General features: G+C 49.9%; 8 protein-coding genes across 9 annotated transcripts; 3 read left to right on the top strand and 5 right to left on the bottom strand.

Annotated features, from left to right (window-relative positions):
* Positions 1-58,219: 58,219 nt before the first annotated feature.
* Positions 58,220-62,527, bottom strand: LOC104262492 (perilipin-3). Its single transcript, XM_009818866.2, has 8 exons — positions 62,460-62,527; positions 61,779-61,923; positions 60,826-61,021; positions 59,904-59,986; positions 59,413-59,668; positions 59,010-59,209; positions 58,746-58,874; positions 58,220-58,633 (listed from the first exon to the last, which is right to left on the bottom strand). Exons 1-8 carry the CDS (start codon positions 62,525-62,527, stop codon positions 58,220-58,222), a joined length of 1,491 nt encoding a protein of 496 aa, XP_009817168.2.
* A 65,354-nt stretch (positions 62,528-127,881) lies between these two features.
* Positions 127,882-155,431, bottom strand: CHMP4B (charged multivesicular body protein 4B). The gene is made up of 5 exons (XM_059827250.1): positions 155,236-155,431; positions 134,004-134,181; positions 133,141-133,255; positions 132,462-132,588; positions 127,882-128,699 (listed from the first exon to the last, which is right to left on the bottom strand). Exons 1-5 carry the CDS (start codon positions 155,429-155,431, stop codon positions 128,632-128,634), a joined length of 684 nt encoding a protein of 227 aa, XP_059683233.1. The 3' UTR covers positions 127,882-128,631.
* Positions 155,432-160,491: 5,060 nt separating this feature from the next.
* On the bottom strand, positions 160,492-181,692 carry ZNF341 (zinc finger protein 341). 2 transcript variants are annotated; one of them, XM_059827237.1, is made up of 15 exons: positions 181,662-181,692; positions 176,910-177,020; positions 175,633-175,820; positions 174,354-174,506; positions 173,425-173,664; positions 172,048-172,249; positions 170,742-170,826; positions 169,498-169,688; positions 168,347-168,540; positions 167,303-167,511; positions 165,756-165,852; positions 164,030-164,162; positions 163,479-163,590; positions 162,621-162,691; positions 160,492-161,483 (listed from the first exon to the last, which is right to left on the bottom strand). In XM_059827237.1, exons 1-15 carry the CDS (start codon positions 181,690-181,692, stop codon positions 160,969-160,971), a joined length of 2,532 nt encoding a protein of 843 aa, XP_059683220.1. In that variant the 3' UTR covers positions 160,492-160,968. The 2 variants fall into 2 exon arrangements, with proteins under 2 accessions (XP_059683220.1, XP_059683221.1); XM_059827238.1 differs by having other exon boundaries at positions 172,069-172,249.
* A 676-nt stretch (positions 181,693-182,368) lies between these two features.
* On the top strand, positions 182,369-189,684 carry PXMP4 (peroxisomal membrane protein 4). The gene is made up of 4 exons (XM_059827427.1): positions 182,369-182,487; positions 182,912-182,974; positions 183,591-183,789; positions 184,754-189,684. The coding sequence occupies exons 1-4, from the start codon at positions 182,369-182,371 to the stop codon at positions 185,015-185,017; spliced, it is 645 nt and encodes a 214-aa protein (XP_059683410.1). The 3' UTR covers positions 185,018-189,684.
* A 4,439-nt stretch (positions 189,685-194,123) lies between these two features.
* E2F1 (E2F transcription factor 1) lies at positions 194,124-197,891 on the top strand. Its single transcript, XM_059827426.1, has 7 exons — positions 194,124-194,318; positions 194,958-195,048; positions 195,652-195,871; positions 196,337-196,489; positions 196,646-196,760; positions 196,875-197,079; positions 197,341-197,891. The coding sequence occupies exons 1-7, from the start codon at positions 194,124-194,126 to the stop codon at positions 197,589-197,591; spliced, it is 1,230 nt and encodes a 409-aa protein (XP_059683409.1). The 3' UTR covers positions 197,592-197,891.
* A 6,177-nt stretch (positions 197,892-204,068) lies between these two features.
* Positions 204,069-234,070, top strand: NECAB3 (N-terminal EF-hand calcium binding protein 3). The gene is made up of 13 exons (XM_059827309.1): positions 204,069-204,161; positions 209,129-209,153; positions 210,192-210,300; positions 217,279-217,304; positions 217,651-217,748; positions 228,822-228,958; positions 229,150-229,271; positions 229,590-229,669; positions 230,110-230,163; positions 230,825-230,937; positions 232,637-232,714; positions 233,059-233,150; positions 234,042-234,070. The coding sequence occupies exons 1-13, from the start codon at positions 204,069-204,071 to the stop codon at positions 234,068-234,070; spliced, it is 1,056 nt and encodes a 351-aa protein (XP_059683292.1).
* On the bottom strand, positions 226,330-227,433 carry ACTL10 (actin like 10). Its single transcript, XM_059827026.1, is given in 3 exon segments — positions 226,330-226,784; positions 226,787-227,205; positions 227,207-227,433. Coding segments are annotated over 3 exon segments (1,101 nt in total).
* A 5,124-nt stretch (positions 234,071-239,194) lies between the features above and the next one.
* Positions 239,195-254,912, bottom strand: CBFA2T2 (CBFA2/RUNX1 partner transcriptional co-repressor 2). The gene is made up of 10 exons (XM_059827020.1): positions 254,780-254,912; positions 250,650-250,891; positions 248,393-248,482; positions 247,626-247,807; positions 246,728-246,981; positions 245,937-246,022; positions 244,667-244,862; positions 242,678-242,746; positions 242,121-242,311; positions 239,195-239,488 (listed from the first exon to the last, which is right to left on the bottom strand). The coding sequence occupies exons 1-10, from the start codon at positions 254,895-254,897 to the stop codon at positions 239,201-239,203; spliced, it is 1,716 nt and encodes a 571-aa protein (XP_059683003.1). The 5' UTR covers positions 254,898-254,912; the 3' UTR covers positions 239,195-239,200.
* Between the last annotated feature and the right edge of the window lie 29,100 nt (positions 254,913-284,012).

Genomic DNA, 284,012 nt, shown 5'->3' with positions numbered 1-284,012 from the left:
TATCCTTCCTCCTCGTAAAGGGTCCAAATAGATAAGATTGTGTGAGGTACTCTGGCATAATTTGCCCTATTGAAAAAAGATAAACTGTTCTTTCATGAGCATGTTGCACGTAAATAACATCTCTCTTTTGAAATATCTGTAAGCCCATATTTTAATATCCATTTTTACCTCCCTTCAAAGAAAGAACAACAAAGCACATCGGTGACAGATCTCCAATAAATCCTGACCTGTTGTTAAGCAGTCTTCAGGTTGGTACACACTGCTGCTGAACTGACGAAGGTTATTCTGCCTCTGTAAAGGGGCGAATCAAAACAACCCAATAACATCCTGAAGCTCTTCCTGAGGAGCCTGCTCAAGGAATAGGGACTCACGACACCTCTTTTATTTTGTGGCTCATACCTCAAACCACTTTGCAAAGGTAGAAGTCTCACTTGATTCCAACTTGAAACAGGAGAGCAAAGAGCATCAGTGCTGGGAAGTGGTGGGTACCTGCCTCTACCGAAGCAGCTGCAGGTCCCAGCACCTCTCATGTAGAGTGAAAGTAGTAAATGCACTTCCCCAGCTCAAAATTCTACACCTTTGCTGGCTGAAAGACCATGTCCTATTGCTGACGCCTTCCCACAGTCACCAAAATTCAAATCATTGGTTCTGGGCTCTACAAAGTAAGCAGAGCCTCGCTGCCAGACAAACACACAACCCAGACATGGGAGGGAGAGTTTTTCTATGTGACTTCTCCCACCTTATAAAACATTGCTCATGATTGTCCATGTCCCAGGTTCCCCAGTTGTGGTCTGCAGATCACTGGTGGCCCAGGAGGCTATTGGAAGTGGCCTGCAGCTGGTGCACAGGCTCATCACACCTGCATGGTGATCTCTGTGACAAGCCAGGTGACACGAGGACATCGTGGCCCAGGGAAATGCTGGCAGCACCCTGAGGTCCAAATAATTTGGGGCGTGTGAATTTTGAAGGGTTAGAGGCAGCCTTGCCTGCACAGGATTTGTCTTACCCCAATTTAGAAACTGATACCTGTGCTGAGAAAAGAGAAACAAACTCAGTTGTCAGTCACTACAGGCAGAGGCCAGGCAACTACCCGAGATGAAGCTCAACTAGTCCTAGGCTGGAGCGCGAAACCAACAGTTGAGTCAAACAAAGGGCTGACAGAAGATGTCACTATTGCTATGGCGGGCACAGAAAGGCTGAAGGTCTTGGCCAAGGACACGAGCACCTAGCATCACCGCAGTGTCGGCTTGTGGCTGAACCACCCTCCCCTCCCTTTACAGACCTGCCTGGGCCACAGAGCAGATGTCACCGTACCCTGTCCCCTTCGGCAGCCAACCCCTCCTCCTCCCACCTTGCCCCGCTGTGTGGGAGGGACAGTTGTCTGCCCTGCAGCTCTGCTCTGGCAGGCAGCATTTCTGAAGCTCTCCCCTCATTTCCAAGCAATGCTGAGATGCATTAACTTCCTCTCCCCTTCTGCCGTATCCACTTATTTGGCTCTTGTTATTGGATTATTTATAGTAATTCTGCAAAGTGTTTTGGAATCAGTGGAAGGGCACAGTGCTAAATACAATAGCATCACCTCGTGAGATCTGACATTTAAAAACAGGGGATCTAATTACTGAAACCAAGGGAGACAGCAAATGTCAGGAAAAGCCAGTGGCTGTTGGCTTGATACAGTGACTCCTAAACTGCTGCCTGTGGTCTGCAGCAGGCAGAGGAGTCGTTTGCAGCCCGTGGTTTCTCCCGTGGAGCACACAGCCCGGGACAACAACGCCAGCACCTCTCCAGAGGATGCAACATGTGCTGCTTTTTCCAGCGCTGTCTGAAAACAACAACATCAGGCTATGCATGTTCTTGACTGAGGGATAAGCCTGCTACCACCGTCATTCCCACACCCAGACCATTCTGCTCAAGTTGGGAAGGTCAAATACATTTCTAGACCTGACCCCAATGTTTCCAGCCAGACCCAGTCTAAAGCAACGAGCAGCTTCGCAGCCTGCTTTCTTCTCGCAGAGGAATTCCAGTGCAGAGCATGTCCAAGCTGTCTGAAATAGTGCAGCTGCCTAAAAGCCCAAGTTAATATTCATACATCGTGCAGAATTTCAAATACATCCACCTCTCATCGGCAACGTCAAACTGTCTTGACAGTTAATGAGCTAGGCACAGACTCTAAACCAGCAAGTTGTAACTGAATAAATATGATAAACAACCTGTTTCCAGATGGCTTTTTATGTAAAACCATTTATGCAGTGTTGATAGATGGCAAATTTTATGCCAATAAATCCTCGTATTTTAAAACATTTGCCTTCTTAATTGCCCAGTTTACATGTAAAATATGTTTATGTGCATTGCTAAGTCGAAAAGTGACATGGGAACATCTCTGGACTGAGTAAGCACTATTCCTGCAGTGGCCCATCTACCTGGGCTCACGAGAAGAACAGTGTCACAGGAATGTCACCTGTAAAATCTTTTACATAACAGGAGTCAGACTCTGATCAAGGCTGGCACGAGAGTGGTATCACAATGGAATAGACTGCCCAGGGAGGTGGTGGAGTCACCCTCCCTGGAGGTATTCAAGGAGCGTGTGGCATTGTGGGACGTGGCTTGGTGGGCATGGTGTTGTGTGGTGTGGGTGGGTTTTTTTGTGTGGTGGTTTGTTGGTTTTTTTGTTGGTGTTTTTGGTTTTGTGGGTTGTTGGTTTTTTTTTTTGAATGGTTGGACTTGATGATCTTACAGGTCTTTTCCAACCTTAGTGATTCTGTGAGAATATATGTTGCTCTTAAGCTCCTGTCACTTGCTAGATGGCATCCGAAGGGAACTTGAAGCCCTGACCCCACAGGCTGGTGGGACCTTGAATGCTGCCGGGGAGAGGCAGCCGGGAACGACGCTGGTGCGGGGAGCAAGGCTGCGGTTTGACGGTGGGTGGTGGTGCAGTCACCAGTCACGGGGCCTCCGCTTCGCATCTCTAAAATGGGACATCTGGTACTCTGTCTCCCGCGGATGGCTTCGGGGTAAGTCCACTGATGGCTCTGAGATACCCTGAGCCAGCAGCCATCGACATCTTGGGGAGAAGCCAGTTGTATCCCAGCCCTGGAGAGTGTCTTGCAGTCTCCCAGGGTCTCTTCACTGCTCAGGGCTTTCAGTATATCAGAGAGAGGACACTACGCTAAAGCAATGACAGCCCAAACCATACAGATGAGAAGACTGGAGTCAGTCTGTGTCTGTAGCTCTCCCAGGCTCCCCGGTGCCTTTTGCAGCTGGGTCCTCCCGAACCACCAGTTTTGCACCTGGCTGTCCCTGCCACCTGCATACAGCAAAGGCAGGATCAGGACCACGCACAGGTTGGCTTGTCCCTCTGTCCAGTTGTGCAGTCAGTCCTCACCGCTGTGTTTTGGCCAGAGGTTGTCTTCTGAGCACTTTGCAGTGTCCTCTAGAGGAGAACCCATCCTGCCTCTCCATGCTTTACTGAGTTTTCTCCAGGGCCAGACGGATGCCCCGCTCCCCAACCCCACCACCCACTGGAAACACAAATTGCACAGAGACATGCAAAACGCAGAAGACACTGAGCATCCTCCAGCTCTGGTGCTGAGCCTTGATCCCTAACCACCAAAGCACCTGGTAACTACAAGGGGATCTTCCATGGGGTGCTGGCTTCATCCCAAGGAGCTCAGTGGTGGCAAACGCAGGAGAGAGAGAGCCCTGTTAGACACATAGCCTTCCAATGCAATTAGTTCATGTCTTATCTGCATTCTTATTACTGGCTATTTGCTCTAATAGATTCAATCATGTAAAATATTAACATAAATTAACACCAAGCAGATTTATCCCTTTGAAAATGTTTACTCATTTAGGATTCCTGGTAGTCATTGGGCTCAGCTCTACAGTATATGGGGTGTTTTATTTAGCCTTTAACTCATTTATTGCGTATTTATAGAAGAGGGCTTCCCTGAGCAGTAAAGCCGGAGGGCTTTGCGCACAACAACTATGTCCTTCTGACAGGTTTATTTTGTTTTATTTCTTTAAGGGCTAGCTTTGCCTCACTCTGTTTTCACCTTAGCGTCGCCACTAAAGTCATTAAAACAAAGTCTGCCCCGTTATGTCTTTGGTGACGTTCAGGCACTGTGGTCCTGGCCGGTCCTTGCAAAGCCAGGACTGCAAGGGAGGTCAGGGCAGACTCCAGGGCTCAGCACCCCCTCCCACATCTCAGCACCGGACGTGTACCCACAGTACTAAGCAGCGTGGGAAATCTGGCACCACAGGGGCAAACGTGCAGGGACAGAGACGCTGAATCCCCTATGCGGGAGCCGGATGCAAACCTCTGCGGAGCCCCATGTTGCTGTTCCCTCTTCTCCAGTATTAAACAGGAGCCCCCACCACCCCCATCTGCATCACTAAAATAGAGAGGGGCCCGACCGCATCGCTCCCCTGGCTTGCTATGGCAGACAGCCCTCAGCCAGCGGTCACAGCAGGAGGCATGAAGTAGTGAGCAGAGACTTTGTGTCATCCTCTCGGATGCCTGGGAGAGCTCCAAGGGGGTTTTTAGCTTAAAGAATAAAGTATGCACCCAGCCAGCCTCTCATTAATCTGGGTGCCCTTATCCTGTCCAGAGAGCCAGAGTTTGAAAACTCGTGTGCACGGCATATGATGCTGAACTAACTTTTTAAATCGTTGCCTAGCGCCTGTTTTTTAAAACCAGCCTTTACAGCAGTAGAGGTGATGGGGTGTTCTCACATGTCTGGATGCAGTGAGGGTCGCTTTCTGAGCCCTGTGAGTGTTACTAGAGCCCCTCATGAATTTTTCACAGAGATACAGGTTCAGATCAAAGAAACCACCATAAAGGAAGATTAGTTTTGATGAGTCTCAAAAAAACAGGAAAAATAATTTTGGAGAAAACTTTAGGCATTGTCAAAATTTTCCATCTTGATTTTCAGGCATTTTTTGTCTCTGAGTTGAGAAAGGCTTTAGTTTCAAAACATGATTAATCTTGGACTAACCAACAGGCGAAGAAAGAAGAAGAAAAGTCAAATATCATATTCATCTGGAGTTTGTGAATATGGGACGTATGACAGCCCATAACTGTACTTTGCTGTGCAAAAATGCATGGTTTTCAAAAAAAGCCTGCTTGGCAAAAAAGGAAGGAAAAGAGCAGACGGACAGAGATCTTGACTTTTCATCCTAATTTGACATGGGGATACTTGTTTTTCTTTTTTGAAACCTGAAGAATTTTTACCAGATGAGAAAACCCTTTCCCATTTATGCTCCAGTTATCACTGTGATGGGCATTTTTAGGTATGATTTTGATGGAAGAAGGGGGTGGAGAGAAGTCCAGGACCTTCTGTGTTAACTTGTATGTTCTGTGCAGCTATCAGCTGACACACTGCATTAAAAACCTCGAAGCATCAAGTTTATTAGGACAGCCACATTCACCTGGCGCAATGCAGTACACGAAACTCATGAGGAAGCCCACAGAACAGGGGGACAAGATGCTTGCACAGCACTCGTGCCTGTCAGGAACTCCTATGGAGACTGGATTAAACTGGGATTGATACAGCAAAGGAAATGCAGCCTCACTTCATCTCGTTTCCCGCAGAAAGGGAACTACTCCTTTAGCACCAAAGCACCTCATCTCCCACCTCCATCGCCATTTTCAAATGGTCCCACAAAGCCTGGCCAAAAGAGAAGGGGTCAAAAGACGACTGCCCAGCCAACCACCGCAGGCACGAGCCCATAAAGCAACAGCTCAGCTACAGGTTCTCCCATCTCCTTTTTTCATTCCACATTTCGGTGACATTTGAGAGTCCTCTCAGATTTTAAAACACATAGATTTTGACATTTTATTACTTGCCTGTCTCTGTTTTATGGTTATTAGGATGGGTGAAAAATTAAGGTTCCTGGAGGCTGCCGTGGAAACCTCTATTTATTCAAAGGGCATGTAAAAAATGGCTGCCTCCCCTGTAGGCGACATAATGAGATTTAGGATCATTTCAGGCTCTCAGTTGCTTTGCATAATGAGCATGGTACTTCCAGTGTCAGAAGCTCAACCCCAAGACCTTTCTGCCCACCCAGTAATTCCCATTTCATCCCCCCCATGCCTCTGGAGTCCAGGGCACCCACCTGGCAGGGGCTGTGGGCACAAGGTGACGTCTGAATTCCTTCACGTTTATCACAAGTGTCCACGATGTTGCAATTTCAAGGCAGGGTGGGTGGCTGATGTATGTCACCCAAGACAGCACGATATGAATGGTCCACTAGCTGAGGTGTGCATGAAACTCAGGAGACCAGCTTTCAGCTTAGACTTGCTGAAGGCAATGCAGATAACAAAGCCTATAAGAGGTCATATTCTCATTCTAGCTTATTTCATGGTCCAGACACAGATCAACATAAATTACTCTCATCAAATTATTTTATTATAGGGATCATATTTTGGATTCCCACAGCTCCACACCAGCTCTGGCTGGAGGAACCACTCCAAGCTAGGAAGGGGAATGTCCTTCAGTCTTGTCCTGGTTTAAGCTGCTGAGAAAACCAGCTCCCTAGGTGGTGGAAATCCAGAATGAAAAGTATTTCTGTGCCATGAACTGCAGAGTCAACGTCAAGCTGCTAAATCAGTCTCCCAAGAACTCAGAAAAAACACAGGGCTACAAGTGATTATACCTTCAGTCAGCCTTTGCCTGCATGAGGAGAAAGTCATTGCTTGCCCGGGAAGGTCCTGGAGAAGCCAAGGATTCAAGCAGGTCAATCCCAGGAACAGTAAAGGTCTCCAGGCCTGGCTCTTGTTCTCCCTGGTAAAAGTGAGGTCTCATTTCCCATTTAGGAACTGACTCTGAAAGCAAAGGCTTAGGTGAATGCTGGATTTCACAGTCCCATGGGAGACTGGAGTGAGGTAGCTTGTGCCTTTACTTTTTTAGGTCTATTCTTCTTCCTGGAAGTGAGAAATTACACGCAGCAGTCCTGGAGGCAGCCGGAGCTGGTCTGATGCCGCAGCAAACCTGCCCACTGGCTGACGGAGAACAGTGTCCATCCTGTGGTCTGCCCATCTGCACCCCGGGCTCTCCCACCACCCCATCCTGAGCCGGGCACCTCTCAGGGGCCATAGGCATCCTGCGAGCCTCCATTGATGGCTTTCAAACTTCTTCTGAGTATTCCTTACAAAATCATCTTTTCTTTGGAAATAGCCATTAAGACCAAAAACAAACAAAAAAGAAAAAGCCAAAGCAAACAAACTCTTCCATTTTTTAAAAAATTGCCTGAAAAAGCAGAGTGTTTCATTTTGGCTTGAACATATTTCTATTCTCTCTTTCCTGTAAGAGTAAGAAAAGCAACAAACAACCAACACAAAAGCAAAGTGATGCTCCCCAGCAAGAACCTGTTGCCATACTGCATCAATTTTCTTCTTCAGTGTTTTCAGTTCAAAATACATGGAAAAACAACGAAAAACTGTTTTTCAGGTGTTATCTGCCTTTCTCAGACTCAGTTGTGTGGCCAAAGAACAGGATAACCCATGGCGGGGGGAACAAGGACAGGCTGGGGGGGGCTGGCACCAGCTATATGGCATGGGGACGGCAAAGGCAGCTCCTTGACAGCTGAGGCTCATCCCCACTGCTCTCTCCTCTCCACGTTTCTCGTTGTTGTGTGATTTCAGAGGTTCTGCCTTGTGCTCCTCCAGCTCCCAGCTGCTGTCAGGTTTCCAAGCAAGCTTTATTGCCACATGTGTTTACTTCTTGCCTGAATTTCAGCTCCCGAGTCTTCCTAAATAGGAATTGCCTAGAGAAAATGTCAATATTCAAACACTTTCTCCCCTTCAGAACATGATGCTCTTACTTAGCTCAGCCACGGAGTCACTTGTGCTTGTTTGAAGGACGCCCAACACAATTGCCGCTTCTCCTCCGAGCCCTTGGCTGAGTTCGCATATTGAACATACAAACCTCTTCCCTTTCAATCCATCCAGAATCCTATTAGCTACAACATTTTTACAATTCATGAGCCACACCAGGGGTTTGCTTAACACTCATTTGCTAGTCTTTCTCGCTCACTGGCAAGGTGTCCAATTAGTCTAAACAGCTCTTAGCTTTAGTAGAGTTAATTGTTTCACATTGCACGGTGGTGACTGGGGAATGCCCTAAATTTCCCGAGAGGATTTTTAATTATTGCTGCTATGCTGGTGGTACTCATTCTCCTTCCCCTCCCTGAAGTCTCCCATCACCTCTCGTACGTGTTTTCTTCCATCACAGCATGAGCATACCACCAGCATTGCTCATCCACAATTAACATGCAACTCTCGTAACCAGTCGTGGGGGGATGAATTGCAAAAATTGTTTTCCCCCCATTCTTTTGTTTGTCTTTTCTGAACAACCACTTGTGGATTCTGGAAGAAATGCAACCGGCTCGTATTCCCAGCCTCTGCAATTATGGGAACCATCGTTAGCGAGCAGAAAAATGGGCAAAGAAAATTAGAAGCACTTGGAATTTGGCTCGTAATGTTTTACTAAGAGCCTGAAACTGACTTATTCAAGGCATGTAAAAAATGGCTGTATGCATAGGCATAACTACAAAGCATGTTTCCCTACTGGTCATGGTTTAGGCAGAGACCTATATCTAAAATCCAAGGTGCAGAGGCTCAATTTCCCCACTCCAGGCAGGGACTCTAATTACATGACCATCATATAAAAGAGGCATTTACATCCCTCACGGAAAGTTGCCAGGGGCTGGTTCCACATGTCTTCAGGGGCTGCGGCACTGCCTGGCCTTTTGTGGGGGGCATGGCATCGTGCTCATGCTGTGCCCTGCAGCATTGCCGAGTTTCCCATTTTCTCAATTCCTGATATTCTTCCAGCAAACCAGGGGGTCTTACCCCACCATCCCCATCTGTACTTCGGATTATGGGCAAATAATGGACTTTTTCTTTGATGAATAAACTGGGGAACTGGGCACTTCACCAGTGTCACAGTACACCCAAACGAGCCTCTATCTCAGAGTTAGAGAAAGAAAACCTTTCCGTTTAATTCAATCTTTTTCTTGGGGTCTATGTAGTCCTTTAACACCTTTTCCTCCAGTTAAGCCGACACTTAAATTTAAAAACTCTCCAGAAATTAAAAAAAAACCCAGCTCTTTAGACACAAAAGACTTTGCTATGAAAGCCTGCTAATGAAACGTGCTGCTGTTTCCAAAGCATTTCATCTGGGAAATCCCCAGATTACATTTTTCAATTATTTTTTTTTTTAAATCCTCCCTACCTTTTTCTGGCTGCAATTGCCACTGCTGTTTCAAGGCATTCTTGAATATTTGCTGTTATTTACTCCTTTTCCTCTGAAGTGAATTTTAAGACTGTGCATGGTATGGAAAAACACAATAAAACCATATGGCAGCAGCCCCTTGTCGTCAGGGATTTGGACGCAGATAAGGAGCTGGAAGGGGCAGAGAGAGACCCGAGGGGTATCTTGGCACTGCAGAGGTGTCTATGCAGAAGCTGTCTTCGTCACTCTGAAAAATGACATGAAAAGTGGCCGTATTCTGTACAGTGATCCAAGAATAGGAAAGCCCTGACGAGATCCAGACCTCAGCTGGGAAATGGTCACAGACCTAGAAACGGGAAAAGGTTGAAAACCAGTGGACAAGCAGCCCTGCAGAGGGGCAGGCTGTCCCGCTGGTGGAGATTTAATCCTGCAAAAGGGACCAGGCGCTGGCTGGCGGAGGAGGCACAGGGTGAGCCGGGTAAAAGCACCTTTCTGAGGCAGACTGGGATTTGGACCCGACCAATTTTCTCCAGGCTCCCAAAACAGCCTTTCCTCTCCCTGCCCCTCGTTTCTGCATCTTATTGGAGTACGAGGCAATGCTCCAGCAACGCAGCTCCGTCTCCTGCTTCTTCCCCTCCTTTTTACAGTCGCTTCCCTCCCTCCTTTCGTTCTTCCACTCTTTTTCTTCTCCTTTTTCTTTTCATTTTCTTCCTTCCTGCTGCTTGGGTTTTATCTTTGACTTTTAAAAATGGAACCTGGCTGTAAAATTCACCATATAGATTATCCATTTTTCAAAAGAGTGCTCTTGACATTATGTGGGGAGAGAATTCAGGAGGAATATATATAACTGCAATCGAGCAAACAGCAAAAACGCTTCCTCCAGAGAGTTCCTCACAGTTCACTAAGAAAAAACAAAGCCTAGACACTGAATCATAAACCTCCAGCTTAATTATAGACACACAGCGGCATGGTATCACAGCACTGATGCTAGTGCTGCAAAGCTACCGCGCCTGTGTCTGCCCAGCGTAGGCAAGGAACTGATGGAGTGCTGAGCTAAGTAATTCTTCAAAAATACTCCATTTAGGAAAAGAAGTGGCAAGAACTATTAGCAATTTCAGTGTGTCAAGGAACTGGGCATTTCATCTGGGGGAGGGAGGTGGGGAATCAGTCAAAGTGTTTTCATCAATGAGGGAAGAAAAACGGGATGAAGAGAAGAAAAATAGTAGGAACTTGGAGGCAGAGAGAAGCTAGGAGAAAAACATCAGATTGAAATCTTCCTTCCTATGAGAGGGGCAGGGTGGAGGTAGGGGGTAATGTGTGGCAGCAATTTGGAGGAAATTGTGTGAACTGATTCACTTTCAGAATAACTGGTAAATAAATTTTAAAATTAATTTTCGAAATTAAATACTGCTTATAAACTTGAAAGAAGGAAAGGTTTTGTTCAGCCTTTGACAAACAATCATTTCTCATTCAGGAAAAGTCGGCCCCCATGGTGCCCTCTGGCCCAGACTTTCGGGGGGACGGCACTGCCGTGATTCCGGGTGAACCCTGGGAGGTGGAAGCAGGGGCTGAGCTCGGACATCCCCACCATCGTTTCTGGCCGGGGGCTGCCAGCACTCCTGGCAAGCGCGAGAGTTGTACACTTGTGCCTCAACCTTGGGCAGTCATATTTTGGCATCTCAGTGAAAGCCCACCTTCCCTGGCTATTTAGGATGCAAGAGAGGGTGCGGGGGAGAAGTTGGGGGTACTGACACAGGCTGCCTCCTGCTATCCCCAGTGAGGGGCTGGGGACCTCCAGGGAGGGTTTGGTCAGTCAGGAACAGGGGGATGGGATGCAGCAGCCAGGACACCCACCGAGTCCTTCGTTTCCCTCTGAGCAATCTCAGACAAAGCCCAGAACGTTGTATGATCTATACCTGTGCTGATAAACAAGTATCAGCTAGGTTCCCATGGCAAGCCTGTACGTTTCATATCAGAAGTTCAACGCAGTATGTTTTACCTCCTTCACCCTGTCTTTAAAAGCTGGAGAGCAGTGTTGTTCTTCCCACAGACCTCTCCAACAACTGAGTGGGAAGCTGTCAGATTGCAGTGTACTTTTTTTTTTACTTACTTGTATAACTGTTATGAAAGGCACAGCCCCTGATCAAATTTAAGGTCTAACCAGACAAATGATGAAGACTGACCCTGCTCCAAAGCATTGGTATTTGTAGGACAGGTTAGACACAACACAAGCAAGGAGGGAAAGGAAAGAGACACAGAGGGACTTGCCTCAGTGCAATGATGTCTCCACAGGGCAGCGTGTTAATAGCATGGCATTAGCATCCCAGGGAACCCCCTGCCTCTCACCAGGGAGAGAGCAGCTTGTGAGCATCCCAGCACTCTTCTGTTACGACTGCGCTGAGGACTGGTGGAGGCTCTCAAAGCTAAAAGACAAAAAACAGGCACTCGTCGCACTTCTCTTTGGGATGACCCAGCTGCAGGTCCATCCTGCTCCATCCCTTGCAGTCATGTTGTCCTAAGGAGAGGGTCCTCGGGTGGGTCAGGCTGCTGGGTTTGGTTCTGGGGAAAAAATCCAAGCAAGTAACATGAATTGAGGCCAGTCACCTTGGAGATACCCTGAGGACCTCCTGTGTCACCTCTCAGCTGGGGCCATGCCCTGTGCCCAGGCAGAGCAGCTGGTGCCTACCAGAGCATCTGCAGGACCGAGAGCTGCCACCAGCAGGAGGCTGGGAAAGCGCAAGGAAAAGTGTTAGGAAATCCTTACAAACTGGGCAGATCATCTGGGTCACGGAGTGGCTGAGCCTCCTGCTTGGTAGTTCATCCGCTGGACGCCAGCCCCCTTCTCTGTAACTTGGCGTCAGTTTTCATATAGCAGACACTTGACTTCTTTCCCCTGGCCTCTTCCACCCCTCAATTTGAATAGCATTTCATCTTAAATCCCAAACCTGTGATCTCTCTTCCCATTACCCCTTTGATCGTGCTGGCCCGCTGTTTCTTTTCCTAATAAAGGAGCAAATTTAGCAGTTCAGGAGGAGCTAATGGGCAGGTTCCTCCATCATTCTCAGAACCATTAGTACTCACATCTTCCCTCTCAGTACAGCACATTTGTATGTTTAATTTAAGAAGGTTATCTGTCAAAAGCAATATCTCAAGGTAGCACTGAGCTGGATGAATATGTCAGAAACAATAGCTCCTGCTGTGAGAAACAAATGTTCAGAAAATTCATAGTTTGGAGGATCTCAAGACTGAGAAAATCAGGCCAGAATGACATCTCTGTTTCAGAGCCACTCACTGCACTCTTTCCATCCCTCCCTGGTACTACGGTCCTAATAGCAGCGAGGGGCAGAGACCAGCCTGGTTGCTCCTTCAGCTCGAAGAGGGAATAGTCCCTTGGGGAGGACAGCAAGGGGGTGATCCCATTCGGCATAGTAATTCAGCTTCTGGCATAGATGGGATATGATCAGAGAAAATGGGACTTATACACAGAAAGGAGTTGGCGTTCGCTCTAGATCCCGGGGATTGAGTCCTTCCAGCAATGGTTTCTTATAAAAGATGCCCAGAGGTGTTTTCCCTTTTAGATACAGATGCAGGTAGAGGTACCTCCCCCCCCCCCCCCCCCCTCCCACCCCAGTTCTCAAGTGCAATAAAGATGGAGGTGTTCTGGTCCAGATTTGTGCCTAGCCAAGACTACTGTCTATTTGCCCGACTTCTTCTGAAGCATAAAAGGCCAAACAGTAAATCAGATGGTCTCCTGCCAAAGAGGGAAACCAGAAATTATGGCTGCCCCATGGCCATATGCAGGCTGGAGTCACAAAAGGGAAAGGGATCTCTAGGGGGGTCACAACAAGTAGCTGGTGGGGAGAAGGGCATGACCCACCTGCCACATTGGTGAGGAGCAGAAGCTCTCATTCATGCTCAGCCCCACACCAGTAACTGACCATGGCGGGACCGGTTTGCAGTGGTGCAAGCCTGTGCTTTCTAGTAACCATCCCACCAGCTGGTTCACTTTGGCGGCCGTCTGATTGATCCATCATCTGCTCTGGTTTGTCTCAGACCCTTAAGCTGTTTGGGTCCAACTTGCCATCTGCAGAGCACCCAGCATAAGGTGGGTGCAGGCTGCCCTAACTCCTCTGGATTTCCAGGCATTACTGCAACGAGAAAAGCAAGCCCTGGATTAGAGAGAGCACAACTGCAGTGCAAAACCCAGCTCTTCTGAAATACAAAACAGCAAGGATTGCACACAAGTCCCTGGTAAATAGGTGGAAAAAAGTCATCTCCGAAGCTGGCAAGAGAAGGGGACACACCCTGCTCTTTAATCCCACACCAAGACCAGTGGAATTAAGTATCTCCATAGCAAACAAAGTGCGGGACGATGAGGCTGGGGGAGATGCAGCCTCTCGCAGCCCCTCCTGGTTTCAGGGCGGAGCGTGACCCCTGTTGACCAGTGCTGAGAAATGAATCCCATGCCGGGAAAAGCAGGAGCAGCCACAGCCCCAGCATAAACAAAGCCAGTTTGGCTTTTGAAGATGAATGCCTTAATCCCAGAGGTCAGTAGGCTAATGACGAGAAATATCAAAGTTAAAGGAGGCAATCGCTTCAATCAGGTAAGTGATTAAAATCAGTCTTTGAAGCGCCCAAAGGTCTCCGCTGCTGCTGTCTTAAAGGGAGAGAAAAAAAGCCAGCCTTGGCTAAAGCTCAGCTCTTCAAAGTGTTTCCAGCTGCGAGGAAGTTCAGCAGCTCCACCTTGGAGCAGAGCACCCCACTGCTCAGCAGGTGCCAAAACAGCCCGGGTCTCAACCTGCCTCCGGCACCACGCAGGGGACGTGGTCACTCACAATTCCTCACTCACCTGAAGGATGCTCCTGGGTGGAGCAAACTCTGGGAGGATAAATGGTCTCTTTTCCCCTTGTTTTCCCTCACCTGAGAGCATGGAGTTGAAAGCCAACATTCAACCGGTGGTTAAGAGCTGAATTTGGAGGAGCTAGTGCCAGATGAAAGATGCCGTAGCTGCGTAATGAAGGAGACTGCAGGCTTTCCCCGCTGGATCAAATTTGCTGCAAGAGCCACACAGGTTAGCTTTGTGCTGGCTCTATCCCAGATCAGTCACTTGTCTGCATCGCTCTCACTTTACACCAGTGTGGTCACTGTCTGTCCTCCTGGTGCCAGCAGAAAGCCAGCACAAGGGCCAGTTTTATCTTCTAACTCTACAGAAAGGTGGTCAGATGCTGGTAGCAGATTTGTATCAAGCTGGTGCTGCAGGGTGATGCTCAAGTTCGACTTTAATGGATGTGGAGAAAGGCTTATCCCACTGCATCCGTTGCAGGGCTCAGGAGGGGAACAGCCTAGCCCAAGCCAGGACCAGTGGTGGAGAAGATGAAACATCATCTATTGATGCCAGAATCTCTCTTTGACTCCAACGGGAGCTGTGATGACTAGCTAGGACTAGTTACGCAGCTCTGGGATGGCAGCTACAACAGGTGAAGCCAAACCCAGGTCCAAGCAGTCAGTGGCGCAAGGTCTTCCTCACCTCTGCACCTTCTGCACGTCACCCATGGTGACTGCCACCCAGGAGCACACCCAGTGTGTCACCACCACCTCGAGTAACTACTTTGGTTTGTTCCTCCCCATGCAGAGGCATTTCACAGTCCTTGGGGGACAGGAGCCCTTTCAGAGTGCAGGACTGGTTAGCTAAAATTTCGGTTTTTCCCCCAGACCCCGGCCACTTGACCTGCCTGATCCTTCAAACACTCCAACTCCATCATTTTATCCTGCAAGTGCTCTGAGCCGGACATGTGCATTAGCAGGTGACGGACAGCCTGAGTGGAGAGAAACGCTCTCAGGCAGCATTTCAGAGGAAGCATTAATTATCCCATAAAGTAGGTGGAAAGCAATTCTTTGTGGGTTTTTGGGGAAGTGCTGATCAAACCCACCACCTGTATGAGGCAAGGCTTGCACCTTTAGTTTGCAAATGTGAAACAGTGCTGGAGTGGAAAAAATTTGTTATTCTGCCTGTCCACGCCCCTGTTCTCTCACGGAGCCATTGCTCAGTCTCATTTGTGGGTTGATACAGAAATGTTTTGTTGGTTCCTGTGCAATGCAGCTGTGAAAAAGGTAGTTCATTTACTGCTGCTGCTACCGATAGCACTGCTGCAGACCGCTGGCAGCTAACAGAAAATTCACAGAATATTGCTTCTGGAGAGATTTCTTGTACACACATGTGTTCTATTATAAAATTCACATCTCCCAGGAATTCACATCACAGGAAAGCAGTGGCAACATACAAACAGAATTAAAGTTATGGAATAATCAGGGCTTCTAACAATGGTCTTTGAAGCAGAAGGTGGATTGGGATCTGTCAAAGCCTGTCAAATGCAACTGGATTCAAATAATTGTGAACTGCATTTAATGTCATGGGGCTGACCCAGTTTGGGGACGTTGCAATAGAAATAGCAATGATGACCTGTCGTGAAGGAAGTCCTCAGTCAGTCCAAACCTTCCTTCATATTCTCAATTTCTTGCAGCATGCCCCAGGGGAAAATTCTTCTGCCATCCCAAATCTGGTGAACACTGCACACAGAAATAAAGACCATCAGCACTTCACGGACAAGACCACACGCAGTGATCCTGAGCTGTGCTGGCTTGGGTGCGCGTATGGATTTACAACTGCATGCTCTCGTACATACAGCTGCATAGATGCCTCTGGGTACTTCCATTGCTTTAACTGCATTTGCTAGTAACACCAAGTTACTCAGAGCAGTAAAGCAAGGAGCTGGCTGCAAAGAATTGCAGAAAGACCTGAGAGACTGGGTGACCAGGCAACCAAGTGATGGATTAAGGCTAATATGGATAAATGTAAAGTGATGCAGATGGGCTGATAAACAATTCTGTATTTCTAATATTAGGTCCTGAGCATGTGGGATCTTAGGCTATAACAGATTGCTCCTTGAAAACTCAGAAATGGTCAAAAAAGCAAATGAAACTGTAGGAATTATTAGAGAACAAAATAGAGAACATCTATTTTGGTGCTTTATGCCACTGCATAAATTCATGGCTTGCATCTTGAAAGCTGGGCAGTCCGGTCTTTCTGTTTTGAAAAGAATAAAGTGGAAATGAAAAAAGTCCAGGGGAAAGCAGCACAAGTCATCAAAGGTATGAAACAGCTTCCAAATGAGAAACAGCTAAACTGATTAGGACCTCTCAGGATGGGAAACAGAAAATCAGAATAGAGAGACACAGAAGATGGAATGTGGCACAAAGACAGTAGGTAGAAAATGACTCTTTGTGGTCTATTCTAATGCAAGAATTTGGGATCATTAAGTGAAACCAGTAATTGAAAGGTTCAAAACAGGCAAAAGGAGGCACTTTTCACACATCATAATGCTCAGCTGTGGAACTTCTCACTGCAGGAGCCTGCAGATATGAAATTTTAGATGGGTTCAAAAAGCAGCTGGGCAAGTTCATAGAAGAATAATCCATTAAAGGCCTTTAAATTCAACAAGAACCCAAGTCTCTGGCTCAGAGAGTGCATGAGCTGCATGTTCCTGCCTCTTGGGACAGTGACCAAAGGAAGTATCATTATATTTGCTCCCTATCACTTGCTGTCAAAGGCAGGTACTGACCTCGGTGGATTTTTGCTCCAGTCTAGTACAGTTGACCTTAACTGAGAGCAGTCAAGGAACACACGCTCTTATGTCTAAAAGCACTTTAATACAAATTTATCTCCTTTTGCTCAGGTTTTATGCTTGCAAGCATCCTATCTTGCGCTTTCCGCGGTGTATTTGGGCATTAGCCTGGGTGGATGCTAGGGCTGAAGGTCGGCAGGGCCATGTGGGGCCAAAGCTCTGGGCATGGGGGAGCATCTTCCCCGCTGCTACTCTCAGCTTCCCAAACACATCTCCAGTCACCACAGGAAGCATCTTGCACATCCTTCAACCCTCTGAGTGCTAACTAAAGCTCGTGGCTGGTGACAAAACGGTATATAGCCAGCACCAAAGTGTGGCAGGGTTTTATTGTGCAGGGTAATAGGCTCATCATTTCTGTTGGAAGAAATCTAGCCTCAATGTAATGTTTTACATCCGAGGGGGGGAGGAAGAGAAGGGGAGAGATGGGAAATGATAGTTCATTTAAATATATGTTTTAATCAAACCCTGTAAATTACTCTAAGTGATGTTTTAACAAGATACAATTGCAAGAGCTGAGCAATGTTTCTATCATTATGCTGTTGTGGGGTTTTCTTATTTAACAACCAAAATACAGAATTCAATTTACAGGGCTTTAGCCATGGTAGATGAATTTTTATGGGATAAATTCACACTCCAGTTTTGCTATCAGGTTGCACTATGAGGAGCGGGGCCTTTTTATTATTATTAGACTACGCTGTCAAAGCCAGTTATATTGCTCTCCTAAAACTGGATGCAAAATCACTTGCCTCTGTGCAGCATCAATAAAAATGGGGCTTTTCTTCCCTTTTTTTAATTCATGTAGAGAGAGTGGGATCATAGTCTTAGCTTCCTCTTCTTTCACCCAAACAAAGTCACTCCTACAAGAGGCTCTTCCAAGCAGACAAAACTGGTGCTGACTTTGTGCAGAACCAGAGGAACCACAGAAATATCAGCTGCAGGGGGTCTCTGGTGGTCTCTGGCCCAAGGTCCTCCTCAAAGCAAGACTAGCACCAACGTTAGACCAGGTCAGCCATGACTTTACTGAGCTGAGTCTTGAAAACCTCCAAGGACAGCGATCCCGTGGCCTCTCTGGGATTTGTTCCAGCGCTGCACTATCCTCCCAGCGAAGAAATACGGGTGAAAGTGTGGCACTGCTCCCTGCGGGAAAGAAACAGGGGTAAAAATGTCAGCATCATCTAATTAACAACTATCCTAACAACTTCCCTGGTGCAAACGCCAACTTGCACCTGATCGGGACATGGCTGCTGGCCCGAGCTGCACACAGAAGCAATGGATGAAAAACTTCACTTTATTGCATCAGCCAGCAAGTAGAGTTAAGAAGTCTGAAGCGGCTGGCTCTTTCAAGAGGTCTGAATCACCCTTCAAGCTTGAATTACTGGGTGGGACACCTACACCTGCCCCAGAAAATTTCCATCAGAAGAAACCCTACTTTACACCCTGGTCCAGGTAGGGCAGCACTGACAGCTGTGTTCAAAAAACCAACATTACATCCAATGCAAAGGCTTCCACCTTCCAGCTTCCATGGACACCAGCATTTGCCTGCTGCCTCCACCCCAAGAGCGAGGAAAATATCTTCAGGACAAGAGGAAATGGCCTCAAGTTGCACCAGGGGAGGTTTAGGCTGGATATTAGGAAAAATGTCTTTCCTGAAAGAGTGGTGAAGCACTGGAAGAGGCTGTCCAGGGAGGTGGCGGAGTCACCATCCCTAGAGGTGTTCAAGGAACGTGTGGACGTGGCACTGCAGGACATGTTTTAGTGGGCATGGTGGGGTTGGGTTGGTGTTTGGACTTGATGATCTTACAGATCTTTTCCAACCTTAATGATTCTGTGATTCTGTGATTCTGGGAATGTTAAAGGCCACTTTCCAGTGCTTGCTCTCTCTCTGGAGACAATAGCACCAAAACTGAGACATCTTGTTCCCTTACACAACGTTCACTACGACCCTGTCAAAGTCATTATCATTAATTAAATTAGGTGTAAGAATCAAAATAAAAAATGTGCATAGTAATTTATGGAGATTGCTATGTAAGCTTTTAAAATGCTGGGCTGAGGGAAAAAACCCAACAACCACATACACAAAATAAAACCTGCAGCTTTCTTTGCTCTAATTAAATCCATCCCGCTCTGCCTGCAGGTGCATAGACACTTTTGCTCATCTTTTTTCTGTGATCATATTCTGTGCAAAATGACAAATTAATAACTTGAATAACAACAGTTCAACAGAAACAACCTGATTACAAATCTTGATAGAAAAAGGTATTGTTGCAGGAGTATTTTCCATTTAAAATGCAGTAAATCAGATGTCTCTGAAGGAAGAAAAGTGCAGTTTAAAAACTTATTTAAATGAAGAAATGGTAAATAGGAGAGGCAGTGCCCATTTCTCTTATTATATGGGTATGATCCAGCTACAGAAAAACCTCAGCAGAGGAGCTGGTTCAGTTGACTGTTATCAGAGGGGATTAGAGCTGAAGATCCCTGATAGTCACAAGAGCTTTCCTGTTATTAACTAGGCTTGGCGGCATTTTTCCTCCTTTAGAACACAAATGAAAACCTCTTCATTTACAATGCACGTTGGATATTTCCTGCTTTAATGCAGCATTTCTCCACTGCAATATTACCACGAACTTCTGCTTTGATTATACTGCTCAAGAGCACCCGTTGGCAAGGCAAGTCCCACAGTGCTTATATATTATAAGTTATACCCTTAGGTATAACCTAAGGGTTATACCACATTTTGCCCAAAGGCCTAGTAGCTTCTGTAAGAAGCAGGCAATGGAGGGAGCGATGAGCTCTTCCCCTTGCTCAGTGGCTGAATCAGGATCCAATGCAACGGGACGTGGACCTGGCACTTCCAAATTCATGCCAGGGTCTTCCCAGCATGGGGCAAGGGGAAGGGGTTTCTCTGCTCTCTGCTCTGTTCTCCATGATGGGATTAAGGGTATGCAACAGCCTTCCCCCTTTACCTGGCCAGCTATGCTTTAACTGGAGGATGACTATTTCATAGCCAGTGGGAAATGCTTTAATGGGCATCAGTCCAGCAGCAGCAAGGAGCTTCCCATGTCAGCAGCTCTCTCAATCTTGCAGATAGAGCGGTGCAAAACCCTCCTACCCTGGTTTGTCAGCAGGGTGAGCTGGTGGGGCTAAACGAGCAATGCTGCCCAAGGGTCCAACGCTGCCCAGCGCTGCTTTCACCTGCCCCAGGCTCCTTTCTGCTAGCACAGCCCCTTCCTTGAGTCCACAGGTCACCTCCGGGAATGTCTTGGATGTATCTTGCCCTTGTATTTAGTGACAACTCTTGGAAGACTGTCCATCCACATCCCAGCTTTCCCAGGGAGCAATGCAAACCTGCAACAGGAGAGTTGCTCCGTCAGGAGCCGTCCATCGCACTGGTCCGTGTTTGTTGCTTTTTTTTCTCCCATTCCTTCTATTCAAGGCCATTACAAGCATATCTGAAACCTACATGAAGGGCAGAAGCATTCATCTACCAGCCTTCCAAACTCCAAAGGTAGTAAGACTCACAGAGTATAGCTAAAATATTTCTTTTTCTCCCCCTTACACAGCCTGGATTGCCTCTTAGCAAAAACCTTTCTCATGAAGGGAACAGCACAAGACCTCGCTCGCTCTTTACTAAAGCCTTACATACCTCTTAGACAGGCCTCTCATTGCCCCACTGCAAAGAAAAAGCAGTGGAAATCTTGAGTATGTCACGAGCTCTGCAGATCAGAGCAGTATTAAATTAATGTAAGAAAACAGGAAAGCTCTACGCCAGCCTTCCCAGAGCTTCACAGAAGAGTGATAGTTTTCCACAGATCTGGAATTATTTGTCAGATGGGCTGATATTTATATTGAGTGGAATGAAATGGCTCCCTCGAAAACATTTAGCAGGGCCTCTTCAATCTGATCAGGCAAGTGAAAATGCCATTCCTTTTCAGAGGAAAATGGGAGCAATTGGTTTACAAAGCGAGGCCAAGCAAAGACTGCATGCAGGCTGGTGGGTGGCTGAGCTGGGTGCTGGGGACGGCCAGCGGCCGTGGCACATTCAGCAGCACCCTTGGTGTCCCGGTTTGCCCAGGCACTGCGTCTGCCCCATGGGGGCTTCTCAATGCGGCTGCCAAATCCATTCACACAGAAATTGTCGTCTTCTGATTTTGGCACGGGCATAGTTCGGATCTCTCAATGACACAGATCCCTTCACACAGGGTTGTGCGTTTGTGACCCCACTGCTGTGTGGCACTTGCTGATGAGGGGGTTCGGTTCCCCTCCACTCCCCTGCAAAACCCCCACCTGTGCTAGCAAGCAGTGAGCACGGTGACTGTCTGTCCCAAAATCCTGAGCTGCTGGCAGACCCAAGCTCTGCTTTCAGCATCGCACAAGCTGTGAGAAGACACCTTCTGGTCTTTGGCACAGGCCTTACTTACTCTTTTCCTTTTTTTTTTTTTTTTTTTAATGTGCTTTTCTGGTCCCTTAATATAAAGCAGAAAGCACTTTCCTTAATTATGTCTCTTTGCCACTCAGACACAACAATTGAACCATCTGAAGGTGGTTCCCTGGCTAAGAGGAGAGCAAGGAAAGAGGCAGAATTTCATGTTTGCAAAGGTGAAAACAGAGAAGGGGAAGCTCAGGAACCGTTTTGCACAGGAGAGGTGATATTAACAGCTAATCAGTTCCAGAAAGGCTCAGGACACAGCTGCTGCCCTTGCATCCATGGTCTGGAAGAGGGCACACGTGGAGAACCACCAGCCAGAGAAAGCTCCAGAGCCAGGACAGACAGGGACGGACAAGGAGCTGGAGGGTTCCCTCCTTGCGTAACCCACCCCAGCATTAGCCCTGGCATGGCCAGTGCTGTAGCTGCCACGTGCAGGTGAAGTAACCGTCCTGGGTTCCATGGGCTGGGAAGCCCAACACCAGGCTCAGAGAGGGGGCCAGATGGGGCAGGCGTGGGTGGACAGGGCATCCCCTCCCTCTGTCCTAGGAACCATCCTAGGCACCACAAACTAACAGAAACAGGTCCCCCCTTTAGGGACCAATCCCTCCTCAGTCTCATTCCAGGCTCTTTAAATAGCTTCTTCCCAAGAGGCTTCCCCATTGAACACCCTCCTTGTCCTCAGAACAAACACCAGTTTTATAATTAAGACCTAATCAACAGAGCCTGCATGCAGGCAACAGGAGACACACGTGTGCTAAACCAGCAACCGAGACGCGGCCACCCAAGGAGGCCATGCAGGGCTGCTGTAGGAGGATTTGGTTTAGAGCCAACTTAATTTAGGAGCTGTGCAACAAAACAGTAACATAACCACCAGCGCACATTGGGCACAATTAGCAGTCTTTCATTACAGCAAAATGCAACACATGGATTTTTTTTTTTCCTTTTATGTCTCCATCTCTGTTCCCACAGCAGCTCTGTTAAAAAGGTGGTGATTTACTGCAGAATGTGGCATAAAACAAATGCAGTTTGCTGGAAGGCTCTCACTCTGTTCCCCACCCCTGTGACTGATGCCTGGGATTTAGATGCATCTGGCTCTGCCTCGCACTCTGGCACACAGCACAAACTGATAAGCTCAGTTTGTGGGACCTGTCTCTACCTCCCCATCCTGAACAATCATGCATGGGCACCGGTGCAGGATGGTACTCTGTCATTTCCACTTATTTTCAATTTATTTTTCTCACTGTGGTGAAGAGAAGGAATTTAGAATCACAGAATCATAGAATGGTTTGGGTTGGAAGGGACCTTAAAAGATCACCTAGTTCCAACCCCCCTGCCATGGGCAGGGACACCTTCCACTAGACCAGGTTGCTCAAAGCCCCGTCCAACCTGGCCTTGAACACTTCCAGGGTTAGGGCATCCACAACTTCTCTGGGCAACCTGTGCCAGTGCCTCACCACCCTCATGCTGAAGATTTTCTTCCTAATATCTATTCTAAATAGATATTCTAAATCCTCTTTCAGCTTAAAGCCATTACCCCTTGTCCTGTCACTACATGCCCTTGTAAAAAGTCCCTCCCCAGCTTTCTTGTAGCCCCCCTTCAGGTACTGGAAGGCTGCTAGAAGTTCTCCGCAGAGCCTTCTCTTCTCCAGGCTGAACAACCCCAACTCTCTCAGCCTGTCTTCATAGGAGAGGTGCTCCAGCCCTCCGATCATCTCCGTGGCCTCTTCTAGACCTGCTTTAACAGGTCCACGTCTTTCTTCTGCTGAGGACCCCAGAAGTGAACGCAGGACTCCAGGTGGGATCTTGCGAGAGTGGAGTAGAGGGGGAGAATCACCTCCCTCGACCTGCTGGTTTGCAACGAATGGAGGTGCTGGTGAGACAGCAGTGCATTCCACATTCCTCCACATGGCTGATTTTCTCACCCAGAAGAGTGAGTTGCAGCAGTCTGTATTCATAAAAGCCTCAGGTCCTGGAGTCATGGGGTTGCAAGTTGTCTGAGCGTCATTTTTCTCATGTAACTGAGGTTGTTGTATTGGCTTTTATCAGGGAAAGCCAACATCACCATCCCCATTTTACAGGGAAGCCGATGCTTAGGGAGGTGAATGATGGCAGAAGGGGACCCAGCAGCCAGACACTAGGTCTCTCAGAGCCCAGCCAGGGCACAGTCATCCACAGACATGGAGACATGAACTGTAAGATGCCTGTGTGGTCTCCATCACCGCAACACTATTCTCGCAATGCTTCTGTCGGGTACGGGAACAAGCTGGACCCTTAAGCCCAACGAGGAGAAGAAGTAAATTGTGCAGATGACTAGAGGTTTTAAGCTGTAGCATAAAAAATGTATGTCTCTCAGATTAATGTTCACCTGCAGTCCAGTCCTGGAGATGTCCAGCCCCTTGGGTATCTCTGTCCTCTATTTTAAAGGTCAGTTTTATCCATAAGCAAGTCTGGAAGCAGGGTGTGTACAGAGAGCCTAACTAGAGACTGCTGTAGCTACGGAAGCAGTGAGAGAGAAACCTCATGATAACACTGTCCTCTTGTCCCAGGGGCTCCCAACCACCCCAGCCGTCTTCCAGCCAGTCTCTCTCATCCAAGGGATGAGCATGTGACCTGCCTGGTATTTTGGGAGGGATCCTTTCATTCCTCTTTGCTCCAGGGACTCCCACTCCACCAGCTTTGTGGGAGGAACTTCTCAGAGCTCCTAAGGGATGACATGTCTCTTTCTAAGTCAACAGCAGACCCATGTCAAAGCTACATGGGTGTTTAGAAAGCGTCGCCTACACAACCCTAGCGAGGCGCTGGACCTTGCCCCCTCGAGAGAAGCCAGAGCAGCCCCATCCCGCCTGCCTGGTCCCTGCCGTGGCTGAGCAGGAGCATGGCTTTTCACTCCATCAAATAAATTAAGATCTACTTAGGATGCATGTTTAAATCTCCATTCGGAAACAGAACATGGCCCAAACCTCCTCACAGACCTAATGCCAAAAGCCTCGGTGGAAGATGGAAAATGTTGCTCTTGCCGTGTCATGGTTTCTGATGAAAAATGATTCAGTTGGAAAGCTACCCACCACATTTACCTGTTCACAGCTGTGAACCACCCAGCGATGTCCTGCATAAGCCAGCAACATTAGCAGAGCAACATATTCTTGCGGATTTTTCATGTGATAAATGGATGGTAATAAAGACAAGCGTGCAAACAAGCATCAAACCCTGCCAACAAACCACAAAATCCAGCCTGGGAGCATTCCCCAACTTCTTTGCCTTTGGCTGTCCTTTCTCTCTCCCGAGGGACTCATCCAAGCCCTGGCCAGCACCCGTTTCTCCCATACCCCCAGCTTAGCCTGACCCACAGCACAAGAGCAGACAACCATTGAACAGCACTACAACAGAGGACAACAGCCACGAGAAAGCCACCAGCCAGCAAAGTTTGGGCAGGAACACAAGATTTCTGCATGGCCAGCCTTCTGCTGCCCAGCCCTCGCATCAGCACAGTGCCCAAGGGCCCTGTGAGCTTTGCGTCAAGCTTTCTTCTTAACTTTTCACCTTTATTATGCCCTTGTTCTTGAATTTAATATTGTATCAACCTGAAATCTAATACAAGGGGAAAAATAATATTATAGACCCACAATATCATAAATTGAGCAAGGACAGAAAGTCTTTCATCCTAACCCTTCTGAGCACAGGCTCTTTCGTTTACCCCAGACTTATAGCGCATAGGTTGGAACAAACTCATAAGAGGTAAATCACATCAGGTATTACAGCAACCCTTGGAGAAAGAGGACAGTGAGCTATTATGTTGATGTTTTGTTTGTCTTTGTGAGTGTGCTGCCATCCTGCCGATTTGTATTCCCAGGGACACAACCCACTGGATCATGACCCCACGGCAAGTCCCAAGGCAGTCACCAGCTTCTGGAACGTGTTGGTTGGACACACGGCCCCACTGACCTTCTCCATGTTATTCTGTCTCTGTGTCCTCTAGCTTTTTTTTTCCCCCCACTTTTCTTTAGATAACAGGGGAAGTTGCACTGTGGCGAGCAAGTCCCCAAGGATTGGGAGGAGGAAAAGCAGCACCAAAACCCAGCTCAAGCCCTCTGTGCTAGGACCCTCCGACTGCCCCAAAGGCAGCTCCAGTCCAGGAGCCACTGCTTTCTGAACAAAGGCATGCCCACATGTGTGCTCAACCTCGAAGTCAAAATTGCTGGAGAAATTGCAGTATTAGTTTATAGCTGCGAATATTTGCTCACTGAGAGATAATCAGATCCAGGCCTGAGCTTTGTGTTTGTATTCCTTGAAAAGAGCAGGGAAAACAGCAGATTTTGAAGGAATATTAAAGAACTTCAAACCAGCTGATCCATTTTGGAGAGCCAGTTCTGGGGTCCCCAGACATGGACGTACTGGAGCGAGATCAGCAAAAGGCCACAGAGGTGATTTAAGGCTTGGAGATTTGGGCATACAAGGAGAGGCTGAGAGAAATGGGATGTTCAGCTTGGAGAAGGCTCAGGAGGATCTTATCCCTGTGCATAAATACCTGAAGGGGGGAGTACAAAAGACAGAGACAGGTCCTACTCAGTGGTGCCTAGGACAGGACAAGCTGAAACTCTGGTCAAACATGAGAAAAAAATGTTTTACCTTTGATGGCAAACAAGTTGCCCAGAGACCCTGTGGGTCTCCATCCTTGGAGATACTCAAAATCCACCTAGACACAGCCACGGGCAGACTGCTCTGCCTGACCCTGCTTTGAGCAGGGGGTGGACTAGACCACCTCCAGAGGCCCCGTCCCACCTCAGCCGCTCAGCAATGCCACGGGGATCTCACTTCCCAGTGTGCTGTAGAAGCCTGTGGCTCTCATGGCTAATCAAAGCCAACATCCAAGCTCAGACTTTCCTCCTGAGTGCTTGGAACAAACTACTCACAAACAATTCACAGAGCAGGAAGGAACATTAACAATCATCCAAGAAGTACTTTTTGAATAACAAATAAACATGAGACATTCATAAACTGCTAGAAAACAATTTATGAGCAGGAGTAGTTATCAAATTCATTAAATAAATTATACATTACATTTTACTCCCCCCTCAGCTCTTTTAAAGGTTATAAAACAATATATATGTGGCCACAGATAAGGCTAAATTATAAATATCTGTCAAAAATAAGTGAAAGAATGTAAACATCCCATGTGGAGTCAACCAGTGGAAGTCATCTGTAAATGTAGTATTGAATGGTATCATTACAATGATAAACTTAATACAACAGTCTAATAGCAAACACTCACAATTAGCTACTTAAAAATAAGCCAAGGATCAATAACCGTTCATTGAGTTCAACTGACAAAATATTCCAATTATTATTACTGCACTTTTTTCCCATTTATTCCATAAACTATGTTAAACATCTTGTTCATCTCTTTCCTTAATGAATGTGTTTGAGACAAGCCACCGTTTGTTCTCAAACCATTTGCCGGAGGAAAAGTGATGGAGAGCAAGCAAGTTAATCCTCATCAATCTTTTGGCCTCACCCCCCCGCCATTTCCTTCCCACCAAGACGTTAAGATCTATATTTTGCTCTCACACATGCTGATATGATTTCAGTGTAATGGCATCAGAGTCGCACTGATGTTTCTGAGAATTTTTCCTGTCCCTGGAGGAGAAGGATAATGCCTCAATTTAAGCATACAACACCCCACCTGCTCGCAGAGCTGCATAAAAAGGGAACTAAACACGTGTGTCCCAGAGCCAAGAGACATCAGGAAAGGTTTGGTCTGATCATATGCAGTCTTGTCACCTAGGGAATCAGGTAAATCACAAGTGAGTGCAGGGCAAGGACAGCACAAGGATGTGCTTTCTTTGGCTGCCAGGCCATGCATGGGCTGCTCAGTGTGGATGAAGGACCAGTCTTGGGTGGATGGGGCTGTGGCATCCTCAACCCCACCTCTGCAATCACTTCTGGCCAGACAGCAAGGGCCTGGGCTTGCTGACCTTTTCATCTTCTTCCCAACACCAATCTAAATTTGGGCCCCTCACTACAAGAAGGACATGGAGGTGCTGGAGCGTGCCCAGAGAAGGGCAATGAAGCTGGTGAGGGGTCTGGAGCACAAGTCTGATGAGGAGCGGCTGAGGGAGCTGGGGTTGTTCAGTCTGGAGAAGAGGAGGCTGAGGGGAGACCTCATCGCTCTCTACAACTGCCTGAAAGGGGGTCGTGGTGAGGTGGGTGCTGGTCTCTTCTCCCAAGTGACAAGTGATAGGACAAGAGGAAATGGCCTCAAGTTGCACCAGGGGAGGTTTAGGCTGGATATTAGGAAAAATTTCTTTCCTGAGAGAGTGGTGAAGCATTGGAAGAGGCTGCCCAGGGAAGTGGTGGAGTCACCATCACTGGAGGTGTTCAAGGAACGTGTGGACGTGGCACTGTGGGACATGGTTTAGTGGGCATGGTGGGGTTGGGTTGATGGTTGGACTTGATGATCTTACAGGTCTTTTCCAACCTTAGTGATTCTGTGATTCTGTAAATATCTACCTCAGGTTAAGAGGAGTGTAAGCCCCAGCAGATGGCTCCTCAGGGGACCAGATGGTCACTGGGATGGTAGGCTAAGCTCTGAATTTGTGTAAGAACAGTCCAGATGGTTTACACCTAAGGTTCATGTAGCCCACCATCCTTGGTCTGACAGCAACCAGTGCCAGACATCTAAGAAACAGTACGAGAACAGCAAATTTAGGTATTTCCTTGACGTATTTTTCAACCCTCCAGAGATCTGAAGCTTTGAGGTAGAGGTGGTATTTTGATATTTAACAGCCCTCCATGGATTCTTCTCTCCATGAATTGCTTGATTTTTGAACCAAGGTAAACTTTCTGCTTCTGCTGCTTCTGCAGCAAGGGTTTCCACAACGTAACTGCACGCTGAGGCAAGAGGAGCTGCCTCTGCTTGGTCTTGAGCCTGTCACCTGCAGGTTTCATCAGGTGGCAGGAGATATTACCCTGCAAGAGATAGTGAAACATGTACCCTATTCACCCTCTATATATCAACCAGGATTTTACAGTACTTTGTAGATTTTTGAGGGATGAATTTTCTCAAAAAAAAGCCATTCCTCACAGACCATATTTAACCACCTGTCTACTCGTTAGAGCCTTTGGAATAGCTTCCACCAAGTTGCCTGTTGCAGATGGCAGACTATCACATGTAACTCCATGGACCTTTCCAGTCCTTTTTAAAAAATAGTATCATATCTGTCACTTTTCAGTCTGTTATCGGGGCAGTCTAGAGCAAAAGATTGCACCCTACAGTGGACAGGTCCGTTACTTCATTCTTGATCTTGAGAGCATGTGGATGATACCATCTGGCCCTGGCAATCTGCTGCTGTTCATCTTGTTAATTTTTCCTGTAATCTCCTCTAGCAATGCTTCAAATCATGACAAGTCTCCTGTAAAGAGAGGCTCTGACGTGCAGATCTCCCTGAGCCTTGGTGGGCACAGATGCAAAATAAGCCCTGTGTTTTCCTGATACGGCTTTCACTTCTCTGAGCACTCCTTTTACACCTGGATTGTCAAAGGCCCTGTGGGTTGTCAAGCAATTTTCCAGCTCCTGAGGGTTGAACAAACCCTTTTTTAGGGTTTTAGGGGGTTTGTAAGCTGCTCCTGCAACTTTTTCACCTTTTTTGCGGGGGTGTCTTCTGTGTGTTTCCACGTAAATAGTCAATGTTTGCATTCTTTTCTCAATTTCTTATTTGGATATTACTTCTATTTTTCTGAAGATGCTTTTGTATTCTCATAGTCTCCTGACTTGACATTTATCCATGCTTTTTCTTTTTTCTGAGGAGCTTTATGAGGGTGAAGGTTGAGTATCCCAGTGGGAGTAAAAGGGCTCTGGCTGCTGGAGGGGAACTCCTCTTCTAGGGCAGCTGGTCAAGGAAAGGGGAGGACCTGGAGCCCTTGCCTTTGCTCCACCTCATTCAATCCCACTCACCATTGGCATGGCTTGATTATGGTTTGGACATCTTGCGCATGTACCCAGAGCACATGGTTGCCCAGATCGTTCACCATACAGTTGACATACCTCTGCAATCAGACCCTTGCACAAGCAGGAGAGGCAAGACGCTGCACGTACATTTCAGTTCCTAGAGAGAGCAATTGGCCTCATCTTTTCAGGGCCTTAGCATTTCACAGTCACCATGGAAAGTGATTTTATTCTCCAAAGATTAGCTATGGAAGAAAAAGAATACATACTCTGTTCATTGCGCAGATAAAGTATTGATGACTAATTTTTTGTGACGTGTAGATCCAGTTATGACTTTCGCCTCTATTCCTAAACTCGTGAAGGTAAATGTCATAACAGAGATCAGCCATCATATATTTTAATGTTCTTGGAGGCTAATGTCTCTACTGAAGAGTGTATATGGCAAGAATGTCTCATTTCTGAGGGTGCTTTATGTCAAGTGCTATTTCAGATCATCTCTTTGCAGATAGGTTGGATGCCCTGTTGTTTCTTGGCAAGTACGCACTCCCTGGGTCTCACAGCCACAACACTGACAGGCAGTAAAATGCATTTGCAGAGAATCTGAAGTGGCAACTCAGCCACTCATCCATCTCCTTAAACACAGCCCTTTTCTTTCCTGAGATGCCACAATAATCACTGTTCTCCCATTTGGTGTTCACGAGTTTCCTTCTCACCACAAAACCAAGGGGATGATAACACCCACAGCCACATGCCAACCTCACCCCTGGGTGCCTGGGGGCAGGAGAGACAAGGCAGGGGAGGGGTATATGGGTCCTGTGGGGTTTGTGTCTTGTTGAGGGTGCAGCATGAGAGAAATATGTGGTTTTAGAAGCTTTCAGGATGTCCTGGTCTGGGGGAAGAGTCAGGCATGCTCATGCACCATGAATTACCACATCATGTTGCGTATCCTCTGAACACAAGAGTCTTCCTGTGCTTTCGTCACCCGTGTTTTCCCATTAAGCCCGCTTAACTCCTGGCAGACCTAAACTGGCTGATAAACCTTTACAGCGGATTAAGAACCTGAGACACAGCAGCAGTCCCAGCTGTGGGGAAGGACTGATCTACTCCTGAAGTCCCACCAGCCTCCTCCTCTGCAGAGAGTTAGAAAAACCCAAAGGAAAAAATCCCTGATGCCCTCGCTGATGTAGCAGAGATCGCGCTGGGTTAACCTCTCAGCATGAAGGGTCTCTGTCTTCTTCAGTATGAAACCAATTAATTTTACCAAAAGGAAACAGGTATTTTACAAAACCAGCATTCCAGAATATCACACACAATGTGCTTCTACACAAAGGTACTGGGCTGGGTTATTAAACCTGAAAGACTGCTAGTAAAACAGTTACTCCACCGACAGAACAGGGTTGCAGCGGTATAATCAGTGTGCCCACCCCAAAACTGAGACAGTCTTTCTGTACCAGTCACTGCTGTCCGTATCTACTCCCCTGCCCCCGTAGTCCTCTGTTTTCCTTATCACAAAGATCTGCTGAGATCCCCTCTGACCCTGGACTTGAGTGGTCACTGGCATTTGCAACAACAGTTTCTGACCAGCATCACTATTTCTGGTTGTTCTGGCTTCCCTGCTGGGAAGCAATGCCGTTTACGGCACGGGGCAGATGAAATCACCAACAAAAGTGGACACCTTTTTACATCGTGCTATAAAACAGGCTGCAGGAGAAGAGCAGTAAATCATTGTGGTGCTCACCTCTTTCAGACCAGACCTGCAGGGTTGGAAAGGGAAGCGCTTGCCCCAGGATCACTGCAGAGGCATAGCTGCTGGCTGACGGGGGGTGTGAAGGGGACAGTGTCTCATCCAGAGCAATTTCTCTTCCACTGCTCAAAACCCCCTGACATCCTCCCCACAGGGTCTGGCAGGAGATTGCCCACGACCTGGGCTATGTCCTCCCTCCACCATGCAGGGCAGAGTTTCCTGAGGGTTCAAAATGCTCCGGTGGCACGGTCTCCTGGCTGTGGGCAGCAAACCCCTTCCCTGCCTGCCAGCCTCTCTTCTCCCCCCACAGCTTTCCTTCTGCTCCCGCTCCTGCCCATCCCAACATGGACTAGGTGGCAAAAGGAATGAGGGCAAAAACTGGCCCAGGAAGGTCTTTTTGCATCCTCCCTTGGCCTCATGTGGCTTTTTTCTTCTGAAAAGGTTGGATGCAGCCCTGGCTGATGGGGACGGAAGGGAGCTGGGGTCTGACTCAGCCCTTCCCGGCTCTCCCAGTGGGATGGAGGGAGGCAACGGGGCCGGGCTGGCACTGCGTCCACTCGTGCATTACTGAGACGTCTTGGGAGAAATGCACAGGTTGGTAAGGGACCCGAGCAGGGAACATTTGTCATTCGGGATGTAATGAAAGTGCTTTAGTTAAAAAAAACAAACCCAGCTTTAAAAAGAAGCATGAGATGGATTCGTTCCAGGATTACACAAATACCTTGCTTTGGGGGAATATACTTCACTTCTCTTTTAACTTTAATATCACATTAGAGACTGTTTTCTGGGATGGTGGATACTGTATTCTGAATACTTTATCGCCAGACTCTGAGAGCTAGTGAAGTGTTTTGGATAATAGAAATGAATAATGTATCATGCATTCATTGCCTACCAGACTGATTTGTTTACTAATAATTTAGTTTAAAGTACATTATTGTTTTACTACTCACACACTGATTTACTTCCAAACACTGACTGAACAGATATCATTAAATTAGAATAATTTTTAACTCTAAAAATATATTGTTTACAATTTGCTCCTTAGCAAGGCACTTGGTCTGAGCTGCATATATTTGTCTCCAGGATTATGGGTCCAAAGCGATCTTCAAGCTGATTATTTCTAGGGTATTTCAAGACTGTCTTTTGTATCCAGGGTCCATTCCAGCCCTCTTGTTACTCAGCTCTTCAGCAAAACACCTCAGTAAAAACAAGAAGAGTCCCTCATTAGCAGACCCTCTGCAAGACACTTCAGCAGAAACCAAGCCTGAGGCTCCATCATGAGCTTTTCCCCTGGACTGACTCTTAATCCTGTGAACAGTAGCATGTGCATCATTCAATATTTCTGCGCATAGCTTTGCAGTGCAAAACTAGTTACAGGTAGATCCTTTAGCATATTTTGCAACGTGTAGCATTTTTGTGCTCGTGAAATTCAGAAGCAGAATAACTCGAGCTTTGAAACCTCTCTCTCTAGTTAGACCGTAGTGGAATAAAGTTCCTGCGCTATAGCTGAAGAAAAGTAGTTAGATTTAGGCCATGCTGCTAATAACCGTTGCACCTATTTGCAGTAATTTTCACTGAAGCTCAGCTAACTTTGTAGGGATACCATGAACGCGAGTATCTATTATACACAAATTTCATTTTCTGCAGGACCAAGGCTGCTAAATGCATTCCTAATTCTTGCATGTCATTCAGAAGTCTAGATAATAGGGCCTATGAAGAAAGATGAACAAACTGGGGCTTTTCAGCATAAAATGGAGGAGACGGGAGAAGAGAAGAATGTGGTAACATCCTTTAAAGATGGAAAAGGCTGCTGCAAAGAGAGAGACTGGTTGTTTTCTAGGTATGTGGAAGTTAGGAATTCATGCATTTAAAATGAAGTATGAAATAGTCACTTTACTCATTTAGGAACTTTTAAAAAAAAAATTTGTAGGTAGTAGAGGAGCAGAGTAGCTTGTCTGGTACAACCGCAGTGTCTCCATCGTGGGAGGCTGTAAAAGTGGCTGGAGCAGCATCCGTGGGGTGAGATGGGGGTGACCCTGCCGGGCTGGTGAAAACCTAGCTCAGCTCCAGACTCTTCCACAGCCTTTTTCCACGCTTCTGCATTTATGGCTGGGGAGAGCAGTGCTGGAGCTATGGGGTGCATTGTGTGTACATGTCAACGCCTTCAGAAACCTGGCTTTAAAAAGAAACAAATGTATTCTGAATTACTCACATTTTCAGTACTTGCATTTGAGATAATTAAAATGATGCTGGAAAAGGATTCTGGAGCGATTTGCTGCTGGGCATGCTCAGCCTCCATCTGCTCTTAACTGAGATCTGAGAGTGGTTTGGAGGAAGAGAAAGGGTCACCTCTGTGCAGTTTGGACGACCTTCATTCAAGACAAATGGGGTCAAAGGATGTTTGTTCTGGAGGTAGGAAATTACCTCCCACTGAGGTTACATCTGTTAATTTGCTACAAAGAAGAAACAGGTTTCACAAAACCTCAGAACTGGCTCCCCAGCAGGACTGCTTGCAAATCCTCCCAAGAGAAAATCAATGCAAGCTGTTGGACTACAAAGAGCCTGAAGTAGGCAACCTTTTTTTTCATTTTCCTTCCCCTTCAGACTTAGAGAAGTTAACAATGTCAGAGAAGAGGAAAGCATCCTGACAGTGCTCTCAGGGATAAGAACCGGGGAAAGATTGTACAGCTTACAGGATGAGAAAGAAATTAAACTGTGGCATACAAAACCCCCATATCCCAGCTGCAGGCTCATCCACTCAGTGAAACCAATCTAATTTGTTGGACTCTTTATTCCCAAAGCCTCCTGAGACCTTGGAGTAAAAGAACCCAGAGAGAAAAGAAAGTTTCCAGCCCGGAGGAGCAAAAGGGATGTCACATTTATTTAAAAAGAGAGAGGGGACAGTGAAATAGAAGGCAATCTTGGGTGCCTTCAAGCACTGCCAAGCAGATCCTGGAAGATAAGTGTCAGTGTTGTCAGAGCTTGAATTTTTCTGTAACAGCTCTGATAACATTGATGGAGGAGCCATACACGATGGCAGTGGTTTGAAAGCCTTTGAGCTATTGTTGATGCAAATATAGAGCAAGAGCTAGAACAGCGGTTACCAATCTATCACTTACAACCAACACAGGTCCTCAGAGACCCTCCTGCTTTGCTCCAGGCAACTGTGGAGGAGAAACCTTCAGCCCAGCAAACACAGAGGGCAAAGGGCTGTGATGCTCAGAGAGCCGTAGAGGGTAAAGGAGAGCAAATACTTTGGTCAGTGGGGATGGGGTGGGCAAGAGGGATCAGCCTGAAGGGGGTGGAGGAAAGTCACCCGGTCACCAGGTACCCAAAAGGTTGCCTGTGGGCCAGCTTGTGTGGAAAAGCAGAGATAAAAATGCTCTAGGCTATGAAAATTACTTCCTTAGCACATTGAGAAAACAGACTTTCCATATATCACAAAGAAAGAGGGCTGGTTAGTCTTCTGCAACTGGCAAGTTTTCATAAACACTTCTGCTCCTGGGAGCTATCATGAATATTCCCTCAGTGCAGACGAAGGGATTCACCGTCTGCCCTACAGACATGTGCAATTTTATATGACAAAGTGCTGCAGCTTTCGTAGGATGGTCAAAGCCTCAACAAGAATATTCAAGAACTTAGTCACTGTCCTTTGACTCAAAACTGTACTTCTTAATACACTGATGATTGGACCTGAATCACAGTATCATGTGTGCTGGAGGTCCGTAGTCTAACCTCCTGCTCAAACCAGGGCCAGTCAGGGCAACCTGTTCCAAGCTTTGCTCCGTTGAGTTCTGACTGTCTCACAGCCTCTCTGCACCCCTGGTTCAGTGTTTGATCACCCTCGGTGTGATTTATTTTTTATTTCACTTCTATCTAATGAGGATTTCCCTTGTTCCAACTTGTTGACTCTCACCCTTCCACCATGTACCTCTGGGAAGAGCCTTCTCAGCACCCTCCCATCAGGCCATTGCAGACGGCGATGAGGTCTCAGCTTCACCTTCTCTTCTTCGGTCTGAACAGACACAGCTCAGTCAGCCTCTTCTTGTATGCCCTGTTCTCCAGCCCCAATCATTTTGGGAGCCTCTGCTGGACTCACTGGACTTGCACTGGCAGCCAAAATGGCCCAGCACTGCAGATGGGGTCTCACCACTGCAGAAAAAGGGCAAGGATCCCTCCCTTGCCGTGCTGGCTGCACTCTTGCTAACACAGCTTTTGCAGGGGCATGGTGTTGACTCATGCTTGACTTGTCAACCAGCAGCCCCAGGACCTTTTTCTGCAAAGCTGCCAGTGTGTCCAGTGGTGTTGGGTTGTTCCCTCCCACGACAGGATTTTGCTTTTGCCTTTGTTGAACTTTGTAAGGTTCCCAACAGCCCATTTCTGCAGCCTGTCAAGGTCCCTCCAGATAGCAGCCCTGTCCTCCAGCATACCAACCGTTCCCCCCAAATTATGGGGAAGGCACTCCAAAGTCTCTGCTGTCAAGGAGAGTGGTTTTATTCTGCAATAGCTACAAGAACCTTGGTATGTTTCCATGCAATCTAAAATATAAATTAATAAGATTATTTTTAATTGAAATGGAGTGGAGTCTACATTCTGTGCTCCAAACTCTGCACAAACTAAAATTTCTGATGCCTGACCTGCTCATATATCTAAATCTCTCTTTCCTCATTCATATTAGAGCTGGTAGAATTAATACATTATTCAGTGATTTAGTCCTTCCGTCCGTGATCCAAACCCATTTTCTGCAAATGTATTCATTGCTTCCTCATGTTTGTTGACTTGTTATGTGAAGGACATTCAGCCTATATAGAGTACTTGGGAAAATTTTGCTTTGTTTGCAAAATGTTTTCTGATGTGGGGAGGTCATTTGAGTCTCAAAGTATTGTTCCCACCACCCAAATCTTTATAAATGAAGGATTAGTGAATTACAAATGCAGATACATAATAGCTAGGGAATATTGAATAATAAGTAGTCAGGTCTACTTCCAGCTCAAGAAATCCTAGTTGCCACACAAATACCTTTATTTATTTTTGTTCTGGGGTGAGGAAGACCTTGTTTCCCAAAGGCTGGTGGTGGTGTGTGTCTTGAATTCCCCTTAATGTCCATGGCTAATGGCTAAGAAGAGGACTCTGTGGGATTGCCCAAAAACCCGTATAAATTGGAAACACACATTCATGAGCACGTTCGTTGTTCAGGTTGCGTTTGCATTGTATCTAGTTGGAAAAGCTCTCAAATTATGTTTGCAGGTATTCTAGGAATACCTTAGAGGGGTGTCTAAGGGACAGAATTGCAGCTACTGTACTCAGGGCACCGCTGAGACATGCTGAGCTCAGTCCCACCCTGACACGAACCCATCCTGTGCCACTGCCAGGCAGGGTTGAGCCCTTGGGAGCTCCTGAGCTTGACCTGAGCCCTTGTTGTTCCTGTGCCTGCATACAGGGAGTATTGGCACGTCTGGACTGGAGGCCTCGATGGGTCCATGGGGACCTCTGCAGACCTACCCTCCTGGTACCCCGGAGGGGTAGCAGGGCAGCCCCCCATCCCACAGGCTGTCTGGAGCTGCTCTGCCAAAGAACGGCTGGATCCCACCTCTGGCAAGAAGGAGCACCTAGGTGCCAGAGGTCTGCACACCTACAGCCCAGTCCACCTTGCTAAAGAAATCCCAATCAATATTCCCCATCAGAGAGCTACTGAAGTGGAAGTAATTTGGCCATGAGTAGTTGCTGGAGGTCTGATCTTCTTCCTGCTTCGGGCTGCAAAGTCTCTTAGGTTGAAAGATTTACAGCGTTTTGGAGAGACAGGATTATCCTTCATGAGACGGGAACATTGACAAGCTGGGCCTTTTTGTCTTCATTCCACTCCTGAAATCCCTCTTGATTCATTACAGTTTGTCCTTCTCGTTGGTGTAATGAAATATAAATGTTTATGTTGATATATATAGATAGCAGCATTGATTTTCTTTTCTGCAGTAGATTTGATTACTATCAAGCTTCCAAAGCCTTCTGAGGTCTTTTTTTATTTTATTGCGACACCTTTTCAAACTCACAGCTTTTTCCTAATTGTATTTTCTGCTGAGAGAAGCATGTGGAAGAATTTGAAAAGGATGCAGGTGAGGTCTCAGAGGGGCCTTTTCAATGCATTAAAATGTTGAGACGCTCTGATTTTACAAAGACGGTACTCTGCAAATTACATATTTGCAAAAACTTGAGATGAAATTATAAATATAACACTGCAGGCGAAGATCTTTCACATTTATTATTACTTCCTCTAGATTTTCATCTCATATCAGCTCCCTGGGGTTTTGGAGGTTTGCCGATATTTTGACACTGTTTGTATTCCTGTTTCAGTGTATGATACCTTCAATATGCCTATAGGAATGGATGAGCAGATGTGGGTAAAATGTACAGGTGCCTTAAATACGCTCAAAAACACAGCCAACTTTAATGTTTAGACAATATATTTGTCCCTCTGTGTTAAATTTGCATTAGTCTCGAACCTGAAGAAGAAACTGAAGCATTTGATATCTACAGCTAAATCTTGCACCTCAGTCTGAGGTCCCTTTTACATGCCTTGTTCTGGACTGGAGAATGGGAAAAAAAGCAGAAGCTGAGGCTGTACTGGTGCAATATTTCAAATCCTCAAGATGCAAAAAGCACTAGAAACCTTAACAGCGCTCGTGCTGTTCCAGACTGAGACACGGAAATCACCCGGAGGCTATTGGGACAATCACTTGCACAGCTGGTCTGTTCCAGGCGCTAAGCTGGTCCTACAGCAAACACTCCCTTGTTAAGCTGCTTAGAGTTATTGATTTACCTAGATGGAATGTTAATTATTATAGAATCCATGAAAAGGTTTGCTGTTTTCTTTTTTCTTAACAAACAGCATTCTCCAATTAATCTTGGCTTTGTTATGAATTGGGGAAAGATTCTTCGCAACTACCAAATAAATTGATTTTTCAGGTTTCAATGTGTTTATGTTCAGCACAACTTCACCATTTCCTTGTTTACTAAAGAAAAAGAGGTATAGATGAAGTTGGAGCAGGCTTTTCCCCAGAGGTGTTCACTTGGTGGTTTAAGCATCAGTTTCCCAGCAGAGCCTGGAACGACATGTTTGAGTAAGGGTTGATTCAAAATGTTTAAGTGAAGTGAATTAAATTCAACTGTTTACTCAATGAGCTTTCTGGAAAGAGCCTGGATAGCCTTCCCAATCCAGCAGTACGAGAATAATAAATGTGCATAGACATGGGACTGAAGGCCAGACGTCTTTCTTGGGTTTCCTATAATTCTTATATGGCCCTACACTGGGAATTTCAAGTTTCTGTAACCAAGTTTCTCCTCCGATCCTTTTCTTTTCTGACAGTCATGCACTGGGAACGCAATCTCAGCAAGCAAGCAGATGTTTCAGAACATTTCCATTCAAAGGAAAGATGATGATTTTTTTTCCCCACAAAAAATGTGTACATTAATGCTTCTCTTTCTGTGAAAGGGCTAATCTTTGGGCATTTCCTGACTGAAAAATTTAAAAGTAGCATTTCAAAATGTCTAAAATTTTACTATAAGATTTTCAGATCAGGTAAAAATGCTTCAATGGCTAAATGAAGGACTCTGATGCTAATATACTGGAAACACAATCCAAGATTTTCTTCAGGTAGTGGCTCACTTTGCTTTTCAGATTGTTGACTGAGGGATTTTCCTGTATCTTTTCTGATCTTTGAGATTTTTTTTTTCTACTTTTAACTTAAAAGAAAGTCCATTCCATTAATTCAGTCCCTTTTTCTTTGGTATATCCCTTTACCAGCTGACTCCCTAGTTGGGGTCATGGCTAGGGAGGGGGCTGCTGCCGAGCACCCTGTTCCTCCAAGACAGCCTTCTTCTGGCTGGGGTGCAGCACTATGAGCCACCTCATGGGGTTAGAGGCTGAAGCCATCCAATCCTGCCATAATAAATGAAGAAATATGGGTGGACCCAGAAGCCAGTGGCCCCACTGGTCCTGTGGCTAGTGCACTTGTTTGGGATGTAGCAGGCCTGAAGTAAAGCCTCTTTGGATCTCCTGCCAAGGAGTCCAAAACCAAGACTATATAATATTTTGAGGTGTTCCTCTTGAGCCCCGTGACCCTAAAAGAGCTAGTCTGTTTAGCACAAATGAGTTTTGGAGCAGGGACTTGAACATCTCACAGCCATGTGCAATTGTCATGGACCAGGAGGCCAGTTCCTTGTGCCTTCTTTCAATTAATGAATATATTGAGTATGATTCCTCACCCCACATACATCCACAACCCCAGTTGTTCAGATATAAGAGGCACAAGGAAATGATGTGACCCTGTGTCTTCCCACATGCCCTGTGAGTGCCTGGGCTATGGAGCAAAAGCAGCACACCCAGCTGAAGCTAAAGCTTGCAGAAAGCCAGGCACAAAGTCCCAGAGCTGCAAATCTCATGGGCTGCAAGCCTGAGGGGAGCTCTGAGCAGCTCATGGCCATCAGGACTTCAGCAGTTACACGCATACCTGCAGGCAGAAATTTTAGTACTTCAGGGATTTTAGTGAGATAAACAGTGCTGTTTCCTGGATATTTGCACCCCGAAGATCCATTGGAGGTGGGGGTGATCTAATATTTCAACTCTAGAATGACAGACAAATACCTGCCCGCCTTCACCAATCTAACCCTAAGGAAACACACGCATCTTCACTTCTCCTCAGTTTCTCCTCAGTCTCCTCCAGGATGCATCTGAATCCTAGATGAAAACTCATTCAGCATTAAACACTTTGTTAGCTGGATTAGCCTGAGGGGGTGCTCGTAATTGCAGTATTGTTAGGGCTGCTTTTCATTTAAAATCGTTCTGTTAAAGATGCTTTCGCATACAGAGTCCTGTAATTTTCCTAGTAGTGGGCTGGGTGTAAACTCCTCGCTAAGCTGATAGACGTCTTTTTCTATAAAGTCAATTACTGTAGAAAATCCACTAATACAAAGGGCATAAAGCAATTATTTGGAATTGATTTCTTATAAGCTTATGAATAGACATTTGGGCAAGTTCAAGTTTGCTGAGAGAGTTTACAATAATAGCTGTCACATTTTACATTAGCTTACATCCCAGGAGACTTCAAAGCACTTTACAAATCCTGAACTTGCATCTCTAAAGAGGAAGCATGGCCCCATGCCCACTTGCCTTTTGCTCGGGAAATCTGCATTTGATTCCCCCTTTCACCACAGCCTTCCAGCACAATCCTTCACAAGTCGTCAAACCCCTGCTACCAAAGGAGCAAAAATGCATGCTCTTTCTGCAGGGCAGTGGGAGGAAAGACACTGTAATGACTGGCAGGGGCAAGACGGTGAAAAACAATGTGGAAGAAGTCCATTTAGACCAAGATCAGCTCTCAGGACAAGAGTCAACTGCCCTGACTTACCCCTCTTGAAGTCAGATGCTGATTCAGCTGAAGGCTTTGATAAAACCTTGGCTGGTAGATAACCTTGGCCTTGATAAAAGCCTTGGCTGAAGCCCTTTGATAAAACAGTTGGGATGCCAGAAGAGGGGATTGATCCTATTTGCCTAAATTAAAGGAGACAACTCCTCACCACAGGATGCCTACTTCTCTCCATTGACTTTAAAGGAAACTAAGGGTGAAGAATGCGGATTTAGACTTTTCGCTATCTAAGGCCAAAGGACTCCTCCCCAATATGCCATGGAAGTCCTAGCAACTGATTCAGCGCTATGGGCACTTTGGTTTTTAGTAGTATAAGGCAAGCAGTGATGATAATAGTAACAGCAGGGATGATAATGAGCCGTGAATGTTTTCAAGAGGATGCAGGCACCCACCGGAGAGCCAGTGAGGAAGGAAGCAAAAGGATGACAGCCAAGTACAAACCGCGGTTCAGTGGCACTGATGGTTAAAAATATGGCTCCATCTTAATGGTTCACTAATAGCTCTTGGTGTGTTTATGAGAAACTTTATGTGATCATTTTGCAAAGCTCCAGAGCTACCCAAAGGCAAAACCTTCACAAGGAAATAGGAATGACCTACTGCAAGAGGCTTTAATGAGGTTGTCACTGTTATTACTGGCCTTTCCTGGCCAACGCAATCTATAGCTGGGAGAGATTTCATTAAAAATCTAAATAAAGCCGAGGTTCTGAAGCAAAATTGAGGCATGTGTTCCCCATACAATAAATATGTTCTGCATGTCTGTAAGGAACAAGAAGGATTCATGTTTTTATTTATTTGTTCATCTGACTCTAAGATGAGCTTCACGTTAAGAGTACAGACCAGGAAGAGAGGCGTGAGCACAGGCGTCATTGTGCTGAAATTAATACATTTTTCATGTAATATCCCCTGCTCTAGTCTGTTGTGTTTTTTTTTTCCCAAAGTGTCAGTGGACATAAAATAAACCTGACCCTTCTTAATTTATATTTGCATCAGTTCCCACCATTTGAAGAATAGTTTTCGCATTCTAAGTAGGCCAGATAATAACTAATAGAATAGATAATTGCACCATCAAGCCTGCTGCCTTGTAAGAATGAGGATGTACTACTTTAATATTTAAAAACTTTCAAAATTGTTTCAGACATATGGGGGTTTTATAATATTTGCTGTGCAGCACCTCAGAAGCCAGCCTGATTAAGTGCCAGGCTTAACTGAAGTTATTGTAATCATGCCACTGTTTTTAAAAGGACGTGAAAAAATAGGCATTATAGAGAAATATTGACAGATTAAATAGATTCTATGATGGGAACTGGGAAATTGCTCAATTAAAGCATGTGTGTATTACAATATTAGGCAATTATTAAATTAACAGATGGCAGAGACTTCTCAGAGCTCTGAAAATGGATCCTAGCAGCACGCAAGTGATAAAGGGAAAATAATGTGATAATGCAGACATGAATCTGAATACCCCTCTCAATCACTGGCACGTGGAAATTCAGGAGATGAAACTGATGCCTTGGTCTCACAGTAGCAATAACAGAGTAAGTCACATGGCGATGAAAAATCTGTGCATTTCTCCCACTTCCCCAGTTAACAGTAAAATAGTCCCCAAAAGGTGATTCTCCTTGTTCCCCAACTAGCAGAAAACCTGCTAGAGGAAAAATCATGAGGGAAGATAGTGGAACCAAGGAAGGCTAACTCACAAAATAGGATAATATACCACCTTTTTGCCTACAATCTCAGAGGCTGGGAACGCTCATGTGAGACACAGGAAACCCGGGTCCACCTCCTTGCTCTCCTGGAGGGGTCCCGGTTGTATTCTGCACCTCCACAACAACTTGCTCCAAAGCACAGAGTGGAAGTCAGCACTTTGCATCTTTCTTCCTTAAGCTGTTACCCTTGCTTAAGGGATTTCACTGGAGCGAAGACTAATGCTGGTGAACCATCACATCCTCTATATGGCTCTTGAAATCTGCTAAGCAGCATGATATCTCATCCCTGATGAGAGTAGGTGGATTAAAACCTCTTGGGAAGGGGTGGTTGGAAGAGCCCTGTGGCAAGCAAGACACAATACCTGTCCCTGCTCTGGACATGGAAGAGATTGAATATGATTTTGATCCTCGGCTGAGCCCCGTCCCCTCCAGGAAAGGGGCTCTTCGCTCCTTGCTGCTGGCATTTTTCTCAGCTGCAAGGATTTTTTTAGGTCGTTATTCAATCCAAGAGCAAAAGCTTGAGAAAGGCTCATTAGCCTGGAGGTAAGAACAGTCGCTTGGGAGGTAGGTTTGCATTAGGGAACAGTTAATTGTTTATACAAAGCTTCACAGTGTTGAAAAAGTGATTAACCATAAAAGAGATTAACCATACAGGCATCCAGGCTGTCTCCTTGGACTGCCAGTGGTCAGAGCACTTTCCTGGGCTGATGACTGATTCCTTAAATCCCCTCAAGCAGAAAGAAAATTCAGATGACGCTAACTTCTTGAGTAGCTTGTAACCCCAGGCCTCCATTTTCAGCATGAAAAGTTTTGCATTAAATGGAAAACTGTGCATCGAACCACATGAAGTGTTTAAGATTTGCATTTTGTGGAAGATGGAGAGTGCAATGTTGCTTCAGCTCTCCAAAGCTCAACGGTTTTTTGAGAAAGTTTTGTTTTGGCTGTCACATGGTAAAATAAATCAATCGTTCACACCATTTAACAATTACCCCCTTTTCAGATTTAATTTATCAAAATTGGAACCCTGGAGCTAAAGCAAATCCAGGATAGCTGTTTCATTATTCTGGACCTCTTAGTACTTAATTATTTCCAACACTATAAAATACACGTGAAATTTCCCATCCTTGCAACTTTTTTTCACTGCTGACAAGATCTGGTCTGCACACAGAGCTCCCCTGGATGACAACAGGGAACGTGTTGTTTACCTACATTAATCATTTATTTTTAAGATTTAAATAAGCAGTGAGTGGTTGATGGGTTTTGTACCCACAATCTGATGGTCATCAAACATCTCATAAGTAGCCTGGAAAGAAATGTTAACTTTCAGAAGTATTTCACACAGGTAACAATAAGAATTCAGATATATTTGAAATGCACAAGCAAACGCATCTTTGTAGGCACAGGAATCTGCTGCTCAACAGCAAAAACAGCTGAGCTGGAGCGTATCACAAACTATCAAAGAAAACTCTTTAACAACATTCTTGAGAATAGCGCATACCCAATAAAACAAATAAATGTTAGACTTATATCTTCTGATTTAAAGGCAAGCCACAACGTGGCTGAAAATTCAGAACTGTTTCACTCTCCCAGAGAGGGACTGGAGATATATTATCTGTGGAGAACCACGTGGAAAACTAACAAAGACACTTTGGAGATTTAGGAGCCAAAGTCCTGCTTTCAGCAGTGACACGGAAACTCAGGCATGCCAAAGGCCAGGTTCTCAAAGGTATTTTGGGGTCTAGAGATGCAGATAGACTCAGGTTAGTCAGATGCATAGTAGTCAGGATAAAGGATATTTTTTTAATCCAAATGCAATAGGTCTGAAAATGTACAGGTACAGGTCAGCGATTTCAACCTGTGATCTGAGAGCTGTGGGTAGGGGAGAGCGTGCAAGGGGGCTGTGAGCCAGGTCAAAAGAGTCCGTGAGAAGTGATTTAGAAAATTACTTTCACCCACTCCATAGCGCAATCCACAGCACTGACTTCCGAAGTGTTTGCATCTCTATCCAAAGCAAAAGCAGAATCCACAGGTTGAAGATGTTTCAAAACTTCTGGTCCAGCCCATTTGGAAGACTAATATTACAGCAAGAAGGGCAAAACAACCATAATGATCCTACTCTCCAAAGAAATCATTTATGCTTACAGAGAAAGTAAAAATTGAATTGGGCATTATGAAAAATTCTCTGTGTAGCTGCAACTATAACCTGGATAATTCATTTAGGCTAAATATATGGTTGTAATTGAAAATCCAAATAAGGTATGCATATGCATTGATCCATATGATTTAAATCAAGCTATAAAACATCAACATTATCCAGCAAAAGCTGCTGAAGAAACGGCAGCCAAGCAGAATATGAAATTCCAGGGAGACCATTGCTCTGGCTGGGAGGAGGACTTAATTGATTTTGACAAAGAAACCTATTTGCTGTTTAATTGATTCCTACTCTAAATTCACAGCGCTTTCAGACCTAGCAGAGAGAAGCAGCAGAATAGTGATTACCCATAGCAAATTACAGCTGGCTGGGTCCTGGTTATTCTCTATTTACCAAATTACTAACTACTGTGGATTTTCAGAGAAACACTAAAATCTACTCATATAAGCCCACAAATCTCTCAAAAGAGTTAGAGGATGATTGAAAGAGCTATTCAGACCACCAGAAAGACCTTAGGAGAAACAGTAAGGATCCACACTTTACTCCAAAAGTATTCATGCTCTTCTGCACCTCCTTTAGGTTAGTGGGAGCTGTATTTGCTGGGTTGCAAGGAGGGAGTCAGGGTCACAAATTGTGTCAGTGCTGTAAAGTCAACTTGGGAGTCCCATGAAAGCAGTGGATGACCCTTCTCAGCTTTGATAGATGTCTGTGCCACGCTTCTCCAGGAGCTACCACCACCAGACTGACCTGCAGTCCGTCTTCCCTGCTCCTAGAGAGAAACTGTTCAGGAGCCTCGTGAGTCCCTGTAATTCCGAGTTATGCTGGAGCCTAGAGGGCTGGTGTGTTTAGGATGCCTCTGATGCCTGCCAAGGGACTTCACAGGCATCACTGTGAAGCCTTTACCTTCATGTCAGGGAGTGAGTGAGAATGGTTTTCTTCCCATCTTAAAATAGAGAAGCAACCCCTGCAAGTCAGGTACTCCCTCGTGCACATGCCCTTTTAGACTGCAGTGGTGTGGAGCTGCACAACAAAGTCCGTGGAAATAGGAAAGGGATCTCAGAAATTGTTTGGGTGGGGAAAGTCACCGAGTTACCCATGTGCTGCTGCAAGCATTTATGTACTAACACCCTGGCGTGACCTGGAAGTTGCTAAGTATAGGACCATGCTTTGCTCTCGCTGCCCCACGACCGCTCTCCACCAAGATCACAAGGAACACACAGATGGGCGCTGACATTGCAGCAGACCTATCAGCACAGCTCAGACAGCACCTTTCAGGTGCACTCCTTTGCTGGGGCTGTGCTAACTCCAGGTGTGGTTGCTCCAGGCACAACGAGGATGGTTGATTCATCCTCCTGAACCCAGCACTGGAAGCGCAAACAAGCGCCCACAAGGCATTGTCTCACTGTTTTTTAAGCCACTGTTTCCCCAGTGCCTCCCTAACAATGACCGATGGACTCGTGGCAAAGATTTTTCAATTTGAAAAATCCATTCTCATTTCAGAAATCATCTTCCTCTGAGCTCATCCATTTGTCATATGTTGCAAGGCAGAGCTGGGACTGCAGTCGGCACTGCCGGCACACTCCAAGGGGGAGGCAAAGGTCTGTGGAAAGATAGGGTAGAAAGTATGGCAATTACAGCCTGGACAAAGATGACTAAATCATTGACTTTAATTATTTTGAAACAAAGAAAGGATGTTTCCAAGTGTTAAGAGGTAGGTTGGACCTAAGAAAAAATTATCATGATTATCAATGCTTTAGGGCAGGTCTTATTCTTTCAGGGTTTAGACACTTCTTCCACCTCTCATGCTGAAAGGCATCTTGCATGGAGGTCACGTGGCACACATAGAGGCACACAACTGGTGTGGAACAGGCAGCACACAGAGACATCCATATGTGTGGCTCCACGCTGAGACTGTCCTTGCAGATGCTGCAGAGACAGAAATGGCACAGAGTACAACAACTTGAAGACATGACCTCCAACCTCTGTCCAGAGGTGGGGCTTTTCCAGAAGCCAGAAAATTTTTCTGTAACCCCTGGGAAACACTGAAACCTCCTCCAGCTCCACCAGTTCTGGGAACATGGATGACAAATGATAACTATCCAGATTGCCCTTTTGCAAGCGCTCCCCTAATTAAAAGCAGGATGCTGAGAAATCACTTATCCTCATCACAGCTGTGGCCTGAGGTGACTGCATTAGGTGGCTGAATGCTTTGGTGCATCCTCTCAGGAAGATGCTCACAGCCCTGAAGGCTCCCCTTGAATTTTTTTCCCCACAGATGAGACTGCTATAGGCACCTAACTAGAAAGGGAGCCACTGATCCCGTTCAAGCAGAGAAGCCACCTGAGAATTTCCTTCCTGCTTCCAACAGAGCAACTTCCCAAAGCAAACAGTCTGCAGTCAAATGAGAAAGAGCAAAGAGAAACATGGCTTTTCCGTAAGCTTCACCAAGGTGCGTTTCCAGCAGCATTCTTCACAAATTTCAGAGAAAGCCAGATGGAAAAAATGAAATTGGTAGAATTGTTTCCTTACACAAATACTGACCTCTGGATGTCATTGTACGAGTTTCACAAGGGAAGGAGCTCAAGAGAGATCCAGCTACATAGGCAGGGATAACCAGAGGCATTACGGGAAGGGCTGAACCCCTCCACCTCTCTGCAGTGCTGGGGGCAGGGTGGGATGCTGCAGTGCCTGCCCATATCCATCAAAAAGAGGAGCCACATGGGGGACCAGATAACACCAGCTAGGACACCTAACACCAAGAAGTAGCTTGCGAGCAGAGCATTGTACCCAAAATGAGAAGTACAGGGAAAAAGTTATCCAACACCTGCACTGTGCACATCAGCCTGCTCCATCAGGTCTACCCATGCATGTGATTCTCTGCCTCCTCCAGCAGCCCCGCAGGCCCCAATGCAGATGAGCACCCCAGATGCCATCCTTCAGGGGGGTCCCAGCGGCCCCCCCATTCCCATGCAGGAGGAGCACCACAAGGAGGTGGTGGCAGGTTCTTCTGCCCAGGGCAGCAGCCGCAGCCCCTCCACTCCCAGCCAGGGCAAGGTCCCCTCAGCCAGGGGGGCTCCAGCACCCCCCAGGGAGGAGGGTCTCCCCAGACGGTAAATGTCCATGGCATCTCCATCCTTTGCATTTTCCTCCATCTACAAGGAGCTCTCTTTTCTGAGCTCCTTAAGGCACGGTGGCTCCTCCTAGTCTTTATCTGCCAGCAGGCTTCTGGAGCTTAACCCCTAATTAGGGTGAAGAAACTAACTAGGAGATTTCCCATAACTGCTACCTAGCACCTCCTGAAATCACCAAGAAATGGCAGCAGTTGGTCTCCCTGCAAAGCCAGCAGTCATTACCAAAATCAGTGGTTTCATTTTCCTGCTCAGATATCTCCTGCCTCCCTCCCCAAAACACCCAAACAGAGGGAGAACAAAAAGAAAAAAAGAAAAAGCCCCACCTCTGTGGTTTCTCTCCAAACTGAGGTGTGTTCCAGTGAGGTGACACCAAAAGTTTCTGTACTGCACACGTCTTTGATAAAGCAGGCAGAAAGGCTCCCCTGGGAACTGGGGAGTTTCCCTCTGGATCTGCTACACACGTTTTCCCATTTAAAATTCACAGGCCATGATAAAATAAATTAGGACCTTTCAGTTTTTCCTGAGCAGGTGGATTGTCTGTGAGAAGGAAGAAATGCAGCATAGGCAGCCTATTAGCAAATCCAGTTCATCGTGATGAGTGAGTCCCCCTCCAGCCATCACAGCAATCCTCCTTCTCTCCCAGGACCCTCACTGCCCCGTTCCACCCCACAAACCTTCCCACCAAGTCCCCTACTTGAAGAAAAAGACCAGCTCTGTGTAAAGGTGGACAAATGGGATGAGAAGGGCTCAGGCTGACCTGCTCTGAGTATCAGAGAGGGAAAGCCATCCCGTGGTCCTGCAAGGCTTCCTCTGCCGCCACCGCTTTGCCAGGCAAAAGGGACACATCTTCTCCATGTGACAGCAGCAGCAGGGACCTGGTTAACCCCAGACACCCAAGTCGTGAGGGATTGGGGGGGGGGGGGGGTCACACACTGGGTCTTCCATTCCCAGCTCACCAGAACTGCCTGCCTTCTCTCTCCAAGTTAGTATTTACCTGACTCCAGTCAGGGCTTCAACTCTTTGTCCTAACCACCCATGCCTGGAGATCCTCCAGTAAACTTAAGGTTGTTATATACAACTCATCCTTCAAAGCCTTACCAATCCCACAAGAGAATATAATTTCAGGTGTTGATCCTGCTGTGTTCAAACACTGCATTATAGATTACCCAAACAGTGGGCTTTCTCTGACCCCATTTATGGATGAGTGGGAAAGAAAAAGAAATTAAAAAAAATCCAACCCTTCACTTCAGGGTCCCCTGGCACTGCAGCTGCAAGAGCAGAGTTTGTGCCAGGTGAAAGCACTCCGGGCTGTGCCAAAGGCAGCAGCTATGCTCCTGCCTAGGATGGACAGAAAGCGTTCTGTCACTGAGCTCTTATCATTTAGGTTACAAGTGTTATTAGGCTTTGCTGCAAGACCTTGCAACCCTTGAGGTTGCTGATGTGTCTACAGTAAGAGAGGCAGTCCATTTGAAATCCAGCATGTGCTAAAAGGGAGATGGGAATAATTTAGCTGAGATATCAGTCCTTATATACCTTTTCTGACAAAAAGCACAATGGGATCATCCACCTGCAGTCGTAACTCACTTTCTGAATTGCTCTGATCTGAGATGTCCATCCAGAGACCAGCGATTCCCTGCTGGGACTTCAGCTGAAGGATGCAACAAGTCTGATGAGGAGCAGCTGAGGGAGCTGGGGTTGTTCAGTCTGGAGAAGAGGAGGCTGAGGGGAGACCTCATCACTCTCTACAACTCCCTGAAAGGGGGTTGTGGGGAGGTGGGTGTTGGTCTCTTCTCCCATGTAACTAGTGGTAGGACAAGAGGAAATGGCCTCAAGTTGCGCCAGAGGAGGTTCAGGCTGGATATTAGGAAAAATTTCTTTCCTGAGAGAGTGGTGAAGCATTGGAAGAGGCTGCCCAGGGAGGTGGTGGAGTCACCATCCCTGGAGGTGTTCAAGGAACATGTGGACGTGGCACTGTGGGACACAGTTTAGTGGGCATGGTGGGGTTGGGGTGATGGTTGGACTTGATGGTCTTACAGGTCTTTTCCAACCTTAGTGATTCTGTGAGGTACCTGCATCCAGGTTTTGGGGCTGCCTGAAACAAGAGTGCTTCTCTTCACCACACTATCATCTGACCTCTGTCTCAGGGCACATGCATTGCACTGGATAAAAAGGCAATAGATCTAATTAAGCAAAACACCAAGCTGGCAGAGAATAAAACTGCGTCCAGAGGCAGAAAATTCATGCAGAACAAAACTGTAACGATCGTTACCTAGACTGTGATGTTTTTGGGCTGCAAGCCATTCATGTGCGCTCATCGTTCAGTACCACAGGCTTCCTGCTGGGGCATGGCTGGGTGGGCTGGCTGCCGGAGTACCCCAACCCTAGAGAAGACAGGACACAACATGCAAGGCAAAACAAGACTAACAGATGGGCAGAAGCCCCAGGCCAGTGGCTTTGCCAGCACCATGTGTCCCTCACCCACCCACTCCACCAGTCAGCTGTAGCAGTGAACGAGAGAAAGTGCAACTGGAAGCAACATCACTGCTTACAGGCTCTGCGTGTGGGGAGTCTACTGAGCTGTGCCTGGGTTTGGACCTGATGCTTTCCCCAGCCCTTCTCACAGGAGGCAGAGCCAATTCATACAACTCCGATCTGTAGCAGAGATGTTGCTGCAGCGCTTGAAACGCATACAATTTGGTCTGGTTTTGTTCTACAGGAGGAGCAACCAGTCTGGAACAGTGTTTCCTTTATTGCTCTCTAGCTTTTGATGTTAATAACTGCAACTGAGTCTCCAAAACCCCGCCATTCCCCCGAACATAGTGAAACAAAGAATTTCAAAGGGGAGCAGAGCGCTCACAAGAAGCATCAGAGAAGTTCCAGCCACAAGGTTTCCAAATTTCATGTCCATTTTCTGCAGGCAGTACTCAAACTGCACAGGGATGCTAACATCGATGTTGGGGCTGTGGTTTGCTGAAGCTTTGGGGAAGTGCATGAGAAGGGATGCCATTACAGAATCAATCAGATCCCACTCTTCCCTGCACCTAAAAGCAGCTAAACCTTTAAGACCCTTGCTTTTATATAAAAACAACCTGGTTTAATTACAACACTGACAACTAGACAAAGTTTTGAGCAAGCAACAGGGGTAAATAATCGGTGTTTTGCACAGGGGATTAGGTGATGGGGCTAACAAACCCTCCTTCCTCCCAGCATCGCAACTGGGCTGCGTGCTCTGCAGGGGCCAGCACACAGGCGCAAAGGCTGTTCAGACCCCCCACTTTCTAAGGAACGTATTTTGAGATGTAAATCTAGGGGTTTGGTTCAAAGGACAAAAGTTGCTGATGGTAACTTCTGAAAAGAGCAGTCCTCCCTAGGCTGTGGTGGTTGATTGCTTACAAATAGGTTTCATGGAATTTTTTTTTGCCCCCAATCAGTGTTTTAATGTTCAGGAGCTGGCCAAACAGCAGGCTTCTCCCAGTAGCATACTTCATGGGCAGTCACAAGGCATGATGATTTTGCAATTTGGCAATCAACCAAAAAACCCAAATAAATCATATCTTGGAATTTGCTTTCTTTGCTCTGATTTTTTTTGCATAGATGCTCTGGTGAATGGGTTTCTTGGGAGAAAATGGAAACAGCCAGCTCAACCACAGGGGAACAAAACCAACGTCTTGGGACCTCTGTCCCTTACCTTCTTTATTTTGTAGAGTTTGCTGCAGTTCCTCTTTTCAGCCAAACTCTTCACAGCAATAGTGACAACAGGAAGGTTGGAAAACCCTGAGCCAGGATCTGCAGAACCACCAGACTTGAAAGCAGTATGTGTTGCCTGGAAAAGGCTTTCCCTTTCATCTGCGTTGTTTCATTCTACAGCTTTTAAACCTGAGATGTAGAAGTGTACCAATTTTTCTTACCTCTTTCTCTGTGGTTGAGATTCTCCAGTTGTGACTGTAAATGAGAGTCAAAATACGGAAAGCCCTTGAATTCTTGAGTTTCACAATATAAAAATTTGTTTAGCCTCACATAGGAATTTGAAGAAAGTAAAACGGAAAACATGGAGGTCAAAGATTGCATTGGAAGTCTGCTTTTTGAATGGACACCATTACTTACTCTTGTTTCTGGGGTTAGATTGCAAACAACACAAAAATAAGGCCCCTTGCTTCTTCAGCCCAACTTCCACAGCCCGGGCCTGGAGCAGGTGAGCAGTACTCATTAAGCATGAGATAAGCCTCATGCCTGCTCCAATACAGCTTTTATCATGATACAGATCTGCTGTGCAGAAAGTGAGTTTTTTGTAATTTATCAGCCAGTGCAGTCCCTGGAGGAGGCACAACCCTACCCCAGCGCAGTGTAAGGAACACGTACATGAGGACACCTGCATGGGGAACACGGATTTGCAGCCCCTCAGCTCCTGAACATCTTCTAGTCCTCCCATTTCCACTGAGAAACTAACGAATTTCCAATTCGTCCACTGTGCAGTGGACCTGACTGTGACCAGTCTGTTCACCTGCTCATACGGCCACTGCCTTTCCTCCAGGAACCACTCTATCCACACCTGTGGTACTGTGTATTTTACTGTGTTTTCACCTGTGCTCACCAGGTTGTACCACTTGAACTACTCCACCCCAGGCAAAGCCTAAGAGATCCTCCACTCCTTAACCCAGCTCTGCCCAGCACCATGCTCAGCTATCCCTGGAGGATGACCAGGGAGCCCTGGCACCCAAGAGAGCTCAAAAATGCTCAGGGCAACCTAAAATCTGATCTTCCCTGCTTTACAGCCACTCCTCCAGCAGCTGAACCATCAATGAAGCATAAAAGCCTTCACATGGTCTGCAGCTGAGAGCTCATTTGCCTTCCTTGGTGCCATGATTCAGCCTTGCTAGGAGGATGAGGGGGTCCAGACCAGGGCACACCAGTGGGGAACAATCAACCACAGCATCATATAGACTGCATGCCATGCCCTGATCTGCTGAGGAGCAGTGGGAGGGGCCAGAGCAAGACACATGCAACAGGAGACATTACAAGCAAAAAAATATTTCAAAGCCCTAAAATTGCTTTTCTCTGTTCCACAAAATGGCAGGTGTTTCCAGTCAGTTTCTTACAGGGTAAACACTGCACTTCATTTGTTATTTGTCTGGTAAACCTTGTATTTTCAGCTATAATTACCCCATCAAGGCAGCTGAATGAAGATGACATTTAAAATGACCTTCAGCTTACAGCTGCAATAACCATCCCACAGGAAAGGTGGAGCAGGGAGGGGGGGCAGCCATTCCCCAGGGAAGAGGTGCCTGTGAACACACCAGCCAGATGTTCCTCCAAAATCAGCCAAAGCAGGCAGAGCAGTGTTTTAGTGAGGACAGCATGCAGAAAACCAAACTATTTGATTTCTCTGCTAGGGGAAGGGCCACTGTGAGATGCAGGCAGTTGGCATTTCCTCAAATGGGAGAGCTCAGGATGTCTTTTGTCCTAGAGAACAACAGCTCCTGCAAAACCAAGGTATGCGATGATACCACTTCCAGGGCAGTCCATGCAAGAGTGGTTGTATGCAGCGTACATCTCCTGGAGTCCCTCCTGCAAAGGAATATGTTTTTCTCCAATATTTACTTGGCAAATGGCAAAGATTGTTTTGCCTTGCACCGAGACACCCAGTAAGACAACTTGACAGGGAACACGCACACTGTGCCCTTAAACAAAGGAGCCTCTAACTCCCTACGATCCGGTTCCTCTCCTCCAGTCTTCTCCACCTTGCCCAAGTCCTGCCCTAGCTGAACCCCTCTCTGTATAGCTCTCCTCTGTTTTTCTGCTATAATCTTCCAGACACTGTTTACCCATCCTCCCCCATATACATTGAATTCTCACCTTTAATCCCAATCCACTATTTTTCCATCCAGCCTCTCACCCACTCTCTAGTTGTCCCCAGCCTTCCTGGCATCTCATCCTCTGGCTCTCTCCCACCCCTCTCATGCTTTCCCATTCCACCTCTCCCCAGCCATAGTCTCAAACTCCTTCACACCTTTCCCTCACTTAGCTTTCCCAAATAATTGCCTTTAACAATTTCCACACCACCATGCCTTCCCCTCTAAGGGGGTAGGATAGGGCATGTGGTGGGGGCACATGGGGAGAAATGGGCAGGAATCTGCCCATCTACCAGCTTGGCCAGCCTGCCTCCTGCACCAAGCTCCCATCAGAGTTTACGAAGCAAGCATAGCACAAACAGACAAAAAGAAAGTATCAGTACTGAGGACGGCATCAAATCCAACCACATCAGCATTCAGCTTGTTAATTATCCTCCAGATCACCTCCCCTCCAAATTCACTGCTGGAGAACCTCAAGCCATTGCTGAATGTGAATAAATATGAGAATCGGAGGGAGACCAGGAAGTCAATACTGCAAACTAACTGCTTCTGCAAATGGATTTTCATTACCACAGGGGCAGGCGCCAGCGCCCAGAAAACACCACAACAAGGGTAATTATTTGCTGGCAGCGCTCTGTATTCACAGAAGGTGCTTTGCCTTGTTTGCAGCAGCAAAGGGCAGCTGAGCTATCGATCAGGTCAGACGCCTGTCGTTCCTGGAGGCATCAGAGGTTTTAACAAGCCACGCAAAGACCATATTGGAATTGTCACAAGTTCACGCTTGGTTTGTAAGGCAATTTGAAGCAGATTTATTGGCCCACTTCCCTCCTCTACCATCCACAAGGTACAGAGGGAAGGAAAGCTGTCCAGCAAAGAGTTTTGCCAGGACCTACCAGAAGAGGTCCCTGGCAGGAGCCTCTGGAAGAAGGAAGGGTTGAATGCTAACACCAGCAAAGATTTTAACTGGAAAAGCATTGGTGTGCTTCAACTGGGAGTACAGGTCACTGCAAAGTGCTGTTACTAAAAGGACCTATGTCTTCCTCCAGCAGAAAAATGTATATTCTCAGGGGCTCCTAAACACACCCTGGTCTCACCTGATCATTTCAGGTTAGCACGATCCAACTCAGAGCACAGTGGAGCCCCTCCTGGTTTCTCTCCCATGCACTGAAGCACTTTGTTTCCTCCTTGAATGCAAGGAAAGGAGGTGCAATAGGAAAGAGGTGGGGATGGGGAGAGTTACAACAGCAGAGCACGGGCTAGAGTGCTAACCAGCAAAATAAAATTCCTGCCTGCCCATGTTAGACAGTAGCAGGAGGAAGACCTAGCAGAGTAGGTCCCACAATCTAATTCTGCTCCCACCCTGACCAGTCACCACATCCTCATTTTTCAGCACTAAAGGCAGAAATTTCATTCAGTTTCCACTACAAATTAACTCCAATAAGATTTGAAGGTATTAAAGTTCCCCAACCACAGGGACTTAAATTCATACAAGAATTGGAACCCAGACAGCTCACACCTGAGAAAGGCCCCAGCTACCCAAGCTGCCCTTCAGGGAGGTCACAAACTTTTTTAAGAATAGTGTTATTTTACAGCAGGCAATAGTGCAGCTTTTGCAAAAGGGGTATCAGTGTCCAAGAGTGTCAAGAAACACAAAAGTGAAAAGGGGAAATTAAGCTCCTTGCAAGTAACTAGAGAGCTTTTGCCTTTCAGTACTTGCTAAGAACTTCAGTTTCCCAATCTACCGCCTTCATGACAAAGCGGCTTGGGAAACTGTCCTTAAGCAGTTACCCTTGCCAGTTAGAGGTCATAGTAACATGTTGGCTAATGCCTCCTAACTCGACTCATGAAAAGATGACAGCCTTTTGGAGTGATGCCCAAGGTAGCCTTCACCCAATGCCAGCACATTCCCTGACCTAAAAGTCAGGCATTTGAACAATGAACGGCAGGGACTGAATAAAAAAAGGCAGAAGTACATGAACATGAGAATTAAATAATTAAAATGTTAAGCTAACTGGCAGAGGGGATGAGGTGGCATCTACCAAGAGGGAAACAAGGAGCAAGTGCCCCTATGATTGCATTTAAAATTCAAATCAGCCTATAACTGAGCTATCACATGTAACCACAGCATAAGCAGGGAGGAACAGCAGTAGGGGAGGGTAAGATATAATCACTTGGGCTATAATTATCAGAATCAAGGAACACTACATCACTCCCAAGGGCTACTAAGAGCCAGAAGAGACACCTCAAAGCATGTCTTCCCTGCCAAGCTGTTTGTCTAGGGTTGTCACATTACCAATGCATTTCTTATTTCTATCCAAAATGGCTCAAAAATAAGTGTGGCTAGTCAGACAAACAGGCTTGAATAAAATAGAGAACAATCTGGATACCCTCCCAAGAGCTCAGATGAGTTTCCGTCTTAAACATTGCAGAAAGCCAGACCACTTGTCATTCCCAGTTCCTTTCCACCTTTATCCTCCTGCTGTCTCTGCAGCATGGATGAGACCAGAAAAGGAAGAGCAAATAAGAAGAAAGTCAAACTATTCCCAGCCATGGCTAGTCTTGGTAAGGGTTTTGCCCTTCATACTTGGTTTAACATCTCCATGATTCCCTGAATCTCTGGAGGTTAAGCAAGAGGTAAAACACACACAGAGGCTTCCACTCAGCCTCTTCTTCTCAAGTGGAGCTTTAGGAGTTTCCATGAGACAGTCATTTTAGCCTGTTGTAGCCCATGGGGACTGTAGCAGCAGAAGACCCACAAAAGCCTTACAGGCGCTGGGCTGTCCTGCACCAGCTCCAGAACAGGGAACCAGGGAGACCCCAGCCACACGCAGCATTTAAGTTCCCAGCTGCAATTTCAGAGGGGCCCATGGGTTGTGCACAGGGTCCCAAGCTAAGAGCTGACAGTAGTGTTTTCAGGAAACAGATTTAATCAACAAGCAAGGATACACCCCAGTGATCCATAGGCAGAAGCAGCTTGGTTTGCTAGGATAAGCACTATATCAATATAGATCAGTTGTACTTGATATCAATTTGTCAACACAGCACAGGCTTGTCTAGCTATTTCTTAAAAAGCATCTTAACCAGGCAAGTTTAAAAACAGGATTCAGACACTCCTAGGTAGCAAGGTGCAGCTTTGCTATTGAGACAGCAACATATAGCATATGCCCTACCAAGCAGCAGGACTAGCTCCAATGCTGCTTACAATTAGTGCCCCACTTCCCACCCCACAAGTTCAACTATAATTACATTAGGCAGACTGGATCTGCCTCTCCTCAAGCTCTTTGCCAGAGAGAAATTGCTTGGCACTAATCAGAGAGCACACAGCAGAGAAATGACCCCTGCAATTTGTCTCTCAGATCTCAACAATAGCTTGGCCTGGCAACTTAGGTTGGATTATTATTTTGCTTTCAACACAAACTAGTTGCTACATGAGGAACACAGGTGGAGAGTTGTCCGATAGCCTCTCTGACACTCTGAGCTCAGTGAAGTTGGATCCAAAGCTTTACTATATCAGGGGGTTGTGTTGCATCAATGGAATAACTGTTGCCAAAAGCAAAGGACCACATGGTCCTGCCACAGTACAGCACTAAGCCATTACACATAGTAATGTAGGATTATGAATGCTGTTCTAACAACACTCACTTCTACATGAGAGGAGGGGGAAGTTTACCTCTTCACATCTATACTTGCTCTCCCCAAGAAAACCTCCATCCTCAGTCTCTGTTTCTGACCTCCAGAAAACAACAATTTTAACCATCTTTTAAAAAAAACTCTAAGTCTAGAAGCAGCAGTACTCACGCTGAGAGCAGATTCCACTTCTTTCCTTGAAGGCAGAATGACAAAGAGCAGAGCTTTGCATTTAGAAGTTCTATAAGCATTTGGTCCATCAGTCTCAGCTACATCACTGTCTGGCAAGCCTCAAAGCACCGGGCCGTTGGCTGTTCCAACTCTCTGGAAGAGGGTCAGACATGGCAGCTGAAGAGCTCTTAGCTCAACTAAACTATCTCCTGGCCAGGGGAGGTCAGTGCTGACAGTAAGTATTGTCACCTACACCCTAACAACTCTCCATCAAGGAGTCCACATCTCTCCCAGGCAGCCACTCCTGCAACACACTACCCCACCAGACTGAAGGCTTTATCAGGTAGCAGCAGACAACTACAGGAGGTAATTAGACCTAGAAGGACTAATGACAAGGGATGTCAGGAGCCTGACAGCTCCCTACAGCTTCTCCAAGCATGGGGAAGTGCCAGGAAGGCATATACATGCCTCCAGGCTTGGGAGTGAGAAGGAATTAAAACTTGGTACTTCCCAGGACAGTACCAGGGCTTACCAGCTGCAATCCTTACTGTACCACTGACTGCTCACCAGTTCTTGTATTCCCTACTGCACCATCCCACATCAAGGACTAGATAATGGGTAGGAAGAGTACAGTTCACATGTTGAGCAATACTCACTCTTGCATTCTCTCCAAGAGAGAACAGAGACAGTAAGTGTTTTTGCATGCAGTAGTTTTATTTAAGCAGTTATGATTTAGTACAAGCAGCTTCTAGGAAGGGAATTCTTTACACTATATACTAGCTGAGGGTTTAAGACCAACAGCAATCACTGTATTGAATATCAGCAGTGCCTGGGTACACTGATGAAAGACATACCATGGACAGCTTGCTAGGGAGGTGGGAGCACTGCAGAGCTTCAGCTCTGTTCTCCTCCTGGCCCAGGGCTCAGCCACTATTTCTGAAGGCAGCTACAAGCACTTAAGAGTGGCCCTGCTACTTCCACCACCTTCCTTAGAAGCATCTAAGGATTTATTTACCAGTACCCAATAATCATCCAAGCTGTGACAGCTCCACCCTCAGCTGGAGAGTGGAGTTACACAAAGCCAAGACCAAACCCTCAGACTCATTCCAGGCAGCCCTGTGCTCATGGCCTTATCCTTTACATCAGGGTGGTGGAAGCTTCCTGATCCCCTGCTCCTGCTGTCCCTGCTTCCTTCTCCTGCAAGGGTTCCTCCTCCCGAGAGGTTTCCACCTCCTCTTCCCTGGGGGAGAAGGGTCCCACCAGCCAGGACAGAGGTGTGTTGTTCTTCAGGTAGTCCAGCAGCTCCTCCATGTACTCCCGGATCACAGCCAACTGCCTCTGGCTCTGGGTCAAGACACTGCTAGGCAAGTCCTGGAGGGAGTTTGCTGCTGAGAAAGAAGCATGAAGCTCCTCTATGGTACTAAGAGATTGTTTCACCTTATCCTGAAGGCTTGAGGGAAGACCTTGGATTGCAGACACTATTTTACAGCAGGTGATTTGCAGCTGCTGTGTGATACTGCATGCCATAAGCAGGGCCAGAGACTCCATCTCCTGGGAGGAGGCAGGAAGGAGAAGACCAAAGGAGTGAGTTAATTCCAAAAAAGATTTTAAAAAAAAATCAAGGACATGCCCAGAGCCCTTTTCTTCCCTCCCCAAGAGGTACCTCTGGCTCTGCAGAGCCTTCATCTCCACTCTCTTTGGAAGACTTCCTACTCCAGTCCAGCCACATCTGGTGTAGTTTCTCCTGCCCTTCCTGAAGCTTTTGATTAAATCCTTGCTTAAATACTTCAATCTGTGGCAGGGGAAGATAAGCATGTCAAGACAGATATCTCTGCTGGTGAAAAAACACAGCTCTATCATAGCTATGATATTGAGCCCAAGCCAACAATTTGATCCTCCTCCTGCCAGGAGAACAGGCTCTACCTACCAGTTCAATGGCGCAGTGAAGCTGTGCAAGGGCCTCCTGCATGCCCTGCCAGACCTGCTTCATTTTTTCTGTTGAGCGCAGGTAGGCAAAGAGGCGAAGTTCATCAGAGAGAGACCCCAACCGCACAAAGTACCTCCTCTTCTCCTGCTGCTCCTTCACAGACATTATGTCTGCACCCTCCTCAGACACTGCCAGTTTGGCTGAGGAAAGAGACAGTATCTGTAAGGGGCTGACCAGAGATGCTTACCAGACAGAGCAACAAGTGTCAGGAGATCTTGGACTAAGACCAAGGTAGCCTCCAGCATGGCACTCCCCATTCCAGAGTAGCGGGGTGAGGAATGGGGCTGACCACCCCCACTGTAATGGTTCCCATTACAAGTAGTCACATACACTGTTTCCTTACCTAGTTCCTCATTTCCAATGGGGAGAGAGGTGTCTTCTGTTCTCCCCAGCACAGCTTCTGCCCCACTTACAGCCATCTGGCCCGCTCTGGAGTCCATAACCATCCCCACACTGCTGGTCACTGCAGACCTGGCAGTCTCCACACTGCTCTGAAGAGTGTCCTTAGTTACATCTACCACCCCCATCACTTTGCTGCTCACAGCATCCTTTGCATCAGCCACTTTGGATGACACCAGCTCTTTTGTTTCAGAAATAATCTGTGGAAGATGAGACTTATGTCAATTGGATCATGTAGTGCTCTACAATTCTGAACTGCACCAAGAGGACAATTAGCATAGTGTTTGCTAAGTATTTACTCCTGTAGGAGCTTGCACTATGCACCTAGGGGTGGTTTGTTCCTCATATGAAAGCCTCCTTCACTCCCAAGGTTAGAAACCCTACAAGGACCAGGTCCCTCTGCCAGCAAGGGACAGCCCAGCTTTTGATTCTTACCTGGTCCACTGGCTTTTGAAGGAGTGGGAGCTTTTCTCCTAGTTTATCCAAGCCCTTGGAGGCATACTCACTTGCTGCAGCAACTGGGGGAGAAAAAAAAGTGTCAAAACTTGTGAGAGGGAATTGCAGGAGAAACAAGTCCTACCTTCCTGACCATGTTGCTCTGCAGGGAGCTTAGATGAAAGCCTCCATCCAAATCACCAAGCCAGGTGTGGTGTTGTAAGCTGGATTTGTAGACCAGCTTGTCTTAGTCTCCTCATAGATCTATTCACTTTAACAGCAATCAATATATACTTGTACAGACATAACCACCTACATGGGACAACCCCCCCCTGCAGCTTCTTGAGCTCTTAGCTACGTAGATGGTTAGCCCTCATTGCTGCCCAAGCCTTCCCATCCCAAGGATCCAGGATCACATAGTAACCAACAGTAGGGAGATGCCCACTCTGGGCTTAGAGTGAACTCAGGCCTGTCACATGGACTGTTTTGTCAGATACTTGCTATTAGGAATAGGCCCTCTCCCTCCAGGAGTTTAGAGCTTCTTCTCAGATGCCACAGTCATGTTCAAGGGCCATGGCAAACAGGACCTTTAGGTGTAAGAGTCCTCCAAGAGGAGGCTTCTTCCTGTTGCCACCACAAGCCTGTAATAATCTGACTATAAGCAACTGCAACCTAATACTTTAGATCTTGCAAGATCAGCTTTAGGGTAGTCAGAGTCAAGTCCTGGTCCTCCAGAGAGCAACACTCCATCACACTACTTGGACTAGGACTCAGCTTTTTAGCCTTACTTGTAAGCCAGGACTAGTTCTTTTAGGATGGCGATGGAGAGGCACACTTCCATATCATAGGGCTCCTTCCAGCCCTGGGAAGAGCCAGACTCCCTCACAGGCAGGTGCAAACCTATCCTTCCACAGGGGATTACCATGAGGCTCCAGCGTAGTCAGAACTGGCTGCACACAGCTGGCTGTGGCTTCAGTCACACTCTTCACTCCTTTCTCTGCTGCATCACACACAGATCTGATGTAAGGGTGGCTCTCCTTAGCAGAGGCATAAGCTGTAGAAACCATGTCACTGGCAGAACTGACCAAGGTCAGGTTAGCCACCTGATTTACTGCATCCTAGAAGATAAAAAAGCTATGAAGCTTACAAACATGACACCAAACTTTCTATGCAGTGGTGCCCCAGAACTTCCTCTTATGTTTGCCTGTTCAGGTCACCTAGTCCAGCTGAGGAAGCAAGGCTTGCCCTGCTTGAAGAATTGCTTTAAGATCTGCAACTTAATTGAGAAACAAGCTGTGGAGCATTGACACTTATCAGTTGGTCCATTCTAGCAAGGTCTTCCTTTAGTGCAATGCTACCCAAGGGGCAGCTGAATTTGTGGGCAGCCTCAATACTTCTGGACCCATATCCAGCTCCAATTCATTTAGTGTAGCTATTTAATAAGCCAACCCTCCAGGAAAAGTTTCATCAGAACAGGATCAGGTTGGTTTTAGGTTGACTGACTTTACACTCATCTGCAAGAAGCATGCTGCTGGTCTTGGGAATACAGAAAGTGCAACAGGTTTCAGGACTGCTGAAACATGGGAGCCTTTCCACAGAAGCGTTGCCTGCAGCAAGCCAGGGTCTTGACTTCAGAGTTAGAGAAATACATCTCCTAGTCAAGACCAGGCTATTCTGCTTAGCCTAGGAGGTTACTTACAGGGTCTTCAGGCCTACTCCTTCTGCTGTGCTGCCACCCACACTTCCAGAGAAGCTGCAGGGCAGCTGCCTGAGCAGAGGAAGCCTCTGTGGAGGCTTAGCTGCCCCCAGCCACAGCAGACCCATCTCCCCACACCCAGGAGCTGCCACGCATTACCTCTCACATGGAGCACCTACCTGCTGCTCCTCTTCCTTCACCTCCAGAGAGCTCTTGGCAGCTTCCTCTTTGTCAGGCATAGCTGAGGCCATTGCCACTGAAATGCATTTAGTACCATGGTTCAGGAAGAAGAGAGACAAAGCAGCTGGTGAGCCTCCCCTCTGACTTCATTGAAGGGAAAAGTTCCTTTAGTGCCCATTAAGGGAAAACCCCAAAAGTGAGCCTCTTCCCCTTACAGGAGAAAGGGAACTGTGCTACTTGCAAAGCCACTTAGTATTTAAGTTTCACATAGTTTGTATTATCAGATGAATGGTGAGAAGGTCTTTCCACACCCAGGAAAGGTCTTATCAGAGAGACCATAATGCTCATTATCAATATATTTAGAAGAGACACCTGGTACCTCCTTTCTCCCCACCAAGGTTTAGAAGAAGTCTTACATTAGAAGACCTAATAACAGCAGAACTAGGAAAAAAGAATAAACCAGCTCAAAAGGCTGCTTTACTGCTGTTAGTACACCCCAACCTGAACTAACTTTTCAGTCAAAACCAGCACAGGCTGCATTGAACCTTCCAAGGCAGAACTACGAGCAACCTTAAGTTCATTAAGACTCTGCAATTAAGCCAAGTAAGAAACATCTAAACATGAACCAGAAGCTCATAGAACAATCACAGCCTTAACACCAAAAAATTTGAGAAGAGTACCTTTTTTGTCCTGCGTGAGGTGAGCAGATGACCAGCAAAGAAGAACCAAACACCACACCATACTCCATCCCCCCTGCTCTGCCTTTTTATACTGGCTGGGGAAGTGGGGTAAGGAGGGACCCTCAGTGACTGACAGCTCAGGGAAGCAGCAGACAGGAGCCAGTCTCTGTCCTGGCCAATTAGAGGTAGAATGGGGCAGAGATGGGCCCTGCTGTGGCTCGTTAATGACTCTGTAATCAGGCAGGTACGCGTTGCCCTGTGTAGAGGAGCTCCCATCGGAGGCCAGTGCTCCTGCAGAATGAGAGAGGCATTGCTGGCACGGACTGTGCACCCACTACGAACTTGTCTCAGATCACACCCCATCTGGAAATGGCAATCAGTTTTGTTTCTCTTTTTGATGGGGAAACAATAACCAGGAAAGAAAAGCAAATATAGCAAAACAAATCCAGAGAAGGACTTCACACCTAATGTGGGATTCCTATCACTTTTATAGCTGCTAGTGCTTAATGTTTAATGACAGAAGTAGCTGATCAGCTGCTGCCTAATCTTAGAAGCACTGGAACTCAAGTTTCTCATCCTGATGTCCCCAGACAGCCTGTTCTCTCTACATCTTCCCCAAAGGCCCGCAGGGTCTTGAGCGTCCTGTGCATAAGACTGATTAGTAGCCAGGTTAGACCCCCTCTGCTTGGGTTCAGTGCGTACTTGCAGGGCTGATCTGACTCCTGCCATCCACCTCAGACAATCCACTTTCCTTCAAACACAATTGCACAACAGCCCACTGATCTTTGCAAGCATTTTGGGAATTGCAGCTTCCGTTCACACCTGTGCTGGGGGTGGAACGTGGACACCCAGCAGCCTGGGGGAGGACCAGCCATGGTCCTTCCCCCTCGGCAGAGCTTCGCCTCCCTGCAGAAAGACCATTCCGACTGACCGGGTCTCAGACCATGCAGGGACCTGCCTTGTGGTGGTGGGCAACGTGAGCGGGAAGAGGAAAGCCAGCAGTGCCTGGGTCCTGCAAGGACTCTCCCTGTGTGACTTTAAAATACAGAAGCATTGGAAATGGCTCTTCTTTAATTTACAGAGGAGCAATTATACAGAACAATCCATTCCAGGAGCAGGGGGGTTGCCACAGATCTGTGTCTTGGGGCTGATTTTCTCCAGCTTCTCTGACGATAAATGAAGATTGGCTCACACTGTGTCCTTCTCTTCAGAAGAGGCATTGCCATGGACCCCTCTCCTCCTGGGCCACCTCTTCACCTGATTTTATTGGGATCTCGAGGCCCTTGATGTTCTGTTAAACCTGAAAACAACTGAGCAGTTCATATATTATATGGGAGAAGGAAAAACCAATAGTCACACGAATACACACAGAACACGGCTCTTTGACACATAAAGAGAAATAAGGGCACAGTGATGGGGACACAGCAGCTGATCAAGGACAAATCGCTGAATTTCATTTGACAACAGTGGAAAGGAGTGTTACAGAAGAGCAACACTATCTCTCCAAAACACAGCACAGGGCCCAGTTTTCATGTCATCGCAATTTGGTGAGATCTTGCAAAAAAGAAAAAGTTAAATTCTCCGTACAGTCCCGGGGCAGCCAGCCTGGGAAGACAGCACTGTCCGTACGGTCAATGATTCAGGCAGTTGGGTGCAGTCCCGTTGGAAAGCTTTGAGTGGGAGTGGGATGTTTCAGGTATCCTCTTAGTACCCTGACCCTGCTAAGGGTCACTGCTTTACTTCTCTATACATGCATTGTCCAACATTTCAGCAAGCCTGCTATTGAGTGGGAGTTCAACGCTGAAGCTTTGCAGGATCAGGGTTGATGTGATTTTGGTTTGCTTGCAGGAGAACACATAAAGTGTTTGTGTTACAGCCTCCATTCAAAGCCCCAGCTCCTCAAATACAGTGTCTGTCATTGCCTTCATTTAAAAAGAAAATCAGAGGAAAAAACTATGAGTAGGTGGCACCAGTGTAACATCAGCTTGGATCTGCTCTGCTGTTACCTGCCAGAGGAATCCAGATCCCGGTGGCAGAGCAGACAGGACTGGCATGCACCCACGCATGATGTCAACTAAATTACCTTCCTCCCTTTCCAGTATTCATGAGCTTAGCCCCATCCAGCATCCATTAGGATACTATGGCAGCTGCAGAGCTTTATCTTAACAGCCAGTTTCCCCGTGCAGGGAGCAGCCTGTTCCCTGCTCCCGCAGCAGAGCAGACACCTCAAGGCAGCCTGTGTCCCACACCGTCCTGTGCAAGCCCTGTCTCTCATGTGCATGGTGGAGGACAATGTGCAGAGCCCCAGGAGACCCGCCATATGAATGAACCAGCACAGCCCTCCAAAACCAAAGTTACGTATTGTGAAATAGCCACAGAGAATATGTTGGATGGCTTCCTTTCATATGAATCTGGCAAGGAAAACAAAGCAAACATGTTAGCCCTGGGCAGCATCCCGATGCAACCCACACACTGCCTCCCCAAACATCCCGCATCCCCCAGCCAGACCTCGCAGCTTGGTATGATGACATCTGGGCTGCAGAGACCTAGAGGCTGCCATTTTGCTGGGCTCATGCTCTGGGCAGAGGGTGCTGGGTTACATGTGCTGCCTCCACACTCCCTCCGAGCAGGCCTGGGAGCAAAGAGCCCCAACAACCTGCCCCGGGCACTGCCCAAGGGGGAATCCACTGTTTGCTCAGAGGAAGCCCTCACAAGCGCTCAGCATTGGTGCTGGGGTCCCAGGAGCAAAACAAGAAGTTGACCAGCTTGGCAGTGAAGATGCACTTTCTACAAGAGACGGTTCAAAGTTTAGGGATGGTTCAGGTAGAAGCAGCTTAAGACAAGACATTTCTGTCTCTGAGCCATCCTCTTCCTCCGAGTGGCCTGCTGAGACCTTCACCTGATGAGGTGAGAATTCTCATTCCAGCTGATGGGACTCCCCCGGGCTCACCCAGGACTTCCCTGGGAATGACCACAGGCATTTTTTGGTCCTGCTTAGTCATCTCAAGGCTTACATGCAGAAAGAAGTGGCTCTGCACAGCTTACTATGGAAGATGTGGCAGTCACACCATGTCATGCTGTCTTGATGATGATGTGGAGGCTGGTGGCTGTTGGAATAGAGGTGACCAAAGGCAGGATAGTTGCACATCTCACCATTTTTGCAAAGCATGAGTCAAAAGTGTCACAAGTAAGGTATCAGGCCCTGGCTCAGTGTACAGAGAAGTGTCAAACTGCCTTCAACACCCAGAGCCATAGAAGGGAGGTCCACCAGGAGTGAGGCCAGAAATGATAAATCACAAGAGTCTGGAAGTCCCTTATGACTGTGGTTGGTTTAACTATTTACTAAGCACCTCCTTCTATTTTGCTACAGAGCCTGAGAGTCTTTGTATTTACAGAAATGCAAATAGACAGGCTAAATTGTGCTTGTCCTGCACAATGTCTGATGTCTGCGAAGGCAGCCTTTACCAGGCTCTGGACACAGCTGCACACCTGAGGGTCCCAAGTGCCCATGGCTCGCACCTCATCCCTGCTCTGGGTTAGCTGTAGATTTGGGCTTCTGCTGCCTCATCATGTGTCTAGAGGAGGGACCAGCCCAGTTGAAGCCCTGACAGCCCAGAGGAGCACACAACACCTTCATCCTTGTACCTGACAGTACAGGTGGGACCAACATGTGACATAGCAGCCTTCAGAGTCAAACCATGCATTTGGGAGTGCTCAACACTGCCGTCTGAGGGAAGGGTTGGTGTCTCCAGCCGTGTGAATAGCTGCACTGGGGGCGCAGCAAGGAGACGTGGCAGCGGGTGCCAGGGCTGCAGCTCCCCACGTGGAGCACAGCTGCCTGCCGTGGGTGTCGCAGGGGACCCGTGCCGAGCAGCTGTGTGGCACACTGAGAAGAGCCTCAGGTCTCAGCCAGGGCTTCACAGGCTTCAAACAGTGTCTAACATTTGCGTTAGGTCCCTCCTAGAGCTGGTCCTGGCACTAGGAGCCAACTTCAATGATCTGACTGCTATGGGAAAGGTCGCAGCAGCCGTGTTCACCCGCGGTGGTGGCAGTGTCTGCCATTGCACACACACGAACGTGGTGTGGAGCAGCAAGCGTTGCTGGAAATGATGCTCACGCTGTGTTACAAAACACACTTCCTTTCAGCCCTGTCCTCAGTAGGACACCGAGCAGGACTCCTGCTGCCGGAGCCTGATAAAGAAGATGGCAGATCTTTACGTGGCACAACAGTGGGGAGCAGGAAAAGCTAAACAAGGGAGGAAAACAGACTTTAGCCAGTCCTTTACAAACACAAAACAGCTACCCTGCTAAATCCAAACAACTCGAATGAAACAGAGATAAAAGAAAATCCTTCCTAATGAGACGATTGAAAATAAAACTGACATTTCTCTATCTTTTCTCCTTTGGCTATAAAGCCTGAAAGGGAACCCAGGCAGTCCTTAGCTTGTCCTGAGGCCACCTGCACTCCTAATGCACAGCGCAGTGGCAGAGAGGAGCAGGGGGTGCAGGGGTGGGATATGGGTGCAGGATGTCTTAACCCCAGGGGGACAGGGGGCAGCTCTGGGCAGAGCAGGGGCAAGCAGTGGCCCCCACCTCGCTCTTTGCCTGGCAGGTGAAGACCCCCTTGGCCTGCAGAAGGCATTGAATTCAGCTCTCCTATAACCTGGATTAATTCTTTAGCATCAACAGGTATATAGTATCACTGCTTGTACTTTTGTATGAAGGTAGCATAGCTACCGGGTTTTGAGAGGAATAAATATGTGCTGAATACCTGCCGAACAAAACCTTAAAGATATCTAGAAGAAAACTTTTTGACTGGATGTTCCCAAACAGACATTGATTTGGTTGCTTCCATTTCGTCAGCAATAGTTATGGGCATGTGTAAAAGCAGTTTCATGTTCCTAGATAACATTATTGAGGAGCAATAAGATTTTGCGTTATATAAGGGGCACTTCATTTCTAAGTTTGCCTGAGGTGCCACAGTCCTTCGCAGACCAGGTTCTGTGTGTCTCTGTACCAGTTATCTACAGGTCCCCTTACATCCCTGGATTCTGAACATTATGAGTAATTCAGTTGCTCTGATGATGGACACTAAGTACCAAAGATTCTAATTTTTACACTGAATATAAGACATTAGCTGTGGTTTGTCAAGAACATTTAATGGTAAACTCAGTGTTAGAAAAAGGAAAAAACACTGTTGAATGGCCCTGGCTGCAAAAAGATCACAGTGTCATGCAGTTTTCCGGATGATGAGCTTGGGTGATTATGAGGCTGCAAAATAAGCCTGTTGTAATAGCCATGAAACTGCTGGCAAGCGTGATGCTGGAGGCTAATGCAGTAAATCTGGAGGTTCTGACATATCATCTCTTGTCAGAGCTCGCTATCACCATAATAGAGAACATGAGAGCAATCAGAGTCTAAATCCTTCTGTATGTTCCCTTGTGCCTTTTCTTCAAAAGAGGAAAAAAATCCTCCAAGTACGAACTGTCCTCCAGACAAGCCCTGAAGCAGTGGTAAATGTCATGTCAGAGGATCCATCACGGCAGAAGGCCTTGAGGAAGCAGCAGTGTTTGTGCCATTTGCCTGGAGGTCTATCTTTCACTTTCTGTTTTGGGCTGACAGCAGGATTCCTGAAATATGCCATCCTCGTGCACCAGGAGCCATGCAGTGGCTCCCACCACTCGCCTCTCATCGCTCCTCACATCCTCAGCCATGAATGCCACATGTGCAGCAGAGGCAGTGTATCAGGGGTAGAGCCCACGTGGGGTCTTGTGTTGAGTAGAGGAGTTAGAGTGAGTAGGTCCTCCATTTAACACAGCTCCTGGTAAGGCTTTGGATTAGAGAATCACAGAATCATTAAGGTTGGAAAAGACCTGTAAGATCATCAAGTCCAACCATCATCCCAACCCCACCATGCCCACTAAACCATGTCCCGCAGTGCCACATCCACATGTTCCTTGAACACCTCCAGGGATGGTGACTCTACCACCTCCCTGGGCAGCCTCTTCCAGTGCTTCACCACTCTCTCAGGAAAGACATTTTTCCTAATATCCAGCCTGAACCTCCCCTGGCACAACTTGAGGCCATTTCCTCTTGTCCTACCACTAGTTACATGGGAGAAGAGACCAACACCCACCTCACCACAACCCCCTTTCAGGGAGTTGTAGAGAGCGATGAGGTCTCCCCTCAGCCTCCTCTTCTCCAGACTGAACAACCTCAGCCGCTCCTCATCAGACGTGTGCTCCAGACCCCTCACCAGCTTCGTCGCCCTTCTCTGGACACGCTCCAGCACCTCAATGTCCTTCTTGTAGTGAGGGGCCCAAAACTGAACACAGCATTCGAGGTGCGGCCTCACCAGCGCTGAGTACAGGGGCACGATCCCCTCCCTACTCCCGCTGGCCACACCATTTCTGATACAGGCCAGGGTGGTCAGACTAATAATGGTTTGTTTCCTCATACAGGGACAGAAAGGCCCTTGGTGTCTCGAGCTGTTCATGCAGTCTTCTCTGCCTGAAGTGAGTCTCCTGAGCATGTTTACATGAGAAATTGAATTTTAAACCCATGGAAATGGGAGCTACCATTGCTTCCAACCATCTTCCAGAGGATGAGCTTCATCCCGCTCATCAGTACAGCACAAACCTTCAGAGGACCCCAGACTCTCTCGGGAGGGGGGCTGCTGCTGCTGTCCTACACCCATCAGGTACACCAAGGCAGTGAAGGATCGATCCCAAAACCCTGCAGGTTTCCCAGAAAATAAAGAGATGTTAATGTTTCTGTTCCTGAGCTTGAGCTGCCGTGCAGTAGGAAGTCAAGCAGCTGGATCTCCTTCTTAACTCCCTTTAGCTGCCATCAGAGGAAAGAAGTACCAGTTACAAAGAGACAGATGCATTGGCCCGACAGCACCTGAACTCCTGCAGAAAACCATGCAAAAACATACTGACTTCCAAGGAACTGCTCCTATCCGCTCTTGCACCCTCTCTTTACAACTTGTTTTTCACAGCTCTTTTTGAAAGCAGAATGTTTTGTTAAGCCCCCTTGGCAGAAAAAAAATCTCACACAGAGGTAGAAAAGAGCCAGCAATTTCATGTTATGGGTCTGCTGCTGTTAGTCACCAAAAGGCATGTCCTAGTGCTTTGTGTCATGGGGGAACAGAGACTCTCTTCCTGGAAATTGCTGTTCAGATCCTTTGTAGTATTGACCGAGCCTCTCTGTCTCAGGAAGATGTAATGAATGTGATAGCTGTCAGCCTGCTGCGGAGTTTCGCATAATTGCTGTACAGCCAAGTTTCAACAGCTGGGTAGTTACGGTGACAACTACCCCCGTTGCCTTGGCCGAAGCTGCATAGCACCCGTGTTTGTAAGGAAGACAAACAGTCAAAAACAAGGGGGGACACAGGGAAAATGAAAGGGGGGAGTTTCTGATGCCTGGGATCACCCATGCCAAACTTATTGTGGTTTAACCATTAATGTTTTTTCCCCTCTTTTAGCAGGGGTGAAGTAAAGGGGGACGGGATGAGGTAGCCAGAATGGGCATTGGCTAATCCTTTTGCCCACAGTCAACACAATTAATGCAGAGACTAGGAAGCTGATGGTGGTGAACTGAAGCGGAGAATCCTCTGCTGCCTGATCACTGATGGTCAGTGGGAAAACCAATCCCTCTGGCTGGAGTCGGTGCTACAGAGACCGCATCCAGCTCAGTGGCAGGCTGCTAAAATAGTCAGCACACTTGAGGATGGTTCCCCTGGAGGTAGACTGACTCTGAAGGACTGGACAACTCCAAGCATGCTGCTCTCAGGAGGAAATCAGCATTTTTTTAATGACAGCATGGGTGTTGTTGGCCGAATTGGGTGGTGTTGGCAATTTGGGACACGGTTTAGTGGGCATAGTGGTGTTGGGTTGATGGTTGGACTTGATGATCTTAGAGGTCTTTTCCAACCTTAATGATTCTGTGATTCTGTGATTCTGTGAAATGCAGTAATTGGTTGAGCAATATTTGGTCTTTAGAACTGTGCATCACCCATCAATAGGTACAACGAACTGTCCCAATCTGGGGTAGGACAAGTCAACACGGCAACATTAATACAACAGAGATCCAAAAAATAGAGACCTTCTTCCCATCTGCTTTACCTTGGACCTGTTGAGTGTGTTGCAAGTGCTGGTAAATCCCTATAACTATGATTTCAAAGAGACTAGGGGGAGGACAGAGAGCTGAGCCTTGCTTGGGCAGGCTGCCTGGCCATTTCAGCTTTTCCAAGGTATGAAAGATGGTGGGTTTTTTGTTTTCCTGGTGAAACTCATCTTAACCACACTGGACAAGGAAGAAAAACACACAGCATTACAACAGCTAACCTAGAAATGAACATCTTTTTAATGCTGCTGGATCAGTCTGGCCCTGTTCTTCACACCTGGCCAAACTCTGCATGAGGTGGGCCTGTTTCCAGTAATGATTCTGCTCACGGGTTACAGTGGATAAGGAGGCCTATGTGAAGCACTGCATAAGAGTCTCTTCCTGCACAAGGTAAGAAAAATATGCCTGTCCTCAGGTGTGCTGTCAGAGTTATTCAGGCTATTGGCTCTGTTACTGTGGCAGAGCCTCTTGTTGGGAAGAGAAGTGGGTTGGGAGGATCGGAGAGCTGCATTGAGCTCAGCTGGGAAAGCCAGCACCTCTGAGAAGGAGATGGCGTGGTGCTCCCGTGAGCTGAGCGTCCCTGCACAGGCAGGGATGGCAGGTCAGGGCTGTCTGTGGGTTGGCAGCCAAGTTCTCAGCACTGCAGGTGGGTGTTCATATGTGCCTCTCTGCAGCTAAAACCTTCTTGGGGGATGCATGCTTTTGTTTGTGTGTGGCTGGGGGGGGTCTTTCTTCCTATTCACTGCTAAGATGACCTATTGCAAAGGAAAGACACTGCCCAAGGTGGGGACAGGGAGAATACAGGTGCTGCTGTGCTGGGAAGGGCACAGGTTGAGTGTAAATCCTGTACAGAAGTTACGGAGGTAACTCATCCAACAGGTCCTGACAGTCTGCTCCGGTTAGTGCTAAAGAAATCAGTGAATCAACCGACTCAGTTAATCTAAGAGGGTCACAGCTAACAGTTTATTCTGTCTTTGTATGACATGGCAAGCATTTGCACCGGTTGCAAATGAATCACTGTTTCTGTGCTCGTTATTGCACTGATGTTTGAAGACCACCGAGCTATTGTGGAAGAGAAGGGCTCCAACCAAGGCAGAGGAGAGCCTGCAGATGCTGTATCCATGACGACAGCTCCTTCCACTTTCAATCATTCGACACCAATTAGAGGTAGTCTTCCCAGTGCTAATGATGGGAATAGGGAGGCCGGAGCACTGGGCTGGGCTTGGGGACTGTGGGACTCTGTCCTCAGTTCAGCCAGCTGCCTGCGGGGTGACTTTCTCTGAGGCTGGTGGGCTCTGTGTCTCAGCTTCTCCATCTTTAAAATGGTGATCATGATTTTGACCTTTTTCCACAACATGCTTTGTGATCTGCTGTGAAAAGTGCCAGATGAGAGCTAGAGATTACCGATAATAAACTCCACACTTACCATTAGAAAGGCAGTTCCTGCTCAAGTCAAGCCACAGTCCCCTTAACCAGAGAAACAGAGTTTCTCTGTGCAGATCTGGCCAGCACCAGTTTCCAAGTCCTTGGATTTGCTTCCCTCCAGGAGGAGGAGGCACCTTCAGTCTCTCATGTGGGGATGTGCTTACGCAGGAGCTCGACTCGAGCATGTAAGCAGAGCTGTCAGGAGGACAAGCTGGGCTCTGCTGCCTGTCAAATCTTGTTCCTTCCCCTGAGACCTGGCTGAATAGAGACAATGACTGTATGAAACAGATGCCTGTCCCCTGAGAAAGTGTCACCAGCTGCCTTCCACCAACATCTGCTTTAGCTGGACCGGGACTTCCAGGCAGGCTGGACCACAGGGCAACTCCTAGCTGCAGCAGGCAATAACAGGTTACCCGCAGGAGACCATCCAGACCCCTCCAACAGCATCCTTGGCTCGGAGACTGACGCCTGGCTAACTGTGCTCGGTTTCAGTGTGGAAAATGGATCTGGAGGACCTGGACGATGCATGTGCAAAGAGGGGGTTATTGCTCTTCAACAAAGTAAAATAGGAGGTCTGGATGCCCCTCTGCTCTACAGCACACTTGCTTAGCTTGTACTGACCTCTTTCAATCATCTCTATATCATGCGATCAGCAGGTAACCTAGGCCCAGTATTTGAAGAGGGTGCCCAATAAACAGCCAGAAACACCCTTCAGAAATATCATTTGAAGTCCTTCCATAAAAGAAACTGGAGCTTGAAATATGTACAGAGCACGGAAGAATAGGCTCTAGCAACACATTTTGAAAACCAGTGCTTTAGGCAATCTCCTTAGCAGTTTATTAGATGTTTTATAAGTGTCGTCCTCAGCTCCAAAAGAAATAATACTACTGATTGTGTCAGATACAAAATAATTTCACAGCCTTTTTTGTCTGCAAGCTCTCCAATTTCAATAAATCACATGCCCTTCTATGCAGCTGAAGGAATCCAAAACCCATAGTACAGACAGCTTGGCTGGCAAAAAAAAAAAAAAAATAGAAAGGACACCAGGGCTATCTTTTCCAGTCAATACTTTGTTTGCCTTAGCAAGTCGGGCACTTGCTGAGCTGTGATACCTTCTTATTAGCACGGCTGAGCGCTCTCTGGGATCCCAGGAGGAGGTGTTAGTATTAAGCATGGAGAAGCGTAATAAGGGAATCAGCACATACCTGCACGTTTCACTGGTCTGCAAAGTAGACTGGTGTCCCCGAGAGGTGCTGAACATCCCAGCTCCCCTGGGGCTGGGGTGGTGAGCTCGTCGCCCTGGCAGTGGAAGCTATGGCATGATAGATATGCCTTCAAGCAGAGAAGCGATTTGCACGCTTGATGTATTGGGGGAGTGTTTTAACCAGTGAACTGTGGGAACGAGTAAACTCCCTGCAAACACTCCTATGCTCAGGACAATTGTCCTTGTGGATGTAACCACACCTGAATGATTGCATCGATCCACCAGGAAGAGCTTTCCTGATAGCGACCTCCTTGGGAACGGCAGAGATGAAGCAGGGCAGAAAGGACACAAGTGCATTTGTGCCTTCCAGCCAACAACACACCCATGAGAGGTTTGCCTCTTTGATTTTAAAGATGGAATACTGTATAGGGGAAGTAGCAAACTCATTTTACACTTCTCCCTTGAAATGGTTGGTTTATTTCTTAAAAAATAATTGCAACCCAGGCTAGAGTTATTTGAAATACTCAGAAACAGCCACTAAAAATTCACATTTCCAGGAGTCTTTTGAAACTCCCTGTTGAATTTTCACTGTGGGTGATGGGGGAAAGGTCCTAGAAATGACTGTTTTTTAAATAAAAGAAAAAAAGATGCATCGAAAAGAGCAGAGAATAATGAATCTTCAGTGCTCAATGCAGTTACAGACCATGAATAAATAACTTGCACTGCTAGATCAGTCTTCCTCTGTTGATTGCATTCATCTACTCTTTTTGTTCTGAATAATAGAAAACATCACTCCAGACTCTTGCAGAAAGTAGACTAAGGCCAACAGCTCTCCAGCATCAAGGTTCAGGCCTCCATTGGTCTGTAGAGCACTTGAGTGGGATGATGGCCTCCTCTTCTGCTCCTCCTCCCTTGCCGGTGCTCCCTCCCGTTCAGTCCAGCTCGTTGCACATGCTGTTTCGGGATGGGGTAGTTAGAGCTGCTCCATCTACATTGGTGGATGAGAGAGGACTCACCCAAGCCTACATAAGGAGAAACATGAGCATGTGTGTCCCTTGACCACACGTGGTCCCCAGGCAGTGGGGTTGATGAAGCAGGTTTACATCTCATGACTAATTACAGATCCTGGCTGAGCTTTATCTGTGCCCCAGCCGATTCTCTGGTGCCTGCTAGACTTTGAGCTCACACAATGATCTTTCCCTCAGTTAGGATACATAGACTACCTTTTTCTTATTCGGTTGCCTATTTTTCCACATTTTGTAAGAATTTAATTACCTTTGAAACCTCTTCCCTGCTCTGTAAGATCTGATTGAAATTTAGCCAATGAATTCAGAAACTGCAGTGCAGGGACAATTTAAAAACCCAAAGGAGATAGTTACACTGCAATGTGAAATAATATATAATCCCTTTGAGTTTAATTTATCCACAGCACTTACAATTTTTCCCTGTAAGTTAATTGATGTAATTTTGAGAAATTTATTCCAATCCTTTATGTCCCTTCTTTTTTCTTTGAACAGCCTGAAGTACCTGGCACCACCTGATACGCGTTCCCCCCTCAAGACCTGCCAGAGACCCCACACCAGGCAGAGCGACAGTCTCAGCTCACAACCTTTTCAGTGCGTCTACAGAGTAAAAAATGCAATTCAAACGAGAAACAAAAGGTCAGAAACCAGAAAGCATGCAATTAACTGAATTTAAATTTTTGTGTGTGAATATTTAATCTCTTAATCATTAAAGTTGTACCTGAACCCCTGGGCTTTGTCACAGAAGTAAGTGGGCAACTCAAGTGTAATGATCTTCTTTGGGACATCTTCATCTTCCACCTGGGTTGTTCCCACTGCACTGCTCAGTGTCTAAGCTTTAGGTCTGATCTTGCTTATTCCCCTGACATGAGTCGTGATAAACCCCTGTAAGGTCCCTGTTCCCTTCACCCATGGCCACTATCTCCAGGGATGGTAGGGAGCAGCCTGTCCTTCACATCGATCAATCCTAGGCCATGGACAGTGTGAGCTTTTTCTTTCTAGTAGAAAAGTCTCCCAGCAACTGCAGGCTGAGATTGATAAATACGACTGGTTGGAGCAATTTGGTGTTTTGAATCCTCCCATATATTGTCCTTTTTGGAAAGCACCTGACCTTTAGTGTCCTTCTTCAAATTGTCTTCCTACTGTACCATTGACTGATCCCAAATGGATGTCTTTTTTCCACATAGCATGGCTTGATGCTTTCATGGGAGACTGATGATGCAATATCCAGTCCTCGAGGTCTGGAAACTTCATTTTATAGAGGACAATCTGTGTCACACTTCTTGGCAGGGAGACCACAGGGTAGGTGTTATTAAGTATGTAGATAGGTCTGAATGAAGGTTGTCCATGGTCAGTTGAATTCTAGCTGCCAAACACAAACGCTGAGGCTTTAGACTTTTGTAGAGTATTTGCAAAGTGTTGCCACCCTTCAAGTGCAGTTGGTAGATTAATTTTACTGTGGTTCAATTTGCAGTTTAATGGCATCAAGGTTAGAATGGATTACAGCCATTTCATCTGGCCTCCAGCTTTGACTACAGCACAGGGTCACTGAATTACACAAACATTTTAGGAATACCACCGGTATGCAAACAGCAGCCTATGGGCTGTCCCAATTATTTTGCGTTTGAGTTTCAGAACTGATGGCCCGAGGGGCAAATTAGTTTAAATGCTTGGTTTTGCAAATAAATATCCAGTCTTATGAATCTTATGTGGCTACATGATGCCAGGCAATCAAGATCACTCATAAATGCAGAAATGTTATGGGATAACACTGATGCAATCAAAGGTAACTTGACTGTAACATTCACGTATTGTTTTCCCCATCTGCCAACAGCTTTTTTGGGGGTTGTTTTTTTTTTTATTGGGGAAGTTAATTTTAAAGAAGATGTTACAGGAGAATCGTGTGTGTCTACACCACAGGGTTGCCTACTGATGTCCTCAACTATTAACAACAATGCATTTTCCAGCAGCCCCATTTCAGAGCCAATGTCCATGCTGCTGCGGCTTCATGGCCATCCCTGCACCAGCAACCTTGGGGGCATCTGGCTCAGCTCTGCCTCTGGGAGGAGAAGGTGTATTTTCCTCGTCCTGCTGTAAAACCCCTTTCTGAGCTATCTGTGGAGGCTTATAGCTCCAGCAATGGTCATGGTGAGCCATGGCCAGGAGCTCCTCTGCCTGCTTCCATGGGATTGCTGTTTTTTGTGGCAGACTTTTCCAGAAATCTCTACCTTTCAGGGAGACATGCTGTGGCTCAGTTCATAACTCATGACTTGCTGGTGTTTTATTCAGCTGTGTGCTCTCAAGTAGCCTTTGTTTGCATTATTATCTGGAGCAGTGTGATATGACTGTCCTAGTTTGCCTCTCGTAAAAATAGCACAGAAATAAGGTTTGATCTCTTTCCAACCACAGAGATAATTGTGAGCTGTTTGCTTCCACGATCTTCCTAGTCAGTTGTTATAGCTATTTTATTCTTTCAGAGCTTTTTTTTTTCAGATTGGGTCACCCAGATTGGTGGTAAATCTTGATACACCTGTCAAAATACTTTTTTTTTTAACTGACAGAACATTTTGTATTAGCTGTTGCAGAGTTAGGGTATTTTAATATGCATCCCTTTCTTTTGCCATTCTTTAAAGTAGTTTGGAGGATACAATTTTCAAATCTTTTCTTGTATATCGTGTTATAAAAGTGTCTCTGTAGCTGCTTCTTTCTCTCTTTTTTTTTGAAATCAGATTTCTTTCTGATAGGATCAGACCTGAAATCATTTGTTATGTTCCTTGCATTTTTCATTTCTGAAGTCAGGCATTGCTTTTTACACAGTTTCTGGGGGGTTTTTGAAGCTTTTGTACTTCTTTTCCCCCCTTTTAATTTCGATTCTAATGTTTGTCAGACAATTTTATTTCTGGCATCTTTGTTCTCTGCTTTATGTGATCTTTCCTGTTGGTGCTTTCCTACAAGTTTTCTAACTATAATTCTTAAATTTCCCATTGATATGCTTTCTCTTACTGTTGACATGGAAGAACAGCAGAAGAAACACTATAGACTTTATGCTGGTTTGACAGTCTAATAAGAGAGAGAAGCAAACAGTATGCACTGAAAGGGGGAAAGCAGCTCCTTATAAATCTTACAGGTTTCTTGTAATGGAAAAATAATGTATCTGACAAATATAAGTGACTTCCAAAGGAGAACAGCACCAAGCTGTGGATCCAGCCAAGCCAGCGTGGGACCATCTATTAGTTGCTTCATAAAGTGGATCACCTTCAGGTGAAGAAACAGAGCGACTTCCACCAGATTCTGGCTGTCGGTGGAAGGTCATATACGGTGTATTGAGGTCTGGGTGGAGATGGATCTCTTCACTGTATTTCCACGAGAATGCAGAAAGAGGGTCTTGTCATGCACCAGGGTGAAAACCCAAATACGGTAATAGAGTCACTGAACAGCGATGTGAAAAATTAACTAGCAGTTTAGAAAAACTTATCCAGCTACTGAGGAATGCTGGAATGAATCATGCTCTGCTGCTGTTTACATTTCTCATGTCCCGCTTATTTCTTCAATTCCTTACAACCCTTTTTGTTTTGGCTGTATCTTTTCTTGAGGCCACTGCGCAGCCCAGCTGGGTTTCAGCTGTGCTGGGGGTGGAAAGAGCAGCCAAGGATTCCTGGAGGAGCTCTTATAAGCCATTTCTGCTATACTATTTAATTCATGAAATCTGTATTTAAGGTGTTGAAGTCTAACTGAGAGTCAGGGCCATGGTGTGCAGTGCTCACGCACAATCCGAAGCGAGAAGCGAGACTGCTGCAAAAACCTTCCAGCCAGGGCAGGGGCAGCAGCAAACGGGAGGATGTCAGAAAACCATGAGATGTTGCTAATAAACCTTGTCAGAGTTGCCAGTGCATGGCAGGGGGCTTTGCAACACCCCAGCCAAGCTGAGGCATCAACTGGGGACAGTATCACGTCTCATCAGTGAGCTGCGAGAGGTGCACGGTGAGCTGACAGCGAAGGTGACAGCCTGGGAAATACCCTGGAAGGACATGAATTCAGGACGGTTTGCATATGCTGACTCCAGAGTAACAAAGCAAAAAAAGCTGCCCTCATTACAGTAATTACAGCCAGGAAAGGCATGCAACTTCTCTCTTTTTTTCCCAAATACTGAACTTTCCTTCGGAAGGTATTAGCAAAGCCATCCCTCACCACCACCTCCCCAGAGCCCTCCTGGCTCCAGAGCTGCTCATTTAAATGATTCCCACCTCTGCCTGTAGTAAGAGGAACGCCCCATGGGCCCAACAGGAGAAACTGAGTAGCAATACAACCTTTTAAAAGGAATATGTTTTCCTTGTAAGAAAACCAAGCTAGCCACGGAGAAATTATTCCCCAAAGAGCAGGAACATCGTGAGGCCTTTCCTCCAAGTTTCCAAGAATCACTGCCACCAGGTAATGCTTACTATTGATCGGGCACAGCCTAGAGCTATTTCTTACTTTCTCATTTATGAGCCTGTTTTAAGAACCTTATAACTCAGCTGCTGGGGATGGAACAAAGGAGGAAATTACGGGAACGTGTAACACTTGGGAATTCTGCTGAATGATGCCACTTGCAAATGGTCTCTTCCTCTCACGGACTAGGTACCTTGGTGAGCCTGGCCTGGCCCTCCCTGGGTTCGTATCTAAAAGCAAGAATAAATGTTGCACTCAGCAAATCCAAGGGAGTAGATATTTCCACCACCTCCTCCTGCGACCTTCTTGTTCTCTTTAGATGTGCCAGGGATAGAAGGGTCCATCTGACTGTATGTGCTCAAACAACTGCTAGAGCTGCATAGCTCTTAACACACGTGAAACCACAGGTAATTTATTCTCCTTCCTGTATAGAGCTAAATTACCATAGAAGTGATTATATTGGCAGAAGCGTATCCACCAGCACGCTCCCAAACCTGCCATGTTTAAGCTTCACCTGTATCGTTAAGGCTTGTTGGCCCCACCTGTCCAAACCTGCTGGAAATCAAATCCCTGCTGGAAATCAAATCCCTGCTGGAAATCAAATCCCTGCTGCCCCTCAGCTCCTGGCTGGCTGCCTGCAGGCACCACCTCCCCAGTCCTCCCAAAAGTGTTCAACCCACCCCAGCGCAAATGTCCACCCGCCCTGTCTGATGTCCCGGGGCAGGGCATCCCGCTCGGGGGCTGCTCTGTCACCTGCAGTCACTGCTGGCAGTATCTCTCCTCTTCCCAGGTCACCTTTGAGCATCCCAGAGGGTGGACAGGTTCCAGCTCTTCTGGTTTAATAGACAGGCAGAAGTGGGGTGTCTTCCTCTGAAAACAACCCCTAATACCTGCTCAAGAAAGTTACCGGCTGTGTAAAAATCCAGCATGCAGCAGCTAGAGTCCTCAAGAGCATGACCTACAAGGGGAGCTTAGAAGGTTGTTTAGTTTAGAGAAGATCAACAATAGATGTAGGTACAGCTCTCAAATGAATAACAAATTCCTGTGCAAAAACCATTGGGCTGAGCTTGAGGCAGGAGGGGAACGAGGCAGGTGGTAGAAGAAACCACTGACAGTGGGAGAGTGAAGCATGGAGGGAGGTGTAGTCTCTACCTGTGAGACCCTGAAGCACAAGATAGAAATGATCATGCTCTGGAGCAGGGGGCTGGGCACCTTCCAGCTTCATTCTCAACGATGCCCCAAAATACAGGGAAATTTTGCCATCAACCTCAATGAGCAAAACATCATGCACGGTGCTGCAGAAAACCATGGAAAAGCAAACTTGCCTCCAGCTCATTCTGCAAACCAGCATCCCGAACTTCAAGAAAAAATGGTTCCTGAAATGCCCATCCTGGTGCTGCACATAGAGACCTTGTCTAAAAGTTAAGGAGGCAGGAGAGGCAGTCTCCTGGTTTGCAGAAGCCAGGTTCGGGGACAGAGGTGGGACAGAGAGGGAGGGAGGTGAACAGGTAACCAGCTAGAGGGGAATCTGGTGAGATTAAAAAAAAAAAAAAAAACAGGATTTTATAAAGTCACAAAGTCACAAGATGGTGTAACTTGTTTGCTTAGAGAATTTTAGATTTGGGTTTTTCTTTTGCGCATCTGCTGCCTCATTTCATTAGTTATACGTAACAAAATGGGGGAGCGGAGGGGGTATGAAGCCTGGAGGTGTGGCACATGCCCCAGCCATGCCCAACACCTCTACAATTTATTTTTTACCAGATGTTCCAGTGCCCAAATGAATGGACAGTGAAACACACCCTATGTCCTGCAAGCACTCACCCTAAGGTGAATCTCCTCATCTACCAGGAGTCCAAGATTTCAACTGAACTGATTTTAATGGTTTGGATTCAGTTGAGAGGTTTCTGAGATCAACAGCCCAAAGCCAAAATTTTCCATGGTCTCTTTGTCCTAACTCTTTGCCGCATCGTGCTCAGAGTAATGATTTACCGAAGCACAGCTGGTGTGAGGCCCTAACCAAGCTCTGAGCTTCAGCAGTGCCCAGAAAAACAAATACTGGCAGAAAATATATTTCCTGGAAGAGAAAGAAGCTGGTCCATAAGTTTCAAAGCCAGGAGCTGCTCTGCAAGGCTGGAGCCATGGAGATATTGAGCTTGGGGAAAATACTGCAGGAGGGAGTGCAGTTGTTCAGAGGGGTTTTGGGGGTGTTTTTTTGCTTGTTTTTTATTTGTTTTTTTCCTACAAACCCTCCACTGCATAGTATATGCTTTCAAAGCCATTGCATTGGTAGAGTGGCTTGTGGCACAGTTCAAGTGCTTGTAGCCACCTGCAGACAGCTGGACAGCTCTGCCCTGTGACCACTGTCCATCTCCCATGAGAGGAAGCATGGGGGGAAAGAGGTGTCTGGATGGCAAATCTTGGCATTTCCTGCAGAGCAATGGATTGCCTGGGCTGTATTATTAAAATAATAATAGGAACAATGCCGTGCGTTGGCTGTGAGCTAGCACAGCCGCTCAGCAGGTCACACATGGATGTGCATCACTCCATTTACAAGAGCAATCTCCTGGCAAGCAGCAGCTTGAAAATGCGGGGAAAACAGTGTAAATTTTTTACAGAAAACTTCATTAATCTAAAGCCACTTTGCAGACAGGAGAACAAGCCAATTAACAATAAATTCAACCCAGTGCTGTAGCTGCCAGTTGCTCCTCTCCCTGCATTTCAGGTGGGACAATACAAGCTACGAGCAGCTTGGAGACCTGTGGGCAGTCTGCAGGAACCCCTCAGCTTCCTGGCACCCCTGTGCTTAAACACCTTTGAAGCCCTGTTTACAATTTCCGAGTCCAACCTCCTGATACGCAGCTAATCCCACAGGAACACTCCTAACCTACCACCAGCAGCGAGCAAGGACACATCTCCCACCTGTAAAGCTCTCCCTGGTGCCCTGGGTATGCGGCTGCTGTGGCAACAGCTTCCAGAAATGATGGTGCGATGCAGGAAAACCGAGTTACGTTTCAGGCTGCAGCTCGTTGCTGAGCTGAGAGCGTGGGCTGTGCTATTGGGACACGCACATTCATAGCTCCACTCCATCACCACCAAACAGAAGATCCCCATGGCCAACACACCTCTTGGCCTCCAGCTACAGGATAATCTTTGCTACCAGGTTCATTAGGTTCTTTGTTCATCAGGCTCTTTGTAAATAGACAGGAAACCCAAATGCATGACACTCTACTCCTAACTCATTGATGGTGACTTGAGAGTGCTGTGTTCCATCATTAGCTTTGTCTTCATTGGCAAAAGGAAGAAAATTCCAGGCTGTTCCAGACAAAACTGTGCAAAGTATAGGTGATGCACAACATGGCTGGGGCAGGATGATCCGTGGCTGATGTACGTCACCTGGACGACAGGAAGGAGGGCAGAGTGGAGGCAAGGGTTCCCTGCTTCTGCAGAAATGGGAGCACAGGTCCCCAAAACCTGGGTTGCCAGGGGCTTGCTTGAACTTAGAGAACTGGTATGGACTCTGAAAAGCACCACCACCCATGTGCTCACAGACCCCTACAGACACATGCAGTGTTTGGACCCTTGGTGCTGCAGCTCCTTGTGTTTTTCCCTTTGGCTGCAGTAAACATTTTCATCAAAACAGCAAAATTTAACAAGAAGAAAAAAACGTACACAACTCTTCCCCAGAAGTGTCCCCAGAAACTCCCTTAGAAAGACAATCAAGACATAAACATAGCTGGTCTTTCTCCGTCTAGACCTGGGTCTGCAAAGCTCCATCTAGACCAATGATGAAAGCAAAGGAGTAAAGCACCAACATTCACAAAAGCATCCAGACCCTGCACTCAGATGGACGTCCAATAGACTGCACCTTCAAGAAATAAATTTTGTACATTTTAAGCCACTTGCGCTTCTGGCCTCTACACTGCCATGTGGCAAGCGATGAGTGGGTGAAAATTACCTTTGCAGAGCTGCAAACTTAACTGCCTTCGCATTTCACAGGGAAAGCACCCCTAGAAAGGGGTCTGGCTGGCTGTTGGGCAGCACCGTTGCCCACCAAGGCAGTTCGTGGGCTGAAGCTAAGCAGCTACTGAACCCTTCCTGACCTCCTGCAGCACAGAGAGACAGGTACTTTCCTACCCTTTTCTCCAAGCGAGAACTCCAGCCAGCTCAGACCTGTTCTACTCATGGTAAGTCAAGGAGCCTTGGGTCTTCCAAGGCTGCAACAGTCTCTCCCCTCTCCCCCAGCCTCCTTCCACAGAGGTCCCTCAGAAGTCACTTGGCTTATTCCCCCCAGCCATCTCCTCAAAGCTAAACATCCACTTAGCCCTTATCGACCCTGACAAACACACGTCTGCTCGCACACCCCTAAGACACTGTCAAGGAGCAGGCAGCTGCATCCCCCCCATGCAAAACAAGCCAGTTGGCCCCTTCATGTCTGATGCCCCTCCAACAATTCCCCAGATTTGGTGAGTTGTTCAGGAGCATCTGTGCCAGGAAAGGCACCATCGTTACTGTCATACCAAGAGCAGTTAGCACCACACTCAGCTTTTTGTTTGACTCAGATGGGTAAATGAGATGTTTAGTGATTTCTCTGTGGTCTGGTTTACAGCTGAGAGAAATGGCTTTATCTGAGCTGCTCCACTTCATTAGTTATTCAGAGAAGGAGGGAGGAAAAGAGAAAACTGCCTTGAGGTTGGGAATTAAATGCTCTTTTCTGTCTATTCCCCCTTGAGAATAAAAGCAACAGCATTTTGGGTTTTGGGAGATCCCTCTACCTTACAGCTCAGGGGGAAAGGTGGGACTCTCACAGCACGACTGCAGAGAGGCCACCAGGAAACCCCAAGCCTCTGACTAAGGCTGCCAGAGCCCCTGTCAAAGCTGTTGAGGGACAAGCCCTCTATGGATGGATGGTTTTCTTCTTTCACAGGGAAAGAGAGAGTAAGGAAACCCCACTGAGCTGCTGCAAATGGGGCTGGGTGAACCCTGCAAAGCCACAATTCACTGGAGCACAAATCTTGGCTTCTCCATGGTAGCTGGACCTCACCACAGCATCACAGCACTTGCTGTGTCCCAGCTCCCCTGGAATTCATTAAAAGGAAGTAAATAAAAGTTTCTAGTCCTCAGGAGTGCAACAAAGATCTCCGTTTCAGGTCATTTGGCACTTTAGGTACCTTTTTAACCCTTTTCCATTTCACCTAGCTCTTTTTTTGAGTTGGACCCAATTTTAAAGCCAAAAATATCTTTGAGAGAGCAAGACAGAAAAACTGCCTTTGAAGAGCTCAAAGGGAAAAACCTCACTTAAAAATGCTCAAAGTATTTTATGGCACTTTTAATTCTTTTTTTCTCATTCAAAACCTATTCACTGAACCTCACCCTGAGTTGTTTCAGACCCCCAGAAACATGATTTTTGGGCAAACACCCTGTTCATGAGAATATTTCACCCAGCTCTTGTTTTATAGTCAACAAAGTATCAGGCTTTGCTGATGCAGGAGCCACAAGTGTGCCTTACCGGGGTGCCAGGAGCTTGGGGCAAGAGCCCTGGCCTCTGCAGTCACTCCTGTGAGCACTCCTGCAATTAGTGCAATTTGTCCAGATTTTCAAGAAAAGTTGGCAGGTGACACCCCCACAAACAGGAGGGGGATACTCTGCAAGTCTGGCCCTGGCCATGCATGATGCTGTTTTCTGAAATCAGCCCTGAAACACACAGCCCCTGGAGGTTTTGTTATCTTCATCTTTGGCTTTTTGACACTGAAGATCTCAAGGAGATAAGGGCTCAGATGCTGCCAATATTGGACACCAGCACCATCTGGTCCCTGTCCTTATTCACTCTAGATTAAAGACTATAAAGCTTTTATGAAGTCAAAAGAAGGAAAAAAAAAGTGATATGTCATCTGGATTTCCTACTGTTTGCTGGTAATTAAGTTTGTCACAATCTTGACAGAGCTGGGAACAATGGAGGGAATCAGAAAGAAAAGACAGAGGGAGGGAAAATATAATAAGAGTCTCTCCAGAGATTTTTCCTTCTGATTCTGTTACCAAAGAAAGTGATTAAAAGAAATAATGATATTTCCATGGTGTTTGCTCCCCAGTTCCACTACAGATATAAATTAAGCCTAACAATTTGTCAATTATTTTTTTTTAAGCTCAGGTAATGTCATTCCAATATTTACTGGGCTGCATGCCAGTTCCTGGGCTTTATATCAACTCAGATCTAGTCTCTCCTTCTTTGTCGTTTTGTCTTAGTTTATATCCTTTCTCTTACTTGGAGAGAGAAAATAAAAATCATCCCAGCTCAGTAGCTGTGTCTCAGGTGCCAGGATGAAGGGCATCTCAGCAGAAGGACCTGCCCATCTGTATCTTCCTGCAGAAAAAAAACGATCATTAGAGTTCATTTTCATCTTTTCCTCTGCTCACTGCAAACCAGGCTGCAGGGTAAAACCAAAACCGCCTGGGGCTGATTGCCGCTGTGGGAATAACCTCACTGCTTAGCCTCCTGCTGAAAGCCCCAGCGCATCGCCAGGACGTTTTTTGTGTTTCACAACTGCTACGACCCCCTCTGCTAAACATCCCACCTACGCCAAGCCAATGGAGATGAAGTTGTCTGCAGGTCGCCCTTATCAGGAGCAGGGTTTCATGCTCCTCTGGGGTCACAGAATCATTTAGGTTGGAAAAGACTCTTAAGATCATCAGACACAGCGTGCAAGGACGCAAGCAGAGCAGGAGGTGTTGGCAGAGGTTCCCTTGGATGGCGAGGAGCCATGGACTTCATCCATGCAGCATCTATGATGTGCAAGAAGGGCCCTACTGATGGCAAAGGGATGGTCTGCATGATGGGACTGTCTTCAGTGAAAAGGAAGTTTCAGACCTGGAAAGGCTCATTTCCAGACAAAAGAACAGTCTTTGTACTGGAAATATTTTTAAAAGGAAAACATGGATGTGGGGAAGTCATTGCAAACAATTACCTCAAGCAGTTCTGGATTTGGCTTCATCTCTGCTTTATCAGTGCCCAGCTTTGGAGTTGTTGCTGGTCTCCGCATGTCCACGGAGCCCCTGACAAGCAGGACTTCTGCCTATTTTCCTTTAGTTTCCTGGGCTGAATGGTAATTATTTGCCTCTTAGGGGAAAACACAATCCCGACAGAAACAACTGCAGCATTAAGAGACACCACGGGACAGCTGCTCTGATGTAAATCTTGTGCTTTCCCACCTCGCCCTGAATTGTTAAATCTGCAGAGGGCTCTCAGAGTGGATTTGCAGAGGGCCCTGAGAACAGATTTATTTTGGAATATTTCCACTTGTCATTACAATTAATCACCAGAAACCAAGGAAAAGGAGCACAGTTTATGAAAACATCAAGCAGGGAATGTGACTGCAGGAACCTGACAAATGGGACAGCAAGACAGAGAGATGGTTTAGAATAATCCATTTTCATGCCAGCTCCAGTAAAAAGAAAAGAGAAAGACTGAGCAGCATCCTTTCCCATGACAACCTCCAGAGCATAATTGTGGCCCTCATCTGAAACCATGCAATAGCTCCTCAGAACATTTTTGAAAGACAAGGCACCATATTTTTCAAGCACTGGCTCAAGCATGATACTCAAGAGAGCCCCTCTGCCGTGAAAAATAAACGCCCCTCTATAAAAGAACTAAATACACATTTTTCAAAACCAGCCTCCACTCTGGACACGAACTTCAGAATACACGGAATAATGTTGTCTAAAGTTTTGCTCTGAGGACACTGAGAAGGCGACACAGCTTCTCCTCCTCTTTCCTTGAGGGGGTTTCCACCCTCCTCCACCATCTGCCATGAAGCAACAGGTTCCTCTGGGATGCATCTCTCTGCAATGTTAGCATCATTAATATGTAAGAGAAGTGGGGAGTGGTCTGTTTTCTAAGTCAGTAGCTGAGACATGAACTTCAAAGCGAGGCACACCAAGATTGTAATAGCTGCACCCATGAAACATTTATAAATGGCAGCCTGCCACAGGAGGATAACGCCCAGCCCCAGCATCTGGCTGCAAAAACATGCAGAAGCGAGCCTAGGTTTCACGCACCTAGCCAAGTACCCTAACCTCCAAGTTACCTGGGAGGACGATGGTGAAGAGGACAAGGAAGAAGAGGAGAGCCCCTTCCTGGCAGCCTTGTGATTCTCACCTTTGGCTCCATTTAGCATTAGACACTTGCAGAACAGCAGGTTGAGTCAAATGGGAATTTGTTCAGAGTTTCACTGCAGTGAGAAGAAATGTATTTTGCGTTGATCCAAACAAAATTATTTTTTGCCTCTTGGCAGCTGAGCTGTAAAGACAAAACAAATTCCCAAACTGCAGCCCTGCCTTGGTCTTTATTGGGATATAAGCTACTAAAACCCCTGAATACAGGTGTGTGGGGAAGACTACGAGGGTTCTGGTTTTTGCCTCTCTGTAGGACAGAGCCACGGAGTTCCCAACCCCGGGCATCCAGGGAAGGGTTCCCCAGAGCCCCATGGCTCTCAGCCAGCCTCCGTGAGAGGCAGGAGGAGATCAGGCAGCTTTCCTTTGAAGACCTTCACACCACAGGCCTTCCAGGTAGCAGATGGTTGGTTTCTCCTACTCTGCTTCCCAAAACCTTTCGTATCCCTTCCTGTGCTCCACCCACTGAGTGCACGCATAGCCAGACCCAAAAATACCTCAGAGTGTTTTGTAGCTGTTAACTCAAGAACTACGAAAGCACACGAGCATATTTTGGGGCTGGGTTTGGTTGGAAAGATAGTTTTAGAAGGGTCTTTTCTCTCACAAGCCTTTATTCATCTACCTGGAGGTGACCAGCCTGGACGAGTCTTCTCCACACAGCAATACCACCATTTCCCATCACAAGTCACGCGCTCCCAGCCAGCGCTCCTGCCCGGGGAAGGACAATCATCACAACCATGAAATGGAGCATTTCTTTACTTCCAGCCCACAACCAGCTACTCATTGATCAGGAACATCACAGGATTCTTGACCAGCAGTAACCATGAGAAAATTAATAGCCAGCTTTCACTATGAGTTCTATTAGTAATTCATAACCAGAAAAACAGATTCAGAACCAGAAAAACCTGGGATTCCCGAGATGAATTATGCCTCATGAATAGTTCATTATCTCTATTCAAGACATGGTTCTTTCTGAATACCTAGCCATGAGGGTCCCATGGGACATGCATCTCTGTGGCTGTTATTTTAAGCGGACATACCAAAATCCTCTTCAGTATTCCCCAGGGAGGAAGTCCTCAGCTGGAATCTGCAGAGGGAGGGAGCTCTTTGCTCCAAAAGCTGAAATTCAATTTGTGCTTAATAATTAAAACCCCAAATAACAGCTTTCATGTGGGAGCTGAACCATTAAATTACAGAGGTGGATCTAAGCCTTTTTACCCTGGGTGGACTTTGCTCATGTGGAAATCTCCTGGTGCATCCTCCAGTGAACTAATTAATGATGTAAAAAAAAGGTGAGCTGGCATCAGTTTTGTGGCATTGATTAAAAATGTTTCTCTTCCCTTCCAGACCACAAAAGAATTTGTGGGATGTTTGTTTGGGTTTTTTTAATCCACTTGGCATAAGTTCCTCATCGTTTGAGCTGTATATCAGTGCTGACGCACATGACTTCTCAGAGACACACTGTTGGAACTGGAGTGACTTTACAGCAGCGTTGAGAGAGGTCTGTGGGGCTGGTAGAAGGAATCAGTGATGCCCCCAGGACCCCTCTGACAGTCTTCTCCAGGGCCTCAGCCACACATTAACCCAACAAATGCAATGGAACCACCATGCCAGCAGCACTCCCCTAGAGTCCCCTCCACTACAGGAAATTAAAACAGAGGGTCTTAAGTATTGGATTTTCTCTTGTTCGTCGCTTTAGCTGAAACGTCAGTGATTGTACAACACAGCCAAACACCCGTCTCTTACTTTGGCTCAGGAGTCTCAGCTGCTTTTGATAAAACACCTTTCCCATTGCTTGTGTAGGCCAGGAGAAAGGCTGCCCATAAGCAGCTCTTCTCAGATGCCAATCACGGAGCTCCTTGTTAAATTTAAATAATTTAAGAGACATAAGCAAAACCTTTCTAGCTGTTCACACACCCAAATCTAAGTATCTTTATTGTTGAAAAAGTATAGTGGGACTAATGAAATCATAATATACATGTTAATTAATGTACATATTTTCTCAGTGAATTTTGCTATAAATGGTCAAATAAATAATGAAGGCCATTGGAATAATCTGTGTGAGCTCTGTTTCTTACTTTACATGTTCTAATTACTGGTATGATCATACCCCAATGAATTATTGAAAGTCACAGAATAAATAATATTAAAATTAATTTGTCACCCAGAAGTACATGAGAAGCCAAGTTCAAATAGATATTTAATTCTACTAACACGTTCCATTGTAATACTTGGCCAATAACTGGCAGCAGGAGAGGAAGCATTCCTCCTGGCCAGCTTGATTAGGAGCTCCATTTCTTCTGGGTTTTGTTTGTGGCTTCCAGTGTTAAAATTCAGCAACTAGAGCTACAGAGATGCTTTTCATTACTGGACTTTCAGAGCGAACTACGTGAGACCAGACTCCTTTGTGAAGCACTGTGTATAAAACCAACACCCGTCTTAAAGCATTATAAGCAGCATTTCACACGGGCACAGCACGTTGCAGCTGAGAATTTCACAGTCGCTGGTAGATTAATTAGTTAAGCTTTACAATTTCCCTGTGGAGCTACACATTATCATCCCACTTTTAGACAGTAAACGAAAGGATGGGGATGTTCTGGACCTCTAAATGCAATTGTTGCACAATGTGAACTGGTTTTGCAGCTCTGACCAGAGGTTAGAAGCAACTGGAGGAAACGGCCAGTAATTAACGTTGCTGGCGGTTAGCACACTCAACTGCTTGTTTCTCATAGGCATGCAGAGTAATTGTGTGCATCTTATTAAAAACTGTGCTCTGCGGTGTGGATTTGTAAAAGGTGCTGCTGTGGTCTTTTGAAAAACTGCCCTGGATGATTTGCCCAGCAAGCTATTTGCAAACATTTAGCAGAAGCGTGTGCCTAAAGGCCTCCATCACGAGATGCTGAGCGCGTTTCCTGAATGGATGCAGTCACTCCCCTCATCCCAGCAGGCACTCTCCAGCCAAAACTGTGCCGCTTACCTATTAGTTATCCACTTACTCAGCGTGCCATGACGTGCAGCTCATCATTCAAACCCATTCCCTTTCCCCTCTCTCAGCACACTCATGGTTAAGATGACTGATGAACCGCAGTACCCTGAATGCTAGATTAATCAGCAAGAAGATTCATCCTAGGTTGGGATGTTCGCGGTGACATTGCCTTCACCACAATTCAGCCAGGAGACATCCCGTCAGACAGTGCAGCCAAGGGTCATTTCACACGAGGAACGCCGGCATAACAGCCTGCAACTCTCCCTGCTCCAAGCAAAGCGTCCAGGCTGGGCATGGACTGCTTCCAGGTGGCCACTGGCAAGAGCAGAGCTCTCGAGAGCCCTGTTTTTCTTATCAGGGGCTGAATAGTGGTTAAATCATTTATTAAATTAATAGCACAGGTGGAAAATTGTTTAATGGTTCAGACCCTAGACTTAGAAAACCCAGGTTCAAGTCCTTACTCTGCACTTGTGTGTGCAAGCCCATGGGGGTCAGGAACTGCTCACCCAGAAAGACCCAGGGCATCTAGACCAGCCTCTGATGAGAGGTAACTAAATTCTTCCTCCTGCCTGTTCACGGAGTGATCCCGCCCAGGCACACGATGGGTGACGCAGAAGGCAAATACCGGGTGAGTGAAACAGTCTGGAAGTGACATTCTTAAACGATGTCACTTCAAATTAGTCTCTGTGCCTGGACCATGAGAATAATTATTTCTATGTTGGAGATTTGTTTTCAAGTTTTTCCAAGGCATATCAAGCATTTTCATTTGAGAGATGTCATAGCTCATGCTTTTGATCCTTTTTATGACTTTCATTTGTATTTCTTCATTTTTTCCTTTCTCCTGTCATATCCCAAATATTCATCAATTTTCCCCACAAAGACAGTACCCACTTGTGATTTTTTTAAAAAGTTTTTTTCTATGGAAATTCTCAGTGAACTATTCTTTGACCAGCTCTACAAATGGAAGATACTAAATACTTGATAGAAGAGTAGCAATGAGTAGACAACTCCAACACAGACACACAAAATATCATCCTTAAGACAGCTTAGTTTGCAAACAAAGCTGCAAAAATAAGTCGCAATTTGCAAATACACCAAAGGTAAAATTCACACACACTACCCCACTCCTCAAAAAAAAAAAAAATAGAGTTAGGAACAAATGCAAGAACAACTACAATAAGAAAAACCTTTCCTGTACCCAGCCATGTCAAAGGCAAAGTTATTAAGCCTAGCTTGTGAGACAGAGGCCAGATCCTAGGGTAACAACCACCCTCCTCAAGTTATTTGTGGAGTACATATATAGTCACAGCCTGAGCCAGGGTTGCTCGTCCAGAGCATCACACAGCCAGACGCAACATCTCCATCTAGTTCCACACAGGGCACAACACAGAGTTGCTCAACCTCAGCTCATAGGCAAGATCTCAGCTCAACACCCTTCCAGCAGCTTTGGCCAGAACAACCCCAGATACTGCAATTCAGATGCAAAACGCTCAGGATGGCAAGGTTGCGTGTGATCCCTGAAAAGCCCATGTCTCATAGTCACTAATGTTTATCATTTTATTATGGGACAGGTTCATCATTTTATGATGTCCCATTTGCCACGTGTCCACACACAGGGTTGGGCAAAATGCTTCCCTCCTGGCTGCACACCGAAGTTTGCTCTTGCTTCCCCAGGTGTAAGCGAGAGCAGAGGGGAAGAAGGATGAAGATCAAAGCCCTGGACAAGAAGGAAGTAGAAGACCATCGCCTTTCACCACCTGGAAGCAACACAAAATTCTGCTGTTTCCAGCAACATCAAGGGCTATTGCTGCTAACAAGGTAGAGGTGAACTCAGGGAGAGGCACTTCATTCAAATCCAGACCGAAAATGAAGTCAAACAAGAAAAGGCACCATTCTTGCCAGGCTTTCCTCCTGCACCCTGGCTAGTTAAGTGACTTACTATTCACTGAATATTTAACTAGTGCATCTAATATGAACTTTGCTTTATAAATGATAAATGAAGAAGCTTTTTTTTAAAGCTATACCTTGTCATAGTCTCTCCTCCAGCACTTTCATGGGCAGGAATAATTATTTAGTGCACACTGCATGTATAATGAATTTTCAGGCATACTTGTTTGATCTATAGCCTTGGAAATAAAAATCCCATTAGTCTAACAAGCTCACCAATTATTTCCTGAGATCACTGAGCCTATTCCAGTGAAGAAAGTTGCATAAAATTGAAAGTGAATGGAGAACAGTGCAATATGTTGTTTTACAGAGTAAAACATTTTAAAATAGTGTTTCACATCATGTTGGGGGGAAGCAGGAGAAAGAGGGGCGGAAAGAGCCGAGAACTTGGGTCTGCTTTAGCCAGGCAGATATAGCTCACTTACTGCTAGAGGGTGGAAGTTGAGTTAAAATTAGGGAAGAAACACATTTGTCCATGTTTAGATATTAACTACTCAGATATCTCCATCCAAGCTAGACACTCAGACTCCTTTTGAAGGTTTCCTGTTAAAAAAAAATGCTTCTCCATGACAAGTATTCTCACTCGTTTCAGATATCTAAATCCAGGGAGGTGAACGGCACACCAGAAAAAATTATTTCTGTCTCTCGACTCCAAGGGAAGCCTGTATAACTTGCTCAGACCCAGCTGTTCACACTGGAGATGTATAAAGTTAGATGATGCAGATCTTCCCTCTGTGTCCAATCTCACCTGGTCACCATGAGCTTCTAGGGGCTGTGGAGACAATGTCCCCCAAGAGCCACCCAGCCTGGCTATCTTTAGATGCCAACCTCCAAATTAGATCAGCTGCCCTCTAGGGCGACCACCTCTTTCCACTGCCTTGGCCAAAAGTAAAAAAGAAAAATTGCTCTAATGAGATGCCTCAACTTCAGATGGCTGAAAGAGGTGAGCTGAATCCAGCACACAAAGGGATTCGTTAGCTGAGGGCAATGAGGGGCCAAGTCCAAGGCAAAGATTCCCAGTTAAGTCTGCAGCTTGGAACAAGCTGGTAGTGGGCATGGACAGGATACGACCTCAGTTTGATGGCCTATGTCAAAGATGCTAGCATCAGTAAAACCCTCAACAAGAAGTAATTTACTGTTAGCATTGCTGGAGGTTTAAATAAGGCTTACATCCAAATCTTGCTCCTACATATACTTCGTAGTTCATGGATCAATACATCGAGGAAGGCATTAGAAAAGAGACTAACACTGCTGCTTCTCCAGTGCAAAGATGGCTCCAGGGCTTTCACCAGACCTTTCTCGGCCACTCACAGTGGTTGAAAGGAGGAGGGAGAACCAGGCTCTGCCTGCAAATAAGGCAAGACAAAGCACAGCTTAATTCTTGTTTGCTCTTCAAGGTTGTTGGGAGATGCCTTTTATGTGATTATAGAGGGGCAGTGGAGTCTGCAGCAACAGCAAAGGAAGGTAGGGATTAGAGAAAATTACTTAAACACATACAACACTGGCATTTTTGACTTTCGAGCACTCCATTTTGCACCCAAAAAGATGGTCCTTTACTGCCAAAACATCCATGAAAAATACAAATTAAACAGACCCTGAAAACAGAAATATTTTGTTCTATGGGATGGGGTCAGCGATAAAAGGAGACCTTCATAGATCAATTCACGTCATCCTTTCTGTCTAACAGGATAACTGTAGCTCTGATGAGTTATGGTCTTGTGCACAGAGTAAAACAGACATGTTTTGAGGGTTACTTCCACACCTCCTTGCTGGCACCACAGCAACCCCAGTGCTCACCTTCCAGACTCCTGTCCAGCCTTGAGGAGGAGCAGGACTAGAGAGTGCTGGTCTCTGCCCCAGCTCACCCAGCCTGCTTGCTTCTGCTTTTAACCCCAACACATCCCCTTACCCTGTGCTTTGCTGCCATGGAGTATTCATTCTTGTTCATGCTTCTCACCCTGTGCCTTTAAGCAGGTCACAGCTGGTTTTCCATTCTTCTTTGTAAGCCTGAGAGAGACCATCTGCCTTCTTGCAGTCCTGACACATGGCACCCACAGGAGCAGGTGTGATTGAAGGCCACGTGGCCCCCCAAGACCTTAGGTGGAACATGTTGAGTTGGTCTGGCTGAACAGATCACACAAGTTCAGACCGTGCGTGGGAAATGGGTGGGTGCAGAACAAGGTCAACACAAATGGGCTCTTTGGAGACTGATGCAGTCCCTGCTCTCGTTGTCCCAGTTAACTGATCCTTCTGTTGGATTGATGCAAATGACCTTGGTGCCATGTGCTCACTCAGATAAGGTTATTAAGCCTAAAAAAAAAGACCCAAAAAACCAAAACCAGCACACCAAAAAAATCCCACTTTCCCCCCCCCCCGTATCGCTGGAACAAGATCCACAATTGAAAGTAGAACATGGGAGTATTAAAAACAACTGGGAACAAGAGAAAGGATTTGAATGGGATAATTGAGCCATGAAAATGGAGTCTTAATTTGTCAAATTCAGTACTGTCTAGAGGACTCTGAAAATACTTTGCTCACTGAATCCCTTAATACATATCTAACGGTGCCTAAGCTTTAGAGACACATCCAAACGGGGCCATGAGCCACTTCTGGTTAACTTCTAAGGTTTGTCAAGTACTCATGAGACACACAGCAGGATATTAATTAAGGGTTTGAACAGATGGACATCTGCAGATCACATCTGATCAGGTTCAGAAATGAGTGCCCCCAACTCTTCCCAAGAGCTGCTAATTACCACCCATCAGCAGAAGATCACAGCTCCAGCACTGAAACCTGCTGCACGGTGCAGGAAGGCTCCTGGTGCAGCTGAGCGCAGGCGAGCAGGGTTTGCTGCACGGCTGCTCACCTGGGCAGGTTCTTCCCAGCTGCAGGCAAGAGGTAGCAGGAGGAGGCACCAACCTCTGTCTGCCCAAACCCACCCGAGCAGCCTGTTTGTCTTTCCCAAGACCAACCAGTCATGTGTGAAGTGCTTTATCTGGGGAAGCAGTGAAGTTTGCTTTTCTATCCAGACTTCTGGGCTGCCTCTTACCACCCCTTTCAGCTGAAGGGTTCTTTCCAGAGTATGTCCTGTCCTGCAGCATTACACCTCCCCACATCTCAGGCACTTTGGGGACAGCCTGATGCCGTGTGACAAAGCACAGAACAAAACACTCCCTGCATCAGCTTGGAAAGTCATGCAAGAATTCAGCTGTTTAAGTTGCCCAACGTTTCCCAAAACGTATGCACTTGCGCTTACCCATCTGCTTTTCTCCAGAGTGACGCTAGGGTCCCACAGCAGGAGAAAACCCCCAGCAAAGCTGAGCCGCACTCTCACAGCGGAGCAGGCTCAGTTCTGTGCAAGTGAGCCCTGGGGCTGTCCCCTGCCCGCTCTGTCCAGCTTGAGGGAGCCTCGGAGCCTGGCTGAGACATGACCCTGGCCAACACAGCTCAAAGACCTGCTGTCTAACAGCTCTCCTGCCCTGCAGCAGACAAGCTGGCAGGAGACTCCTTCCCTGGTGTTGGGGACACTGTCAACAGCAGCTTTACCTGCTCACATGGGATGGTCAAACATTACCTGTTCTGGACCCAAATCAGCCCATGACTTTGCCCATGTGGAAGTCACAACTCGCCTCTTCCTATCCAAACATTGCAGAGAAATGGTTGGAAGCAAACTCCATTTTCAACAGAAATTGGCATTGGAAGAGCTGCCCTGTGTGTATGGAGACATCCCTACATCCAGGGTCTTCAGATCAAGGCTGACCAGCTTCCAGAAGACCATGCAAAAAGACTAAACACTGAACTGGAGGCAGAAGCCACAGGAAAGAGATCCTGGGCATGGGGAGGCCTGCTCAGGCCACTGCAACAGCCCTTCCCAGCCTTGAAATCAAGGTGGTGCTGGCTCAATAAAGCAAAACAATTTTGATAAAGTCTGCTATTGATCCTGGAGCTGGGATGACTGGCAGGGCCAGGAGCAGAGCAGGGTCACCGCAGCCAGGGCTAGTTGGAAGCACCGAGCCAGGAAACTCAGTGGTGTGCAGCGAAGCCAGGACACAGTGCAGCCCAGCCACACAGCTCCTCAGCTTCTCAACACCAACCATAGGCTAAAGCAGCGGATTCGGTAATTGCACACTCTAATTTGGCTGCGATACTTGCAGGAGGCTTAGCTCAGGCTCTTCAGTAAAATTGCTTCTTATAGGTAGCTCTTCAGGGATACTCATCAGTGGATGAAGGAGGCTCAGAAAATAGACAGCAACTGAGAGGCAGGGCCATGGCTGAAGCTCATCTCATCACTCCAGAACCAATGGAGATAGGATCTCCTCTTGGAGCTCAGTGCCACTGGGACCCTCCAAGGCAACACTTCTTAGGGACACCACCTCAAAGAGCAGAAAGGGAGAGAGCCTAAGGAATCCGTCTGCTTGATCTTCACTTGAAAAGCAATGCTGACAATAACTGTGGCTGAAGAGGAAATATTATCTGCTTGGCCAACCACTCGCCCTGCCCACAGGAACTGCAAGAGTTCCTACTTGGCTTCCAAGAAATAGGCTTTTCGTCTTCCTTCTTCCTTTATAAGGCTGCTTGTCATCTGGTCTCCGCCAGGCTGTCTTCCAACAGCCATCTTTACACCTACCTATGACTCCAGCTGGGCATCTCCTTATTTACTATTGCCCACCCAAGAACAGAATTGGGCCCCCAAAAGAAACAGCGAGCACAGCCCAAGCTGCGGGGAGGTGACACTTCTACAAAGCACTCACAGATGAAAGGACTCTGGAAGCAAAAAGCATCTACTTCTGTCCACTACTGCTTTTCCACAGATACCATCTTGTTGAACACCAGCCCCAACATGAGTGTGGGCACATCTCTCAGGAACTTTTCTGCACCTCTCACAGCTCTCTGGTAGAGAGAGGTCTGCAAATCTTCATCAGTAGGGACATAGGCACCAGTTGACCCACCAGTCTTCATCTACCTGAGCCACCCACCTCCCAGCCTGCATTTGCGGTACTTATTTCCAACATTTACAGGAGACACAGCAGCTAAAAATAGAGCAACGTAACTGTCTGCTGGTTAATTTGAGGTGACTAATAGGATCTTCAAAATATCTCCCAGCAATTTCCAGTAATAGACTGAGACTGCAGGGAACCTTCAGCAGGATGAGCAGATGGCGATTTCCTAGCCCAAAAACTTTTCAATATCACCTCTATGTCCCAAGAGGCCAAGTAACCCAATGAACATGCTCAGTGCAGGGAACACCTTAAAGATGCAGTTCCCAATGTTGGCCACAGGGACAACCTCAGGCTAAAATTCAGGATGCTCTAAGCTGTATTGTACAAGTCAGATGAATGCTGCCCTCTCCCAGCTTCATGAGAGGTTGCAATTTTCCATGTTTTCTGATAGACTAACAGCTCTTAGCAAAGAACCACAACCCTGAGAACTCAATATCAAAAAAAAAAAAAGCAGCCTGCAGAACAAGTTTGGTTTGTCATACAGATGGCAGCTATTTGCACACGTTCCTGTGCACGGGCAGGTCCCAACCAACATAAGCTTATCATCTCCTGAGATGCTGGTAGCCTGGCCTGGAGGAAAAGACTCCATGGTTAAACAGGTCTGGGAGATGTCTCATCATCTTTTCTTTATGCCATTGAATTAATAGGATTCAGGCTAGCAGCTGCCTCTGCAGCTCCTGGTCTGTGTGCTGACCCCACTCCCCCCAGCTCAACAGCTACATCCCACAGGAGCCAGCTGAGATGTGATGAAACCCAGCACCCAGGGAGCGCAAAGCCATGAGGCAACGCAACCTTTGCAGATACCGACAGCTCTGCTCCCCTGCACATGCTTGCATCTTTTGCCCAATACAAATACTCAAGGGAAACTAATCGGGGCAGATTAAGCCAACACAAATACATGTTCTCTTACGTCTGCCTGAGTTTGTCAGGACAGACTCCCCAGTGACAGCGTACAGAGGACAGCAGGAAGGGCTGTACCACAGTCCTGCCCAACAGGTCCCCTGGCAGAGATGCTCCCAAGGAGGCTACAGCCCTCTACCAAGCTGCTGTCAGCCTCCTCCTGCATGGGGTACCTCAAATCTGACCCACCATTAGTTTCACCTGCACTGTCCATCCCCCTAACACACCTCTGCTCTCTGTAGGCCTCAGGGAAGATCAGGGATGTGTCTAAACTTCAGCAAATCATGGGTCCTAAATCGATCTTGGGCACTACAGAGGCCACCTGAACAGACCCCAGAGTCCAGCCACTTGCACTCTGCCTTGGCTCCAGCTAGTGGGATGGTCCCTCCTTGGCACATGCCACCCTGATGCCCCTCACCCATCAATCCTACAAAGAATGTCAAGTTGCTGGTGTCAAAGATCTTTCCTTGCCATTGCTAGAGGGAAGAAAAGCTGGGGAAAAAAAAAAAAAAAAAACAAAAACATGAAAAACCAAACCAAAAACCCACTTTCCTCATCCACATCGGAAAAGCCAACCTCAGGAAGCCCAAGCAAGAGGTGAGCTCCTTGGCTGAGGCTCAGGACACCCTTGTCCCCCATGATTGCTCCCAAGACCTGTTGAGCTTTGAACAGGAGACTGAAATAAGCTTAATTTTGTGCAAAAGGCTCTCACAGCCTCTAAAATACCAGCTCTTGGGGTAGGTGAGGGCTGCTGCACACTCAGGAGAGCAACAGGTACCCTGGGTACCAGACCAGAGGCAAACAGAAAACGAGCAGAAGATACCTCCCTCCAGCACTGCTCTGCAGAGCAAACCCCTGCTCCTTTCCCTTCTGCACCCACCCATCCCACACAGGTGGGGAAGGCAAACGATTCCTGCTGAAATACATTTCCGAGTTTGAAAGGGCTCCAAAGATTGATGTGTCCCCTGGACCAGACAGCTGGCAAGAGGGGAAAAAAATAATTTAAAAAACATATCAATCACTCCACAAATTATAGTCCAATACGTCCTTCAGGCATGAAGGTCTCCCACTTGCTGCCATATTCGCTTTTCTTAGGGTATGCATGGACTACAGCAGCTGAGTGTGCGTTTAAGAGGACCCTGCCCATGACGGCCACAGAGCCCGTGCAGGGCACTGCCGTGGGGTGCCCCGGCGGGGACAGGAGCCACGGCTTGCACACCCGGCGTCACAGAGCGGGTCTCTGCAGCCCCTCCAACAGGGTGCAGCTGAGCAGCACTGCTCCGGAGCAAAGCCAGCACCAGAGCGAGGTGGGCTGGGAAGCACTAAGGGAATCCCTGCCCGGCCGCCTGCCCCCTCCCTGCCTGCAGAGAATGCATTGCTTTTCGTCTGCTCGGTTATGGGGTTTTTCCTTCAGTTTCTTCTCTCCAGCTGAATCTTGATGCTTACGTCTGTATTTGATCACTCAGCTGAGGGCGTCATGTTAGATGCCGTGAATGAAAAAAAATCAAAGCTTCGCTTGTGTTCCAGGGCTCTCTGCAAACACCTCACGTAGATCAGCCTGTTATTAGAAGCGGGTGCCTGGCACAGCACATTCAAGCTTAAGTTACAAAAGAAGCTCCGTTATTACCTCTGCTTTTTGCATACAGGTAACTTTCCCAGCTATTCACTATTTAAAGGTGAAACTTTCTATATTTTCTGTCTGCCTGAACTTTTTGAGAGCGGAAAGTGTTTGAAGGCCATTTTGTCATTTTTTCTGAGTCATGGGAGAGCAAGTGAAAGATGCTTTTCCCAGCAGTTTAAAAAGGAAATAACCATAGATGCATCTTTCAGAACTGGTATGAAACAAAAAAGCAAAAGTTTGAAATTTGAAACTGATTCAGTCACCAGGCTGTGGAACAACATAATGCTCATAAATCGGATGAACAAACGAAAAGTCACTTCTGAGCAGGAGCAGCAGGTATCGGCTATGTCTGTCCCTTCAGTCAGCTTTGTGTGATGGTTTTCTTTGCTTCTTTTTGTAGAGGAGCCAAATGAAGTCCTCTCCCCCTCCCTCCGCTGGCATCACTGGAAAGTCTTTCCATATCCCTGTTGCTGCACTGTTTTGAAGAGGAGGCTGCTAGGAAGCAGCGAAGTCCCAAACCTGTCAAGCACCAGCCCTTCAATCAGAAAGTTGAAGGAAAACCAAAACGATCTGCCTTCCGTCTACTACTCACTGGCCTGTTTTAAAAGGTGATGGAGCTAAAAGGGAAAGTACTGAAGGTCTACCCCTATAGAGTTTGCCACGCTTGACCCCTGCAGGCCTGATGCCCTGGTCTTGGTGGCCCATTGTTCATGGTGTCTCACCAGCACCACATCGAAGACTGTGCTGGCACAGCTTTGTTGGAGGCAAAAGCAGCCCGAGGAAGGTGCAAAGTGGGAACCTGGGAAAGGAAGGGCTACAGCCTCAGCCCCGTGTTATGCAAAACACTGCAAAAGTTGCTATAAAGACCAATAATCTTCACTGTCCCGGGACTCCAATACACCAAATGCCTTTGAGGAATTGCGCTCTCCAAAAGCACACGTGTCTACTTTCTGTAGCCGTCACCCGGCCAAAGGACTCGGTGGTTGGACTTGATGATCTTACAGGTCTTTTCCAACCGTAGTGATTCTGTGTCACAACTCATCAGCCATCCAGGGTGGCATCCCTAACCCATGGTTTCTGGCAAGAAGTAGCCCAAGGCAGCGCCAACATATCAGAGGAAGTTAAGAAGTTGGGGACCAGGTGTCAGAGCAGGAGAATGTGGCTTTGCACACATCACCTGGGGACTTTTGCCACCCACGGAGCTGCTCTGAGCATCACTGCTCGGAGGATACTTGAACTACATGGGATGAGATTTGTGTTGATACTGCCTCCAATATCAGCCAGAAGTTTGTCATTGGTTTCAATAAAGCAGATTTAGCCCTTAACCCATCTCTAATATGTCTGTTTCTTGTAGCCAGATGAATAATGAACAAATATAAATCACAAATAATTTATCTGATGATGGCAAGGAGAGAAAGAGATGAATAATTTATTTGATGGATATTATTCATCCACCCATAGAGCCAGCCAAGTAATGAAAACATTTATTCACAAATCACTCCGTTGGCAGTTTAAACCTTTGTACAGCAAGTTTTTCATAAATATGATTTGACTCCCTAAAAATCCAAAATAGATATCTGACCTTGGAGAGGGGGAAGACGTGTGTGTTAGTGCTACGCCTGTCTTAGGCCCACCTTACACCTACCATTTCTGGGGTAGCTCTGGACTGTGGAAAACGGGACCTTCACTCGCAAGACAACCCCAGAATTGGGCAGTCGCATACCATATGGCCACGCTTGGAGGCCCAGCCTGAGCCTGTAGTCCCCAAATGTCCTTGCTGAGACCATGCACCAGGCACTTCATCAGTTGGCAGCACAGCTGAGGTTCTCCAGATCTGCGCTCCAGCTTAGAGACCTCCCATGCACCACAGTTACTCTCCTGTCTGTAGAGACCATTGCTCCCTGATGCTTCAAAGGGGCTTCCAGCTCATACCAGCTAGAAGCCAATAAAATGTGGCATGCTGCCTTCTGATGAAGGCAAGATGGCTCTTCCCACCAGCCCTGCTCTGTTCCAAAGAGTGCAGGAGCATGCATTCCACTGTAAATAAACCTCTAGAAAGGCCTAAACCCAACATTTTCGCTGTCAGAGGATATTCAGCTGCCTTTCCAAATCTTGCGTACAGTTTATTCCATTATCAGAGCTACAGCCTCCATCCTGTCTTGCAACTTTCAGACTGATTAAATAAGCCAAATGGGTCCGTATTCCCTCTAAATAATACGAACAATATTCAAGCAAGGTTACAGCTGCCACAGATGAAAATATGATATTTACGTCCCCCTGAATTCCAGTCACTATTTTACGACCTCAGCTCCTCTAAAGAGGGTTACAAATCTGCATGAAGTCCCCAAGTGCAGGCTTGTGCATTTGGATCCTCTAAGATATTTAAAATTACATGAAGATGGACTGCTCCCTATTGACCATCCATATACAGAGGCACAGAAACACACATTATTCCAACATGACTACAGAATAAATTGCCATCTGCTTTCAAGTAGCAGAAGAGGAAGAATTTCTATGGCCAGACCTCTGGAGCTGGTGAACCAGAAAACTTGTCACGGTTCAATTAATCTCCCAAAATGTATCAAAATCACCACTGCTTCTCTGAAATAGATGCAAACTACCCGTTCCCCTCTGGTGAATGAAGCTGAGCTGGTAATCATGTTAAACCGCGTTGCTTATGAGATTTTACTGCTTCTGGGGAACTACAATGAGAACAACTCTGGGCATATGGCATTTGCAAGGTACTGTCTCTTCCCAACTGAGATCATTATTGTAGAGGACATGGAAATGAGAATTAAAATAAAAGTTCATGCAAGCTGAACGGCAGGCTGCCATTTCTTTGCAATAAAGACCCTGAAGCAGACCTATGTTTGGGGGGAGAAAGGTGGAAGGGAGTAGAGCAGCATGGGATGACTTAGGACACAGGGCTGGACTCAACGTCATAGACCTTCACATCCATTTCCTTGCAAAAACTCATTAATCACTAAAAGCGGAAGCGTTCACAGGTGAGAAACTGCTCTTCACCCTTCTCTCCGCCTGCAGCAGGGCAGAAGTGAGCAGCGGGACCTCAGCCAAACTCCCAACCCAGCCACCAGCAACCAGCTCTTTGCACAAACTAAAAAACCCTGTTGGCTTCTACTCCCCAGCACCCAAAGGGACATCACACAGTGGGACTGCGCCCAACCCTGCTCAGAGTTGGGCACTAGACAGTGGTCAGCCTTCACCCTCAGGAGCCTCCACCCCCATCCTTGGCCAGGGCATGTCCCCCATTAAAGGTTTCACCAGCTGACACATTTCCATGAAAGTTTTCAGTGGCCAACAACAGCAGCCACAAAGTTAGCAGTGTTTCATGGAAAAAAAAAAAAAACCAAACCGTTAGAAACTTCTGACATTGAGTCTTACCTGGAAGCAGAGCCTGGGCTGAGGCAGAAGCAAAGGCTACGTAAGCACAGCTCCACAATTAAGCTCAGTACAGCAGCACACAGGCTCAGCCACACAAGCATAAAAAGCCAGCCAAAGCCTCACTAACAGAGTCATTTTCCCCATTCAAGAACAAGCAGTCTTTCTTTTAGAGTCTTTTTAGAGGCTCTAGTACCATTTATAAGTGGACTTTCAAGTAAAACCCTACCTGTGAACAAGCCTGCCCAGAAAGCAGGATCTCACCAAGTACCAAAGAACTTCAGAACTGTTGAAAAACCCCACCATGACCCCTCACCTGATGCATTTTCATTCCTTTCCCCTTAATTACCAGGCCCACTACTTCCTATCAGCTACCATTAAACCTTCACAGGTGTCTGCCAAGCCAGAGATTAAGGAGAATTTGAACTACCTGAACCTACTAGCAAGTTTTATTTAAAGAAACAGTGAAATCTCTACCCTCAGGTAAATTCCTCCAGATTAATTTTTCACTGCTTTTTCCCTACTACTTCTAGATATTTCCATACTTTTACATCTGAAGAGAGCTCCCCTTCATTAAATTTTAATCTATCTGCAAAACCTCTTCAGCAGCCATGACTGCCCCCATGCCCATTTTGCTCAGACGTCCCCTTTGCAATGCCACAGCTGACGGCAGCAGCAGGTGAGCCGAGGGCAAGGTCTACTAGCACTTCTCTGTCCCCAGACCGAGGAGGACGGCACGCTCCTGCCTCTGACATGAGGCTGACCAAAGAGACTGTTGTTGGTGGAAGAGGAAAGGAGGAATGGGTATTTCTGGCCCAGAAAATGGTCCTTCGCTCATCCAGCAATGTTTCACCGAGACAGTGGGATAAGACAGAGCGGTTAACGGAGGAGGTGGGCAGCGAGTGCTCTTGCGGCGAGGGCACTGGCCCAGCCTTACCCGCTGCGAGTGCAAAGAGCTAACACTGACCTTGCTGAGTCCCAGCTGGCCAAGTGAGAACAGTCATACTTCCCCAGAAAAGAAGGCTCAGAGGCCAGATAAATCCAGATGAGTCAAACACCTTCACAGCCTCCACTGATTCTTGCTAAAGTGAAAAAAAAGGTAGTTGCCTTAGAGTATCTGAAAAATTATTTCCACATTTTTGAAATTTTTCTTTGCAGGGAGCAAAAGCAGCGAGCAGGCATCGAATGAGATCAGCCTAAGGCATCCTGGGGGCTTTGCTGGGGTAGACAGCATGGCCACTGGGTCCAGGTCACCTACGTCAGCTCCCTGTGTCCGGCCACCTTCCTCCGCTGGGTTGCGAGCGGGTGGGTGGGTGGCCGGGGCAGCCAGCTATCCCGTAGCTCCATTTAGTGCAGTGCACCCATGGCATGGCCAGCACCCAGGTTCTATCTCTGTCTCCACATTTTGGGAAGCCCTGGCTCCTGGAGTCCTGGGATTCCCGGAGACTCATGCTTTACAGTTCTCAAATTTGGTATATTATCAGCTGTTGATGCTGCAAAGGACACCATGAAAACACAATTCAGGTGCATTCACAACCAGAGAGAAAGTAAAAAGACAGTGAGTCTCTATTTTTTTAAACCCTCTGGTTGGTTTTCCACTTCAAAGTACCTGGGGTTGGCCACGCTGCAAAAGCCCATGCTGCTCACTGGCACTGCAACCTCCGCCTCTGCGAGTGCAGAGCAGAGCTGGACATCAGGGCATGGCTGCCTGAAACACAGCCCTGGTTTTTCAGAAGGATTCAGATTTTCAAGGTCTCAGCACCAGCCTGACTGTCTTCAAGAGCATCCACCACGCCGGAGGTGCTGAGGACTCTAGAAAAAGGTGGTTTCCCATTAAACAACTTCTTGCTGTGAGCTGTCGACAAACAGGGAGCCCGCACCATGAGCACAACAGAGCTGTGAGCTCCTGGTTTTGCTTTAACCATCAGTATCAAAAGGGGGTTGGGGGGAAGAAGAAAAAGAAAAAAGAAGATTTTTTGGAAAAAGAGCAGCATTCTTTTCAGAAGGAATGAAGGAAAAAGCAGGATGAGATCCTTCTCGCTGCTTTTTCCCAAAATGCACTCCATTTGGCACAGAGCATCTCTCTCCCCCGTGCTCCGTGCAAACCCATTTTCAAAAGACCCTCTGCTGCCCGTGCCCACCACACCAGCCACGGACCCCAGCGTCTCCCCCTCCTCCCGCACGGCTGCTCCCCAGGGAAGCTAGGTAAGACTTTGTGCACGATATTGCATTTTTAACCATACCCAATATTCAAAGAGTTTCAACAGCAAAGACGTCTTTGTCATCTTTGAAGAAGCGAGAGCCTAATTGCCTCGCTGGGCTGATGAACAGCTTGTTCATTTGTCACCTGCCTTAGTGCCGGGTCACAGCCTGGCTGCAGCGCTCCCCGCTTCAGCGGCGCGGGGGGGCTTGGGCTCTCCCCTCTGCTGGGAAGGAGGGGAACTTTAAAAGAAGGGAGATGTATAAATACTTAAATAAAAACATGAATGATTAACAGAAATTGTTGTTTTTATTTTTTCCATGAAAATTGCCAAGATGCATTATAGAAGGCTACAGATGATTTCCAGCTATTAACAGATGAGGCATCAGCCTTAAATGAAGGTCACAGAGTGATTTATACAACATGCTACAAGGCATTTGATCAATCTTTTATTAAACATCTCTGCAGTACTTTTGACTGCTTACTCCTCATCAAACCCATGCTTCACGCAGCTTACAACTGCTCGGCTTTTCCAAGCTGTCTGCTTCGGTCTCCCAGCCTGAACTGCTGTGTGGAGAAAGCGAAATGGCTGTAAAGAAATAGGTTATAAATTCCCAGGGCCAATGCCTCAGAGCATCAGAGCAGCCCCAGGGCTGTTCTACGCTCCCCGGCTGGATGCAGCCTAGCTCCTTGGCGCAGGAGCCGCTGCCTGCTCTGCTGCCACGCCAGGACCACGCACCAGAAACGCAGGCGAACACCGTGGTTTTAACTGAGGAGACAAAACCTGTGGCCAAAATGTGGGGGGGTTTGCTGTGACTTCCAGCAAGCAGTGGCACCTCCCGCGATGCACAGCTCCTGCAGCAGAATAGCAGGAAAACTGCGCTGCCGGGCTTGAGAGTTCGAAAACCCTCAAAAAAACATCAAAAACCAAATATGCCTCTGCCTTGGAATAAAACAACTGTGATTTTGCACGCTGGCTCTGGGCTGGGTGCTGCCCTGCAGGGATGTGCTCCCGCCGGCCACAGCCCCCCATCATGGGGGCAAAGGATGAGTGCATCTTTGTGGGGGCCCATGAGCTGCTGTTTTAATTTGGCCTTGAGTCCCATATGTCTTACAAAACCCTCTTAAAACAATTTCCATAAATGCTTTTATTCCGAGGATGTTCTGACTCGAATGCATCTGATTCATCTCCCTGCTATAAATGACCCTTTTACAACAGAGACTGAGCAGTCGAAGGAAAGCAGAGTTGTTTTCTCCCTGCTATCACAATCAAGTTGTTTGGTATAAAATGTGGCTTAAAAGTGAATCCATAATGTTCCTGGCAATGCAAGGAAACTGCTATTACCAGGAGTAAAATGTAGGTAGTAACTCTGTGGGTTTTTCTCCACTGAAACTGTAATTAATGTGGATCCTGTGTACTAAGTGCAGGGAGAAATACAGTCTTCACAGCAGTTAAAATGCATCTCATTAGCACTGAAACGACTGTATCGTCAAAATGCATTATGTTCAGTGAGGAAAAATTGTGTAATTGAATTCCCACCAAAGCTCAGTTCATCTGCATTAAATGGCATTGTGCTCATCGTGGAGCTCATTTTGGCTGCTGCTGGAAATGAGGATTAATTAGGATACCTGCTTGTTATTTGAGGGAGCACATAGACGCGCGGTGGTCAGGCCGGGGGCTGCAGTGAGAGTCTGTGTGTCCAGACCTCAGCCAGGCAGATTGGGGCTGCAAAGGTCTGGCCACTCCTGCAGTTGGTTAGTCCTGGTAGCAGGATGCATTAGACACTCAAAAATTTTTTGTCAATGCAGCAAATGCTGGTAAAAAAAGGCCGAGAAGTCAAATGAAGGCACCTCTTTGCTGCATAAGTACTTCAGTAATAATTAATAAAAGATTTATGCAATTGCTTTTGAATTTTTCTAGGCTGGATTGGTACAAGTGGCAGTGATCATATAAATCATTTCGTGTACAAGCATGCTGCAAGAGGTGCAAATACATGAGCTAATAAATTCTCCAAAGCTGTACATGTGGGGTTCTTCATCTCATTCAAGAATAAATCATTGATCTGCAGTGTTTTAATGGGTAAATTATTATTAATTTAAATAAATACATTAAAAGCTTCCAAAGACAGTACAATGCTAGGAAGAGACTGGGAGCAGATAGGAGACACGCAGACAGAGCAGCAGGGACGTTTCGGATATTCAGAGTCCGAATGTCTACACTTTCACTCAATAGTCATTCAGTCAGGAGGACATCTAATCTGTGTCTTTACTACAGCATCTCCTACCCACGAGCCCAGGCACTGGGGTGTCTATGGGCAGCAAGAGCTGATTAAATGCATTTATATCTTCGTCATATAATTTCCCTTGTTTTTCACAGTCACATGTACACCAGGGCCCCAACACATGGATCTCCTGCTTCTCACCAGCACAACAGCCAAGCTGAGAAAACCAGCCAGTAAAGCCAGAAAATCGGAGTCATTTTGGGGCAAAGGCATTTGGGGGCAGAGCAGCACACAGGGAGGGAGTTCACCCCATCCGCCATCGGGCTGCAGCGGTTCAGTCCAGCGGTGATCTTACTCCATGTTCGCCTACGGCTCAGCACCCCAAGCCTCAGGTCCCGTCATCCGCCGCAGTGCAAGTGAGAGCGGATCAGCCCCCTCCAGCCCCCCAGCAGCCCCTTTGGACCTTGCTTTGGGCTGTAGGGGAGGCCGTGGGAGCAACCCATCCTCTTCAAACTCTGCAAAACCAGGGGCTGCTGCGATATTGTTTTAAGCTGCCTCTTGAGTGAATTTGACTTACTGGAGGTGCGAGGGATGTTGAGGTCTGGCTCGCTCCGGCTCCCCAAACACGTGGGGCACAGTCCCACCGCTCCTGGGCTCTCACTCTGCTCGCCTGCGCCTCAGTCCCCTCCGACACAACCAGGCACATCCCATTACTTCTATTCTTCAAATCCCATTATTCAGATCTAACGAGGAAATAATTTTAATTAAGGAAATTAAAAATTTATTTGCATTTGAATTTTAAGTAGGTGTTAATTTGAAGGCACTGAAAGGAGCCCTCCGGCGCATCAGGATCTGTTTGTGTCAGGAGGAGCAGGGGATGGGGCTGCGGGATGGAGGAGGGGAAGAGCCCACTCTGTCACCCAGGGACAGCAGTGCTTGTGCGGAAGAAGGGACCTGGTCCCTGGGGAGCAGGGGCAGTGCTGGCAGAGGTGACACGGTGCCAGCCCAGCTCCAGGACATTATGCAGCAATTGCCAAGAAGTTGCCTGATGATGCTGAGCAGGACACGACCGTCAATGTGGCAGCGGCATGGACTGGGTGAGATGACCTTTAAAGGTCCTTTCCAACCCAAAATGCTCCATGATTCTATGATTCCACAGGTGGCACCAACCAGCGGGCAGCTCAGCTGCATGACAGTCCCACAGGGAGACGGCTTTTGGCCAAAAAGAAGGAGATGCTTCTCATTTCATCTCCTTGCAGCAAAGACAGCCCAGAGGACAACGCAATGTGAGGCTCAGTTTAATGCATCTGGATAGCAGTCTTATTGAAAAAAGCAGCTAATTAGTTAAGTAATACCCGGTGTTATTAATTCTGCAGCTCTGCCATCATCAATGTGTTTGTAATAATAGTGTTTCCTCTGTAATAGCATTAATCATAATGGATTTACTAAGAAATTGAGGGGGAAGGGGTATTATCTCCCTTGGGAACACCATTTGACAGCAGCTCTACTTACTGTGCAGATTTTTATTGGTTTAATTCTTAATGTCTTGTTCATTAATCTGCTTTCTAACATTCCCTGCAAACTCCCCTCTGTGAGTGGAAACCACAAGATGGTGAATGCAGCCTCCCTCCTGCCAAGCGCAGCTGGGCAAGGGGGGTCCAAGCGGAGCAGCCCCAGAGAACCCCATAGAGCCCATGCGGAGGGTCAGCACAGCCACCGGCATTTTCTCCCAGCATACGAGGGCAGGAGTGCACGGTCCTGCCCTGCCTGATGGGCAATCTCCACTTCTGGGCAACACCCACTTCTCCAGCTGGTTTGCTCATTCTCAGCTCCATGCTCAAAAGTCTCTTTTGGCATTTCCAGGGGAGCAAGAAATATTCAGCATGTCTTCCCGACATTTATACCAAGCATGGAAAGGTTTCATTGAAATTTGTTTTCCCATAACCCCTTCTCCTCCCAGCAGGCTTCTGGTTCAGGACACTTACAGCAGACCCGGCTGTAGACCAACAGCAGCTTGTCTGAGCCAGGGGAACAAATGAGACACCCGCCAGGGACCTGTGCTCAGCTTACGGATGCCCGGGCAAGTCACCGAGCTCAGCCGTGCCGGTGCAGGAGCAGCCGTGCATCCCCACACACCACATCGACCGGGGTCATGTCCTCATGGGAAACCTTGGCAGCTCAGTCCCACCATCCTCGCTAGCACCCACCTGTGATCAGTGCATTAAACTTCCACCAGCAGCTCCTTTCTGATAAAAGTTAAAGCCTGATAAAAATTAAAGCCTGAAGCCTAATGCAGTCCAGCTCAGGCTTTTTGCCAAGAGCTCAGCTTTCCTACATTAGTTTATGGCTGTGCATAAAGACGATGAGGATTTTTAATGCAGCCTGTGTTAAACTCCTTCGATGGCTTGCCCAGGAGTGCAGCGATGCCATGGAGGCTGTCCACACGCCAGCAAGAAAACAAGCAGGAGGCAAGAAGTGCAGCACGTAGCAGAAAGCCCCGCGGTGCCGCAGCAGCCGGGGCAGCACTCCTCCAATCTGCCCTTCCGAACCAGCACAGCCGCCTCAGAGCGCCGGGTGCTGGTGTCCCCAGCCCAGGCAGCTGGCCGTCCCCAGCGCTGGCCTCTGAGGACACACGGGGCTTTCGCAGCTAATAAGAAAGTGGATTTGTTATCCCTGGCCTTCGCTCCCTGCAAAGGACCCGGGGACGCCTGGTTCATTTTTTCACCCCAAGGTCTCAATACACAAACAAACATATCTTTTTCTTTGCCCCTGTAATGTTTCTTTTTATTTTTGCCCCTTTAACTTGCAGCAGTGACTTTCTGGCAGTGGAGGAAGCTGAGAAGCCATCCCCTGTGCCCTGGATGAACTCTAGGAGAGCCGCTGACTTGAGCCAATGCCCGAGCCCCCGCCTGGGCTCTGCGCTTTTCAAAGCCATGAGCCTGTTTTTCCTCTCTCTTCATGTTTGCCATGTTTTGGTTCTAATTTGTTAAGCATGAGTTGCAGCCTGCGTAATTACATTTGTCTTAATTAGTATGTATTACCACACATCGCAGCGCTGAAGAGACTTTTCTTCGGCGGCCAGCTCCTCGCCACGGCTGTAACCCCACATTTCCATAACCGTGAGCCCAAGCTGCTGAAATAACGCAGCCCATCGCCGTCGGGCTGCTGGCAGTGAGTTGATTAAATACAGAAATGTTTTTTGCACATGTGCCCATAAATAAGTTATAAAGTTAGTGCAAAGCAGAACGCCCTTATTACTGTTCTATCCTGGTTTTTTGGACCTTGCCAGGAGTGAGCCTCACCCGCGGGAGAAGCTGTGATGCTTTGTGGGGTGTGGGAGCAGGGGGGTGTCGCAGGGAGGGACACCTGGGAAGGTGGGGAGCAGGTCATGGGCAGGTTGAAGGGAGCCTTTAAAGGTATGTAAGGTGAAGATTTCAAAAGAGACCTTAAAGTCAGAGTGTACACCTGGAGATGAAGCCCCACTGCAGGGTCAGCTTTTCTGCCCATGCTGAGAAGCCACCACGGATTGTGGATCGGGGGCTGGAGAGCCAGGGGTGGGAGAGGGTGGGGGTGAAGTGTTGAGTAAAATAATTAAATGAGCAGAGATCAGGAAGATTAGCGGTAATACCCAGCACTTCACCAAACAACACCGTGGGACTTGAAAAAGATTAAATTATATTACGAGTGTTTCAAGACATGCACCATAGATAAGCCACGAGAGAAACGATCCATCTTAATCCAGGGGACAGGACAGGAGGCTGGGGAGGGAATAACCGAGGGTTAGACGGTACCTGCCGCTGCCTCCCGTGAGGGGCCTGATCTGCCCCATGCTGCGGGTGAGCAGGGTGTAAAAATCCACAAATTCAGAAAGAAAATGAATGTCATGTCCAGGTCAGAACACAGATGCCATTTGCCCCCAGCTCTTGTGGATCTTGAACAGGTTAATCTAGGTCCTGGGTTATGATTAATACCGCGTGGAAGAGCGCGATTCCTCCATCAGGACGGGGGGATGGCAAGGATGCGGTACTCAGAGTGCAGACGGAGTGCAGGGAAGAGCGCAATTTCATTCAAACTGAGCTTATTTTCAGCTCCAGAGCTGCTTATTGAGTTTTGAATTTCCGAGGCAGCTGGCTTTGGGGCTGAGCACTGGAGTTCTGCTGTTAAAAATGAACTGCCAGGCACTGCCAACAAGTCACTGACTTTATGAAGTCATTAACCAGTCGATTGAAATCAGCTTTCTCTTCCCCTGCCATCCTCCTGCCAGGCGCCCATCCATCCATCACTCCTGGCTCTGCACATTCATCTCCGTGCCCCGGCGCCGATCCCCTGGGTCTGCGCTGCAGCAGGATTTGGGTAGGGTGAAGATGCTGAGGATGATGGAGGTGAGAAATTCAGTTGCCTGGCTGCATAAAAAGCACGTTTTTTGGTGGAGATGGGCCATTTTAGCACTCATGATGCTGACGAATGAAAAGCACTGGCTGGGGGCTGGGGGGGTTCAGGCTGGGGCACCGCGGTCCCCCAAATCTCCCAGGTCCCCCCATGGGTCATCCTGCTGCAATGGGCTCATCCTGACCTGACGCTGCTTCACTTCTGCGACGGCACCAGCAGCACTCCCCCTCCATGTGCTAGCCCAGCACCAGCCACAAAGCCCAGCCCCATCCAGCCCAGGGACAGAGGAGCTCCTGCGCTGGGCAGGGCACGAGCTGATCAGAGAATTAACAGCCCTGGGGACAGGGGACAAAGTCACAGCCGAGGTCCTAAAGCAGGGACAGGGATACTTGGACACAAGTCCTGCCCCGTTGCAGCCCCCGTGGAGCCACGCAGCTGTGAAGACAGCTCCACCTGCGGCGCGGTCGCCTTCGGCTGCGGTGGGATGTGCTGGCCCAGAGCAACTGCGGCGTGGGATGGGACATCGCACCCAGAATAGGGGGGTTGCAAATACTCACCTGCACCGGGCAGTGAGGCAGTGGGTGACACCACAGCAGCCACCCTGGGAAAGAAGGTCCCTTTTCTTGCAGCTGTGCTGTGGCACCCTGGGGACCTGCTTTGCCCTGGGACCCAGGGGACCCAGCTTTGCTGTAGCGCCCAGCAGACTTCAGATTTCCTATGAGAAGAGCTGGAGCAGGTCTTTCCCATTCAAGCGCTGGGATTTTACCTCCAGGATTTAAGCGCTGGCCCAGCTCTGCCCATCGGGTGCAGCCTCTTGGGGTGCAGAGTGATCCCAAAAAAAGGACTCAGCCTTCATGGCACCCCTTGTGCCCCAGGGAGAAGCAATGCAGTCTGAACACTGTTTTGCTCTGAGCTTTGCTGAACTAGACATCAGCTCAGCATGAACACTGAGCACCCATTGCCACCTCCATGGGGATAAGCAGAAGAAAGAATAGACCTTCCCCCTGCCTCAGCCAAAACCTTTGGCTCAAGTTCAAGGCAACAGACTTGAGCCAGTTCATGCCCACAACGTCGCTCTGCTCACCAAGCCCCAGAGCCACAGCAAGGACCATCCCTGGCTCCTTGCCATCCACCGCAGCGGTGATGGGGACCCCGACAACACGTGTCCAGGAGACACTGCAGTGCTCGCTGGGTCTTTATCCCGACGCACCCATCACTCTCCCTGACCCAGAATTGGTTTTTGATGGATTGGTAAAACAAAAGCGCCCCAAACCTTCAAAGCAATAACGTGAGCCGTGGCGCCGAGAAGGAGCTGATTTAGCACCTCCAGGCCTTGCTGAGAGATGATTTGGTGGGAGAGAATAAACCGCAGGCGAGTGATGAAAGTGGTGGGTGCGGAAAGATTTGTTACGCTCTCCGAAAGTCAACACTAGAAACTGTCCCAGCAGGAATATCAGAGCAAAACTCTCCCCGCTTGCCCGCCTGAGAGATGCTTCCTCCCGCCGTGCTTTGCCGCAGCACCGCTCAGCCCCAGCCAGGCTCCAGCAGTGGGACACGGCGCCCAGCCCAGGGTGTCCCTTCTGGCCTGGGGTCTGTGAGCCGTGGCTCGTCCCCCTCTGCCAGGTCTCCACCAGTCCCCTGCAGACGGTCAGCGCCATACCTGCCTCCCTGGAAATGTGACAGAGAGAAATTTTCCTTTTGGATGTGCCTGGAGGATTTTGCAGAAGGACCAGAGCCCCTGCGCACAGGGGGATGCGCCCACAGCCACCGACATCCCCGGGCTGGGCAGACACGTGGGAAGGAGCAGCCCAAAAAACGCTCCCAGAAAACTGCGAGCACACACAGCCTTTTTACTCTCCCATCTTTATGCTCTTCCTATTTAACTTTGTGCTTGTGTCCCTTGGCTCCTGTCCAGAGGATATAAATGGTACCAAGCGTGCTGCAAACAAAATAAAGTTCTCCGGTACTGTACCGGCAGGATTATGAGAGACTTGTCAATATTTGCTCAGGATTGAGGTGAAACTGAACTGAGTGAGGCTAAGAAATAATGTCAGATATTGGATTGTGAAGTGCTGTTGATAGCCCGTGGCGGTGACTATTGAGGCATCACCAGCTGTTAAACTGAAAAGGCTCTCTTTTTTTTTTTTCTTTTTCTGCCCCTTCTTTGTATTTTAACTTTAGGTAAATTGATTGTGAATTACACATTGTACAGCCACAGAGCTGACCGGTGCAGAAAACCAGCAACCTATAATGTGCTCAGCGGGGTGAGCTAATCCCCACGCGTGCTTCATACTAACGAAGGGAAAAGCAACAGCCAGAACGGAGGGCAGTGCAGGCTGCAGCTCCTGCACCCCGTCCTGCACCCCGACAGTTGGGCACAGGGCCCCGCTCACCCCCGGGCAGCTCCCCGCTACCCTCTGCCTGCCCCCAGCACCGGCTTCTGCAGCTCAGTCCCACCCAGCTCCATAATCCGCCTCTCAAGCAGCATGGGAAGAGTCAGACGAGCCATGAAAGCAGCAAGTGAGGACCACAGATTGAAAATTTAAACGTTTCTTGCCCCAAATTTGCCCCGGGTGGAGGAAAACCTACTTAAAACATCTGCCATAGCTGCTCCGCACAGCTTTTAACAGCTGGCTTTGCGATGCTCCTGTTCCCCTTGTGCGAGGGACGAGAGCTGGCAGTGGCCGAGGCTCACCGAGGCACCGGCAGCGTGGCTGGCACTGCATGGATCCGGCACGGCCGCCACTCCTCACTCGCCAAAGCCACCAAAGCCATATGGGGGAGCGCAAAGTCTGACCCTTGGTGCCACGCAAGGGCTGGTGGAGCCGGTGAAACGCATGAGGACGGGAAGTGCTGGGAAGGCACCGATGCTTCGGCAAGGCCAGGAGACTGTGGTGCCCACCCCAGCCTTACGTGCAATGCAGAGCTGCTCCCTGTTGAGGCTATCTGACAAAATTTAATGCAGATGCCTGTAAAAGAAAGTGGTGCACATCCTTCAACGGAGCTGCTGGGCAGCTGGCAGCATCCTGCAGTGCTTCCCTCCACAGCGGGAGGAGGCTGAACCAGTTCAGGTCCTTCCTGGGGAACGACATCCCCAACACAGTGCTCTAGGGCTGACGTGGTGGGACTGGGCTTTACCGACATTGTCCCCTGTCCTGCCAGCACCTGAGAGGATGGGGTTTAGGGACACGGTGAGCAGGAATGGCAGAGCACAGCTGGGGGAAACCTACAAAATCCAGTTTCCATGAAAAAGGGGAAAACAGAGCCTCTGCGCAGAGGCTGGCTGGCATTTACAGCACCCAGAGACCCCAGCCCCCTCGGCTGCTGGCAGTAGCAGAGGGAGTCCTGGGGTTGAATCTGTGCTGAGCAGCTTGGGTGCAATGCCAAGAAGTTCGCAGAGACCCCAACCACACTGTCGGTCCCCGACGGTCCCCCTCTACTGCACTGGAGCATCCATCCGCATCCCTCAGCCACCCCCTCGGTCCCGCTGGCTCCCCAGCCCCCCCAGGGCTCCGCTGCTGACATGGGTTCCCGTTCCTGCAGCTCGTTCCAATGCCAGCGCTTTCAAATGCCAGGAAGCTCCTTTGCAGCTGACATTTCGGCAGCGCCTGGCACAGCTGCACCCGAGGATGAGGATGAGGCAAATGCTGCGAAGGCCAGGGTGCCCAGAGCACAGCTCCCCCGGGGCGGCCGGCATTGCACGGAAACCCTGATTGCCAGTGCTGTTCTCCTCCTGACTGGCAAGGCTGCTGCCGTGGGGTTGCTTTTCTCTCCAGGTCCAGGACCCGCTATGGGCAGAGCATCCCTGAGCCCCACGGCATAACCCGACGAGCGGAGACATCCATGCAGCCATTGGAGCCGCCTGCATGGGCAACCTGGCCGCAGCACCCGGTGGCAATGCCAAGCACGGTCACAGGTTTGACTTTACAAGGGGACAAGTCTCCAGAGCTCCAAATGATGTGGTCAGAGCTGGGAAACATCAGTTGGAGCAGCCCTTTGTGTTCATGAATAGATGCTCAAAATGGGGTCGCTCATCAGACCCCAGCAGAGTCGCAGCCATGCTGCTGCCCCCCACATCACCTCCAGCCCCCGCACTGCCTGGGGCAGCCCCGGGATGCACCCCCAGACCCCTCCCGCACCCTCACCAGAGGCTTGGACACCCCATGGGGGGCACCCATGGGTCCTCCTTCCCCCAGCACTGCACATGCCAGCACACGGCACCAGGACAGCTTGGGTGAAGGAGAGTTGCTGCCAACCCCCCAGAGCCAGCCCCAACCCCCATCCCAGCACCACGGGATGTGGAACTTCCAAAAAAGCTCCCGCTGATGTGGTGGCCCTGGGGACCTGGGACCACCTGCTCCCCGACAGCTTCAGCCCCATGGCCGTGAGCCCATCATCACACTCAGACTCAGCGCCCACCAGCTGGCCGCTGGATATCACTTTTGCACAACATGATGACAGTTATCCAAAACATTTTTGTAAATAATTAGCAAAAAAATTAATGCAAAAGTCAGATTTAATTATCATATCAAACCCAGCGTTAATTAGAAAGCAGTGACAGATGGCTCTGCCCCCCCTCCCCATGCAACACATCCTCTCACAAGCACCTCCTTGGTCTGCGGGACACGTGTCGGCATTTTCTGCTGCGAACATGTGTCCCATCGCAGAGCTTTAGCACTTGCTCCCTGGCTCATGCCTGCAGGCAGCAGGCTGCTAATGCAAAGGCTGAAAAAACATGCTCCTGCTCCAGGCAGTGTTATGGGCATGAAACCCTGCCTCCATGTACGTCTGACCTGGGGCTGGGAGGTTTCTGTTTCCTCCCCGTGCCCAAAAATGCCAGCAGGCCCCTGTGAAAGTCATTACAAGTGTTTCTGTTCTGCACCTCCGCAGTCAGGGAGGAGCAGCCCCGGGCAAGGGCAAGGAAAGACACACGCTGCTGCCGCTCATGGGACTCTCAGACCCGGCAGAAGAGCTGTTCAGGACAATAGACAGAAAAAATGGTTACATGTCTTGCAGAGCTGTAGAAAGCCCGAGCACAGCCACAACCATCAGCCCAGCAATCCCTTCTTCTCCCCTGTTACACACAAAAGCCCCAGAGCTGGGACACCTTGAAGATCACAGAATCACAGAATCATTAAGGTTGGAAAAGACCTGTAAGATCATCAAGTCCAACCATCACCCCAACCCCACCATGCCCACTAAACCATGTCCCACAGTGCCACGTCCACACGTTCCTTGAACACCTCCAGGGATGGTGACTCCACCACTTCCCTGGGCAGCTTATTCCAGTGTCTCACCACTCTCTCAGTAAAGACATTTTTCCTAATATCCAGCCTAAACCTCCCCTGGCGCAACTTGAGGCCATTTCCTCTTATCCTGTCACTCATCACTTGGGAGAAGAGACCAACACCCACCTCACCACAACCCCCTTTCAGGCAGTTGTAGAGAGCGATGAGGTCTCCCCTCAGCCTCCTCTTCTCCAGACTGAACAACCCCAGCTCCCTCAGCCGCTCCTCATCAGACTTGTGCTCCAGACCCCTCACCAGCTTCGTCGTCCTTCTCTGGACACGCTCCAGCACCAAGATGCCCAGAGGGAACAGCTCCATCACTGCAATGGGTCCTCAGGGGTGTGCAGCAGAGATGCTCCCCTCCCAGGAGCCGGGTGCCCATTTTTGGGGATGCTCAGCACAGCATTTACTGCCTCCAGTGCTCCACCCAAGCCAGCACAAGGCAATTTATCCCTCCCCACACAAAGCAAAGTCTTCCTGTTCCAGTGATGCCTCCAGGCCCGGCATCCCAACACCACCGAGAGCTCAGTCCCGACGTCCCAGACCCATCACCTGGGGCACGCGGCTGCACAAGCCTCTGCCAAAGTAAAAGTGTCACAGAGGCGAAGAGCATCCTGTTGCCTTTGGTGTTCACATTCACTGCTTAAAACTGTTCATTTGCATCTGTAATAGCTCCACTTACAGCGACATGCCATCGAGAAACCATATGGCAGATTTCCACTTTCTCATCTCCCAGCAGAGGTGAAGGGAGAGAAAGGTCTGGGAGCGTCAACTGAGTAACGGCAATGCCACGGACATGAAAGGGACGCGCTGCCAGTCAGGATGCTGGTATGGCACAAGACAGCCCTCTCTGAAAATGGTGGCCATGCTTCCCGAGATCCTGTCCCACGGGGCAGAGCTGCCGCTCTGCGCCTCAGTTTCCCCACCTATAAACCAGTTTAACCACTTCTGACAAGCCCGATCCCCCCTGTGCCATCAAACATCAGCTGATGGTTTTCTTACTTGAAGCGCGAGAGCCACAGCCCAGCCCCGAGCCCATCTGAGGTGAAAGCTGGGCAGATATGTAAGGCACGCTGGGGCAGAGCACAGCCCGGCTTTGTAAAGCCTCCGACTCACAAGGGCAAGGAGGGACGGGAGAGGCTCCCTGTGTCCCGAATTGCAGCCGGATCCATCCAGCTCATAACGAACCTGCCCAGGATTTATCCCCCGGACCAGAGTTTGCACCACGGGACTGCTTGCACCAGTCTCTTTATAGCCCTCCTACCTTCAGTTGGGGCATAAATTGTACCGTCACTGCCAGCGTGGGAGAGAATAGCCTTGGACCGTGTCTTCCCTGCAATAAATAAGCGCATTTTACATTTTATCTCCATGTCATTGCTGGTAGGATAGAGCTGAGACCCGACCCTCCCTGGCAGGAGCGAGCACAAGAGCCTGGAGAGGCTGTGCCAAACCCCAGAGACCCCCAGCATCGCCCGGGGCCGTACCCCGACAGGCTGGGGAGGGAAAGAGAAGCTGCTCAGACTGGGGTTCAGACACAGCGGCCTGAGGGTGGCTCTGCAAAGGAGGGATTTCATTGCTCAGAGCTTCACAAATAAATGGCTCTTGCACCTTGGAGGTGATGAAGCCGATGGGGGAAGGACAGGAGGAGGAACATGGACACCCTTGGGCAAGTGCCCCAAAAGCCATCGGCCCTGGCCAGGACAGGTCCCGGATGAGACCGCAGAGACTTTGGACCAGTGGCCATCAGCCAAGTTCATTCCAACACCCTGATTCAAAACAGAAGTCATTAATAAGTGGTGACATCTCCCACCTGCAGCTGATCCTGTTTGTCCATTCAGCATCACAGGGGCTGAGCACGGCGGTGGGGACCTGCCCTGAACTTTGCTCCCAGACGGCCAAGGAAGAGGGCTGAGGACGGTTTACCCCAGCTATTTTCTTACCAGCAAGCAGTCTTCCGACTCCAGACCCAAATGTCAGGGCCAGTAATGCTCTTTCTCCACAATTTATGCCAGAGCAGGTGTACACTTAATAATGAAGATGGGGTATATTTTATTTATGACGAATCTGGCCTTCTTGTTCTGATCTTCTTTGGAAGAATGAGGCAAACCTTTTCCCTGGAAGCCAAACAAGGGCGATCTTGGAAAATGCAGAGTGGGAGCCCAGCCAGGGTCTCGTGGGTTTGGGGACAGGGCTGTGCCCATGGCAGCCGTAGGAGCAGCATTCCTGGAGGATGAAATAAATGATGTAAGTGTAGAAAGCTGATCCGCTGAGCTGATCCCTGTTTCTGCAGGGAACGGCTGTGGGATGACGAGTGCCTCTGCAGTGTCCGGAGCAGCATCGCTCTCTAGCTGCAGGCATGGATCACCTCCTCCTCCACTCAGCACTTCAGCTGGCTACAATTTTTCCCTGGCTCTTGTTCTGTTAATCGAGATTAAAGAGACCATCGTGCGCTGCTGTTGCTTCACAAAACAACAGAGCAAGGCAAAGCAAGGACGCCAAAGCATCAGTGGCCCCTGGGAAGATGCTGCTCCTCTGGCTGGGTGCCCAGGTGCTGCAGGGCAGGAGAACGGAGCCCAGCACCCAAGACCTGCGGCCAGCCCCGCACAGGGATGCTGGTGCTCATGCCACCAAAAAGTTACTGGTCCAGAAGAGGAAGGCGTTTGTGCTCCCCAAACCCGATGTTGCTGTCACTGGATGTGACCTCTGTCACCTCTGGAGGTGGCCAGAGCAGGAAAATGCAAGTTGCTTTTCCAGCACACCTTGGTGGGAGAGACGGGGATCACTGGCGCTGCAGAGCAGACTGCGATCCGGGCAGAGCGAGGGACAGTCAGCAGGCTGCAGGTGCAGAGTTACTTGAAAAAGAGCATTTATCTTTTTTGCAGGATCCGATGCATCCCTGCGCGGCCAAGCTACCATGTTACTGCCCACCAGCTGAGCCACGAGAATGTACCAGGTGACCACCCAGGCACCCTGAGATTTCTCTGGTTATTGCAATGATTTTCTAGTCTCCAAGTCCCTACTTTCAGCCTATTACACGCAGCTGCTGCTTTTTAGGGTCTTTTGTGCAAAAGTCCATGCTTTTCTGTGCTCTGCACCACACGTATTTGGTGTAACCCCACAGCATTTTGCCGCTTGTAATCAGATTTTCCCCTTCCCCTACCACGCTGACCAGAGACCAAGCTCCCACCAGCCCCACGCGCATCCCACCTGCGCGAGCACGAGTGCTCCTCACCTCCCAGGATGGCATCGGCACGCCGAGGGGAGCGGCAGCATTTGTCGCTGCCAGCTGGAATGATGCTCTTGTCTCTACCGATGATACAGGTGCACAAACCCAGTCAGGGTGCTTGCAGCCTCCAAAGCTAAAGACAACAGAATCACAGACTGACAGGGGTTGGAAGGGACCTCTGGAGATCACCTAGTCCAACACCACCCCCCCCCCCAGAGGAGGGTCACCTGGAGCAGATTGCACAGGAATGCATCCAGGCGAGTTTTGAATATCTCCGGAGAAGGAGACCCGACAACCTCTCTGGGCAGCTTCTTCCAGTGCTCTGCCACCCTCAAAGTAAAGAAGTTCCTCCTCATGTTTAGGTGGAACTTCCTATGACCACGTTTGTTCCCGTTACCTCTCATCCTGTCACTGGGCACCACTGCAAAAAGACTGGCCCCATCCTCCTGGCACCCACCCCTTAAGTATTTATAAGCATTAATAAGATCCCCCCTCAGTCTTCTCTTCTCCAGACTAAAAAGATCCGAGTCCCTCAGCCTGTCCTCATAAGAAAGATGTTCCAGTCCCCTAATTATCTTTGTAGCCCTTTGCTGTACCCCCTCCAGCAGTTCCCTGTCCTTCTCGAACCGGGGAGCCCAGAACTGGACACAGTCCTCCAGACGCGGCCTCCCCAGGGCAGAGTAGAGGGGGGGGATAACCTCCCTCGCCCTGCTCGCCACACTCTTCGTGATGCACCCCAGGGTGCCGTTGGCCTTCTTGGCCCCAAGGGCACATAGCTGGCTCATGGCCATCCTGTTGTCCCCCAGGACTCCCAGGTCCCTTTCCACAGAGCTGCTCTCCAGCAGGTCAGCCCCTCACCTGCACTGATGTGCGGGGTTATTCCTCCCCAGGTGCAGTGCCTGCACTTGCCTTGGTTGAATTTCGTAAGGTTCCTCCCTGCTCTGCTGCAGGTTTGAAGAGCAGTGTGAGTGCTTCTCTTGCCTCCCAAATGCTCTGCCTTGCCCTCAGGGGAACAGGCTAGCAGCAAAGCCCAAGCCTTGATCTTTGAGAGCAGGTCAAACGCTCAGCATCATCCAGGATTTGGCCCACCCTGATTTGGGATACCCTGATCCCGCGGCCGCCTCCCCGGAGCTGCCCACAATGGCACCAGCCGCCACCTCCACCCCTCAGCGGTGGGACAGGGAGGTGCTGGGCAGTCGTGAGCCACCTGCCCTGGCAAGAAGGTGCCCTCCTGCCTGCTCCTGCCTGCTCCGGGAAGCATTCCCAGGGCTGAGGCAGGTTGAAAGGGCCGGGGGGACTGTGGTCCCAGCACCTCTCTCCTTCCCCACCCATTCCGGAAGAGGTCTGGTCTAACACCTACTGAACTGCACAGAGATGGAAATCCATCACGGCATTGCCCTCTGCTGGCAATCCCTCCCAGATAAGCCTTTCCCCCGCCACGTCTCCCCAAAATACCCCAGGGAGCAACTTCGCTGCCTCTGGCTGCTCCTCTGGGCACCCACAGCATCCCCAAGGCCAAATCCCAGCAGCACCATTGGCCTCAGCTGGGGGGACTGGGCGAGGAAGACCTTCCTCCGAGGCTTGGCTGCAGGCTCCGGCAGGCTGCTGTGTGCCCAGGAAAGCAGCCAAGTGACTGGAAAAGGGGACTGGAGCCTTCCAGGGACCTGGCTTCACCCTTGGGAAAACAGGGAGCTGAAAATTAAAGTGGGGAAAAAATGGTTTTCATTAACAATCGGCAGCCAGTGACCCTGTCACAGCATTAAAATATTGGTCTCTAATTAACAGAAGTTTAATGCGGTTCAGGAGAGAGAGACAGAAATTATTTTATGGTTGCAAACCTTGTTGGGAGATGCTTTCCAGAGCAGGGGGCTGCCTGGCCGACGGGCCACCACTGCTTTTGGGCCCGGGTGACCCTTGCAGGGTGCCCTCACCAGCATCACCAGCACCTCGCCGGCAGCGGGGAGCCGGGTGAAGGTCGGCCGCTGGCAGAGCACCACGCAGCCGGGCCCTGCTGCTCAGGGCAAGCAGCTTCGTGCCGACATCGTGACCCATCGCAGAGGGATGGAGACTGCGGGCAGCACCCTGTGCCCTGCTCCCAGGCAGCACCCAGCAACTGGGGTTAGTGTCTCCCCTGAATCTCAAGGGAAGAGCCAGGAAGGGTCAGCAGGAGCCCCTGCCATGCCCGGCCCCAAGCAGGGAGGCGGGAGGCAGCGGCGGCACAGCGCATGGCACAGCGCATGGCACAGCGCATGGCGGTGTCAGCACATCTGTCCAGAAATGCAGTTTTGCCTCCAAGCGTTCAAGCAGGAGATTGCACGGGCAGCATTCGCTGGTCTCATCCCCCTGCACGCCACAGCACAGCCTGCAAATCGTGCTGGCGCGGTCTCTGCCGCAGGCTGACTTGACACGGAGAAGGGGGATGCGTGTGCACACAAGTGTGTGTGCACATGCATGTGCCCAGCAGAGAGGATGGGACAATCCAGGGCAGCAGGACAAGTTTTTTGGTTGTGCCTCTGTGCTTGACAGCCCAGTCTAAACCCCACTGGTGCCTGGGACATTTGGGATCCTCAAGCCGGGGTGCTGCCTAACCAGGACCCCAAAAAGCCCTAGAAGTCTCAGTTCCACCTAACCCCAAAGCCCTCTTCTCCCTCATGCCCATAGGTGAGTGCCTGGGACTGGCTGACCCCGGCCAGGGATGGTAGCTGCAAAGGCAGCTGATTTTACAGACCTCACTGTGGACGGGGAAGATCCGTCTGAGCCGTTTGGCCCTACGTGTCGTGTCCCTCCTCCCTGCTGACCACTCTCTGGATCCCTCTGCGAAACCTCCTCACATCGCATGCATGGAGCCGGCCATGGAGGAGGATGGGGAACTTCCCCCCGTTAGCACAGCAGGTACCGAGAACAGGAGCATGAGCGCAGGCGAATAGCTAAGCACATAGCAAAGGGCAGGAGAAACCCAAGAACAGCAGAAGGGTGACAGGAGCTGGCCAGAAGGGTAGCACAAGCTGGCCCCAGACGCAGCTGGATCCAGCCAACCATCCCTCCTTCGCACCCATGGGACAGCCAACAAGGGATGCTCTCGGCCACAGCTCTGAGGTGCCGTGGGAGGACATCACCAGGATCCCATAGCACAGGCAAGACAAGGAGAAACCTCCGATAATGCCCTAAAACGGGCAAAATCCTGCCAGCTGACCAGCTCAGGAGATGTCCAGCAGAGCTGAAATGCCTGGAGCCAGGGGAGGGAGGGATAGGGACGGGCTGCTGAGAGCCACAAGATCTGGAAAGCATCACTTTGATTTAATGGACCTTGATGTTTGAAAATTAAGTCAAGAGAGCTCTTTTATTTGCCACAGGGCTGAGCATAAGCCGAATGCGAGCAGGATTTAGAGGAGGAAGAGCTTTCCAGATGAGCAAAGCGCAATTTTGTCACAAGAACCAAAATAATGATAAAAATAACTAGCAGGGGAGGAAGGGAGCGTTGAGCTTGGCATACAAATGTTAAACTCCAGATCCTCTCAGCAGAGCCATAATAAAAGGGTTTAACCTATTATATTGATTAGCAGTATTACCTCTTGAGTGAGAAGAAACTCATTCTTACAGGCAGGCTAATTTCATAAATTCGCTGCATTCAGAGGCTTCAATAAGCTGATCGGTTTTAATGAAAGTGCTGAGATTTAAATATACATCTGCAAAGGGATTAGAGAAAGTTGCAACTGGTGATGGCATCTTTGAGGATGAAGCCACATTGCCATAGTAACCCAACAGGCTGTCACACGACGGGGGTACCTGCAGAGGTGCAGAGAAGCCCACGGTGCTTCCCGGGGTGCCAGCATCCCAGGGGAGTCGCGGAGGGACGGGCTGGCGGGGGAGAGACCCCACAGCCAGGCAGCACTGTGGCCCTGGTGCAGCCGAGGGGCTCTCCAGCCCGCTCTGCTTTTCAGGTGCCTCCGTGCTGTTAAACACTGACCTGGCACCAGCGATGTGCTGGATGATGGAGCTGGCCTTGGGAGCCCGGGAGGTGATGTGCCACAGGGGTTGTGCCTGGGGATGGAGGAGCTGCAGCATCACAGGAGCATCCGATGGGTTTCTGCGGTGGGGTTTAATGGGGGACGCAGGCAGGGTAGGTCCAAGGTAGAGAAGACGAGGAAGAAAGAAGCGCAAGCAGCTTAGCCCAGGCTGTGACCTCCGGGGCCAGGCTGGCCAGGGGACAGCAGTTCTTCAGTGATAAAACACACGATGACAGCTCCAACCTCCCCCGGCAGCAAGGGAGGCAGGGGCTCCCGGCTCTAGCAGAGGCACAGCTCAGCCCACGCCCCGTAGCACCCACATCGGCTGCTCCCGAGGGGCCCAGCCTGGTGGCACCCACCCGCCCTGCAAGGAAGCCCAGCACTGAGACACATGCAGGAGTCCAGAGCCCGAGGGTCAGTTTAGGGTTGGGAAAACCGGGGCCAGAAGCAACTGGACAGTAACTCGCATCAGACAACGTGGGGGCAAAGACAGAGCCAGGCAGCTGTAACGTGCTGCTGTGAGAGTGGGAAGCAGCAGGGTTTATTTGGCAGTGAAATAAGGTTAGCGGTCCCCCAGATCAGGGCTCAGTCCCGAGTGGAGATGCAGCAGCTCTATGGATGCAGGTAAGATGCCATGGGAAGGGGGAGAGTGACAGAGGTGAGGTAGCAGCCAGCATTTCAGACAGGGAAAATGAATTCCCCAGGGCGAGCGTGGCAGCTGATTTATGCCACTAAGTGACAGCCATGAGCTCCCACTCCTAAATGAAACGTCATGCCCTATGTGTGCGCAGGGTGCAGCAGCTCCTGAAGAGCTGGGAAAGCATTCCTGCTCCCTCCCATCGCAGCACCGACAAACATGGCCGAGACGGCACCTCGGGCCCCTTTGAAAAAGGCCTCCGGCCCCCCACCACTTCCACGAGTTGAGGAAATCTCCTGAGCTGAGGACACAGGTTCTCCATGCCTGGAGGGAGTAGTCACATCTCCATCATCCCTGAAACAGCCATGCTAACAAAGTGCCCCCCCAAAGGGCACTCAGAGCAGGTTCAGCCTTGCCCACGCTGTGGAAGTGACCTACAGGCACACGCAGGCACTTGACTCCTGACCTCCACTTGCGGCCGAGCGTAGGCAGAGCCAGGCTCTGGCACAACTGCAGGAACCAGCTCCCAAATTTTCTCTCCCCAGAGCCGTAAGCCCCTTTTCTGCCACTGCGGCTGGCATTGAAGCCGGGTCTGACTCCACCAGTATGGACAGCGGCCGTGCACAGCAGGGGACTGCCCCAGAGGCAGCTTTGCTAGTGGATGCACGGTGCTTCACGCATGCCGGATGCAAAACACTCGAATTGACACAGGTGGAGAAGACAAATAGCTCTTCTTTCTCTCAGCACTGGAGCTATTCTCCTAGCTGACACCAAGTAGGCCATTTAGCCACAAGCAAGAAGGGCAGACCTACGAATGCAAGAGCAGTGGTAGCACATCTGGCAGCCAAGCCTTTGGCCCACAGGAGGTCCCTTAGGGACGGGCAGCCAGGGTACAGCACTCCTTCCTGGGGAGAAGGGCAGCACCTCCCCGCAGGTGAAGCAAAGACAAAGGTCTGATGACTTTTTCTGGTGAAGTCACACTTTCCCTCAAACGCTTCAAGTACCAAAAAGCAGATTATACATTTCAGTGAGCATACTGCCCCCCACCGCAGCCCGAGACGGTTCCTGGTGGGCTACGTACCCAAACGTCCCCACGCAACGCACTGCTTTGCTCCTACTGCAGCAGGACCCATGTGCGAGGCCAACCGCTCTCCAGCTAGATCTCTTATCCCTCACACCAGCGAAGTCCCACAAAGCGCCTCCCGAGAGCCCACGACTAACACGCGTTAACCAACAAGCAAACTTGCTTACAACTCATCAGTTAAGCAACTGGAGAGTGATTTGCCACCAGCGGCTAAGGGAGCCCCTCTTATTTCCTGCCTGTTTAACATTCCACTGAAGGTTCTTGCAGTCAAATGTCTTAAAACAGTCCCAGAAAGAGCATCTGTTGGAGAGAAGACAAGGAAAGGCAGACAGAAAAGCCATGTATACATCTGGAAAGGTAAAGATCAGACAACGCTGAAGATTGATTTCACATAAAGCAGTATTGGGCAGAGCTATGGATTTCCATTATTCCTGGGAGGGAAGAGCCCCCCCGCCTGCTGCACAACACAAGCACCCTCCAGCGCTGGGGGAGGATGTGTGCTGAGGTTTATAATCTTTGTTTGTTAAAAGCAAAGTCACCTCAGCCACTCTCTGGCCCAGGTTTTGCAAGCGCTCTCTTTACATGTTCACCCTGTTTTAAAGGTAGAAAAGCAGATACTTGGCGTGAGTGAAATCCTGAGCCTCCGAGCGGCCACCACACAGCAATCTCTTTCCCGACTCCCCCAACCCAAACAAGCAGCATAAACACAAAATACTTCCCTGCCACTCCTGGCGAAAGCGCTGTGCTTCCCTAGGGTCAAAGTACGAAGGCAATGTCCTGCTTCCTCCACCTGCATAGCAGAGACAACAGCCGTCCCCTCTGCTAAAGGCTGAAAGCGTTATAGGGGAAAAGCAGTAATGAGGCCCATCAGCCCAGACTTTATTTCTGCTCCGCTTTAAATGTGACAGTATCACACACACACGCAACAGCGACAATACTTTTCACCTTTCCTATTAGAAAAACCAAGGGTTAATCACAAACTGAAAATACCTGGATCCTGGGTTTCTTCTTGCCTCCTTTAACACGTAACAGCAGCTCTACAAGAAAACACTGATGGCAGCTGCAAATTGTGTGATGAGGACAAGTTAACTGAGAATAGTTTCCTGGCAGGAACTAAACTGCCCTTCCTAGGAAGGGGAAACCCTGGGCATTGAGTGCACAGCTGCAGAAGGTCTGCTGGCAGTTGACAGCCGCTTCCTTTCGCATGGCATCTCGGTGCTCTTTACAGGTAAGTTTTGCCCACAGAATGAGTCTGAGCAAGGCAGGAAAATGTTTTTCTCTAAGCATTTTAGCTATTCACTGATATTATGCAATATATCAAGGAATTCAGTAATATTCAAAGCAGAAAGGTGAGCAGTCCTCAGACATACTAATAAATTGCAGGATTAAGAAACCATCCCATCATTTATTAAAATAATCAAGAAAAAATAGATTATAAGAAACAAAGTTGTCATCACTGTCTGGCTAAAAGTGAACAGGAATCGTGAAATACACTCATTATTGCATTTTCTTCTTCCTGTGCAGACTAGGTTCTTCCTTTAGCTAAAGCAATGGGTTAAATGAACAGGAAAGAAAACACAACCCAGGAAACAGCTGGGTTGCCAGGTGGTGCCTCTGTCACTTACAGTTTCTGAGCTTCTACATCAGTAACCTTAAGAGCACGAACAGGGCTATAGGATTTCTTTTTCCTCTCCCAGCGACACCTGAACACTTCTATTAAGACACTTCACTGCACTTGAGATGCTCACCCGTAACTCCTATAATACTAGTGCTTTAAAATACAACGTTTTGTTAGCACAGTGCACAACACGTATCATTTCTATGACAAAAAATATAAAGCCAAGGCTCCCAGCTCTGTCCCTAAACCTGTTGCTTTTAGTATTAATTCAGTTTTGATTTCTCCTTAGTGTGGAGGTTTTGACATGGTGGACCAGAATATTATTACAGTAAGACAACAGCTATAACAGCCCTCTGGCAATTTTTCTCAGCTAAGGCTGTAGTTTTATGCACCTACGCTACAGTCATACAACCAAAGTTCAGCTAGCTTTAAAAACCCTGTATCACTCATGTAGAAAGAAGCCAAACTGCAGGTAAGTTATAGTCTGATTACTTAAACATCACAAAGAACTGACAACAGTAGCCACAGATGAAAATTAATCAAGATATTTAATACAGTGCAATCCATAGTAGTTTCTTAATTAAAATAATTGTGTGCACGTATCTGAATGGGTTATCAATTACCACAAAAAAAGCAATAAACATTGTAGTGCTATGTAGAAAAATGTACAACTGAAATTTAAATCTTCCCTACTTCCAAGACAGCATTTGTCAATTGCAAATCATTATCACCAATTAAAATGGGAATAGTGACTACATTGTTGCAGTGACAAACAGGAGGCTGGCCACACATCAGTGGAGGGATATAAATATAACTTGCAAAGAACTAAAAACCTAAAGCATTCTGGCACCTAAACACAATAAGAAGCCGATGGTGGCTTATGACTTTTCCTGGTTTTTAAACGCCTTACAAGACTTCTAGACACACTAAAACAGACTTAAAATTACAGAGTGTTTTTCAGCTTATTTCAATTCAATATGGCCCAAACTTTTGAAGATGAAGATCCAGCAGTGGCAGTAGCACAGTCCAAAAGCTGAATGTTTGATTTTTGCAAATACCTTTTTACAGAAATTCAACCGTATAAACTGCAGGCAATTCCCCCTGCTCCCCTTTCTTTCCTTTGTGCAGACCATGCTATGCAGAAAACAGCGATGCAGTTCCCACTGCTTTGGGTTAAAATTAAAGATAAAGACATTTTTCTTATGCTTCTTCCTCAACACAACACATTTGCACCCAGAATAGGCAATCAAAGTCTTTTTCCAGCAAGTTACTGCTGTAGTTACATGGTTCCTGCCCAAGCTTCCAGCTCTTTCATGTCATCATCCTCTTCTTCCTCTTTCTTCTTGGCTGCAAAATATTAAAAGAAAATAAATGAGTGGGAATCTTGACAGAACCCTGTCTCGATTCCTTGCAGGATAGAAGCCTCTGTGCCACTGACCTAACCAATAAGTGAAGCACCAAATGCCAGTAGAGGAAAAAAAGACCTTTTTGAATTGAAGTAAAAGGCACCTTCTGAAAAAGCCAGCATGAAACTTCCTGGTATTACCACTTTAAGCGGAGAAAGACAATAGCTCACATGGGAAGAACGCAAACATGCGTGACGGTTAAGATGTGTACACCTGCAGTGTCTATCATTTTTCACATCACTAAGCCTCCACGCAGAAGACCCCAAGCCTCCAGCTCCTGAGCCCCTCTCAGAGGGATATAGCTTCTTGCAGAAAGTTGTCTGACATCGCCAGTATTACAGGCTCTCCCCCATAATGGTGGAATAAGGAATTTATTTTTTAAGTCCTCAAAGCGCAACAAATGCCAAGTGTCAGGTCCTGCACTTGGGTCACAACAACCCCAGGCAACGCTACAGGCTTGGGGACGAGTGGCTGGAAAGCTGCCCCGCAGAAAAGGACCTGGGGGTGTTGGTCAACAGCCGGCTGAATATGAGCCAGCAGTGTGCCCAGGTGGCCAAGAAGGCCAACGGCATCCTGGCCTGGATCAGAAATGGTGTGCCCAGCGGGAGTAGGGAGGGGATCGTGCCCCTGTACTCGGCGCTGGTGAGGCCGCACCTCGAATGCTGTGTTCGGTTTTGGGCCCCTCCCTACAAGAAGGACACTGAGGTGCTGGAGCGTGTCCAGAGAAGGGCGACGAAGCTGGTGAGGGGTCTGGAGCACAAGTCTGATGAGGAGTGGCTGAGGGAGCTGGGGTTGTTCAGTCTGGAGAAGAGGAGGCTGAGGGGAGACCTCATTGCTCTCTACAACTGCCTGAAAGGGGGTTGTGGGGAGGTGGGTGTTGGTCTCTTCTCCCAAGTGACAAGTGACAGGACAAGAGGAAATGGCCTCAAGTTGCGCCAGGGGAGGTTCAGGCTGGATATTAGGAAAAATGCCTTTCCTGAGAGAGTGGTGAAACACTGGAATAAGCTGCCCAGGGAGGTGGTGGAGTCACCATCCCTGGAGGTGTTCAAGGAACACGTGGATGTGGCACTGCGGGACATGGTTTAGTGGGCATGGTGGGGTTGGGGTGATGGTTGGACTTGATGATCTTACAGGTCTTTTCCAACCTCAGTGATTCTGTGATATGAGGCTACTGTGTTTTGGTCTAGCTAAGGCACAGAATTTGGAGACCTCCAGCTCCTGTGTCAGTTCAAGCTCTTCAAGGAGCTGCAGAGCTAATGAGCACTCAGTCCATGCTACTCCCCCCTCTTGCCGCCCTCACTAGTAGCTGGCTGGATGTGATTGTTAAGCAGCAGGCTACATGCTGCCTTGCTATAGGTTTTGGTCCTTCCAGGGGAGCAAATGCTGCTATTTGTCATAACGTGACAAGTCCAGTTTCTGGAGATGAAAACCATTAACTCAGCAAAAAGGTTTTGACCCAGAAATAGCTGCAATAATTTTGTAAAATACCAAAAAAGATGTCATTTCCTCCAACAATATTTTTGCTTCAAAAGGCGGGGGGGGGGGGGGGGGAGAAGAGTCAAATAATTCATACTCAAAATGGTTTGTGTCATTCCAAATGAAGCATTTACGTAAGAGAGAAGTGAGTCAGCTTTAAGTCAAACTCAAGACCTATAATTTGTACAAGTTTGGATTTTTTTTTTTTTCTATATTAGACTCTTCCGGTCTCTGTTGAGCATAAACATCTTTTGCCTGAATTTCTTCTGACATCAACTTAGCTGACAGGCAACAGCAAAAGATTTCTCATTCAGACTGATTAAGTCAAAATCCAGACAGCTCCTGAAAACTGAAAAAGCAGGAAAGCTCATGACCATTTTCCATTCAATGAATAAAAAGGAGGTAATAAGAGTCAGCTCTACCGCAGAAGACACATGAAGCATGTACCTGCGTCGTTAGGTAAAGCAGTCCCTTTGAAAGTCCGACCCATGATGACTAGAAGTAAACTTTTAATCCCAGTGTATATTAAGTCAATTTTAAGTGAAAAACAATTTAGGTTAAAAAAAAAAAACAAAAACCACACAAAATCCCCACCCACCACCACCCTAGAATCCCAAGGTTTCCCAAAGGCCCGTCTTGCTCGCAGTTTTATTTAATTAAAAAGTAGCATGCTATTTAAATACATTGATGGAATTCTAATTTCCATCCAAATGCAGCTTAACATAAATCCTATAAAACACTGAGTTTTATACTCATACTTTTTACTACAAAAAAGTTCGTAATTTTTATTATTTTTATTATTTTAGGAAGTGCTATGTCTACATAAGTCTTATGCTGTATAGTTACTTCAATATGTGCACAATTACAATGCCTCTTACCAGTGTGCAGTCACTATTACCTCGTATAATGCAAAAAGTATATTTGGGTTCAAGTCAGTATGTTTTAATGTCCATACCCAAAGAATATTTAGAGAACAAACCTCATTAAACCAGCTAGGAAATAAAAAGGTAATGCACACGTTTCTTTAAACTATTTCTCCCGCTGTTGGATCTGAACCCAAATGAAGTCTCAGATTTAAGATATTTTGATATAACTCACTCCCCTCTCATCAACACTTGTCAGCAATTCTGCCTAGCAAAACAGAACTAGAAAAAACACAAGATCAATTATGTCAAAATGAAAGAACTACAAAGCACAAGGAGCAAACTTCATAGCACGCCACCTAAAGCAGAATCTTGTTGTTTGGCAGTGTCTGCTGCTTCCCAGGTCCTTTTAAGCCTGGAAAGGCAGCAAGATAATTATAGATACACTGACCATTTGGGACTACTTTCATGCACTAGTTTTTTGGACCTTTTTTTCCTAAGTAAGCACATGAAACAGAGTCGCAAAGTCTACAACTTATTCATAATACATTAAGACAGATTCAGCAAAATAGACTACTACAGCTTCATATCCCATTAACGCATGCCAGAGGTATTCCAACTCAACTATATTTCATGAGGTATCACTTCAAGTTCATAGAAGAGTGATCAGTTCAGATTTAACAGCAGCTTTGAACTGTCTGTGTAAAGACAAACATTTCTTGCCCGCTCTCCAAGTAAAATCATGACACTAAAATTTCCTAGATATATGTGCTCTAAGACTGGGATGACCGTTAAGTTTGGTACTGTCTGGCTTGAGTACATGCAAACCTCAGAGGAGGTAACAGCTGTACCCAAAATGGGGACTCTGAAGTTAGTTCCTCCCAAAAGCCAGAAAAGCAGGGATCAAATTAAAAAACAAAGTAGCAGCGAGGAAGCATGGTTCAATGTGGGAATCTGAACCAGCCTGGGACTAATTCCAAGAGCTAATTTACTCTCTACTCCCTTTTACAGCCTTGGTATGTTTGTCAAGGCTACTTCCCTGTTGGGCCAGCAGCAAATGGTAAAAGGCTTCTTTGCTCCACATCTCCTTTCTACCCTGAGTATCATCCACGCTGTAGATGAAGTGGTAATGCTAGAATAGATAATAACTGTTCCTGTGATAACTATTAATTTTCGCAGTTCTTATGGAAGGCAGGTTACCCCCACAGAGAAACGGCACTAAATGTAATTTGTGATTTATGAAGCAATTTCAAGCAAAACGTCTGCGTTGCCTGCAGTTAGATCTCTCAAATCTGAGGAACCGGAAGTTAAATAAGCATACTTTTTAACAATCCAAGATGTTTCTGGTAAAGGTCCATACATACCTGGCTTTGATGGTATTGATATTGAGGGCACATTTGGTAGTGGCACTGTCTCGGGACCACTTATTTCCAGCAAGTTTTTGTCTAGTTCTTCTTGTTCTAGTTCCTCTAGTTCTGCCATGAGTTCATCCTAGTTTTTTTGAAGGAGAAAAAAAAAAAGGAAGAAACTTTAAGTTGTATTTATTACAAGTAGATTTAGTTGGTCATATTATTAAAGAAAATAGCTTAAATGCACAGGATCAGAGCAAACTGAGGAGATGAGGAGTCCGATTCTACATCTGAATGATGTTGATCTGTTGGAGGGTGAGGAGAGTGGGGAAAGCAGTCAAGAGAAGAAATCTAAGTCCAAACACTCTCAGATCAGGCCATCCAGACCATTCTCAGCATAAAGTCAGGGTCATAGCTGCTGTATGCACTGGTAGGAACAGCTAGTAACAAGTTCTAGGAGAAATTTTATATCCTACTACTACACCTAGACACAGGCAATATGTAGATCTAAAAAGAAAGATCTCGTGAGAGTCAGCATCCCTGGAGGTATTTAAAAGATGTGTAGATGTGGCACTTCGGGACATGGTTTAGTGGTGGACTTGGTAGTGGTAGGTTAACCTTTGGACTCAATTTTAAGGGTCTTTTCCGTCCTAAATGATTCTATGATATAAACAGAGGCAAATTTAAAGCATACCTCATCAAATTCTTCCCCAAATCCTACTGGCTTTGAGATGGCTGTTGAAATCTCATCTGCCAGCTCTTGCTGTTCTGCAATGTCCTGCATTAATTCATCTACTTTATCAATATCCCTGTAAAAGAAAGGAAGGAGTTCAATATAATCATGCACTTTCCAAATCAACACTTAAGACTAATTTCTTCATTTTTGTAGAAATGCCACACCATGGTGACATTTTCAAGGTCCCTTCCCAAAATTCACTTTGCATGCAAGGCTGAATTTTATCCCCCGGTCTCACAAAATTATGCGTGCATTTTTGACTTTTCCCTAAAAGCTTAGCTCACAGCAGTTATATACAGGGACTTCATGTGAAGAGGTTTTGTGCTGCATTACTGGTATTAATAATAATTTGCTCCCTGATCCACCATTATTAGATTACATCTACAATATTTGCTTTTGGAGCAAGTACACCATTCCTATAATGCAGTTTACCTTTAATTATTGCTACACACGCACACGCCACTGCACAGAAAGAAGTTTAAGTCTCCCCTTGAGGCTTAAAATTCTTGCTGCTGCTAGGTGGATCTGTAACTGCTGCACCCCTCCCATTTGCTTCAGACTACACTGGTGCTAGCCTTCTGTTGGACAAAGGCAGTGGCTTTGCACCGTATAAAACGGTGTCAAACTTGAGAAAGCATCGATACTTGTGTATTTTGTTCAATATGAAAGTATATTTATTATTTTAGTTTAAGTTATAGCCTTTTAAAAGAAGATTTTGCTACTCCAGCTCCACCTCTGGTCATGACACACCTGGCATTTAGCAGACCAAACAAATGACAAACTAAAGATCCTATGAAAAGATGCAGAAGGGAATAACTTACATGTTGTCGTGAGCAGCTTTCATAGCTTTAGCAGCAAATCCCATATTCTTAAGCACTTCAGTGTTAGTGTTGGCATTCTCAAGGGCTTCCCTCTGAAATTCAATTGTTGATAACGTGCCATCTATCTGTGCAAGCTGCTTCTCGTACCTCTTCTTACGCTTTAGGGCCTGAAGAGCAGCTGAACAACAAATAAGAGGGTAGGATTTGTGAGATTTATGCCCAAAACAGCCATTCACATTTTGTACCAAATGCCGCTCGGTACAGAGCAATGTTTAACACCTTCTATTGTTTGTCATCTACTCCCTAGATAAACTAAGTTGCCTAATACTTGTGTTTGCCTCCTTCAACAAAATTGTTTAAAGGTGGCCAGATGCCTGCTGTCCATCCTCTGCCACACGAAGGATGCAAGCCAAGAAGCAACTCAAGGGATCGGTAGTCCAGTCACTCGTAAACACACCACAACCCAGAGACTACGCTACAACGAAGAGCAGGCTTCAGTATGCAAGCTGATCCACTTAAAAACATCTTTGTTCACCATCACCCCCAATACATCGAGGCACAGTTGTTGTAGCTCCTGTCAGATGAGGTTATGATGCTGCCGCAGGGTCCCTACCAGCCAGCTGAACTCCTGGGCAGCTGCTGGGAGAAGAAACTGGTTCAAATACAAAGCAAGACAAATGTTTCTTCAACTTTGCTATTTAATGCTGTGAAATACACGTATTTGTACATATATAGAAATATTTATATATAAACAGACTTTGTGCATGTTTCGTATTACTCCTACTGCAAGGTACTGTCCACACAACAGTCTCTACCAGTAGACATGAGAAGAGAGATGCCATCACTTAAATTCATTTGACCAATTTGCTGCTCCTAAGCACTTGTACAATGCCTGCTCTCGCACGAGGAGCCCACCCACAACAGCACCAACACAGAGGTCCACACCCATGGGGATCACCCCGTCTGGGAGGACTGGTCCAACTCGCTGCACAGCTAGGCTTCTCCAGCTCCTTCTGCAACGCTCAGCTCCACCCCACCCAGACAGGTATGCATCCAACGGGTGAAAACAGTCAACAGCCGGCAATTCCCAAGACACCTGGACAGACAACAGACCGGCGCACGTCCATTCCCAAAACACTGACAGTGAACACAAATTAGATTTACATATAATCTTGCCTGTATGCGGTAGGAGCTGCAGTGGGGGCAAGACCTACCAAGCACTGAGCACTGCCAGGTGACGAACAAACACCAAGTATCACATGGAGTAAGACATGAGAACAGCTTCCCTTCGTGGCTTTCTACTTCCCCTCCTGATATGAACAGACTTGTCCACTGTGTGACCGTCTTGGTCATATAATACACCCCTGTACTTTAAAAACTCAGCTTGGACACAAGCTGCTGTCCCAACAGCCTCACTCTCAGTTTCTGAACTTCATTTCTTCAATGCTCTAATCTCTGTGAAACTCATAGCAGAAACCATTAACGTAATACAGGATCAGCTCCGCTAAAAATCAGCGTCCTGGACCTCCCAACAGATCAGTCACGTGCACCAGGAATGGTGGCAAATAAAGACTTCAAATATTTAAATGCCTAAAAGACATTATTTCAAACCTTGGCAGATTTTTTTGAGAGGAGTAGAGAACAAGCAGTAGGAAATCCAGACAGCAGACAGCTTCCCTTATCTCTCCTACTAGAGAGGTGATAACTTTGTGACATGATGAGTATGTTCCTGCAATACACACAAACTCCTCTCCTAAAAGCGGATTAAGCCTGCAGACACCCTGCGTATTTTGTCAGATGGCATCTTCAGAAGCTTGACAGTCCTTCAAGATAATGTCCTGGCATCCAGAAGCCCTACATATACCTTCAGTGCTACAATTGGTTAAGAATATGCTATATTTGATTACCTTCATATTACACTAATGTATTAGAGAATAAAAAAGTACTTTGTGAAGGTACAGCTAAGGTTGCCAGGCACGCAAAGTAGCACACGTTGATTTAGTAGAAGTGATCAAAAGCACAGGTCACCTCAACTGTTCCAACAGAAGCCAAAGACCCAAGATAAGCCCCTTCACTGATTTTTCACTCCAACACCCAGTAATCTCCCCCCTATTTTGGGGCCAGTCCAACATCCATTCTCGTTTGACAAGAGTGGGAACAGGACTGGGTTTTTGTGTAACACAAAGGACAATGTTTGCTCTACAGAAACAAGCACATTTGAATACATTCCAGCTTTATGCCAGATCGTAAAGCCACGAGCAACAGATTACTGGTATATTTAGTCTGGTTAATTTTGTGCTAATGGTTTAATTAAGGATATATAAAGTTTTCTTACTCATAAAGATAAAATTGTTAATAGGCTGTGTTTATATAGTGACAGATGCTGGGAAAGGGTCAGACAGTGATAGAACATTCTTTACTGAGGATTTTGTGCATCATGGAGAACTACTAGCTAAACCAGAGATTTTATGACCATTATACAAACCCAAGTAAAGTACTATAATTTACGTACAGTTCCCCACTATAGCGTTCTCTGAGAATAGCTACAGTTTATCCACATTTCATGCTCATGTACTTTTAAAACAAGCTGCTCAGACACCAAACATTACAAGCATCATTGTAAAAGATCTTGTGATGAGGAGTGTTTATCGGGACTGTTGGGTGACCCTACCCCTCCTGTTCCCACGCATGCCAGTTCAGTGTACCAGAACCGCACTCCCCAGCCGTCAGTCTGCTTTATAAATCCTTTCCTTGATTAATTTCTCACTTGTATATACAGATCAAGGCTCCCGCTTTTACAAAAGCATGGTACATAATCTTGTAGCTTGCAAAACTGAGCAGGGATCCCCCCACGAGACCTGGAAGATGGCACACATCTCCCACCCGGGTTCAGGCTGCAGCACTGCTACCTGCCCGGTTACTGCTGAGCCTCCTCGAGTTCCTGCTGGTCTCTCAGCCGAGCACCCACCACGCTCAGATCTTCTACGGTCGGAAGCCTGGCACACAGACCCCTGCCTAGGAATAGGAATATAAACATGCCGGTTTTAAAACCTGCCTTGTTTAAAAGTGAATACTTGAAATGAATTTGTGGTATTTTCTAGAAATGTTTCCAACTCCGTTGGACCAAGAGCAGCCAAGGAAGATATTTGTATTTTCCCCTCTCCTCCATAAGGCCAATGCAAGGACAAAACTTCCCATGGCCACAATGCCCACCTGTACCTTCTTGAAGACTGGTAGAAATGGCCGTTTCAGATGCCTAAAAGGAGCAGGGACCGATACACGGTTCAGCATAAATATTTAGCACAGGCCAATTAGCATCAAAGTGATAAATGAGTCTGCAATGAAGAAAATCTTACACAAGAGATTGCAATTTTCGCCGCTAGAAGCACTAAGGAATGTAAAATAAGGTATTCAGTGCCACAAATTGGATGATCACAACTTCCTGCAATTTATTTTCATCTGTGTTTCCTTGCTTAACTATCTTTTAATGTAAAGTCCTTGTTTATAACTAGAAGATTTTATTAAGCTGAAAAGATAAGAAAATACCAAGTTAATTTAAGTCACTCGCATTGATTTCATCCTGCAAGTTTTGGCAATTCATTTCCCATATTCCTCCCCCCACGGAAGAGGATTTGCACTTTACATTCAGGATTCTCCTCATTGCAATTAGCAGCACAGCCGTTTCACGGTGCCCCTTTCACGGATGCTCCCAGGCATCCGCATCCGCACAGAAAGGCAACTCGGAGAACGATGCGCTGTGCCCCGTTCCCGCATGCCTGCCCTCTACACGGGGTGGTGGAGACCACTAGCATCTGGTACAGACCTTTCTAGGTGGTATTTGCCTCGGCTAGAAAAACAGATGATTAAATTATCATTTCTCTGCATCTAGTTTCATAAAAAGGTTAATAAAAATGCATTTTCTTTCAGAGAAATACTTAAAATCATGTTTGTTTAAGACCATTACAGTTAAGTCCGTTTTCCCCTCTCTCAGGACTGATTTCCTAATTTTCACGTATTTGTGGATGAGCACGCCACATCAATACCCACAGCTCAGAGGTCACAAGGAATTTCTAGAGTAAAAATGGCAAAAATAAGAGCCAACCTCTGCACAGGGGTCAAGGGGCTTACCCGGCCAGGCACAGGCAAGGGGGAAGAGCCACCAACTCCTGCTTGAAATGCAGGACCAGCAACAGCCTTTGCTAGCACAAATAATGGGGCTGCACATTTTCCATATGTTGCTATCATACTTGACATACATTACGGAGCGGTGGTATCTGTCAGAGGTATAGATCCGAGGGCGTGATTCTGTTCTAATATACAGCTACTTTATCTCTATTCTCCTTTTTAGGCATCGATTTCTGAAAACTGATGAGCAGTTATGCTGCTTTTTTCCTGCAAAACAGTCTTTACCATCTGCATAAATACTTACTGAAATCTTATGTACTGCCAGAGTAATACATTTTTATTAAGTTTTCATTGAAGTCAAAGCTATAAATACTTATTCTGAAGAGAATGATGTTGGCTCTTTTTCTCAAAAAAAAAAAATCAGTTTCCAGAATATTAAATAAGTATGAAAAAGAGACAGTAGGCTACAAATATGTCCTCTAGCATTATACACATGCAAGAAACGGATGTGCATTTGAAGTCAAAGCGTAGCACAGCCCACCTTTGCTCTTCATGAAGACTGGTATCACATTAGGCAGCTCTGGAAGAGGCAGTCCTCAGTACCCACACCCATAATTATGCCTTCACTGCTTCCAAGATAGTAATTACATAGGCAGGCAATGTAATTTAATATCCAGCTTTAATTGCTGTGGAACTGCTTCAGCAGGACCTGTAACCATGTATTAAGTTTAAAGCATTTATTCTCTAACGTAGCCAGACAGACTTCGCTCACGACCCAGAACCTGTTGCTAGAGAGATCACCAGCACAATTTTCTAGAAGTGGCCGATCTCAGCTTTCCAACACTGCGACAATTTCCTTATCTTAGAGTAAAAAGCTATACGAGATTACAATATCGCCAGACCAGACTGACAGCTGCTTCTGCGAAGTGCCTGATATTCAGAAGCTCGAAACAAATAAGGACTGACACTTGTTCTCTCCGTGTTGTGGCCGTGTATTTCTAATGGAAATACCTGCCTTTACACAGATGTGCTGGTTTTGGCTGGGGTAGAGTTAACTTTCTTCATAGCAGCTAGTATGGGGCTGTGTTTTGGATTTGTGCTGGAAACAGTGTTGATAAAGCAGGGATGTTTTAGTTACTGCTGAGCAGTGCTTACACAGAGCCCAGGCCTTTTCTGCTTCTCACCACCAGCGAGTAGGCTGGGGGTGCACAAGAAGTTGGGAGGGGACACAGCCGGGACAGCTGATCCCAACTGACCAAAGGGATATTCCATACCATATGATGTCATGCTCAGCATATAAAGCTGGGGGAAGAAGAAGGAAGGCGGGGACATTCGGAGTAATGGCGTTTGTCTTCCCAAGTAACCGTTACGCATGATGGAGCCCTGCTTTCCTGGAGACGGCTGAACACCTGCCTGCCGATGGGAAGTGGTGAACGAATTCCTTGTTTTGCTTTGCTTGCGTGTGCGGCTTTTGCTTTACCTATTAAACTGTCTTTATCTCAACCCACGAGTTTTCTCACTTTTACTCTTCCGATTCTCTCCCTCACCCCACCTGGGGTGAGTGAGCGAGCGGCTGTGTGGTGCTTAGTTGCCAGCTGGGCTTAAACCACGACAACAGAATAAAGCACAAAGGTCCTGTCTATGATCTCTGCACCTTATTAATTACTGAAGCACAGCTGGTAAATCCGGCGCACTGCAGGCGGTGAGGACAGGGCAAGGCGCAGCTCTAGCAGGATCACTCAGCATGGCGTTCCTCTTGCAGAAAACTGAAGGAAATCATTCTGTATAAAAACCTCCCCAGCTCCTAGGCACCAGACTTGCAACAGGGCACAGGAACAGGTACAGAAAAACGACAGGCAATGGTGTCCCAGATCAGCACTCGCTGTCCCGTCAGCAGCCTTCCCTCGGTGAGAAGTGACATTCCACTGAAGTTGCTCAGTAACACCCCAAGGTTCTCCTCCCAGAGCATCCTGCTGTTGGGTGGGGGATAACTTACACTTGAAATATCCCTATCACATATAAAACCAGTAGTACCAGTTCAAATCACTGGCTGGTTTAGGAGGGGATTTTTTCCTTGCCGCCCCCTCTTCCCCCCCCCCCTTTTTTTTTTTTTTTCTTCTTTTAGCTCAAGTCTCCCATAGGTTGCACATGAAGAAAAGACAGTAGCTGCTGAATCATTTTACAAGAACAAACTGACAGATCACCCTCCCGACCTGCTAAACAGCCATGGATTAGGTAAACCGATGGGAGAAGAGAAAGCTGTTGGTAGACTTAGAATTTACTACTAAAAAAAAAGTTTAACATTTAAGATAACCTTCACTTAATGAATCAATGCAGACCCAATGATAGCAAAAATATTTGCTCATTACATGGGAAGTTAATTTTCACAAGACAACAGCAAGAACCTGCCAATGAAGCTTTACAACCCATACCTTATCCTTACAAGCACAGTGTGTGTTTTAGCTTCTAAGTCCAATGTGCGTGATGAATTGCATGCACTTAAAATATCCTCTAAAAAAATAACGGCAAATAACAGAACTGAGTTTTACTTTATTTGAATTTTAGTAAAGTTTTCAGCAGATTACATAAAGAAGTATGCACTGGGGAAAAAGCAGTTATTTATACATATTATTACAATTAAATTAAAGGTAACTAACTGGGTGACTCCTGCCATCCATTAGGAGATGGTGAGCAGGCTCAAAATTATCTTCTCCATATGACATTTTGATATACTCATTGCCTTTATTATCAGCTATGACTGGGACATTGGAGCCAATTTTTATTCATAAAGATTTCACCACAGAGCTCTGACCAGTTAAAACTGATATAAATAGTTTATGACCTCTTTTCCATTGGCAAAGTAAAGTAAAATGCCTCAGTGTTAATAAGCATCAGCCTCTAATCTCTGCAGTTCCTTTTTACACAGAAATTCTCACAAAGAAAATGCCAGCTTCCAGAGAAGAAGGCAAGTCCAGTAAAACAGCAGCTGAGTCAAGAGCAGTTAAATCTGGACTGACTGCTTCAATTACTCGAATGTAAAAACATGTATAAAAGTACATTGGAAGAACATTTTACAGACTTTTTAAAAACTCAAAGTTTTTAATACACAAAAAGCCATTCCTTCATCTATGGTTTTGGTTTTTTGGGCAGGGTGTTCGGTTTTGGTGTTGTTTTTTTTTTAATTTTATTTACAGTCTTCAATTGATGAACTGCAAAATACTATTTTTAATTTCATATTTATTTGAATTTCTGTGATAGTCCCCCCTAGAAATTCCAGCAGCAGTTTTATACTTACTGTTCGACCGTGGTGAGTAACAAGCAGCCAAGGGTTTCATTATTATGCTTACCATGGCAGCACCCAGCCCTCCAACGCAACTGATAAGCAGGAACTCACTCATGTTACGGTTTTCAGTCACTGCTCCTTCCAACTAATGAATGCTCACAAGTGAAAAGGGTAGAGTCATTGAGCCAGACTATCCTCCCTCAGCACTCAGTCTGAAAAGCATGACTGCTCACCCAAATAATTTCACTTTGTTCTCAAGGAATGCTACCTGGAAGAATTTAATTTTATGTATTTTTAAAGTATTTCAACCTGTTTATAAGCAAATTATCATTATTAACAGCTGTAGTAAGTCTTAAGATTTTCCTTGCAACATTCACACCAGCTTGTTAGTGAAATAAGAAAAATGTTCACTGTGATAAGAAGTTAGCAGGATAATAAAAATACAATTTTACTACACAGTACCGCATTCAGAATGGAAAAATTGACTATGAATGCATCAGTGATTTCATTAAAAATCAACAGCCCTCTTGCAAATAAGTACTGCTTATACACCTGTAGGACAAGTAGTGTTAACGGGGTATTTATGCACGCAGCAATTCTATTGAATGAATGCTTTTAAACATCATTAGTAGAAAAGTATAGATTAGTAGAGAAAAAAGAAGGAAGAACTTAAGTCTTCTTTTTCTACATACTTGTAACTCCAAATTTTGCTAGCAAAAACGTGTCTCAACTTGAGAAGAGCAGGAGGACCAGTTACTTCAAAGAGCACTGGGAACAACTGGGACTATAATTCAAGAGTTTCGCTGAATTCAAAAACACACTCGTATCAAGGTCCACGCATTTGTGAACCAAGGCAAATTGTCCTGACTGGTGGCTCACAACACCCGCGCTTCCTGCCTGTGCCAAAATCTGCTAAAAATCACACTGATACCTAAAACAGAAAGGCTTCTCAACCAGAGGAACACACGTGGGTTAATAGCTCTGATTACTCCAACTGAGGGGAAAAAAATAAGTCAATCTCGCATCTAATTCTTACATTCTCTATGGCAAACGAGAGAAGAAATAGCAGCAGCAGAAATACCACCGCAAAAAGACAGCAGCTGTATTAATATGGGATGAAAAAGTTCCACAGCAGCCTCAAAAATAATATACACCAAATGTCAGCCACGCCAAAATAAATAGTGCAAGATAGCTGCAGAGGAGCTTCCCAAATGGGGGGGTTCTCAGCCCCTCTAGCAGAAAGCCCAGACATTAGAGATGATTGAGATAATCAGCTTAATACTGGGTGACTGTCTTGCACATTATATTGTGTACGCATCTATAATTTGCTCAGCACAATGAAGCATCATTATTTTTGCTGCTTCTGAAAATACCATTCCACCTTCCTGGCACTTGCCTCGGCAGCAGATTTAATCACCAAACATCATCCTCGCTGTCCTTGCAATGGGATAAACAAGAGGCACCAGTAGGTGTAAGAAGTAATTGGCTGCCTTGCCTACAGGAGAGTCATAGAGTACCTTAATCCTAGGCAGCAACTGCTCATCTCTCATTCTATCAAGAATTAGCAAACTGCCTGCAATATTTCAAAAAAATTCCTAAGAAGCAAAAAGGTAATTTAAAGCAATTCACAAAATATCCTCCAATGCTACATGCAGATAAAAAAGTAGATATAAATCCCACTACAGTCTTACCAAACTTCCTTCACACCATTGAGTTTAGCCTTGAATAAATATCTTTCTGCAGGGATTTGCTAGCTCAAGAAACTGTTAACCAGCTGAAGAACGTTCATGTTGGTTCACACCAAGCCCAGTATGAAAGCATCCAGGCAGTATCTTGCCACAACAGATCTGCAGTACATACCAAGGAATGGTTGTCCCAAACCAGGAGAGTCTTACAAGATGCAGATGCTGGTGACTTAATTCTCTATTCAGGGTCCTGGAGGTCAGATCTTTTCAGGGTGTTTCCAAAACCATGTAACTACTCTAGATACAGCAGCTAGAGAGCACCCTTGTCCTGCCAGCTTCTGCCTCAGCATTTTTGTTTTGGTGCTGTTTCCAGTCCTGGAAATACTTCTTACCCTTCCTTTGCCTCAGCAAAGTCTTGCCCCCATCCTGCACGTTAGTGAGATTTCTCTACATGAAAAGAAACGTAAAGCCTTTCAGGGACAGTAACATACAGGCCTCGTACAAGGGACTGGAGAGGAAGAAAGCAAGCATGGCCACTAAGCTGATACATACTCCTAACTGGTTGCCCGTTAAATACCCAGCTACATTGAGCCAAGTTGATGGCACAGCAGGAAATGTCAAGAGGTCCAAGAAGTCAAGTTTCATTTTAAGCACCACAGTGTGAAAGTGCTTGGAGACAGAGGTACCGAAGCATGGTTAAAAATAAATTCACATCAACTCCAAGGCCAATACAGAGCAAAGCAGCATGATTTCCTTTCCCATGAGGATCACCTGATGAGATCTACGATGTCTAGAAGGTATACACAGGCCTAAAAGTCACTTTATGCTGAATGGCTGAAGCCATTATCACACATTTCCCCCCAATGCCAGGGCCTAATGTCTCTATCACGGTTCCCAGACAGCAGCTCGCAAGAGCTGGCAGCAGCCTCCTGTGCCTTTCTTTTGGGAGATGCTGCGCTTTTAGCAGGGAATCATGAGCAGAGTTCAGTCTTCGTCCTCCACTTATCTTTCTGTGTCTGTCTACTAAACATCTAATAAAGTTGCCAAACTCTCTCCTCAAAGGAAGGCAACTATTCTCAGCTCAGAGATGAAGTGACTGATTGAAACTACTCCAACAAAGCATCCAAACCCAGGCAGAGAATCCAAGAAGGTTTCTGTTCTATCTGTATTTAAAACAACAAGATTACAACTTCCTCTTGAGCAAAGTAGTGCCAGAACATTTAGTCTATTGTGCAAGAGATTAAACAATAAGCATTCCTGGTCTAAAAATCTATAAATACACAAAGGCGAAAAAAGAAGATAAAGAACAAAGCATCCTGTACAAGAGCAATCAGAGCTTTGACGCATGCATTACCCAAACAATACAGTAACCACCAGCTTCACGCCATTAGGACCGCAGTGCTGCTCAGGGCTCTGATCAGCATGGACTCAACCTTTGCACCAGCAATTGTTAGTGCTGTTCCACATCCCACAGCCGAGAGGCAAGGCAGCTATACTTGAAGCGTAACGCACTTCCTTGTCACACTTCCTTTATTACAAATTAGTCACAAGCAGTCATTTTCATATGGAGTGCAGAAAGTGTGTTTCCGAAGGTCAGAATCCATGATTACATGCTATATATTCCTGAAACAGCAAATAATTTGCAGAGGTTGAAAGTTACAGATGGAAATGTATTGCACTTGTGGATGCAGAACCGGCACGCTGTGTAACCTCCTCCTGGCCTGGCCTTCTTCAGGCAAGAGGTGAATAGTCCAGAAAGCAAGCAAGCCTTCAGCCTTGGAAGTTGATTCCTCTGCCCCTTGAACATCAAGGCAACAATCCTCTGGTCAATAATCCTCTGTAAAATAATCTCTAGGTGAGTCTGGGACAGTTTTGTCCAAAAAAAGGAAAAAGTGTCGACTACAGAGAGATTTGAAGCCCAAATGACAAAACCAGGAAAGACAGATCCCAATTACAGAGCAGCAGCCAACGAATTTGTTCCACCCAGGAGCTGGAATGATCCTAAGAAACTCTGGACCAGCCGAGATCATCTAGTCCTAATGCTTCCCATTACTACATCAAGTCTGATCCACCCTCTGGAAGCAAAGCATATACCGTACTTCCCAATTTTCAGTGTTTCACTTCCTGCCATCCTGCATGTCATTGGATGACAGCAGGAGATTGCAAGGCATCCCCAAAACTGATTTACCCAAAACACATTTCTTCTTTTCAAGTAAAACAAGATATATTCTAAGGCTGCTGGGGTAAATCATCCTCCCTGACCCTTTTAAACTGCCCAAACTTTGCTGTTAAAAATCTGCACCTTATTTCACATCAGAAATTTATATGTATATAAAAGGAGATAATTACTCAGAATTCAACAAATGTTTAAACTTTTAGGATGAGAAAAGTATGTTCCTTAAGGACTCTTTGGGATTCTCACAGCCTGAAAATACTCTTTATAAGTTTTCGTCTTTATTTTGTGATTGCTGAAGATACCTTGTTAAGGAGAATTCCAGTGAAAAACAATAATCTTCCTCTGAATCCCTGTCAGAAATGCATCAGGTAGAGCTTCAGCTTTACAAGAACAGAAGTAGCTCTTCTTAAGTATCTGAAAATGTTCTTTTCCCACAGGGAAAAAACTCAAACAACCAAATTCCCTATGCTTAACATTATTTTTGTGATTAAGTCACAAAACTCAGAAGATCCTACCCTTAAGTGACCCATTTCGAGACCTTCTCTTCCTTGGGGAATAAAATAAGTGGCTGCCTGGGTAATCTATCATGCATTTTCCAGCTTTGGGCAATTATTATTAGAGTGTTGCCAAGTCTAAGAATTTTGTTGAGGCTGTCATAATATTTAGCATTTCTCTTAACATCTCATCTGGTGAAGTTATGCTATTTTGAGATGTGAAAAATTACTTTTTTCATGAGTGCTCAGATTCTAACACTAACAACTAAGGGGAAAAAGTTGAAAATGCAGGCCTTTAGAAACCCAAAAGTTATAAAGCAAATAAAACAAACCATATTTATTTTCAAAAAAAGAAAAGTTTGTACTTCTGGACTCAATCCCTAAACATTTAACTGGCAACACTGCAGTACGTCTCTCGAGGCCAGAACTGAATTTCATTTCTTTAATGGCAATCCCATACTCTTAGGCAGCAACCAGCTCCAGGAGCCAGGTTTAGCAATAAGCATTGTCACTGCAGCCCTCAGATCACAAGTTGACAGTGCTGCCAGGGAAGCACTTATCAGAAGAGGCTTTCTACAACTCCGCTTCCTCCCAGGGCATTGCACATGTGAGCCCACCATGGGGATGCTGTCGAGACATTTCATTAAGGTACCACCTTCAGCGGAGATGCAATGACTGTGCACAGCTCTCAGCCCATTATGAAGTTTTCTTTGTATCAACTTGTTTTATTTCATAACTAACAAAAATCACCTGCAAGTTTCTGAATATCATCGGTTGATGTTCCTGTCACCCTGGCATTTATGTTTCTTTTCAGTTCCACTACATCTGAAGAACCTCTGTGCAGTCCCCTGGAAGTAAACATGACATCCTTAAACCTGAATAAGCTCCTGCCAAGCCACGAAGAGCACATACAATATGGATAATGCACCACCACATTAGCGGAAGAGCCAGCATGGCTGATCACAGTCTTATCGGAAAGGGGGACTTCAAAAAGACACGCTTTACATTGAAAGATGTTGCAAGCCTTTGCATGCATGGAGCAACGTGGCAGCAGGTATCCAAACGAGCTCAAGATGCAGCTACATGGCCAAATTCACATTCACTATCAGGTTAAACTCAAGGGGTTTGTGCCAGCAGGATGGTGACCACATTACCGAGTCCCTTGGTTTATCTTGTGCCCAAACCAACCCTTGACTTCAACTTGTCAGACCTACTGGATGAGAGAGACCTGTTCATCTTGTATTCTGTTTGGAAGCACTTGCTGTCTGAAAAGCAGTCACAGTAGAAGGTGGTACTACCCGGTTATCAGTCCAGGTATGATCCTGCAAGTGCAACAGTCCAGGATGGACTATCAGTTGTACCAGTACACTTGCTGGCTTGGCTGCCCTTACCTGGGGGATGGTAAGGAGCTGGGGAACAGCTGACTGCTGGAGCACAGGCTGGTGCAGAAGCACAGAAATGGGAAGGGAGCAGTCATGAAAGTCTGTACTGAGCTCAGCCCTTGCTTGCTGCACACAAGGATAAACACGCACATCCCAGTGTGTGCAAGAGAGATGGCTATACTGGTTATTTGGACAACACCAACGCCAAACTTCATGGTTCGCTGCCGATCAGCTGAGAGTTACAAGACAACAGCTGCCTGTATCTTTACCCTAGACTTGTATTAGCCCCTATAAAAATGGTTATTGGCAAGGCTTCATTTAAACAATGAAATCGGAGGAAGCCATAGAAGACCTTTCCCAACTGGGCTTCCAACTGTGAGAACAGTACAGTTTTTTGCAGCAACCAGGCACTGAGCTTCACCAAGGGGAAACTGCTGTTCTGCCTTGGCCACAGTGACCTTCCGCTGGTGGGAACACTTCACTGACCTCGGTACTGTTGACTGGGAAGGTCCACAGTGCCCCCAGGTTCCTCACCAGCAACCTGGCCACTTCCATATAGCAGACTTACTTGCATCTGCCAACATCTTCAGCAACTGTAGCACCACTTCTGCTCAAAGACTCAACCAGGGTGATTACAAGCAGAACTAACCTCCTTCTCATCAGCTATGTGCTGTAGCCTTGGGTTGTCTGAGGGAAAGACAAAGGTCTATCAACATCTGATGCATGGCCTATTTAGGATTCTTCAACTGCATACTTTTTGTTTCAGGCACTTCATACCAGCAGTTGTCCAGTTCGCTGGACACCTGGCTGCAAACTCCACGGAAAGCATGTTAAAGCACATGAGCTGCTCCAACTTTCAGTTTTGCAAAAATCATCCATTTTTAAGTGGCGTGAGTAGATGGCAAAATTTTACTTTACACCTCGCTCCCCACACACACACTCTTTCAGAGCCTTGCTGGCTGCAGAAGGTCAGCAGGCCACATCCTCCCCACTCATACCACATCCTATGCAAAATCTCTGGAACAAGCAGCATGTACCACCCCAAAAAACAGAAAGGACTATGTTTAAAACTTTGGGTTTTTTTCAAAACAGATGGAGATTTCACAGGGGAGAGCAAAAAGCTGCCAAAACCATCACAGCAGTCTTTTCCCAGCTAGACTCAGCAAGTGCCAGCAATGCATCCCCCAGCCTGCTGCTGCTCCCAGCAAGTACAAGAGCCCAGGAGCAATGCAGAGCACGGCATGCAGGCAGGAGAGGCTAGGCTACCAGAAAAGGAGACACAGAGGCACGTGGACACACGCAGCTGTGGCAGACCTTTTGCAAGGGTGTCCACTCAGTCCAGTAGCATGGGCAACATGAGCCCTATGAGAGCTTAGAGGTGGTGGTACCTTCCTAAGGTAGGTCATTCATGAATGCCAAAGAGCAACTGCAAAACAGTACAGGTAACAAAAAAAAAAATATGCTTTTCCCGGGCAGCACTGGCAGCAGACTCCTCTTGATGTGATACCATCCCTCCCTTCTCTGTGTTAAATTAATCGCCTGCTCAGCAATGAAGCATGGCCATGTCCTTCACCGTCACTTCAGGCCTGGAAGCACCAAGATTTGCCAGGTGAGGAGTAGTGACCACTTTTAATTCCAAGCCCCAATACAGCACCTTTCCTATGCTGACCTGTCCACCGAGCAGCATTGTAGATCACACCATGGAGCGTACCCGAGCACACAGCACCTGGCCATCCACAGCGTACCAGGAGGTCCAGCTCGGATCCTTCTGCGTGGCCCAGATGATGTTCAAGCATGAGCACATCGTTCTTACCAGGATTCAGTCCAAATGGGCTCCATGTCCTCTAATCAAAGGCAAAACCCAGTGTAAACCTTGGCAGCAGGGAATATTCCCACCTCCCACCATGCGCTTCAGCTGTGCTGCTAAAGGAGAAGAAAGTATCTGGAGACAGCCACACACACGGCCAAAGGGCAAGAAGGGACTAACAGAAAGGCCTGAAGGATACAAGCGCGAAGCCCCACAACATCCCGGTCCAGGCAAACATTACACAACTCGGCACAAATTCTGCCAGCGAGAAACAACCTGGCAGTTTTCTGAACAAGCCTGAGAAAGTAGAAGAGGGTTAAACCAAATTAGCAATTTGCATCACCTGCAAATCACAGTTTTGAACTAGCACTAGGAGCCCTTAAGCAGGATTCGGTAACTAGGGCTGGAGCTTAATGAGCTACTAGAATCCAACATCTAATACATTTGGAGAGAAAAAGTAATAAAAACAGTCAGTGGCTGCAAACATGCCAGGTTTCCCTTCTGACAGGGCTAGACAGAGAACAGGAACAGAGGAAGGATATATTGCATCAAATACAGTTACCAAAACGCATCTGGCAGAGCAACAGGTTTTTGTTTTCATTGATGCCACTTTTTAAAGTTTTTGAAAAGGTGTTTGTGAATCCCCCCATCCCTCCCAAACTGTTCTATACTACAGCAATCTGCCTCAAAAAAAAGCCTCTGTTAAACATAGATAGGGTAGAACTTCAAACTAAAAGTTTCTTTGTTTTTAAACACCTATTTAAAAAGAGTAATTATTACACTTTTCCCAAGCCAGGTGGTTAATGCTCAACTCATTATCTCAGGAGAAGAAGAGGACTCAAGCCAGCACTGCTATCAGTACTCCTGCACTGAAGCTGTGGTTTACAGTTAAGCACCTGGAATTCAAAGATGCATTTTTACAGTAGATTATGAGTTAAAACAGAGAAAAGGCAGACTACAGTACTACAAAAAGTGCTGGATAGTGTTTGCTGCAGCACTCCTGCTTCCCCTACATCAGCATCTTATGATACATGGAAACAAAACCAGGTTCATGTTATTTGGTTCTGGGAGCAGAGAGCACTTCTCTTGCCAGATATCAAGCAGGACCTTAAAAGCACGTTCACAAGCAACGCATTAATGTCTAAGACCTTACATACATGGTCACAGGTCATTTGAGTCTCTGACCATACCCAGGCCTGAGGTTGCAGCTTTCTCTTCCTTGAATTCCAGACCACTGCAACATTTTGAACCGCTCAAACTTCTAAGTAAAAATGTCCACGCCATCATGCAGGCATGCTTCCATTTTTTAATTAACGATCAGCTGGCCCCCTTGCTGGGAGATCGCACGTCACTCTCAGATTTTATCACAACTAATACCTCTAACGCTGACCAAGCAGGGGACTGTTGCCAGGAGAGGTAGAATTGCCCTCCTCCTTCCAGTCACATTCCTGACTCCCTCTCCTGCCAGCTCTAGCATTTGTGGGATTAAGTGTGAAAACAATTTTTTTTTTTAAAGTTTGGTTTTGGCTGGATCAGCAAACTAATCCAACTCATGCACTGCCCACACAAACGCTAACATCAGCACAAGAGAAACAGGCGGGACAAGGCAGTACTGCTTCTGGAAGCCACATCACTGGAGACCTGCCGGTACCAGCTCCACCGCAGCACGCACCAGTTGTACGTTTCAGCCAGGTTAACTGAGCTGCCACCGAACACGGCAGTTCCGTCTCCTCTCCCGTGCCGGTCACTGTAACCCTCCAGCAACAGGCAAATCAGTGCAGCAGACTGACATGACAGACTGAAAAGGCAGGGGAGTGGTAAACAGTGAATTTTCTATCAGATCAGCCAGCTGAACTGACCTACCCGCAGCAGCACTGTGATTTACTGTGAGGCAGAGATGGACATAAAATTATTACTTTTGGCTACAGCCTACACCCAACTTTCTTGTTTGTTGTCTTTTTAATGTGTGGGGTGGAGCATAGGAGTGTTCTCCTTCCAGGAAAAGCTGGAATTAGAGAGCAGGAATCTAGCAGCGGTTTTGCATCCATTTTGTACTCAGTCACCAGTGCTGAAAAAAAACAGCATTATATTTATTTACAGTGAAAGAGAAACGTTGACATCAGAGAAGAAAAAACACTAAGAGAAGTCAGAGTTGATAGAAAACCCATGAAATGTCAGTCTCCTGATAAAGCCTGAATATTTTTACTGCATATTAGCATGGTGTTAGCTTTTCACCTGTTCCAGTGTTTGTGGACCTATGTAAAAATCTAGCAGCAGGCAGGAACAGAACTCCATTGATTCATCCTGGATCTAAACACTAGAGTAGACTACTTATAGAAGTGGCACCCTAGCAGAGCATCAGATTTCTCTCCCTACTGTAATCTTCACGTTGAGGCATAACTTGAGCTTTGGGTTTCCATCATAAAAAATAATGCAGAAACAGATTCTCAATTTGTTATACCCAAAGTAGTCAGAGATCAAGGAATTAACGCGTTGCTTTTTTTTTGTGTGTGTATGCTGTTTCTCTGGCAGCTTGGCTTTGTGAGCTAGCTCTTGCAGGATCAGGCGATAGGCACAAGAAAAGGAGTAAAACTGGAACAGCAGTGATTAAGATCAGCTTGAGCTATCCTGAAACTGAATGCTGAGCACCAGAACTTCATAACCCTTGGCAAGATCTAGCAGATTGTTTTGTTTCATGAAGTTTGAGTGCCTGATAAAATATCCCGGGTTGGATGCAACAACGCCATACCGACAAACTGGAGCGGAATAAAAGGATGCAGCAGCAGCACAGTACTTCCAAACCGTCAAGCTCACAGCTGCACACTTCTTCTGTTAAAGCAAAAGTTATTTTCAGGACAAATTTAAAATCCAGTAAGATACTGGCTGACTGGTGTTCAAACCACACTGTACTACTGCTACTTCCATTAACTTCACAGAGAGGAGCAACTCCACTACTCGTGAGCTAGAGCAAAAGTGTTGAAGAGCCTCTTGAGAAAAAACAAGAAAAAAAAAACCCTAAACACCAGAACACACGCTGTTTTCAAAAGAATAGGCTGAGCATCTCCATGAGATAAAACAAAACAAAGCGCAAGCATAACCCAGCTTCTTCCCAGAAGAGGGACTATTAACTTGTGTTTTTTCAAGAAACCCTTCTAAAGACCATCAGTCTTCTCCTCAGCAGTTTTTCATCCCATGGACAAAAAAAATGGCACGCACATTAAAGCTATAACTGCTGGTCTCCCCAACACGCTCTAAAAGCGGCATAGGTGCCTTCGCACCAACTTAACACTTGGAGACTGTTGCCCTCTCCTTCTCCTCAGAGCTATTTTGATATTGTGGACTAATGAGAAGGAATTGGTAAAGGCAAAAAATAAAATAAAATTACTACTTATTAAAATTACTTGAGTTCCTTCAGAAGGCATAATGATCACAAAATTGCCACATCTGCAGCCAGAACAGAACAGAAAGACCCTGGGAAAAGGAGCTTTTAATAAAAAGTTGAAAGCCTCCCATGCCAAGAAACAACACAGACTAAGGAAATTTGTACTAGTTGGTTACTCATTTTAACTTCAGAATTTCATGAGGAGTTATACAGCCTATCCTAAATGCAAATTATGAAAAATATACACGTAAATAAGTTCATAAATTAATAAAAACCTGCATGTGCTTGGGGCAGGCACAAGAACCAGAAGGCCTATAAGTTTCTGTACTTTCATTAGACTCTAGAAGCACTGTAGGAATTAGTCAATGAGCCTTTAGAAACCCTGCTCACTTGGCACCCGAACAATCACACAGTGTGCTGGAGAGCAGAGAACGTTTCCTTTTGTTACCCTGAGTGTGCCCGGTGCCCATCTTTCCTCCGAGAAAATAAAAATATCATTCCAGGTTTTCCAAGGTGGCTTTAAGCTTTCAGGCAAGCTCGCTGCCCCACTGCTGCTGACACTTATATTCTTCAGCCGGCTTTACCACAGCAGCTTCCATTAATGTCAGCGCGACTGTCCAGCTGAGCATTACACATATGCACCATCCACAGTACGCTTCTCTCTAAATAGCGGGGATATACAGAAATCCCCAGAGTAAAATGCTTAAGTCTTGGAGAACTAAGAAAGCGTAAGGATTCTTAAAGTTGTATTTTTTTAAAAGTTGATCCAACACTTTAAAAAAAAAAAAGCCTAGTTACTTAGCTTTGGTTGGTTTTACTTAAAACATTCTACTATATCAAAGTATTTCCATTCAAAAGACAGACTTTCACATACAAAACCAACATATTTTTATTTTCACTTAAATTATCGATTTAAGTGACTTTGCATCAAAGTTACATGATTTCTGGATTATAAAACAGCCTGAAGTCAGAGAGGGAAAAACCCAAACAACTGCATATAAAAAAAAAATGCAATTTGTTGGAGCTCAGCTGATGACTGACATCTTGAACCCAGAATAAATGAGCAGTCCCTTAGTCTGTCCAGAGGGGAGCTCACTTCGCAGCGAGCTCGCAGATAACCAGCTGTCTTTCCTAGCAGCCCAATAATAAAAATTGGTCTCTGAGTTCCAGAAGTCCTCTGGAAAAAAGAGGTCTTGTTTTCCACCAGAAAATGATTCCTAGCCCTTCTCCTTTTCACAGCTCCTTAATTACTCGTCAGGATTCCGTCCTTCTGCAAGAACTCAATTAGTCTGACCCAGAATCCTGCTAGTGAATGGGCAGGTTTTTCTCCTTCCTCCACCTCCAAAGAAATTTAATCCCTCCACTACCCAAAGTGCTCCAGAGCACACTGACGGGCAGCACGCACAAAAAAGCACAGAGAGAGATGGCATTACAGCAGAGCAAGACAAAGACCTGAACAACCAGCGGCAGAAAGAGAAGTTTAGGAGAAGGTAGGCAGGACCAGTGTAAGACAGAGGATGCAGAAACCACAGAGGAAGAGGAAGGCTAAACAGAGATGTATTTTAGTTCTCCTTTTAAGCTCGTTAACAGACTAGGCTAAAAACTGCACAAGAAACTCAGGCTTATAAAAACTGTTGCAATGAATTTGATTTAGAAACTAACTTAGTCAAGCCTGAAGTCAGGCTCTCTTGAGGTCCTTCGGAAGACCCCCGGGGCAGCAAGCGAGGCCTCTGCCACGCTGCCGCTGCCTGCAAACCCAGCCAGCGCTCCTGAGCTTGTTCCATTCGTGCTGCCCCTCAAACACAGCGCAAGCGAGAAGCCCTGATGTGGCACACTGTTGTGAAGTTTGAAAGGAGGCTTAAAACGCTGACTAAAGTAGCGATATGAAGCAGAAACTATTATCGGTAATTACTGTAAAGTAACCCTTCCTACTTGGCGAAGAGTTCCGTGTTAGCTGCTCTCAGTGCCACAGAGCCGCACCTCCTGCTTCAAACTCTGCCGTTCTGCTTTAACCCAGCACAAAAAGGACAACATCAACACAAAAATCTAAATATGCTTCCTTGAAAACGCCACTTTTCATGACCATTGTAAAACAAGCAAGGAGCTCATCAGAGCACCGCAATACATAAGCTGACAACCCACTTCTTATCTTCAGGCTGACAGACTGTTAATGCATATAAAGCACTGGTTGCAAATACACAGCTAGACCTCCCCAGAAGGCCGAGTTCCACCTGGTGAACACCAATTTCTAATATCCATTTATAAGCCACCTATAGCTTTAGGATACCCTGACAATAATAAAAATATATTTAACCATATCCTCAAATTAAGCAGGGTTTTCGTAAAGACTTTCGTTCATTAGAAGAAAAACCAACGCCACAGTAAAGCAAGGCCTTATCCCACGCTGAGGCACTGCTCTTCCAGCCCCTCCTGTACGCAACCACCCAGCTTCTCCTTCGCACTATTTTCTTAACCTCTCCCTAAACCGACACGCACACGGAACAGAAAGCGAACCTCGCACAGAAGAGCCGAGCAACACCGTGACATCGTTATCACGCGGGAGTGACGCGGCACCCACGTTAAGACAGCTCCACGAGATAAAGGCTGCCCTTCCCGAGCCGGGGAAAGCCCGCTCCGGTATAAACCCGGCCGGGGAAGGGCGGCAGGCCCTGGAGGGAGGGCTGACGCAGCTCCCGGGCAGGGCGCTCTCAAATAAAGGCAATAAGCTATCAAACACAGCTACACGGATACGTCGGTGCTATACACAGAGCTCAGGCACCAACCCGACAGGCCGCCCCGGCCCTCCCCACTGCGGGCGGCCGGGCCGCGCCGACCTGTTGCCAGGGGAAGGGGCGGCCCAGCCCGGCCCCGCCGGCCTCCCCCGGCCCGGCCGCTCACCGCGCTTGTTCTTGGTGCCGTGCTTGCGGGCGGCCGCCAGCTCCTGCTCGATCTTCTTCTCCAGGAACTCCTGCTTCTTGCTGAGCAACTCCTCCGTGTCGCGGAGCCGCTGGATCGCCTCCTGCGGGGACGGGCCCTTCCCGGCGCCCTTCCCACCGGCGCCCGTCCCGAACAGCTTCCCCAGGAGCCCCGACATGGCTGCGCCGGGCCAGGCCGGGCCGCTGAAGCCGCGGTGTGAGGCGGGGGCGGCGAGGACGGCCGTAGAGCACCAGTACCCGCTCCCCTCAGAGACCGTCCGTCCGCACAGCCCGGGCCGCCGCCGCCGCCGCTCGCTCAACTCCCCGCACCCCGCCCGCCTCAGCCCGCCGCGCCGCCCCGCCTCCGCCCCGCCGCTCGCCACCCCCACGCCGCATACGGCTCCCGGCGTGCCCCGCGGCGCCGCGCCGCGCCGGCAGGCGGCGGTCGCCCGCGAGGGCTGCTGGGAGATGTAGTCGCGGCCGGAGCGAGGCGCGGGGCACGACGGGAAGGGCGGGGAGGCGCCGTCTCCCGAGCGGAAGCTGGAAGCGGCGTCATGGGGCGCGCTGACGTCAAGGGCCCGGTGACGTCGCCGGGGCGGTGGCTCGGGCGGAAGGAGGAGTCGGCGCCATGGCGGGTCTGGCCCGGCCTTCAGCGCCGCGGCCGGGCTCCCTCCGGCCCGAGCGGTGCGAAGGAGGAAGCTGAGGAGGACAGGGCCGGGCGCGGGCGCTCGGGCAGCGGCCCCGCGGCAGGACCGCCCCCCGCCGCGCCTCAGCGGCCTCCTGGGGGCGGGAGGAGGCGCCGCCCTGGGCCGCGGCCTGCCGGGCCCCGGGAAAGACCGGGAGGAGGCGGGCGGGGGGGAGGCCGCCACCTCTGCCTTCCCCGCGGGCCTTCCCTGGGCGGGATCCCGGCCCACGGGGGCCTGCGCTGGCGGGGACACGCGGAAGGAGCGTGAATAGATGAGGAAGGTGGAGCTGAAACCACTACCGAGGGCTGGAATGAGGCTCGAGCAGGCGGCTTGGAATGAGCAGGGCACACGGGGCCACGGTTGAAGAAGTGAATGTGCGAGGCTGCCCGCCAGCCATCACGCCGCCAAAGCCGGGAGCGAGCTGCCTGTCCCTGCCGCGAGCGGGTCTGGGTGCCAGTCCTGGCAAGCCACCTCCTCTAGTGCTAGTCCACGCGGCAAGGGACGGCAGGGTGCTGTTGGTCACGACCCTTGACATATCCCTCAAACTCTGCCGCGTGTGCACAGCCCACTAAGGTGTTGAGATAACATGGGGTGAAATGTCTTTTTCTAAACTTCCTCAACTTGCCAACTTTACAAAATCAAGTATTTAAATCCAGAGTTGTGGTTGCTTAATTGGTGGTGACTAGTTGTGAGCTCCTTATTTCCTGGACACTTGAGTCACACATTGTGGTTTGTGCAGGCAGTATGGACATCATTCCATGCTATATGACCACAGTGCCCATGTAGAGAGTCCAAAGTCCAACGAAGAAATCAAGTCTTAAGTGCCTTAGCCTGGTACCAACCTTACTGGATACTTTTGACTTTTCTTTGTGCGTGGCCCCTATCATCTGTAAAAGTAATAAACACCCCCCTCTCCACTCACAGTGGTGGTGTGAAAACAAATTAATTAATAACAGACTCGGACAATAGTAGTGTTTACCATTGGAAATCATCCAAGAAAATTAATCATTGCTTTTGAGCAGGGTTGGACTAGTTAGTGCTCTGTAAAATAGGCCAGGATATACACGCCGAATGGCAAAGAGGGAAAATGAACCAAACAACCACTTATTGGGCAAGAGAGCCTTTTCTTGCCCTCACTAAGTGGGAAAAGGCACTGCACCGGCTCATATAATTAAAGGCAGCCTCCTTAGGTACAAGGTGGGAGTTCAGCAACAAAGCTGTGTAATGGATCCTGCCTCGTTCTACCTTGTTAACATTGTAATGGCAGATACGGAAGAAACACAAAAAAGTACACAAGAAAAATCCACGGAGGTTTATAGAAACCACTCCCAGGACAGGAAAGCCCCCTCCCCAGCTGACAACATTGGAGGCTGGAAAAGTACAAGGGGAGGCAGAGCTTTTAGCTGCCCTTTTCTTACTCTCACACAAGCATCTGCTGTCAGAAGCGGAGGCTGAGCACCACAGACCTTTGTTCTGATCCAGTATCGGCTCCAGTTCTCCCAGGGGATGGCTCTGGCCCTGGGGTACTCCCAGGAATTTCCAGAAAATGCCAAGATGCTTCTGACAGTGGTTTTGTAAGGAAAACGGTTGTAGCCAGGATGCAGGATGGAACCAGTCCTGTGGAAAGGTGCTGGGAAAAAAGGTCGGTGCCCTGAGCAGCTTAGATCCGCCTCGGCCCACACTGCAGCTGAGCAGTGGGCAGGCCCCCGCTAGAGAAACAGAAATGGGGTAAAATTCTAGGTAGGATTCTTCCCTTTTGGCCAGCAGGAAATAGAAGAGTTTCTGAAGTTCATGGCCTGCTGCGATGAGGCACCTTCCGTGCACAACTGGTCCCCACGTACTGAATAGTCCTGAGGACTGCACATAACTCACAATGTCTTGGTAATAGCATTTAGTCTTCTAATTAAATTCTCTTTCCCATGACATTTTCTTCCATGGCAAAATTTAATCTGCAGGCAGTATGGCTACAGAGAGGGGGGGTTTTTTGTTGTTGTTTTAAATAACTGCATTTTTTTTTCCTTTCCAGAAAGGGCAGTGAGGCTCCAAGAGCAGCTACCCAGCTCTACAGGGGCTGCCAGGACCTGCTGCTGTTGCTCCTGTGCAGCCAGCCCAGCCAGCCCAGCTGTGCGGGGGACAGGGGCCACCACACTTGCAGGCAGTCGCCCATCCTTTCCTCTGCCAGTCTCCCTGGGGCTGCCGCATCCATCAGACGCAAGTAGGACTTGGATCCACAGAGCTTCTAAAGGCAAGAGCTGCACAACCAGCCAACCTGGCCTCTCTTCTGATCAGGGACCTCTGTTACGTTACCTAACACATAATCGCTCTGAGGTTTACTCTAAGAGGACAGTCATTATGCTCAAGATAAAACCTGTTAAAACTTTTTTCGGTTCAACACTATCACATGTGCAAACGCATATCAAGCAAACAGCATGGCGTCTTTCAGCCCCCACGTCCCACAGTCACATACGAGCCTGTTTTGTGGCTCTGCTTCCACCCTTTGAATTACACTCAGCGGAGCCAGAGGAAGCCAGCTTCCAGCACCTCGTTTAGACAGGCTGGTGGAAAGCAGGGGCCAGAAAGGAAGGGCCAGGCCTCCAGACGGTGCCTCCAAGCTGAAGGAGTGCTGCACCCACCTATCATCGTCTCAAAATAGACCCGACTGCAGCGCTGCAGCAAGCACCAGAGACCACATAATGACACCGTACAGTGCGTGTGCAGAGGGGAGGAAAATAGGGAAAGTATATTTAGCAAGCTGTTTCCTGATACTGTTCCCCTCCTGTGAAAGCTAAGTATTTAAAACAAACACTGTGGGCAAATAAACTCTGTCCTTCAAAGCAGACAAGACATTTCACAGAAGCACAGAAAGACGTCAGTAGGAAGGGCCATCTGGAGGCCTCCAGCCCCGCCATCTCCTCCCAAGCACGTCCAGTCAGAGCAGGGTGCTCTGTTGAATCTGGAGCTTTGTCGGGTACTGAGATCTCACGGCCTCTCTGCGGCCTCCTTCCTTTGACCACCCTCTTGTTAGAAATTTCTTTTCTTTGTATCGAGTCAGAAGTCGCCATGTTCCAACATGTCCTCGTTGACTCTCCCCCCATCCCTGTGCACCTCTGAAGATTCTGGCTCCACCTTCTCAACCCCTGCCTGTTAGGCAGCTGCAGGCAGCAGCAAGACCTCTCCTTAACCTCTTCTAAAGCCTGAACAACCCCCCTTTTCCCAGCCTCCCCCTGCAAACCCTGTGCTCCACTTCCTAACGCCCGCCAATGGCAGGAGGTACAGGAGCATCACAAAAAAGTGAAATGGGCAAAAAGCGAGTTAGGAAAGTGAGCGAGCAAAGCGAACTGGTGGCAGGACCCATCCTGACAGGGACCATGGGACAGTCTTCCAGGGGTGACAACGTAACTCATCGTTAGATTTGGGTGCAGTCTGGGAGCACATGCTGCCAGGAGCAGATACCACGATGGGCATGGCACCAGCATGCTGTCTCTGCAAGCTGCTATTTTTAAGATTTGAGCAAAATACACTGCAAGGAGACAGGAAGAGCACCTTGAGGTCAAGTGATGGGCTGGAGCTCAGGCAGGTTGCAGGCAGGCATCAGGGTCAGGCCGGTGAGACCAGCAATGCTGGGCTGACTGCTGCAGCGGCCAGAAACACCCACTGTTTCCCAGACGGGAAGGCAGGGGACTCCGCAGCCAGAGTTTCGGCACACAGGACTGACTGAACCCACGCTCTGCTCTGCACCACCCCCAGAGAAACAGGCTGGAAATGCAGCATTTTGCATCTACAGACAACTTAGCATCTCATCACACAAATTTACCAGGGAAAGCTCAGCTCAGCTGGCTTATACATGGATCAGGAAGAAAGCAGGGGAGAGTAGAGCAACCTCCTTTACCAGCATTGCACAATAGTAATTTTCAGTTCCTGGGTTTGGTGCTCCCATGCTGGCTTTGGGACTTCTACTTGGGAAACCAGAGAGGACAAGCCAAGCGGACAACAGAAATTGTCCCAGTCACACCAGACTTTCTTGCAACCTAGCCACACCAACTGCCCACCTGTCAGTGACCCTCTGAAAGCACTAGCAACTGGCCCATAGAACTGAGCTAAGGGAATGCACAGGCTGGGAAGCAGCTGACGGAGACGCACACAGAAGTACCCTACAGCACCTAGTCCAGAGCTGATACTAGAAAACTGGCTCGTGGATGCACTGCAGGTTTCCTGTGTGACCCTGGACAGGTCACTTCACCCAGGCCTTACTCTTCCTCGCTGTACACAGAAGGTGTCACGTTTAACTGTCACAAGGATTGACTCATTGATGTCTAAGGCACTTGGAGATCCTTGGATATGGAGAAAAACCGTGAAAAGAACAAACACTGTGAAGGGAACACCAACCAGAGAGAAGAGCCAACACACACACGTGCTCCCACCCACCGACTCCACACGGCACATGAGGTCCACGGTGTTTATAACACATGTAGTACAGACAAGGTGATCTTTCTACTGATAGAGACAGAGAGAAGAAAGATACCGGAGATAAGTCTACCAGGGTATTTCTGAACAGTGTTCCCAAAGGATCTCAGGATGAACTTGCTTCCACTAGGAAGGATCAATTGTTTGCTCTCGGAAAGGCCACCCAAATACTGGGCAATACAGTTTTTAGGCCAGAAAAACCACAGATGGGACAGGCTGTGATTTGCAAAGCCACCTGATTTCAGCAGCTCTGTTTGTGGCAAGTTTGCATGCTCCTTCTTCTTACCCTGATTCAGGGATCTTAGTCTTTCTTGCCCTAGGCTGACCAGTGATGCAGAGGGACAAGAAATAATGGAGCCATTTTCTTCAGTGCCTTGTAGCCGTTGGTGGCTTCCAAGCAGTCGTCTGCCCAAGGATGGGAAGAACAAGTGGACATGAAAGCCATTCTCTCCCATATCCATCTACCTCCCCACAAGAGCTTTGGTCTTTTTCACTGGGATAAGTTTCAGCACCGAGTCTGACAGCCCCAGCAGCAGCCCTCAGCCACACAGTGGCTCTATGCACTATCACTCCGTTGTTTGGATGTAAACGGGGACAGCCAGCATGGTGCAGGGGCCGTCCGAGGCAGTCTGCAGCTCTGCCAGGGCCAAATTGGACGCGATGCTGTTGGGCTGCCCAGGAACAACAAGGTCCGAGTCAGCAGCTCCCGACCCACCAACCACGATGGACAGGACTGCGTCCGACTCCTGGAACGGTTCTTTGTTAGGGCCACCTTCAGGGGGGCTTTCCCCAGCGGCACTGTCCTTCAGCTCTGCCAGGCCCAGCTGGTTGGGGAGGGAAAGGCCCGCCTTGCGCCCCCGCGTCACCCGCTTCTTCTGAGGCTTCCTCAGCTGCAGGTCTTTGTCCTTGGGTGAGCCCAGCCGGCACTTGTGGTCCTTCATGTACTTGTGGCGCGTGAAGCCTTTGCTGCAGGTGGGGCAGCGGTATTTGTAGTTACCAGTGTGCGAGCGCTGATGTTCTATCATGTGGGCTCGTCGGCTGAAGGACTTGTTACAGTATTGGCACTTGTGGATCTTCATCCCTGCACAGAGCATCAGAGGAGAGAGAGCTCAGTTAGAGACCCTGCATCCTAATGCAGATCTTCAGGAAAATTTGCACCGCACCGAGGGAGTGCATGACAGCTTCATCTCCTCTTCCAAGGAGATGTTCCCTGATAAAAGGGAGGAGACATTGTGCCAGGCAAATTTGCAATCAGAAGAGTGAGTGGCTACACCTTGAATGTCTGTGTTTACAAAGGGCTGAAACACTAGTTCTTGCCTCAAATAAGAGGATTAAAATATCACCAGAAAAAAAATGTCAGGTAATTGTGATGAAAATGCAAACCAATCTTAAACTCTGATTTTTTTCAAGCATATTTGGTAAAAATTTTCACTTTTTTTTTTTTCTTCCCAAGTATGGGAATGTACAGTCTGAAACAAACCATCCATTGCACTGTCAACACAGTCCCATCTGATCGCACTCTGCAGGGCTTTGGACATGACAGGCATGAGAAAAGACTTCCAGTTTTACCCCAAGAGACAAAAGTCAGAACATTCCCTAGGGCATGGGAATAAATTATTTGTCTTTATTAGGAGTGGAAGCCTCATTTTTGGAGCACAGAGAGAAGGGAATCAAATCCCAAGAGATCTCCTTTTGAACATGAGATGGTATTGAGGAGGACTGGACAGAGCACTCTGGATATTCATTTGATAGCAAACACAATGAGTAATCCAGCTCTGCTTCTGCATCTTGCCAGCAGGCCCTGCCTACAGGATTATATTGCCCTAGAAAACAGACCAAAGCTTAGACACAGCTGTAAATGCAAGCTCACTTAAACAGGCCTGCAGCAACAGAGATAAAAAAATACCTAAAGCTGACAGATTATATTAAGAATTTAGGCCTATAACTGGGAAACACCGTACCACACGCGGTGGAAAATTCTCCCACAGGAAACTACACAGGAGCTGTGTTACCTGAGCGGTGGGTGGAGGGACACTGCAGGGAAAGCACCTCTAAGGAAGAGCCTATGCTTCTGGGGGTATAAAGCAGAAGCACTTTCACAGCTTGCTACCTCTTGTTTCTCAGGCTTACTCCTTCTGTAACACGCTCCTGCAGCACCACAGCGAATCCCAGCCACTTCATTCCCAACCACTGGCAGCATGGGCAGAACTGCACTTACCCGAATGGGACAGTATGTGAGCCTTCAGCTTGTCAGGCCTGTTGAACTCTTTATTGCAGCCCGTGTGGCTTCTGTAACAACAATAAATGCTGGTGAGCAGCATGAATCAGCTGAGGATCCTGGACCATAAAGAGATCCACAACCCTTCTCCTTAACAGCACCCAGATGGGTCTCTTGGTGCAGTGTCAGCAGGAGCTCCACTGTTTCAGCCCTTCTGGAGAGGGGCAAGAAATAAACAAGCTGCTACAGGGACACATGGCTTCTGCTAGATTACACATGGTCTGTGTCTCGCTATGAACACTCCTAAAAGGAGCAGGTTCAAGATTCCAGCTGGAGACAGAAATACTTTGGAAGGAGCTACAAGGTGGTTGGAGCAGGGAGAAGCCAGTCAGCCTTGGCTATCTCAGAAGGCCCATGGCGGTGCCATGGATTTGGGAATGCACCTTATAAACCTGGGTTTCTCTGGCTCATACATTAGCTTCTATGTTGCCAAGTGCTTTTCAAGACATGGCAGTCAGGGAGAGCCCATCATTCAGGCAACCCTGTGCTTTGTGGTCAAATAATACTCCTGCTCTTCCCCAGTGCTCCCCAGGTGCAACCCCCATAAGCCTCTCATGAAGGCAGGCATTATCTTACAGGGCTTGATGAACTGAGATGAAATGATGTGGCCTCACAGGAAGTCAATGACAAAGAACTGGGACTTCCGGGCTCCCAGTTCAACAGCACACAGAATTCCTGCCTCCCCAAGAAGCAGTGGATTACAGTACCCTAGGGTACTTGCAGAAGACATTCCTTCCATCCCAAACCTCATCCCAACCCCATTAAGACATCCCACCATGATGGAGACACACTACGTACGAGAAGGGACATTTGTATTTCTTAAAAGGCTCATGGATCAGCATATGTCGCTTGAGTTTGTCTTTCCGATTGAAAGCTGCATCACACACGGAGCACTTAAAGGGCTTTTCACCTGGATAAAAAAAGAGACCAAGAGTCAGGGAGAGTCCAGTCACACGCGGTTGCTCTAGTCACATACAAGATTCACTCTGGCAGCAGTGCCACTCTCTACTTCTCTATAAACTTCCCCAAGGTTCCCTACTCTGCCTGATGGGTAAATGGGTGGACGCAATCCATGCTGTGCACTGCTCCTGCTCTCCAGGGCCAGCTTCCTTAGCTCCTGCAACCATGGGCAGTGGGGAAGCCACTTCTGTGCCCCACTTCTAACTGGTGCTGTACTGGGCCGGAGGCTGAACCAAAACCACACATTTCCTAAAACCCATGTTATTACAAATGACTCATACGGTCAACTCTGTTAATCTGGTTATCAGGAAAACAGCCAGGACATTACAGAGTGCAGCAAGGACTGTAATCAGAGGTAGTGAGCACTGTGGTGGTGGGGGAGCCCGTACCCGAATGGATGTGGGCATGCAGCTTGAGGTAGTGCTCCCGGCGAAAGAACTTCTTGCAGATCTGGCACTTGAACTTGCTGCCCCCGCCATGCGTGGGGATGTGGCGGCGCAGGTACCTCTCGCAGGGGAACACCTGTTAACACACAAAACCAAGGCTAAGAGCCAGCAGCACGTGAGGGACATCACTGAGCCTGCACAGGCATGGGAGGTGTGGCCTGTATAGAAAGCACAAGAAGCTCATGGTGGCTGCCTTCTTGGAAAGGATGCACTGAAGAAACCTTTAGTTTGCGTAAGGAAAATACAGATAGAGCTTTAAAAAAAAAAAAAACAAACAAAAAAAACCCCAAACCTTCTTATCCTTAAGAAACACATAAGCTGAAACCTTGCTGCTAAATTTTGTACCACCATACTGCTGAGGACCAGCACCCCAGAAGGATGCCCAGTCTCCCACCGGAACCAGCAGTAGGACAGATTGGGCAAGGACCCCCAGTACTTACTACCTTCCCACAGGGTTAACTTCAGTTTGTGCTTCCCGATCATCTGTTACCAAAGGCTCCCATTCATGGTCTTTATAAAGTCAGTATGAATGGTTCCTTTGGCTAATGGGGATACCGGAAATACCCAAGCTCAGTGAATTCCTAATGAGGATGCTGCAAGCACACATCTGAGGGGAGCACAGGAGAGCCAGAAGTTCTTCTACCCAGGACTGTGCTCTCACATCTCCAGAAAACAAACAGTATTAGTAAGAACACAACAGAAGTAAAAAACACTGCTGCAGATAACAGGACTTCAAACCCCTATGCTGCATGCTGAAAGTCCCACCCAGGCTCAGAAGGGCATCTGTCACCTGGTGGGGGAAGTGGAGAGAAGACAGGTAAAGAAAGATGGGTTACTAACCATGGCAGAAGAGCGTTTCCCCTTCCTGAGCTACCTCAGTACAGAGTGGTCACTCCTTTGAGATTGTCCCTGCCCCCACTGCAGGATTTTCATCTCCTTTGCTATAAACAGAGGAGCAAGGGTCCAAATTTTAGTCTGGATTTCAAAAAATAATTTATTAGAATTCAAATCCCACAAAATTCTGCCCCTCAAACCCCCTCAGGGGCTGTGCTGAAGAGAGTATTTCCAGCCAGAACCTACCCGGGCATCGTTCCAGTCCCAGTCACATCACTCAGACGGGTTTCTCTTTGCCAAGGACACAGAGCACTCATCCAAAAGAGGGGAACAAGGGGGAACCCAGAGACTTCTGTTGCGACAGGAGATGAGGACAGCAACGGAGGTGTACGAGCTCCCCCAGGACCTACGGCTTTTCATGCCCAACCTCGCAGCCATAGGTAGGTAGGCACGATGGGTCAAAGGCACTGCTGCCACTCTAAGACTCCCCAAAACCAGCCTCGCTCCTTCTGATACATTTGCTTTTAAGAAATAAGGACAGCAGCACAGAGTCCTGTGCTGTTGTGGGAGTAAGGGAGCTCCCCTGACAAATCTTATTCTGCAAACGGGACCTGGGAGAAAAGCCAGCACTGCAGGGAGGAATGTGCTCTGCGTGAGAGGCCAGAGAGCTGGAGGCCAGTGGTGCAATCACCTCCGTCTCTCTGAAAAGCACCTCATGAGCCTGCCAGTCGGTACTGAGGTAGGAAGGGAGAGGAAAGGGAGCCGAGGGTTCCCGTCCCCCTCAGAGCCCTAGCTACGTGTCCAGGACCGGCTCAGGCAGCGGTCACCCACCCACCTTCTGGCAGTGAGGGCAGGGAAAGTTGTGCGTTGCTGTCTGCAGATGGTGCTCCAGGGCTTCCGGGGTGGAGTACTTATTTACACACTTCACACATCTGAATGCAGAGAGAAAGGACAGAGCCTGTGAACGAGGCTACCGCCAGCAAACCCCACACCGCAGGCAGACCCCAGGCAGCGCTGCCCAGCCCATTCACGAGTCATCTTCCAGGTGGATTTTTGACAGGGTCGGTTTGGTACAGACAATAACAGCACCCAGGTGCTCTGAAACCTCAGCAACCCACATAGCCAGATCACACTCACACTTAGCATCCTTCACAACGGGGAGATGCTGGGAAACTGGGTGGAGAAGCCTTTAAATTGCTAGTGGTCCTCCACACAGACACCCATGGGAGCACCCAGGGACCCGAGCACATGTTCCACATTGCTTCCTCATGGAGACAAGCCCTAAGTAACAACTTCACCTTACTTAAAACACCTCCTTCCATCTTTATTGCACGAAGACAGCAACTCCCAGTGAAGGACCTGAGAGTGGGGTTACAGCACAGCAGTAGTGTTACCCATGGCTGGGGCACCACAAGGCAACACACTCCTGTGGGTCCCCGGCATCTAACAAAGCTTTGGCTCATGCCACCACCTCTCCGAAACCACCTGGGTCCTCTCCACCTAACTCAACTGTTCCCACACATCCTGGCAGTATTTCTGCCAGAGACCTCTGCCAAACCAGACTGTTCATGGGCAATGGGGACATGCACCATCGACAATGAATACATAGGCACTCACACAGTGTATCTGCTCTGAAACCCCTCTTCCTTAGATCTGACTAAAACCTCCTCAGACATAAGCAGGGCTCTCAGCTCAAAGATTCCCACTAGCAAGCTGTGGCATGAAGCTCCACGGTGCAAGGATAACTAGAAATTATGGTCTATGCAAGAAGTAGCAGATTGTTTATTCCATGAAGCTCCCAGGTGACTTCAGTATCCTCTGGGCTTCCTACTCTTCCTGTATGTCTCTACAGGCATTTCAAAAGCTCCAGAGAGCTCTTCATGGAACTGCTCACCCTTTCCCTCTACACTAATAGAAAGGTTTTCCCAGGTAATAGACGCCTTCACAGCAAAGGGATAGGAGAAATAAGTCATTTTACCTGAGCACAGCTTCTACAACCCGCACTCCCTTTGCTGCAGGTGTTTAAGGATCAGAGAACAGGCTGGGAAGGGGCTTCCATGGGTCTCTTGCCCAGCCCAGTGCAGGTTCAGCTGTGCTCATCTCATTCTTGACCAATGATAAGAGGACTTGCAGTGATGGGATCTTCCCACGTAACTGATCCCAGCCTTTCACTGTCTTTCTGAAACGTTCCGTGCATTCAAAGCACTTCGCCCTAGCAGCCCGGTGGAGAGGCCCCCCCATTTGCCACCTCGGTGCCTAAAAGAACCGCGGCCGCTGAACACATGGCCCCCTCTTCCCTCTAATGTCCCCGCCGCTCTCAGCCAAACACGCTCTGCACCCACTCACTCCTACAAGCCTTGTGAGCACCGATTGCTACTGTACTTGTACACGGCCACATCCTTCTTGGGGCTGTGTTGGGGCAACAGGCTGTGGGAGTACTGGTGGACGCCCAGCTCGTAGAGGGAGGGGAAGTCCTTGCTACAGAGGTGGCAGCGATAACTCAGCTCCTCCTGGTGGCTCTTGATGTGCTCGAGGAAGGACTCCAGCTTCTGGAAGGTCTGAGCGCAGGTCTTCACCACACACTTGTACACCTGGGCAAAAAAGAGAGAGTGACTGGAGCGGCATACAAGGAAAATCCTCTGCCAACAGACAGAGTGGCCTTCCTTTTTGGAAACTGTTGCCACTGGGTCATTTACAGAAAGGGAGCACTGCCCCTTGACCCACTGTGCTGGAGAACAGCTGAGCTGATGTTATGAACAAAGCAGCACTGCAGTTCCCAGAGCATCCCACCATGCCCATCGCCATGGGAACGTCAGCAACCAGTCAGGGCACAGCAGTGAAACCCTGCCCCACATTGCAGCAGGACACAATGTGGTGGTAAAACATCCCCTTCCTCTGCTGCCTTCCTCAGAGAAAGGGTCTTTAAAGAACAGTGCAGAGCACCTCAGCATCAAAATGTGGCTGACAGCTCCAGGTGAAGACAATGGCAGAACCTGCTGGGAATTGAACATTCTGCAAACGCAGATTGCCAGGGCACTCCCCTAAGAAAGCAAGGTGGGAGAAAGGGGTGTTGGTGTGAGTGCCTGAAAGCACTCGAGTGGGTGAGACCACAACACCCCAGCAGTGACTGTCCCATGACATAAAAGCTGCCACCTACACTGAAAACTTTGGACTTCACTTCTTTGCTTCTTCTCTAGCCACCCAAACCTGTTCAGCTGACTTCTCATTCAGCAGGGTGGAGGCAGCGGAGCTTTGCAAAGCCACCCAGACTGCACAGCTGCAACCCAGACATGCAGATAGCCAAGCTGCATGTGAAGCGCTAGCAGCTTTACAGAGCAAGAGGCTCAGGACAGACCCTGGGAGCCGGTGCACTGTATGAAGCCCATCCCCATCTCCCCACCGACACAGAGCACCCTTTGTCCCTACCTGCTCGTTCTTGTGCTGTGTCATGTGCGATTTGAGCTGGAAATAGGTGTTGAATTTGCTGGGGCAGAACTGGCACTGGTAAGAGCTATCGATCAAGACAACCTGCTTGGCTTCCAGTTTGCCTGCCTCGCTCTCATCCAAGGGGCTCATGTCTTGGGGCAGTTCTGCAGGGTTCCTTGAGGGCTGACTCAAACCTGGAGAAAGGGAGAAAGAAAGTCACAGCCTGCCATGAGACAGCTCTGAAAGCTGCTATGCAAGTGCCATGCTGCCGAGACACACTAGGCCTGGCTCTGGGGCCAGGCTCTTCCTTTCAAAGACAGGTTCTTTAGATCAGACAAATCTCACTCTCTAACAAGGTAGTTTTGTCTACAGGTTATCAAGGGCTCTGACTACTCCGTCTTCCTCCCCTTGACCCATTCTCTTTTTCCAGGGACCTAATTGTGCCCTGTGGAGCAGTCAGCAGGGCAGGCCCCCCACCAGGGAACCAGAGCCAGATTTACTCCCATCTCTGTCAGGAGACAGAAGGTAAGACCCAGCCAGTGGCACACAATCCATGATGTCCGCATGGAGCAGCTCCAGTGGGGCCTTGTCCTAGACATGACATTGTCACAGTGTTCCCTCCCACCGGGATTGAGGCCACCAGCTGAAAGAGTATCCAGACAGTCTGCCAGCAAGGAGCTCTTCTCTGCCTCAAGTATTTTCAGTTGGCTGCTGCGGCCAGATGCAGGCCAGGCGTGACTTGCACATTGCAAACAAGCCAGAGCACTGGGCTATGCTAAACCACTGGCTTGTCTGGCCACTTGACCAGAGCTGCCAAGTGTGGCACTGCCCAAGCTGCACCTGCCAGGGAGGAAGAAGGGGGAAGACACCTTGCTCTGTCCCCACGCACATACTGGCACAGAGTTTGGAGCCACTGCCTCCACCAGCACCTGAATCCACCGCGGCTGGGGGTACCCAAGGATGCACCTGCCAGCTGAAGTTGAGCAAATGTGACTCACCTCTCTAGTGTGTGCTGCTAAACCCCACGGGAGGAATGCAAACAACACACACAGCTCCTGTCTCCCCTCCCTCCCCATGTGCAGGTGCAGGGACGTGCAGACACCTCACATCACTGCTCTGCCCCTAGCATGTGTCATCCCCAGGCAGCAAACCTGTGTTCTCCTCATCCTCTGGCTGGTTGGGATTCAAGGCCATGACCTGCACTGTGATGGAGTTGCGGGATATAGTGCACCCCAGCCCTGGAGGCCACACTTTATGGGTTTGCATGTGCTTCTTCACGTTGGACTTCTGGGCAAAGGCTCGGCCGCACACAATGCACTGGAAGGGCTTCTCGCCTGTGTGACTGAAGGCAGAAGGCACCATATCAGCAGCTGGCAGAGAGAGGAGGCAGCCCCCAGGCATGGACCGTGGGGGAGTGGCTGCCACAGGACTGCACTAGGCACTCTGCTTGGCAGATCAGCACCTGGACCAGCCAAACAAGGGCTTTGAGACCTGATTAACTGGAGTAAGTGGATTGTGAGAAGCCTGGGGAAACAAGCCTGGTGCACAGACAAAACACTCATGGTCTGGGGATGACAAGAGATCAAAGGAAGAAGTGGGAGAGGAAAAGAGCTCTGCAGCAACATCAGGACATTCACTGTCAGGGTTTCTACACAGACCTTGGGGACCCCATCACTTTCTCATGGGTACCACCCTTTTCTTCCCTGTCACCCGTCCCTCCCCTGCACACGTCTCTTCTAGCTTGCAGCCCCCTGATCTCCCTGAATTTGTTCTCCCCTGTTCACAGCAGAAAGGACTTTCTACCCTGCCCTTCTGCTGCAGAAGAAAAAGCGGACTCTAACACATGGAGTACATCATGTGAGGAGTCCAGGCCGGGAAGGGGAGCAAAACCACCACTTGTTCCTTCTCATCTGTCCTGAGTCCTGCAGAATCGCTGGGGGAAGATTTCAACTGCCTCCTGACAGAGAAAAGTTCTCTTACAAGAGCTCCCTATAAAGACAGGGAGCTTGGCTTACAGTTTGCTAACACGAGCAAACACGAAGGCTGCAGTTTGCTAGGCAGGGAGAGTAGAGGAAAGGGCAGAGGCAAGCAGTGGAGATGCTGCTCCAGCGATCAGGTGACAACAGGTTTAGCTTTCAAGGTCTCATCAGCAAGCAAAACAAGTCTCCAGTCCCAGCCCATAATCAGCAAGAAGATTACATCCATGTTGCAGCCTTCACTCCAGCCACTGGGGAGAAGGTGTCCTGGAGGAAGGGGGATGAAGGATCACCTCCCAGCACAGCACAGATTCTGGGACATGACAAACGCAAGGTCTACTGCACTGTACAGGCTCCCTCAGAGAGGCTGTGTCCACCGCCTCCCCGCTCTGCTGTGCCCAGGCTAGCAGCACCATTACCTTCTGATGTGCTGCTGCAGGTCAAAGTTCTTGGTAAAGGCCTTGTCGCAGTAAGTGCATTTCAGCTTGGGGGACTTGGGTTTGCCTGAAAGAACAAGAGCGCACACAGGAATGAGATCATGCGGCACAGCTCTGTACTCCCTGCACCACAGGGCCCTCACCCCAAGACACGTCTATTCAGGACCAAGAATACAGGGCTAATGAAAGGCCAGTCTCTGCCTGGCCAGACTGGGGAGCGGTTATGGGCACAAACATATATTTAATGTGGCCTGAGCTAAGTCTAGAATTACTGAGGAGAGTAGTAGTGGAGGGGGCAGAGCATCCCTTTCAGGCATTAACCGCTCCAGGGACCCTTCCAGCTGTGCTACAAAGCACCTACTTTAAAGGCACGTTGGGCATTGGGAAAAGACACAGGATTAGTGAGAGGAAGGGCCCCAGCTCTGTCTCTCTCCTATGAACTCACCAACGTCAGCCAGAGCACATGCATATTTCTCCCATCCAGAAGATCAGTCAGTCACATCTTCTATCTATTATGATGGGGTATAAATCAATGGAAAACAGCAGAACCGTGGGCTGTTCTAGGAAATTCTGGACTGAGAGCTGCAGCCTGCACGATCATTCACACCTCTGAAAATAATGTTAAAGCCTAGCATCTGTATGGTTGCAACTCCACAGGCCCAACCTTCCTGGGGAGGAAGGCCATGTGGCTTTCCTCCACCTCACGCCTGGGACCTCCCTTGTCACTCAGCTAGGTGTGCGTGCATCACACCAGCAACGGGCAGGCTCGGCTAGCGGAGGATCTGACGCTCCTCCAACCTGTAATGGAGCATGCCCCTGTCCTGCCTCACCTGGGGACAGGCATGTTTTCTTCATGTGCATTGAAACACACGGCAGGGACGGATCAGCTGGGCCCTTCAGAAGACAGTCTTTAGGGCCAGGCCACATCTAGCCCACCAGCCTTGTGGCTAGGCAGTCTTCCTTGGGTTAAAATGGACCAAGCTCTAACACTTTACTATGCAGGATCTCCCCATTTCAGGTGTGATCCAATAAGCATGCAGCTGCACAAGCTTGCCCATGCAGTAGCACAGTGAAAGTCCTTCATGTGCATTCAGAGGTGACAGACAAGAAGCACGACCACACTTTCACCTGCTCTTGATAGCCTCGGGCAGGGTATCGTGGTCCTCCTCTGGAGCTACATGGACAGCCAGTGCCACCCCACTGTGCCTGGAGAGCCCAGGGCTCGACAGTCTGCTACAGGATAAGCACAGTGGCCTTCAGGTTAGTGCAGGGCAAATGCTGTAAGGACACCTACCTTCCTGCAGCCCGCTCTCATTTTTGCAGCGCCGACTTTTGGCAGCAGAGGCGGAATCAAAACCAACCACACCGCCTCCTCCTCCGCTGGTCAAAGATGTGGGAGTGCTGGTGCTCTTGGACTTGAACCCCTGCTTCCCAGGGCTGTACACAGGAGGAGAAGGGTACACAGGACTTTCCACACACTGGCTCGGTACCTGCAAGAGTGCAATTTATCAGAGGAAACAGGTTTGCTACAGAGTCATACTGTGTCCTACCCTCCATCTCCAGCAAAGCTTGCCACACCAGGCTATTAGTCTGGCTGAGTTTTCCGCCTCCTGCCAAACTGGATCAAATTTCTGATTCACCAGTCCAACAATGTGTCTCTAACTAAAACTAACACCCTGCACAGTGTGAAACTCTCCTGCTGAACATCACGAAGTATCCAGGATTTTTACAGTAGGAACAGAACAGCAAAGAAACGCTCTGAAGGAGCCACTGAGTCCTTCATCTATGTCGTATGCCTAGAAGAGTTTCTCACTCGTCTGGAGCAGGTTACCAGAACAATCACCACTGACCCTGTGGGTTCACACCACCCCTGAAGGCAGGGATCCCCTGGCCCTACTGTCTGCCCTGGCAGGACTGCAAAAGGGAAGGAAAGCACAAGAAAACTCTAGGTGGCAAAGCACAGTTGTTTACATCAGCACCAGTATTAGAAAAGGATGCTTAGAGAGAGACAGAGGTATCAGTCTGGGGTTTCTGTTTCCCACCCTGATAAATTAACATGGAGCGCTAAGTATCCAACATCCCCATCCATTTCTGACCACTGGCACTTCCAGATCAGATGCCAGCTACAAAGATAAGGCCAACAAACCTCTGTCACACAGTTTCTGTTGTAAATGGCAATGCTAACATGGAGGCTGCGAACAGCTGACCCACCGGTAAATCCAGCCCTGCCTGTGCCTCTCTTTAAGAAAAGCTGCCTTGTCAAGCTCATTGATATTTAGACTGAATTTTCCTCTCCACTTAAGCCTGCAGTGCACAGGGCGGTGCTCTGCATCCCTCTGGGAGGTGAGCCATGCACCTCAGCTCCCTCTTACTCCCAACAACTGCATGTATCCCTTGACCACAGCAGACATTCAGGTCTCCTAAGCTCATGCCAGCCAACACTCCATCCCTCTTAACCGTTCCTCTTGTCCCCAGAACCCCTGTCATCTTGCCAACATCCTTCTGTTCAGTACCTTCTCCCAGAGGAAATAATCTTTGTCAAATAACCTAACACATCTTCCCAGACTCTAATTCCACATTTCCAGTCCAGGCAACTCCCAAGCAGCCTTGCTTGTTAGAAGAGGCCCAGGAAGACAGAGCCCCTGCGGACAGCCCCTGGCCTTACCTCCATGGGTGGATAGGGCTGCATTCCCAGCGTCTGGATCTCCACCGTGCTGTTTGCTGCCATAGGAGCAGGCGCACTGTACACTTCGACAACCCCGCTGCTGCCAGCGCTGGGCTGCCCCGGAGCCCCCATGCTCGGGGGGGGAGGCGGCGGAGGCTGAGGAGGGGGTGGTGGCGGGGGAGGAGGAGGCGGGGGGGGCTGCGAAAGGTAGCCAGCCCCAGCGTGCATACTCAAGCTGCTCTAAAACCAGAACAGGGAGAGACAGACAGACAAGATGTTGAAAATGCAGCAGCCATGAATTGGAAGGGCTGCTCCCTCACATGCATTCCCAATCCCAATTCAAAACAGCACCTGCGGGAACAGTGACAGTGGCTTGACAGAACGCAGTGCTGTCCAACTGCCAGGTTGGACCAGACTGTGCTGGTTTGCAGAGGGTTGGCATGACCTGCCAGTAGACATTGCCTCCTCCAAAACCCAAGCGCTCAAGCCCCACTGCATTTTTTGCTTTGTTTTTAAAGCTTTTAATCCTTCTGGTTACAAAGAACATTTTCAGAGTATGGAGAGTGTATACAGCCTGGCCAGCCCCGGGGAGAGCCTGAAACAACCATCCCAGGAGGAGAGGGATCCATGGAGCAAACTAACATGGGCTCTGGAAGCGAACCACTGTATGGGGGCTCAACAAAAAGCTGGAGAGACCACATTACAAAGATTTGGGCATCCAGCAACAAGGACACCAGGAGAAAGCAGGCCCTGGAGCTATCCTGTCATTTATCCACCACTCCTTCCTGAGCCTGGCTGTCATACTGGGAAGGTGCCCAGGATTCAGCATCGAAGCAGATCTCTAGAGTCTGATCGACCGACAGGACTCTCCTGCTGTGCAAGCATGGTCCCACGCAGCGGGACTCCCCAGGCCCACATGTGCCCCTTACCTGAGCCGGGGGCTGCACCGTTGGCATGGGCTGGTCCAAGGATGTAAAAGCAGACATGGCCGACATCAGCACCTCATCGCTGACTAAGATGTTCCCCTGCACCAGGGTCTGGATCAAAGGTGATGGGGGAACAGTGATGTACGTAGAAATTTGCTGAAGGAAAAAAAAGATGCATTGGTGACCAGCAACAGGACAAAACAATAAACAAAACCCGACGACACTGCTTTTTACTGAACCTCGGAGTCTGCTTTCACAGCCTCTGGTGAGCCACAGTAATTATCTACAGCTTCCTGCTGAGCCCATGGTACTTTCTAGGAATAAAAATAAGGCAGCTCCAGAAATGTTCTTCAGAAAAGGAAGTAAAAAAATATCACAGTGGCTCAGGAAAGTAGCCACTGGCTACAATTCAGATCAGGGGTTATTAAACAAGATCTGCAGGACAAATTGGTCACAGACAAGTTCAGGCCTTTCCTGGGTGCTTCCCCCAGCCAGGGAATGTGGAGAACTGAGGGAAGCTGCTCTGGCTGCAGATGGTGAACATCAGGCTCATCTCTCCAGACTGGAGTTGGATTATAGGAGGGGAGGGAGGCTGTCCCATTTTCCGGGTGGAAACAACTTGTGTTTGCAGCCCTGGGCAGCACCATCCGCTGGCACTAAGATAACTTGAAAAAAGCAGCTGGTTTGAAAGCACTTCAGAAATCACCACGATTGCAGGCACAGCACACATCATGCACAAGGGAGTCACTCCTGAGAAGTCTATTGGGAAGGAGAGTTACTCCAGAGAGGATATTCCCTTAATGTTCATCACACCACATTATGTGGGCTTATCTGCAGGAGACTGAGAAGAGGGATGCAGGAATGAGGCTGCCAGACATTGCCCTCCTCTTCTGCCCACGAGCCAGACCATGACCCAGGGGATAGCAAGAGCCATTCCACCCAGAGCCCCGCACAGCGTGTACCCAGGCACGTGGCCAGCCTGTCAGGCTGTGACACTGGGGATCTCCAGTAGAACCAGAGTCTGGCTGTAGCACAGACACAATAGGAAACCCCTCCTGTCCTGAAAAAAGGGCTACCAGACACTTGTGCTGAAGGACACCTCACTGCAGAGGACCAGGCAGCTTTGACCTTGAGGTCAAAAGCCAAGAGGACCACAACTAAGCTTCCCAGAAGAGCGGTCAGTCACAAGGCATCACTGGATCTAAAAGCATCGCCCAGAGGTCCCCCCCACTCCCAAAACCACAGCAACAGAGCAGTAGAGGCTCTGCCCGCAACACGGTACCTGCCGGCTGGCGCTCGGACCCTGCTGCACTGATGTGATGGAGGGGGTGTATACACTATTGGTGGCCAGTGAGACCGTGGAGAGGGAAGGGGCATTTCCCTGGCACTGCTCTCTCTTGTGAGTCATGAAGGCAGGCAGTGAGTTGAACTGCTTCTTACACTTCCCACAGAGGAAGACGTCTTCGTCATCTGCAATTAAGAGGACCAGATCACTGCTGCAGGCTTTCTTCTGCATTCCCAAGTGCTACACCTAACAACCACAGCCGTAGGAAAACAGACACTTTTTGAATCTTAGCACCTCAAGGACATCATCATCAGGAGAGATCAGCTGCAAGGCCCAAACTGTCCATCCTCCCCAATCCCAAGCTCTCCCTTAAAGCCAACTGATGCGATTGAGCCTATCTCAGCCCTGCTCCCATGTACGAAACCCGCCGTCTCCCTGTGACAAACTGAATCCTGTTGCCTGTCTTCTCATCCCAAAGACATGAACAGCCTTAGCTCCTGTAGCACCCTCTGCTTTTAGTCAGAACAACTTCTTCCAAAGTACCTGCATTATGCCGGCTGAGGCAGACTTTTATTACTCAGGTTGCACAAAGGAAGAGAAGTAACTTGGATCAGGGCACAGAGTCAATGGCAGCTTGTGTCCAAAAGCCACCCCCCCCCACAAGACTGCTGGTCTTTGGCACCTCTGCTTGGCATTAGAAGCAGAAAGAAGACAACTCAGTTACCATGTCCTAGATGAAATTTGCAATGTTAGCAAACCACCCAAGCACACACCATTTTGCACTTGATCCAGTCAGACTCACAAGGCTGTACCTCCTGTCTGATTCACAGCCTGAAGCAGAATGTTTTTGGGGACACAGACTGTAACTCCTCCAGGGGATAACTCGGTACCCACCCAGCGAGTCCTGGTTGAGCACCCGTTTCCGTATTCATTTACACAGTCAAGATACTCAATGACTGGAGTAGTCATACATCCCCAGAGGATAAGGAATGACTCATTAAATAAAAAATGTGAACAGTAACAAGCACTAGTGGCAGGGAGAGCGGCTGCTCCCTCCTTTCGTGCCTTTATTGTAAATGCGTGGTCCATTCTGTTGCCATGACCGACTCACTTGGGCCCTTGCCCCCTTCCTCCTGCTCTGCCTAGTCCTGCCGGGGACTCACAACACTTGTAGCAGCGCCCTACACCCACAGCCGTTCTGACAGTCACGAGAGTACGCTGTAGGAAGAAACCTGCAGCCCCTGCCCCTCTCTCCTGGTGCTACCAGGACTCACCCATTGGCTGGATGGCTGTGGAGGAGTTGACATTTTGAGCAGATGGATCCGTCACACCTCCCTGACCATCCAGTAAGGACTGCACAGCCAGCACCGTCTGATTATCCATTCCTGAAAGGAGACACAAGCAGGGATGATAAATCGAGCACGGCCCGAACATGGAGTGCTCAGGCGCTGGGAGCTCGCTCACAAGTCATGGAGGGAAGCCACTTGCTGTTTCCTCCTGTCTTCTCCCACAGAGCCACTCTCACCTTCTCATCCCCCTCTACTCCACAGCATTAACTATCATACTAAATCAACACTCCCACTGGTCTCCGCACACCCCTTTGATACAAGGAGAAGAAAGGGAAGGAGGGAAAGGAAAGCCGAATGAGCACTTGGGTTTCAGGCATTTGCTGCAGAGAGGAAGGATGCTTACAAACAGTGGGTATGAAAAGAGCTAAGAAGCGGGATGTCATGGGCCAGACAGGGTAGCAGCCTGCATGGATCTTCCTGGGGACCCAGCATGATACAGCACAGACAAGTCGCTGAGCTCGCTAAAGACAAAAATCTTTGGTGTGCAGCAACTCTGTCTCAGCAGCAGCATTAGAAATCCCTCCCTGTTTTCAAGATCGGCATTCCCAGAACTAATTAGACACAGGGCTATGAACTGCAGGAGGATTTAGATACAGCTTTAAGAAGGAAATATTAAACGTGGGCTCCTGGGAGAGATGCTTTGGGGGATACCCACTCGGCCACCAGCTGCCACCTCAGTCCTGGGACATGCAGGAGAGCTGGACCATGGCTCCTTCCACTCCCTGCGCCCTGCTCCTCTTTGGGCACCTTTCATGCAAGAGCTGCCAGTTGCTCTCTCTCATTTCCATTTTCCTCAGAACTCCACGAGAGCACACACGCCCAGACAGATTTGTTGTCAGAATCGGCTCACTTGCTTAGGCACAAACATTTTTCACTACAGCTAAGATGTTCTAAAATATTCCAGATAAATACAGGGGATGGGGACTGTTCATCAACGTGGCCAGCAGCATGCCACCGGCGGAGTAAGCCCAACACACTCTTTCTTTTTGGAAATCAGATGTAAAGACACGTAGAACAATCTGGTTATGGAAGAAAATTCTTTCCTACCATTCCTTTACGACAAGGAACCCATGATTAAAACAAGCGGCCTGCCAGGGTTGTATGTTATACCTTGTGGATGAAGGGAGAAAAGAAAGGTGAGTGGTTCTTAGGTTACTTTTCACTTTTCTTCAAGATCTTTGCAAAACAAAACTGTGAATCTCTGAACTCAGAATTATGTACCGCAGTAAAATCTATCGGTCTGATCAATTCCAAGCAGTGAGGTGAGGACAGTTCCTGACGAGAGCTCACTCAGCAAACAGCACCAGGAAGGACAGTGAAACACCAAAACAGATCACAGCATAAAGGAACAGCGCAGCAGAAGCAACCACCTTATCTTCCCATTGCAAGTTCCTCTCGTCATTTTAAAATTTCTCCTGGACAACGGGGACGTTACCTTCCCGATGGGGAGCACGCATATAATCCATGCATTTTAAAGGCACTCTAAATACTTATTTCTCCTGCATCTCTAGTGTGAAGCAAGTAACACTAAGACTCCGTGAACACCTTTTTCATCAATCACCTTTCACCAAGAAGAGGTCGCAGACACTGCACATGCCCTTGGGAGAGAGGAGAGCACCGTTCTCCAGCTGTTGGGGAGTGGAGGGCACAAGCAGCTACTGGAAAGCAGCAGATCACACTACTTCACACACTACCATAAAATTATCACCATGCCTATGGGAACCCTTTCACATAAATCACACAGAGGCACAGCAAAGCTGCAGGTCCAGTTCTGCAAGCCTTTGCTCGTGCAGAGAACTGCAGCCAGACCCGCAGGACAGCCCTGCCAGCAGAACGCCGCTGGAGCAGTCCTGGGTGATCTTCTCATATTGACCGAAGCCCTGCTTTAAAATATACCTCCTCTTCTACAAATAACCTCCCGGTCAATTGCAAAGGCAGCACTGCTGGCTCTTGTTGGCACATCCGAACCAGGGAGTGAAACAGAGCAGCCATTCTTCAGCAGAAGTAAGCTAGCAAGACACAAAAGAAAAAGGGGGATCAAAAATTCAGGTTTAGTATGTTATGGGGATAATTAAGAACAGCTTGCATCAAGAATGCCAGTCTCAATGTGCCTGGCACTGGACAACTGGGTTTCCTTCTGGCACGTAGCCAGATCTTCCAAGTAAAAAAGCCAGATGATTGCCCTGATCCCGCTAGCAGGAAGAAGCTTGAGGAGAGGCCAAGACCTGAAGACAGGCAACAGCGATGCAGCAGCAGCATCTCAGTGTTGCATTCAGCCTTTTTCTGCCAGAGAAAAGTGGCCCATGACAACAGAAATATGTTGCTCTTCATTCATTTGGCAATTCATGCAAATGCCCACAGAGTCCCTGCAGTTTCACAAGGTAAATGCACAATGCCACACTTAACACAGAGGGAAATCACCAAGTTCAAGGTTTAGTAACCCATGAAGACAAGCAGGCAGAGTTACTTGGTTATACGGATGCCGTTCACGGCCATCCACGGACTCCACGAGAAAGCTTTGGATCAATCCTGCACTGATTACAGCCAGCACCAGTCTGCAGGATGCTCTTCACAATCATGAAACCTAAAAAAAAAAAGCCATCTCTTCTCTCCTGGCAGCAGCACGCTTTCCCCAGATCCTGACAAAAACAAGGCAATTTGGGGAAGCCAGGACAAAAGTACAAGACTACTGATTTGTGCTTTTTTTTTCCCCTTTCGAATTTCTCTCAGTTTAGAGAGGGAAACATTTCTCCCAGGTGCTACTTTTCCCTCACGCCCTGAATTTCACGCATTGAGCCTTTTTTTCTGCCAACACGAGCACCAGGTGCTTTAGTGACGGGTGAAGATGCACCTCTGCCCCACAGCACCCGCGAGGACAGGGCTGCTCTCAGGACACGGCTGCTCTCAGCACCGCACATGAATGCCAAGTCACCATTGACTTGTAATCAAATCAACAAGACAAAACAAACAAGCTCAGCTACTAAAAGCTGCCAATTATTGTGGGCTTAAAAATAAAAAAAAAAGACACTTTTTTCTTAAATTCGCTAAAATGTTTTGCTCTCCTGAATTCTGTGAGTAAATTCACACAATGAGGAGCTGATCACAAAGACGAAATAAAGAACCTGGTTATACAGTGCTGTCAAACGCACCAAGTAACCTGACAAAATAAAGAGAAACATTTCTTCTTTGCTTTTCTTCCTGACGCTGTGATCGCAGGTGCTGTTTGCAAAGCACAGGGCGACGATCCCAATGCAAGGCCTTTCAGTTAGTGGTGTCCCCCCACGCAAAGGAAAATATGCGTGTAATCCAATTTAGGAAATAAATGCCTTGTGAAATAGTTTTTCTCCAAATGGGCTGACCCTGACCTCAGTGTCAGACTGCCGCAGCTTAGCACATCCAAGAGTCCCCCTCGGCTGGCACCTGCCTGTCACACACAGTGTCCCAATGCTAAATTGAGATGAATGCGAGCGCAACCTGTTCGTCAGCACAGCGGACAGGAGCTGGGCACTGCCCTGGCTGTGCCGGAAAGCACAGACCCCCCGCACTAACACACACATGCAGGGCCAGCACCCACCCAGGGCCCATCCGCAGGGCTGGTGGGGATCAAAGTCAGTGGGACCAGCAGTGTGAGCCCTGGGGTGCGGGGAGGATGGGGGGGCCCCAGCACACACAGGGATGGGGAGTGATGGGAGGGCGAGGGGTACATGAGTGATGGGGGTGCCCTGGGATTGGTGACCCCGTTTACTGGGCACAGAGACGGGGGTGATGTGAGTGCCCCAACGTGCTGGACACAGGGGCAGGGAGGCGATGGGGTGCCCCGGGGTGGGGGGCACAGGGGCAGGGAGGCAATGGGGCGTCCCGGGGTGCTGGGCACAGGGAGGCGATGGGGTGCCCCAGGGTGGGGGGCACAGGCGCAGGGAGGCAATGGGGCGCTGGACACAGGGAGGCAATGGGGTGCCCCGGGGTGGGGGGCACAGGGGCAGGGAGGCGATGGGGCGCCCCAGGGCGCCCGACACAGCAAGGCGATAGGGTGCCCCAGGGTGGGGAGCACAGGCGCAGGGAGGCAATGGGGCGCCGGACACAGGGAGGCGATGGGGCGCCCCGGGGTGGGGGGCACAGGGGCAGGGAAGCGATGGGGTGCCCCGTGGCACAGGGGCAGGCAGGCGATGGGGTGCCCCGGGGCGCCGGGCACCGGGCTAACGGGGGCTGCCCGGTGCACAGGGCACTGGGATGGGCAGTGCGGGGATGCCTCCACGCACAGGGAGGGGGTGGCAGGGGTGCCGCGGGGCACAGGGCCGGGGGACGGGAGGTGACACGGGTGCCCCAGGGAACCGGGGACGGCGAGGCGAGCCCCGGGCTGCCGGCGGGGGATGCCCGTTGCGGTCCCGCCCCGCCCCCGCCGCGCGGGGCCGCTCGCGCCGCCCGCCTGCCCCGGGGCCGCGCCGGTGCGCGCCGCCGCCTTGGGGGGAGTGAAGGGGGAGCGGGGCGCGGCCCCGCGCTGCCGGGAGCCCCCCGCGCCGCGCCGGGCCAGGCCTCGCGAGGCGGCCCCGCCGCGGCCCCTCGTCCCGCGCGGCGGCAGCGCGGTGCGGCGACGCCGGGCGCGGGGAGCGAGGAGAGACGCATCCCCGCTGTCGGCCCGGCGCGGCCCGACTGGGCCCGGCGCGGCGGCCCCGTTACCTTCCAGCGCCTCGAAGATCGCCTGCGCCATCTTGAAGCCGGGGCGGCCGCGACCCGCCAGCCGGAGCGGGCACCGGGAGCAGCGCCGCCGCCCGCCGCCAGGGGGCGCCCCCCGCCCGCGACAGGGCCCGGGGAGGGCGGGAGGGGCGGGAGGGGGCGGCCCGGGGGCTGGCCCGCTGCTCTGGGCAGCGACACCCCCGCGTGGGCGGCCGGGCCTGGCGGGGGTCTCGCGTTTAACTTGGGCCGCGGCGGAGCGGCGCCTCTGGCAGCGCCCCGGGGATCCGCGGAGTCCGGGCCCCGCCGAGAAGGGCGGGAACCGCCCGGCGGCCGCACCTGCCCCGCTCGCGCTCCCGGCGCGGCGCCCGCGAGGGCCCGCGGAGCCTCCGCCCCGCGCCTCTGCCGCGGGAGGGCCGCGCCCCCGGCCCCATGACCTGCGCCGGGCCGGGCCGGGCCGCCCCGCGGGGCCGACAGCGGTGAGCTCTGCCCCGCCGCCGCCCTCAGCGGGAGGGCGTGGGCGGGACGCTCCGCGCGCTTCCCATTGGCTGTAGGACAGACGCTCCTCACCAATGAGCGGTGAAGGTGGTGCCGCCTATTGGCCAAGAGCGCCGATGGACAGCCGGCAGAGCCTATGCGTGCGGCGGGTGGGGCCCCGCCCCCGGAAGCGTGCGCTGCCGGTCGCGGACGCCGGTCCCGGCGGGAGGTGCGCCATGGCCGCCGCCGGCGGGGATGCGCTCCGCGCTCTGCTCCGCGCCGCCAACGCCCTCCTGCAGCAGCGCCGCTACCACGCCGCGCTCGCCGTCCTCAAGGGCTTTCGCAACGGGGCCGTGTGAGTGCGGCGGGGGCGGCTGAGGGGCGGGAGGGGGCGCCGGGCCCGGTGGGGGGGACGGCGGGCGTGTCTCGGGGCCCAGTCGCCCCGAGGGCCGCGGGAAGGCCGCCGTGTGCCCTCCTTTCCTGTAAGGAGGCCGGGGCTGTTGTAGAGGTTCCGGCGCGGTGAGGCGTTTCCGTCTCCTTCCCCGATAAGCGGGGGTTTAACCGGTTTTGGGGTCCCCTTTGGGCCTGGCTTATTGGGGTGCACGTTCGTTTAAGCCTGTGGCCTGAGCCCCTTCTGTTTTCGTGTGCTGCTGCTACTGGGCTGACTTAAAAATAAGACGTAGTTGCTTAAGTAGCATCTTTTGGCTGTCAATAGACTAAAAATACAATCATTTGATAGTATAATACAAAAAGTCTGAAATATCTATTTACTTTTGCAGTTATGGGGCAAAAATTCGTGCCCCGCATGCCCTGGTGATGACTTTCCTGTTCAAGAGTGGAAGGTACGAACCCTAGTTCTGTATTTCTGTGTTACTGCTTAGAATGCTTTCATTCAAGCGTTCAATCTGTTGTGTTTCCAGAGGGCTTAAAAAGCAGAAAGATACATGAGCCGTGGTCATAGCCCGTTGTTCTTATAGCTACACAGGGCAACTTGTATGCACACACATATGCAAATACACATGCTCATCGGGGTCAACCACTTGTGCAATGGTTGATGGAACCCGTGGGCAGAGAAGAAATTAGCAGATGCAAACAGCAGCACTCTGCTCTCCCTTTAAAAAAGGGAAGCCAAGCTATAGCAGTCCACGTTGTGGCTTTCCCTGTTTATGCCAGATGTTTGCACTTAGGCAAAAAATAATGGAAAAAAATCAAAAAGGCTCATTGACTATTCCTAGAATTAGACAAAAGTAGAGTCCACAGTCTAAGCAGAGCTGTTGAATGTATTCTGACAAGTTAGCCAGAGGTGAAGGGATTTGTCCTCCTTCACAAAGCAGATACTCTGTGGGGTGCCCGAGCTGTCAGTCTAGATGGGCAGGCCAGACGGGTGTAGTGCTTAGGCTGAGCGACTGCAGTGGTATTGCCTTTTTGCTCTTCTAATTGTCTGTTTCTTTTCTTCAGTTTAAGAGAGAAATTGAAATCGATTGCTCAGGCTACGTACACTCATTCCCGGAACTTGGCCTATTTTGTGTTCACCTACAAGGGGCTGATGGCATTGCAGTCCCGACTACAGGGGAAAAAAATTCCATTTCATTCTTTCTTTGCAGCCTGCATTGGAGGTTGGCTAGTGTTTGGTGAGAACAATCCCATCAACAGCCAGGTAAATGCGTTTGTTGAAAGTTTCCTTGACAAAAAACCCAACAGAGGGATGATCATGTGCCAGGAAGTGGTTGGTATAGCCTGGCATGTTTCTGGTGGTTATTTTTTTAATCGTATTTCTCTTTGCACAAGTTCTGGTTTTGGTTGCTCTGCACTCAAATCCTAGAGGTGGTTGTGTGCCTCCATGAACAGTGTGTGCAGCTTGAGAGCTAAAAGCCCAGGTTTACCTCCAGAGCTGCACTTGTGTACCTAGGAAGGCAGGCAGTCACGCAATCCAAAGCCGTTGGGTTACCCCACCTGTCATCTGAGCTGTCGTAACTGACGGTGTGCGCCCCTAGTCTGCCCACTGGCGGGGCTAAACCCTTCAGCTTGAATGTTGTGAGTATAGAGCACAGTCAGTTACTGAGCTACACTTACCTAAACGGGTGAAACTGCCAAAAGCTGCTCAGGGGACATTTGATTTAAAGCTGGTTGTTAACGCACAGTCGCAGATCAATCAGTCAGTAAAACACACAGATGGAGATTAATCAAAAGTGTTCTACTTACGCAATCCCCTGCAAGTCCCTACCTTCAGTCTGGATTTAAGATGCATCCAGACTATCAAGTTTGTGTCTGCTTGGCAGGTTAGCAGGGCTGCTTCGTGACTATTCTATCAGCAGCAGCATCTGAGGTAGCATTGACTGAGCAAAGACAAAAGTTGTGCAACTGCAAAGGTGCATTGCATCAAGTGTAACTTGTTGATTACTAAATTGGAGCACCAGCAGACTTTGAGGACATAGAGAAGACACAAACATCTCCAGTTATAAAGACTACTTGATATGTGAACCTACAGCCTGTTTGCTGTTAAGTTGGGTAAACTTTTTCTGTCCTTCTTGCTTGGCTTGTTGTTTCTAAATCACTTAACCTGGCTAGGATATCTGGTCAGTTTATTTACCTAATGTTCTTTGGGTTTTTTCTTCATGCAGATCATTATGTACCTGCTGTCTCGCATCCTGTTCGGCTTGTCTCGGCTGGCGGTGGAAAAGGGCTATGTCCCGCAGCCAAAGCAGGATCCTTTTCCCCTTGTCGCTGCTCTGATATGGGGGACAGTTCTCTGGCTCTTTGAATACCACCGGCAAACTCTGCAGCCTTCTCTGCAGTCCTCCATGACCTACCTGTATGATGACAGTAATGTATGGCATGACATTTCTGACTTTCTCATTTATAACAAAAGGACAGACAGCAAGTAGGTGGTTCATTGTAAAACACATTTGAATGGGATGGTACCTTCCAGCAGCTAAAGGAAAAGGTTATTCTGTTGCTCTTGACTGGCGATTTTTTTTAAATTAACATCTATCAGGCACAGTTGCTTTCTGTGTCCTGACCAAAATGTTCTGATCAGTCTTCTCTTGGCTCTGTTTAGAGCAAGTAAATACCCCACAGAATCTTGTTGCAGTCCTCAGTGAGAGTAAAATGCCTTGGGAATCTTGAGTTAAAATAAGTCTTTTTTTAAAAGAGGCCTTATTTTGCCTACAGGTATGTGTTTTTATTTTTTAAAGAGCCAAATATACTTATAAAATGACAGCCTGACAGTAAGTGGAGAGTATGTCTAATCATGAAAAAATGTTCTAGGGATTGTCTGAATGCTCGCAAGACAGACGTGTTTTTCTGTGCTGCTGTGCTTACCGTAGTGTGATGGGAGTGGGGGACCTGCTCAGGTCTGAAAGCAGGGACATAATTTCTTGATTTATGCGGATGACTGGAAATCTTCTTTAAACTATTACATGGACAGTTGTGTGCTCCTTAAGAGTGTTTCTCTGCAGTTTTTCCCTCAGGGAGACAATAAGATGTTTGAGAATAAAACTGTTAAGATTGTCTGGTGGAAGGCTGGTAAATCAGGTTTGGAAGGATGATTTGTGCTCAGTTTCTTTCATGCACTTGGGCTGAACCGGTCCCTCTGCAGAGTGCACTAATTAATACCCTGTAATTATTTTAAACTTATTTGTAAAGTTTTTAAAACCTTTGAACTAAATATCAAAAACCGTTACGCAACTCGGACTCCCTTGAAAACATGCTGGGGTGCATTGCACGCCCTCAGATACCACACTGGGTACTTTATATGTAGAAGCTAGCAACACTTTCAACAAGCACTTTTATTTTGGTGGAAGATAAGCACATGGGTTTCTCTTAGGTCCAGAATCTATCCTCTGCAGCAGTGACATGTGTTAGCTGTAATCAAACTTGAATATACCTGTGGTTTGTGCAGGCATGTTGCTGAGCCAGGTTGAGGCCACGGATGGATATACAAGTGAATCTTCCTTTTAAAAATACACTGCTGAGGCCTAGGAACAGTGCAACGCACACTGGGCTTTAACAGAAGGTTGACTAGATAGCTGAGAAAGAACAAAAACTGTTTTAAAACTAATAAAATCAAACTGTTAATAGTGCAAAGCACTTACACTGCCATGTAACACTATACCATTCACTTAATGATACACATTAAAATAATTCCTGACACACTGGTTTTATGTGGTGATATTTGAAAGAGAGTCATTAAGTTCCCTGTGCTAACCGTTCCCTTTTCGCTCAGTTGGGACTATTTTGTTTGCTCTCCCTCTACCCATCTGCTTTTCCATCCTGACGCGACCTTGTTGTTTCATAATACTACTGATGCTGTTGTTCATCATCTTTTGCAGTCTTTTTACACTCCAGGCCCTAGCAATTTGTCCGAGTCGATGATATGGCAAAAGCAGTACATTTAAGTTCAGGTAGCTTCTGAGAAGAAAAAAATTCTCAATTTCTTCTTAAGTAATTTTTCCTTGTCCTCCCTAGGCTCTTTTGTTACTACTACACATCTTCTGAATGCTGCTTTGCTCTTTATTTTTCCACTCTGTGTCAGCAAGACGGAGAGTGAAATGTTCCCCTCCCCATATTCTGCCTGCTGCTGCGATGTTTGGGATTGAATCCCGTCCTGAATGGCTTAGGTGGAGTAGGAATGGAGTCTTCTGGCTCTTGAACTGAATCTAACGCTGAGTCTACATTCACTGTGAGATGTTACAGCGTAGAGGCAGAAGCTGCTTTGTACTCATCCCATGCCCAAAAGACAAGATACTGCTTTGCCATAATAACTGTCTATGGTACCTTCAACTTTTAACTTCACCTGTTTGGTATTATGGTCCGTACTGGATGCTTGAATTTGAACACTGATCAGTATTTAATCAGATAGACCCCGGGAAAGTTATAGAAGTTAGGAATTGATTTTGTTTCTTTGTAGTTCAATATTTTGTTTGGTGTGAATAAGCTTAGAGATTCAAGTACAGAAAAAAATACTGAAGCTACAGGTGAGGTCTGATTTCTTTATAAACATCATCTCTTTATTTACACCACTGCCGGATATCTGAAGCGGCACAACTGTCTCGCTCTATTTTTATGTCGGAAGCCTCAATATTGTTCCAAATAAGAATGTTAGTATTCTGCTAGTATTGCTGAATTCCTACAAGCTTTGATGGGATTTCAGAAAACGCTTCCACAATCTGACAGCTATGGCTTGAGAATGTCTCCCTAAAACCATTAGACTCACAAATCCTTGACCTTGTATAATTATCGCAGCAAAAGATGGTGCAGGCTTGTTATGTGAGCTGTGTCTGTAAGAAGTTTTTAACCTTTTTAATTTATAGCTGGCTTTCCTTTCTCTGAGAAAGGCTTGTGATTTCCTTAGAGGTGAAATAATTTTCTTCTGCTAGTAGTTCAACCACTGCAACCATGTGGGTGTTTGTGAAGCACTTCTCTGGCCCTGTGAAGTGCAAGCGAGCTGTCCTGTCCTTTTTATGCTACTGTAGTATCTCTGTCCTCTAGATGGCAAAAACAAGCCAATAGCAAGTTTCTAGTATCAACCTGGCAGCAGTGGCCATCGGTCGTCCTTGGTTCAAAATGCCCTTTTTCTCTTGGGAATCTATCACCAACCTCGCTTTCAAAGCAAATTGTGCCCGAGCCTCCAACCATCTGTACTGCAGATCCAGGAACCAGCTGCCGTCCCTGGAAGATGAACTGCAGCTTATCCCAGGAGCGGGTCCCGTACAGCAGCAGCCATTAGCTGGGCGTTTGCGGACGGTTGGTTTTCCTGCTGCGCGGGGGCAGGACGTTAAGCTGCAAGTCACTTCTTTCCTCATGGAAGTAATTGGAACAGTTCTTTAACGGCATTAGTCCGCATTGCTGTTTCTGTGACCAGATAACTGGGGATGAACCCCTTATGCTGCTGAGGTGTTGGAACAATGCAGGCGTGTAGTAAGGAAGTGAACTAGAAGTAATTTGTCTGAGTCAGACTTTTCGGATAAGTAAGTTACACTCCCTGCCCTCCCCCAGTGCATTGTGTGGGGAATTGAGTCTCCTGTTTGTGTTCCTTTTTTATTAGCATTAAAACCAAAAGAAATAAAGAGGCAGTTGGGAAGCCACCTGCGAATCAGCCAAATGCTTAAGAATCACAAAGAAGTGCCATTTTCTCCCCCCCAGCCCTGATCAGTTTAGAATTTTAAGATGAACGTGGTTTTGTTTGTCTACATCAACTTTATTTTACCTTGTTATTTCTTCCTTAGCACCTGACTGTGACATGCTGAATGCCTCTAAAGAGGAGCAGAGTGTCTCAATGCTTAGCTCAGTTCATCAAAAATTAGGATTTCTGGATAAAATTGAAGTGTTATTTATTATTTTTAAATTATGCTGCTCCTTTCAGATTTTAAGCCTCTTTTACAGGCAGTTTTAAAGGTTAATGATTCAAACTGATCAAAAGTTTTCAGCAAGCGTTGAATAGCAGACTGCCTATACTGAGCTATTAATCATTTATTTTTATGAAAGAACAAAGCAAGCTCAGGGTTATTTACTGTCGCTGCATGCTGCCCTAGCATACCCACTGTGCTTCACTTCTCTTTGGAGGACAGCTCGTGTGCTAGCGCTGGCTGTCAGGATTGCTGAAGAACCGTTTCTGGGACAATTACATTGCTTAACAAAGGTGAAAATTAAATGGGCGCATGACATTTGGTTTTGGTGAGGTTTTCTGTACTGTGCTTGATCCTTTCAGTTAAGGGTAGGATATTTCTGAAAGGAAAACTTGTGCTTGTCCAGTTAGTGCCACAGAGAAGTGCTTACGGCTGCTGGAAGGTGTGAACCCGTGTTCGCAGCCTGATGGCATGCTTTGTCCCGGTTACCCTCTGTGTGTCTGGGCAATAACCACCCCTGCTCCGGACAGTTGGGTCAGGAGGCAGAGGCTGCAGAAGAGCTTTGATATTGGTGCTGTGAGACTTTCTTGCCCTGGTAGAGTAGTTCAAGCTCTGCTTTAAACCAAGCTGAGTGGGGAACGGAAGTACGGGGATGATCTCTGGCTGCTGAAGTAGACCAAAAAACCAGGTGTCCATGGGGAACCCCCGTGACTGCAGAGGGTTCCCTGTGCACGCGAAGCTCCGCAGCCAGCTGGGAGCCGTCGTGGACGGCTGGTGCTAGTGGAGTAACCAGAAAACCCCATGCAGATAGCCTCACACAGAAGAAACTGCTGTGACTCAAGCTCATTTTTACTGCATCAGCACAAATACGACCTTTGGTTAATACCCCGAGCCACATGCTGTTTCCCATTTGTCAGGTTGTGTTTGCCTTCTGGGATCGTGCCAACCTGAGCAGAATGTGTTCGGTTTTCTGATGCTGGTTTTGAAATCCAGCAGATAAGGGAGGAGAGAAAATAAGGCGTAATGCTGTCCAGCGTAATGTCTGTCTGCCTCTGTTAATATTTTAGGGGTGCTAATCTTGAATTTTCAACCTGTGTGTTCATACCAGATTGTTGGAGGAGGTGACTTTTTTTCTTCACTTAGAATTTTCATCTGTCTCGTGTCCTTATGAGACTGGTGATGAGGAAGGGGAAAACAAATTAAATGCTCTATGATACAAGTATTATTACCTCTGCTTTTGGTATATATTTTGTGTTCATAATCGCTGGGTAATCTAGGCGCTGATTTTCTGACAGCATAGAATAAAATTAAGAACATAAACTCAGGTAACTTGTAATTACGCTGATCAGAATGTTTGTAGGAATATCTTGGGTTTTGGTATTAAATGTGTGAAAAAGGGGGCAGTGGGGGGTTGAAGTAGCTCTGTCCACTGTGAATTGACTTCTTGTGCAGTCGGTGTAGTACATCAGTCCAAGACTTTCCACCAAACTCATTTGCAGATTATTTCTGTATAATCACTCTTTGAATATTATAATACTGTGCTTTCTATAATAATAATAAAAACCTATTTTTTGTCTTTTTTTACTGTTATCATGATTAAGCTAAAATATATGAAGTAATGCTTAATTATTGCACATTACTAGTCCTATATGTAGAGAAGTCATGCACAGAGTGCTTTTTTGGCATCAGTTGTGCCCTCGTGTTACCAGCTTGGAGGCAATAGCCAGTGCTACTTTGACCACACCACCAGATTTAACTACTGCAACACTGGCTAGCTCGGGTAAGGATCCTATCTGCAAAGACAAATTGGGATGGCTGTCATCCTTTTTTCTTTTTTTTTTTTTTTGAAGCATGAACTTTCCTATGCCGTAGCTGTTTGGATCGCTTAGCGTAGCCGTATCTTCAGATCAAGTGAGTCAAATCGGGGCTAGGCTGGGAGGTTCGTAGCACGTACAAACTGGACATGCTCAAATGCAGTGTAAATGGAAAGAGCGTGATCAGCTCTTGCTTTGCAGCTAGCAAAGAGTCCACCTGTCCCATTAGGTATTTCTGGGGTAACATGGTTGCAGGGCAAATTGCTCCTTGGTGCCTTGCACTCCGCCAGGAATGCACGTGAGTGGTTGCAGAGAGCATGCAACCATTCAAAGAGAAGTCAGCTGGAGGAAGCTCTGTGGGTGACTGCCCTGCTCACGTGTGGAGTCCTGGCTTCAGTCTAGGTGCCTGGTCCTTGCCCAAATACTCCTCTTCAGGGCAGACAGCTTGCGGCAGGACTATCTGCCAGAGCAGGGTGCAGGTACAAGTCACTGGACACGACTCTGAACCTGCTGCTCCCGTTAGCTAAGCAAAATAAGGACATATACAAATAGTTAGACAAAACAAGGATGTACATAGATGATTTTGCTGCCTGTTCCAAGCCAAGAGCTACAGAGAGAATATGCCATAGAGGTAACAGATGTGGTGGTGGAGATAAAGCAGTCCCTCTGTGAGGAGCTCCCTACAGCACGGGCAGGTAAGGGAGGTGCTGATCCCCAGCAGAAGGTCTCTGAGAGGGGAGCGCTGAGTAGTGGTAAGACAAAACTTCCTGCTTTGTAGCTGCTGTAATACTGGAATGTCCAGTCCGGGCCCATGAGAAGTCAAATTAACACCCTCAAACTGATGTCAGTCCTATCTTAAAGTGGTTTTTTCCAGCAGATGATTTTGCAGCATAGGTACCAGCTCCAGTTCCATCTGCAGCCCTGGTCTGCGCTTTTCCTTCAGTGCAGGGACCAGCAGACACCCCTCGGCCTGAGTCTGTCCTGACGTGCAAGGCAGCCAAAACCCACCTGAACTCAGTGACCGCTGTGGGGTAAATCCAGCTGGGGTACAAAGTATATGAATAACCTTCCTCATCATCTCCAAGACCAAGTGGGGCCGTGGAGACAGGACTTTTATCTTTGTTCAGCACCCGCCAGACAGCTAATCTTGGGAGCACGTCTCCACTCCTTAGCAGGGCTGGCGAGGCCAGGAGAAGGCTGCAGCTGTGCAGGAGACAGGATTCATCTGCTCTCCCTCATATGCATGCAAGAAAAGCCCCTGCCCTTCCTTTTCCCACCAGCATTTGCCTTTCATTTGTCTTCGCAACCGCCCTTTTTCAGCACCGCCAGCGCTAAAAGCCTTGGAGAAGTTGCAGCGCAGCCAGGCAGGACGGCAGCTCGGGGGAGAGTGGGGCAGAGCACAGCCTGCTCCCCCCGAATAAGCTCCTGCATGAATTAGGGGGGGGAAACCCCAGCCTTTGTGAGCAGAGCGGGAGCAGCTGGTGCAGCAGCTGCGTCCCAAACCCTGCCTTACCCCAGGAAGCGCCTGGCCAAGGCTCCCCGGGGATGGGGAGAGTGCCGGCAGCTATTCGCTCCCGCCTGGCCGTTGGGGTTGCCTTTCCCCCCCTCCCCGTATGGAAGAAACATTAACTGTGTGCAAATGTCTGGTCTAACTGTTGCTTACGCTTCACAGTAATGATGATATTGCAGTGCAAGGGCTCTGGAGAGCAGGCCCTGGCATATTAGAAGGGCCAAGCGTTAATTAACTGTATTAATTTCCTTTAAGCAAGGCAGTATTCCTATTTGCTAGTTGCTGATGAAGAAATGAGGCATGGAGAGGTGATACAATTGGTCACAGACATGCAACGTGTTACTGGTGTATTTAAGGATGTAAGGATCTGGGGAAATCACGGCACTGCTCCACACTGGCTGTCCTACAGCAGAATTGTAGCCGCTGCCAAAGTATCCAGCATAAAATCTTTTAAAGCCTGAAACCTGTTAGGCCAGCGCAGGAGTACTGCGTGTCAGAATCTGCCCCGCAGCAGAGGAGTTAACTCATCACTGCGAATGCCTCCTGCATCCCACGCACTGGTGGAAAAAACACCCCATCTCCTGCGTCCTGGGCAGGTCCGGGTTGGCAGCGGGGCTGGGGCGGGAGCCAGCGCTGGCCCACAGCCCTGCCCGGTAGCAGCAAGGGGCTGGGGGCCACTGTGCTCGACCACAGGGCCTCCCAGGGATGTGGGGGGCAGCTTGGCGGGGGCATAGAGGGGTTAAACCCTGGGCTTGGCTCAGAGGGGTTTGGGGTGCCTGGCTAGACCCACGCTCCACACTTTGCACATGAGGTTCAACATCTCTGGGCCCTGGGAAAGGTCTGTTCTTTAAATGCGGAGTTTTTTATTACAAAGATGTATATATTTTTTTTCCTTTTTAATTTTGCCTTCTCATGCAGCAGGAGGGTTATCAGCATCCTGCACGCAGCAGACGCATCTCGTGGGTGGACTATCAGCTCCTTCGGCGTGGCGGGGCCACTCCCGGCTCCGGCTGCCATCCCCTCTGCCCCTGCCTCGCCCTTGGCCGCACAGTCCCACCGCCGGATAGCTGCCGGCAGGGTCAAGTGCGGATTTCGCTTCCAGCAGAGCTTTTTCTCCGTGCTGCCCTACAAGGGGTTATCAACTAGAGCTGAAGAAGCTGCCCAGACCCACAGCTGTTGGGTGTTTGGAAACACAAAATGTGTTCCTGGCAAAGGGAGAGGGCAGATTGCAGCATCCCAATCTTTCTGGGTGAGCTGGACCCCCTCCAGCAGTCTCAGAGCCCAAAGCCTGAAGACTTGCCCAACAGCCTCGTCCACGGCCTCGGGGCAGCTTTGGAAGGTGGGAGATGGGACAACACTGAAGTCGCCCCTTCCACCCTCTGTCATTTTAACGGACGCGGCACAAGGGAGAACGTTGCCCCACGGAACAGCAGGCCTCCGGCTCGAAGGCTGCACCCCAGCAGGGCTGAGCACCCCTTGATGACAAGGGACACGTCCGGGGGCAGCCTGGGACACCCGGCAGACCCCAAACCCACCCTCTCTTCTCCACGGGTGGGCAGAGTTCGCGGGGGGGGTGGGAGGGTGATAGGAACTTTGCTCGTGGATGTGTGCCAGTGCCCTCCTCCTGCTCCGCCAGCCGGACAGCAGCTGCGCCCGCAGCCGGAAGCCCGTCACCCCGACGGGGCACGACCCGGAGCCCGGGCCCGGGGCACAGCGAGCCCTCCGTGCACACCGGGGTTGCGTGGGCAGCTTTTCCCGGGGCTTAAAAAAAATAAAACCCCAAACACGGGTGGGCAAAGCACGGGGGGGGGGGGAATGCTTCGGAGCGGGAATCCCGGGGGCGGCGGCCGCCGCCGTCCCCCCCCTCCGCCGCCCCGCCGCTCCCTGGCCCGGCCCCGCCCGCTCCGCACCCACGCGGCGCCCCTGCCGCGTCCCCGAGCCGCCCCCCGATTGGCCCCTACCTCGGCGCGGCGCCTCCGATTGGCCGCCTGTCAGCGCGTCCGGCGCCGCCGTCCGCGACCAATAGGCGAGCGGCACCGCCCGTCGCTTCGGCGGTGGTGACCAATGGAACGGCGCTCCCGCGCCCCCGCCGCGGCGCCCGGCGGCGAGTGCAGCCAATGGGCGGGCGGCGGGGAGGCTCGCGCCGCTTTCGCGGCAAAAAGGATTTGGCGCGCAAAGGCGCGCGGGGCCGGCGCGTCGAACAATACGGCGGCGGGCGCGGAGCCGAGCGCAGCGGAGCGGCCCCGCGCCCGGCATGGGCCGCGCCCCTGCCCGCGCCCTGCCCGCCGCGCCGCCCGCCGCCCCGGCGGCCATGTGAGCCATGGCGGCGGCGGCGGGCGGCGCGGCGGGGCTGGCGGCGCTGCTGGGCAGCGCCTCCCCGCACCTCCTCATCGTCTCCGCCGCCGAGGAGCCCGCGGGCGGCGGCCACCCCGACGCCGACCTCCTGCTCTTCGCTACGCCGCAGCCCGCCCGCCCCGGCGCCGCGCCGCGCCGGCCCGCGCTGGGCCGCCCGCCGGTAACCCCCGGGACCGGGACGGGGAGGGGGGCGGCGCGGGGGCGGGGGCTGCGGAGCCCGGGACCCTGCGGGCTCCGCCGGGGCCGGGCTATATACCGGGCCGTGCAATGCTGGAAGGCGGCGGGCCGGGCTGTACACCGGGCCGGGCTGTGCCACGCCGCGCTATACTGTTCCCTGCTCTATACCACGCCATGCCCAGCTGGGCCATGCTGTAGCAGCCGTGCAGTGCCACGCAGGGCCGGGCCGGGCCGTGCCATACCGTGCCGTGCCACGCAGCACACCTGCCGAGCCCGGCCCTTCCGCGGCTGCCGCTCCGGAAGCCGCACGCCCGGGTGCTGGGCCGTGCTTTGCCCCCCCCCTCCCGCGGCCCACGCCCGCTTTGGAGCGCTCTCCGCAGCCTGGCGGGGCCCCCCGCGGCTGGGCCAGCCCCCCCGTGTCCCCGCTGTCATGCGTGGCAGTCAGGGAGCTGCTCCCCTCAGTCCCTTCCTGCCGGGAGCGGGGGCTTCCACAGCCCGCAGCGCTGAGCCCCCGGCGGGGATCTCTCTGGGGGTCCCTCACAGCCCCCCTCTGTCGCCAGCGCTGTGGGGACAGCGGGGCCGCGGTGGTGGCCGTCTCTCTGAGGAGCCCCATCCCTTGCAGGTGAAGAGGAAGCTGAACTTGGAGACGGATCACCAGTACATAGCGGAGAGCCTGCCAGTGGGCCGGGGCAAGGCCAGGAACCCTGCTAAAGGTACCCGCCCTGCTCCCTCTGACCCCCCCGAGCCAGCCCAGCCTGGAGCAGGGGGTTCAGCAGCCCCGCTCTGCTGCCCGTGGCCTGGGTCGCACCTCTGGGCTCGTCCCTGGCAGCTTCTCCCCATCCCTTTGCGTTGTTTTGGAGAGGCTGTTTCTGGCAGATCTCTCTCCAGCCCTTGCTGCTGTCCCCTGGGCTGGTGGCACAGTTGTCCTGCCCGTCCGCTGGGCACCACTCTGGCTCCGACCCTCCCTGTGGGATGGAGCTGTAGCTGCCGGCACGGTGTCGGTGCAGTGTGACAGGCGGACTCACCTGGACCCTCCGTCATCTACCCCCTGAGCCCTGCCTGGCACCTCGGTGTCACAACCGAGCTTGCGGTCACAACGGAGCACGGGTGTCAGAGCCCATGCCAGGTCCTGCAGCATCCTTCCCATGGAGGATGTGGGGAGCTCACCCCATTGCCCTGAGAAAGCAGATGGGTTTTGGGGTGCTGGTCCTGGTCCATGAGCCACCTGCAAGTGTGGAGGGGTGTTTTGGGACCTCTCAGCTCCAGCACTGGGTTTCCCTTGTGGCTAAATCATGGTTGTCCTCGGTGGCTGGCAGGGGCAAAGTCTCCTGGGGAGAAGTCCCGCTATGAAACTTCGCTGAACCTCACCACCAAGCGCTTCCTGGAGCTGCTGAGCCAGTCGCCCGATGGCGTGGTGGACCTCAACTGGGCGGCTGAGGTCCTGAAGGTGCAGAAGAGACGCATCTACGACATCACCAACGTCCTGGAGGGCATCCAGCTCATCACCAAGAAGTCCAAGAACAACATCCAGTGGCTGTATGTCCCTGGGCCGGGCTCGTGGGGCTGTGGCTGTCCCCTGGGATGGGGAAGCTGCCTGGGTCAGGCTCGGGGGGGAGCAGGGTTTTGCTGGGATGGAGAAGCGAAGAATGGTGTCACTGGAGCATCTGCTCGGGGCTCAAGTGGTAGCTCCTCCTTCACATGGGCTATGGCCTCAGACGAGGGCTGTGCTTGAGCACGAGTGGCTCCCAAGCATTGGTATCACTGTGTCGGCTGCAGGTCCCCCTTGGGGTCCCCGAGCCAGCTTGGGGAGTGGGGGGCTGCGTCCAGGCTCAGAGAGGGGAACCCGGGGCTGTGCCCTACTGGGAAATCCCCGCAAGGCTGATCCCCTGGGTATGGGTTGGGATTTGGCCTGGCGCAGGTGGGCGCAGCGCATGGGGACAGTCATGGTGTGGGGCACAGGGGGCTGTGGGGTTTGGCTCTGACGGCGGTGGTGCTCCCCAGGGGCAGCCAGGCCACTGTGGGGGCCCCTGGCCGACACCGGCTGCTGGAGAAGGAGCTGCGGGAGCTGCAGGCGGCCGAGCGGCAGCTGGACGACCTCATCCAGACGTGCACGGTGCAGCTGCGCCTGCTGACCGAGGACCCCGCCAACCAGCAATATCCTTCGGTGCGGGGCCGGGATGGGGCTGGCTGGGTGGGGGGGAAGCGGTCGAGCCCCAGGGTGAGCCTGGCCACGTTGCAGGCAGGGCGTTTCACTGCCTGCCCCGCTGCTACGTGAAAGCATCCCTCTGTCTGCTCCTTGACCCATCACACTGCAGCCTATGTGACCTGCCAGGATCTCCGCAGCATTGTGGACCCCTCGGAACAAATGGTGATGGTTATCAAAGCCCCCCCTGAGACCCAGCTGCAGGTCTCGGACCCAGCAGAGGTGAGCTGGGGCTACCCTCTGCTCCCCGTGTCTGCACAGCCCTCAGCAAAGCCCAGCCCAGGCTCCCCAGGCATCCTTGTGCCTCCTTGTCTCACTCCTCTCCCCTTTTCCCAGGCTTTCCAGGTCTCTGTGCGAAGCACTCAGGGCCCCATCGATGTCTTCCTCTGCCCCGAGGACAGCTCGGGGGTCTGTAGCCCCGTCAAGAGCCCCTTCAAAGCCCCCGCAGAGGAGTCGTCCCCTGGCCAGTCGCAGCCCAGAGCCTCCCCGCTCCTGCATCCCGCCCAGGACGTGAACATGCCACTGCTGCCCGGAGAGCAAGGTGGGCGGCCAGGGCTGGGGACAGGGGGGCATGGGACAGGGGGGCTGGCATGATGGCACGGTGCCTTTCACCGGGGGCTGTTGCTGTGTTTGCAGCTGTGAGCCCCTCTGCTGCCGGCACAAGCAAGGAGCTGGGGTGATGCTCAGGCAGCTCAGCAAGGCAGGGAGGGGGGCAGGCAGGGTATCCTGCATAGCCAAAACCTGTTTTTTTGGGGGTTTTGGCAAGTATTGTGGGATTTACGGCTGCTTCCCATCCCTGCAGAGACACTGCTGCCGGGGACGAGCACGCTGCCTGGCAAGTCCCCGGCAGAGGAGGTGAGCCTTTCGCCGCTGGCCTCCATGGATGCCCTCCTGGAGCAGAGCAGGGAGGATTTTTCGGGTTTCTTGGCGGACGAGTTCATCAACCTGTCGCCGCCGCAGGCGCAGGACTACCACTTTGGCCTGGAGGAGGGCGAGGGCATCAGCGAGCTCTTTGACTGCGACTTCAGGGACTTCATGCCCTTGGACTTCTGAGGCTCTGGCCGGATGCTCGCGGGGGAACTGCCAGGCGGGGGGGGCACCCCTGGGCTCCTGCCCTCGCAGGCAGGGCAGGCAGACCCTCCGGCTGCAGCATCCACAGCTCCTCTCCCTGTCCATTTTTGCAATACTTTCTTCTTACCCCTCCAGCCCCCCGCCCCAGCCCGGTGGGGGCCAGCGGCTCCAGCCCCATGAGGGGGATGCCAGGGTGGGGGTCCCATCTTGGGGGACCCCCAGCAGGGCCCTGTTTATGGTGGGGGGCTGCCCAGGGCAGAGACACCCGTTACAGAGCTTTAAGCAGTCCTGTGTATAGATTTGATTAATTTATTATTGTCCCCTGGGGACAGCGTTTAATTTCCCGGGGGGGTTTGGGGGGGGGGGGGGCCGTGCAGCAGAGTGGGGGTGCTGAGAGGTTTCGTCACGCTGGGAAGGGGGTGGCGGAGACGTGGGGGGCGCTGGGTCGGGGCTGTCCCCCCCTGGGTGGGAGGCTGCCTGCAGTCCAGCTGAGTGTGGGGTATTTATTTATTATTTATGGTGTGTGGGAGCTCTCCCAGGACATGGGGGGGCAGGAGGGAGCAGGGGGATGGTGCTGGCAGGGGGGGACACGGAGGGTCCTGCCAGGGACTCGCTGGCCCTTCCCAGCTTTGCTAGTGGCCAAAACGGGGCTGCTGGCGAGGCCACTGCAGTGGCAGGAGGCTGCAGGAGCGGGGATGGGGCTGGCAGCCCTGGGACCACGTGCGTGTCCCCTTTGGGGGGACACAGGGGTGTCTCAGGGGGGTGGGGTGGTGCATCTCTGCGGTCGAGGACCCAATGCTGTCTCCAGGCTTTTCTTCCCCTCCCCACACAGCCATTCAGCCTTTCGGCTCTGTCTCCTCCTCTCTGGCCCACTGCTGCTGGGAGGGGAGGAGAGAGGGGGTCCCTGGGCCCCCCGGGGCTGGGCTGGAGACGCACTTTCACTTTTACTGCCTTTTAACAAGCTTGTGTTCCTCTGAGCTTCGTGTTTAATAAAGGTTTCTACTGACTGGCCTTTGATGCACGGCTGCGCTCCGGTGGCTGGGGGCATTAGGGGTGGTGGGGACCCCAACCTGAGAAACCAAGGGGGTTTGGGTTATTTTGTGGGCTTTTTTTTCCATTTTGAATTTGAAATGCAGGATCAGGTCTGTCACTGCCTGGGGTTGCAGGAACTGCTTTGGTCCTTGGGGGTTTTTTCCACTCCCTGCAACTTCATGCACTCCCAGCTGTGGGATGGGATGGGATGGGATGGGATGGGATGGGATGCCACCCTCTGCTCCTCCAAAGAGGCCATGCCCCAGCGGGATGGGGCGATGGGTCTGGATGGGGATCGCTTCTTTTAGCAGCCCTGTCCTCTGGCAGTCTCTGTCCCCACTCACCTCCTCTTCTGCCTGGCCCCCTCCCCTGCCTTCTCCCTGGTTTTGGGGCAACGTTTGCACAGGGGTGCCCGCGGCTGCAGCTCCTGTGCGGGGAGGAGGAAGGCAGCGTGGGGCCGATGTGAAACCAGTCTATGCATCCACTGCACCAGCAGGCTCCCAGTGACTTCCCAGCTTCCCCCATTCACCCCAGCACCTCTTGGTCCTGTCTGAAGGCAGCTGCTGGCACCAGTTTGCAGCCTGAAGTCCAAGGTCCCCACATCCCTGCTCACTGGGGACAAGCTGGGTGCAAGCGGCAGCCCTGACCCTGAGTGCTCCAACCCCCTCTGCGACACACCGTTCCCTTCTTGGGGAGCAAGGGACATTGGGGACCCCCTGGGGAGGGATGCTTGGAGACTCCAGGGTCCCTCTGGCAGGCTGGAGCTGGCCCAGGGGGGCCATGGCCCCCACCCCAGTGGCAGCCAGGGATGTGCCACTTCCTTCCCATGTTTGTGCACTTGTTCCCCTCCTCTTTCTGCCTGGCCTCCTGCCTGTTTCTCCTTTAAACTGCCTGATAAATATTTCACCCCAGACGGCGTTGCATAAGCTCACCTTGTGCCGGCTTTTGCAAGGAATGGGAGTCGGTTCGGGCCGGGCTGCCGGCGGGTGCTGGGGTGGCACGGTGAGCCCGTGACTGCTACCTGGCCTCCCACCTCTGTCCTCCCACCTCTGTCCTCATGCCTCCATCCGCGCACCCGAGCGCAGTCCCCAGCTCGTTGTGCTGCCACAGGATCGTTCTTACTGCAGGGCACGCATGGATAGCGCTGTGCCGGTGTAGGGTGGCAAACCCCACGGCTCAGCCCCATCCGTGGTGCCAGCTCCCGACACTGTCCCTGCTCCCAGCCCTCCTCCCCGCAGCCCTCTGGGACTGGCCAGGGCTCGGGAGCGGGGCCAGCGGGGCTCTGGCGAGGAGGGGAGCGTGCCGTGCCATCTCAAAACACAGCGGCCAGAAGAGCAATGCCACACAGCCTGTCTGTCCCCTGTGCTTGGGTGGGATGAGTCGGTGGCTTGCTGTCACACCGTCACCCCATCAAATGGGGCTTTTTCAGGCAATTAAACTGAAAGCTCTCCCGCTGCTCTGGTCCACAGGGCTCCCTCCCATCCCACAGAGCCGGGGGCAGGAGGACTGGGAGACCAGGGTGGGTGGGCATGGCCCCTGGTCCCCTGCCTGCTGCATCCTTCTTTACAACGTCGATGTTTGTCACCTGAGGTGACAAAGGTGCTGAAGCTTTTATGACTCACTGCGGGGCACCCAGCCCAGCCATATGCCAACGCGTCCTCATCCCGCACTTAGCAAGATCCAGCCCTCCTTCTCCTCTCCCCCTTTTAGTTTCATTTTCGTGGAGGGTGATGGTGATCTGCGGTGCTGCCTAAAGGGGGGAGACCCCATCGAGGGGAAAGTGGCCATTGGCTTTCACAGGAGCCAGCGGGCGCAGGGAGAGGGGAGACGACTCACGCCAATGTCCTGAGCTCTGCAGAGCTGTTCCTGCGAGCGAGCTAACTCCTGGTAGCAGCACAGCTTTTCCCTTTTCCCCTGAGCAAAGGCAACCCTCTGATGGCATTCACCATCACATTCCCCTAATAGGGAACCTCACGGGGGGACGCTGAGCCCTTGGGACTCCCGGTCCCCGTGAAAGCAGGGCCCCCGCAGGGACAGGACCACGTCCCCTGCTGCGGCAGTGCAGCCCATCTCAGGGGGAACACGTTGGCGGCTCCACGCAAGCCCGAGCACCGTAAAAATAACCGCTCTGCCTCCCAGGGATGATTCATGATGCAGCTGAAGGGCTTCCCTCCTGCTATTTCAAATCACTGGAGAAAGAGCTGATGATAGCTCGTGTAGGGGCTCTCATGTCCAAAGAACACATGGCGGCTTTGGGAAGCGGCCCCGGGCGCTGCCTGGTTTTATGAGCTATCTGCACCACGGATGCTTTTCTTCTTGGGTGAAGCAGACACGGTGCAGGAGATGGGCACCCTACACGCATCCTGCATGCCCCATGGGTCCTTGGCCCCTGTTCACTCCCATCTCCCATTCCCCAGCAGTGACCCTGCAGGGACCGTACCCGTCCAGCTCTGGGGGTGCCCCGTGCCATCAGGCTGCGGTGGTGGCTCCATTGGCACCGGCAATCGCCGCAGCGGGCGGGCGGGCATCCACAGGCTGAGCTGTGCTGGATGCAGACGTGGTGCTGAGCCCAGGCAGTCACGGAGTTTCCTGTCCCCGTGCTGCGAGGTTTGAACTCGGAGGAGTCAGGACAAGCTCTGGGACAGGCTGCCAGTGGCTGGGGGCACAGCACTGAATGCTGACACAGCATAAAGTTTGACAGAATTTATACCTTTAGTCTAATCCCCCTCGGAGGGTCCGGGCAGGCTTTGGGGTCTCTATAGACCCCTGTGGTGTGTCCGGCCCGGGGTGCCGTGCCCTGCCAGCGCTGCTTGCTGCCTGCCTTGCTTCTGGACCCACCCCACACTTCAGTATTTCCACTTCCCAAAAACACTCGCCTTTCTTCCGCAAGGAAGTAACTCAGGGAGGTGAAGCGCAGCACCGTTTATTCACGAGATGCCGGTAAGTGGGTGCTTCGTTTAATTCCTGCCCGGTTGTGGTCCTGTGCCCCCCCAACCTGGGGAGCAGAGCAGAGCCCTGGTGTCCCCAACCCAGGCGGGGCTGAGGCCATGTCCCCCTTCCCTGCCGGTGGCTTTCGGGGCGTGCTTTGGAAGCACCCGTGGAAGGAGCTGGGGGCACCCGCTGCCTCCTGCTGCCGGCAGTTTTGCCCTGGACTTCGCCCTCATTTTCCAGCTGCTCCTTCCCACGCTGAAACTCATGCTGAAACTCATGATGACCCCGAGGCATCCCGATAGGGACGGAGCACGGATTTTAGCAACACAGAAGTGCGGAAAGGCTCCCCCAGGGCTTTGCTTTGATCCACAGCAGAGCCCTGCCATTGCCCAAGCCCCTTCCCACGCTCCCTGGCACGGCAATCCTCTGTCCCCGCTGCCGTAGGGCCTCCCCTGCCTGTTTCTCTAGTACCTGCCTCCATTTTAGTTTGATTTCATGATGGCCACACTCGACAGCTCCAGCTCTTGGACCTCTTTCTGCTTCCCTGGGGACAGGGGACAGCCCTGTGCCGCGTGGGCTGGGTGCACATGCTCCCCGGAGCCCTTGGATGTCCCCGCCAGGTCCCAGGTGCACTTTTTCCGCCTCTTTTCCCTCGCACACACCCAGAGCAGCCGGGAGATGATAAAAATAACTGTGATGCATCCTTGCAACTGCTCCGGGCTCAGCTTGCAGCCGGTTGTCCCCGGGGGAGGAGGAGAGCGAGCGAACTACACGTGCCGCGGCTTGGTCACGTTGGGCTGGGGAAGAGTCTTGGGTTTGAGACCTGGGTTAAGAGAAGCTGAGCTCAGCAAAACGGGTTGGCCTCAGGAGGTCCATGTGACGGGAGAGGCGGTGCAGATGGAGGCAAGCCCGGCTGGGATTTTGCATCCATGTGAAACTGGTGCGTGCCCCTTTCTGTAAGTAAAATCCTGGGATACTCCGAGAGGGACAGGAAGAAGCCTAACACCCCAAGAAGTCACTGCACCGTGTGCACCCCGGGAGCGGGGTGAAGCTCTGCCCAGGCACGACTTTATCTAGTTTATTTATCTAATTACCTGTTTCTTGTTTGTGAAAACCTTTGAGGACAGGCTGGGGTACAGACATGGATGTCTGTCCTGTTCCTCTCCGCATGCACAGGCCTCTGGGTGCCTGTGCCGGGCAGGGATGGAGGCAGCTCCTGCCTCCTCCTCCTCCCCAGCCAGCCTGTCCCCCACTCCTGCAGCCCTTGCTTGGGGCGGGAAGGGGGTTTTTACATCTGCTGGAGGTACTGGGGACCCAGCGCTGTTGGTACGACCCCCTCACGCCTGGCATGCCGCACTGTCGGGAAGCAGCCTGGAGCAAAGCCTGCCCGGCACCGTGGGCAGGGAGGAGCTGGCACCACCGGAAAGTCATTTGAAACCACTCTGGGTGGCAGGGGGACCACCCCAGGGCCAGCTGCAACAACAGTGGGACCACCCGTGGCCAAACTAGGGCCACCCCAGGGCCAACTGGGGCAACCAGGGCTACCCCAGGGCCAGCGCAACCACGCTGAGACCACCTATGGCCGCACTGGGATCAGCTGGGGCAACCAGGGCTACCCTGGGGCAAACAGGGACCACACTGGGACCACCCACGGCCACACTGGGACCAGCTGGGGCAACCAGGGCTACCCTGGGGCAACCAGGGACCACACTGGGACAATCTGTGGCCAGACTGGGACCAGCTGGGGCAACCAGGGCTGCCCTGGGGCAAACAGGGACCACACCGGGACCACCCACAGCCACAGTGGGACCAGCTGGGGCAACCAGGGCTACCCTGGGGCAACCAGGGACCACAACGGGACAATCCGTGGCCAAACTGGGACCAACTCGGGCAACCAGGGCTGGTGACACCACAGCGTGACCACCCAGGGCCGCACCGGGACCAACGTGGGCTGCACTAGAGCCAGCTCGGAGCACACTGGAGCGCACTGGATCCAACCGGGATCAGCCCGGGGCAACCCCACAGCCGACGGGGCCCCGGGAACAAGCGGCGGCCGCCACCAAGCCGAGGGGCACTCGGGGGACAGCGGCCACCGCCGCGCCCCCGCCACCACCCCCGCGGCCCTCACAGCGCCGCCCCGCCCCTCTCCCCGCCGCCAACGACAGGCACGGCCCTGAGGTGCCAATCATCGGCCGCGGCCAACGGGATTGCCGCGGGGGCGGGCCCTCAGCGGAGGCAAAGTTGCCTGGCGGCTGCCGACCGCTCGGCTGAGTCCAGCTCCGCGCCGCGCTCCCTACGGCATCGCACCCTACGGCACCGCAGCGCTTCCTACGGCAGCGTACCGCGGGGCACCGTACTGCACCCTACGGCATCGCACCGTACGCTACGGCATCGCGCCCTACGGCACCGCAGCGCTCCCTACGGCAGCGTACCGCGGGGCACCGCACCGCTCCCTACGGCACCGCTCCCTACGGCACCGTCGCGCCCGGCGGGACCATGATGGCGTGCGCGGAGCTGCTGGCCGTGTGCCTGCTGTCAGCCGACCGCGGCCCCGCGCCCCGCCGCCAGCCGCTCCCCATCTTCCACGACGTGAGTACCGCGGGGCGAGCCCCTGTCCCACCCCCGGGGCTGGCACGGGCCAGGCGGGCCGCGGTGCCTCCCCGCAGGGAGCCGTGGCGGGGCTGCACATGTAGGCGTCGGGGTGAGGCCCGTTCCCGCCTGCAGTGGCTGAGGAACCAAACCCAAGGGACAAGCGAGTGGGCCCTGCGGCTGCGCTAGGCCTGAAGCTGTGAATCAAGGCGTGGGTCGTGATGTCTTAAATAATAGTGTTGTGTCCTTTTTCTGAATGATGGGCCTCTGAGTGGCTAGAAATAGCCCACTCCTTGTCAAGAGCTGGCTGTCGTGACTCCTGGAGCGGGAGCTGTGTGTGTCTGGCAGGAAAGCTGCAGAAGGTACCGTGTAGCTGTTAAAAGCCGTGGGATACCACAGGCAGAGTGCGTCCATTGCCCGCTGCAGCCCCCGTCCCTGCCCGCTCCTAACGCGCCAGGAGCTGTGGAGAAAGATGCTCTTTGTGCAGGTTGGAGGTCGGCCGGGCATCCCAGCGGCTTGGGGGAGTTGAAGACGCGGATAGTGGCTGTCTACGCTTTCACAAGACAGGTCCTGGCACAGTGCCTCCCATCACACCACGTCCCCTCAAGCCCCGTGGTGAGGGTGCTCCTGTCGAGGGGGAGCTGTGCGCCGTGGGGCCGGGGCTCTGGGCGAGGCAGTGCCTCTCCCCCTGTGGCACCCGGCAGGGCAGGCAGGTGGCTGCATGCCTGGCCATCTCCCAGGGCAAGTGGCACAGCCTGGGTCAAAGCCCACCTCCACTGCTGGAGCACATCAGAGGTGCTCAACCCTCCTGCTCCTGGCCCTCTTTTGTGAGCTGCAGGGTGCCTGGGTTGGGTGGGCAGCGCCCAAATTGCCCTGGTGGGCCAGCAGCCCTTGCATTCCCCTGTGTCCAGCACCACCGGGGTCTAAGGCACCCTGTGGAGCCAAGGAGATGTGGGAGCGGAGGTGCTGCCTCTGCCCTGCCGCAGGAACTGGGGAGGACAAAGCAAGTGAGGGTAGAGGGCAAGGTTTGGTGTAGTGCCCCAGCACCTGGACAGCCCAGGAGGGTGCCAGCTGTCATCTCTGTCCTGTCCCGATCGGGTGGTGCCACCCCCTGTGTCTGACTTCACCCTGGAGGAGGAGAGCAGGAGATCTTGGGGAGCACTTTGGGAAGGTGAATGCCACGCTGGTCCAGTCCTCTGTCTGGCAGACCTCATGGCACCACCAGGGAGCAGCTGGAAAGCGCGGCTCCTTCGGCTGCGGTGGTGCTCGCAGCTTCCAGCTGGGGGTCAGGGTCTCTCTCCTGCCGTGGGGGGATTTCAGACTGCAGGGCCCTCCAGCTAGCATCATTAACCGCACTAATTACTTGGCTGATAGAAGATGGGCTGGAGGGGGGTTGGTGGTGACAGCTGTGTTCCAGCTCAGCTCCTCTGGGCACTTGCTGAGTCCCACATCTATCCCTCAGGGCATCATTAAGGCAATTAAAATGGGAAGTGTTAACAGCACTAGCGGCTGCTTTCTCGGTTCTGTCGGCTTCCCTTCCTCTTCCCAGTGGCTCAGCTCCGGAGCTTGGCAGGGTGAGTTTAATATCTCCGCTTTTGGGTCTGGGCAGTTGGCTGGTCTCCAGCTGTTCCCCCAGGCTTGTCAGGGCAAGCTGCCCCCCACTGCAGCGGGGCAGGTTCCCAGCCTGCCCATCGGGCAGTGGGAAGGCAGGGCTGTCCACGACAGATCCCTGGGGTGGCAGCTGGTGCTTCCCTGGGACTGGAGCCTCTGTCTCCCTGCCTGCAGATCACCTGCCTTCAGGAGGGGTGAGGAGGAGGGGGGCTTTGCCTGAGATGCTTTGCTGCAGGCGCAGTATGAACTGCAGTGCTGCCATTGTAATTGTTTCTCTGTGCAGACATCTCAAGCTTCTGGGAGATTCGTCCTCCAGGCTGGTGCTCGGGGCTTGCTTACTCCCCTCGGCATACGAGAGGTTCAGAAAAGCTGTTTGGACAGCCCGCAGTTTATCGCCGGTGCCTGGCTGCAGCCCGCATTAGCCTGTGGTGGGTCGATGAGCACGGTGTCCCCAGGGCGGCTGTCCCTTCCCTAACAGCCGTTGTGTCCCTGGTTGCATGTCCAGCAGCCACGGTTGCTTCCAGCCCTGCAGCCAGGGAGAAGCCCTATAACGTCCCTCCTTCCCACGGTGGGGGGATTCATCCCCAGATAAATGCCGGTTCAGTGCTTCTTCCATCTGTCCCAGTGTGTCTGCTGCTGCAGGCTCCGAGCGGGGCTGCGGCTGCTTGGACCCAAGCCCAGGAGCCGGGGGCCAAGGGAAATGTCTCGGGCTTGAGGCAGTGTCCATGTTTCTGAGACTGCTAGGCCCCCCGAGTGCAAGTGAGGGATTGCTTGTAGGGCCTCTCCAGCAGCCGACAGACCTGATCCCATTCCCAGCCTGACTTTGCATCACTTTTCCCTGGTTTTGTCCCAGGGCTGCTGTCTGCACCAGGCTCTTGCACCGGGAGCAGCACTTACCTGCCATTGCCGTGCACGTGCCTGTGCCCCAGGGGGGCCAGGGGTTGCCCCGTGGAGTGTGGAAGCGGCTCTGCGCTATTTTTGCTTGGCTGGAACTGGATCCTGCCTCGCGCAGAGGAGCCATCGGTGTTTCCCGGTGTGTGCAGCGCTCACTGAGGCACCCTTCTGCATCTGGGGTCGGCCGAGGACGGGCTCACTGGAGGCGGAGAGGAGCCCCACCATCCCTGGGGGACGTGGAGCAGATGGGGCCTTGTCTCACAGGGCTCTTGCAGTTCCGCTGCTTGCGCCACATTTATTTATTTTGAGCTTCAGGCAGCTGTTATGTGTGCACTGGCAGCGCTTTTTGAACGCACCACGGGAGCAGAGGATCCTGTGCAAGGAAAAAGCATCAGCTCTGTTTGCTGAGGTTCATCCTGAATCCAGGATGGGCTCACCCCAGATTAGAGACCTTCTTAGCCCCATGGGATCCCCCCCCGAAATTGTGCTCTCCCTCTTAGCCCGCAGACAGACCCTGCTGAGCAAGGCCAGCCTGTGAGTGGGAAATGTTTGGCCTCCCTTGAATCTGCATTTGTTAAGTGTCTGGGTGACACTTGACTGTCTTTGGGATCAGTTAGCTGGCCTCAGTGACATTTGGAGTCATAGAGATGTCGTTGCATGAGCCACATGTCCCTCCGATGACAGAGGGCTTTGCAGGTTTAAGCTTTTGCCTTGATGGAAAGTGGCATGCCGAAGGCAGGGAGGTGGCAGGGTGGCACAGGCAGGTGGGACCCACGGGTGCTGCCTCTGCCTGCAGGCAGAGCTTCCCCTGCAGCCGGGGGGCCCTGGCATGTGTAGCCCTGCAGCCATGAGACCCCTGATGCACAAGCGAACCCTTATCCTGGAGAAAGTTTTGCTTTAAAACCCAGAGAAATCCCCAGCGTGTGGGAGCTGTGGGTTCCCGTCTCAGCTGGTAGTGGTAAAGCGCATCCATCCAGCGAGTCCTGCGGGGCATTCAGAGAGCTCCTGCCCTGCTTTCCTGCAAGGGAAGCAGCCTGGCCGGCTGGAAGCCCACATCCCGGAGGGATGGTTACCTAACCCTTGTCGGCTCAGGACAGCCTCCGTTCCCTGCAGTGGTGTGGGTCGGGAGGAGCTTGCCTTGCTCAGAAGAGCATCCTCCAAGGAGGTGTCCCTGCTCCTGGTTTCAGTCGAAGGGGACTAGGGAACTCTCTGCTGGGAGCAGCATCGGAAAAGCCTCTGCCCAATTGCAAGCCGGCAGCTTCCTTAGGAGTGAGCAGCAGAGGTTTCTCTGGACAGTTGTTTCTTTAACTCAAAGCGATTTTTTTAGGGACATATCAGTGGTTAGATACAGGCTTGTGCCCTCAAAACACGCAGCAAAGCTGTCAGTGAGCAGTGCAGAAGGGAGCTGGGGGCGGAGGGGGCAGCTGGCAGCAACACATCTTCCAGCGGCAGGGAGCAGAGCTGGTCTGGGGGCGGTTTTATCAGTGGTCTCTGCTTTGCAGGTGTATGGAAAAGAATATACCAAAGTCCGCTTTCCCCTTTTCCTGCCCTTTTTCATTCCTGATCTTTCTTCAGACTTCTTCATCAACCAGGATGATTAAAAAGGATGATTAAAAAGAAGAAAGTTGCCACACACACAACTTTCTGTCGTTGGCTGCGTTAGGATGTGCTGGCCAAAACCTTGTACTGTTTGGTCTTGCAAGATGTTCCCAGGCTTTGGAAATGATGTTGTCCCTCACTGGAGTCAGCCCCAGACCTTCCGATAATTATTGGTGAGAGAGGAGCCAGGCAGGGATAAGAAGCCCCAGCTTTCTCCTGGGCTGCGGGCAGAAGCCGTGTGGTTGGGAACCTGGGTTGAGACCCTGAATTGGAGCAGCTCTCCAACTGTGCTTGAATTAGTTACAGATTAATTAATTCATTAATTATTAATTACAGTGTGTGCGCATGTTGAGGTGTCGCAGGAAGGATTGTTGTGAAGGGTGATTACAAAGTGCAGGAAAACAGCTGCTTCTCGGTGCAGACAGTTGACGTGTCAGCGGTGATTCACAAAGTGCTCCCGTTATAAAGTGGTTTTATGCTTAATGTTCTTTCATTTAAAGGGTCTGAAAAATTAAACACTTTCTATCACAAGGGTGTAGCAAAGCCCTTTCTACTTCGTCTCCCTCTATGTTCTCTAAAAGATGCTCAGTGTGAGTGCTGGGCTCATTCAGGTGGCAGTGGCCATGCTGAGAGCTTTGCGCATTGGAGGCAAGAAATGGTTTTGTTTGTAAAGGGGAGTTTCCCCGGAGCAGCCTGTGCAGTGCCGGCCTGCGCAGCCTTGGCAGCGGGGACTTCTCCGCAGCTCCTCAGGCTCCAGGAGGCAGTTTTCCTGTGGTGGCAGGGCCAGTTGCTGCCTGGCTTGCTGTTCAGCCACGCTGCTCTCCCTGCTGCCTCACTAAACCCTGTCGTATTTTCTCTTGCAGATTTTCCGGCGAGCTGACAAGAACGGTGAGTGCTTTGTTCCTGCTGCTGCCTCCCCCTCCCTGCCCAGGTCTGGGCGAAGCAGCGCAGCCCATCCCCGCTGGGAGGTTTGGCTGAAAGAGTGAGGGAGGATAAGGGCAAGCAGCTCTCCGGCTGCAAGAAAAATGCTTTTCTGCTTTGCCTAGAGGAAGAGGCACTGGAGCAAAGAGCCTGGCCAGGGGCTAGGGAGGTGGGCTCCCCCAATTCACTGTCCGTGTGCCATGCAGGACAGAGCCTCTTCTGAGCCCTTCTGCCTGCACACAGAGGGTCTCTCTGCTGCACTGCTAGCAGTGAGAAGGGAAGGCAAATCAAGCCATGCAGCAGGTAGCCCAGGGCCGTCAGACTCTTTCTCTGTCCCTTGCAAGATTGATTCAGTCTCTGCACTCACTCTGGGATTTACACGTGCCCCCTGGTTGGTTGGTCCTGTTCCTGTGTACCTGCTGGAGCCTCTGGTATTTGAGAGTTAAACTCTGCTACCTGGTTTTTAATTTGGCACCCATAAACTAAGAAGTCCAAAATCATAAGTCATTTCTCTGAGCCTTCCTGCTCCCTCTTGGGCTCTTCTCCTTCATGGTAGATTGCAGGCTCCAGGAGCCACTTTTGTTGCAGATCAAAATGCAACTCAGGAGCTGAAGTCCTCCACAGAAAGGAAGGAAGAAGCTCAAGAGGAGTCAGTGGAGAGATTTTCTTTCCATAAAAGCCTGATACTGTCCTCACTGTGCTTGGACAGTCATCTAAGTACAGAGTGTCTGCATGCGTTTCTGAAAACGTTGCAGTGGGGTCTTTTGGAAGGGGCTGAAATTCCCACCTGAAGTTCCAGCAGCAGTGGCCCTGCTTGCCAGTGCTCCTGGGTTTTTGATGGGGACTGGTGGGACATGCTTTCAATGAGATATCTGCTCTAATTATTATGCACAACACGCCCAATCGTCCTACGCTTTCGGTAGAGAAGCTGCTGGGAGGATCGCTGGGGCCTGTATGCTTCTTTCTGCAGATATATAATTATTCTTCCCTTTTATTTAAATGCAGATGATGGGAAGCTGTCGTTTGAGGAGTTCAAGAACTATTTCGCTGATGGAATCCTGAGCTCGGAGGAGCTGTGGGAGTTGTTCAGTGGCATTGACAGGCGTCATTCAGAGTAAGTACTGTGGTGGCACAGAGGAAAGGAGACGAAGGAGGGTATAAAACTGCTTGACTGTAGATGGAGGACATTTGGAGGCGGGTGTGATAAATAGGGTGAGATAAACCTACCTCTTGTAACACGCAGATGTTAAAACCCATTGAACACCAGCTACGAGCACTGGTGATAAGAGAAGCCAGACATTTTGAGAACAGTCGTTATCAGATTTACTGTAGTTCTGTAAAAGCAAGCATCCATTTAAAATTACATTATGTTAGTTTGAAAAATGTATTCCAGAAATATACAGCTCTATAGAGCAGGTTGTGTGTCTGCAGGAGGAGCATGTGGTGGTGTGAGGACGATGCACAGACTGTGCAAAGGCGCAGACTTTGCCACTGCTGACACAGGGAACCGCTTTTCACTTATGTAAGAGCTGCTTTCCACCAGAAGTGGGCCTTAAGAGTGTAACTGTGAATTTAGGCCAGCTACTTTTAAAAAAAGAAACGCCCAAAGAACAGAAGGCACTTAGGGCACTTAGCCCTCGTCTCCTCTTGACTGGTGCTATCTAGAGGAGTCTGTTGGTCTCAGCTGGGTTTCTTATCCCAGTCTTTCGGATATCAGTGTGGCCTTGCTGCGATCCCTCTGCCCTGCCTGCCGCTGTGAATGAGTGTGTTTTGGCACTGGGAGAAACTGGCCATTGATGAATTGCATGTCTGGGGGCTGCCTGTTCAAACGGAGGGGTGCTGCTGGGGGAGAAGGTGGCTGCAGCTTCCTCCTGGTCTCAGGCGGCAGGCTGGGCTCTGGCTCGTGCCACTTCCCTGGCATCCCAGGAAGCATCTCCTGTATCTCTCTGACAGCCTTGGCCAGGGCAGCATCTGAGCAGGTCCCCGCCGGGGAGAGGTAACTCGAAGCAGCCTTACCTGCACGTGCTGGTCCCAGGGCTCTGCAGGGAGCCAGGGCAGCAGCACGGAGGGCCTCTGCCATGCTGAGATGCCAAGAGCCACTGAATGCCACAGAGCCACTGACAGAGGATACCCAGTGGTTCCTGGCTGCAAGTCCCCACATCGTGCACCCGGGACTGGGGGAGTGGGGATGATTGACTCCTGCCGAGTGTTGGGTTGGTGGGTTTAGGTGATGCCCCTGCTTTAGTGATGGGGCAGAGAAGTGGGCTGGTGTGTGCAGCCCCTGGTGCCTCTTTCTTTTAAGCCTGGCTGCCTGTTGCTGCCTGTCCTGCCAGTTGGGCTTGTTGGATGTGGGCAGCAGGAGGTGTCTCCTGAAAATACCTCTGTCTCTTTGGGCTTTGATCCCAGGGAGTTAGCAGTGAGCTGTTCCCTTTCCTCTGCAAATGCTCCTTTCCTCTCGCTCCATTGTGGGGTGACCTTGGAGTCACCCCCCATACAATACTGCTGGAAAACACGGGTTGCAGCAAAGCAGAGAGTTTTAACCATGCTCTTAACTGAATGGTGAAGATCTCCTGGTTTACCATTGCTTTCAGGTCGGGCTTCTTCCGTTTGTCCAGAGCAGATAAACAGGACTGACCGAAGGGCCCCGTGTGAGTGGGCTGTCTGAGAGCCATGCACGGCCCTGGCTGCAGCAGTGCTCTCTATAACTCGTTACCCATAATGACGGTGCGGTAGCTATGACAACATGGCAATTGCAGCATTGAGCTGGTGACATCTATTAGCAGGGCTTGACCATTGGGTCTTTGATCTCTTTCTGCCATGAAGAGCAGAAGGGACCCTGTGGACAGAGCTGGTTTCTAAATTCCTGCATGCAGTGACTTCAAGCAAACGTAGGAGACGCCATCCCTCCAGCCCTGCGAGGACACCCTCATCTCTGCAAGAGCAGAAGGGAAAGTCCAGCCCTGTGGCCATTGCAGGTGTAGTTCTTGTTTCTGTCCCTGGCTGTGACTTGGTCCATATGCATGAGCGCAGGGTCAGTGCAGAGGACAGCTTCAGTGTGAGCAGGCAGGAGCGGGACGGGACGTGGGAGGTGGCAGCAGGGAACTGTACGTGATTTCTTCAGCTTCATCCCCAGCTTATGGAGGAGGAGGAGGGACCTCCCAGAGATGGAGCCTGGCGCTCAGCTTATTGTCTGGTGAGAGACATCCTGCCGCCCTGCAGACAAAGTGGGGCAGCACTGCGTCTGCCAGAGTGCTCTGATCCTGACCCAGAGTCACGTGTCTGCTGGGATGAGGGACATGGAGAGACAGGCCTGTCCCCAGGGAGGCGTGACCCCGTCTGTCCCCAGGGGCTGCCCGGGGACTGCTTGCCCGCTGTGCAGCGGCAGGTAACAGAAATCAAGCAGTGTTCAGTGCGCTGGGCCTCACAGAGGTTTCCGTGGCTCTGCGTTTAGAGCTGGGCTTCTTGGCATTCGTTTTTGGGGTGTGCAGGGGGACTGGCCCCTTTGTACAACCTCTGGGGTCTTTTAAGGGCTGTGCTGGTGCCCTGCTGTCCCCTCGACGTGGGGGCTGGACTGCCCCTTCCTCTGGGCTGCCTGCTTGCCTTACACTTGCATGAACTTCATATTTCTGAGAGCTGGCTGAAATTTGCTGCCAGATTCGAGAGTTATTACCTGAGGTAATACTCAAAGTATTACAAAGCTGGAAAGCAACTACAAGCTCTACAAACATATCTGGCGTGTTTCTTTCACATCCCGTAGCTTTTCTGATGATGGGAAGGTTTCACCCTTAATCCAGTGGGTGGATCTGGCCACAAGCGTGCTGTGTTCATCAGGTCTAGGCTGAAACTTGTGTTTCTTTGTAAGTGCCAGCCTGACCCAAGGAGAGACAGTAACAGAGACCCTTATACCCAGGCACTCTCCATGTCTGGGTGACAGAACGCTGCCCAGACACATCCTGACCCTCACCCTTCACTGTGAACCTGCAGCTGCTCCCCTGGGTCCCAAAGCTGACATCTGGGAAGATAAATATTTCAGAGGTCGCAGACATTACTTGTTCTCCTTCCAGAGAGCTCACGGTACCACACTCTCCTTTTCTCCCCATCCTTTCCATCTGATCTTTGCTCTACCTCCCATCCACCCGATGCTCAGGTGGGATCCTGTGGCTTGTGGGTCAGGCACCTCTCTTGGGTTCGGTTCAGATTTTACATCTCCCCATGAGGCTTCTTTCGTTAGGTATTTCTGAAAATTGTTCCATTTTGGCTTTAAAATATCTCCTTGCTCTAATTCTTTGACATCTAAAAAATGGTGTTGAAACCGAATTAAATTCTTTATTGCGATTTGGTACAGCAGCTAGGTCCACCGTTTCGTTTAGCTTGTGAGAAAGCTCCACGCCAGCTCTGGCACTGGCGCAGAATAGAAAGATTCATCTTCCTGGAAAAGTGCATTTTCATCCACTGAAGTGTCTGGGTGAGAAGAGACAAATGTTTTTGAAGGGATGAAAAAGCTCCATTGCTGCAGAAGCGTCTTGGGAGACGCACAGTGCAGTTTGCTCTCTGAGTGCGTCCGTCTGCAGCCCAGCCAGGCGGGAGGGCAGCAGATCCCAGGGTCTCACGGGGACAACTTGATGGAGAGTCAGTTACAAAGGGCTTTGGACTGAATGTTGTAGTGTTGCATAGGTTGCATGCCTACTGCTCTTTACAGGGGACTGTGAAACCTGCCTATGGAAGTGTTGCGTGGACCTTATGTGTTTTTCTGTCGTGCATCCATTGGGAAAATTTAGAAAAATTAGGTCTGGCAGACTCTCCTTTGCATGAGAGCGGTCAGATGGTGGTGGCAGGAATTGGGTACAGACTGCTCAGAGCCCGTGTCTCTGACCTGGAGCGACAAGTGAAAGAGGTGGGAGTGCTGACCTGGTGTTTTTTAAAAACTCTCAGAGGAAATAACCTCGAGCCTCTGGTTCTGTGGAAGAAGGGACTTGTTTGAACTTTTTTCCCCTCTCTTTAGTCAGAGACTCAGAGCCGCAGCGTCTGCCAGTCTTTGAGTGATGGAGAGTGACTGAAACATTCTGGGTCACGCTGGAAAGGTTTGGAAACCAAATCTGTGATGGCAGCAGAGGTTCCCAACATGATAAATGGTAAAAATAAAAAAAATTCCCATCTGCTTTGCTGAAGCTGATTGCTGTTTTCTTGCATAAATTCCAGGCACATTCTGACAAAATCCCAACAGCATAATGATGACAAGATCCTTCATCATCAGTTCAAGTTTAATTACAGTTAATCAGTGGTTTGAGCACAGTCAAAATACAGCTATGTGGAAATGTGGAGAGTCTCAGGATGAGTGCTTTGGAGGCAGACGATGGCTCTTCTCTTGGAGTGGGAGAGGGGATGGCAGAGAGAGGAACAGAGCAAAGCCTGCTGCCCCATTGGAGCCCTGCAAAATGGGTTGGAATTTGATGTGCAAGTTCTTTACGTGAGCTCCTCCTGGTTTCTGCTATGAAGTAGCTTCTGGAAGCATGAAAATGGCACCATTGGTCCTGCAATTTGCTTGCTGTGCTCTGTCCTGCCCCTAGCTGTGCCCTGGGGGCTGCTGCAGGATGCGGAACATGGGAAGAGGTGGCCATGCAGGGTTGCTGACAGATCAGGCTGCGCTGGGAAGGGAGCAGATCTTTCACTGGACAACTCCCAGAGAGCTGATTTGTGCCACAAGATCTTGGCGATTGGTTCAGTGTTTAACTGTTCAGTGGTTTAGTGATTGATTAGTTAACAATTGTTTTTAAGCAGCAAACAGACAAGATAGAATTATTAATAATCTCTGGCCTCTCCTTAGAAGCCAGAGGGTTGGTGTTGATGGTAGCTCTTTGTCACGTGGACACTTGCTTGCTAGAGCTGAGATGGGGAACGGGACAGTGGGTTGAGCTGGTGGCCCCTTCTTCCTGGTGAAACCAGTCCCAGCCCCAGGTTCTCAGTGGGGACAGATGCAAACGCCTGGGTAACGTATGCATTAGGTGTTTCACTGTGTATTTTGTTATCTCATGTCCATATCCCCTCTTTCGTGATTTCTACCCATCTCTTGGATGGGAACTAGTGGCTACAGTTATTACTCTGGGGCATGGGTCTAACAAGCAGTGCTGCAGATGCTATGGTGCCAAGTCTTTTGTGGCAGTGCAGCAGCTCTGCAGGCTCCAGGCAGCTTTCAGAAATACATGGAAAAATTAAGGAGCAAGACATTTTTCCAGTTTTAATTTGTGCTTCAGACCCCAGTCACTCTATCTAGCAGAGCTGTGGTTGGATGCATGGAGCTGCTCAGAGATGGGATCAGCAAAGTTTGATGGAGTGGAGTCGGCAGAAGAAGGGGCTGTGGTTTTGCTGATTATCTGTATTGCGTCTCAAGGGAAACACTTTTGTTTATCCACTTTAAAAACTGTCTGCAGTGCCAGGACAGTGCGCCAGAGCCCTGCCTTAATCAGCTCCTGCAGTAGGTGTTTAAAATAGATGAGCCAAATCACATCCTAAAACTGCCCATCTCCTTTGCCTAATAGCTAAACAGAGGGGTCTGCAGTCCCGCTGCTGTGGGTCTGCAATGATGTCTCACACCAAAATATTTTGATGATTTGAAGCACTGCCCATTATTAAAGTACACTAAGTGGAAGTCCAGCAAAGAGAGGCGCAGAAACCAGCCTTTAATGTTTGGGGGTAAAGCTGCAGGAAGATTGTGCTTATATTATCACACCTGAACTTGGCATGGCATTTTGGACACTCTCCTCTAATTTCACCTTGGTGCATTTTTGCCCCTTTGCCTTGTGAGCAGTGTCAGTGGGGTGGCGGGGTGATGCGGCCATGGTTTGACTTCCCCTGGGCAGCAGCACTGCAGCCGTCCTTGCGCTTGGAGCCCAGCAAACTCCAGGTATCACTGGTTCCTCCACATGTGACAGCACTTAAACGCTTAAAAAACTCTCTTTCCTGTTCTATTCTACTTTCCCAATCAGAATTAAAAATGGTTCTAATCATTTAGGGGATTTTGAGACAGCAGAGTTTCTTGAGCGGAGGCTGATCTGAATAAATGATATCCTGGGGCATTTCCCTGCAGGCTCTGCAGGTGATGCAAGGCATTGCAAACAGCTCTGCCTCCGTGCCTTTGGCCACCTGAGTGGATCCAACAGCTTCATGCGAACCCATGGTTCTGCTTGACATCTCCTCCTGAAAACATGTGGCTGTTCCTGGATGTTTCCTCCTCCCTCTCCACCCCAGCCATGCCTTTATTAGCAACAGGAGGGACCTGTCCAAGCCCTGCAGGGATGCCAGCATTGATTCTCCAGTGCAGTGCTCTCTCTTACTGAAAAGGGGTGGCGGGCTGGCCTCCGCCTCCAGGTTTTTGAACCCAGATCCCTTCATTAAAGAATGGCCTTCACGGCAGGAACAACCCCTCTTGTGGGCTGTGAAGCAATCCAGCCCCCTGCCCTAGGAGCCTGAAGGCAGCCCCCCATCACCTGGGCTCTGAAGGCAGGGAAGAGGAGGAGCAGCTGGGGGCACTTGTGGGGCAGATGGGAGAGGAGGGGTCCTGGTGCCATGGGGCAGCCATGAGGGAGGACCTGGGCTGAGGTCAAGGGAGACATGAGGAGGGAGCCCTGGCTGAATGCTTTGCACCTTTGGGGGAAGAGGTTGGGTTGAAGAAGCAGCTTCTGGGGCTCGTCAGCTCCAGGGTTCAGAAACGGGGCTGCCAGTGCAGCTGGGTGGCATGGGGCACTGCCTGCCTCCCCTAACCTCCCGTGCCATCCTGCTCTCACAGACACTTTCCCAGCACACTCCAGCTCCAGGAGATGTTGGTGGAGCAGCTTTGCTTGCTCCTTCAGCCCCCAAAGCAGAGGTGGTACTCTGCAGCCCTGCCTGGGTGCTGCGGGTGCTGGGCATAGCTTCTGAGCTGCTGGCTCTAAACTTGTGCAGCTTTTTATTTTTCTAATACAGCTTTTGAAAATATGTCAGAGGAGCAGTAAATCCACTGGGGGCTCAAGACAAGCCCTCAAGACCCTGCTCACCACAACTGTTTCTCCCGAACCAGCCCCACTATCTAACAAGAGCTTATTTTTGTTTCTTGTAGCAATGTGGACACGGAGAAATTGTGCGGTAAGTAGGTTCATATTCCTGCCTCAGAGGGCTTCCTCTCTTGAGGGTCTGTGGTGGGGCTTTGTACATGTCTGACCTGGGCCTGGCTGGGCGGTCAAGTGGCACTGACAGTCCCTGTGCCTGAATCCCAGCACAGAGGGCGTCTGTGGTTTTCCTAAGGGGAGGGGACATTTTGCCCCTCGGGATAGGAAAGGACTCTTCATTTCAGTCCAGGTGGGACCGTGACTCTGGAGAGGGAGGTGAATGCCCCCCTGCAGTGCTGGGCTGTGTGCAGGAAGCAGCACTGCAGGGGAGGCAGGGATGGAGGCGCTCGGGAAGCTCACCGTGGTCTTCTCTCCTGCTTCAGATTATTTCTCGGCATATCTTGGAGAATACAGGAATGTGCTTTCTGCCCTGGAAGCTCTCAACTCTGCGGTCCTGGCAGCCATGGACAAAACCAAGCTGGTAAGGATGGGACCACAGGAGGGTGGCAGGCCAGGCAGGTGCATCACAGAAGCCATGGTGATCTTAGGTGCTTGCTTAGTGTTAAACTTGGGTGTCAGAGGCAGCAAATGTGGTACCTCCCGGATCAGTGGGGTTGCCTGTGTGTGTTTTGTTTGGCTCCATGTGCAGTGAGTGCCGCAGCAGCACAGCGTGCAGCATGCCTGGAGGAGGGAGAAGCCGTGCCGAAGGAGAAGGGTAGGGCTAGTGCTTTTGTGCTTTGGAGACGTCTTTGGGCTGTCCTTGTCTGTAGGGCTCTGGCAGCAGTTGTTTAAACAGCTCCTTGCAGACCACTTCCAGGGTCCTGCCTGGGGACACTGTTTCTGGGAGCATCGCTGCTAACCTGTGTGTTGCGTTTCTGAGCCAACACAAGGTTTTTTCCACAAAGCAGCGTGGCACAAAATGGGGATTCCGGGGTCGAGTCTGGTCTGGACTGACCCCAGCAGCTTGTACTCCCCACAGCCTGTGTTCACAGCGACAAAAATTGGCTGCTGGTGAGGGGGCAGGAGCCGCTGCGGTGGGAAGGCTGCTTTCGGAAATGGTGAGGTGCTTGGGAGAAGGTAGGAAAGGGTGAAACGCATTGACTTCCAGCCTTGTGCCGAGTTCATCCCTGCAGTGATTTCTCTCCCTCTCCCTGCAGCTTGTACTGATGGGAGGCAGATTGGAGGCTGCTAATTAGGGCAAGCAGCCTCCTGCTTTGTGAGCCCCCCTGCCTCTGCGTCAGAGGGCAGCTGTCTGCAGTGCACAGTGTCACGGGCTAAATACAGCTGTGAAAAAGCAGTGGCCAGTACTGGAAGGGACCCTCCTCAGGGACCAGCAGCCCCCTTTGCATCTGAAATGTATTAAATGGTTTAGCTGTGTGCTTGCGACTGATGCTGTTTTACAGCCATGGGAAGGGCCATCCCTTTCTTTCCCTTTGATGGGGTGGTTTGATGCTTGGTAAGAAGCAGATGAAGGGCATCATCCACATGCACACTGTCCACTCACCTATTGATCGGGCAGAGAAGCAAAGGGGGACCGGTCCCACTGTCAGCTCTGCAGAGTGATTGAAGTGGTGTTTGTGCCTCTGTAGTGTCAGTCACGATCTTGCCCTCTCTTTGAGTTTCCCTCTGGCCAGATCCAGCCTCAGCAGCGGGGAAATTTTATGCCAGGAGAGGGAATCATTTGAAAATGTATTTTCTCTTTGGTTCAGCTGCCCGGCCCCCTTCACAGTTATTAAATGCAAGTCCAGAGGGAGAGAATGAATCCTCTTCAGAGAGCTATGCTTTATTTCACTTCTTCTCTGGGTTTTGGTTTTTTTTTTTGTAATGAATTTGTATATTCATGTATTTCTCTAAAGGACAGTGCAATTACTGTCTGCTTCCCGGTATTGGTATGATGTATTCATTCACTTAATAGTTTCTGGTGCCACAGGTGTTCCCTGGAAAAGAGAAGCAGGTTTTCCCTGTTGAAACAGATTTTTGTGGATTTGTTTTTCCACTCATGGATCCGCCTGGAGCCAGGGGGCCAGGGCAGCCCGATGTTCACAGCACTCCTGTCACCCAGGAGAGGTCTGTGTTGATCTGGGTGCTCTGATCCCAACCCTGAGCTCCTGGGTGCCCTGATGCAGATACTGACCCTCCCGGGCAGCATCTCCCTGTGCTTCCCTGATCTGCTGGGCTCTGAGCCAGGGAGAAGGCAGGAGAGGGCAATGCTCCAACCCTGTGGTCAGGGCTCTTGCAGAGCTGTGGGAAATTTGCCCGCTGCTAGAGACTGGCAGAGATGATAAATGCTGCATTCTTACCTGCTGTGACCTGAATATATTCCCATGTTTGTATTTCCAGAATGGGAATCAATCTTGGGTTATTACCGGATTAGTGGGTTTATTAGGTTGGATTTTAGCCAAAGCTCACACCTCTCTGAGCCAGGGGAGGGGGCAGAGAACAGAGATTTTCCATATTACACATCTGCCCCTCATTTCTGTTGATTCATACACCTCTAATGCCACCATGGCTGAGGACGGAGAGCCCTGGTTTGGCAGAGAGACCACCCTCATGGAAGAGTCGCACGAAACTTCATCCTGGGAAGCTGCCTTTGCTGGAGATGCTACTGTGCTGTCTGCTGAGCGAACTGGAAGAGACCTGCCCGCTCAAAGGTCCCTCACCATAAAGCTGTGCTTCTAGAACAGGGCTGTGCAGTCAACAGATGTTGGAGGATCTTCAGTCCCTGCCCATTTTCCCCCAGGCTGTATTTAAGAGAGCTTCATGTGACTCCCGAGTAGGCAGTGATAACTGGACCAGCTAGAAGAAGAAGAAAGGAATCTCTGACTTGAGCTGGGTCTCTTCAGTTGAACCACAGCATCTCTGGTAGGGCATGGTCCATCTCTGGTAGTTCCTTACTTCTGCTGCCACAGAATTGCTCACCGCTGAATCCTCCAGGTACTTACCCCACAGCTGTAAAAGGCTTATGAAAATACGAGCCCACTTTACAAACAGGAAAACAGACAGAGAGCATGGACTGCTTCTTTAGCACAACAAAAGCGGAGCCTGGGAGATGCACTAGGCTTGCTGAGACCATGCCAGGGCAGTGAGCTACAGGGAGGAGAGAGAGGGAAATAAGAAAACCAAACTTCAGAGGGAATATGCCGTGGCTTTGTGTTTGGGAGCTGCGCTTTGAAGCAGTGCTACCAAATGTCTTTTTGGTATCGAGGATTCCCACCTCCGTGCGTGCCGTCGTGGTTGCTGTGGGCCAGGGTACCCGGCGTGGATCAATGGTGCGTCTTAGCGTCTGTCTCCTTGCTGGCAGGCTCCTCGATCTGCTGCCTGCCGTGTGCATTGTCGACTGCAGGATAAACACTGCGATAAAGCATGGGAAACACAAGCTGGGTTCGTCCTTCTCACTGTGTAAGTGACTGCAATTACTGTAGGAAATAGTGTACGTGTGGGCAGCAAACCTGCTTGTGGTCTTTTATGGATCCAGAGGTTGGCAGGAGGAAACCAAATCATTAGGGGTTCCTATGTTCCCATCACTGGGTTGGTAGAAACATGGTAAGGAAAAGATGTCTTTTCAAGAGGGTTTTTCTCCAAATTCTGTCATTCCCACTTACATTTGTAAAATATAACTTGGTAGCTATGCTGCACTATACTAATTAAAGCTTGTCTTGTGACTAAACTTTGCATTTGCAATATAATAGCGTCAGAGTAAGAAGTCAGCTGTGGAAGTACCTTGGGAAACAGCCTGATATTTCTCACAGGGGACCTGTATGCTAAAATTTTTCCATTCTCCAGTTTGCAGACACTGCAAACTAGCCCATAAATACCTCTCCAAGTCAGGTGCTCTTATTTCTTCTTTGGTGGGAATTATGCGATCACCTATTCCATTCTGTCCCAAGCCTAATTATTATCATAAGAAACTAATAAAACCTCTCAAAAGCAGACTTATAGCAGCTCTTGGCAACTTTCGGATTTTCATCTGGGTCAATGGACCTGAAATACCAGTCCACGACCAAAAAGCCTTGTGTCGTGCTTGCTGAATTATTTCCTCTGTGACTCTTTTCCATGAGTCTTTGCTATGAGCAGAAAATGCTGTGCTTAGTGAGACAGAGCACGTTTTTATTGAGCCTCTATTTACAGAGGGGTTTGAACTGCATGGTGCAACACCTGAGAAGAGGGTTTTCGTTGTTTGCCCCAAAGTGAGGAGTGTAAAGGGCGCCGGGCAGCTAAACTGAAGGGAAGGTGCATTTTTCAATTGATTCCCTCCCCTGGCTTGAAATTTTCTAAGTCAATGCAGAAGGGTGAAACAGCATTTGGGGCTCTCTTGAGAGATGGTTATTTCCATCCTTCTCTCCAGCACGTTCCCCTGGGCGTGCTGTGTTTGACGAGGCGAGAGACAGGAGGCAGCTGGCTTGTTGCGTGCAATGCTCGCCCGAAATATTGACGTGTCCGTGTGGGATCCTGCCTTGCCCTTGCAAGGTGGGCTGGGGCGTGCTGGGACCAGGAGGACAGGGAGACCTCTGCACAGCGAGCTTCAGGGCAGAGTCCCCTCTGAGCATGGTGTGCCTTGGGCTGGTAGTTGGGTTTTGGGGGGTGGCACCCCAGGCTGGTGCCTGTGCCTGTGTGTTAGGGGTGTAAAGACTGCGCTGGGGCGAGCTGCGGGGCTCAGGGCAGGCTGAATGTGTTCCCTGCAGCCGTGACACGATGTTGGTGGGAGCAGCTGCCTGCTCCTGAGATAAAACTCCATCCACCAACATCATCCACAGAGGACATCAGAATTAGGCCATCTTCAGGATGAAAGTTGAGAGGATGAGGAGTGCTGGGAGGCTGGCTTCACACTGGGGCTTCTCCCAGCACCTGGCCCTTTGAAGGGGAGCGATGTGGTTGGGGAGAAGCATCCTGCTCCCGTGCAAGGGGAAGCGCCCATATGCCAGGGCTGTGGGGGCCACAGCCAGCCCTGGCGGGGGGCTGGGGAGGATGCATCGGAGATGGGAGTGCACCTCATTAAGCGGCTCCACACGGCTGCGGGGGCTGCTTGCTGTGGGAAGTGCTCTCTGTGCTGAAAGAGTGGTGACAGTGTTTGGATTTGGACCAGCTCCTGAAATGAAACGGACTGTGCCCGGCCATGCGGTGGATGAATAATGCATCCTTTCCGCTGCGCCCCAGTGGGGACTCAGCCAATTAGTATTCTTCACCTTTCTTTCTTAGGCTTGTCCTGGGGAGGTTTGAGTGTCAGTTGTTCCCCTGTAAGCAGGGAATGTGTGTCTGGCCTGGCGGGAGCTGAGCAAGCACAGAGGAGCGGTGCTGGCGGGAATTTCAGTGCCTGCACCCCTTGGGAGCGAGGAGGTGCAGGAGTGGGCAGGGGGAGCGGCAGGGTCCCTGCTTGGGGTCCCCGGCCCCGTGCTCTCCATCTAAGGGGGCTGTGGGGAAGGAAGGCTTGTGGAAGCTGGTGGGATGCTTGGCTGGGGAAAGGCTGGAGATGCAGAGCTGGAGCTCAGCTTCCCACGGCCGTATCGGATTGGCTTTGCTGCCATCATCTTCTTCTGGCAGAAAAATGAGATTAATTTTCAAGCATGGATGAAAACCCACTGGCAGCGGGGTTGCTGGGCGGAGGGCTCTGCTCACCCAGGTGGTGGGGGGGTGTGGGGAGTAGCTGTGGCTGTCCTTTGCCCACTCCAGCATGAGCGCAGGGCAGTGCTTGGTAGATGAGCATCCTCTCCACCTACCTTCCCCTCCCGGCCAGCTGCAGCTGTGCCCCAGGTGAATGCAGCTTCGGGACTGGGCAGGTGGCTCGGCTGTGGTGCAGATGAACCAGAAAACCATGTGGGGCTCAAGACCCTCCCCTTGCCCCCCCAACAGATTTTTGACACCAGCATCAGAAAGGTTACATCCACATGCTTTTGTGCAGAGCTGCTGGAACTCAAGATCCTCAGTTCTGCCATGTGTTGGAGAGAAACACAGTAGGAATTGGAAATGTTTGACCTGAGTAATGTGGTAGCATTGCCGGACTCTATTTTGGACATGAAAGAGGGGGTTCATGGTGCTTGGGGGGGGTGAAGGCAGCCTAGCTCCTGGTTTGTGCCACAGCCTTGGGGGCTGTCATGAGGACCCCACAGGGAAGGCAGAGGTGACTCTGGTCCAGTCTGTGTCCTTGTCTTGTCAAGGGAAGGGGTTGACCTCTCCTGGTGGATGCTCCTTTGGAGCAACCAGGCTTCCTGCATCATGTGGAGACTCCTTCCTTGACCTCCCGCTGCCAGTCCTGTCTCTCTTAATGCTCAGTGATGTCCCGTCGTTTCTGTGTCCCTTGAGGAGCTGGGCACGGGGGCTGGCCATGGGGAGAGGAGTCTGCTCTCACAGCTGGGCAGTGCTTCCCAGCTGCTTCCCCCATGCAACCTCTGATCCTTTTGTAATCGTCTGCTAAGCTGAGTCTGTTCACTAAAGCAGCAGCAAAGCCAGGTAAGTGCTTTTCTGCCTGTTCAATGAGCTGAATTGGCTCCCTGAAGTACCAAAATTACAAAGAGCGAATTCAGTTCCCTGGTTTTCACCAGCTCATCCTCTGTACCCGGTGCTGAGCCAATAAGGGTGGTTCATCTCACATCGAAGTCATCACAGCAGAAGGACTGTCATGGAAAATACCCATTTCACATGAAAAACTCCTACTTTTTCAATGAAATCATCCAAACTCACAACATTTCAGCAGTAGACTATTTGGCTACCTGAGCAAAATGTATTTCCACTTCCAGCAACAATCAGGCTAAGAAGTGCCTTGTTTTGTACTCAGAGGGAAGCAAATCTTCCCCCATTCCCAAACCAGAGTGATTTGTCTCCTCTTCCTTGTGCAGCCCATCTTGGGCATCCACATCCTTGTGGTTTCTCCTCCTCCAGCTGCTTCGCTTTAAGCCTAAAACCCCCAAATGACCCCATCCATCCTTCAGAGAGCCAGGGCTCTCGCACCATCACATACTAAAGCAGCAGCGTGCAGCATCTGTGACACACAAGACAACTTCAATCGAACAACTGCCGCTGAGAGAAATGAAAGACAAACATCTTTTCTCCATCCCCGCTGCCTTCTGAAGGCTCTCACAGCACCCGGCCGCAGCAACCAGCCTTACTTGCAGAATTTGTAGAGGATCTTCTCAAAGACGAGCACGGGTCCGGTGCTGCCGAGGATGGTGAGAGGTTGGCCAGCAAAGAGGGAAAACACCACGCCGGTCATGGAGGCGCCCAGCAGCGACTCCATGGCACTCTGTCCGGGGAAGAGAGGCAGCAGTGAGTACAGAAAGCATTAGGGGGAAAAAAAACCCAGAGCAAACTCACTGCAGCAAGGACTTTTGCATGAGTTTTATCCTCCCCCGTGCCACCCAACAGAGAGAGCTGCTCACTATGTGGCCATCGGTCGCCTCCCCCAGCAGTCCCCCAAAGGTGATGACAGGGGACATGCAGGCACAGTAGAGGAAGAGGAAGGACGCCAGACACTGCAGCCTCAGACCATCCCGAAAGTCGCTCCAGAACCACGGGGCTTTTCGCTTCACATCCAGGATCAAACCTCCAAAGAGCCTGGAAGAAGGACAAAATAGAGACAGTTCTCCTGCAAGACCACATGGACTTTTCTTGGCTGCAGAAGGGCAATCACAAGCATGGAGTAATTTTCAGTGCTGAAAAGAAGCCGTCTCCTTCTCCCTTTTTACACCCACTAGAAACTGAGGCACGCCAAAATGCCCTCCAACAACAAAAATAAAAAGAAGAAAAAAGAAAAAACAAGACCTAACCTGAGAGCCCATCCCCTCTTATTGCAACACTCCCTTGCTCTGAGAAGCAGCAGAGCTCTACCTGGAGGTATTTGCACATCTGCTTCCACCCCAAATCAAGAAAACCTGTGTGCACTGATGCTGTGGCTGAGCCCAGCTGCCCACATCTCCCACCTGCCCAGCCCAGGGACCCAGCTGGGCATGTGGAGCCCCTTCACTGAACCAACTAACCCCAAAAACCTGCTCAAAGGCAAGGTGCATGCTCAGATTTGGGAGGCAAGCAGAAAAAAACACCCCAAACTATCAAAGCTTGCACCTTCCCGTCCGCTCCAGTTCAGGACCGCTGTGCTTCTCCGGCTCACTGTCAGAAGCACTGTCATCGAGAGCTCCTGGCATCTTCCTTTTTTCCTGTTCAAATGGAAATAAGAGAAAGACAGCTATTTGTAACCACTGGCTTGTTTTGCTTCTGGTCTGGCCATGTGACTGTGTCAAACAGGGACCTGGTGAATCTGGACCCCTGAACAGCATCCCCAGCTGCCTGCCGTCCTGCCCGTCCCCCTCGCACCTCCCTCCACCGCAGCACCCACCTGCGAAGGGACGTTTTTCGGGGGCTCGATTCGGATCGATGGATCCCACTCTCCAGGCGGCAAGACCGTGACCTGATCCAGAAACTCATCGATGCCGGCCACGAGGTCAGCCCGGTTCTTGGCTTTATAGGCGACGTCAGTGCCAAGATCAAAAATCACCTTCCATAGTAAAGTTGCTGCAGTGCAGGTGCTGTGTGGACCTTCTCCTCCTCAGCTTTTTCCTCCCACCCCTGTGGCTCCCCACAGACCTTGGGGGTCCTGCTGCATTCACTGACTGCTGGAAGGAGCTTTTCTGCCTGCTAGAGCAGCCCCCTTCCCCATGCCGGCAGCTGCAGGCATTGCCTTCAAAAAGAACAGCTTTGCTGCAGTGCTCTAGATGTGCACGGCCTCCGGCCTGGAGCATCGGGGCTTGGCTATTGACTGGCTGTACCTGGGCAGTTGGCATATCCTGAATTCACAGCATGAGCCGTGATTGTGTTGCCAGCCTGATTGGACACATGCTTATTAGAGTGATCGTGGATAGGCACAGAAATTACTCGGAGTGTAAATGAAAGGCAATTTACTTCTTTTGGAGCATTTGAATTGACTTCGCACTCCTGCAGCAGCGCAGATGCTGGCCCTTGGTCACCACCTCCGCCACAGCTCTGCCCGGAGCAAGGCAGTGTTTCAGAGACCCTCCTTCTGCAGGAGAAGCTATGCCCCGCTGGTGGGATGCTTTGAATGCACGGTCGTCGCCTGCCTACTGGAATATCTTGTGCACGTACTCGGCACCATGCTCCTGGTACTCACCCTTTGCCATCCATGTGTGCTGGAAGGATGTGAGCGATGCTGCCATCGAGCCCCCTGCCCAGGCTGCTGTGCCCCTCTCCGGGCTTGCCAGGACCTGAATCTGGCAGCCCGTTCCATGGAACAGGGTGTTCAACTCTAAGCACATCCTCTCGGGAAAGCCAGGAAACATCGAGGAGCCCCCTGACAGCACGATGTTACCCACTGTGTCCTTCCTGGCATGGTCAGGTACCTTCTGGAGGCTCTGCAAGGCCAAGTGGTGGAGCCCTGGGGAGCTTTGGTGGAGTAGCTTCAGTTGGAAGAGCGGTTCTGGGCAGCAGAACAGCTCCTTGTCCAGGGTTATCCAGTGCCCATCAGGGGCCTGAAATCTGCCTGGATGATGGTTACCTTGGTCATGGAGGTCTCTTCGTAGTCCATGGAGACATAGCAGCATAGCTTCTTCAGCTGGATCACTGTCTTCTTCAAGGCCTTCAGCACTGAGGGGTCGTTGGGGCTCTCCATCAGCAGGCTGTGCAGGTAGCTGGAGAGGCAGCCACCAGCCACCCCGAGGCGGTAAGTGGCCTCCCTCCAGGTATGGCCCAGGCAGACGGAGATGACATGGGACACTCCTGCCCCAGCCTCCACGGCCAGACCGGTGACTCTGCCATAGGCACAGAGGGAGAGGAACCCGGTGTTAACCATGTGCAGGACTGGCACCCCAAAGCTCTCAAAAAGCACCTCTGCCAACTTTTCCCTCTTGGTGGAGGGGCAAGAAGGGGATTCGGCCATGAGCACGGGCTGTTCTTCTGGGAGGACTTTCAGGCCACAGAAGGAGAGGTGGCTCCACACCATCCCAGTCTTCAATAATGCCGTGCTTGAGTGGGTAAGTCCTGGGTGCTGTGGTGAAGCCCACCGTGCTTTCAGCAGTAGTGGGATGCCGCTGGGTTTCCTACATCATGCCTGCACTGCAGGGATGCAGTGACACGGTCCTTAGCACAAACGTGGGCTTCTTCTGGCCTGGAAAGCCTGCCCGGGTGAAGCTGCTGCCGTTGTCCATGACGACTGCAGGCTTTGGCATGACTGGCACTCCCGAGGGACGCCAGGGAGGGAGGAAGAGCCTCACCCTGCAGTGGAACAAGAGAAGTCTTGTGGGGGCAAACCAGACCAGCTACCTGCTCTGCAAGGGAGACTGCGGCTCAGCCCCAGCAGAGGACGACTGTGCCTGCCCTAGAAGTTTCTGTCTCTGGGTACATGCCTCAGCCTTTCCTTCTGTCTCCTTGCTCCCTGCCTCGCTGAGCATCCCTCCTTGGGTACTTTGTCTCCATGCCTGGGGGCTGGAGATTTGCCCCAGGCCCTTAGCTCGTCTAACAGCGCAAGGATAAAACTCCGGGTGGTTTTAAGGAAGCAAGTGAAAATTGGACAGGAATGTAGAGTGGTTGGACCAGGCTGCAGGGAATGGTGCTGCCAGCAGAACCCATAGCACGTGGAAAGGAGCCATACTCCAGGCTGCGGCTGTTCGTTGCACCCAGATTTTTGCCCAGGAGGATCTGTGGTCACAGCTGGCAAAGGAAGGAAGGAGTTTGGGGTGCCTGTGTGTGTGTCCACGCACTTCCCTAGCTCCCTGTGCTTCTCAGACGTGCTCCTGGGGCATGGCGTGCATCCTGACCCACTGTTTGGGTGCCCTCTGGGACAACTGCCTTCTTGCCAGGATGCATTCTCCCCAGTGCTTCCTGTGTGCCCCCCTGGACCTGCCTGGGCATGCAGCCCCATGTTCTTGCCGGACACCTCCAGTGCCCTAGGGTGGATGGGCTGGGGCTTGCAGGGGCTGTCACTCACGCTCAGTGGGTAATGTGGAGACAGGCTGTGGGGTGGCCCCAAGCACAAGCGCACGTTGCAAATTCAGCAGGATCTCTTCCTGTTGGAGCAGAGAGGCTTGGCACTGTCTTCTTGGGGAGAGAGGGCATGAAACCAGCCCGCCACCCTGTCGTGCCAGTGGTGGGGTGCTCACTGGTAGTGGCTGCCTGCGCGGGGGGGGCTGCTGCAGGCTCTCAGCCCCACCAGCCTTGTCCCAAGAGCCCCAGTGCAAGCAGAGCAGTGTGTGAACCATTGGGTGCAGAAAGGGGTGCTCTGCCTGCCCTGGAGCTCTCCCCGGAGCTGGGGGCTATTTCTGCAAGCAGCCTTTACCTTGTGGCTTGGGAATGTCCATCTGTGGTCCGCTGTGGCTCCCAGGAGCTTTGCGTGCAGGGGAGAGGGTGTTTCACGCTGTGCATTCCCTGTTGTGATCTCATAGGCATGTACCCAGAGGATGCTTTTGTCCTACAGTGTCATTGTTTCCTACAATAACTAAAAATTTGATTGGAATCCACCCCGTTGGGTTTATTTAAGGGCCAACCCCTTCCAGATGCAGTTCTATTCTCTCCATGCAGAGCTGGAGGCATCTGACAGATCCTCTCCACTTCCCTGCAGAGGTACGAGACCTCCTCGAAGATGGAGCAGTTCCTGACCCGTTTCCTGCTGCGGGAAACCATGCACCAGCTGCAGTCCCTCCAGGCCTCGCTCGAGTGTGCTGTGGACACCGTGGAGGAGCAGGCGGGACGGGAGAGGTAATGGGGTGGGACATGCCGGTCCTCCCCCTCTCCCCACCACCACTCATGGGGGTTGCAGCATGGGGCAGGACTCGGGGTTCCCCTGGGAGGGACATCTGGGAGCAGGATCTGCCCTTTCCAAGCCCACTGTGAAGCCGACCCATATAGTGAATGACTTCAACCCCTCCTTTTGCATTTTATACTTTCAGGAAGGACATAAAGAAATCTGAGACCTCGGTTGGCCTGAGGTCAGGGAGACGATGTGGGCGCAGAGGACAGAAGAACGTCTGTCTGTCTCCGACGGACCCCTATTCCGGGATGCTAACGACAGGTATCTGCAGCCTGGCCATCCCTTGGGTTGGTGTCTCTGCCCCACTGGAGCCTGGAGTGGGTGTGGGAGCAGCAGCACTGGACAGCGGGGGCTTGTCTAGGACAGAGCCTGGACCATCGCACCCAGAGGCCAGCTGGAGCTTCTGTGGGATGTTGTATCTCTTGACCAGTGGGAAAAATTTCAGGAGAAAAACAAATCTTTTTTTTGGTTTAAATCAGAGGTTTAGAAGCTTTTGTGGTTTTCTGGGTCCTGAGCAAGCTTTTGCAATGACAAAAAGCAAGCTTTTTTCGGTGACACCTCTCTGCCCTTCCCCTGCAGGCGTTTGTGTCGAAGACAACAGCCAGTGGATGGCACAGATCAATAGGCTCCAGCAGCTCATCGAGAAACTAGAGTGCAAGGTGTGTGGCAGAGGGGAGGCGGGCTGGGGGCTGCCCCGCACCTCAGCGCTGGCCAGGTCGGTGCTGGGACCTCTCCCCATGCCCGTGGCCCTGGTGTTCAGTCCTGGCATCGTTACAGAGCTGCACCCATTCATCGAACCCGGGCTTGCAAAGCTGCTCATCCCTTGCTGTCTCCAAAGCCCCCCTTCTCCCCTCAGCTCTGCTGACCCTCCCCTGGTTTCTCCATGGTCTGTGCTGATCTGACAAGTCAGTCTGGACCCACTGAGCCCCACAGATGTGCAGGTCACATCCCTATTCTCCCCCAGGTACGCAAAGGAACGTTCCGAGAGCGGTACCTGTCTGTCACACTGAGCTGGGCTGGGCTGTGTGTTACTGCCGTGTTTTATCATGTTGCAAAGTTCTCCCAGTAATGATGATTTTTCCTGCTGTGTTAAATGCAGAGCCCACGCCTGGAGCCACTGAAGGAGGAAGCAATGTGCAAAGGAAGAGATGCAGTAAGTCCCTGTCCTGCTGCTTGTTGTTTGCAGGTAACCCTGCAGTGTGCACAGATCCCCTCTCTGGCACACCTATGTGCGTTCACACAGCCCCTGTGCCCCAAGACTGGGGTCAGCTGGGTGAGCTGCTGGCTTTGGACTAGCAGGGGGTCTGCTGCCTGGCGATACAGCAGTCAAAGCTGTGAGCTGGGCGTGGGACCATCCACAGGGCAAATGCAGCTCCATCAGGTCCGTGAAAGCCCCGGGCAGTGCCCACGGCCAGCCCAGAGGAAGGCAACGCTCCGCTTGTGAGTGCCCAAATCCCCCAGGTTTGCTCTGAGCACCTGCAGACCATACAGAGCCCCAGTGGAGGGGTCCCAAGGCCCCTTTCTGCTGGGGGAAGGACACAGGGAACTGCAGCAGCCCCAGAGCAGGACCCCGCACCGGGGGATGGAGCATGTCCTGTTGGTGTGGTCCTTGTTGTAAAGGCAACCTGCCCAGGTAGGAAGAAGCCACTTTATGTTGGCGTTGTCCCCAGGATTGTGGTGCCAGACCCTTCTTGCGGCTTCCCCTCTGGTGCTGTGCTTGCTCGGCACTGCTTTGTCCCGCAGCAGGGTGGGAGCAGGGAGGGCAGGAGGGGCAGATTAGTTCCTGATGCTGCTTGTCCACTGTCCCTTCTCAGCACATCCTGGTGGCAAAGAGGCAGATCTCGGTGGCGACGAGCAGCATTGAGGAGTTTCGCCAGGCGTTCAGGTCCTACACGGAGGTCACCGCTGGGCAGAGCAGCTGCCTGCAGTAAGTGTGGCAGGCGGCAGGGTTGTTTGTGGTGTGGCTTGCCCAGAAACACGGGCTTTTAACACGGCACCCTTGGGTGGCAAGAGGGTTTTTTGTGGAGTATTTTGTGTGCTGGTCAGTGCATGGGTGGGCTTTGCGCACAGAGGTTTGATCTTGTGGAGAGGATGAGACAGTGTCACAGCTGCAGCAGCATCTCTGCCTGCAGTACTGGCCCATCTCCTGCTGCAGGTACTCCCTGAAAGAACCACTTAGTGTCTGGCAAGGAGGGGGGTGGTTTTTATGCCAGCAGGAATGGCTGTGGCATGCAGACGTAAGAGAATGCATGCATTCCTCCAGCCCTGAAGGACTTGAAAGTAATGGGAGAATAGTCAAGGGGAGAGCTCATATCAGAGCATTGCTTTATATAAAGTGTGTGCAGTGCTGGTGGGAAGCAGACATGAACACCTGAAGCTAACCCCGGCGTGAGACCAAGGCTCTGCCTCCCAGCACCGCTCCGGAGCTCCGAACAGAGCTGTGGATGGAGCCCACATCTGACTTCAGTGACACACCGCTGCCAGTGTGTCCCTGGAGATTGCGCAGCTGCTCTTTGAGAGGCGCTTTCCTTCTCCCACGGGAGATTTCAAGCCGCTTTCAGCAGAAAATGTTCGTGCTGTTCCCATTTAAAGTGTCATTTTTCAGCTCTTCAGTTCCAACAGCACAAAATTGCGTTTTCAGTCCAAACAAAAGGAAGATACGTGTGGCAGAGAGAATGGTCTGTTTTTTTTCTTTGGAATTGATGGGCTTTTCTGTCATGAGAACTATTGGTGTAGACAACTGGGTAGTGTTGCATGGGCAGGCTCTCCATGTGAGTGGAAAGCTGGAGCGAAGCCTGGGGAGACTCCGCTGTCCTGGTTCACGCCAGGGAATTGCAAAGCACGTTGTAGCCCCCATGCAGGGGGACGCAGCCTCGGAGCTGCCAGGTGTCTTGCTTTGCTCTCCCCTCCCAGGGCTTGGTCCCTTCCTGCAGCCCTTAGCAGCAGCTGGAGGAAACCTTCATCCTCAGCTGGAATTAATGATGCTGCAGCCAAGTGCAGGTGGTTCCCCAGGCCCTGCACCCTGAGCCTTGCTTTCTCGCCTCCCTGATGCTTCCCCCTCCATCTTCCCATGGGCTGGAGAAAGCCCCAGCCTGTTCCTCTGGCAGGAGGGAGTGTGGGAAGCATTGCCTGGTGAAACAGCATCATAATGGGGGGAGCGAGCTGTGGTTTTATATTGTGATCTCGGCTCCTTGCACTCGTGCCTCAGTTTCTCTCGGTGTGAAGGGCGAGGGATGACACATGCCTACTCCAAAGGGCTGGAAGGCTGAGCTCCTTTGTCAGGCTGTGTGCTGCAGTGCTAGGGACGCGCTAAGAAATACTTAATAAAACTCTCAACATGCTGGTTTCTGGGCAGCAGCAAGGACCAGTTTAATAGCTGTAAAGCTCCTCTGCTGCCTGGCAGCAGGAACTGCAAAGCATGAAGGATTTGGGTTCAGGAGCCCCTGGAGCCGTGTGTTGGCCCCGGCAGCCACAGATTATGGATGCATCCAAGCTGCTTTTTGAAAGCCTCATGGTGAGGCTCATGTGCAGACCTGTGCCCCTCGCTCCCAGGCCTGGCGGGACCGATGTGGCTGCACCATTCCAGCTTGCCAGGCCCCGTCTCAGGGTCGCTCCTGTCCCCACAGCGTGTCTGCCTGCAAGCTGACAGACGAGGCCTGCTTCATCCTTTACGAGTTCTGGCAGGACGTGACTTCGTGGAGAAGGTTGGAGGTTTCCCTTGTGCGGGGCTGGGTCCAGATGTTCTGGGGGGGGCTGAAGGGGTTTTCTCTCAGGGCTCCACCAGGACCCCACTGCTCCCCCTCCTTGCACAGCCTGTCCTGCTGACTGCTCAGCCCAGTGCATCCCCGGGGCCGTTGGCAGTGGAAGGGGTGAGCACCCTGGTAAAGGATTTGGGGAGCAGGGCAGGAATGGATGTCCTGCTCAGGGAGGCGCAAAAGCAGCCCCGTGCCCCATGCATGGGTAGGGATCCCAGCACACAGCCGCTCTCCTACAACCGCGAGGCACGCGCAAGCCCTGCACCCTCCTGACCCTGCACACTGTTTTACAGCCACTTGCAGTCCAGCTGCAGCAAGACTTTCCAGCGGGCCATCATCAGCTTGCTGGAGTCCCCGGAGCTGCTGACCACCATGCTTTTCCCAGGTAAGGGGGGCCATGGGGCTGGCTTGGGGGGCTGCAGGACCCCACAGTCCCACACTCCTGCTCCGGGTGTTCTGCAGAGGGTAGGAGCAGTGCGGGGAACAGGCGCCTTGGCTCCCTCCAGAGCAGGAGATTGGCTCGGGGATGATCTAAATTGTGTTTTTCAAACCAGAGTGAGACCCGTTTCCCCTGGCAGGTTTGGGGGTGTGTGCTGGCAGCACTGCGGGTCCTCGTCCCTGCTTGGGGGCTGCTCTCCAGCCAGGACAGCCAAGCGGCTGGGGGCACTTCCCGGGTAGCAGATAAGCTGAGCCCTGTCTTGAATACACCTGATGCCTCATCTTTTTCTTTTTACTTGAGCCCTGAACCTGCTCTGCAAAGCACTGGCCCTCTTCCTGGGTCAGTCCCAGTGGTTGTGTCCAGGTTTACAGCTCAATGGTGGTGAGGCAGGAAGAGACCAGCTCAGGGAAAATGCATGTTCCCCATGGTACCAACAGAAACCTGACCGAGACGTGAGGAACTGGGAGAGCTTAGTGACAGATATTAAGCCCCAGTTTGCTATCACTTTTGGGTCTTGTGTAAAATAACATGAAACACAATTTGGACTAAATCCCACGCTGGCGGTGCTCCTCCTGACCTGCTGGTCCCACTGACCACATTCCCAGTGCTCCCCTGCAGAGTCACCGCAGCTCAAGTGGATTACCTAGTTCCAGACTGTGCCATGGCCACGTTCCCCACTCCAGCGTGGTGGGTGCTTTAGAGCCGGGTGCCAGGGAGCAGCAAAAAAGCCTCAGCTGCCCCCGAGCTGGGCTGGATCCCCCTCTCCGCCACCCCTAATCCCCCTTCCCTGTTCAGCACCGACTGCACGTCCCTGACCCCTTTCCCCTCTCTCCCCAGCCTCTTGGTGGATCATGAACAACAACTGACCCTGGGCAGCCGCTTCCAGGACGCCGTCAGCATGCAGCAGGATGTGGAGCCTTCGGCACAGCCGTCACCTTTCCTCCCGTTTGTCGCCTCCTTGTCCCTCATCCCCTCCTGCGTTCCGGCAGGGCTGCCTGCCCGTCATCCCTGGCAGTGTTATTACTCTTTTGCTCTTTCCATGTTAATTTATTTATTGCCCCCACCAAGACAGTCTCTGTGCTGCCTGGGGGGTGTGGGGCACCCCCAGCAGCACCCGTGCATTTGGGGGTGGCAGCCTAGCCCTCAGGGGAGCACTGGTCTGGTTGCTGCGTCACGGCAGCCCTCAGCCCCTCTCACACTCCGGCTCCTCTTCCTCCCCATACTCCTCTTCCTCCTGGCTCTGAGGACAGGCCAAGGCTCCACAGGGTGCTGGGAGTGGCTGAGGGACCGTGGCTCTGGCCAGCTGTGGCATCCCTACGCCCGGCCCCCCAGAGCCACCCTGGGCCTGCAGTGGCTCTGCCCAGGGAGCCGGGCCGCTTCGTACAGATTGTGAATAGTGTTTTATAGAAAAAAATTGAATTAAGTGTTTCCGGCACGGTGGGCCAGATGCGGCCCTGGCCCCGCCGGGAGCCTGTGCAGCCATTGCAATGGCTTCAAGACTGGGCTCGTGTTCCCCCCAGCTGTGCCCGTGGCTGTGCACGTCCCCCCAATAAACCACTGCACACCTCCTGGGGAAGGTGAGCATGGCCAGTAGCTCTGTTGCTTCATCCTGCGGCTCAAGTAACATAAACCAGAGTTAGCACCAGTTTCGGTGCTGCCAGAAAGAGGTTGTAGCTGAGTTAATGGTGATGGGGGTCAGTGGTGGGGGACACGAGCTGAGCGGGGAAGCCCCCTTGGCTGGAGTGGAGCAAAGCCCACCTGGTCTGTGGGTTGCATGCTCGGAGTGTCTTTGTTGCTGCTGCAGAGGCCGATCCTCTGCTGAGCGGGTGTAAAACGTGCTCTGGCCAACAGCATGGAACAAGCAGGGCTGCATGTAGCAGGCAGGGACCGGCAGAGCAGTGAATGCCCACAGGCAAATGCCTGCTGGCATGGAAAATGCCACTGTCCTGGCATCCATCTGTCCCCAACACCCGGCATGGTTCACCTAGCTCACCACAGGTGCCTGCACCCCCAACCCTCTCTCACCTGGGTACCCCAGCCTCTTTTCCCACACCCTGTGGGTGCTGCTCCCCAACAGCACCCCCAGAAACATTAATTTGACTGGGTTTTCCCCAATCCCTGGGTGCAGTAATTAAAATGTAGGTAATCTGTGGCTGCAGGGGCAGTGGGTACACTCTGTCCCAGGGACACTGCATACAAGCTGTGCCAGGCACGGCCAGCACAGTGTCACCCCCCCCACCCTGTACTGGGGGGGTGGGAGGTGGGTTTGGGGTGCTTGCTTTGCCCTAGCAGGAGCCTCCCGGGGCTCCCTGGGTTTGGGGTGCAGGGAGGGTGATCTGGCTGACACCAGCAGTGAGCTGCAGACCTGGGATCAGGAAAACCCCTCATTAGGAGAAGGTAATAGCAGCCATGGCTGCCAGCTCCGCTGGGCACCCACAAACCCCATCCCTGGCAGGCTCAGGCAACCAAAGAACAAATGCCCACCCCTCCCTGGGGACGGGGTGAGCACACAGGCTGACCCAGTGCCCTGTGGGACCCATCCTCCCTGCACCCCATTTTCTACCGAATTATTGATGACTGCTCATTTCCCTGGCCAAAGCCCCCATTTGCGGTGATCACGGGTCAGCGGAGGCGGCTCCAGCCCACTGCTCAGGCAGCTGTGAGGCCATGTCCCCCACCCTGGGAGCCACACAGGAGGGGATCGGGAAAGCGCTGGGGCCATCGGCAAGGGACGAGCTGTGCCGGGGCACAGCCAGGGCTGGCTTAGAGATGGGCACCCAGGGCAGCCGCAAATGGCAGAGCTACCGCGGGCGCTGGCTTTGGGACTCCTGAGCTGCTGGCTCGGCTAGCTGCAGGGGTCACTAGCGTGGGGTCTGGCCCCCAATTTTTGATTTCTTAACCACCGGATTAACTACTGCAAACGCAGCAGCCTGGAGCCTGAAATCCGCCCGTTAGGCAAAGGTGTGCGCGGGGGGGACTCGGGGCTGGTGCTGCAAGCCAGCTGCGACAACAGCTCGCAGACTGTTCTGTGCTCAGACTGAAAAAAAAATAAAAAGCTCAAAGAACATATTCAAACATGAACGCAAAGAAATCCAAAATCACCGAGTACGGGGCTGAACACCAGCTCTGCCTGCACTTGCTCCCGGGCTTTGCTGGGGTCCCCCCCAGGACCTGCGGCAGCTTTCGGCCCCCGCAGCTCCCCCGGCCCCGGCCTGGCAGGGTTCCTGCAGCAACCCCGACAGCAGCCGAGCACCACAGCAAACCTCTGCTCCTTGTGAGAGAGGAAGGGGGAGCTGTGTGATGAATATAGTCTTTTTATTGACTACTTTTGAGTAGAACAAACTAAATACATCTGTAACGGTTTGGGTTTCTTTATACAGTACATTAAATAAGTTATGCACAGGAATGAAGTAACAAATTTCTATTACAGAATTAAATGTCAAAAAAAAAATAGAAACCTCAAGCCAATGTGTCTTCCCATGTCCGAATTTCACATTTATCATTCCATGTTAAAAAAAAAAAAAAAAGGCAATCGTTCTAATCATGACTGTTAGTATTTCATTCATTTACACTGGGGTTAATTTTAGTACACGGTCATCAAAGTTGCATGAGAATTATGGAAGACAATCTATTTACAAGCAATTTCTTCCAGCCCCGCCCTGCTCTTCTTTCCGCATCCGACCGCGCAGCAGTCAGCCACCGCTGACCCACAGTGTACAGTCAGGACTGCAGTTAGGATTGGGACATCGCGACCGGACTTTAGTTACCTGAGGCAGCTCCGGATTTGCACGTGTCCCGTTGCAGGAAAGCCCTTCAGCCCCCGCAGCTCCCAGGAGAGGAGTGGGGGTGCAAGGGCAGCCCCCCACCCAAAGCATTTGCTGCTCCTCCCTGCTCGACATGGCATCCTCCTCCCTGCCACGCACCCGGGCACAGCAAAAGTTTTTCAGCTTTGCCGCAGCGGCTCAGACAGAGCCGCTTCCCAGGGCCTTTGCGAGGGGCGCAGCACGCAGGGCAGGACGGGGCCACTGCAGTTTGGGGCTGACCCCACTGCCTCCGGCTCTCCTGGGCTGGGTGACACCTTCCCCGGGCCTCTGTGGCCTCGCCACTGCTGCCGGTCAGGGGGGCTCGGGTGCCACCCCGATTCAGGGCTGTACCAGCCCAGCGGCACAGCACCGTCGCGCTCCGCTCCCAGGACCCCCGGCACCATCTCCTGGGGGACACTGGAGACGGTCCCAACTGCCACTTGAGAGCTGTCTTGAACACCAGGCGATGTTGTGGCTTTTTTTGCATAATAAAACCTTGCAGACGCAGGAATCACACGCTCTATCCATGACAGCAGCTTCCGAAACAGCTTTCCCTAAGGGACAAAGCTGGTTCAGCGGGTCGCTCGTTTATCCCCGGGCAGCCGGCAGGCAGCTACACCACTGCAAACTCAATGACGATTCATCACGTCTCTATTATTCGCCTCCAATTGAAAAAGTGATCAAAAATAATTTGGGAATTACTCGCCTCATTGGGCTCCAGCCCAGCAATCGTACAAAAACAGTCACGGAAACACGGCTTTGCTGAATAGATGGTTTTCTAGAGCCCGTTTGTGTGCAGCGTGGGAAATTGGTGCGGTTCCCCAGAGGGCACATGCCCATCCCCCACAAGGGGCTGCGCCTCCGATGACCTCCACGAAGCATCTGCGACGAGTCCCGCTGCGCCCTGAAACAGCCCTTCTGTGGGTCGGTGTCGATTATAGGGTTTACACTGCCCCAAATCCCTCCTTCCATGCCATAGCAGGGACTCTCCGAGGGATGGATCTCCCCAGGCTGACTGTGGTATCCCCGCGGGACCTCGCTCTCCGAGCGTGCATTTTTGGGATGGTCTCCGAAGGCCGGATGAGGCAGTGGTGGTTGCACATCCCTGGGCATCTCCGGGGAGAGGAGCACAGCCGGCGTCAGAGCAGCACCGCAGGAGTCCCCCCCGGGCCGGGGGGTAAGAACCGATGTAGGACGCCAAGTCCTGCATTTATTTTAATAGTTTGGCCAACGTGTGCAGAGAGAACAGACTATAAATAACCCATCGCAATCGCATGAGGATCTCTGTGGTTAAAAACAACGGCAATAACTCTCAAACCAACAACTTCCATGCAGCGAAAAAAACCAAACATTGTCTGCACAGCAAAATAACAGTACCCAGGTGGAAAGGGCAATAACTGCCCGCAACCAATCCAGATTTGCTCTGTGCTTTCCCCCAGCCAAAGTCCCACCCAGGGTAACACGCAACTGTCTGTCCCGTCACAGAACGGGATTAAAACCAGGCCATCCAGAAGTGACCAGCCGTACTTCCCTGGTACTGACATTTGGTTTAGAGCAGACGAATCCTCTCCTCCCTCTCTGCAATCATCAGCTGCCAACCTGCAGGCAGGAGAAGAGAAAAGAAGAGAAGAGGGCTCGGCTTTTGCCATTGCACTAGAGGACGAGATGCTCCTGCTGGGAAATCGGCTCCGGTCTGTTCACAGTAACAGCCGGCCAGCACGGCCATCTGAGACACCGCTGCCTGGGAGCAAGGAAAAAAAATAGACGCATATTATGGAAGAAAGGTAGCTGAAGGAGGAGGTGGCTCAGACACCTCAGGAAAGGAGCTTGAGCACATTTGATGCGTGAGGACGGGGCTCAGCATCCCTTGCGTGCGCCAGCAGTGCTCTCCACCGAGTCCAGGTCCCCCGGAGCGAGTGCCCGGCCTCCTCCAGCTCCCGAACGATGCTCTGGTATGCCCCTGCGGAGAAACGGGCACGGAGGTGCCGCGGGCAAGGCCGGTCCCAGATCTTCACGAGCCACAAAAGAAAAAAGGCAGAATGAGATGGCAAAGCCCAAGTGTCAGCGCTCTGAGGAGGTGGCGCGATGTGTCAAATGTGTCAAGTGATACAAGTTGCTGTGGGGTTTCTTTATTTTGTTTTCTAAAAAAACCCCAGGGAAACTAATCAAATGGACTGAACCAAAACTTCCCCTTTAGAGGCCGTTTGTATCTATTGCTGTCACGGATGCCGGGGTGGAGGACCGGGAGGTGGTCGCCGAAGTCTTCTCGAGGACCGGGCTGGGCACGCCGTCAAGGCTCTTGGTGGCCACTGCCGATCGGCCCGTGGGCAGAGCCAGGGGTTTGCTCTGGCTGTGCAGGCCTTGGCCGCAGATTCGGTGGTGCCTCTCCCAGTCCTTGTGCTGGCAGAAGGAGCCGCAGTACCGGGCGATGTTGCAGCCGCTGCACGTCTCACTGGCTTTGCGACCGCAGTTCCAACAACTCTGCAAGACCAAAGACGCCACACTTTAAAATGGGTTTAGTTTCCGAGAGCTGCAGGATGGTGCTGACTCAACAGCTCTGGAGGGGACTGTTCATTCCCCTCTGGCCTAGATTTAGTAATATTAAAATGAGCAATCCATTAATTCCTGCTGTTCCACAGCCCTTTGCCAAGGGTACTAACCCCTATGCCTCTGCTCTGCCCAAAACCGCCCGGCAGACCGCACCGGTCACATCCTCTCCCCTAGATCCACCCAAATGCATAGAGGAAACAGCAGGCAAGGACTAAAAAACACGCTGCAGATGCCGCTACTCGGTCTTTTTATTTCCTGTTTTAAGCAGCTCTATTTTGGTATAGCTCCCAGCCAAGTCCTCTCTGCAGGGATTCCAGCGTGCTGCACAGGCACCATTTGCTTTACACCCTGCCTAGCTGCACAAGAGGTCGGAGCAGGCTAATTTGGAAAAGAAAAAGCTCATTTGAAAGCCTCCCAGCCAGGTGGAAGCACTGCCAGAGCCCGAGCTTCAATCTGGAAGCGGAGCAAAGCCTCTCTGGCCGCCGGGAGAGGCGTCAGCTGGTGGGCTTACAGCGTGCCACCGCTTCCTTATGAGCACAGGGGCAAGGGGCCAGCGCCGGGAGCTGCGGCTGCAGCTGCTCCGAGGAGGGGAGCAGGAGGATTAGCTTCCCTGCAGCTGGACTCACGCGTTAGCAATCGCATACTGGGGAGGGCAAGCTCAGCTGTGGAAAACCAGCCTCCGCCAGAGCCTGCCTGCCTCTAATCCTGCCCAACGGGGCACCTTTCGCTGGCCAGCGCTTCTGTGACCACAAGGCAAAAAGCTGTCGAAGCAGGAAAGTGGGGTGGTGGGAGATGCTGACCTGTTTCGGACAGCCCTGTTGCGGGCAAGGGCAGCGAGATTCCCCACTCGCAGGGTCTGCACCAGCTCCTGGGGATGATTTACGGGCTAGCAGCAAAGTGCCAAAGTCAGCTGGTCACGAGCGAGCTGTTCCAGAGCCAGCATGTCCCTGAGGCTCCTCGGTCTCCCGAGAGAAGCAGGACTCACGACCAAAAAAAAAACCCCCACCAAAGCCTGCGGTAACTCTTGGAAAACTGGGTCACTGCTTTACAGCTGTTTACACTTCAAGTGGTGTTTTAAAACTGTATTTCAAAGGTTACACGGCGTGCCAGAATACGTGACAGCTTTGGCCTTTAGAGAAGAGCTCTGGGTGCTGGGGAGATGGGGCTCACACTGGCGGGGGGATGCTTGGTTGCTCCCGAGGTCCCGCACTGCTCCCCGGGACGGCCGGAGGAGGAGACTCCTCTGGTATTCCCCTATGGAGAAATCGTTACTTGTCTCATTTCTTCCATGGCTTCCTGAGCAGTTCCACCCACTCCCATCATGTGTTTACTGACTGGTGCATTCATCCTTCAGTGATTTAATCAGGAAATAGTATAGACATACTTCTCTGTAATACCACCTAATATTTACAAGGTTCCTGCTGTGCACAGGGACCCCGGCACCAGACCTTCCCCAGTCCCCGTCAGTGGGGTGGACAGAAACCCCCCAGGAGGGGGGAAACGGACTTGCTGCCAGCACAGTCCCAGCAGACATTAACTCCACATTCCCATCAGATTTTTGCTTGGCAGAAACAAAGCCTCTGCTCTTGTATTCGTGCAGAAAAATTAAAACGAGAAGCAAACCACACGTGGATGGGACATGGTGGCGCAGGAATTAGCCATGCAATTCTCCTTGCCCAGTCCAGCTGAGATCTCCAAAGCTTAACGAAGTGAGCTTCCAGTTCAGCAACAGTGAATGTAATTAATGATTGAGGAGGAGAAACAAATTCTCTAAGAGACACCCATTCAGCAGGTGTTGCTGGACATGACAAACTAAGAGTCATCCCTTCTTTCCAATGTGCAAATGTCTCATTAGGTGTTACGAGGCTTTCCATAAGGCAGGGACGGCCACCCCGCACAGATGCTTCCCGCCTATCGCCGTACGTATGGGAACGGCATAGCAAGAGACGTGGGGAACCTGTTACTGGAGACGAGGTGACCACACGCCGTCCGGGCCCGTGTTTCAGGAGCCAGTGAAACAACAACGTCCAGGACAATGTATATGCACCAGGCTGGTCTGCACCGACACAGGGTGTGGTATAGACCATCAGGTACATGTAGCTTCACCTGCAGCCTAGTTTCTACCCTGCGCTATTTTAAAGCCCACAAACAGCAATTCCTTTTCTGCACAGATCAAGTACCCCACAACAGCAGATTTCTGAGCTAAACGGAAAGCTGCATCCACCGGCATCCCTTTCCCTTTGCTTCCACACCTCCCTCAATGCCAAGAAATCCCTGGTCATTACACTGGGTCCAGCTCATGGTGCCCACTGGGGCCTTCACATGGCTGTTGCGCACAGGCGGGTGCTGCAGACACCGTTTAGGCTGATCCCCCTGCCAGCAAAACCAAAAGCAAAAGGGTTTTTTTATGGTATCAGTACATCCCTATAGTTATTGATTAGAGAGAGACTTCTAAAAGGAAAAGGGATGGGGGACCTGCAGGCTCCAAGTCACTGCTGAGCAGGATCTGGAGACTTTGTGAATCTTTCAAAGTCCCTTCCCAGGATGTCCCCCAGCACCTTACCTCCGTAGACTCCTCCTGTTCGTTTATCACTAAGAAAGCATCCTCGGTGGCCTGGCGCTTGGCGTCCGCGATGGTCTGCTCCATCCGAGCCCTCTCGGAGGCAATCATCTCAAACGCCTTCTGCTCGGCCTCCGCCACTGCTTTCTGCACCTCCGACATGGCCTGCCGCTTCACCTCATTCACGGCTTCTTCTGGAAGAAAAGAGCAGCTTCACCCACCCGCCCGGGGAGCAGTGTGAGCCTCCGAGGGACGTCAAGATGCAGCGGCGTGTTCCCTGTGGCTGGGACCCCTGCGGGTCATGGTCAGCATCAGCATCACGACTGCTCCGGGGAGCGGCGAGGCCATGCTTGGCCCCACGGGATCCTCACTGGCATCGTACAGAAGGAGCAGAGCCCTTTGGAAAACCCCGGCTGGGGGCGTTGGTAGCCAGATGTGCACATCCTGGGGCGTTCCTGCAGCTGGGCTTCTCCTGTTTCTGCAGAGCAAATCTGCAGCATCTGTGTTTACCTCAGCCGATCCGGCAGATTCCCTCGCCGAGATTACTAGCAAACACTTACCAGCTTTTTTCCATATCTCTTCAGTGACGTAGCCCGTTCCCGACCTGCTGCTGAACTCCCGCAACGAATCTGTTGGAATAAGGGACACGGGGAAAGGTTGGCAAAGCCTTGTCTCACCCAACTGCTGCTTAAGTGCCCAGCAAGTGCCCAGCAGTACCTCTGTACATGGTGGGGCACGGTAGGATTAACCAGTTAAAACTCAAAGCAGAGGATTCCTACAGTTAAAGCCATTCATCAAACACTCAGATGATAAATTCCAATATTTAATTAGTGCCTTGCATAATTTATGACACTGTATAACCCATTTCCATCTCCTGGTACCCTATATCAACAGACAATGCTTATAAATACATGCCATCAAACATCTGCACTGTCCAGGGACTTTGAACATCAATCTATACGACCAGCAGTTTATATTAAACGCAGCACTTTCCACTCCCAGGGACAAGTCAAAGGCTTGAATTGACGGACAAACTGTCCTGCAAGACCTCTTATGGCGAGAGGTGTATACGTTCCCCAGCACCCATGATCCTACAAAGAGCCTACGTGACAGATGGGGACGCGAGAACCTAAACACAGACTGCAGTCACACAGGGAAGCTTTTCAGAAGCCTCGCCCTGTGTTCTATCTGCATCCCTTTTTTTAAGGCCTCAGAGTAACTTTCTGAAAGGTCAAAACAAAAACCTGATTCATGTCAAAGGCTGGTGGGAGAACCAAAGCTCTCCAGGAAGGCGGGGAGGTTATTTAAGCCTGTGGCACACCTGGGGATGTCTCTTGATGTTTAACTGTACCTTCTCACAACAGCAACAAAGCTTGAAAATTAGCCCTAGGTCCCACGAGGGGAGAAAGCATCAATAACGTTCCCAATTTATAAAAAAAAATTAAACTATATCACCTTTAACACAGGGCTGAAAACGTATTAGTCATGATACACTTAAATGTAGAAGGGCTAAAAGCTGGCTGTGCTCATCAGGTCATCACGCACGCCCAGCCACCCCATGGGCTCGCTGCGTGCAGTTATGGCTGGAGCCACGGGCACTTGGTTTCTGAGAAAATTGGATTAATATATTCTATTTTAGTTCCTTCTGCTTGTGTACTTGTTATTGTTTTCCCAGGAAATACTTGTTCTTGCTGTCTGGGAACTATCAAAACTTGTTCGACTGCAGCTAAATCTGGTCTGGGCTCTGATTTCGATGGTTCTTTTTGACATGCAGGAGGATTCACTCTTTATTTTGTATACAAACAAGTAGAATATATATATCAGATTGAGATTTTTAGTTTGACGTTTACTCTTATTGTTAGAAAACGTCCTTTTTTATTATTAAATGATCAGGGTTTTTTTTCAGCATTTGATTTGCAGCATATTTGTTTGGATGGAAATTAGAATTACATCCAAATGCATAAAAATCAGCATTTTTAGACTTGTTTTTTGTATAGGATCAAACTCCCTGCATACTGGACGGGAAAAATAGTCAGCTTTAATAAAGTTGACTCACGATACAAAAATAGAATTAATAACTCAGGTAGTAGCTCTCACACTTACAGCAGTCTTGGGTATTTTTAGAATTAGTAGACCTTGACATTTAAAATCCTTTAGGCAAGACAGACTGGAAGGGGAAGAGGGCTGGAACCAACCGCCTCTCCTGCCTTTTCACCCTCTGGTTTCTCAGCTTTGAATGAACTTGGCTCGGTTTGGTCAGCAAGCACGGCTCAGTGACAAGGAAGATGCTCTTCTCCTGGCACCAGCAGAAGGTGCTGCTGATGCCCAAGTTGCCTTCAGACGTCAGCAAACGCTGCTTCCATGGGCTCACCCAGGAGCTTCCATGTGTCCAATGACTTTTCTCTCTTCAAAGCTTTGAGAACAGTCATGCACCACTTAAGTATTTATGATTTGAATACATTATCATCACTTTATGCCTAATATAGCTTTGTCGTAATTAGACACCTACTTAAAAAGGTCCAGGCGCAGCACGCCCACCCCTCGCTTACCACTGCCGATGGAGTCGGAGCTGCTGGGGCTGTGCTGCCTAGAGATTAGCTCGCTGCCCGCCTTCCGCGGCTCGGCTGTCTCGCTGCACCGCCTCTTCCAGTAGTTGAGCTCTTCCCGATCGGCCTCCTGACAGCGCCGCAGCACAGCCATCGAGCGCCGGGTTTTCTCCACCATCTCCATGATGCAGTTCAGTGCCTGCAGGGAGGAACGCATTTTCAGTCTTGCTGCCCACTTGTGAGATCATCTCCCGAATTTCTTGTCTGAGGTACCACAGGGACCATCCCAGGAAGATGAAACACAAGGTCATTTCACAGGAACAGGCTCTGAGCACAGTATTTCGGATGATGCAGTATTAAAACAGGCAGGTAAGATTGGGTCCCGTACCCACACATGCAGCAGCGATGCTGAGCAGCACCAGCTGGGCAGGAGGTGATCACACCTGCACCATGGGGCTTTGGTCACCGTAGGAGGTTTAGGGCCACGCTTCTAAAGGTGAAGGTGAAAAACCCCCACTTTCCTATGGGAATAGGTTGTCCATGCAAGGGCTGGTTGTGATCCTGGTGCCAGCTCTCCATAGCCACATCCCAACTTGCAAATACTCAGCTACGGGGCCTCTACTCCACTCCCCCTGCCAAAACATCAGCTTTAGAGCATAAGCTAGCATGGGGTCTCTCTGCATTTGTGATCAAAGTTGAATTTCAATCCCATCTCTTTGGGGGAAACACTCCAGTGAAGTGCTTGGATGAGCAGCCTTGCTTGGAGGGAAAAAACCAGACTGCAGAAAGTCTGCCAGAAGTACCAAGTCTTGCTGTTGGCACCTAGTTGAGCCCATAAAAGGCTGGCAGCCCAGGAAAAATGTCTTTAAAAAATAATGATGAGTTTACTTATTCTGTAAACTGCACGTAGCACATCTGTGTGCTTGTCGGTAGAGTGCTGGCCTGGGCTGCTGCAGAAAAGACCTGTGCCCTGGTTGCTCAGCCAGCCAGGGCAGCACATGGCCGTGCTCTGCAGGAGAAGCTCCCCAGCCCCAGACACTTCGTCCAGAGTGATTTTGGCTTCCACTGACCATGGGCAGAGAACACCTGCCAGGAAAGTGCTACTGCTCCTATCTGCCCTCCCCACCATCCACCTTCTTGTGGTGGCTTGTTCCTCTACAAGCCACTAGGAAAGCTGGGGTATGGTACCAACAAGAAAATAACGCACTGGAGCAGGCGGAGCACTGGGCTGCTGCATCCCACAGAGCTTCCCACACCTCCTGCCATTCCTTACGTGATCGAGATGCTTCCACTCGTCAGCCCACTCTCTCTCCGTTAAGCGGTGGTCCACCAGCTCGTCCTGGTATCCTCCGTTCAAACCTGCAACAAACCACAGCCAGAATAGTGATTAGATGGACTGAATGCTTTCAGTGCTGGAGAGGGAAGGTGGCCCTGAAGCAATAATAAAGAGCTGCATTTCCAGCTACATATAGCTGGGATTTTAAACACGTCTCAAGGAGGTGGCTCTACAGGGGCAATTCCATGTTGGTGCTTTTATCCTTCCCTGTGTCACTGTCTCGGAAGTGCTACAACCCACTTATGGGTCTGGATCTGACCTGCTTGGGGAGCTGGCTCCCTTATTATAAACCCACAGGAGCTCAGAGCTTGTGATTCAGGCTGCCCTGTTGGAAATACAGCGTGCACATCCCACGCACCCCTGGGGAGAAATGGGGCGGGGACTCAGGCTCTGCTCTCCTGCTTTAGTGATCTTGGAAAAGTTAATTTCTATTTCCCTGACCTCCATTCTTGCCTGCTGGGTTGGCTATACTCAACTTGCACACCAGGTCCTTCCTCCTCATCCTCAGTGGCTCCAGCCTTTACATGTATACAGGGAAATACAAACTCTCAATCTTCCTGTTTTTAACCTCCCATGGTCAGTTGCTTTCTCTGAATTCCTTGCAAAAACTCTGCTGAGGATGTGCCCAGTGTTACACAGCTTTGGGTGCCAGTGGCCAAGCAGGGACCAATGCCGAAGCTGCTGGACCTCACAGCTCCTACGACTAAAACCCCTCCAGGTTTTCTCACCAAGACCGCCGTGCCTGTCCCGAATCTCTCTGTGCTCCAGCATCTTGCTGGGGTCCCTGTAGAGGTGGGAGGTCGCGATATCTTCCAAGGTGTAGTGCTGGAGGGGTGGTGGGGTAGGGTGGAACTGTCCCCCGGCATTCATCAGGGGGATTGTCAGGGCAGGGCTGTGCCGGGGTGCGGGGCTGATGGTGCACACCCTCTTGGCTGGAGGCTCTGTTGGCAGCGGCTCCCTCTCAAAGCTGCTGTCTTCCCTTCTGCAACCACACCGGCAGAGAGAGGTATTCATTAGCACCGCGTAAACGTACTGGGAAAGGGAAAGATGCAGATTTCGAATCAGCAGAGCTTGGGCAGTGACGATTTTACTGGGGGCTAAAGGCAGGGAGCTAAAACAAACATGCTCAACTTGTGAACAAATCCACAAAATGACCCTGTCAAAGAAAAAGTTCAAGATGCTCAAGTGTTGTGATTCATCTTTCCGAGCATGACCAAATTAAAATTTCACAGTTTTTGTAAATTTCAGGCATGTTCCACATAATTACATAACAACTTTTAGCTTGGAATAAAAAGTGGTGAAAATGAACCACATCCTTCCCAGCCCTGACAGTGCCTCCGCTCGCCGCCTGGGGAGGCGGAGAACCGCTCAGCTCTCCAGCTCAGGCTTTTCAGTGCTACCCAACAAGTCCCTCTGGGACAGAATCTGCCTGAAAGAGGATCCCAACCTGAATTCGCAGTGCAGGAGGAGCAATCATTGGTGTCTTATTAACAGCCAGAATAGTTGTTGGGAGTGGTAAGATCCTATGGTTTAGCCCTGGATGCTGCTTGAAGCTTTGACAGCAGCAAAGCTGAAAAAAACGTCATGACTTCAAGAACTTGGCAGAGTGACGAAAGCTGTTTTTACCTGTCCGGACTGTGCCTCTTCCCATTCCCGTTCACCTCGATCAGCAGCTCGGAGGAGTCAGAGGGGGACGTGGTGTTTGTGTTCAGCAGGATGTGCTCGTGCTGTGCCAGGTACTGGGAGGGCGTCTGCTTGGCAGCCCGGGCGCAGTGCAGCAGCTCTCTCTGCAGCAGCGGGAGGTTGGCCTGGAAAACAAGTGTGGGTCTGGTTTATGCAGGCTGCGGGCAGGCATTTCCAGCCGTTCGCAGAAGGTTTGCTCTGCACACATAATCCCTCAGAGCACTAACACCTAGAGCCTGTGGCTCTCACTCAGGATCCTCCAGCTCCTGCTGTCTGCACTGTCAGATTTAACTGTATTTTCTCAAGAGCTGAGGATGACCTGACATTGGTGCATCCAAAAGCCAAGTGTCACAGGAAGCGCTCTGTGCTTCCAGCATCTAACCACCCCAGACATGCTCCATATGCCAACACTTCAAATACACTAGATCTGAACATTTGCAAATAAGATTATGGGATCAGAAGCTGCCGAATGGAGCTTGGTTTGTCTCCTTTATCCCTAACATACAAGCAGACACATGTGGCACTCGTTATAACGTTAGCTTTCCGCAAGCCAGCCCCACACGGCCAGCGCTATGGTCTGTGCAGTCTGTCTTGGACTTTAACAAAATTGCCATGGTGCTCGAAACGAGAGCTTTCCCAGCAATGACGCGCTGCCAAGCGGCACAGACTGGCACACGGAACGTCGGCAAGCCCCACCAGCTCCCTGTCACCTTCAGAAAGGGGATCACAAACGGACGGAGGGGGAAGTTCGTTGCCTCTTGCAGCTTGCAGTGAAATTCCTCGATTGTCACCGTTGAGTTCTGAGAAAAGAAAATTAAGAAATGAAATGACAATTTGTTCTTATTTTTAGACACGTGGGAAACAGCTCTTGACAAACAGAACTGGAAGGGAGACTGCGTCTGCCACTACAGGACTGACAATGTTTGCACTGGATCCTGCCTATTGCAGGGAAAAAGACTCAGGCCAATGGAGTAGAAATGCTGCACTAGGCAAGGGGTGAACGCTGCGCACAGCCCGGCCCAGCATCCTCCCAGCTCTGGGGCTGAGGCAGGGACCGGCTCCGGGGAGGCAGCAGGACCCAGCTGGCATCTCCTGCACCCTGGCCGGGTGGCCTGGGCAGGCTGCGGGGAGCCAGACAGCAATTCCAGCTGCTCAGAGCCGCACGCCTTCCTCTCCTCCTTCCTCCCTTTCAGCTCATCTCACCTAATCCATCCACCATCCACGAAGTCTCCACCAGCCCGCTGCTCACCCCACTGGCACGGTCCTCCCCTGGCCTGACCCTGCAACCCCTCCATGTTCAGGCTGGGTGCTCCCTGGGACAGGCAGCATCTGATAACCTGCACATACAAAATTAATCCCTGCAGCAATTACCACAATCAGTGGTGAGAACAACAGTCAGGGGAACCTGGACAGCTTATCATTTCCTTTCCAAAAGGGCAAGCTAAGGTACTATCCTACACCCATGGAAATATGTATGCCTGCCTTCTTCAGCAGCAGAAGCATTTTACATCCAGTGCTCAAGCACTGTGAAAGCCCCTGAGGCCACGGACAGACCCACGTTTTCTCTGCCCACGCCAACCTCGGAGGCAGAAATACTCCAGGCTGCCTGCAGTCTAGCTACCTTCGCTGCGTGCTGAGCCTCAAAAGAAACCTGCCAAAAAGCAGAGGTCAGCTCAGGAACAGCGCTGGGTGCCGCACCGGAGTGCAGCTGGGCAGGCGGCATGGTGCTGCCTGCCAGGGTCTCGGTCCAGGGTATGGGTTTGCACAGGGCTTGCGCAGCATTTCTACCAGGCAGTTTGTATACCTGCAAATATCAGATGCAATTTTGCAGCAAGACCTGTTCATTTGGCTTTTGAAGGGTGTTTTCAGCTGTCCGCAGCTGCAAAAGGGCATGAGGGCATACACGCACTGTTTGCACACGCACTGCCACCAAGCGCAGCTCTTGCAAATCCGAGGGTGGGAATGAAGAAGGGCAGAAGATGCATAAAAGTTATTTATCAAGCCCTTTTCTGTAGCTGCACCTTCAGACTTCACAAGCAAAGAATCAATGCCTTTGGTAACGCAGGCAGATACGCAATCGGCAAAGCAGCAGCACACCAGAAGCCCAGACCTCCTATTTTGCAACAGCAACCTTCCCATCCTCTGCAGACCTTGGCAACAGTTAACTTCGCTGTGCCAGTGGTCTTGTTTTAAGATATGCAGGAGCAGCCCATAAAGAGAAAAAAAGCCCTTGAAATACATACCATATTCACCACTCCGTATCAAAAATTAAATCTTTCAAGTGTCATGATACTCTCTATGTGCTTGAGAGCAGAGAAGCACTACCAGCTTTCTGGAGCGAGTCCCTGCTAGCGACAGGACCCAGCCAGTACCCCTGCTTATTCCATTACACCTGGCTGCCTTGCCCAGCAAAGCAGCATCAAGTTTGAGCACACCGAAGTCAGGGCAGCACTAACGAAGCGGTGGCTGGAACTGGCATTTCTTTGTATGGAAGCAGATCAGAGTTAAACTGATCCACGGTCAGGGTCAGGCAATCATAAATCTGCACAAGCAAGAGAACACTTCCCTAGTACAAAACTACAGGCTTCTCCACAAAGTTTCATTTACGAGAGGAGATGGAGAAGCCCAGCGTAGCCCATGGCTTCCAGGAAGCCCACTGCACCAGACCTGTGGCCTTTAGAGCAAAGCTTAGTCCAAATCCTTCTAGGTTGCCTTAAGTTTAGCTGCACCCAAGCTCATGCCAAAGCCACTGGACAAACAGCTTTTTGAAACCCACCAAAGACAGGAAAAAAAGAAGCAAGTTTACCAGAAAGCATAAACATTAGAGTCTTGCTCAGCCAACAGCTCTGCTTGTAAAGACGCAAGCAGACAATATTGTGTAACGTGGGCAGGCGCTGGCTGCCAGGATCCCATCGCCAAAGCCGTCTGGCAAAAGCAAGGCGGCCCAGGCGGGTGCACGGGGCTTACCACTAGCGCCAGGACGAGGGTCCGGACCTTCTCCCCGATCTCCGGCGAAATGTCATTGCCGAACTGCTGCAGGGTAGTGAGGAAGCGCTTCAGCTTGCTGAGCTGCCGGGCGCCGCACGTGGCTGGGAGCTGCTGGTTCGTCAGTGAGGAGGAGGAGGAGGAGGAAGGACCGTTGCTAAACCTCTGGGGTGGGGATGGTGCCCCGTTCAGTGTCGGGGGGGAATGGTTTATTCCGTTGGGCACTGCAAATGGGAAACAGAAGTGTTACTGAGCATCAGATGGGCACATCCCTGCAGTCTGGTGTTTAAGAGGATCCATCTTCCACCCAAGAGTCTGCTGCTGATGTTAATCGCCGCTAGCAAACAGGGCAAGAACCAGAAAAGGGGCTATGGCCAGAGCAGAGCCTGCATGCCGTGCCGGACGGCACCCAGCTACAGAGCTGGTCACAGGCAGCGCACGTGCCTTCTCCTCAACCCTCCCCTGAGCTTGTGAGGATGCTCTGCCGCCATCAGCACATAAGAACCACGTGCCCAGCCCAGGCATCCGCAAGAGTTTTCCTTATGGGATTGCTCATGTGTGATTTACACCACAGCCAGTGACTTCCCCGGCACTTTTGTCCTCCAGCAGCCTCCGCTCAGTGAGCTTCATTTCCAGGGCCGTCAAACACCGCAGGATTAGGGCTCAGCAGAGCAGGCACACCTCCATTCACATTTGAGGCAGCCCAGGAGGACACGGGGTCAGGCTGCATAAAGCCGATGCTGCGGCAGACTGAGTCGTGCCATACGCGCAGCCCAAGGAATTAAATGTGCTTCAGCTCAAAGTTTTACAGCCCTCGGCAAGAATTACCGAGCAGCGTTTTCTGGTCTGCATCAGGCCGAAAATTATACCAGGCGATCCAAGGATCCTTCCCAGCCTCATCGTTTACAGTAAGTCATCAGTGCTTATTACAGCTGGAGTCCCACTAGCAGATACCGCAGGTCAGGTGTCTCCACCTCACCCCAAGGACGGCTGACAGCACCCTGCCCCATGGCACCCGCCCGCCGTACCTCCCCGGGGATTTACAGGGAATTTCGCAAACACGGTTGTTTTTTCCAACCTGGTCCCATCTGCAACTTCGCCTCCTGTAAGCGGCGAGCATGTCGAAACAGACTGAAGGGCTGGAAGTTTGGGAACTCGTCAAGGGATTAGAATAAATTGTTGACATCCCTGCGCCGCCGTTGTGCAATCCAAAGCCCTGTCTGAAGAGCAGCTGTGCACTTGGGGCCCCAACTCAATATAAACCCAGAATTTTAGAGGTGAAAAGTACATTATCATAAATACAGTTTCAGCTGATCCACTGGGTTATCCTTAAAAGCCCAGCCCTGAATCCCTTACGGATGCAAGCACTGAAGAGAAGGCCACAAGCTACAAAAACCATTTCAAATGCCAGTGTTCAGAGCAGAAGCACTGAAGCCACTTGGCAGAGCTGCCCCTTGCACGCAGGGCAGGGGAAGGTGCGTGCCGTGATGGAGCAGCAGCTTGCAAAAAAAAGATGCCAAAATTTCCGCTGCAACTTCGCGAGGATCATACCCAATCCTCGTGACCCCAGTGAGGGTTTTTCGGAGAAGGCGGCAGGAGGTACTTGAACAGTTAAACCACTCTGGGGCACACCGGGGTCGGAGGCTGGAAAGGCTCCACACACCTGGACCTGCTGTGGTGAGCACAGGAGGGAACCTGAGAAGATTAACCAGAGTCAGTTAAGATGCAAGGGAAAGATAAGGCTAAAGAGATGATCAGAGGTGGTTCCTGCTAACCAGGGAGTGACGGGTTCCTCTGGGGCATTACAAAGACTTATCCTTTCATAGACAGAGAGATGATGAAAAGAAGGCGAAGGCCAGGATTGACAGCTCATGCCTTTTGTTATGGCACAATGCAACCTGAAAAACCCCTGTCCACACTGGCTTCCCCAAAGCAGCAAAGGAACAGAGATGTCCTGCAGAGATGGCACGTACCCGCAGGGTTAGCTATTGTCGAGTACCAGCAAACGCAGAGCTATGTGAAAGGCAAGGCTTCTGGCAGTTACTCATAAAGAGCATTTATTTCATGATAAAAGGGTTATAAATAGGGGGGAAAGCCACCCAGAGAAACTCCTCTCAAACAGAGGAAGACTATGCAGCTCTGTGCTCTCCAGAGGTCGCGATCGAGGCGCTTTACCCCCTTCTCCATTTAGCTTCCTCTTAACTCTTTCAAATGAAAGACTAGGGAGAGCAACAAGCTCTATTTATACGCTGGGAGAAGTAGGGGCTGTGCAACCCACCCAGGGGGCTGCGGGAGACCCTCGGGGGAGGCTGCCACGGATGGGAGCGGCGGACGTTGACGGACTCGGATGATGCCACAGAAGCTGAGCGAGCTGGGTTGGCTCGGGGCTGCCGTTAGACACAGCCCCTGTAACCGCTCTCTGCGTTTTTAGGCTTACCCTGCCTGACCCCCCTGCAAACGGCGTTACCGCAGGGTGGCTGGCAGTTATCTGATCCTGCGCATCGCCAGGATCTGCTCTGCCACAGACCACAAAGCCGGGCTGGGACCTCTATTTCCAGGTGAGAAGACAGTGATGAAGCAAGTGAGGTGGCATACCGAGACCAGGGGGATTACAGCTGTGGGGAGAGGAGGATGCTAAATTCCTGGGAACATAAAAGTCATCATCTAGGGCTGCTCTGTTAAATTCTACCTTAGGTCCTCAACACCTGAAGGCTTTCCCCGTTTCTCCAACCCTTTTGTTACTGATCCGCAGGCAGGCATGGCCTTCTTCCAGCCTGCTCCTCCTCGCCTGCGCAAGCCACGGGCTTTTACAGGGCATGGCACACACCCACTGGCTCTGACAAAGACCCTTTGGTGCAACTGAGAAGTGAAAAGCAAAAAAAAAGTAAAAAAGGCTGCATCTCTCATCTCTCTTGGAAAGAAGCAATTAAGTCATCTGCAATCAGCAGATTCAGACTTCTTGGCCCTTAACAGTGTGCCAAGCAACCTCATTGGAAAAATTAATTTCTGTCACTTTGCTAATGGTCTTTTTCTGCCTGAGCAAAAGGAGAGCCATTAAAAACCCCTCAGCGCATAAAGATGGGGACAACGTGTCTGGCGGGATAACCCGGTGATTAGTGCTATTGCCAGCATCACGGAATACATCAGCATGTGTCCTGAAAGAGGCTGGATTGTAAATCTCCGAAATCCACTGCCAGTGTGAAACTGTGAGATATCCCAGACACCATCGTGGACAGCAAAGCAACGCAGAAGCAGCTAGGGAGACACTCAGCACAGGGGAAAAGGGGTGAGGAGAGCCTGGAAAATATGTATGTGCCACGTGTGGGGGTCAGGTAACTCCATGCCCAACAAAGTAAAGCAGTTTTGCTCCAGAATGACACTTTTAAAAAGACATTAAATGGCTTAAATGTCGGCTAAGGGAGGGGAAAAAACCAGTCTGTGCTCTTTCTAGGCTGTGAGAAAAGGCTGCACGTTCACCCTGTCCGCAGAGTCACCTCTGTGTGACACCCTGCTAGACGAAGTGGGTGCGAGGTTGCGCTGCGGCTGGGCAGGGCCAGGATCTACTGCGGCTTAATAGCAAAGATTATAAAGTGAAGATGGAGAAAAGAGAAGCTGGATGGACAGCAAGGAATTTCTGAGGCTGGGAAATTAAAAAAAAAGGAAAACTTTCTAATCTCAGCTGCAGAAACGCTGTCTGCAAAGTGAGATACAGCAGAGTAGGAATTAGCTCCTCCAAAAGATACAGTGAAAAGCCCAGCTCTTGGCTTGTTTGAAGCTGACCTGATAAGAGACTTCAATTTCTTAAGGAGTTTACGGTGGAAATCAAGGCTGCACCTGCAAGGAGAAGGACTCAAGGCAGCACCGGGAGTAAGGTAGGAGGAGGCACGGGGGTGGGGGGGATTACAGACCCCGTTATACATCCTGCATACATAGCAGAACAGTAGGAAAGCCCCAGTCCCCCCTTCCTTACAGCCCTGCAGCATGGCTAACGCTCGCCGTGCTGGCGAGCAGCCCTGGCCGATGGCTGAGACATCCCCGGTGATTTCTACAAGCAGAACCTTTCCTCCTGGCTAGAGCTGGTCCCAGGGAAAAGCAGCATTATGGGGTCTTACGTGCAGTTGGGGTGAAGGACACTGGCCGGGGGCCGCCAGGGTTGACGGGGGGCAGCGGCGGCATGTTGGGAGGAGAAGACCTGGACTGTATCTTCACTTCCACGGGCGATCCGGGCATCACTGGCACCCTCTTCTCACCAGCAACTGTATAAAGAGAAGGTGGTAACACTTAGTGACAGTCACGGACAAGCATTTCCCCACCCAGCACGTGAAGTACAGTGCAAGGGTGAAGATGGGGGGGGTGGGAGGGAAAGCCACGCAAGGCTCCCACGCTGCTCTGCATGGCCCCGAGCCACCGTGGGGAAGAGGCAGGGTACGGCCCCGAGCGGGTGGGCAGGCACCCCGGGTGCAGCGGGTGCCCTGAGCTGCTGCTGAGCAGGCTGAGTATGCCCGTGTTCACCATCCCAGTCTCTCAATCACATCTTCTCACCCTTCATGCCCAAAGATGCTTCTTCAAAGTATTTCTGCCTGTTTCTTTGCTTTTCCCTCTCGCTTAAGATCCCCTCGGCACTCCCCAGGTGTGCCCACACGCACCTTGCCGGAGTGCACGGGGTGCTGAGGTTTCGCCTCCAGCCCTGCTCCCCAACCAGGAGCTCTGACCAGCTTTGCATGTTTGCTTTTTAAAAAAACCTCACAAATTAAGTGTTCCTGCACCTCCTCTCCCTTGCACCGGGGTGGCTCTTGCTGCCCAGCGCAGCCTCCCCATGGCTGCATACACACAGCCTTGGAGCATCAGCGCAACGCTGGTGGTAGCTGTGCCAGCAAGTGACCGAAATGCTCACGGTGGTGTAAAAATGAGCCAACATCGGCTATTCACACCCTCTCTCCTGCGTGGAGTCTCTAGTGGCTAATACAGTGCCAGTTCACACCGTAGCTTCTTTTTCAGCCTCTGAGGGTCCCCTCCTGAGGATCCAAGCTCTGGTGGGACATCCCAGCTCAGCTGAATGGTGTGGCCATGCTCCTGACTCCAGTGTACTGAAATCAGTCTCAAAAGGCATCCTTGGGAGGAAATATGTGCTTATGCAAGCCTTAGGGGTTTCTTCTGGATTTTTTTGGGGGGTTTGTTTTTGGTTTTTTGTTTTTTAAAACCAGACAGCTCAGCAGACAAAGCCTAAGCATCGCCAAAAGCGCAGCTCCCATGGGAGCCAACACAACCCCCCCAGGGGTGGGTGCTCCATGTCATGCTGCCTGCGGCTCTGGTGCCTGCCTGGCTACGGAGCTCCCAACCCCGGACAACGCAACGCGAGGCAAATCGCCCCTCCGAGAATGGGGTCGCCGCTCCCTGCTCCTCAAGCCACTGCTCGCCTCGTTCAATTAGCTCACAAACGAGTTGTGACCATGCTCCAGCATGTCCCCGCGTAGGAATGCCAATGGGCTCCCAGTGCACCCATCTGCACCCCGGCTCGTGGCGCGAGGGAGGTGCAGACACTCATTCTTCACCTCTCTCTGGCGCATGCAAGCTGGGTTTCGGACTGGTGAATTTTCTCAGGCAGTTTTTGGCTGTTGGCATGTGGAAATGTCTGCTGGAGCTTCAGGGCGGCAGCCAAGCATCGCTGCTCGGCAAGGCGGCCGAAGGGGGCTCCCAGCGCACCCCCCGGAAGGGCGCACGGCTGAAAAACGACACGTGCACAGGGGCTCTGGGCTGCCCGGGATCAGTCCTGATGCCTCTTTAAGCCACAGAGGAAAGGTATTAAAGCACATGCTGTAATCTAATCAAATTAGATTACGATCTAATTTGTAATTCACAGTTTTTACAAATATCTCTCAGCTGTAAGAAATTCAGCTTTCAAGTTCTGGCAAAGCAATCAAATGCCTTATTCCCGTAAAGCAGGGGAGCACTGAATAGATGGCAAAGTTTTGCACTGAAATACAACCAGAAAACCTGCTACTTCGCAACTCCTGATAATAAAAACGCTGCTTTTGAGAGCAGAGAAGACGCGAACTGGCACCCGAGCCCTTCGTGCCGCCAGCACCTGCTCTGCCACCGCACACCAGGCACGAGCTGGCTCATTTATTTTCCTTATGGCGAGTCATCATTAACGCTAGCAAGGTGACAAACGAAGTTCGTTATTCCTAGCATTTTTTTTTTTTGCTGTTTACAGGATGATCTGCGGAAGGGGGAGCAGAGATGAATACACGCTGAAAATCCCTGTTTTCCTGCCCTTTCAGTGCAGATGGAATAACTGGGGCGGTGGGGCTGGAATCACTATAAAACCTGCGTCCACAATACTTCCATGGCAGAAAGTTTATGTCTTCATTTATTTAAGCCTGCTTTTGAAAAAGAAGAATAATTTCTAGGCTTTGCTTTCATGAACAAAGTGGGGAGATAATGAAGCCATGGGAAACTACTATTAATTTTAACATATAATAACCATATTAATATAATACTGCAAACTACTATTCACATACATTTGGTCCAACTTTCATATGATTTAACACTGATGTGCAGATTCTACATGTCATGTCCATGCACGAATATGACGTTCAGTTGAGTAACAACGTACTGATGTAGGAATATGACATCATTCGTGCACGTAGGTACCTATTCCAGCAAGTGAGTTTATTGGCAAGAGCAGGAGGAGACAAACCCCTGCCTTTCCTCCCTCTCTAAATAAATGCAGCAAAACAGAGAGCAGGTTTTGTGCATGAAGTTAGGGGCTTTTCCACAAAAAGTCTGAGTTTGCTCACCCAGGCAGGGAAGGGAAACGTTGCTAAATGACCCAAATTTTTCAATCAAAACAGCACTAATTGTGCCTATCCACCACTCGGTGCCAGCTGCCTGATGACCATCGGGGACGGAAACACGTTTGCTCAGAATATGGGAATAATCACAAAACTGTGAGCTAGTACTTGAGAACCACGACCTGTTTGCACACAATCCCGGGATGGAGATGTGAGATGTGGTTCCCACTCTTCTCTGCAAGCTCTCTGCCCGCCTCTACGCCTGCCCAGCTGCAGGCATGCCAAGGAGAGCATTGCGTTGCTCCCTGCCTGCTGCCAGCCCTTTCCCACCGCACACCCCAAATACCAACGCACTGCCATCCACCTGCCTCATTTGATCTTCTTCACCCCTTGCTATGAAATCCTCTTCCCCGCAGGCACATTTGGCCAACCTGATGTTGCCATGCCCTGGAGAGAAACAGAGCGTGAAACCAATCCTCAAAGGTTTCTCCTCTTTCCTCCTAAAACACTCCTAGGGCACATTAAGAAAGCAGAACTAATTCGGTTAATTTACAGGGGGCAAAAAAAGTCACATGGAATTTGTAACCCCAAAATAAAACCAGCTACTGCTGGGCTACTGCATGAGACACCAAAAGCAAAGCCCACGAGAGGCCAACACCTTCTTTTCCGAGCTCACTCCGACAGACGAGCAGCAAGCAGGATTGTTACATTTAAAAGCTTCCTGCTAATGACCTGGGGCATCTATAAATGCAGATAAAAAACATCTTTCTAAAACTCCTCATTTTTAGCCTAAACACATCCATCTAATGAGAATCATGTGAGCAAACCAGACTGTGAACGAGTCAGCCTCAAGTTGACCTGGGGCTAAAAATGAGCCAGTGAGATGGTCCCTGGAGAAACGCTGCCTTCCCGGTCTCTTTCTTCCGCATTTCACTGTTCAGCAGTATTTACTGGCTCACCAATGGCAACATTTCGGCGCTGCCTCCAGATGCACAGAGAGGATGCTGAGATGCTTCCCAAAATGCCTGCAAGTCACTCCACTGTATCAGCCATCTGAAATCACGCTAGAGTCAAAAGCTGTAACGGATTTTTGGATGACGCTCTAAGAAGAATAATTCTTGTCAATGACTAAATACTCCACGTGTCAGAGCAGGACACCTGCCTAAACTGGAAACATTGGGTTGTTTTCCTTCAAAAACTCCTCCTTCCAAACCCTACCTGGACTTAGAAACATTTACAAATATTGTGTCGTTATTTTCCAAGCAGTGCCTGCAGGACGCAGACCGAACACGTTCATGGCACAGCACTCCTGCCGTCAAGCTGCCGAACATCAAAACTTTGCAGTAAGGAACGCTCAACTTTGTACCCAAGACCTGCAAAGGTTAACCAGGGAAAGAGGCGTCAGCAACGTGGCCACCCAGCCGGGTGGGAGAGCTGCCTTCCTGGCCTTGAACGCGCTGGAGTTTCACATGGGAAGACAATTCACTCCGAGTAAAATGAAACCCAGTCACGGAGACGCTGTTTTAGTTTTGGCTTCATGTGAGAATTTTGTCTTCTCCAAAAGCCGATGAAGCCTGAAGACCAGATTTCACAGCGATTGGAGTTACAGATTTCAGATGCTGCAAAGCTGCTGTCTGGGTAAGGACAGCTGGAGGCACATACCAGTTTATGCTGCGTGTCCTATATATTCGCGTGTCCCATTTAAGGAGCCCACGTGTGCAAGAGACTAGAAAGCCCCAGAGCTTTGAATACACCTGAAACCCTTCATCCCTCCGCTCTCCAGCGACACGCCGAAAGGCCCCGGTTTTATTTGACTCTCCACGTTGACTGTTGGTATGCGCTGTATTTCCTTGCTGCTCCAGTTCTCATCCTAGCATAACACATTAAAAAGGAGCATATGTCAATATTAAGTGCAGCTGATCATTTTCCTTTCTGGAGAGGAGAAAGAGCTAAGTGAGACAAGAGGACAGCATGCCAGGAGAAAACCTGGGGTCTCGACTGGTCCTCAGAAAAGTCCCATTCCTGTGCTCCCAGGGGACCAAGGCTCCAGCTCTCCAACACGGCAGCACATTTTAGAGGGGGCAGTTTCAACACCCACTCGAGACAGATTTCGTCATATTTATTTTCTTTAAAGAAGTCTTCCACTTATGGTGCTCAGTGCAAAGAGAGTGTTGCTGTGACAGGTAACCTCTGAAGAATGGCTAGCATTTCCTCGCATTGTAAACTGTATAAAGAAGCCGATTTATTAATCTCTTCATGCCTGTGGGTTTGAGAAAAGGGAAAAGGCACAAGGAAAAAAAATCGTGACCAGTTAGGGAATATCTCAAGTACACTGGAATTTAAATTAATCCTTAAATGCCTTTGGTAATTAGAGAATAAACTAAGCAATGAAAAAGAAATAAAAACACTGCATGAGGAAAACTGGATGTTACCTTCCCCCAAAAAGCAAGATAAAGAACTGGCGAAGAGAGCCAGGAATAATCCCGGGGTGGGGGGGGGGGGGCAGACAGACACAAATGGTCTCCTCCCCATCCACTTCATGAAGTTCAAAATACAGTTCCGACAGACAGCAGAACAGTATCAGGATGGGAGATTTAAATTTATTAACAAAAAGTGGATCGTGAACCTGTCTTGCATCCTTGCTGGGGCCACAACTCCCGGGTTGTGTCTCCCATACGCGCAGTTGCATTTTGAAGAGGTGATGGGCAGTTATGAAGTGCCCGAGGCTGGTGTGCTCCGCTCTGCAGCATGACGCTCAAGAGAAAGCCTTGATCTAGCTGCGATGATGGAGCCGCGAGCTTGCCGCAAGCAAGGGAAGAAAGAAAGAGCCACTGTTATGGTGCAGAAAATGTGGATACTTTATATGAATTTGCACTGTAGTGTCTGCATGGGCACAATTTAACACCATCCAGCAATCTCTGTGAGTGAGCACATGGAGTATGTGCAGGCTCTTAAACCCTGCTATCAGCTCAAGACACTAAGGCCGTTCCTCCTCCCTCATGGGAAATGGATTTAAAGTCTGGCTGGATGTTTGGAGGGCACGTACAGCATGAACATCGATATCTTCAAGCCATTCTTGACGCAGGTGTAGGATTCCCCTGGATTCACTGTTGCGAGAGTTAAAAAGGAAGGAGGAACCTGCCTGGGAGCGATTGTATAGATCCAATTTATAAATAAGCTTCAGAGAGTCAGAACTGCTTCTCACAAACCTGTTCGCCAGACTCGAGCACTCCAGCTTTCTGTAGAAGTCAAAACATGAAACATATTGGAAGAAACAAGAGAAAACCACATTAAACATGAGGCAGCACTGCGTAACTGGCAGGTATGCACAGGTAAGGGTTTGCTTTTCCCTTGTGCAGTTTGCAGGTCAGAAAGAGCAGACTCAAAATCAGAACTTGTCAACAAGGCTTTGACCACTAAGTGGTTAGATTGAAAAATCTGTAAATTAACAAAGTTTTGGGTTTAGTTGATGTCTTTCGAACAAAAGACTGTATACAAGGGTTTGTCCTGTGGTTCAAAGTCTCAGGAGCGAAAACCCGTAACGGTTTCATACAGAAAGAAGAGGTTTAATCAGAGCAGATGTTTTCAACTTTCATCTAGAACAGGCAGAATATGCTCATAACTTAAAAAGCAACCCTCAGCTCAAAAAGTTAAGAGCCCAAAATTCATACCTGCCTCTTGAGAGCAAGGGACTGGAGAAACGTCGCAGTAGCAGCAGCCGAGGTTAAGCCTGGCAGGAGAAATTTTTTGGTCACCGAGGAGCCGGGTCCGAGCTTGTTACGTAGCCAACGGACAGACAGACACCCCCAAAGGCAATTCAGCCCATCCCAAAACATTCATCAAAGCCAGGGAGATAAGCCACACTCCAGACACACCTCTCTTCCCACTGGCCCTACCATCTCAGATGACCACTCGAACTAGAGGCATGAAATATAGATCACCTACAAATCATCAAAACAAACCCTTCCTAGAAACAGTCCTTTGAACCAGAGGCTTGTTTCCCCACCGTTTACATGGGTAAGAGTCTCTGGTTTAAGACAACGCAACGCAAAGCTTGTCTGAATGGATAAAGAGACCATTTGGAAGAGGGAAATGAAGGAAGAACACACCTCAGTGCCCTCTCCGGTGGCTGGCAGGACCCTGCTTACAGCCTAGGAGAGCTGTTTTAAGATAACTAGCTCAACTTATCATCCTGGAGAAAAAACCAGGGAAATGGCCCAAAGCCATCCATTCCAGCCCAAAGACGTCTATGATGAAAAGGACACGCTGCAGTTGGCTTGCGTCACAGGGTTCCCTGTTGATAGTCTGAATGCAAACGAGAGGCAGCATCAGTGTAACCTGACCTGATAATGTAAATAGGGTGAAATGAAATATGGTTCGCCACCTCCCCAGCTTTGGCGAATGTTTATTTTGAATAACATGCTTATCTGCTCCAACTGCTCACCATCTGTTTTCAGTCTCCACCAAGCTAATATTTTTCACATTTAGGAACTGAGAAATGGGAAGAATTACATTTAAATTTTATTAACATCTTTCCTCCGCTCTAAGGTTGCCTTTCCCTCCCCTTGACGGCTCTAAGCCATCTGTAGAACACCTTTGCAGTTCTCCAAGGCATGCAGACAAGAGGTTATCTACATGCAAAGCAAGAGTATCACTATTCAAACTTCCACAAGACGCCGTTTACTGCTACTCTGCTGCAATCCCTCCATCACCTGCTTCCAGGCAGCTTCCCCCAAGCTCAAACTGAAATCACATCGTCAAGGAAAGAGCCAATATTTTATCTTTTTGCAGCATCACTTCATTAAAAAGCGACGGAGGGGGAAGACTGAAGCTAAGCATTGGAAACAAGGCAGCCAATACAGCAGCCGTAGGAAAAAAAGGATGATTGGGTTAGTCCCAATTTGGTGGAGAGGGAGATGTTAAGAGCTTTGCAGTCAAGATTACATTTCTATACAAATATTGACATTTATTTACATGTAGGGTGGTTTCCAGAGGTCTCCCTTTGCTCCAGTCAATAAATGATAATTTACAACCAGAACTGGGCAACACGAGCGTGTCACATAAACAGGTCAGCAGCAAATGTTGGTCAGCTGAGGTCCTTCTCCACCCTCCTCCCTTCACGCCAAAGCACAGAGCTGGCTAAGAGGATACTATAGCATCTGTTGCAGTGGGTAACTTGTTACTGTACGGATACTTCCTCCACTAAATGCAATCAGCCTATTTTTTACCCTGTTTAGCATGGTTTTATAGCACATCTAGGCTCCTGAGCTGTAAGATGCTGTGGGAGTGGAGAGGACTCGGCACCTCGCAGGAAAGCCTCGCATCACACCGGAGGGAGCTGCTGAGCCTGGGACAGGCATTTTATAAATCAAAAATAAATGCGTGTATCTCCATTGCCATCTATTCCTCTCCCACACACAGCTGTTTCACTTTAAATCTCAATTCAATGTGAAACTCAGATAGAAGAACTTGAAAGAGCAAAGTATGTTATCGTTCGCAACCAGTCCAGAAAGCAGTTAATAAGGGAAATAAGATTAATAATTTATTCCTGAAGGCAGACTGCAGATCTTTATCTGTCTTGCCCTTCAGTGATTTTTATAAAATCCTATTAATGTGCCTGGCTCTACAAACTCATCGTTAGCACAGGTTGGACTTCACAGCAGTTTTCTGCTGTGTTCCCACCCAGACAAGACGGTTGCAGGTCCGGCTCTGCCCTCACCTTGGCCATGTCAGACCCATCAGCACAAACCCATCTCCATGGCATCCCTGTCTCCTTAGCTCTGGTTTCCCCTTGGTCCATGGACTCATACCCAGGGCCAGCAGCGCAAACCCATGATGGATGCAGGATCCATCCCACAAACTATCGCATCCAAGAGCCCCCAGAGTGGGGTATACATCAAGCCCCCCAAATTCTGGTGGTCTTGCTTCTACAAGGACACAAATCACTCTGGCATGGTACCTCCCCGCTCTACTGCTCTTTTCCAGGAAGGAGCAAGGAAATAGCTACTCAGATCGTGAAAGCTGCCCTAAAAACCATTTACACACCTGGAAACTGTCGCTGCTCTTGCCAACACGCCATAGCAATTCTCTTCCCATACTGCTAGTGCCCACGCAAATAAGTTTTGGGGACCCAAGTTCATCTCTTGACGTCCCTGCCAACAGCTTTTGCTCATCGGCTGTCTCAAAAGGGTGCAGCGAGCACCGCCGGGGAGCCCACGACGCCCCAGGGCGGGGAACCCTCCCCATCCTCGCCAGCCACTTGCTCTGCCCCCATCAGAGACAGCCACCCCGACGGGAAGGATATACTCCTGGAATATATCCCAGCAGAACATATTCCTGGAAATCAAAGCCTACAGAGAGGCCAGCGTTTCAGTTTCAGGATGGGAAGAGCTTTGGGGATCGGGAGAGCACTCCTCCCTCCCCAAAACCACCCCTCTGGTTGCTCAGACCTCTTTAGCCGGGGTTATAACCTGGGACACAGGCAGGGGCTGGGCAGGGCAGCTGTGCTTAAGCAAAGCCAGAGCTGCTCGCTAATTCATTTGACCAGTTACCGCTAAAGTATTTTGGTAATTTTTCATTAGTTCATTGTTCCATTTAAAGTTACAGAATCATTACTTTTTTTTCCTTAAATCATCCACTCCTATTACAATATTAAGAAATATTTACTCCTCTGCACTATTTACTTATTAGGCTAAAGCACTCTGAATGAAAAATGAAAGCAGTTACAGATATCAAACAGGCAATTATCACAATCATGGAAAAATTAGTATTTAAAAGTCTCAGCCTGCTGCACTGCTCTCCAAATCCTCCGACTCCAAGCGAAACGACGGTGGCGGGAGCAAACTTTCCAGATGGGAACATCTGTCTCTCATTTGCCGCAGGGAAGAAAACACCAGGAAGATTAATGGCTCCCGAGTCCAGTGGAGCCCAGACACAACACGTACAAAAGGGATACCATTTAGAAAGAGACTTGGAGCAACAGCTTGGTATCAAAGATTTTTTTTTTTTTTTAATGATTATTTTGTGGGGCTTCTACATACAGAGAAATGTTATGTCAGGAAAAAAAAAAGAGCTTGAGTTTCACTTACAGTAAATGCTATGTATAGCAAAAGCAAGAATTGAGTTAACCATGCTTATATGAATGATACACAGCACTTCTACCACCTCAGCTACTTTTTAGATACGAAAAGTTACTTTAAAAGTTGGCTTTAAGGGGTTACCCCCAAGAGGTCTGAAATTGCTCCCTGCCCAGAGCCGCAAGGCGACGGAGCGATTCGCCCCTCTGGGATGCAGAGAGTAAACACCAAGTTTACTCCAGAGAGTAAAAAGTGACACAACACGTGGGAAACTCAGGGCTGAAGGACACGCTAACCCAGCCTCCCCGGCAATGCTAGCACCGAAAGTCCAGTCCTTTCGTTAGTATCTTTAACCTCTGCTGCAGTTTAGAGACCACATTTACGAGGGCAGGCAGGCGTTTTGCCCAGGCTCCATCCTCTCCAGCCACCCGTGCACACACCATGCAGCCCCAATCGAAGCATCGGACACTGATGCTCACTTCTGCCACGCTTCAGCAGCGCAGCGAACGTGCAAGACGTGCAAGCCATCCCCTGCACTTCAACGCCAAAGCCACCAGCTCTGCCACCGCTCCACACCCAGCATCGGCGTACCACAGCTCTCCTCCCCGTCTTTGACATTTCCCAGCAGCACTTTTTGATTGTAGAGGTACCCATTATAGCAACTCATAAACTCTTCATATTTCTAATTAGCGGCCTAGTTCTTGATGTCTATTGAATACCCACCAGTTTTAGCTGGCGTAAGCCCTCGCTGGAAGAGCACCAGCCTGTTGTACAGGGTAACAACAATAAATGCAGTTAATTCTGAAACAGGACCCAAGCATTAAAAAAAGAAAACTTCAAAACAGATGCAACTGCCTTTAAAACTTTAGACTTTTGCAAGCACTGGTTTTAAACCAAAGTTGTGCTAAACTCCGCTGAGATATAAAGAAAACAATTTGTTACCAAAAATCCCATAGGTTATATAGAACAACTGAGCACTGTAATTTTGGGAGCGGAAATCTTCTTTTCTTCCTGCTTAGGCTAAACGCTGTAGAGTTAATAAAGCTGCAACTTTTGTACCTGTAAAATTTTGGGTGACCCAAAAGGGGTCTAACTTTTGACAGAGTTTTCCACCTTAACAGAGACTTTGAGACAGCATTTAGGATATGATTTTATCTAGCACTCATAAATCCTTTTAAAACTTGGATTGCTGGCCATTTAACAAGCAGCTCCACCCTTCTCTTGCTTTCCAGATGAAACACATACGCACTAAGCTCCATTTTGTTACCTTCCTCTCCAACCCAGCAGTATTGGAAAAGCAGCGGTAGAGCCCAGGGAGCAGTGTTTAATTGGCATCCTCTTATTACTAATTAGCTCCGAGGGGCTCTCCACAGCTCGTAATGGCCAACAGAAATGCATCCACTGATTTAAACGGGCTTTGGAGAAGCAGAGATGCTGGAGCAGACTCCTAAGAGTCACCCTGCTACAGCTTGGGGACCCCAGGCCACCACCGCAACTCCCCATGGAGGAGCCAGCGTGGGGCCACTGCAAATCCAGCCCTCGCTGGGCTTCTCCAGTCGCAGGTACGGGTCTGGAGGAGCCTCAGGGAGGCTGTAGGGTCGTCTTACCGAGGGGAAGCGTTCCTGGAGGGTTTTGGCTGCTATGTAGCTTCTCTGCAGTGCATCCTGCATGAAAGCCTCTCACATGCACACTGCAATGAGCGGTGTCCGAGCAGACACAACATCAGCAGTGCTTGTTGCTTAAAATCCACGAGCAAGACCTCGACAGAAGAGATTGAAGCCACTAATTCATCTCACCACTGCTCAACAAACTCCGTTTGAGAGTCTGGGACCCTATGCCTCCTCAGCTGCCACTTTATTCTTTAACAAAACAGTTCAGAAAAGGGGAATCTGCAAAAAGCGTTCCAGCAGCAGCGGTGCTGCAATTTTGCAGCGCCGTTCTGCACACAGTCAGCTGAGCCGAAGAGCCGCCAGTGCTGCACAGCAAGGCTACAGCTACGACACTGCAGCAGCGCTCATCGGCGATGCAGCCCCCTTCTCCCTGCCAGGCTGCTGCAAAAAGCCCAGGTGAGCGCTGTGAGTCCGGCATTCCCGTTGCTTCCCCAGGGGAACCGCATTTCCCAGCCAAGCCCCTTCCCGGGGAATTTTTGCTGGGTCCTGCAGCTTCTATGCTGTGATTCTGGTTCATTCCTGGAAGCTGGGGGGAAAAAAAAAAAAAGAAGTGATAGTTTATTCTGAGATACCAGGCTAGTGACCCTTCTTTTTCACCGCCTGGTGTTTTACATCCAAGCTCTTAATTTCAGTAGGAAAAATAAAAGTTGTGGAAGAGGAGGTGATTTTTCTAGCCAATTCTGTAAGAAATTTAGCAGATGTCGAGAAAGATGCTGTTTCTGGGTCAGCGCAGCGAGCCCCTTTGCTTAAAGGCTTCCCACCAGCAGTCCCTCTCTGCTCACTGCAGGATGAATCCCTGCCTGCTTGGGTGCCATCATTTAGGGAGTTTCCTTTGAGAAAAGCATCACATCAAGCAAGGGCCATTTCACTTCCCAGTGCATTTTGAACCCCTGACTCCAAGCAGATAAGTAAGTGATGGTGTGAAGCCCTGTGCCGCAGCGCCGAGGGAGCTCGGATCCCGCTGCCGCAGCTCCTGGGGCTTCGAGTCCTGCCCACCGCTGCACCTCTGCTGGGAACCAGTCTGGTCACATGCGGCACCAATTCCTACTGGGATGTGTAACGGTTGTTTTCTTTGTACAGAAGCTGCCACAGATGCCTCATTAAGAGGATCTTTTGGACCAATAGGTCTCAGGTAAAAAAAAAAATCCCTGTGCCCCACGCCTGAGGCTCCTGGCTGCAGGCTGTCCGTTCAACACCTATCTGCTCTCCGGCACATCGTGGGGGAACTCCAAAGTAGCTCATAACCACAACGCTTTGGGGATCAAAATTGCAGGTTTTCTGCTGCCCTTCAGAGCCCACATGAAGCAGGAGGAGCATCAAGAAACACCATGAGCAGCTCCCGCAGAGGAGATGGCTGGCGCAGGCTCTGCTGCCCCGGCAGCACCCTGTGGGGCAGCGGGCAGAGCACCCACACGTGATGAGCGATGGGTGGCCTGAGATGGCAGAAAGCTGCTGACAGCAAGGTCTGCTCAAGTTTTGTGTCGTCAGAGAACCCAGAAATGCTTCAACCACAGCAGCGAGAGGAAAACACAAGCCTTCTTCGGGAGAGACAGCCCTTGTCGATACAAGCTTGTCTGTTTAACCTGAGCATCCCTGAGATTAGACTGCACCTTCACCGCGATCCTGCCTCACTGGGCCCAACAGACATGGGCATTGTCCGTGCCTCAGTCCTGCACTACTCAGCCTGAGAGGCAAGTACGGACGCACCTCGCAGAAACATAGAGCCTACGTGGGGCAGAGCCAGCGCGGAGCACCTCGGAAGTTCATACAACACAAGGTTAAAAGGGGAACAGCCTGACAATCATTAGAGGAGGAAATAGTCTCATTTAAAGTAAGAGAACGGATTCAAAACCACCACAAATTCCCCTTAAAATCACCCAGTAATTGAAGATTTAAGAACTTTAAACCTGGTTACTAAAGACGTACACGAGGTGGTTTAAGTCAGAAGCTTTAAAACAACAATTTAAGACTACATCCCTCTCTCAGTCCTCCATCTTCCAAGCCCTGCTGCTTGATGATTTGGTTCCTGCCACTATAAATCAACCTAAAAAGCCACCACTGACCTCAAAAAATAGCCATTACCGAGCAAATCTGGATTTCTTATAGCATCATGATCGCTTCAAGGATCTGAAGCTAATGAGAACTGGTACAGCAGATCTGGTGTCTAAGGGGTGAGGGTACCCAGTGAGTAGAAAATACTCAAACTGAGTAATACAGGAACTGAGATAAAAAAAGTCTACGCATACAAGACAGCCCCAAAGTACCAGCGCCAGCAGCCCAAGCACCATTACCAATAACTGGTAGATAACGCCACTTAAAAAAAGCAAGGCCGTTTCTTAAAGAAGTGAGAAGATCAAGGTAGAACACCACATTTAATCCATAACAATCAATGAGACCTCAGAGAGGCACAAATAATACCAAGGACATCCAAAGCTATTACAAAAAGCCTAAATTAAACTAGAAAAAACCAAACCTGTTTGTCAAGCACAGTCAGGTGGAAGTCCTGACCACGTAGAGAAGGAAGCAGTCCAGGAGCTTATAGTCAGAAGGGTTAGTTTAGGTGAAAACAATGGTCATTTCTGCAAAAACAACAACAAAAAAATCCAATCCAAAACAAACCACCATCCAAGTTCTACCACAACCCCAAAATGAAGCTATCAAGAAAGGACACAGAAAAACAATCCCCCTTGGGTCCCTGAAGTCGTATCGTTTGCTCTCCTTTCCAAATATAAAGCAGAGTCCAACAGGGAGTCTCCCTTCTCGGGATGGAGGCTGAGAAGCAGGAGCTCACCCACCACCAGCCAGCTCCAGGGCTGAAGTTCCACCAAACTTTATCCAAAACTGGGCAAGTTGTCAACGAAATCAAGGAGGAACTTGGAAAAGGTTTGGGAAGCCTTTTTCATCCCCATTATTTACAACTTCCTACAAGTACCAAAGACCGAACTGAGGACCACAAGCGTTCCTCGCCCCACAGCCTGCTGTGGCTTTACTACTGCAGCCCTTGCACTGACGCCAGCAGTGCTGCACACACTAACACCTATCTTGCTATCCCATCAACGTACCTAAAGTAGCCAAGACTCGCTAATCATGCCATAACTCACGCTGGCTCTCTTTACAGAGCTTGCCTCACTCACTTGGGCGCTAAGTACACTAACTGCTGCCCAGCTAATATTCGCTCCCGATCAATGACACACATAGGAGCCCTGCCAAGATGACAATTCTGCCTCTTAAAAACACTCTTCACGTCACTACACAAATCGCTCTTCCCCTTCACCCCAAACCCCATCAGCATGCGGAAAGCTTTCCACCGTCCCACGGAGCTGCAAGCACAGGAGCAGCAACACATTTAGGGATTGGTTTTAGAGGTGTTCAGGAGCCTGATGATGTAGATGGGCACCTACACACCTTTAGGAGCCGGGGCCACTGGTGCGGTGCTGGAACACCATAAGCTGGCATCTCCTGAAGAGCCCAGGCATGGAGAGATGGGGGTAGACAGGAGAGCCATTAAAGCTCACTACTTCTTGGTCTCTTCAGGGAACGACTCCAGCAGAGATGGATGCACAGCAGTAACTGTGCTGTGGCTCCTGCCTCTCTCTCTCACGGGCAGCAGAGGTGGAGATTTTCCATGGATAACCTCTGGAGATTCAGCGATGCACAGAGACCACAAAGTGAAGGTGTTGGCTCAGCTGCTGATGCACTTGCTTTCAAAGCATCAAGCTGCAACACAGCACAGAAAAGACTTTCCAACTTGTCCTTCTTAGGGTTCTCCTAAACTAGTTACTAGTAACCTGCATTAGCCTGCTCACCATCAACTGGAGCACAAGGGAAAGATAAAGACAATGTTAACCAAGAAGCACAACCACCAAAACTGCAAACCCAGGAAATAGAGAGCCCACCCCACCAACAAAAATCCCCAGCAAAACCCCAAGTTTCTAAACTGCTATCTTCCTCCCCCAGTCACAGCAGAGCCTGCAACACAGTGCCTATAAATTTCCTCTAATGATGCAGCAGCGAGACAGAGACCCATCTGTGCTTGGGCACAGGTGAGACTTTTCACTATCGTGTAAGTGCAGGCTGCCTTTCAATTACACTCACCAGCCCATTAGGCAAATTAGATTTGCATATGAGAGGATAACTAGAAAGTCAAGAAATAGGCCCTGAAGTAAAATACGTTTTATAACCTACATATCCCTGGGAAGATGTGGACAGTAAGTTTGCTATTCAACCCAGGGATGTGTTTGATGTTCATGTTCTCCAGGTTTCTGCTCTTAGTGCTGGCATATTTTTGAGGACGGTGTCTCCACCACGCAGAACTGAAGCCAGACAGAGACATCTGCGTACCCTGCATCCCCACCTCCCTAAAAATATGCCCATTTCTGCAGGGCTTTGCATCATTTGCAGTTTTTGCCTTGCAGTATGCTTGATAGTAGATTGAAATATTACTGGTTCCAGGGAATTTAAATTGATTCCACCTGGGTTTCAGTAAATATACCACTAAACTACAGAATTTTTTCCAGCACCCTAAGAAGGTGCGCGGGTGCATGCTGCACAGCGGTATGGGATTACGCTGGTGTCCCATGTCACCGAGGACATTTGTGTGGACTAAATGGTCCTGCTCAGGTGATCCTGAAGAATTAATCTGCCCACATGTATTTTTTTTTCCTGGTGAATGTATGCAAAACAGAGACAACCTAGCTCATCTCCCAGAATCCAGATGGCACTTGCAAACCTTGTCTGTGTATCAAATGTTGTTTTTTAGATCAAGTGTCCCTGGTTGACAACACAGAACTTCACGATGCTATCTTTAGAGAGGCTTCTCTGCAAAGAAACACCCTTCGAGCATACGTTACAGGGAATATGCTAATGTGGCAGGGTGTTTTCAGCGGACGCAAATGTATCTGTTTCTGGGAGCTCAGATACCCCAGAACAAGCTGAGTCTGGCTGAAGATGAAGGGTCGTCCAGCTCCCCTTTTAACACCAAGCCCCTACAGAAAAGATGCGTCAACAAGTCAAGACTGCAGAGAAAGGTTAACGTGCACCACTGGAGAGATGCAGGATGAGCTCACAGCAGAGTCCACTCACACACAAGAATTATGGTACTAAGAAAACCCTACTAAATGAGTTAGAGCAGCTGAAAACAGACACCAAAATCTGAGACTTTTCATTCCTTCATTTCTCCTACAGGTTTAGAGATTCTTACCCTACTTTTCTGTTCATCTAAATGCCAGGGTCTGATAATAAACCAATGGTTTTCTTCCTCAAAGTCTTAACTTCCTCCTCCAGATATCATGTGAAGATAAAAGCAGCACATGCAAAGTAACTTCTTTTTTTTAAAACAGCCCATTAATAAAGAACAAAACTCTACAAAACTTTCAGTTTCACACAATCCTGAGATGGTAATGTTACCCTCAACAAAAAAAATCAGTAGTATTGTTAAAAATAACCCCACCACCCTGAGTTATCTTCTGTGCTCCTCAGCTCCAAGAACAAGAATTATTACCTGCATGTGAAAAAGCATGAAAACCCCCTGACCTGTACTCATTCCCACTAAGCAGCAAAATGGCATTACAAAAGCCGGGAGAAGACAAAGGCGGCTGCAAAACCAAGGAAGGTTGTGATACAGCTCATCCCCCGGATCAGAAGGTGACACCAACAGCAGCGAGGTGGCTGAAATAACCCCTCGCGCCTGCTGCTGAAAAGAACATTTCAGAACCACGACATCAGGTAAAGCAGCTTCTTTTGAAAAAAGAAAGTGATCCAGGAGGTAGCTCCTTCCATATTGCAGGCGCTCACAGTAAACACCATATGGCCTGTTAATTTAATTAGGGAGAAGAAACCCCCTAAGTTTGAGATTTGACTTTGAAGGGTTTAAAACAAGTATGAGGAAAATCGCTCAAGATACTCTATTAGCTTGTCTTACTCGTTTCATCCATCTTTCTGACCTGATTTAGCTGGTGGCTCTCCCCACGCCGCACAGCACCTCTAAGGGGCTGATTTTTTTTTTTTTTTTTAGAAGTCCACTACCAGATGTGCACAACCTACACCGTTCCACCTGCACAGCTGCTTCCCAGGAAGATCTGGGTGGTCCACACTGGGCAGCCAAGCCAGGATGGGTCTGTGTCAGGAAGGAGGTACATGCAGTAAATAGCCCGAGTACTTCAGTTAAACCCATCTCAGATGCCAACCAGAATTTTGTATTTTAAATCCTTCCACAAACTGCATCGGCGGGTCCCACCCGTTAAGGCAGGATGGACCTCAACGTGGAGGTCAACCTGACAAAGGCCAAATAACCAATGCTGAGACACAAAGTCTCAGGACAAGTCCATTCCCCACCTATATGTAAGTTTGCGTTTATGAATCCTGAGGTCAAGCAACCCAGCCCCAGCCGTTCCCAAAGACTTCTGTATCTGAGTAAAGACTCACTGCAGCATCTACTTCCAGAGTAGCAACAGGGACTCTTTGCCCAAAGGGGCAGTGTTATCGGAATAAAAAGTCATTGTCTGTTTTGAACATCTCTTCCATGTGAAAGACATAGGGGATTCTCTGACTTGGGGAGAAAGCGAGTCTAGAGACTTGACCATCCCAAGCATCCTAATGCAGTTCCTTCACTGGTAGGAGCTATTTTCTAAAGACACATCATAACCTGAACAAAAGTGGAGAAGTAAAGGAGAAAAAGTCTGTACTGATTTCCCTCTTTTCTGCTTCAATCTGGACAATTCACAGTTGTTAACCGCTTGGTCTGAGGAGAGAGAACTTCTAGGATCTCTTCTAGACAGAGGTTTGCATCTGTATATCTATACTGCAACAGGAGACTGTGGCACCACTGTCATGCCAGAGCACCCTGCCAGGCCTCAGCACAAGCTGCCCAGGGCTGCCCAGTGCATCATCGGCAGGGAACAAGGCACATGCCATGGAAGTTGCTCCTGAGGCACCACCAAGAATGCAAAGACACAAAACCTACTGATTATCTAGGAAAATAACCTCACAAGCCGTAATGGCTGAGGCTTACGGGGCTTTGATGGGCTTTTGTCTTCAAGCAGCCTGCTCAGGCCCAGGCAGTAGCATGCTCCACCTCGGTCGTGGTGCTTTGAGGACCATCATCCCCCAGCAAACTGCTCTGTCAGGAGCCACCAGCACAAACCTCATCAGCTGCAATGCTGCAGCATAACCAAACTCCTTTCGGGAGGCTGACGGTGTCATAAGGGAAACCCAACGTTTCTCTGTAGAGGTATATACTCCGAACAACCGACCTCCAGACTCAGACAGGGCTTTGTCACCCAAGTTGTTCGGACAGAAGCACAGAGGAAAGCTACGCCTGATGCCGCCAGTGCGGAGAAGAGCTGCCACCCTCCTCCATTCCTGCCTGGCACAAAGTAGGGCAGGGCTGCGTGTGCTGGTCCCCTCGTCACCGGACATCACCGACCTGTACTCCTCGCTGGAGATGCTCCGTGCCTCTGCAGAACAGGTTCATTTTCAAGTCCTAGGTAGGACAGCAAGAGATGCCCCCCCCTCCCCTGTTACTAACTGCAGCACATCTTGCCTCGAGGCAAACCCAGGCTGCTCCGTGCCACTCTGCCAGTGGGAAACCCAGAAGAGATTTCAGGGGGTTTGGGGTTTCATGCAACCTGCTGCCCTGCAGATGAATCCTACCAGGAGAAAAATCACATCATTCTTAGAATTTTGTAACCTCAGTTGGCATGTAGTTTCCCTTTGGCTGCTCTCAACAGTTGACTACGCTCACAAATTAACAACCCACTTGTTCAATTATTTTTTCCTTTTCTATCCAGACCCAGGCTGGGATCTGTGTGCCCCTTTACTAGATGTGCCACAGCAATATGCCAGAGACCTGAGTTTCCCATTTTCTAGTAAAAAAACCCCAAACCCAAATAACCAAACATCTAAAGCCCAGCAGACTTCTTCCTGCTAGCAAGAAAACCTCCTCTCAGGACACTGCAAAGATTTAATTTACTACCAATTGCCCTCTGGTTAGTTCACATTTATGGGGTGGGGGCTGAAGAAAGGAAGAAAGCAGGGAGAGGGTGTAATTAGCTTTGCTTGTAAAATGTCATCCTAGTTGTAATAGCAACTGGAGCCTATTGGGGGCTTAATAGATTTCAGGGTTTTGTTCCTTGCGAATGCTGTAGTGTCTGTGTGGGGTGGGGGGAATAAAAAAGGGGAAAAAAATTATTAAAAAAAAAAATCAATAAGTGGATCCTACTTCTTGCCACAGCCCCATATGGAAGTAATCAAGCACAAGGGTGGCAGCTGGGGCCAATAACAGTCACCTGCAGTTGAGGGACGTGGGGGTTTCGGATGGGTTTTTAATGCTAATTTCCTGGAGGAACAATGAGGGAGCGGGCGCGGAGCGGCAGCCGAGGGCGGATGAATAGGGACCAGCCGGAACAATGGCTGCACCTGGTGCCGGGAGCAGCGGCACAGAGCCGGCACGCGGCAACAGCGCACGGCACATCTGTTCCCCGCACAATAACCCGCTCCCCCTGACGCTCCGCCAGCATCCTAAGTAATATCGGGTCTTTAAACATTCACAGCTTGCTGTGGAGCAACAGGTTTGAGCTGTTTCGGGGTTGCAGCGTGCTCCTCCTCCTCCCCTCGTCTGGGGTGAGCTCAGTGATGGTTATCAATACTTTTGGGGCTTTTTGGTGGATTTTTGGTGAAGGAGATGCCTTTGAAAGGGATGGCTATGCAGCATCCCACCATCAGGTTGTGGTGTCCTGTTGTTGGAAGGAAAACTGACTCTTGTCTTTGTAGTTTCCATAGGACCGGAGAGTAACCAAGCAGCAGATCTGCAACAATCCTGGTTCTTCTAAGTGGTCTTCCGGCCACCTGCGACTGTCCTCCTTTGACAGTAGAAGTCCTGCCACAGACATGAAAGACAGGAGTCCTGCAGCCGGGAGCATGCCAAGGAAATTCAATACACATTATTCTAAAAACCTTAAGCTTGGCTTATAAAAATGCCACCACCCAGCCCAATAAAAGGCATGATAGTTACACTTTAAAATGCTTTGAAGCCTCTGAAATTGCTATTGTCCTTTTGGACGTAAGCTGCCGACACACAAAGCGACGCTAAGGTCAAGGTCTTGCCTCAGAAAATTGCTTGCAGACCCAGGAACTGAACCCAAGCCTCTCCGTGCTGCACTTTAACTGCGGGACCATCGCTCACCAGTTCTTCCAGGCTTCTGCTCTTGCTCTAAACAAAGGTTTTTCCAGCTGTTCCCTGAATGCTGCATGAATTAAGACAGTCTCCATCATAAAAATAAAAGTTGAACAGGCTCCCAGAGACCTGCAGTGATGCTGCCCCCGGGGACCGCTCTGGAGTGTCTGTCGAAACACATTTCATACCTAGCTTCTAACAAGCAATCGGATATGGAAATAGTCACCAGGATAAAGGCATGCTTACAGTTTACCCTAGAACAAGTATAGCTAAGCCAGCTCTTGTTATGGGAAAAAAAACAATAGGCAACAGATCACAACCATCTCCTGTTCAGATTTAAGAACTAGCCACCATTGCCTTAAATCTACTACATATGCCCAAGTCCTCAAATGACTTTATTCAGCTATCCAGCTATACTATAAACATCACACATGCACGTCAAACAAATCTTGGTTTTAGTCCAAACCCTAAAAAAACAGAGCTGGAAAAAACAAGAGGCCACCTGGCTCGCCCATCCCATCGCATAACCGTGGGAGAGCGCTGCCTCCTGCAAAATGCTGCTGATGGCTACTGCGTTTATGGGTCAATTTGGGGACCGAAGAGCTGGGTGCCTTGAAAACTCCGCTCCTGAAGTCAAACCATGCTCTTTCCCTCTTGCCTACTGTCCCCCAACGATAACCTCCACAAGCCAAAATCCACCGTGAGCGACGCGTGACAAAGCCCTGTAAAGCAGCAGTAAAATAATTTGGGACTCACACTTGATCCGACAGACAAGGCAGCATTAAGGAGCGAAACTCCGCTCTCTCGGGGACACTGGTCCTGTAAGACTAAGAGGAATACAACAGAAGAAAAAAAAACCCGAGAGCCTGACCCAGGGTTCACATGAGAAAAGCTCCCTTTGCTTTTGGCTTCAGCGGGTTTAAACAAGCCTCTGCAAAAACCAGCAGATGCAACTTGCAAAAATAGCAACATCTTGGAAGTAAGCAGGGGCCGTGGCTCCAGTCCCCGGGCAGAGCTGAACCCGACTTGGCAGCACTGTTTTGGCCTTTTCACTATTAAATGGAGTTTCTGCTCTTTTCCTCGGGGCATTCCCAGTGTAATAGACTTCTCAGATTAACGATTTATTCTCCTTGCCTTTAGCGATTCTGCTCCTTCCTCAGACCCTTCAAATCCTTCACTTGGCTGACTGCACTTTCCTGTTGGCAATATTTGCTCAAACTGCCTTTGCTTTACCCCTTTTACCTTGTTTCTTACACTGGGGTCTCTTAGTTTTGCATTATTTGCACTTTTTTCTAACCAGTGGATGTGCTGGGGTAGGGGTACCTGGATGGGGAGGACCCACCGTCATTTAGGTGATGCCTAGGTAGTCCCCAAAATCAGACTAAATGTCTTCTCCATATTAATAGTGAAAATCACATCATCCAGCAGACAATTCTGAAAAAGTCATCACTTGGATGTGCTACCCCATTTCTATAAATTTTTTACAACTGGCCACCGAGTTTCAAGCCTCTCTCTTCCCCAAAATATAACCACCTCTCTCACCTAAGCACTCAGCTCGTCAGACACCCCAAACCATTTCCAAAAAAAAAAAGGAACCTGAGAAGAAAAAGTTTCCTGCAGGGCTTGAGCAAGACACCGGCAAATTAGTTGTTTAATGGCCAAATCATGCCGCCCTGATGCCGGCAAAACTTCCGCTTGCTTAATCAGAGCCCGACCTGCAAAGAGACCGCAGGAGCAGATGCTCCAACACGCTGCGCTGCGTTCACAAATTCGGGAAATCTTCGGGAGAGCTGCAGCAGAGGAGCACGGCTCTTTGCTTTTAGCTATCGCCACACTCTGTATGGCTTTGCTGGAGGTTTTTTGGTTTTCATTCCTCCTTTGTGCTGGTGCACTGAGACGTTCAAGTCGCACAGCATCAGACAGCACGCGCTCCTTCTGCCCCCTCTCTGGAGATAGCAAGGGACGCATAGGAGGTGCTTGGCGTGTCTGTAGAAGCAAACTTAAAATATATATTTTTTAAAAGCCTATAACCCAAATGCTTGCATGCTGTAAGAGAAGGAAGACCTTAAGGTGGCACATGCAGTAGCCAAACCAGACAAGCGTGGAGCTGCAGCCCATGAAGCAGCGCAGCACCCTGCCAGGGAGCCCAGCCAGGCTGCACCGTGCTCTCCCCGGGGAAACCCTGTCATTTGGCACGCTTAAAACTAACCCGGACAAAGCAACAGCAAAGTGCCCCAAAGGGAATCATCCAGCACCAGACAACCTAGCAAATATTCCTCTCTCTTCTTCCAGCTCAATAGCAAGTGATCCTCAGCCACATTTCGCGTCCCCAAAGTTTGAGTGCTGATTTTGGTGCATCTCCCGCGGCTGGGCAGGATTTTGCCGGCACATAAAATGGACTGCAAGTACCGTCGGGCAGGAGCCAAGTGCTGCAGGGGGGGGAGAAAAAGCCAGTAATATTTTGCAGAGTGTGCACCCGGGGCAGTGGCTCAGCAAACGTGCAACAGAGGGATCTTTACAACAAGCTACTCCAGAGGGCTGGAGGAGCAATTTCAACTGCTGAACCTTCCCAAAAACCGGGGGCAAGGGGGGGAAGCACACGTTTAAAAAACACATGCAGGATCGGGAGATTACAATGGAATAAAAGAAAAGCAGTCAGCAGCCTGACAGCGAAAATATAGAGGGCAGGGAAGTCTGTTCTGGTATCACAAAATTGATCTGAGAGATTTAGATGCTGGTAGCATCAGTTGCTGCTCGAGGAGCGCAAAGACAAAAAGGGAGCAGCCTCTGCCACAATGCAGAGCAGCACTGAAAACACAGAGAAAATTAAGGAAATCTGGGAGCTGATGGAAGAAATCTGCCTCTGCAGTTTACCCCCCCAGCTTCAATATCAGCATGCAGCAACGAGAGTAAGGCTAGACACAGCGGAAAAACATGTTTTGCTAAAATACACAAAAACCTTCCTGCTTTTCCATTTCCCCAGAAAATGCTGAATCCCAGCCTTCGGGGGGGGGGACTGGGAATAAAAAATAAGAAAAAAAATAATAAACCATTCCATAGCAACATAGAGAGAGCTCTAATGCAGCTCTCCTTAGAGAGAGTTTCGTATTTTCTCAGCTGCAGAATCCACGCATGCAGCCGGCTCCTCTATTGAAGTTTTCCCCCAGCAGAGCCACTGCAGTCGACCGGAGGCAGGCTGGGTGGCGAAGCGCTGCGGACGGCGCCGCTCCCACCCTCTCCCTCTACCTGTGCTCAAGGTTGAGGCTCTCCCCAGACCGCGCCGGCGTCGCTCTTCAAACCTACTCGGAGGCACGGCAGCTGAGCATCCCCCCCGTCCCCAGATACGCTGCACCCTACCCAGTCCTGTTTAGAAATAGACCCATCTATTGCTTACCCTACAGAGCAAGGTTGCAACGATCCAGCTGCTGTTGAATACACCTAGTTTCTTTGAAATATAAATAAAAGCGCTCTTCCTCCTCCTCTGCTCGTGATCTTCGAGCGCAGCCGGAGCCCAGCCTGCCTTCTCCTTTCATTAGCTGGACATGTGTCAGGTCCCGCACATCTGCGATTTCTCACTGCCTGGAGCCGCCTGTCCGATTCCAGGGAAACACAGATGGATCCCAGATGGGAAGGTCCTGCCAAACAGACCAGCTCTCCACCTTGCCAGAATACCCAGCTTAGAGGCACACACCCTCGGCTCCCTGCCTGCTCCCTGCCTGCGCCGCGCTGCTGCCAGGCTGCTCGCCAGCTGATGTCACCAAGCACACACCTACCAGCGCCTCGCAGCCGGGCTGACATTAACTTGTTAAATACACGCAATTTGTTTATGGCCGGCAATAACAGCGAGACGGCGGCGAGAGGAAAGGAAGGCTTTGCCGGCACAGGCGCTAAAGCGACCCTCCCGAAATCAGCTCTGCCTTACGCAGCGCCGGGTGTAAATCAGCCTTCGTCTTAGCCCTCAATTTTGAAATCTGGATAAGCTGTTGGGTAAACTAGCAAATTAATTTTCTGAAGGTTTCCCCACGCACGTAAATCTTCCCTGTAAACTCCCCTCCAAGCCTCAGCGCCAGAGTCTGCGGTGCTGGAAAGCTGGCACGTGTTAGCAATTAGAAGCAACAACAAGATAACAAGATACTGATGTTGCAAGGGTACCAAACGACGACTGGAAAACTCAAAGGAAGAGCGATTAAATATGTAACATATTACTTGGATAGAAGAGGAAGTGTTAAAGGAAAATGTAAATCCGAAATGTTTTATACGGGGAGTAAACTCCACCAGGGATCTCACAGCAGTAAGGGAGGCTCATAACAGACACCCACTGGACACAACTACATTTGACCATTTTTCCCCCCCTGAATACACAGACGTGGCAGCTCTGCCACCTACAAACCTCCTGGTGACTCTGAACAGCCGCTCCCCGACGTGCGGCGTGAACAACAGATATTAACTGGAGGTCCCTGACTAATCCCATCAGCCCAGCACCATTCACAGCAAGCCGGGCGCTGGGGAAACACAGATTTACACAACAGCATTCCTTGCCACGCAGATGGGCATCCCTGGCTGCCTGCGGTACTGTCCCGGAGAACAGGCAACCACCCCTCCAGTTACTGCCCAAACCATCCTTCTCCATGCCATCCTCCTCCCAGCTCCCATAAAATCACCTGAGGAGGAGAAAGCGACATTTCCATTTTGCTTGCAGACCACGCACAGGCACATTTTAAGATCTCAGGAGGGATTCACCACTCCAGTCTGTATTTCTCTGAGCTGAGCAGGTTCAGGTCTTGAAATAATCCTTTCCAAATCTTTGCAGGCAACACCACCTCTCCCTCCAGCTACCTTTTTGAGAACCAGAGACTTAAGTACCTTGCCAGGACAGCAAACTAAAAGTCTGCCATTGCCCAAGCTGAGGGATGCTGGTTTTTTAAAAGCCCAGAAATCACATGAGCAGAATTCTCCACAGCTGGTGTAAGCGTGGTGGGGTATTTACTTGCTCAGACAGCAAAATGCTTCTTTTTATGAGGTTTCCAATGCTTTGGTAGGCTACTGCTAACTGCCAAGCCATGTCCATAAACCTCCTAGAAGTACTGCCCCGCGGCATCCCACCTAACCCTTCACCCTCTGCTTCTCTGCCTCTTACTCCTAATTAGTTTAAGGTACCTCTGCTTCCCTTTGGGAGGGAAAAGGCTGCAAAGGGAGAAAAAAAAAAAAGTGCTTTAAAGGAAGTCTTAAAAAGCACTCTGCGAGCAGGCGCAGCATGCATTCATGAAGACACGAGCCATGATCTATCTCCTGCCGCGGAGGACGGACCCCCCAGCATAGGCAGGATGCTGGACGATAACTCGGGGGAGGCATTTAGGCAGGAGACTTTCAGCGGTTGTAGAAGCACATGAAGCTGCTGCAGCCTTGGCTGGGCGAGCACATCGCTCTAAGAAGGGCAGCCTGGCTGCAGGCAGCGGTGGCAGGGATTTGTGGCTACCCTCCCACCTCCAAACCCCAACTAACAGCAGTGATTTCACATGCTTCAGTTAAAAAAAGGTGAATCATGACCAGTATCAGCACACGGATACCCGGCGTGCCCTGTAAAGTGATGCTCGGGCAGCAGAGCGGGTTGGGAACGGGCAGACGCTGCAAGCAGATCCACCAGTGCCTCCTGGCACCCGCTTCTTTCTGTGCCCCAGTCCCCGCTGGTAGGGCTCCTGGCAAGGCACGTCAATAGAAGATGTAATTTCAGAAAGTTTAGCTCGCTGGGGCTTCTGACACTTCTGATGAAGGTTGCGCAAAATACTAGAGCTCTCAATATTTCATAAGCCGAGATGGAAAAATCGTCTCTAAATTATACAGACAATGAAGAGAGACAAAAAGCAAGCGGCTCCATGAGCACCAGAATTAATAAAGTTATTTTCCTACAGACTTGCATCTCATGATTTGCTCCCTAGCGCCTCGCGCTGTGAGGTCCCCAACAGGAGCCCTCCCCGGCTGGGGTCGTCCTGACAGCGGTGGCTCTCATGTGGATTCTCTGATGTCTCATAAGGAGCAAGCTTGTGTTGCAGCTTTGCCCCCAGTGGAGATAGCACCAGGCAGATGGATGCAGCCCTACACTTAAGGCACTGTATTGGGTTTATGTGGCAACGTTTTGGTAGCAGGGGGGGCTCCAGGGGTGGCATCTGTAAGAAGCTGCTAGAAACTTCCCCTATGTCTGACAGAGAGCCAATGCCAGCCGGCTCCAAGATGGACCTGCCGCTGGCCAAGGCCGAGCTAATCACCAACAGTGGTAGTGCCTCTTGATAACGTATTTAAGAAGGGGGGAAAAAACTGGGAAACGGCAGCCGGGGAAGAGAGGAGTGAGAATATGTGAGAGAAACAACTCTGCAGACACCAAGGTCAGGGAAGAAGGAGGGGAGGAGGTGCTCCAGGCGCCGGAGCAGAGATTCCCCTGCAGCCTGTGGTGAAGACCACGGTGAGGCAGGCTGTGCCCTGCACCCATGGAGGTCCACGGTGGAGCAGATATCCACCCTCAGCCCATGGAGGACCCCATGCAGGAGCAGGTGGATGTCCAAAGGAGGCTGTGACCCCGTGGAAAGCCCACGCCGGAGCAGGCTCCTGGCAGGAGCTGTGGCCCCGTGGAGAGAGGAGCCCACGCTGGAGCAGGTTTGCTGGCAGGACTTGTGACCCCACGGGGGACCCACGCTGGAGCAGTCTGTTCCTGAAGGACTGCACCCCGTGGAAAGGACCCACGCTGGAGCAGTTCGTGAAGAACCGCAGAGCCCGTGGGAAGGACCCACATCGGAGAAGTTTGTGGAGAACGGTCTCCCGTGGGAGGGACCCCACGCTGGAGCAGGGGAAGAGTGTGAGGAGGAAGGAGCAGCAGAAACAACATGTGATGAACTGACCACAACCCCCATTCCCCATCCCCCTGTGCCGCTCGGGGGAAGAGGTAGAGAAAATTGGGAGTGAAGTTGAGCCCGGGAAGAAGGGAGGGGTGGGGGGAAGGTGTTTTTTTTAAGATTTGGTTTTATTTCTCATTATCCTACTCTGATTTTGATGGGAAAATTAGTTCAATTTATTACCAAAGTCAAGTCTGTTTTGCCCATGATGGTAATTGGTGAGTGATCTCCCTATGTCCTTGTCTCGACCTACGAGACTTTCGTCATATTTTCTCTCTCCTGTCCAGCTGAGGAAGGGGAGTGAGCAAGCGGCTGCGTGGTGATTAGTCCAGCTAGGACTAAACCACGACAGGCATTAAGCATCAGACACCACTGTCCCCTATCCAGCCCTGTCCCAACGTCACCAAACCAGTCTGAAACCAGCCAGTGAATTCAGAAGTTGACCTCGGTCTGAGCAGGAGAGAGGAGGGGGATGCTGTATGACAAGCAGCAGATGCTCAAGAGATGCAGCCTGGGAGCTGCCAGGTCTCTGGGTCAAAGTCATCGGAGAAAGCCCGCTTAAAAGGTACATGGAGTGGCCTGGGGTTTGGGGGTTTTATTTCAAATAGGTGACTAGCACTAGGTGTTCCCCCACCTTCTTTTTTAACCACATTTTAACTTAAGGACCTCAACAGCTTGTAAACATTTCACTTTACATAAACAAAAGCTATCCCCAGCTATGGCAACTGGGTTGTAACTACCATTTGTCACCCCATGGCCAAATAAATCTTTTCCCTACTTTTACAACCTAAAGTAGTTTGAAACATCAAAAAGTCAGGCCACTCCAAGTATTTTAAGTATTGTTACAGTTATTTGACTTTATAAACCTTTATGAAAACCATACGCACTCTTTGCCATGGTGTCCACAGGCCAACTTCTACCAAAATCCCCACACCCTCAGGAAAGACATCCCCACTCCTGGCTAGAGGGGCAGGAAGATGCCAGACCTCACGACTCGGCCTCGGAGTAAGGAAGACGCACGTGTGGTTTTGGGCTCTCAAGGCATAAAACCTGGATGCCCTGAGTAGAAGCTGTTGCAAAGCCTCCTTTGAAAGGCTCACGGACTGTATCTTAAACATGACCCGTATGCCTAAGCTCGTCCAAACCGTGACCCATCCCTAAGCTCAGCCAAACTGCAACCCATCCCTAAGCTCACCACCGGCGGAGGCAGGTCCGTGGAGCCACAGGCAAGCATGCCACCACCAGCCAGTCTCTCCAGCAGTGCCGACACGGCAGCTCCTGCTACCGTAAAGCGAGCCAGGAGAAAGCATCCCGCACGCCATGCCCTGCTCAGCCACCGCCTTCACGAACCGAGCAGGCGGAAGCAGAGGCACCAATAGAAGACACCGAGACATGTCATCTACCAACCTTGAGCAGCACCTGTACCTAACCAAGAGGCTAGCCTGCTCCCCAAATAGGCATTAAAATAGATTTTGTAACCCAGACATCACCACTACAGTGGAAGGAAGGAGGACTGCAGGCAGCATGGGGGAAACTGCTTTCCCCGGCTCGCTGCGTTAATCTGCTTCTGCTTTCTTCTCCTGGGAATGTTCCATGGAAAGAACGATGCAAAAAAGTTTGAACACTAGGAGCTATTGATACCTGCTGCTAAGTGTGGTTTCTGAGGAAAGCGAGGAAATCTGAAGAATTTTTCCAGTTTCCAGTGGAATTTTTATGCCTATCACAGCCCATTGCCACAGCAAGCACAAG

This window comes from Gavia stellata, chromosome 20 (assembly GCF_030936135.1).
Source record: "Gavia stellata isolate bGavSte3 chromosome 20, bGavSte3.hap2, whole genome shotgun sequence".
Lineage (NCBI taxonomy): Eukaryota > Metazoa > Chordata > Aves > Gaviiformes > Gaviidae > Gavia > Gavia stellata.
Note: the sequence above shows the minus strand (reverse complement) of the source record. Positions and strands in the feature narration are given on the sequence as shown.

Coding starts and splice junctions, on each gene's coding strand:
- LOC104262492 (XM_009818866.2), bottom strand. CDS start 62,527: ATGGAGTATGGTGTGGTGTTTGGTTCTTCTTTGCTGGTCATCTGCTCA. Junction 59,987..60,825: donor GACTACGCTGGAGCCTCATG/GTAATCCCCTGT, acceptor TTTCTCCCCCAG/TTGCTGCAGCAAGTGAGTAT. Junction 59,669..59,903: donor TTCAAAAGCCAGTGGACCAG/GTAAGAATCAAA, acceptor CATCTTCCACAG/ATTATTTCTGAAACAAAAGA.
- CHMP4B (XM_059827250.1), bottom strand. CDS start 155,431: ATGTCGGGGCTCCTGGGGAAGCTGTTCGGGACGGGCGCCGGTGGGAAG. Junction 134,182..155,235: donor CGGCACCAAGAACAAGCGCG/GTGAGCGGCCGG, acceptor TTTGTTGTTCAG/CTGCTCTTCAGGCCCTAAAG. Junction 128,700..132,461: donor ATCAATACCATCAAAGCCAG/GTATGTATGGAC, acceptor AATATTTTGCAG/CCAAGAAGAAAGAGGAAGAA.
- ZNF341 (XM_059827237.1), bottom strand. CDS start 181,692: ATGGCGCAGGCGATCTTCGAGGCGCTGGAAG. Junction 175,821..176,909: donor CACAGCCATCCAGCCAATGG/GTGAGTCCTGGT, acceptor TCTTAATTGCAG/ATGACGAAGACGTCTTCCTC. Junction 161,484..162,620: donor TCACATACTGTCCCATTCGG/GTAAGTGCAGTT, acceptor TGCTCTGTGCAG/GGATGAAGATCCACAAGTGC.
- PXMP4 (XM_059827427.1), top strand. CDS start 182,369: ATGGCCGCCGCCGGCGGGGATGCGCTCCGCGCTCTGCTCCGCGCCGCC. Junction 182,488..182,911: donor GGCTTTCGCAACGGGGCCGT/GTGAGTGCGGCG, acceptor TTACTTTTGCAG/TTATGGGGCAAAAATTCGTG. Junction 182,975..183,590: donor TTCCTGTTCAAGAGTGGAAG/GTACGAACCCTA, acceptor TCTTTTCTTCAG/TTTAAGAGAGAAATTGAAAT.
- E2F1 (XM_059827426.1), top strand. CDS start 194,124: ATGGCGGCGGCGGCGGGCGGCGCGGCGGGGCTGGCGGCGCTGCTGGGC. Junction 195,049..195,651: donor GGCCAGGAACCCTGCTAAAG/GTACCCGCCCTG, acceptor GGTGGCTGGCAG/GGGCAAAGTCTCCTGGGGAG. Junction 197,080..197,340: donor ACTGCTGCCCGGAGAGCAAG/GTGGGCGGCCAG, acceptor CCATCCCTGCAG/AGACACTGCTGCCGGGGACG.
- NECAB3 (XM_059827309.1), top strand. CDS start 204,069: ATGATGGCGTGCGCGGAGCTGCTGGCCGTGTGCCTGCTGTCAGCCGAC. Junction 217,305..217,650: donor GGACACGGAGAAATTGTGCG/GTAAGTAGGTTC, acceptor CTCCTGCTTCAG/ATTATTTCTCGGCATATCTT. Junction 229,670..230,109: donor TCGAGAAACTAGAGTGCAAG/GTGTGTGGCAGA, acceptor TGTTAAATGCAG/AGCCCACGCCTGGAGCCACT.
- CBFA2T2 (XM_059827020.1), bottom strand. CDS start 254,897: ATGCCCGGATCGCCCGTGGAAGTGAAGATACAGTCCAGGTCTTCTCCT. Junction 246,982..247,625: donor AAGAGGCACAGTCCGGACAG/GTAAAAACAGCT, acceptor GTGTGGTTGCAG/AAGGGAAGACAGCAGCTTTG. Junction 242,747..244,666: donor CTCCGACTCCATCGGCAGTG/GTAAGCGAGGGG, acceptor TTATTCCAACAG/ATTCGTTGCGGGAGTTCAGC.